The 282,523-nt window shown below is 49.3% G+C and overlaps 4 protein-coding genes across 4 annotated transcripts; 2 read left to right on the top strand and 2 right to left on the bottom strand.

Annotated features, from left to right (window-relative positions):
* Positions 1–9,375: 9,375 nt before the first annotated feature.
* LOC309543553 (zinc finger protein 777-like) lies at positions 9,376–44,476 on the bottom strand. The gene is made up of 5 exons (XM_082276025.1): positions 44,355–44,476; positions 25,534–25,660; positions 24,717–24,821; positions 10,545–10,607; positions 9,376–9,517 (listed from the first exon to the last, which is right to left on the bottom strand). Exons 1-5 carry the CDS (start codon positions 44,370–44,372, stop codon positions 9,432–9,434), a joined length of 399 nt encoding a protein of 132 aa, XP_082132151.1. The 5' UTR covers positions 44,373–44,476; the 3' UTR covers positions 9,376–9,431.
* A 6,780-nt stretch (positions 44,477–51,256) lies between these two features.
* On the top strand, positions 51,257–203,592 carry LOC309543550 (uncharacterized protein; the record flags this gene model as incomplete). The annotated part of the gene is made up of 9 exons (XM_082276022.1): positions 51,257–51,292; positions 80,523–80,732; positions 80,822–81,049; positions 93,537–93,684; positions 98,607–98,899; positions 100,229–100,395; positions 100,444–101,556; positions 201,360–201,761; positions 203,547–203,592. 9 exons carry the CDS (start codon positions 51,257–51,259, stop codon positions 203,590–203,592), a joined length of 2,643 nt encoding a protein of 880 aa, XP_082132148.1.
* On the top strand, positions 191,754–200,896 carry LOC309543554 (uncharacterized protein; the record flags this gene model as incomplete). Its single annotated transcript, XM_082276026.1, has 7 exons — positions 191,754–191,822; positions 192,499–192,622; positions 192,739–192,836; positions 192,926–193,138; positions 193,263–193,404; positions 200,006–200,213; positions 200,890–200,896. 7 exons carry the CDS (start codon positions 191,754–191,756, stop codon positions 200,894–200,896), a joined length of 861 nt encoding a protein of 286 aa, XP_082132152.1.
* A 23,182-nt stretch (positions 203,593–226,774) lies between the features above and the next one.
* ABCB8 (ATP binding cassette subfamily B member 8) lies at positions 226,775–281,553 on the bottom strand. The gene is made up of 15 exons (XM_082276024.1): positions 281,378–281,553; positions 275,511–275,666; positions 275,334–275,428; positions 274,784–274,889; positions 270,226–270,387; positions 268,904–268,989; positions 260,738–260,835; positions 260,093–260,198; positions 259,985–260,018; positions 256,602–256,732; positions 256,256–256,350; positions 254,767–254,900; positions 229,665–229,812; positions 229,270–229,520; positions 226,775–226,971 (listed from the first exon to the last, which is right to left on the bottom strand). Exons 1-15 carry the CDS (start codon positions 281,402–281,404, stop codon positions 226,891–226,893), a joined length of 1,710 nt encoding a protein of 569 aa, XP_082132150.1. The 5' UTR covers positions 281,405–281,553; the 3' UTR covers positions 226,775–226,890.
* Between the last annotated feature and the right edge of the window lie 970 nt (positions 281,554–282,523).

The raw sequence follows: 282,523 nt of genomic DNA, 5'->3' as shown, positions 1-282,523 counted from the left end.
CTTTGCTTGGGGTAACCTCCCAGCATGGTGGTTCCCATGTCAACCTTGGCCGCATGTGCCACATTGTTGCTACTCCTATAGAAAGGCACCTTGTTTGTGAATTTAGGCTTCCCCATATATTTGCACATTTATGCAGCTGGGACCTCTGCTTTTGTTTTATTGACTAGACCCCCGAAAGTCTTGTAGAGAGAGCCAACCAATGAATGTTTTAAGAGTCCAAATTCAGGGTGGCTTCCAAGACTGGAGCTGCATAGAAGCAAACATTTCCTAGGACTCTGCTGTGCAGGCACTGAACTCCCTCCTCCCTCAGAGCTACGAAGGGCCCCACAGACGGAGATCCAGTTCTCTCAAAAGATATTCTGTATTTTTATGTGGACTGATAATATAAAAATTGTATGGAATAATTTATATTGTTTTATAATCTGTAATTCGGTTTACGGCCATCAGCAGGGGTTGGTACACCGATAAAAGCACTTAAAGAAGAACCCTAGACACAAGCTTACTCCTGTATTGGCCATAGGGATCGGTGGGAGTGGCTCTGCAAGAGTTGTAGCAGTTTTATAGGATTTACACACATAGGAATGGACATATCTCTGTACATAGAATAAGGATTCTCTTATTCTACCCTGACTGCAGTCATCTGTTCACTCATTCTGATCTGATCCAGAGGAATCCCCTTATGAAGTGTCATTTAATCCAATCGGGATCAAATTCCTTCCTGATCCCCCTAAAAGCCATTGGATGTTCCCCCGGATCATCAAGCCTCAGTATTATTACCTATAAATATTAATAGCTAATCCTGTTCTTAACCAGCCCATTTTTTTTCTTTTTGAGCAATCAACACCATTGGTTAGAGTTGGTTCCAGTTAATGTCAAAGCTCTTACTGTGAAGAATACTTTCCATATGTGGATGATAACCTCTTTCTCCAGGCCCAGTGTCCCCTGGACCATCTGAGAAGATTGCCCAATGTTTCTTCCACAGGAAATGCTATGATAAGTGTTCATATCTAGAATCCCAAACCTGTTTGACAACCGACCACTCCCTGAGCCTGACACCTAACCCGGTCCCCTACAACCAACTCTGTATGACACCCTACTCTGTGTCTCACACCCACCACCAGATATGAGTCTGACACTGACCCCCAAATATGAGCCTGACACCCAACCCTGCCCCCTACAGCTAACTCTGTGCAGGACACCAGACTCTACGAAACCAACCCCCCCCCCCCCAAGGGTAAGCCTGACCCCCAACTCTATCCCTTACATCCAACTCTGTATATGACACCCTACTCCGTGTCTGAAATCGACCCCTAACTCTTTCCCCTACAACCTACTCTGTGTATGAAACCCTACTCCGTGTCTGACAACGACCCCTAACTCTATCCCCTACAACCAACTCTGTATATGACGCCCTACTCTGTGTCTGACACCGACCCCTAACTCTATCCCCTACATCCAACTCTGTGTATAACACCCTACTACCTGTCTGACACCAACCCTTTTTCTTCTACAACCAACTCTGTGCATGACACTAGACTGTGTCTGACACCCAACCTTGTCCCTTATAACCAACTCTGCACGACACCCTACTCCAGGGATATGCAAACTGTGGCCCTCCAGCTGTTGCAAAACTACAAGTCCCATGAGGCATAGCAAGATTCTGACAGCCACAAGCATGACACCCAGAGGCATGATGGGACTTGTAGTTTTGCAACAGCTGGAGGGCCACAGTTTGCACATCCCTGCCCTACTCCATGTCTTGACACCCACCACCAGATATGAGTCTCACACCCAACTCTTTCCCCTACAACCAACTCTACATGACACACTACTCTATCCAAGAACAACCTCCAAATATAAGTCTGACTCCCAACTCTGTGCCTACAACCAACTCTGTGTATGACGCCCAACCCTTTCCTCTACAACCAACTCTGTGTATGACGCCCAACCCTTTCCTCTACAACCAACTCTGTGTATGACGCCCAACCCTTTCCTCTACAACCTACTCTGTGTATGACGCCTAACCCTTTCCTCTACAACCAACTCTGTGTATGACGCCCAACCCTTTCCTCTACAACCTACTCTGTGTATGACGCCCAACCCTTTCCTCTACAACCAACTCTGTGTATGACGCCCAACCCTTTCCTCTACAACCAACTCTGTATGACGCCCAACCCTTTCCTCTACAACCAACTCTGTGTATGACGCCCAACCCTTTCCTCTACAACCAACTCTGTGTATGACGCCCAACCCTTTCCTCTACAACCAACTCTGTGTCTGACACTGACCTCCAACTATGAGCCTGGCAATAAATCTGTTCCCTTACATCTAAGTCTGTGAGGCATAGCACCCCTTTCCTCTACAACCAACTCTGTGTATGACTCCCAACCCTTTCCTCTACAACCAACTCTGTGTATGACGCCCAACCCTTTCCTCTACAACCAACTCTGTGTATGACGCCCAACCCTTTCCTCTACAACCAACTGTGTATGACGCCCAACCCTTTCCTCTACAACCAACTCTGTGTATGATGCCCAACCCTTTCCTCTACAACCAACTCTGTGTATGACTCCCAACCCTTTCCTCTACAACCAACTCTGTGTATGACTCCCAACCCTTTCCTCTACAACCAACTCTTTGTATGACTCCCAACCCTTTCCTCTACAACCAACTCTTTGTATGACTCCCAACCCTTTCCTCTACAACCAACTCTGTGTCTGACACTGACCTCCAACTATGAGCCTGGCAATAAATCTGTTCCCCTACATCTAACTCTGTGCATTACACCCTACTCTGTATCCGAGAGGACCTCCAAATATAATTCTGACTCCCAACTCTGTGCATGATATCCAACTGTGTCCGACACCAACCCACAAAAATGAGTCTTAACCCCAATATATGAGTCTGACACCAGACAATGCCTACAATCGACCCCTAAATATAAGTCCGACCCCCATCTGCTACTTTTTCCTGACAACACAACCCTGACCCTGCATGACACCTAACTCTGTGTCTGACTTTGAATTGACTCCTAGGTATCATTCTAAAAACTTGTTAAACCAATCCTAATGTTCACTGATGGACACCCAACTCTTCTGAAATAGGACCCTAAATATGAGACCGACCCTTGCCCCCAACCTTGTGCCTGACAGCCAACCCTGTCCCTGGGTTGGGTGGTTGTCTGTATTAATGAGATGACAGCAGATCATGGTGCATGAATCTTCCCCATTAAGGGGTGAGAATAGTGCTTGTCTCCGCCTCCTATGGAGGTAACGCTTGTACCACGCTACAGGAACTTGTTATCCTTGATTTACACAGTGCAGCCAGAATGGTGTGTTGGAGATATTGTGGATTTTCTCTGTTCGGAAAGGATATGTGAGATCTCTCTCCGCAGTGGTGTTGGGGTATTTCTGTACATACGGGGGGTGACTGTGAGGAGGGGGGGGTGGCAGGGGCTGGGCGTCCAGTCCAGGAGGAGTATTACACAAAGATTTAATGAGCCATTATGCCCGTTGCTGCCGCCTCCTATCCTCCCCCGAAGGTGAACTGCAACTCGGTGCCACCGCCACATCCAGCCCTGTGTGATACCTCAGAACACAGCAGCGCCCCCAGCAGGCAGCACAGAGAATAGCGGGGGTATATGTGTACTGCACAGCACATGGGGATCTGGAGGGACTGTTTGGGATTTAGATTAGACTAGAATTAGACACATCTGGAGTCGTCCCTCTCACATATCAGAGACTAACACCTCGGTTTTTGTATCTGTTCGTTGCCTGTGCTGTTATTTTACATTTCTATTGTTTCTAAAAAAAAAGTGTAATAAAAAAAATCTCGCCTCCTTCATCTGATTGTTCCGTCTGTTTCTTGTATGGATTGTCTGTGTGCACCAAGTACCTACAGTGTCTTGAAAAAGTATTCACACCCCTTGAAATGTCCCACATTTTGTCATGTTACAACCAAAAAAGTAAATGTATTTTATTGGGATTTTATGTGATAGACTGACACAAAGTGGCCATAATTGTGAAGTGGAAGGAAAATGATACAAATAAATCTGTGAAAAGTGTGGCTGCATTTGTATTCACCCCCCAGAGTCAATACTTTGTAGAACCGCCTTTCCCTGCAATTACAGCTGCAAGTATTTTTGGGGATGTCTCTACCAGCTTTGCACATCTAGAGAGGACATTTCTGCCCATTCTTCTTTGCAGAATATCTCAAGTTCTGTCAGATTGGATGGAGAGCGTCTGTGAACAGCAATTTTCAAGCCTTGCCACAGATTCTCAATGTGATTTAGGTCTGGACTGTGACTGGGCCATTCTAACACATGAATATGCTTTGAAAACCATTCCATTGTAGCTCTGGCTGGATGTTTCGGGTCGTTGTCCTGCTGGAAGGTGAACCGCCGCCCCAGTCTCAAGTCTTTTCTTCTAAGATTGCCCTGTATTTGTCTCCATCCATCTTCCCATCAACTCTGACCAGGTTCCCTGTCCCTGCTGAAGAAAAGCATCCCCACACCATGATGCTGCCACCACCATGTTTCACAGTGGGGATGGTGTGTTCAGAGTGATGTGCAGTGTTAGTTTTCCCCCACACATAGAGTTTTGCTTTTAGGCTAAAAAGTTGAATTTTGGTCTCCTCTGAGCAGAGCTCCTTCTTCCACGTTTGCTGTGTCCCCCACATGGCTTCTCCCTTCCACCAATGGCTTTCTTCTTCTCACTCTTCCATAAAGGGCAGATTTGTGGAGCGCACAACTAATAGTTGTCCTGTGGACAGATTCTCCCCCCTGAGCTGTGGATCTCTGCAGCTCCTTCAGAGTTCCCATGGGCCTCTTGGCTGCTTCTCTGATGAATGCTCTCCTTGCCCGGCTGGTCAGTTTAGGTGGACGGCCATGTCTTGGTAGGGGCCCGGCTGGTCAGTTTAGGTGGATGGCCATGTCTTGGTAGGGGCCCGGCCGGTCAGTTTAGGTGGACGGCCATGTCTTGGTAGGGGCCCCGGCCGGTCAGTTTAGGTGGACGGCCATGTCTTGGTAGGGTTGCAGTTGTGCCATACTCTTTCCATTTTCCCATGATGGATTTAACAGCGCTCCGTGAGATGGTCAAAGCTTGGGAGATTTTTTAGAACCTAACCCTGCTTTACACTTCTCCACAACTTTATCCCTGACCTGTCTGGTGTGTTCCTTGGCCTTCATGATGCTGTTTGTTCATTAAGGTTCTCTAACAAACCTCTGAGGGCTTCACAGAACAGCTGTATTTATAAATGAGATTAAATGACACACAGATGGACTCTATTTACTAATTAGGTGACTTCTGAAGGCAAATGGTTCCTCTATATTTTAGTTATGTTTAGCCGGTCCGGTGTTTACAGCCTTGGGATAGATCTGTTTAGCTGGTCCGGTGTTCCCAGCCTTGGGATAGATCTGTTTAGCCGGTCCGGTGTTCCCGGCCTTGGGATAGATCTGTTTAGCCGGTCCGGTATTCCCAGCCTTGGGATAGATCTGTTTAGCTGGTCCGGTGTTCCCAGCCTCGTGTTCCCAGCCTCGGGATAGATCTGTTCAGTTGGTCCGGTGTTCCCAGCCTTGGGATAGATCTGTTTAGCTGGTCTGGTGTTCCCGGCCTTGGGATAGATCTGTTCAGCCGGTCAGGTGTTCCCAGCCTTGGGATAGATCTGTTTAGCCGGTCCGGTGTTTACAACCTTGGGGTAGAACTGTTCAGCCGGTCCGGTGTTCCCAGCCTTGGGATAGATCTGTTCAGTTGGTCCGGTGTTCCCAGCCTTGGGATAGATCTGTTTAGCCGGTCTGGTGTTCCCATCCTTGGGATAGATCTGTTCAGTTGGTCCTGTGTTCCCGGCCTTGGGATAGATCTGTTCAGTTGGTCCGGTGTTCTCAGCCTTGGGATAGATCTGTTTAGTCGGTCCGGTGTTCCTGGCCTTGGGATAGATCTGTTTAGTCGGTCCGGTGTTCCTGGCCTTGGGATAGATCTGTTTAGCCGGTCCGGTGTTCACGGCCTTGGGATAGATCTGTTAAGCCGGTCCGGTGTTCCCGGCCTTGGGATAGATCTGTTCAATTGGTCAGGTGTTCCCGGCCTTGGGATAGATCTGTTTAGTCGGTCCGGTGTTCCAGGCCTTGGGATAGATCTGTTTAGCCGGTCTGGTGTTCACGGCCTTGGGATAGATCTGTTCAGTTGGTCCGGTGTTCCCAGCCTCGTGTTCCCAGCCTTGGGATAGATCTGTTTAGCCGGTCTGGTGTTCCCAGCCTTGGGATAGATCTGTTTAGCCGGTCTGGTGTTCCCATCCTTGGGATAGATCTGTTCAGTTGGTCCAGTGTTCCCGGCCTTGGGATAGATCTGTTCAGTCGGTCCGGTGTTCACAGCCTTGGGATAGATCTGTTTAGCCGGTCCGGTATTCACAGCCTTGGGATAGATCTGTTTAGTCGGTCCGGTGTTCCCGGCCTTGGGATAGATCTGTTTAGCCGGTCTGGTGTTCCCGGCCTTGGGATAGATTAGGTTGATTACCAGTCACCTGCTCAGGCTCAGTGATTGCGTGTCACGGAGTTGTATTTATTCAGCAAAGGATCGTGATTAGCTCCACCCCTACTGAGGAAGTCAACGTGTGACGCAACGCATAAAGGGGCGGAGCCTACTATCCAACGCTACTTTGCTGTCGGCTGCCTAACTTGTTCTGCTTGTCCAGCCCGCACAGCTTGTTGTGCTTTTTATGTAAGTGTAGCTATTTTTTTCTATGGCAAAAAAAATCTTTTATACAGAGAGCACTAGTCCTTGTCCTTCATCTTCCCTATATCTACAGTATCTGACAAAAGTAAGTACACCCCTCACATTCTATCTTTTCATGTGACAACACTGAAGAAATGACACTTTGCTACAATGTAAAGTAGTGAGTGTACAGCTTGTATAACAGTGTAAATTTACTGTCCCCTCAAAATAACTCAACACACAGCCATTAATGTCTAAACCGCTGGTAACAAAAGTGAGTACACCCCTAAGTGACAAAGTCCAAATTGGGCCCAATTAGCCATTTTCCCTCCCCCAGTGTCATGTGACTCGTTAGTGTTACAAGGTCTCAGGTGTGAATGGGGAGCAGGTGTGTTAAATTTGGTGTTATCGCTCTCACTCTCTCATACTGGTCACTGGAAGTTCAACATGGCACCTCATGGCAAAGAACTCTCTGAGGATCTGAAAAAAAGAATTGTTGCTCTACATAAAGATGGCCTAGTCTATAAGAAGATTGCCAAGACCCTGCAGCACGGTGGCCAAGACCATACGGCGGTATAACAGGACAGGTTCCACTCAGAACAGGCCTCACCATGGTCCACCAAAGAAGTTGAGTGCCGTGCTCAGCGTCATATCCAGAGGTTGTCTTTGGGAAATAGACGTATGAGTGCTGCCAGCATTGCTGCAGAGGTTGAAGGGGTGGGGGAGGGGTCAGCCTGTCAGTGCTCAGACCATACGCCGCACACTGCATCAAATTGGTCTGCATGGCTGTCATCTCAGAAGGAAGCCTCTTCTAAAGATGATGGACAAGAAAGCCCACAAACAGTTTTCTGAAGACAAGCAGACTAAGGCTGGCCATACACTATACAATTTTCTTGTTCAACTTTCCTTTAGATTTACCAAAACCATGTAATATAGGGTCAAACCTACAAACTTTCAATTTGTATGCAATCAGGCAGGCACTTGTACTACATAGTTTAAGGTAAATCTAAAGGAAATTGAATAAGAAAATTGTATAGTGTATGGCCAGCCTAAGGACATGGATTACTGGAACCATCTCCTGTGCTCTGATGAGACCAAGATAAACTTATTTGGTGTCAGATGGTGTCAGGCGTGTGTGGGGGCAACCAGGTGAGGAGTACAAAGACAAGTGTGTCTTCCTACAGTCAGGCATGGTGGTGGGAGTGTCATGGTCTGGGGCTGCATGAGTGCTGCCGGCACTGGGGAGCTACAGATCATTGAGGGAACCATGAATGCCAACATGTACTGTGACATACTGAAGCAGAGCATGATCCCCTCCCTTCAGAGACGGGGCCGCAAGGCAGAAATCCAACATAACGACCCCAAACACCTCCAAGACGACCACTGCCTTGCTAAAGAAGCTGAGGGTAAAGGTGATGGACTGGCCAAGCATGTCTCCAGACCTAAACCCTATTGGGCATCTGTGGGGCATCCTCAAACAGAAGGTGGAGGAGGGGAAGGTCTCTAACATCCACCAGCTCTGTGATGTCATCATGGAGGAGGGGAAGAGGACTCCAGGGGCAACCTGTGAAGCTCTGGTGAACTCCATGCCCAAGAGGGTTAAGGCAGTGCTGGAAAATAATGGCGGCCACACAAAATATTGACACTTTGGGCCCAATTTGGAGATTGTCACTTAGGGGTGTACTGACTTTTGTTGCCAGCGGTTTAGACATTAATGGCTGTGTGTTGAGTTATTTTGAGGGGACAGTAAATTTACACTGTTATACAAGCTGTACACTCACTACTTTACATTGTAGCAAAGTCTCATTTCTTCAGGGTTGTCACATGAAAAGATAGATGGGAGGGGTGTACTTACTTATGTGAGATACTGTGTATTGGGAAATATCTGGAGTGCACAGAAGTAGTGTAAGGATCGGCATCATCTCGACCCATATCTGCCTATGGATACCAGGATCATTTATTATTTTAGATATTTATTGGAGTTATTGATTTATATCGGGGTTGCGCTGATTTCTCACATTTCGGTTCTCCCGGTCCGGTAATCCTGGAATCCCTTTACAGTCAGCAATCGGGTCTTTATTCAAAGTAGCATAGCTTAGTCACAGACCCCACCCCCAGGGTGCTGATTGGGCAACTGAGTAACGGATGAGATCATCACTCTATTGGTACTCCTTCCAGCAAGCTCCCAGTGTTAGTCCAAAGCAGTGTGATTTGGCTAAGAAGCCGTCATTCCTCTCTCACCCGGAGATCCAGGAAGGTAAAAACAAAGAAGAATAAAATCAAACAGTTTTCATGTCTAACGGGAGTTCAGTTTCCAGTCCGATCGATGAGCGGTGCGGGGGGGGGGGGGGCAGTGTATATGGGGGATTCATGAGGAGTGGCGGGGGGGGGGGGAGTTTATATGGAGGATCCATGAGCAGTGGTAATGGGGGGAGGGGGGCGTGGGGCAGTGTATATGGGGGATTCATGAGTGGGGGGAGGGGGGCGCGGAGCAGTGTATATGGGGGATCCATGAGCAGTGGGTGGGGGGCACGGGGCAGAGTATATGGGGGATCCATGAGCAGTGGGGGGGGGGGGGGGCACGGGGCAGTGTATATGGGGGATCCATGAGCAGTGGGGGTGGGGTGAGAGACGGAATGGGTGTGTAGTGTATATAGAAGACACAAACCAATTACAAAATAAAAGTTTATTAAAAGCAGCAAAAACAGAAAACAAAGACGAATATTTCTACAACTCGAAGAGATCGTCCAGAAATATTAATATATCGAGCATTTCCCACTGCGGCTGTGACTCCGCCTCCTCCAACAGCGTCTCTGCAACAGAAGAGGGGGAGAGATGAGCGTCACCCAACAGAACCCCCCCCCTCCAATACCCCCCAGACTCAGCGTCACCCAACAGAACCCCCCCCCCCTCCAATACCCCCCAGACTCAGCGTCACCCAACAGAACCCCCCCCCTTCCAATACCCCCCAGACTCAGCGTCACCCAACAGAGGTACATACTCGGGGGGGGGTTATTATACAGAGGTATATACCCGGGGGGGGGTGTTATACAGGAGGTACATACCCGGGGGGGAGTGTATTATACAGGAGGTACATACCTGGGGGGGGGGTAGTGGGGTGTTATACAGAGGTACATACCCGGGGCGGGGGGTGTATTATACAGCGGTATATACCCGCGGGGGGGGGGGGGTGTATTATACAGGAGGTACATACCGGGGGGGGTGTTGTATTATACAGAGGTACATACCTGGGGGGTGGGGGGGGGTGTATTATACAGAGGTACATACCCGGGGGGTGGGGGTGTATTATACAGAGGTACATACCCGGGGGGGGGGGGTGTGTGTGTTATACAGAGGTACATACCCGGGGGGTGGGGGTGTATTATACAGAGGTACATACCCGGGGGGGGGGGGGTGTGTTATACAGAGGTACATACCCGGGGGGGGGGTGTATTATATAGAGGTATATACCCGGGGGGGGGGTGTATTATATAGAGGTATATACCCGGGGAGGGGTGTTATACAGAAGTACATACCCAGGGGTGGGGGGGTGGTGTATTATACAGAGGTACATACCCGGGGGGGGGTGTATTATATAGAGGTACATACCCGGGGGGGGGTGTATTATATAGAGGTACATACCCGGGGGGGGTGTATTATATAGAGGTACATACCCGGGGGGGGGGGTATTATACAGAGGTACATACCTGGGGGGGGGGGTGTATTATACAGAGGTACATACCCGGGGGGGGTGTATTATACAGGAGGTACATACCTGGGGGGGGGTGTATTATACAGAGGTACATACCCGGGGGGGGGTGTTATACAGGAGGTAAATACCTGGGCAGTGTATCTGTAGTTCCATATCCAAGTCGTCTTCCAGTATCGATCGCTCTGTCCGGTCTGCAGAAATCAGAACATTCAGTAAATGTCTAATACAGAAATTCCACCCCTCACCCCCAGCAGAGCAGCTAAGAAGAGTCTGGTCTGGTAAGAAGCGATGGTCGGTGCACTGCAACTCGAAAGAAAATACTTCCTCAAAAGTCTGAAATTTAAAAATAAGACTCTGTGGGGAGGGGGAGGGGAGGGAGACTAACAGTATCTAATAGAAGAAAGTGGGAAAATCAGGGCAGCCCATGTACACAGAACAATGGCGTCCTGCCACTAGGGGGCAGTAATGAACCTGTGTACACAGAGCAATGGCGTCCTGCCACTAGGGGGCAGTAATGAACCTGTGTACACAGAGCAATGGTGTCTTGCCACTAGGGGGTGATAATGAACCCATGTACACAGAGCAATGGAGTCCTGCCACTAGGGGGCAGTAATGAACCCATGTACACAGAGCAACGGCGTCCTGCCACTAGGGGTGGTAATGAACCCGTGTACACAGAACAATGGCGTCCTGCCACTAGGGGGTGATAATGAACCCGTGTACACAGAACAATGGCGTCCTGCCACTAGGGGGTGGTAATGAACCCGTGTACACAGAACAATGGCGTCCTGCCGCTAGGGGGTGATAATGAACCCATGTACACAGAACAATGGCGTCCTGCCACTAGGGGGTGATAATGAACCCGTGTACACAGAACAATGGCGTCCTGCCGCTAGGGGGTGATAATGAACCCATGTACACAGAGCAATGGCGTCCTGCCACTAGGGGGTGATAATGAACCCGTGTACACAGAACAATGGCGTCCTGCCACTAGGGGGTGATAATGAACCCATGTACACAGAACAATGGCGTCCTGCCGCTAGGGGGTGATAATGAACCCATGTACACAGAGCAATGGCGTCCTGCCACTAGGGGGTGATAATGAACCCATGATAATGAACCCATGTACACAGAGCAATGGCGTCCTGCCACTAGGGGGTGATAATGAACCCATGTACACAGAACAATGGCGTCCTGCCACTAGGGGGTGATAATGAACCCGTGTACACAGAACAATGGCGTCCTGCCACTAGGGGGTGATAATGAACCCGTGTACACAGAACAATGGCGTCCTGCCGCTAGGGGGTGATAATGAACCCATGATAATGAACCCATGTACACAGAGCAATGGCGTCCTGCCACTAGGGGGTGATAATGAACCCGTGTACACAGAACAATGGCGTCCTGCCGCTAGGGGGTGATAATGAACCCGTGTACACAGAACAATGGCGTCCTGCAGCTAGGGGGTGATAATGAACCCATGTACACAGAGCAATGGCGTGCTGCCACTAGGGGGTGATAATGAACCCATGATAATGAACCCATGTACACAGAGCAATGGCGTCCTGCCACTAGGGGGTGATAATGAACCCATGTACACAGAACAATGGTGTCCTGCCACTAGGGGGTGATAATGAACCCATGTACACAGAGCAATGGAGTCCTGCCACTAGGGGGTGATAATGAACCCGTGTACACAGAACAATGGTGTCCTGCCACTAGGGGGTGATAATGAACCCATGTACACAGAGCAATGGTGTCCTGCCACTAGGGGGTGATAATGAACCCATGTACACAGAACAATGGCGTCCTGCCACTAGGGGGCAGTAATGAACCCGTGTACACAGAACAATGGCGTCCTGCCACTAGGGGGTGATAATGAACCCATGTACACAGAACAATGGAGTCCTGCCACTAGGGGGCAGTAATGAACCTGTGTACACAGAGCAATGGTGTCTTGCTACTAGGGGGTGATAATGAACCCGTGTACACAGAACAATGGTGTCCTGCCACTAGGGGGTGATAATGAACCCATGTACACAGAACAATGGAGTCCTGCCACTAGGGGGCAGTAATGAACCTGTGTACACAGAGCAATGGTGTCTTGCTACTAGGGGGTGATAATGAACCCGTGTACACAGAACAATGGCGTCCTGCCACTAGGGGATGATAATGAACCCATGTACACAGAACAATGGAGTCCTGCCACTAGGGGGCAGTAATGAACCCGTGTACACAGAGCAATGGCGTCCTGCCACTAGGGGGTGATAATGAACCCATGTACACATAGCAATGGTGTCCTGCCACTAGAGGGCAGTAATAAACCCATGTACACAGAGCAATGGCGTCCTGCCACTAGAGGGCAGTAATAAACCCATGTACACAGAACAATGGCGTCCTGCCACTAGGGGGTAATAATACACTTGTGTACGAGCCGCCAGTCACTCGCGCTAGCTCCCCAGGGAACGAGCGGGGGCGGGAGCTCTCCGGTGGCGGCGCACGCACGCCCCCCACAGGTGGCTGAACAAGTGACGTACCATACGTCACTTTGCCCAGCAGCGGCTGCCTGCCCCAGTATATTTGCGGTGGGCGGTTGTTATGTAGTTAAAGGCTCTGAAAAAGATCAATAGAGTTCTGCAAGGAGAAGGTTACATTGCACATCTCAGGGTACCCAACATCCAACCACCCAGAGAGACCTCAGAACACTCGGCCAATGAGAGCCATTCTTGGACTTGTCAATGACTGCAGAGACCGGGTCCCTAATATATCCTCCAAACTGGGACCCCTTTATGATTTAACATCACAAACACATTTCTGCTGCAAGATTGACTACGTAGGAAGCGGCTCTCCTAACACCGACTAACCTGACTCTAAGACGATGCACCATTATGAACCCAGCACCTCCCCCTCCTGTTATTGAGGGGGGGGGGGGGGATACCGGTGTAAAAAATGTCAATTCTCAAAACTTAAAATAATAATACCAATCTCTCGACCTCTAAGCAGATTTCCATTTGCCAACCTAGTAGGACAACACGCTGAGGCGAAACATGACTGCCTTTCTTTGATGGAATGGGAATCGGCGTCTGTCAGTCCAGTGAAGGAGACGCCCAGAACCTTAGAACCTTTCTGTAGATGGTTCCAGGTATTTAACCCCGGATGGTAAGTCGCTGGGGTCTACCTGAAACGATCGTGTCGGATCGCGGCTCACACTTCACCAGTCAGATTTTTGCAGGGGGTATGTAAGGCATCAACCAGGGATTACATCATACCCCTTATCTCCCCCAAAGTAGCGGTAAGGTTGAATGGTTTAACCACTTGCCGATCGCTGCACGACTATTTACTGCGGCGGTCAGCCCCTCACAGGCAGAGGGACGTAGTACTATGTCGCTAGCCTGTGAGGGTCTAGGGAGCAAGCGCGCGCCGCCGGAGGCACGCTCCCGCGTGGTCACGGACCCCCCCCGCACGTGTGACCGGCGGACCCAATGTCCGCCGGTCACTCAGCGATCGTCGGTGGAGAGGGAGAAAGGCAGGCGGCTGATGTAAACAAAGCCGCCTGTCATTCTCCCCTGTGTAAGAACAGTGATCATACGGTTCTGCTATGTAGGACCGTTGATCACTGTTCCTACACCTCAAGCCACAGCCAATCACAGTTAGAATCACGCCCCTAGGGACACACATAACCCCGCCCTCTCAAAAAAAGTTAACCCCTTCCCTGCCAGTGTCATTATTACAGTAACAGTGCATATGTATAGCACTGATTACTGTAGTAATGTCACTGGTAACCCCAAAAGTGTCAAAAATGTCAGTCAAGGGTCCGATCTGTCCCCCGCAATGTCGCAGTCCCGCAAAAAAAAAAAAATGCAGATCGCCGCCATTACTCGTTAAAAAAAAAACAACAAAAATGACAAAAATCTTTCCCTTTGTTAGTAAACGCAATAACTTTTGCGCAAACCAATTAAAATACACTTATTGCGATTTTTTTTACCAAACATATGTAGCAGAAAACAAATTGGCCAAAAATGTTAAAAAAATTTTGATTTGTACATTTTTTTGGGGAATTTCATATAAAAAAAATGTGAAAAATATTGTTATTTTTGCAAAATTGTCGCTCTTTTTTTGTTTATAGCGCAAAAAGTAAAAATCGCACAGGGGATCAAGTACCACCATAAGAAAGCTCTGTTTGTGGGGAAAAAAGGACGTCAAATTCGTTTGGGTACAGCGTCGCACGACCGCGCAATAGTCCGTTAAAGTCACGCAGTGCCGAATCGCAAAATACCCCCTGGTCTTTCAGCAGCCAAATCCTCCGGGGGTTAAGTGGTTAACTTTTTGAAATGGATTGTTTTTATGCACAAGAAGAGCTGTTCTGTTTATTTGGAAGAAGATCAAGATTCATCGAGGGACACATGGGAGCATATGACAAAGAGGAGGGGCTGTAATGGAAATTTTATTAGGATTAGTGTGGACATTTTTCAGGACCAATTTTATTTAGCTTGTCATTATGGCTCCCGTTGTCGGTTTGCTCTCATTAGAGCGTGCACGGGGGAACCGGAATTGAGGAAAGACTAATGGCAGTGAGAACCTTCCCTTAGTTATGTAGACGCGTTCGCTTTACATAGACATCTCCGCCGGCGAACACTCCATGCGGGGGTCTGATTGCCGGTATAGATCTATGTGTATTGCGTTGTGGAGTCAATATTGTTTTGATATCTATCTGCCTCTATGAAGGGATACACGCTCATGTCTTTCTACTGTGCCTGATCACCATAGTGGAAACCTCATGGCTCTTTCCCAGCAGATAGCCTCACGTCTATGGGAACAGTAGTATCATCGTATTAGGAATTGTTCTCTGAGCTCTGGTGAATGGGAGTCACAGCAGTAGTAGTGGCGGGAATACATGCACAGGTTTTATCAGAGCAGCGTTCACGGTTCTACACGCTGGTGTCATTGGGTAGTTAACACTACACAATGTACACTACTATGCTGCTCTGCTCATTCACGATTGTGTATTCCCCCTTTCTATTGTATATTTGAATGTACACAAGTGAGTCATTGGCTTATTCTATGTGAGTAACTTGTGTCATGTGACTGAACATTTGGAACTGATTGGCTGATGTTGTATAGCCATCACTTCCTTTTGTTGTCCCATAAATAGGCGGAGCTCCATGCCTTAGGCAGGACATTCTATGGAGCCTCCAATGAGATAGCAGGCTGTGTGTCTGTATTACTGGGTACTGCTGAGCGCTCCATTACCTTATACACGTAGCTGAGAACTGCGCTTATCACCACAACGGGATGGATTGCGCTTGGCGTATATTAATATCCAAAAGTGCATTTATTATCACAACAGAGTTATTTGTGTATCAAGCGTACATTCACTTCCAAAGACAACCCTTACACCAACAATGTGGTCAGAGCTCCTCTACAGCCCAAAAAGCTGGAATCTGTCATGAGGATCTTCCAAGAAATCAGAAGGAGTGAAGAACTTTCCTGACTCCAGAAGAGAATTCAAGGACAACCTGGTTTTTCGGTGCCAGAAAACTGGTCTGTCCAAGGATTGAGCTGACTTGTCCCATGATGACAGGGTGTTCAGTTGCAGGGATCTTGTCAGGATGGGCATGCCAGTAGACAGGATAGCTCCTCTGGGCGGACTTCTGTGCATCTTCACAGGATAATCCAAGTTCCTTCTCGAGGACTTAGGAGTTGGGCACACTTGTGCCAGATGGTGGTACCGAATGGGCCAGTGCCCAAGTTCAGTACTGCTTTGTCTTCAGCCTTCTTTGTGGCCAGGGAACCTGTGACCCTCTATCCTGACCCTGCTTGTCTTGACTACTCCCTGAACTCTGCCTGTACTGACCTCAGTTTGCTTTCTGAGCACCACTTCTGTCTGCTCCATTTGCTATTGATTGGCCATTTGCCATTGATTGGCTCCTGACCCGGCTTGTACCTTGACCACGCTTTTGACTGTGCCCCTGTACCTGATGTGTCTCGTCAGTGCATGACCTGGCCTGCCTGACTCTGCTATTCCTCCTGCTGTCACCAGGATCTGCCTGCTGGCTGTCTCTGCTTATCCACCGTCTGCTGCCAGTATACGTCTCACCTGTCTGTGGTCACCAGTACCGGCCTTCTCCTGGTTGCTGCTCACAAGCTGCTGCCCAGCCTGCCTGCTTTACTGAAGACCTGCCATATATGGACCTCCAGGTTAAACAACCTGGACGGGTACAGGGATCCTCTAGCAGAGCGGTCTCTAAACTGCGGTCCTTTGCTTACTTTTATCCAGCCCTTGGGGCATTATTCCCCCCCACTGTCAGCAACAATGGGGCTTAGTTCCAGCAACTGGCACCAATTGTGGGTCACTATTCCTTCCCCTGACCCCAACGATGGTGCACCGATCCTCCCACTGACCCAAACGATGGTGCACCGATCCTCCCACTGACCCCAACAATGGTGCACCGATCCTCCCACTGACCCCAACGATGGGGCAACTATCCTCCTACTGACCCCAACGATGGTGCACCGATCCTCCCACTGACCCCCAACAATGGTGCACCGATCCTCCCGCTGACCCCAACGATGGGGCACCGATCCTCCCGCTGACCCCAACGATGGGGCACCGATCCTCTCACTGACCCCAATGATGGGGCACCAATCCTCCCACTGACCCCAACAATGGTGCACCGATCCTCCCACTTACCCCAACGATGGGGCAACTATCCTCCCACTGACCCCAACGATGGTGCACCAATCCTCCCACTGACCCCCTGTTCCATTAACAGACTCTTCTCCACCTGTCAAGAGTTGTCGTTACACCAGCCTGTCCTTTCTGTCTTCCGGGGAAGTAGCAGCCCATACAGCCAAGGATACCTTCCTTAAGACAATACTCTCCTGGGTACGGTACGGTTGGCCTGCAACTGTCACACAGGATTATGAGCCTTACTTCCGTAGGCGTCTGGAATTAACTGTGTCTGGCAACTGTGTTTTATGGGGAGACCGAGTGATCGTTCCACAGACCCTCCGGAGACACATTCTGGAATTGCTACATACTGGTCATCCCGGGGGCACACGTATGAAACAAAAGGCCCGAGGCTATGTGTGGTGGCCGAACCTCGACTCCGATATCACGACATATGTGAATGCGTGTGCTGGATGTGCACAAACTGCGAGAGACCCTCCTCGAGGGTGCGTCCAGCCCTGGACTTGGCCCACGGTTCCCTGGTTTCGCCTACACTTGGACTTTGCAGGCCCGATCAGAGGACACACCTTTTTGATCATTATTGATGCCCATTCAAAGTGGCCTGAGGTCGTTCCTGTTACTCAGCCAACGACTAAGGCGACGATTTCCATACTGTTACATCTCGCTGCTACGTTTGGATACCCCAGAGAAATTGTCACAGACAACGGTGCACAATTCACAAGCCAGGAGTTTCAGGGTTTCCTGACTGCCCACAACATCAAACACAAGTTGACCGCACCTTACCACCCGGCTACAAATGGTCAAGCAGAAAGGTTTGTACAGACCTTCAAACGCTATTTCAAAGCTACTGTGGCTACAAGTAAACAACAGTCCCTGTCACCCCAGCAGCTGGACTCCTTCCTTTCTGCTTACAGAACCACACCACATGCAACCACTGGGAAAACTCCAGCTGAACTTCTTTTGGGTCGGCAGCCATGGACTGTTTTGGATATGCTCCGCCCTCAAACGGTCCAGGAACATGTACGGCAGTCCCAAGACAAGAGGGTCGAACACGACGAGATTCCCCGGTTTACAGCCCAGCAAAAGGTATGGGCCCGATCTTATGGCGCTTCCAACACTCGTTGGATTCCTGCTATCGTCGCAGAGACTTTGGGACCCAAAATGTATAGGGTCTGCCTGGAAGATGGTTCCATTTGCAGAAGGCATGCGGACCAATTGCGTCCTCGTTCTCAGCTGCCCGAATCCCTGACATCGGCTGCACCTCCAGTGTCTCAAGGATCTGCTCCTACCGGATCAGGAGGCATTGAGACTGATGCTTGGGGAGACTCTGAACTTTTGAACTCAGCTCCAACAGAGCCCTCCAGCCCTGGTCCAGAGGTCTGCTCACCCTCTGAGCTAGGGAATCCCCTCTTGGCCCCGCCGGTGTCCATTCCGGCCAACCCTGCTTCCTCCAGCCCCGAGTCGCTGGGTGCCCGTCCTCAACGACACTGTCGCCCTCCTGACCGGTTTCAAATGCAAGACCGGTTACGAGACTTTCGACGGGCCCGCCGAAAGTGATCCGCTGCCATTTTCTCCCCGGAGCTTCCCTGGAAGTTGTTCTCACATCCGGACATGGAAGAAACCATGTAAATCTCCTGAGTTGGAGGACTGTATTGGACAATTATGAGTTACTGTTTTATGCCTGTTCTTGTTTTGTTGTTTTTTTTTTTTTGTTTTTTGTTTTTTTTTTTAGGTATGGATGGAAGGTGTTATACCTGAAGGGTTTCACATGTACTGTCACTTTAAGGCTGGCTCCACCCAGGAGTGATGACAAGGGTCAAGGGGCAGAGTGGCCATCTTTAGACACATGTAGAGATGTATGATATGCAGAGCTGTCCTGTAATGCTGTACAGTGAGTCCTGAATAAACAACCGTTGTTCCAGACCAGAGTCCTGTGTCTCTCACAACACGGAGAATATAACACCCCCAACGATGGTGCACCGATCCTCCCGCTGACCCCAACAATGGTACACCGATGGTCCCACTGACCCCAACAATGGTGCACCGTTCCTCCCACTGACCCCAACGATGGTGCACCGTTCCTCCCACTGACCCCAACGATGGGGCACCGATCCTCTCACTGACCCCAACGATGGGGCACCGATCCTCTCACTGACCCCAACGATGGGGCACCGATCCTCTCACTGACCCCAACGATGGGGCACAGATCCTCTCACTGACCCCAACGATGGGGCACCGATCCTCTCACTGACCCCAACGATGGGGCACCGATCCTCTCACTGACCCCAACGATGGGGCACCGATCCTCTCACTGACCCCAACGACAGGGCACCGATCCTCTCACTGACCCCAACGACAGGGCACCGATCCTCTCACTGACCCCAACGATGGGGCACCGATCCTCTCACTGACCCCAACGATGGGGCACCGATCCTCCCACTGACCCCAACAATGGGGCAGAGATCCTCCCACTGACCCCAACAATGGGGCACAGATCCTGCAACTGACCCCAACAATGGGGCACCGATCCTCCCACTGACCCCAACGATGGGGCACCGATCCTCTCACTGACCCCAACGATGGGGCACCGATCCTCTCACTGACCCCAACGACGGGGCACAGATCCTCTCACTGACCCCAACGACGGGGCACCGATCCTCTCACTGACCCCAACGATGGGGCACCGATCCTCTCACTGACCCCAACGATGGGGCACCGATCCTCTCACTGACCCCAACAATGGGGCAGAGATCCTCCCACTGACCCCAACAATGGGGCACCGATCCTCCCACTGACCCCAACAATGGGGCACCGATCCTCCCACTAACCCCAACGATGGGGCACCGATCCTCTCACTGACCCCAATGATGGGGCACCGATCCTCCCACTGACCCCAACGATGGGGCACCGATCCTCCCACTGACCCCAACAATGGGGCACTGATCCTCCCACTGACCCCAACAATGGGCACTATTCCTCCCATGGACACCGATAGGGCACTATTCTTTCCACTGACACCAACAATAGGACACTATTCCTCCCACTGATACCAACAATGGGGCATTGTTACTTCCCCTAATTCCAATCATGGGGCATTGTTTAATCCCACTGACGCCAGGACATTTTCTACTCCCAATGGGCACAGTGCGGCCCTCCCCTTAAGTCTGAAGGACTGATAACTGGCCCTTTGTTTAGAAAGTTAAGAGAGGGCTGATCTAGAAGAAGCAGTGGATGTTCTGGTGGTTCCATGGGATCAGTACATCCTGAGCTAAGCCTTTCCTGCCCGGAAACGTCTTCCTCCTCTGCTTCACAAGACTGAGGGCATTCCAGTGCTCCTCATAGCTCCAGATTAGACCAGGTGGATGTGGTACTCTGATGCAATCAAACTCCTGGCAGACACCGTGGGCTCTTGCTGATCATCAGGGCAACTTTGGCACCCTGCTTCAGGGTCACTGGCTTTACCGGTATAGCAAGTTCTTAGATTCAAAAGCATCTTTGAGTCCCTACGAAGCTGAAAGCTAGAGGTCTACTATCCACAAGCTCTACCATCGCACCTTGAAGGCAGACTTTGCTTGGTGCTGAGCAAGACATTTTTTATCTCTGGGACAAATCGTTTTAACAAATGGACCTGGACCAGCATTTGGCCCTTGCACCATCAAGGGTCATATCTCTGCACTGGAAATCTTGTGCCAGGGACTGCTGGCTTACCATTCTTTGGTTAAGATATTTGTACAACTTGTGTGTCCTACGGGGCTCTGCTGTGTCTCTATGGGATCTGACTTTAGATATCTTAGCTCTTCAAAAACTTTTGAGATTCTACTCTCACTCATAAGGTTGGGTTTCTACTTGCCATCACATCTGCAAAAGGAGTATTTGAACTCTTTCTGGTCTTACATAAGGACAAGGTGGTGTTGAGGCCCAGAAATTTCATCCTTCCTAAGGTGGTTTTGGCCTCTCACCACAACGAAAACATCGATCTTTTCACCTTGTATCCAGCTTCTGTTCATAAGAAGATCTCCCCGAACTTCCTTCCTTCTTAAGGTGGATTCGGCCTTTCACCTCAACCAGGACAATCTATCTTCTGACCTTGTGTCCAGCTTTTGTTCAGAAGATCTCCCAGAACTAACTTCCTAGAGGTGGTAACCAAGACATCAATCTTCTGTGTCCAGCATCGATTCATAAGAAGATCTCCTAGAACCTACTTCCTTCTTAAGGTGGTTTTGGCCCTTCACCCAGGACATTGATTTTCTGACCCTGTGTCCAGCTTACATAGTTACATAGTTTGTGAGGTTGAAAAAAAGACATCAGTCCAACCTATGATGTGTGTGTGTGTTTGCTGTTAACCGCACATTGTATACCCCTGTATGTTGTACATTGTATACCCCTGTATGTTGTACATTGTATACCCCTGTATGTTGTACATTGTATACCCCTGTATGTTGTACATTGTATACCCCTGTATGTTGTACATTGTATATCCCTGTATGTTGTACATTGTATACCCCCTGTATGTTGTACATTGTATACCCCTGTATGTTGTACATTGTATACCCCTGTATGTTGTACATTGTATACCCCTGTATGTTGTACATTGTATATCCCTGTATGTTGTACATTGTATATCCCTGTATGTTGTACATTGTATACCCCTGTATGTTGTACATTGTATACCCCCTGTATGTTGTACATTGTATACCCCTGTATGTTGTACATTGTATACCCCCTGTATGTTGTACATTGTATACCCCCTGTATGTTGTACATTGTATACCCCTGTATGTTGTACATTGTATACCCCCTGTATGTTGTACATTGTATACCCCTGTATGTTGCACATTGTATACCCCTGTATGTTGTACATTGTATACCCCTGTATGTTGTACATTGTATACCCCTGTATGTTGTACATTGTATACCCCTGTATGTTGTACATTGTATATCCCTGTATGTTGTACATTGTATACCCCCTGTATGTTGTGCATTGTATATCCCTGTATGTTGTACATTGTATATCCCTGTATGTTGTACATTGTATACCCCCTGTATATTGTACATTGTATACCCCTGTATGTTGCACATTGTATACCCCCTGTATGTTGTACATTGTATACCCCTGTATGTTGTACATTGTATACCCCCTGTACGTTGTGGTCTTTAAGGTGCCCATCTAATAGTTTTTTGAAACTGTCGATGCTCCCTGCTGATACCACTGCTTGTGGAAGAGAATTCCACATCCTTACTGCTCTGACAGTGAAGAACCCCTTACGTACTTTAAGGTTAAACCGCCTTTCCTCTAGTTTTAGGGAGTGGCCACGTGTCTTATTGTATTCCCTTTCTCTGAATAGTTTGTTCCTTATGCTAGGGTCGCCAGTACAGTATTTGTACATTGATATGATATCCCCCCTCAATCGTCTCTTCTCCAGAGAGAATAAGTTCAGTGCTTGTAGTCTTTCCTCATAGCTGATGTCCTCCATTCCCCTAATTATTTTTGTTGCCCTTCTCTGGACTCTCTCCAGTTCCAGCACATCCTTCCTGAGGACCGGAGCCCAGAACTGGACAGCATACTCCAGATGTGGCCGGACCAGAGTTTTGTAGAGTGGAAGAATAATCTCTTTATTTCTGGAGTGAATCCCCTTTTTTATACATCCCAGTATTCTGTTGGCTTTGCTTGCAGCGGCTTGGCATTGCATGCCACTGCCAAGCCTGTTGTCTACCAGTACCCCCAGGTCCTTTTCCATCCTAGACTCACCCAGAGGTCCCCCCCCCCCCTAGTGAGTAGCTTGCTTTCTGGTTTCAGGGACCCAAGTGCATTACTTTACATTTTTTAACATTAAACCTCATCTGCCATGTAGTTGCCCACCCCATTAGCTTCCATTCAGAAGATCTTCCCGAATGTACTTCCTTCTTAAGCTGGTTTCGGCTTTTCACCTCAGCCAAGACATCTATCTTCTGACTTTGTGTCCAGCTTCAGTTTCTAGGATCTCCCAGAACTTCCTTCCTTCTTAAGGTGGTTTTGGCCCTTTACCTCAACCAGAACATTGATCTTCTGACCTTGTGTCCATCTTCCATTGATCAGAAGATCTCTCTTCATTGAGTGGATGCAGTTCACTCTGTGCAGGTTTTCTGGTCGGAAACACTGGTTCTCTCTGTCACCCCCGCCTCCTGTAAGGGGGAACCTGTTTCTTGTTCAAACAAACCATTATTCAAGCTTAAGCTCTTGGGGCTCAGGTTCCACCATTCCCTGGATAGGCACACCCTCTATGGATGGGCTCTTCGACATCAAGCAACTGTTTCCCAGATTTGGAAGCCTGCCACCTGGCCTTCTCCTATGTTCTTCAAGGAGGAAGTTCAGGCCTCATCTGATGCCAGCTTTGGGTCTAAGGTCCTCCAGAGGGCTCCTTCCTAGAATAATAGGTCCACTGCCTGGTCTTCTGCTCCCACATTTTCCTAAGTCCTACCAGTTGGAGTTTTAGGCTATAGCTGATGCCAGTTTTGGGCGTAAGGTCTCCCAGATGGCTCCTTCCTAGATTAATATGTCAACCACCCGGTCTTCTGCTGATACGTTCTCCTAAGTTCTATCAGGTGGATCTGTAGGCCTCACCTGAAGCCAGCTTTGGGTCTAAGGTCCAACACGGGCCCTTTAATTTGTAGGGAAACCCCTAGATGTGTTGTTTTTGTGTGGGCCCGTTAGTGTTGTGTTGTGTTGCCCACCTCTTATAGTTGGACTGCTTAGTACGTCCAGATGTATCCGATTCCCCGTGTTCCATATTGAACGAGAAAGATAACGGGATTTTATACTAACTAAAATTATTTTCTTGACATCCATGGAGAACGCGGGTTCCACCACTCTGTCTGATCATTTTCTTGGTACCGCCTTTTCCCTGAACTGAGGAATGCTGGGAGTGGGAGGGGTTATACTGGGCTGGCCACACTATTTCTGTAGGTGGCAGTATAATCCGACTGTATGTGAGCTCCTGTGTCCCTCAATGCAGTTTGCGGTAAGTACAATAATCCCGATCCTTCATTCATGTTCCTGATACAGCATTGGACGATCTGTACCCAAATCCTGGGACACAAACCAATGTGACCCAATTCAGAGAAAGAGGGCGGGGCCCAATTCAGAGAAAGAGGGCGGGGCCCAATTCAGAGAAAGAGGGTGGGGCCCAATTCAGAGAAAGAGGGCGGGGCCCGATTCAGAGAAAGAGGGCGGGGCCCGATTCAGAGAAAGAGGGCGGGACCCGATTCAGAGAAAGAGGGCGGGACCCGATTCAGAGAAAAAGGGCGTGACCCAATTCAGAGAAAGAGGGCGTGACCCAATTCAGAGAAAGAGGGCGTGACCCAATTCAGAGAAAGAGGGCGTGACCCAATTCAGAGAAAGAGGGCGGGACCTAATTCAGAGAAAGAGGGCGGGACCTAATTCAGAGAAAGAGGGTGTGACCCAATTCAGAGAAAGAGGACGGGACCCAATTCAGAGAAAGAGGGCGGGACCCAATACAGAGAAAGAGGGCGGGACCCAATTCAGAGAAAGAGGGTGGGACCCAATTCAGAGAAAGAGGGCTGAAGTCTTCCCCAACCCCCCCTAGATGTCACACCTCCATGGCTCTTCTCACCTGTGTGCACAATGGTGTCGGTCCTCCGGGGCTCCTCGGAGAGTTGGTGGGCCCTGATACACGGATCTTCACCTCTCTCTATCCGAGACAAGATCTCCGGCTGACCTGGGGGCCAAAAACCCGAAATACATATAAATGTATAGGAAAGGCAGATCCTAGTGCTGCATCCCGAGACCTCCCCCATATGACAAATCCCAACCCCCCCTCCCGAGACCTCCCCCATATGACGAATCCCAAATCCACCCTCCTTAGACCTCCCCTATATGACAAATCCCAACCCCCCCTCCCGAGACCTCCCCCATATGACGAATCCCAAATCCCCCCTCCCTTGACCTCCCCCATATGACGAATCCCAAATCCCCCCTCCTTAGACCTCCCCTATATGACAAATCCCAACCACCCCCAATTTCACAAAACCTACCCCCCCTTCGACAAATGCCACCCCCCTCCTCGGACCTCCCCCATATGAAACCCCCCCCCCTCCCAGACCTCGCCATATAACAAATCCCAACCCCCCCCTCCCCAGACCTCCCCCATATGAAAACCCCCCACCTCCCCATATAACAAATCCCAACCCCCCTCCCCAGACCTCCCCCATATGAATAATCCCAACCCCCCTAGACCTACCCCATATGACAACCCCCCTCCTCAGACCGGCCCATATGACAAATCTCAACCCCCCCCTTCTCCAGACCTCCCCCATTTGACAAATCCCAGTGGTGGGCGGAGTCTGTTATAGGTGTCACACAGACATGTAGTAGGTGAATTCCTGGTCTGCACAGATGGGGAGAGTAGAGTGTCAGCTGTTGGGTCTCACCTATGAAGACCAGAGTCTGATAATTCTCCTTCATCACATCCTTATAGAGTTCCTTCTGCCACTCCTCCAGACTACACCACTCCTCCTCCGAGAAATACACCGCCACCTCATCGAAGAGAACCGGCACCTGAAGAGCAACACACAGATATAATCCCCCATCAATACTTCATATCACACCCCTCCCCCGCTGTACCATCATCCGTACCCCACCATACCATCATCCCCTCCCCCCCACTGTACCATCACCCCCCCCCCCCCACAGTACCATCACCCCTCCCCCACTGTACCATCACCCCTCCCCCCACTGTACCATCACCCCTCCCCCTACTGTACCATCACCCCTCCCCCCACTGTACCATCACCCCTCCCCCCACTGTACCATCACCCCTCCCCCTACTGTACCATCACACCCCCCCCCCCACTGTACCATCACCCCCCCCCCACTGTACCATCACCCCTCCTCCTACTGTACCATCACCCCCCACTGTACCATCAAACCTTCACCCACTGTATCATCCCCCCCCCCCACACTGTACCATCACCCCTCCTCCAACTGTACCATCACCCCCCCCCCACTGTACCATCAAACCTCCTCCTACTGTACCATCACCCCCCCCCCCCCCCCACTGTACCATCATTCCCCCCTGAAATATAATAAGGCATGTTAATACAATCTTTCAATATCTAGGGGGGGTCAGCCACTAAGGCTGCATTCACATGTCAGCTTATAATCGCGGGCAGAACCGCCGCGGTTCCGCCCGCGATTCGGAGATTTATTGCAAATCGCGGGACGCCTAGCGTTGCCCGTTGATTTGCAATAGCCCCCCAAACGCCGAGCGATGTTGCCGCGATTTATGCCCGCCGAATCGCGGCAACATCGCGCAAACAAAATCGCGGGACGCAATACGCTCCAAAAAAGTACAAGAGCCTCTCTGGAGCGTATTGCGTCCCGCGATTTTGTTTGCGCGATGTTGCCGCGATTTGGCGGGCGTAAATCGCGGCAACATCGCTCGGCGTTTGGGGAGCTATTGCAAATCAACGGGCAACGCTAGGCGTCCCGCGATTTGCAATAAATCTCCGAATCGATTATAAGCTGACATGTGAATGCAGCCTGAAGGGCCGTGTATCATCTTTTAATTGCCTCCTGACGAGATTTGAGCTAACACCCCCCCCCCACTGTACCATCACCCCTCCTCCTACTGTACCATCACCCCACCCCCCACTGTACCATCACCCCTCCTCCTACTGTACCATCACCCCACCCCCCACTGTACCATCACCCCTCCTCCTACTGTACCATCACCCCCCCCCACTGTACCATCAAACCTCCTCCTACTGTACCATCACCCCCCCACTGTACCATCACCCCTCCTCCTACTGTACCATCACCCCCCCCACTGTACCATCACCCCCCCCCACTGTACCATCACCCCTCCTCCTACTGTACCATCACCCCCCCCCCACTGTACCATCAAACCTCCTCCTACTGTACCATCACCCCCCCCCACTGTACCATCACCCCTCCTCCTACTGTACCATCACCCCCCCCCCCCACTGTACCATCAAACCTCCTCCTACTGTACCATCACCCCTCCTCCTACTGTACCATCACCCCTCCTCCTACTGTACCATCACCCCACCCCCCACTGTACCATCACCCCTCCTCCTACTGTACCATCACCCCTCCCCCCACTGTACCATCACCCCTCCTCCTACTGTACCATCACCCCCCCCCCACTGTACCATCAAACCTCCTCCTACTGTACCATCACCCCCCCCCACTGTACCATCACCCCTCCTCCTACTGTACCATCACCCCCCCCCCCCACTGTACCATCAAACCTCCTCCTACTGTACCATCACCCCTCCTCCTACTGTACCATCACCCCTCCTCCTACTGTACCATCACCCCACCCCCCACTGTACCATCACCCCTCCTCCTACTGTACCATCACCCCCCCCCCACTGTACCATCACCCCTCCTCCTACTGTACCATCACCCCTCCTCCTACTGTACCATCACCCCCCCCACTGTACCATCACCCCTCCTCCTACTGTACCATCACCCCTCCTCCTACTGTACCATCACCCCACCCCCCACTGTACCATCACCCCTCCTCCTACTGTACCATCACCCCCCCCCCCACTGTACCATCACCCCTCCTCCTACTGTACCATCACCCCCCCCACTGTACCATCACCCCCCCCTCCTACTGTACCATCACCCCCCCCACTGTACCATCACCCCTCCTCCTACTGTACCATCACCCCCCCCCACTGTACCATCACCCCTCCTCCTACTGTACCATCACCCCCCCCACTGTACCATCAAACCTCCTCCTACTGTACCATCACCCCCCCCACTGTACCATCACCCCCCCCACTGTACCATCAAACCTCCTCCTACTGTACCATCACCCCCCCCACTGTACCATCACCCCTCCTCCTACTGTACCATCACCCCCCCCACTGTACCATCACCCCTCCTCCTACTGTACCATCACCCCCCCCCACTGTACCATCACCCCTCCTCCTACTGTACCATCACCCCACCCCCCACTGTACCATCACCCCTCCTCCTACTGTACCATCACCCCACCCCCCACTGTACCATCACCCCTCCTCCTACTGTACCATCACCCCCCCACTGTACCATCACCCCTCCTCCTACTGTACCATCACCCCCCCCCACTGTACCATCAAACCTCCTCCTACTGTACCATCACCCCTCCCCCCACTGTACCATCACCCCCCCCACTGTACCATCACCCCTCATCCTACTGTACCATCACCCCCCCCCCACTGTACCATCAAACCTCCTACTGTACCATCACCCCCCCCCCCCCACTGTACCATCACCCCTCCTCTGAGAAATACACCGCCAACTCTGCATCACACCCCTTCCCCCGCTGTACCCTTCCCCTTCACTATCACCACCACTGTGCTCCTCAGAGTAGTGCAGTGTTACTATGGTAACAATGATATTGTGCTCCTCAGAGTAGTGCAGTGTTGCTATGGTAACAATGATATTGTGCTCCTCAGAGTAGTGCAGTGTTACTATGGTAACAATGATATTGTGCTCCTCAGAGTAGTGCGGTGTTGCTATGGTAACAATGATATTGTGCTCCTCAGAGTAGTGCAGTGTTGCTATGGTAACAATGATATTGTGCTCCTCAGAGTAGTGCAGTGTTGCTATGGTAACAATGATATTGTGCTCCTCAGAGTAGTGCGGTGTTGCTATGGTAACAATGATATTGTGCTCCTCAGAGTAGTACGGTGTTACTATGGTAACAATGATATTGTGCTCCTCAGAGTAGTGCAGTGTTGCTATGGTAACAATGATATTGTGCTCCTCAGAGTAGTGCGGTGTTGCTATGGTAACAATGATATTGTGCTCCTCAGAGTAGTGCGGTGTTGCTATGGTAACAATGATATTGTGCTCCTCAGAGTAGTGCGGTGTTGCTATGGTTACAATGATATTGTGCTCCTCAGAGTAGTGCAGTGTTGCTATGGTAACAATGATATTGTGCTCCTCAGAGTAGTGCAGTGTTGCTATGGTAACAATGATATTGTGCTCCTCAGAGTAGTGCGGTGTTACTATGGTAACAATGATATTGTGCTCCTCAGAGTAGTGCAGTGTTGCTATGGTAACAATGATATTGTGCTCCTCAGAGTAGTACGGTGTTACTATGGTAACAATGATATTGTGCTCCTCAGAGTAGTGCAGTGTTGCTATGGTAACAATGATATTGTGCTCCTCAGAGTAGTGCAGTGTTGCTATGGTAACAATGATATTGTGCTCCTCGGAGTAGTGCAGTGTTGCTATGGTAACAATGATATTGTGCTCCTCAGAGTAGTGCAGTGTTGCTATGGTAACAATGATATTGTGCTCCTCAGAGTAGTGCAGTGTTGCTATGGTAACAATGATATTGTGCTCCTCAGAGTAGTGCAGTGTTACTATGGTAACAATTATATTGTGCTCCTCAGAGTAGTGCAGTGTTGCTATGGTAACAATGATATTGTGCTCCTCAGAGTAGTGCGGTGTTGCTATGGTAACAATGATATTGTGCTCCTCAGAGTAGTACGGTGTTACTATGGTAACAATGATATTGTGCTCCTCAGAGTAGTGCAGTGTTGCTATGGTAACAATGATATTGTGCTCCTCAGAGTAGTACGGTGTTACTATGGTAACAATGATATTGTGCTCCTCAGAGTAGTGCAGTGTTGCTATGGTAACAATGATATTGTGCTCCTCAGAGTAGTGCAGTGTTACTATGGTAACAATGATATTGTGCTCCTCAGAGTAGTGCAGTGTTGCTATGGTAACAATGATATTGTGCTCCTCAGAGTAGTGCGGTGTTGCTATGGTAACAATGATATTGTGCTCCTCAGAGTAGTGCGGTGTTGCTATGGTAACAATGATATTGTGCTCCTCAGAGTAGTGCGGTGTTGCTATGGTAACAATGATATTGTGCTCCTCAGAGTAGTGCAGTGTTGCTATGGTAACAATGATATTGTGCTCCTCAGAGTAGTGCAGTGTTGCTATGGTAACAATGATATTGTGCTCCTCAGAGTAGTGCAGTGTTACTATGGTAACAATGATATTGTGCTCCTCAGAGTAGTGCAGTGTTGCTATGGTAACAATGATATTGTGCTCCTCAGAGTAGTGCGGTGTTGCTATGGTAACAATGATATTGTGCTCCTCAGAGTAGTGCAGTGTTGCTATGGTAACAATGATATTGTGCTCCTCAGAGTAGTGCAGTGTTGCTATGGTAACAATGATATTGTGCTCCTCAGAGTAGTGCAGTGTTGCTATGGTAACAATGATATTGTGCTCCTCAGAGTAGTGCAGTGTTACTATGGTAACAATGATATTGTGCTTAGGGCTGGGCGATATGGCTGAAAACTGTATCACGATATCAGTGTTTCATATCGGTCGATATCGATATATATTGATATTTTTTATTACCCATTTAAAATAAGGACCCTAGGGTGAGAATGCAGGGTGACTGGCATGGTGCAGGAGAATGCAGGGTGACTGGCATGGTACAAGAGAATGCAGGGTGACTGGCATGGTGCAGGAGAATGCAGGGTGACTGGCATGGTACAAGAGGATCCGGGGTTGTGGGCATACTACAGGAGATGCAGTGCTGTGGGCATGGTGCAGGTGGACCATGCCCGCAGCACTGCATCCCTTGTAGTATGCCCGCAGCCCTGCATAACGGCAGGTAGTGAAGCTGTTTCACTTACCTGTTCCAGAGACGCCTTCGTTTTAAAAATGGCGCCGCCCGGCGCCGATACGTCATTGCGCACGCGCCGCCACCGCTCGTGTAATTTCGGCTATTCCCGGCCTCTCCCGAGCGGCGGCGCGTGCGCAATGACGTGTTGGCGCCGGGCGGCGCCATTTTTAAAAGTTTAAACCCGTCGGAGCGGACTTTTCGATTTATCGTTCAAGTTTTCTTATTGCTATCGAGCACGGGACTATCGCGATACCTATCGGTATCGTTTTATCGCCCAGCCCTAATTGTGCTCCTCAGAGTAGTGCGGTGTTGCTATGGTAACAATGATATTGTGCTCCTCAGAGTAGTGCAGTGTTGCTATGGTAACAATGATATTGCTCTGATCACAGTGTGTAAAAAAAGAAGAAAAAGAAAGAAAATGTAATACAAAATACAAAAACTAAAAATATATCATTTTTTTTTGTGCTGTCACCGATCCGTGTCCCCGATTACCAGCAATCCGTGTCCCCGATTACCAGCAATCCGTGTCCCCAAATATCACCAATCCGTGTCCCCGATTATCACCAATCCGTGTCCCCGATTACCAGCAATCCGTGTCCCCAAATATCACCAATCCGTGTCCCCGATTATCACCAATCCGTGTCCCCGTCCCCGATTATCACCGATCCGTGTCCCCGATTATCACCAATCCGTGTCCCCGATTATCACCAATCCGTGTCCCCAAATATCACCAATCCGTGTCCCCGTCCCCGATTATCACCGATCCGTGTCCCCGATTATCACCAATCCGTGTCCCCGATTATCACCAATCCGTGTCCCCAAATATCACCAATCCGTGTCCCCGATTATCACCGATCCGTGTCCCCCGATTATCACCGATCCGTGTCCCTGATTATCACTGATCCGTGTCCCTGATTATCACCGGTCCGTGTCCCCGATTATCACCGATCCGTGTCCCCGATTATCACCGATCCGTGTCCCCGATTATCACCGATCCGTGTCCCCGATTATCACCGATCCGTGTCCCCGATTATCACCAATCCGTGTCCCCAAATATCACCAATCCGTGTCCCCGATTATCACCGATCCGTGTCCCCGATTATCACCGTTCCGTGTCCCCGATTATCACCGATCCGTGTCCCCGATTATCACCGATCCGTGTCCCCGATTATCACCAATCCGTGTCCCCGATTATCACCAATCCGTGTCCCCAAATATCACCAATCCGTGTCCCCGATTATCACCGATCCGTGTCCCTGATTATCACCGATCCGTGTCCCTGATTATCACTGATCCGTGTCCCTGATTATCACCGGTCCGTGTCCCCGATTATCACCGATCCGTGTCCCCGATTATCACCGATCCGTGTCCCCGATTATCACCGATCCGTGTCCCCGATTATCACCGATCCGTGTCCCCGATTATCACCAATCCGTGTCCCCAAATATCACCAATCCGTGTCCCCGATTATCACCGATCCGTGTCCCCGATTATCACCGTTCCGTGTCCCCGATTATCACCGATCCGTGTCTCCGATTATCACCGATCCGTGTCCCCGATTATCACCGATCCGTGTCTCCGATTATCACCGATCCGTGTCCCCGATTATCACCGATCCGTGTCCCCGATTATCACCGATCCGTGTCCCCGATTATCACCGATCCGTGTCCCCGATTATCACCAATCCGTGTCCCCGATTACCAGCAATCCGTGTCCCCAAATATCACCAATCCGTGTCCCCGATTATCACCAATCCGTGTCCCCGATTATCACCAATCCGTGTCCCCGATTATCACCGATCCGTGTCCCTGATTATCACCGATCCGTGTCCCTGATTATCACCGATCCGTGTCCCCAAATATCACCAATCCGTGTCCCCGATTATCACCGATCCGTGTCCCCGATTATCACCGATCCGTGTCCCCGATTATCACCGATCCGTGTCCCCGATTACCAGCAATCCGTGTCCCCAAATATCACCAATCCGTGTCCCCGATTATCACCAATCCGTGTCCCCGATTATCACCAATCCGTGTCCCCAAATATCACCAATCCGTGTCCCCGATTATCACCAGTCCGTGTCCCCGATTATCACCGATCCGTGTCCCCGATTACCACCAATCCGTGTCCCCGATTATCACCAGTCCGTGTCCCCGATTATCACCAATCCGTGTCCCCGATTATCACCAATCCGTGTCCCCAAATATCACCAATCCGTGTCCCCGATTATCACCAGTCCGTGTCCCCGATTATCACCGATCCGTGTCCCCGATTATCACCAATCCTTGTCCCCGATTATCACCGATCCGTGTCCCCGATTATTACCGATCCGTGTCCCCGATTATCACCAATCCGTGTCCCCGATTATCACCGATCCGTGTTCCCGATTATCACCGATCCGTGTCCCTGATTACCACCGATCCGTGTGCCCGATTATCACCAGTCCGTGTCCCCAAAATATCACCAATCCGTGTCCCCGATTACCACCAATCCGTGTCCCCAAATATCAGCAATCCGTGTCCCCGATTATCACCGATCCGTGTCCCCGATTATCACCGATCCGTGTCCCCGATTATCACCAATCCGTGTCCCCGATTATCACCGATCCGTGTCCCAGATTATCACCGATCCGTGTCCCCGATTATCACCGATCCGTGTCCCCGATTATCACCGATCCGTGTCCCCGATTATCACCGATTCGTGTCCCCGATTATCACCGATCCGTGTCCCCGATTATCACCGATCCGTGTCCCCAAATATCACCAATCCGTGTCCCCGATTATCACCGATCCGTGTCCCCGATTACCAGCAATCCGTGTCCCCAAACATCACCAATCCGTGTCCCCGATTATCACCAATCCGTGTCCCCAAATATCACCAATCCGTGTCCCCGATTATCACCGATCCGTGTCCCCGATTATCACCGATCCGTGTCCCTGATTATCACTGATCCGTGTCCCTGATTATCACCGGTCCGTGTCCCCGATTATCACCGATCCGTGTCCCCGATTATCACCGATCCGTGTCCCCGATTATCACCGATCCGTGTCCCCGATTATCACCGATCCGTGTCCCCGATTATCACCAATCCGTGTCCCCAAATATCACCAATCCGTGTCCCCGATTATCACCGATCCGTGTCCCCGATTATCACCGTTCCGTGTCCCCGATTATCACCGATCCGTGTCCCCGATTATCACCGATCCGTGTCCCCGATTATCACCAATCCGTGTCCCCGATTATCACCAATCCGTGTCCCCAAATATCACCAATCCGTGTCCCCGATTATCACCGATCCGTGTCCCTGATTATCACCGATCCGTGTCCCTGATTATCACCGGTCCGTGTCCCCGATTATCACCGATCCGTGTCCCCGATTATCACCGATCCGTGTCCCCGATTATCACCGATCCGTGTCCCCGATTATCACCGATCCGTGTCCCCGATTATCACCGATCCGTGTCCCCGATTATCACCAATCCGTGTCCCCAAATATCACCAATCCGTGTCCCCGATTATCACCGATCCGTGTCCCCGATTATCACCAATCCGTGTCCCCAAATATCACCAATCCGTGTCCCCGATTATCACCGATCCGTGTCCCCGATTATCACCGATCCGTGTCCCCGATTATCACCAATCCGTGTCCCCGATTACCAGCAATCCGTGTCCCCAAATATCACCAATCCGTGTCCCCGATTATCACCAATCCGTGTCCCCGATTATCACCAATCCGTGTCCCCGATTATCACCGATCCGTGTCCCTGATTATCACCGATCCGTGTCCCTGATTATCACCGATCCGTGTCCCCAAATATCACCAATCCGTGTCCCCGATTATCACCGATCCGTGTCCCCGATTATCACCGATCCGTGTCCCCGATTATCACCGATCCGTGTCCCCGATTACCAGCAATCCGTGTCCCCAAATATCACCAATCCGTGTCCCCGATTATCACCAATCCGTGTCCCCGATTATCACCAATCCGTGTCCCCAAATATCACCAATCCGTGTCCCCGATTATCACCAGTCCGTGTCCCCGATTATCACCGATCCGTGTCCCCGATTACCACCAATCCGTGTCCCCGATTATCACCAGTCCGTGTCCCCGATTATCACCAATCCGTGTCCCCGATTATCACCAATCCGTGTCCCCAAATATCACCAATCCGTGTCCCCGATTATCACCAGTCCGTGTCCCCGATTATCACCGATCCGTGTCCCCGATTATCACCGATCCGTATCCCCGATTATCACCGATCCGTGTCCCCGATTATTACCGATCCGTGTCCCCGATTATCACCAATCCGTGTCCCCGATTATCACCGATCCGTGTTCCCGATTATCACCGATCCGTGTCCCCGATTACCACCGATCCGTGTGCCCGATTATCACCAGTCCGTGTCCCCAAAATATCACCAATCCGTGTCCCCGATTACCACCAATCCGTGTCCCCAAATATCAGCAATCCGTGTCCCCGATTATCACCGATCCGTGTCCCCGATTATCACCGATCCGTGTCCCCGATTATCACCGATCCGTGTCCCAGATTATCACCGATCCGTGTCCCCGATTATCACCGATCCGTGTCCCCGATTATCACCGATCCGTGTCCCCGATTATCACCGATTCGTGTCCCCGATTATCACCGATCCGTGTCCCCGATTATCACCGATCCGTGTCCCCAAATATCACCAATCCGTGTCCCCGATTATCACCGATCCGTGTCCCCGATTACCAGCAATCCGTGTCCCCAAACATCACCAATCCGTGTCCCCGATTATCACCAATCCGTGTCCCCGATTATCACCAATCCGTGTCCCCGATTATCACCAATCCGTGTCCCCGATTATCACCAATCCGTGTCCCCGATTATCACCAATCCGTGTCCCCAAATATCACCAATCCGTGTCCCCGATTATCACCAGTCCGTGTCCCCGATTATTACCGATCCGTGTCCCTGATTATCACCAATCCGTGTCCCCAAATATCACCAATTCGTGTCCCCGATTATCACCAGTCCGTGTCCCCGATTATCACCGATCCGTGTCCCCGATTATCACCGATCCGTGTCCCCGATTATCACCAATCCTTGTCCCCGATTACCACCGATCCGTGTGCCCGATTATCACCAGTCCGTGTCCCCAAAATATCACCAATCCGTGTCCCCGATTACCACCAATCCGTGTCCCCAAATATCACCGATCCGTGTCCCCGATTATCACCAGTCCGTGTCCCCGATTATCACCGATCCGTGTCCCCGATTATCACCGATCCGTGTCCCCGATTATCACCGATCCGTGTCCCCGATTATCACCGATCCGTGTCCCCGATTATCACCGATCCGTGTCCCCGATTATCACCGATCCGTGTCCCTGATTATCACCAATCCGTGTCCCCAAATATCACCAATCCGTGTCCCCAAATATCACCAATCCGTGTCCCCGATTATCACCAGTCCGTGTCCCCGATTATCACCGATCCGTGTCCCCGATTATCACCAGTCCGTGTCCCCGATTATCACCAATCCGTGTCCCTGATTATCACCAATCCGTGTCCCCAAATATCACCAATTCGTGTCCCCGATTATCACCAGTCCGTGTCCCCGATTATCACCGATCCGTGTCCCCGATTATCACCGATCCGTGTCCCCGATTATCACCAATCCTTGTCCCCGATTACCACCGATCCGTGTGCCCGATTATCACCAGTCCGTGTCCCCAAAATATCACCAATCCGTGTCCCCGATTACCACCAATCCGTGTCCCCAAATATCACCGATCCGTGTCCCCGATTATCACCAGTCCGTGTCCCCGATTATCACCGATCCGTGTCCCCGATTATCACCGATCCGTGTCCCCGATTATCACCGATCCGTGTCCCCGATTATCACCGATCCGTGTCCCCGATTATCACCGATCCGTGTCCCCGATTATCACCGATCCGTGTCCCCGATTATCACTGCACCCATTATATAACACTGCGCCGCAAAACTTATCACATCTACCAACTACGGGAAAGATTTATCTCATTTTTTTTTTTTTACTAGTAATGGCGGCGATCTGCGATTTTTGCGGGACTGCGACATTGCGGCGGACAGATCGGACCCCTGACTGACATTTTTGACACTTTTGGGGTTACTAGTGACATTTCTACAGTAATCAGTGCTATATATATGCACTGTTACTGTACTAATGACACTGGCAGGGAAGGGGTTAACACCAGGGGTGATCAAAGGGTTAAATGTGAGCCTAGGGGAGTGATTCTAACTGTGGGGGGCGTGGCTTGTGAAATGACCATAGAGACCTGTGATGCTATATAGAAGGAGCTCTGTGATCATTCCATAGAGAAGAACGGTCAGCTGTGATTACATCCGATCGTCCTTCTCTCTCAGCGGGGAGCGATCGCCGGGTGTCACCTGCCCCGTGCATCAGAGCCCCCGCTGCCGAGTGGGGGTGGGAATGCACCTGAGGCGGTGCGCGCTCGCCCCCTAGCTGCAGGCGTGCCACTGATGTATTCCTACGCTGGATTGCCCAGGAGCCGCTGCCTGCCGCAGTATAACTGCAGAGGACGGTCCTTAAATGGTTAAGAGGTTAAACGGATCTCATTTACAGAGAGGGATAGGGGGGAGGGGAGAGAGGGGGGAGAGAGAGGGGAAGGGGGAGAGAGGGGGGAAGGGGGAGAGAGGGGGGAAGGGGGAGAGAGGGGGGAAGGGGAAGGGGGAGAGAGGGGGGAAGGGGAAGGGGGAGAGAGGGGGGAAGGGGGGAGAGAGGGGGGAAGGGGGAGAGAGGGGGGGAAGGGGGAGAGAGAGGGGAAGGGGGAGAGAGGGGGGAAGGGGGAGAGAGGGGGGAAGGGGAGAGAGGGGGGGAAGGGGAGAGAGAGGGGGGGGAAGGGGGAGAGAGGGGGGGAAGGGGGAGAGAGGGGGGGAAGGGGGGGAAGGGGAGAGCGAGGGGAAGGGGGAGAGAGGGGGGAAGGGGGAGAGAGGGGGGAAGGGGGAGAGAGGGGGAAGGGGAGGGGGGGAGAGAGGGGGGAAGGGGGAGAGAGGGGGGAAGGGGGAGAGAGGGGGGGAAGGGGGAGAGAGGGGGGAAGGGGGAGAGAGGGGGGAAGGGGGAGAGAGGGGGGAAGGGGGAGAGAGGGGGGGGGGGGGGGGAAGGGGGAGAGAGAGGGGGGAAGGGGGGAGAGAGGGGGGGAAGGGGAGAGAGAGGGGAAGGGGAGAGAGGGGGAAGGGGGAGAGAGGGGGAAGGGGAGAGAGAGGGGGGGGAAGGGGGAGAGAGGGGGGAAGGGGAGAGAGAGGGGGGAAGGGGGGAGAGAGGGGGGGAAGGGGAGAGAGAGGGGAAGGGGGAGAGAGGGGAAGGGGGAGAGAGGGGAAGGGGGAGAGAGGGGGGGGGAGAGAGGGGGGGGGGGGGAAGGGGGAGAGAGGGGGGGGGGGGAAGGGGGAGAGAGGGGGGGGGAAGGGGGAGAGAGGGGGGGGGGAAGGGGAAGAGAGGGGGGGGAAGGGGAGGGGGGGAGAGAGGGGGGAAGGGGGAGAGAGGGGGGAAGGGGGGAGAGAGGGGGGAAGGGGGAGAGAGGGGGGGAAGGGGAGAGAGAGGGGAAGGGGGAGAGAGGGGGGAAGGGGGAGAGAGGGGGGGGGAAGGGGGAGAGAGGGGGGGGGAAGGGGGAGAGAGGGGGGGAAGGGGGGGAGAGAGGGGGGAAGGGGGGGAGAGAGGGGGGAAGGGGGAGAGAGGGGGGAAGGGGGAGAGAGGGGGGAAGGGGAGGGGGGGAGAGAGGGGGAAGGGGGAGAGAGGGGGGAAGGGGAGAGAGGGGGGGAAGGGGAGAGAGGGGGGGAAGGGGAGAGAGGGGGGGGGAAGGGGAGAGAGGGGGGAAGGGGGGAGAGAGGGGGAAGGGGGAGAGAGGAGGGGGGAAGGGGAGAGAGAGGGGAAGGGGGAGAGAGGGGGGAAGGGGGAGAGAGGGGGGGAAGGGGAGAGAGGGGGGGGGGAAGGGGGAGAGAGGGGGGGAAGGGGGGGAGAGAGGGGGGAAGGGGAGAGCGAGGGGAAGGGGGAGAGAGGGGGGAAGGGGGAGAGAGGGGGGGAAGGGGGAGAGAGGGGGGAAGGGGAGGGGGGAGAGAGGGGGGAAGGGGGAGAGAGGGGGGAAGGGGGGAGAGAGGGGGGGAAGGGGAGAGAGGGGGGAAGGGGAGAGAGGGGGGGGAAGGGGAGAGAGGGGGGGGAAGGGGAGAGAGGGGGGAAGGGGGAGAGAGGGGGGAAGGGGGAGAGAGGGGGGGGAAGGGGGAGAGAGGGGGGAAGGGGAGGGGGGAGAGAGGGGGGAAGGGGGGAGAGAGGGGGGAAGGGGGGAGAGAGGGGGGAAGGGGAGAGAGGGGGGGGGAAGGGGAGAGAGAGGGGAAGGGGGAGAGAGGGGGGAAGGGGAGAGAGGGGGGGAAGGGGGAGAGAGGGGGGGAAGGGGAGAGAGAGGGGGGGAAGGGGAGAGAGAGGGGGGGGAAGGGGGAGAGAGAGGGGGGGAAGGGGGAGAGAGGGGGGGAGAGAGGGGGGAAGGGGGGAGAGAGGGGGAAGGGGGAGAGAGAGGGGAAGGGGGAGAGAGAGGGGAAGGGGGAGAGAGGGGGAAGGGGGAGAGAGGGGGGGAAGGGGAGAGAGAGGGGGAAGGGGAGAGAGAGGGGAAGGGGGAGAGAGGGGGGAAGGGGAGAGAGGGGGGAAGGGGGAGAGAGGGGGTGAAGGGGGAGAGAGGGGGGGGGAAGGGGGAGAGAGGGGGGTGAAGGGGGAGAGAGGGGGGTGAAGGGGAGGGGGGGGAGAGAGGGGGGAAGGGGGAGAGAGGGGGAAGGGGGAGAGAGAGGGGAAGGGGGAGAGAGAGGGGAAGGGGGAGAGAGGGGGGAAGGGGGAGGAGGGAGGGAAGGGGAGAGAGGGGGGGAGAGAGGGGGAAGGGGAGAGAGAGGGGGGAAGGGAGGAGAGCGAGGGGGGGAAGGGGAAAGAGAGAGGGGAAGGGGGAGAGAGGGGGGAAGGGGGAGAGAGAGGGGAAGGGGAGAGAGAGGGGAAGGGGGAGAGAGAGGGGAAGGGGGAGAGAGAGGGGAAGGGGGAGAGAGGGGGGAAGGGGGAGAGAGGGGGGGGGGAAGGGGGAGAGAGAGGGGGGAAGGGGGAGAGAGGGGGGGAAGGGGGAGAGAGGGGGGGAAGGGGGAGAGAGGGGGGGAAGGGGAGAGAGGGGGGGAAGGGGGAGAGAGGGGGGAAGGGGGGGAGAGAGGGGGGAAGGGGGGAGAGAGGGGAAGGGGGAGAGAGGGGGGGGAAGGGGAGAGAGGGGGGGGAAGGGGAGAGAGAGGGAAGGGGAGAGAGGGGGGGGAAGGGGGAGAGAGGGGGGGGAGGGGGAGAGAGGGGGGAAGGGGGGAGAGAGGGGAAGGGGAGAGAGAGGGGAAGGGGGGGAGAGAGAGAGGGGAAGGGGGGGGAGAGAGAGAGAGAGGGGAAGGGGGGGGGAGAGAGAGAGGGGAAGGGGAGAGAGGGGGGGAAGGGGAGAGAGGGGGGAAGGGGAGAGAGGGGGGAAGGGGAGAGAGGGGGGGAAGGGGAGAGAGGGGGGGAAGGGGAGAGAGAGGGGGGAAGGGGAGAGAGAGGGGGGAAGGGGAGAGAGGGAAGGGGAGAGAGGGGAATGGGAGAGAGAGGGGAAGGGGGAGAGAGAGGGGAAGGGGGAGAGAGGGGAAAGGGGAGAGAGGGGAAGGGGGAGAGAGGGGGGAAGGGGAGAGAGGGGGGGGAAGGGGAGAGAGGGGGGGGGGAAGGGAGAGAGGGGGGGGGGAAGGGGAGAGAGGGGGGGGGGAAGGGGAGAGAGGGGGGGGAAGGGGAGAGAGGGGGGGAAGGGGAGAGAGGGGGGGAAGGGGAGAGAGAGGGGAAGGGGAGAGAGGGGGAAGGGGGAGAGAGGGGGGAAGGGGGAGAGAGGGGGAAGGGGAGAGAGGGGGGAAGGGGAGGGGGGGGGAAGGGGAGAGAGGGGGGGAAGGGGAGAGAGAGGGGAAGGGGGAGAGAGGGGGGAAGGGGAGAGAGAGGGGAAGGGGAGGGGGGGAGAGAGGGGGAAGGGGGAGAGAGGGGGGAAGGGGAGAGAGGGGGGAAGGGAGAGGGGGGGAAGGGGAGAGAGAGGGGGGGAAGGGGGAGAGAGGGGGAAGGGGAGAGAGAGGGGGAAGGGGGAGAGAGGGGGGAAGGGGGAGAGAGGGGGGAAGGGGAGAGAGAGGGGGGAAGGGGAGAGAGAGGGGAGGGGGAGAGAGAGGGGAGGGGGAAGGGGAGAGAGGGGGGAAGGGGAGGGGGGAGAGAGAGAGGGGAAGGGGAGAAGGGGGAGAGAGGGGGGAAGGGGGAGAGAGGGGGGAAGGGGGAGAGAGGGGAGGGGGAGAGAGGGGAGGGGGGAAGGGGAGAGAGGGGAGGGGGGAGAGAGGGGGGAAGGGGGGGAGAGGGGGAAGGGGGAGAGGGGGGGAGAAGGGGAGAGAGGGGGGAAGGGGAGAGAGGGGGGAAGGGGAGAGAGGGGGGAAGGGGAGAGAGGGGGGAAGGGGAGAGAGGGGGGGGAAGGGGAGAGAGGGGGGGGGAAGGGGAGAGAGGAAGGGAAGGGGGAGAGAGAGGGGAAGGGGGAGAGAGAGGGGAAGGGGGAGAGAGGGGGGAAGGGGAGAGAGGGGGGAAGGGGAGAGGGGGGGAAGGGGAGAGGGGGGGAAGGGGAGAGAGGGGGGGGAAGGGGAGAGAGGGGGGGAAGGGGAGAGAGAGGGGAAGGGGGAGAGAGAGGGGAAGGGGGAGAGAGGGGGGAAGGGGAGAGAGAGGGGAAGGGGAGGGGGGGAGAGAGGGGGAAGGGGGAGAGAGGGGGGAAGGGGAGAGAGGGGGAAGGGGAGAGGGGGGGAAGGGGGAGAGAGGGGGGGGAAGGGGGCAGAGAGGGGGAAGGGGAGAGAGAGGGGGAAGGGGAGAGAGAGGGGGAAGGGGAGAGAGAGGGGGGAAGGGGAGAGAGAGGGGGGAAGGGGAGAGAGAGGGGAAGGGGAGAGAGAGGGGAGGGGGAGAGAGAGGGGAGGGGGAAGGGGAGAGAGGGGGGAAGGGGAGGGGGGAGAGAGAGAGGGGAAGGGGAGAAGGGGGAGAGAGGGGGGAAGGGGGAGAGAGGGGGGAAGGGGGAGAGAGGAGGGGAGGGGGGGAGGGGGGAAGGGGAGAGAGGGGAGGGGGGAGAGAGGGGGGAAGGGGGAGAGAGGGGGGAAGGGGAGAGAGGGGGGAAGGGGGGAGAGAGGGGAGGGGGGGAAGGGGAGAGAGAGGGGAAGGGGAGAGAGGGGGGGAAGGGGGAGAGAGGGGGGAAGGGGGAGAGAGGGGGGAAGGGGGGAGAGAGGGGAAGGGGAGAGAGAGGGGAAGGGGGGGAGAGGGGAAGGGGAGAGAGAGGGGAAGGGGGGGGAGAGAGAGAGGGGAAGGGGGGGGAGAGAGAGAGGGGAAGGGGGGGGGGAGAGAGAGAGAGAGGGGAAGGGGGGGGGGAGAGAGAGAGGGGAAGGGGGGGGGGAGAGAGAGAGGGAAGGGGAGAGAGGGGGGGAAGGGGAGAGGGGGGAAGGGGAGAGAGGGGGAAGGGGAGAGAGGGGGGAAGGGAGAGAGGGGAAGGGGAGAGAGGGGAAGGGGAGAGAGAGGGGAAGGGGAGAGAGAGGGGAAGGGGAGAGAGGGGGAAAGGGGAGAGAGGGAAGGGGAGAGAGGGGGGAAAGGGAGAGAGGGGGGGAAGGGGAGAGAGGGGGGGGGGAAGGGGAGAGAGGGGGGGAAGGGGAGAGAGGGGGGGAAGGGGAGAGAGAGGGGAAGGGGAGAGAGAGGGGAAGGGGAGAGAGGGGGGAAGGGAGAGAGGGGGGAAGGGGAGAGAGGGGGGAAGGGGAGAGGGGGGAAGGGGAGAGAGGGGGGGAAGGGGAGAGAGGGGGGGAAGGGGAGAGAGAGGGGAAGGGGGAGAGGGGGGAAGGGGAGAGAGAGGGGAAGGGGAGGGGGGAGAGAGGGGAAGGGGAGAGAGGGGGGAAGGGGAGAGAGGGGGGAAGGGGAGAGAGAGGGGAAGGGGGAGAGAGGGGGAAGGGGGAGAGAGGGGGAAGGGGAGAGAGAGGGGGAAGGGGGAGAGAGGGGGGAAGGGGGAGAGAGGGGGGAAGGGGAGAGAGGGGGGAAGGGGAGAGAGAGGGGGGAAGGGGAGAGAGAGGGGAGGGGAGAGAGAGGGGAGGGGGAGAGAGAGGGGAGGGGGGAGGGGGAGAGAGGGGGGAAGGGGAGGGGGGAGAGAGAGAGGGAAGGGAGAAGGGGAGAGAGGGGGGAAGGGGGAGAGAGGGGGGAAGGGGGAGAGAGGGGGGAAGGGGGAGAGAGGGGAGGGGGGAAGGGGAGGGGGGAGAGAGGGGGAAGGGGGGAGAGGGGGGAAGGGGGAGAGAGGGGGGAGAAGGGGAGAGAGGGGGGAAGGGGAGAGAGGGGGAAGGGAGAGAGGGGGGGAAGGGGAGAGAGGGGGGAAGGGGAGAGAGGGGGGGGGAAGGGGAGAGAGGGGGGGGGGGAAGGGGAGAGAGGGGGGGAAGGGGAGAGAGAGGGAAGGGGGAGAGAGAGGGGAAGGGGAGAGAGAGGGGAAGGGGGTGAGAGGGGGGAAGGGGAGAGAGGGGGAAGGGGAGAGAGGGGGAAGGGAGAGAGGGGGAAGGGGAGAGAGGGGGGAAGGGGAGAGAGGGGGGGGGAAGGGAGAGAGGGGGGGAAGGGGAGAGAGGGGGGGGAAGGGGAGAGAGAGGGGAAGGGGGAGAGAGGGGGAAGGGGAGAGAGAGGGAAGGGGAGGGGGGGAGAGAGGGGGAAGGGGAGAGAGGGGGGAAGGGGAGAGAGGGGGGAAGGGGAGAGAGGGGGGAAGGGGAGAGGGGGGGAAGGGGAGAGAGAGGGGGGAAGGGGGAGAGAGGGGGAAGGGGAGAGAGAGGGGGAGGGGCGAGAGAGGGGAAGGGGAGAGAGAGGGGAGGGGGAGAGAGGGGAGGGGGGAAGGGAGAGAGGGGGGAAGGGGAGGGGGGAGAGAGAGAGGGGAAGGGGAGAAGGGGGAGAGAGGGGGAAGGGGGAGAGAGGGGGAAGGGGAGAGAGGGGGGAAGGGGAGAGAGGGGGGAAGGGGAGAGAGGGGGGAAGGGGTCGAGAGGGGGGAGAAGGGGGAGAGGGGGGAAGGGGAGAGAGGGGGGAGAAGGGGGAGAGAGGGGAGGGAGAGGGGGGGCTGGGGAGGGGGAAGGAAGGGAAGGTAGAGGGGGGAGGGGGTAGTTTGCTCGTACAGTGTAATGTGTGTCGGGTTGTTGGGGGTTCTGGCAATGAGTGGAAGGAAGTTGGGGGAGGGGAGGAGTGGAAGGAAGTTGGGGGGAGGGGAGGAGTGGAAGGAAGTTGGGGGAGGGGATAGAGGCTCAGTGCACCCCTCCTCCTTCCCCATCTGAGGGACTTTAAATCTCAGGGCGGTCCCGCAGAATCCGGGGCAGTTGGGGGTGTGGCCTCTCCCATCCCCCCTGTGTATAGCAGAGGAGGCCCCTCCCTCAGTGTGTGTGGGGGGGGTGCTCCCCTCCCCCCTCTATAATGAGGATGATGGGGGTTGTAGTACAGCTCGGGCTGTGTGTATTGGGGTGACCTCCCTCCCCCTCCTCCCAGCATGCTCCGGGGTCTCACCTGGCGAGAGATAATCATGACTAGCAGCCGCTGCGCGTTTCCATTCCGGCCCCGCCCCTTCCGCTACCGGCCCCGCCTTCCTCCCTGGTCACACCGCCGCTGATTGCACGCCTCAATCTCAGTAAACTGGAGGGGGCGGAGAGGAGGAAGGAATGAGGGGGGCGGGGCTGTGTTTCTTATCTCCTCCTCCCGGTAGTGTCGGGAAGGTGTGAATGGTTAACAGAGCGAAGAGTGCGGGGAGCAACTACCGTGATTGGCGGAGGTGCTGAGAAGAGGGCGGAGTGGTGAATGATGATTGGTGGAGGGGGGCGGGGTTAGTGATGATTGGTGGAGGAGGCTCATCACAGGGACTCGCTATATACACACACACACACCCTCCTCTGACATCACTTCCGCCCAGCCGAAGCTCTATGATAATTACACCGGAAGTACACTATATTGATCGCACAGTATAGGAAGTGCTGGCCTCTAGTGGCACCCGAGATAAGTGCAGTCAATGAAATGTCAGAAGAAATACAGAGGAGACTTCTACTGACGGAATATAGAGAAACATTTCTTTATACTTCTATTAACCACTTAAGCCCCGGAAGATTTTACCCCCTTCCTGACCAGGGGGTATTTTGCGATTCGGCACTGCGTGAATTTAACGGACAATTGCGCGGTCGTGCGACGCTGTATCTAAACGAATTTGACGTCCTTTTTTTCCCACAAACAGAGCTTTCTTTTGGTGGTATTTGATCACCTGTGCGATTTTTTGATCATGTGCTATAAACAAAAAAAGAGCGACAATTTTGCAAAAATAACAATATTTTTCACATTTGTTATATGAAATTCCCCAAAAAAAATGTAAAAATCAAAATTTTTTAACATTTTTGGCCAATTTTTTTTTTTTTACCATATGTTTGGTAAACAAAAATCACAAAAAGTGTATTTTGATTGGTTTGCACAAAAGTTATTGCGTTTACTAACTAAGGGAAAGATTTTTGTCATTTTTGTTGTTTTTTGTTTTTTAACGAGTAATGGCGGCGATCTGCGATTTTTTTTGCGGGACTGCGACATTGCGGCGGACAGATCGGACCCCTGACTGACATTTTTGACACTTTTGGGGGTACCAGTGACATCACTGCAGTAATCAGTGCTATACATATGCACTGTTACTGTAAAAATTACACTGGCAGTGAAGGGGTTAACTTTTGTTTGAGAGGGAGGGGTTATTTGTGTCCCTAGGGGCGTGATTCTAACTGTGATTGGCTGTGGCTTGAGGTATAGGAACAGTGATCAACGATCCTACATAGTAGAACCGTGTGATCTCCATTTTTACACAGGGGAGAATGACAGGCGGCTTTGTTTACATCAGCCGCCTGCCTTTCTCCCGCTGTCACAGACGATCGCGAGTGCCCAGCAGACATCGGGGTCCACCGGTCACACACACGGGGGGGGGGGCGTGTCCGAGCGGGAGCGCGCCTCTGGCGGCGCGCGCGCGCTCCCAAGAGCCTCACAGGCTAGTGACGTCATGGAGGAGCTGACCGCCGACATAAATAATATTAATCATAATTTTTTATGTTTTTTATTAATTATGTTAATTAATATTGTCATAATTATCATTGTTAATATTAATTGTATTCATATTTACAATAATTAATATTTTAAATTCTATTACAATTTGTATTATATTGAAATAAATAAACTAATAATAAAACACATTATTACATTTTATTATTATTATACTAATATAAAATATAATATCATTTATGAATAACAATCAGGAAAATATATAAAATAATATATAATAATAAAATTAATAATTATAACCACTTAAGCCCCGGAGGATTTGGCTGCTAAACGACCAGAGGGCATTTTGCGATTCGGCACTGCGTGACTTTAACGGACAATTGCGCGGTCGTGCGACGCTGTACCGAAACGAATTTGGCGTCCTTTTTTTCCCACAAACAGAGCTTTCTTTTGGTGGTATTTGATCACCTGTGCGATTTTTTGATCACGCGCTATAAACAAAAAAAGAGCGTAAATTTTGCAAAAATAGCAATATTTTTCCCTTTTTTTTATATGAAATTCCCCCAAAAAAAAATGTAAAAATCAAAATTTTTTAATATTTTCGGCCAATTTGTTTTATGCTACCTATGTTTGGTAAAAAAAATCGCAAAAAGCGTATTTTGATTGGTTTGCGCAAAAGTTATTGCGTTTACTAACAAAGGGAAAGATTTTTGTCATTTTTGTTGTTTTTTTTTTTAACGCGTAATGGCAGCGATCTGCGATTTTTTTTGCGGTACTGCGACATTGCGGCGGACAGATCGGACCCTTGACTGACATTTTTGACACTTTTGGGGTTACCAGTGACATTTCTACAGTAATCAGTGCTATACATATGCACTGTTACTGTAAAAATGCACTGGTAGTGAAGGGGTTAACTTTATTTGAGAGGGAGGGGCTGTGTGTGTCCCTAGGGGCGTGATTCTAACTGTGATTGGCTGTGGCTTCAACTGTATGAGGAGTGATCAATGGATCTACATAGTAGATCCATGTGATCAGCTCTCATACAGAGAGGAGAATGACAGGCAGCTTGTTTACACAAGCTGCCTGACTATCTCCCTCTCCCCCGCCGATCGCAGAGTGGCCGGCGGCGATCGGGTCCGCCGGTCACGCGCGCGGGGGGGTCCGTGACCACGCGGGAGCGGGAGCGCGCCTCCGGCGGCGCGCGCTCGCTCCCTAAACCCTCACAGGCGAGCGACGTAGACCTACGTCACTTTGCCTGTGAGGGGCTGACCGCCCACGTAGATAGTCGTGCGGCGGTCGGCAAGTGGTTAAAGTATGATCTGCTATAATAATAATATATATATTCTGTCATTTCATTTTCTCGGTCTGTAAAGGGTTTTTATTGCCCCCATGACTCCATTCTGCTCCTAAACCCTCCTATAATATATATTACACCCAATAGGAAACATTCATCTTTGGTGAATATATACGCAGTATTCCATCCTTTCCACATCTGCTCCCATACAACCAGTCAGAACACAGATCGGCCAATCAGATTGAAGCAGCTGCCGGACAAACCAATGAGAGGCTGTGGGTTGTTTTTCATGCACAGGCACTATGATTTCTCAGTGGTGGTCACATGACCTGCAGCCTATAAATAGAGGAGCACAGGGAGAATTTGGCAGTTGGCTCTTGGACTGCACAGAAGAAGCATCTGTCTTGCAGAGCTCCTGAGTGATTGAATTGTATTTCATCACATTATTTCCAGTGATTGGAATTCAGAGTCAATTTATTGATTGGTATTATTTGTCAGATACTAATCTTTCTTTAATAGTAATTGGCATTTCCTGTCAGTTATTATTTTCAAACGAAAATGAGGAGTGAAATCCTTACCGTGATTTTTATGCTGTTGCTCCCTTGGGGAGTAGACAGAAATACCGTCATACAATCCCCAGAGGTAGACGTGGAGGGGGAGGGGATTGAGGAAACAACACAGCAGCCAGCGGAGATTCCGCTGATTTTTAGAATTTTGTACCCATGGGCTGTAACCAGAGATGTCATCGGAGGGTCCCCAGAGACCCGCATGGAGGAGCCCAGAAATGTCATTGGAGGGTCCCCAGAGACCCAAATGGAAGAGGAGGAAGAAGTTGTGGAAACAACACAGCAGCCAGCGGAGATTCCGCTGATTTTTAGAATTTTGTACCAATGGGCTGTACCCAGAGATGTCATCGGAGGGTCCCCAGGAACCCACATGGAGGAGCCCAGAGATGTCATCGGAGGGTCCCCAGAGACCCGCATGGAGGAGCCCAGAAATGTCATTGGAGGGTCCCCAGAGACCCAAATGGAAGAGGAGGAAGAAGTTGTGGAAACAACACAGCAGCCAGCAGAGATTCCGCTGATTTTTAGAATTTTGTACCCATGGGCTGTACCCAGAAATGTCATCAGAGGGTCCCCAGAAACTCACATGGAGGAGCCCAGAAATGTAATTGAAGGGGCCCCAGAGACCAGCATGGAGGAGCCCAGAAATGTCATTGGAGGGTCCCCAGAGACCCACATGGAGGAGCCCAGAAATGTCATTGGAGGGTCCCCAGAGACCCGCATGGAGGAGCCCAGAAATGTCATCAGAGGGTCCCCAGAGACCCACATGGAGGAGCCCAGAAATGTCATCGGAGGGTCCCCAGAGACCCACATGGAGGAGCCCAGAAATGTCATCGGAGGGTCCCCAGAGACCCGCATGGAGGAGCCCAGAAATGTCATTGGAGGGTCCCCAGAGACCCGCATGGAGGAGCCCAGAAATGTCATCGGAGGGTCCCCAGAGACCCAAATGGAAGAGGAGGAAGAAGTTTTGGAAACAACACAGCAGCCAGTGGAGATTCCGCTGATTTTTAGAATTTTGTACCCATGGGCTGTACCCAGAGATGTCATTGGAGTGTCCCCAGAGACCCGCATGGAGGAGCCCAGAAATGTCATCAGAGGGTCCCCAGAGACCCACAAGGAGGAGGAGGAGGATGGGAACATGAAGAGGACGGAGCAGCCAGTGGAGGAAACAGTAAGAGGAATTGAAAATGACCCTCCAGAATCCATCAGCTGGTTTTCATTCCTGACCTGCCCTCCATTCTGGTTTAGATGGGCAGTCCTGATAAGTTTTCTCATTCTGCAGTACATCCTGCACCAAAATTACCTGGCCATAATGTTAGAACTCTATTTGATGTTCCTGGAGCTGGGTGCATTCATTTATCTACTTATCAATATCTGGAACAGCGGGGGGGCAACCTTTGAGAACATAATCCTACCCCTGCCTATAGATGCTGGTGATTGGTACCTATGGCTGGTCGCTGGACTCTGGTCAGTCTGGTCCAAGGGGTGGGTGGTCTTAGAGAACACAGTCCCACCCCTGCTTATAAATATTTTTAGTGAGCACTGGTCAGAATGCTCTCTGGGGCGTATTACCATGCTGCTGGTACTGCTCCTAATATATTTCAAGCCATTCTACCGACTGTTCCAACCAACAAGTAGCCACATCACCCCACCACCGAGTGACGTCACTCTACCAGGAAGTGATGACACCATTCCACTAACATGTGACGTCATTTTACCAGGAAGTGATGACACCATTCCACCAACATGTGATGTCATTCTACCAGCAAGTGATGACACCATTCCACCAACATGTGATGTCATTCTACCAGGAAGTGATGACACCATTCCACTAACATGTGATGTAATTCTACCAGAAAGTGATGACACCATTCCACCACCGAGTGACGTCACTCTACCAGGAAGTGATGACACCATTCCACTAACATGTGACGTCATTCTACCAGGAAGTGATGACACCATTCCACTAACAAATAAAAGTGCGGATATCACAATGGAGGAGACTGACATTCCCAGAGTCGCACCTCCTAGGGATCACATCCGTGCTCACCTACGGGATTTATGCCGGCCAGTGAAGAAGCGCAGGCCAACCAAGAAAGGCAACATATTCCCAACGAGTGATGACCTCCTTCCACCAAGTGAAAATGTGGACGGCACTATGGAAGAGACTAACGTTCCCATTTCTAGAGTCGCACCTCCTCAGAATTTCCTTCCGTCTGAAAAGACGAAACCGAATGTCTCTTCCAGCGTCATTCCTTCAACACCTGATAACAGCATTCAATCGATGGATAACACAAGGCCATGGAGTGATGAGATCCTCCCAACCAAATATATGACCCCATCAATGAATTCCGGCATTAGGCTACGAAAGAATACATTTACTGTCCATCCCAGCGTCGCACGGCGTAGTAGAAATTCGGACAGAGCTATGGACAAGACTGACGTTCCCAGCGTCACACCTCCTAGGGATCACAGCAACATCATCCCACAGAAAGATATCTTCTCATTACCGAGTTTCCTTATGTCACCAGTGAACGATGACATCAATGCACGATTGGATTCTGCAATTGGTCAACAAAGGGCAACACTGGCTGTTGATCCCAGCGCAGAAAGTCTTAGTAATCATACCCGTCTTCACCTACGGGAATTATTCCGGCTAGTGAAGAACCGCAAGAAGACCAAGGAGGAGTAACAAGAGTCTTAGACCCGAATCATACTTTTCATAGCGCTCCGGCATTATGGTGTCCCGGTGCCACTGCCAGCTTAGGCTAAGTGGATTCCAGTTACCAATCTCCAGCCGATTTAATTGGCTGGGCCAAGGTAACATCAGTTTAGCCTCAATCGATTGCGTGATTGCGGGCCCAATATGTTCCAGGGACGCGGCCTGACCACGATCGCGGCTGCGGCTCTTTAAGCATGTGATCAGCTGTGTCCAATCACAGCTGATCATGTAAACGAGGAAGTGGCGTTTATCGGTTTTTCCTCTCTCACACTAACAGAGCAGATAAGCAGCGTCTCCTCACAGGGAAGACTTGTAAGACCCCATTGGTCGCCTGACAAGTCGCGGTGGGTCGCCCGCCATTGAATAGTACAGGACCCGTTCTAATAGGAGCGACACAAGTCACTCCGACTTAGAAAAAGGGTCCTGTACTACTTTGGGGCACCGTGCACCGCGACTTCACAGGTCGCCCCAGCAAGTCATGTCACGCCAGTGTGAATGGGCGCTAAAGGTAATCAGGGCACTGATCATCAATACCCTGATTTCCATGCAGCCCAAACAGTGACCATCGGTGATGCCACTCTGTGCCCATCAGTGCCACCTATCATTGCCCATAAGTGCCACCTATTAGTGCCTATAAGTTATGCCAATCAGTGCTGCTTTTCAGTGCCGCCCATCAGTGTCATCTATCAGTGCCACCTTTTATTGCCATAAGCCTTGAAGACCCAATCCCTCTAACCTGCAGACAGGTCCTCCTAAAAATCCTGAAGGAATAATCCTACTTTCCAAAGTGGGGGGGCGTCTGTTGACCTTTATGGACACACGATCAGCAAGTTTCTCGGATGCTCAGGTAAGAGACGTGGTGCTCAGGGGCAACAAGCAGGAGTTACGCTCTCTGCCCCCACCCCGCTTCGTGTTGGCAGGTTGGACAACACAAAGTGGGGTGGGGGGGTTGGGGCAGAGAGTGGAACTTCAGCTTGTAGCCCCTGGACAACACGTCACTCACCTGAGCATCCGAGGAACTTGCTGACTAGGTGTCCACAAAGCTCAGCAGAAAGTGGCGACGTCCCTTCAGGATGTTTTATAGGACCTGTCTGCAGGCGTGGGGGATGAGGTAACCAAGGCTTGTGACTAAACTGGCTCAGGTCTGGCCTTGTAGGCTGAAGCCTTGAAGAAAATAAAGGAACTCTTCTTGTCTTCGCAGGTGGGAGGAATCTTCCCAGCTTAAGGCCTAGGTTTGTTCTGGTGGGGCCTATGATTTCTCTTTCCACCAGTGACGTCTTTTATGAAGTTGTCTAAAAGAAAAACCAATGAGACGTCACCATCAAAATGGCCCCATTCTGAATATTGCCCCGAATGCGGAGCGATTTCTGCCGTGATAGTGACGCAACAATACGCCAGTAACGTCCTTCATGAAGCTGTCCTAGAGTTGGGTTAGAGGCACCAAAGAGATCTTCACCATCAGAAAAATATATAGAATGTTCTCTGTATATTGGAGGTCACCCCCATATCTGTATATAGAATGTTCTCTGTATATTGGGGTCACCCCCATATCTGTATATAGAATGTTCTCTGTATATTGGGGGTCACCCCCCATATCTGTATATAGAATGTTTTCTATATATTGGGGGTCACCCTCCATCATATCTGTATATACAATGTTCTCTGTATATTGGGGGTCACCCCCCATATCTGTATATAGAATGTTCTCTGTATATTGGGGGGTCACCCCCATATCTGTATATAGAATGTTCTCTGTATATGGGGGGTCACCCCCCATCATATCTGTATATATAATGTTCTCTGTATATTGGGGGGTCACCCCCCATCATATCTGTATATAGAATGTTCTCTGTATATTGGGGGTCACCCCCCATATCTGTATATAGAATGTTCTCTGTATATTGGGGGTCACCCCCATCATATCTGTATATAGAATGTTCTCTGTATATTGGGGGGTCACCCCCCATCATATCTGTATATAGAATGTTCTCTGTATATTGGGGGTCACCCCCCATATCTGTATATAGAATGTTCTCTGTATATTGGGGGTCACCCCCATCATATCTGTATATAGAATGTTCTCTGTATATTGGGGGTCACCCCCATCATATCAGTATATAGAATGTTCTCTGTATATTGGGGGTCACCCCCCATCATATCTGTATATAGAATGTTCTCTGTATATTGGGGGTCACCCCCCATCATATCTGTATATAGAATGTTCTCTGTATATTGGGGGTCACCCCCCATATCTGTATATAGAATGTTCTCTGTATATTGGGGGTCACCCCCCATCACATCTGTATATACAATGTTCTCTGTATATGGGGGGTCACCCCCCATCATATCTGTATATAGAATGTTCTCTGTATATTGGGGGTCACCCCCCATATCTGTATATAGAATGTTCTCTGTATATTGGGGGTCACCCCCCATATCTGTATATAGAATGTTCTCTGTATATTGGGGGTCACCCTCCATCATATCTGTATATAGAATGTTCTCTGTATATTGGGGGTCACCCTCCATCATATCTGTATATACAATGTTCTCTTTATATTGGGGGTCACCCCCCATATCTGATTATAGAATGTTCTCTGTATATTGGGGGTCACCCCCATCATATCTGTATATAGAATGTTCTCTGTATATTGGGGTCACCCTCCATCATATCTGTATATAGAATGTTCTCTGTATATTGGGGGTCACCCTCCATCATATCTGTATATACAATGTTCTCTTTATATTGGGGGTCACCCCCCATATCTGATTATAGAATGTTCTCTGTATATGGGGGGTCACCCCCCATATCTGTATATAGAATGTTCTCTGTATATTGGGGGTCACCCCCATCATATCTGTATATAGAATGTTCTCTGTATATTGGGGGTCACCCCCCATATCTGTATATAGAATGTTTTCTATATATTGGGGGTCACCCTCCATCATATCTGTATATACAATGTTCTCTGTATATTGGGGTCACCCCCCATATCTGTATATACAATGTTCTCTGTATATTGGGGGGTCACCCCCCATCATATCTGTATATACAATGTTCTCTGTATATGGGGGGTCACCCCCCATATCTGTATATAGAATGTTCTCTGTATATTGGGGGGTCACCCCCATATCTGTATATAGAATGTTCTCTGTATATGGGGGGTCACCCCCCATCATATCTGTATATATAATGTTCTCTGTATATTGGGGGGTCACCCCCCATCATATCTGTATATAGAATGTTCTCTGTATATTGGGGGTCACCCCCCATATCTGTATATAGAATGTTCTCTGTATATTGGGGGTCACCCCCATCATATCTGTATATAGAATGTTCTCTGTATATTGGGGGGTCACCCCCCATCATATCTGTATATAGAATGTTCTCTGTATATTGGGGGTCACCCCCCATATCTGTATATAGAATGTTCTCTGTATATTGGGGGTCACCCCCATCATATCTGTATATAGAATGTTCTCTGTATATTGGGGGTCACCCCCATCATATCAGTATATAGAATGTTCTCTGTATATTGGGGGTCACCCCCATCATATCTGTATATAGAATGTTCTCTGTATATTGGGGGTCACCCCCATCATATCAGTATATAGAATGTTCTCTGTATATTGGGGGTCACCCTCCATCATATCTGTATATAGAATGTTCTCTGTATATTGGGGGTCACCCCCCATATCTGTATATAGAATGTTCTCTGTATATTGGGGGTCACCCCCCATCACATCTGTATATACAATGTTCTCTGTATATGGGGGGTCACCCCCCATCATATCTGTATATAGAATGTTCTCTGTATATTGGGGGTCACCCCCCATATCTGTATATAGAATGTTCTCTGTATATTGGGGGTCACCCCCCATATCTGTATATAGAAGGTTCTCTGTATATTGGGGGTCACCCTCCATCATATCTGTATATAGAATGTTCTCTGTATATTGGGGGTCACCCTCCATCATATCTGTATATACAATGTTCTCTTTATATTGGGGGTCACCCCCCATATCTGATTATAGAATGTTCTCTGTATATTGGGGGTCACCCCCATCATATCTGTATATAGAATGTTCTCTGTATATTGGGGTCACCCTCCATCATATCTGTATATAGAATGTTCTCTGTATATTGGGGGTCACCCTCCATCATATCTGTATATACAATGTTCTCTTTATATTGGGGGTCACCCCCCATATCTGATTATAGAATGTTCTCTGTATATGGGGGGTCACCCCCCATATCTGTATATAGAATGTTCTCTGTATATTGGGGGTCACCCCCATCATATCTGTATATAGAATGTTCTCTGTATATTGGGGGTCACCCCCCATATCTGTATATAGAATGTTCTCTGTATATTGGGGGTCACCCTCCATCATATCTGTATATACAATGTTCTCTGTATATTGGGGGTCACCCCCCATATCTGTATATAGAATGTTCTCTGTATATTGGGGGTCACCCCCCATATCTGTATATAGAATGTTCTCTGTATATTGGGGGTCACCCCCCATATCTGTATATAGAATGTTCTCTGTATATTGGGGGTATAGCTCCCGCTTCCTGATTGGCCGAAAGGCAAACCCCACGCCATTGGCCGAGGAGGAGGCGCTGCGGGAGGACTGAGGAGACGCGGGGAATCCGGGGGACTGAACTGAAGAGAAGTGAGGTAAGTGCACAGACAGGTCTCGTGGGGGGAACGCTTGTGCTCTGCATTGAAAGGGGGCAATGCTGTGGCACTCTGCATTTATTGGGGGCATTGCTGTGGCGCTCTGCACTTATTGGGGGCATTGCTGTGGCACTCTGCATTTATTGGGGGCAATGCTGTGGCACTCTGCATTTATTGGGGGCATTGCTGTGGCACTCTGCACTTATTGGGGGCATTGCTGTGGCACTCTGCATTTATTGGGGGCAATGCTGTGGCACTCTGCATTTATTGGGGGCAATACTGTGGCACTCTGCATTTATTGGGGGCATTGCTGTGGCACTCGGCATTTATTGGGGGCAATACTGTGGCACTCTGCATTTATTGGGGGCAATACTGTGGCACTCTGCATTAATTGGGGGCATTGCTGTGGCACTCTGCATTGAAAGGGGGCAATGCTGTGGCACTCTGCATTTATTGGGGGCATTGCTGTGGCACTCTGCATTTATTGGGGGCAATGCTGTGGCACTCTGCATTTATTGGGGGCAATGCTGTGGCACTCTGCATTTATTGGAGGCATTGCTGTGGCACTCTGCATTTATTGGGGGCATTGCTGTGGCACTCTGCATTTATTGGGGGCAATGCTGTGGCACTCTGCATTTATTGGGGGCATTGCTGTGGCCCTCTGCATTTATTGGGGGCATTGCTGTGGCACTCTGCATTTATTGGGGGCAATGCTGTGGCACTCTGCATTTATTGGGGGCATTGCTGTGGCACTCTGCATTTATTGGGGGCATTGCTGTGGCACTCTGCATTTATTGGGGGCAATGCTGTGGCACTCTGCATTTATTGGGGGCAATGCTGTGGCACTCTGCATTTATTGGGGGCATTGCTGTGGCACTCTGCATTTATTGGGGGCATTGCTGTGGCACTCTGCATTTATTGGGGGCAATGCTGTGGCACTCTGCATTTATTGGGGGCATTGCTGTGGCCCTCTGCATTTATTGGGGGCATTGCTGTGGCACTCTGCATTTATTGGGGGCAATGCTGTGGCACTCTGCATTTATTGGGGGCATTGCTGTGGCACTCTGCATTTATTGGGGGCATTGCTGTGGCACTCTGCATTTATTGGGGGCAATGCTGTGGCACTCTGCATTTATTGGGGGCATTGCTGTGGCACTCTGCATTTATTGGGGGCATTGCTGTGGCACTCTGCATTTATTGGGGGCAATGCTGTGGCACTCTGCATTTATTGGGGGCATTGCTGTGGCCCTCTGCATTTATTGGGGGCATTGCTGTGGCACTCTGCATTTATTGGGGGCAATGCTGTGGCACTCTGCATTTATTGGGGGCATTGCTGTGGCACTCTGCATTTATTGGGGGCATTGCTGTGGCACTCTGCATTTATTGGGGGCAATGCTGTGGCACTCTGCATTTATTGGGGGCAATGCTGTGGCACTCTGCATTTATTGGGGGCAATGCTGTGGCACTCTGCATTTATTGGGGGCATTGCTGTGGCACTCTGCATTTATTGGGGGCATTGCTGTGGCACTCTGCATTTATTGGGGGCAATGCTGTGGCACTCTGCATTTATTGGGGGCATTGCTGTGGCCCTCTGCATTTATTGGGGGCATTGCTGTGGCACTCTGCATTTATTGGGGGCAATGCTGTGGCACTCTGCATTTATTGGGGGCATTGCTGTGGCACTCTGCATTTATTGGGGGCATTGCTGTGGCACTCTGCATTTATTGGGGGCAATGCTGTGGCACTCTGCATTTATTGGGGGCAATGCTGTGGCACTCTGCATTTATTGGGGGCATTGCTGTGGCACTCTGCATTTATTGGGGGCATTGCTGTGGCACTCTGCATTTATTGGGGGCAATGCTGTGGCACTCTGCATTTATTGGGGGCAATGCTGTGGCACTCTGCATTTATTGGGGGCATTGCTGTGGCACTCTGCATTTATTGGGGGCAATGCTGTGGCACTCTGCATTTATTGTTATGTTGTCATGTTATTTTTTTTTTGGGGGGGGGGGCGCCGGGAGGGAGTCTTGCCCGGGGAGCAATTTAATGTAGAACCGCCACTGCTATTAACCCTTTCACGCCGGAGGGTAAAACAAATGTTAATGCCTAAGCACAATTTTGCAACTTTGGCAAGTATTGGTAAAACTGTACATATCATCACAATTTACTTTGTTCATTTAGGTGGTAAATAGCGCATTTTCAGGACAAACTGGGCTTTTATTGGATGGTAAATGGTAATGGATACCTCCAGATTTTTTTTTTTTTTTAAAAGAAAACTGACCCAAAATAGTAAAAGTTTTTTTTATAAATGTAGCCATATATTTCTTGTTACTACCATGACTTACCACCAAAAAACAACTGAAAATAACTGCTGAGGATGGCAGTGATACCACACATGTATGATAGGTGATGCTTGTACCTGTAGTGCAGCCCAGGAACAATAGAGCGCATTTTGCATCTTTTATGTCCTATCTAAAGATCACCGATACTGACAATAATTAAAACAAATAGAAAAAATCCTGCCCAAATATATACTGACCCTGGTCTTTGACCCAACTACCAACCCTGGAACTGACCTACATCAAACCTTCATCTTGGTATTTTATTTCTTAATTTTTTTTTTTTTTTAATATTTTTTTTTAAACATCAATGCACAGATGCCAGCGTGCCCCCTTTCAATGCAGAGTGACCAGCATGCCCCCATTCAATGCAGAGTGACCAGCGTGCCCCCTTTCAATGCACAGAGACCAGCGTCAGTGGCGGTTCTACATTAAATTGCTCCCCGGGCAAGACTCCCTCCCGGCGCCCCCCCTCAAAAAAAAAAAAAAAAATAACATGACAACATAACAATAAATGCAGAGTGCCACGGCAATGCCCCCAATAAATGCAGAGTGCCACAGCAATGCCCCCAATAAATGCAGAGTACCATAGCAATGCCCCCAATAAATGCAGAGTGCCACAGCACTGTTGCCCCCAATAAATGCAGAGTGCCACAGCACTGTTGCCCCCAATAAATGCAGAGTGCCACAGCATTGTTGCCCCCAATAAATGCAGAGTACCACAGCATTGTTGCCCCCAATAAATGCAGAGTGCCACAGCATTGTTGCCACCAATAAATGCAGAGTGCCACAGCATTGCCCCCAATAAATGCAGAGTGCCACAGCAATGTCCCCAATAAATGCAGAGTGCCACAGCATTGTTGCCCCCAATAAATGCAGAGTGCCACAGCAATGTCCCCAATAAATGCAGAGTGCCACAGCATTGTTGCCCCCAATAAATGCAGAGTGCCACAGCAATGCCCCCAATAAATGCAGAGTGCCACAGCAATGCCCCCAATAAATGCAGAGTGCCACAGCATTGTTGCCCCCAATAAATGCAGAGTGCCACAGCATTGTTGCCCCCAATAAATGCAGAGTGCCACAGCAATGCCCCCAATAAATGCAGAGTGCCACAGCAATGCCCCCAATAAATGCAGAGTGCCACAGCATTGTTGCCCCCAATAAATGCAGAGTGCCACAGCAATGCCCCCAATAAATGCAGAGTGCCACAGCAATGCCCCCAATAAATGCAGAGTGCCACAGCATTGTTGCCCCCAATAAATGCAGAGTGCCACAGCAATGCCCCCAATAAATGCAGAGTGCCACAGCAATGCCCCCAATAAATGCAGAGTACCACAGCACTGTTGCCCCCAATAAATGCAGAGTGCCACAGCATTGTTGCCCCCAATAAATGCAGAGTACCACAGCATTGTTGCCCCCAATAAATGCAGAGTGCCACAGCACTGTTGCCCCCAATAAATACAGAGTGCCACAGCATTGTTGCCCCCAATAAATGCAGAGTACCACAGCATTGTTGCCCCCAATAAATGCAGAGTGCCACAGCATTGTTGCCCCCAATAAATGCAGAGTGCCACAGCATTGTTGCCCCCAATAAATGCAGAGTACCACAGCATTGTTGCCCCCAATAAATGCAGAGTGCCACAGCATTGTTGCCCCCAATAAATGCAGAGTGCCACAGCATTGCCCCCTTTCAGTGCAGAGCCCCACAGCAATGCCCCCTTTAATGCAGAGCGCCACAGCAATGCCCCCTTTAATGCAGAACGCCACAGCATTGCCCCCTTTAATGCAGAGCACCACAGAAATGCCCCCTTTAATGCAGAGCGCCACAGCATTGCCCCCTTTAATGCAGAGCGCCACAGCAATGCCCCCTTTAATGCAGAGCGCCACAGCAATGCCCCCTTTAATGCAGAGCGCCACAGCAATGCCCCCTTTAATGCAGAGCGCCACAGCAATGCCCCCTTTAATGCAGAGCGCCACAGCATTGCCCCCTTTAATGCAGAGCGCCACAGAAATGCCCCCTTTAATGCAGAGCGCCACAGCAATGCCCCCTTTAATGCAGAGCGCCACAGCAATGCCCCCTTTAATGCAGAGCGCCACAGCATTGCCCCCTTTAATGCAGAGCGCCACAGAAATGCCCCCTTTAATGCAGAGCGCCACAGCAATGCCCCCTTTAATGCAGAGTGCCACAGCATTGCCCCCTTTCAATGTAGAGATGGCATGCCAGAGTGCCACTTTTCAATGCAGAGCGCCAGCGTTCCCCCCGCGAGATCCGTCCGTGCACTTACCTCATAGTCACTTCTCTTCACTTCTCTTCAGTCCTCCCGCGGCGCCTCCTCCTCGGCCAATGGCGTGGGGTTTGCCTTTCGGCCAATCAGGAAGCGGGAGGACCCGCTCCCTGATTGGCCAGGAGGAGGATCAGTGTGACAATAGCGAATTTTCATTCGCTATTGTCACACAATGGGCGGGCTCGGGGGGGAGCAATGCTCTGCTCCTCGGCTCGGCTCGGCTGCGGCGATTTTAGGCATGGGCGAACGGGGCTCGGGCGGTCCGGTACCGCAGGGAGGAGGGCCGTGATGTCACTTCCTGGAGACACTGTGTACTCGAACGGCGACGCATTGCGGAGCATGCGCTCCTTCTTCAGGCCGTCTTCAGGACGGCCTGAAGAAGGAGCGCATGCTCCGCAATGCGTCGCCGTTCGAGTACACAGTGTCTCCAGGAAGTGACATCACGGCCCTCCTCCCTGCGGACCCACGCTGCCAAACCACCACCGAGCGATCAGCGCGTCCCACACCAGGAGATTGCAGCTCATCCTCCGCAGCACCAGCTCCGACAGGATCACGGGAGGACCCCCTGGACGACCTCTGCAAACCCACCACTCTGTTGAGATGCCTGTTTTTATCTGACTCCTGTGAGTAGCACTCCTTTAATTGTTAATAAATGTTACATTGCTACACTTAGATCGGCGCCCGGTCTTCTCTCTTCTTGTCATGGCGGCTGAGAAGTGCCTTTTGACCAATCAGCGTATCAGATGCGCTTCCTGATTGGCCAGGAGGAGGATCCGTGTGACAATAGCAAATTTTAATTCGCTATTGTCACATAATGGGTGGGCTCGGGGCGCACTGCTCTGCGCCCCTGGTCCACCCTCTTCTGAAGCCTATTAGAGCCTCTGGCTCTGATCAGGTGACGAAAAAAAAAAAATCCCATTGAGCTACATCCGTCCGGCGCCCCGACTGCAGATTAGGGGGCCGGACGCATGGATGGGGGGGGGGGGGGCAGCGCCCCTGCGCCCTCAACACACCGGCCGCCACTGACCACTATGGAATACAGGAACTGCAGAGCCCCCTCTGCAGGTACAGTTGAATAGCTACGATTCCAGGGATTCCTGCAGTACACCGGACCACGGTACCCAGGGGCAACAAGTTTGGCACAGGGATACTATATGATACCCAGGGGCCACATACATTTGTTTGGAGCCAATGCGTAATTTTCACAGGGACCTGCATTGGGGTAGACTTTAGCTGACCACCACAGAAAATGGGAACTACGGAGCCCCGCTCTGCAGGTATAGTTGAGTAGCTAAGAGTCAAGGGATTCCTGGGTTATCCAGCACTCCCTTCTGCGCCATACGGCCCGGGGGCCACATTTTCTCAAGGGGCCCTAGAAAAAGTTGACCAGGACATTTTTGGCTTCCAACCCCAAAATGTTTGGGTAGTAAAGGAAGGCCTCCCCTACCTCTATGCCAAATATGCCCCCCGGACTCATTTGGTGTCCAAGCTGTAGCCCCTCAAATTCCAGACTAAGACCCTGCCATAGATTAACATAGCAGACCAAGCTTCTATAAATGTAGGGCCCAAACCACGGGGGTTCAGGGCACCATACTTGGCAAACTTATACTAGAGGACCTCCAGTAGCCAAACAAATCTTTTGGGGGCAACGCCTAATTTTTACAGGAACTGGTATGGTGATCGTCTTTGGCCAAATACTGCGGAATATAGGTAATGCAAAGCCCCAGTTCAAGGGTCCTACCGGGTAGCTAAGACTATGGGGATTACCTACCTACCGACCGGGACATAGCCCAATGACGGCTACAGCGCGGTCAGCTTATACAGGGACGTCTTCACAGAATTCTACTTCCTGCAGATTCTGGTAAAGGGCCAATGACAGGGGCCCTTTACCATGTGATCGCTTCATCCAATGATGGAGCAATCATTTGTCAACAAACCGCTGCATGTCCGGTTCAGCTCTCTCCTCGCACCCTGTACACACCGATCGGCACCACCCCTACCTCATCCACGCCCACCTGTGCCTCATTCCCGCCCACCTGTGCCTCATTCACGCCCACCTTTGCCTCATTCATGCCCACCTGTGCCTCATTCACACCCACCTGTGCCTCATTCACGCCCACCTGTGCCTCATTCACGCCCACCTGTGCCTCATTCACACCCACCTGTGCCTCATTCACGCCCACCTGTGCCTCATTCACGCCCACCTGTGCCTCATTCACTCCCACCTGTGCCTCACTCATTCCCACCTGTGCCTCATTCACGCCCACCTGTGCCTCATTCATGCCCACCTGTGCCTCATTCATGCCCACCTGTGCCTCATTCACACCCACCTGTGCCTCATTCATGCCCACCTGTGCCTCATTCATTCCCACCTGTGCCTCATTCATTCCCACCTGTGCCTCATTCATGCCCACCTGTGCCTCATTCACACCCACCTGTGCCTCATTCACGCCCACCTGTGCCTCATTCATGCCCACCTGTGCCTCATTCACACCCACCTGTGCCTCATTCACGCCCACCTGTGCCTCATTCATGCCCACCTGTGCCTCATTCACGCCCACCTGTGCCTCATTCACTCCCACCTGTGCCTCACTCATTCCCACCTGTGCCTCATTCACGCCCACCTGTGCCTCATTCACGCCCACCTGTGCCTCATTCACACCCACCTGTGCCTCATTCACGCCCACCTGTGCCTCATTCACGCCCACCTGTGCCTCATTCACTCCCACCTGTGCCTCACTCATTCCCACCTGTGCCTCATTCACGCCCACCTGTGCCTCATTCACACCCACCTGTGCCTCATTCACGCCCACCTGTGCCTCATTCATTCCCACCTGTGCCTCATTCACGCCCACCTGTGCCTCATTCACACCCACCTGTGCCTCATTCACGCCCACCTGTGCCTCATTCATGCCCACCTGTGCCTCATTCACGCTCACCTGTGCCTCATTCACTCCCACCTGTGCCTCACTCATTCCCACCTGTGCCTCATTCACGCCCACCTGTGCCTCATTCATGCCCACCTGTGCCTCATTCACGCCCACCTGTGCCTCATTCACACCCACCTGTGCCTCATTCACGCCCACCTGTGCCTCATTCATTCCCACCTGTGCCTCATTCATTCCCACCTGTGCCTCATTCACGCTCACCTGTGCCTCATTCATGCCCACCTGTGCCGCATTCATCATTAAGCCTGTGTCCCCTCCCCCATTACTTAGCCTGTGTCCCTTGTCCCTGCCATCATGTAGTCTGTGTCCCCCGTCGTTCATGTAACCTGTGTCCCCCATCATGCAGACACGTGACGAGAGAGCTGCCACTCCTCTCAGTGCCGGCTCACATTTCTGCGATCACAGACATTGCATGTAATTCGGAGCGCACTGCTACTAAAATCACATGAGATGTCTGTGCGGTGCATACAGTTTGTATGGCTGAATTCACACCGCAATCGCACTAAACTCGCACAGGACCCTTTTTTTGGTCCGCAGCAGAATCGGATCGCATGGTGGTTCACACTGGTGAGATCCGATTCTGTGCTAACTTACAGACCGCACTGCGACATGCGATCTGATCTGGGGGTGTCATTTTAATTGACACCCCCAGCTTATCGCATATGGCAGTGTGAACTGTCAGGGGTGCGGATGTGATGCGGGAACACGCTGTATATTCGCAGCCTTCCCGCATCGCAGAAATGTGAACCGCCACTCACTCAGTTATCAATGGAGGGCTGTTCTCCTGATCAAATTATATATATACATTTTTTTTATGCTGATATTTCATATTTGGTTTTTAATATTTATCTTTAGTATATATATATATATTTTAATTCTTCCATTTATATATATAAATAATTGTTTTTTTAATACTAATATTTTAATATTTATCTTCAGTATTTCGTTATATTTAGTATCTCAAAAAAAAAAAATATATATATATAATTTTTTATTTTGATACTGATATTTCATATTTAGTTTTTAATATTTATCTTTAATGTATGTATATATATATATATATATATATACACATATATATATATATTTTTTTTTTAATTCTTCCATTTATATATAAAAAAGATATATATATAATTGTTTTTTAATATTTATCTTCAGTATTTCGTTATATTTAGTATTTCTTAATTTCTTCTTTTTTATTATTATTATTATTTAGCATACTTAGAACAGAAGGAGCCGCTTTTAATGCATTCATTACGCACCTCTGTCCCGCCCCCTCTAAGTCAGCTCTACAGCTCCATACCGCCTCCCTGTAAGAACTCGATGACGCGGCGGCAACTCCGTCCCACCTCAGCCCCGCCTCCTCTCAGTCAGCTGTTCGCTAAGTGTGGAAAAAGGCAAAGAGTTGTGGGACTTTAAATGAGGTTTGCAGTCATAGATAGATATTATATAATAATATGAAATGTTATAAAAAATTGATAATTTATTACATATTTCATAAAGGGTACAGCAATGTCAAAATGAATATAAATATTATACAAATCAAAAGCTGGACATGAGGTACATCAATTCATAAAAATATATCTTTACATCATAATCAATGAATAAAAAAATCCGTCAATACATTTTATAGATAAACAACATGTAGTCAGTCTTCAAATAGTATATCTTCATATTTAATAGGCTCTACGCGTTTCGTGGCTCTATGTCCACTCATCAGGAGCTTTACCCCCTTTTTAATTTGTTTCTCTTTCTTTGACAGTTACTTTCATCAGATTATAGATTATCATACATACAGGGAGGCTCCCTTGCCACCAGCCTGCCTACTCCCGGGGCTGCGATGCATGATTTTGACGCACCCTCCCCCGCCCTGTCTCTGATATCATCCGGGATGTCGGGTGGGGTGCGTCATAGGCTGCATCGGCGCCATGTTCGGTTGCCCCTCCCTGCTCTCCTTCGGGATCGGGTTGCTGGGGCAACCCTCTTAATCCACTCTGACGCTTGGCGGTGTGGGTGTGTCTCGCCTCCGGCGCTCCATGCCGGATGTGAGATCATACCTCCCCGACCCATATAACGGCGTCATCCACATGGCGTTGGCGGGTAACAGCCGATGATAGTGGGGTGTTGGGACATGGAGGGGCCAAGAAGCTACCCACTTGGTCATCTGTAGTTTGGTTCCAATCCAGCAATTATTTGCACGATACTTTCTATCATTCCATTTATTTATTGGTAAGACACTTATTGATATATTCTTTACTTTCTTTCACCTTGTTATACACGTGGATTGTTTCCTTATCTTTTTGATTTTAATTTTTTTTTTTCACTACTATTATTCCTTTTGGCAACATTGGTACTTCACATATCTTTCTTGTTTTCCTGGCACATGGCACTTTTATTTTATCTTTATTTCACATTCTATGGGCTTTTGTGTTATATTTTCCCTATATTTACTTTTTTCTTTGGCACACTATAGCATGCTCTTATATCTTGTATATACCTAACACATAATTTGATACACTTTGGTTACCCCTATACATCTCCCTGGTATTCTGATAATATCTTGGGTCTTGGTCGGACACATATGATCACTATTATTATCTCACCTATTTCCCTTGATCCTTTTCTTCATATGTTTATATATCTGAATACAACCTTTACTTAATCACATAAGAAATATGATGAGTATATAATTAAATTATTATTTTTTTTTTTTGAGATACACTCTGCAACTATTCTTTTTCAGTCTCCTCCCCTTTTTTTCAGACTTTTCTGGTCACGATGTGTCCCCTCATTAATATTTATTCAAGTGATGTCCATACCCATATCCTTTTTTGGAACCATCATAGCGACCCCTTCATTTCTCCCTCCCCTCGCTCTCCACCTCGGCCACTTTACCCGCCTCAGCCCCGGGTGAGACAGTTTGCTGTGTGTTGGGAGATGACCCCCTTCCTTCTCAGAAGTTTCGCCTCTTTTAACTACTGTAGTAAGTAGGATTCTTTATTCATTCTGGAGCATTGGTTATTTTTCCGTTAGAATTTATTTTTTCCGTTATCTTTCCCATATTCATTATACATTTAAATATCAATTTACATTTACAGACTCAAAGTCTCAAACTAGCTCCTGATGAGTGGACATAGAGCCACGAAACGCGTAGAGCCTATTAAAAATGAAGATATACTATTTGAAGACTGACTACATGTTGTTTATCTATAAAATGTATTGATGGATTTTTTTATTCATTGATTATGATGTAAAGATATATTTTTATGAATTGATGTACCTCATGTCCAGCTTTTGATTTGTATAATATTTATATTCATTTTGACATTGCTGTACCCTTTATGGAATATGTAATAAATTATCAATTTTTTAGAACATTTCATATTATTATTAGAAAAAAAGCTATTCAGTCGAAGGGATTGCATGAGGACTCGAGGGCATACAATGCGATTAGAGGAGAAGTGTTTTAACCTCCGGCAACGTGGGGGGTTCTTTACTGTTAGGGCTACAAGATTGTGGAATTCTCTACCACAAGAGGTGGTTTCTGCGGGAAGTATGGTGGCTTTCAAAAGACTCTTAGACGTACATCTCAAGGATCAGAACATTCAGGGGTATGAGAGATGATTACAGCCACACACACCTACACAGGTTGAATTGGATGGACTATTGTCTTTATTCAACCTCACCTACTATGTAACTATGTAACTATGTAACTATGTAACTATATAATATCTATCTATGACTGTAAAGAGGGGCTTTTAAACTAGGGAATGGGGGGGAGGGTACAGATGTAGAATTAGCCAGTGGAAAGCAAGCTTCAGAGGGCAGAAATGGGGGCATTAGCGGTAGGGTGTTCGGAGCTCCTATACCCAGGGTGGGTACGGGGAAAAATCATGAGAGCAGCCTAAAAACATCAAAATTACGAGGCTTATATACCAATGCCAGAAGCCTGGCCAACAAGATGGGAGAGCTAGAGCTGCTGATGTTTGAGGAGGACTTAGATTTTGTGGGGATAACTGAGACTTGGTTTGACAGCTCTCATGATTGGATGGCGACCATTCAGGGGTATTCCCTTTATCGCAGAGATAGAGAGGGTAAAAAAGGGGGAGGGGTATGTTTGTATATTAAGAACAGTATACAGGTAAATATGAGGGATGATATTAATAATGGAGCTATGGACGAATCCCTATGGGTAGAGCTTCAAAGGGAAGGCACGGTGGGGAAGGTAATATTGGGCGTATGCTATAGGCCCCCCAACCAGAGGGAGGAGGGTGAGGCGGACCTCATGTTACAGATAGGATTGGCAGCAAGGATGGGAAATGTCATTATAATGGGGGACTTTAATTATCCTGATATAGACTGGGCAGAAGGAACCGCGCATTCAGCCAAGGCTCGGCAGTTCCTAAATGTTTTGCAGGACAATTTCATGGGTCAGGTGGTGAATGCACCGACAAGAAACAATGCGGTACTTGACCTACTGATTACCAACAATACAGACCTGCTCACGGATATAGAAATACGGGACAACTTAGGGAACAGTGACCATAGGTCAATTGGTTTCAGTATTAATTACAGTAATAGGAAACACAGGGGTAATATAAGGACACTGAATTTCAAAAGAGCCAATTTCCCTAAACTGCGTTCGCTGCTAGAAAATATCAAATGGGATAGAACCCTGGGAACAAAGAACACGGAGGAAAAATGGGAGTGCTTCAAGAGCATACTAAACAAAGGGATTGGCCAGTGCATTCCAAAGGGAAATAAATTTAAAAGAGCAAAACTAAACCCTGGGTGGCTAAACTCCAAAATAAAAATGTATATTAGAGCTAAAGAAAAGGCCTTCAAAAAATACAAGGCTGAGGGGTCATTGGCAGCATTTAAGCATTACAAAGAGTGTAATAAGAAATGTAAAGATGAAATCAGGGCGGCTAAAATAGAACACGAGAGACATATAGCGGAGGAGAGTAAAAAGAACCCCAAGAAGTTCTTTAAGTATATAAACAGTAAGAAAGCGAGGCCAGAACACATTGGCCCCATAAAAGATGATAAAGGAAAAATGGCCACTGAGGACAGAGAAAAGGCGGAAGTGTTAAATAATTTCTTTTCTTCAGTCTTCACAAAGGAATCGGGGGGCTACACTAACCCAGCTTGTAAGGCCGAACTAAATAATACACCTCAGGAAGTGCCGCCATGGCTAACAGAGGATAGACTTAGAGCTAAACTAGAGAAACTTAACATAAATAAATCCCCGGGACCGGATGGCTTGCACCCAAGGGTTCTTAATGAGCTCAGCCAGGTGATTGCCAGACCATTATTCTTGATCTTTAAGGATAGTTTACAGACGGGTATGGTGCCAGCTGATTGGAAAAAAGCCAACGTGGTACCAATATTTAAAAAGGGGCCGAGATATATCCCGGGTAACTATAGGCCGGTCAGCCTAACATCTGTAGTCTGCAAAATTTTGGAGGGGATGATAAGGGACCACATACAAGACTTTAGTAATGAAAACGGTATTATAAGTAGTAATCAGCATGGATTCATGAAAAATCGTTCATGCCAAACCAATCTATTAACCTTCTACGATGAAGTGAGCTGCCACCTAGATAAAGGAAGGCCTGTGGATGTGGTGTATCTGGATAAAGGAAGGTCTGTGGATGTGGTGTATCTGGATAAAGGGAGGCCTGTGGATGTGGTGTATCTGGATAAAGGAAGGCCTGTGGATGTGGTGTATCTGGACTTTGCAAAGGCCTTTGACACCGTTCCCCACAAACGCTTACTGTACAAACTAAGGAAGGTAGGTATGGATCATAAGGTGAGTACCTGGATAGAGAACTGGCTCCAGGGGAGAGTACAGAGGGTGGTAATTAATGGGGAGTACTCTGAGTGGGCGGGTGTGGAAAGTGGGGTCCCCCAGGGTTCTGTCCTGGGACCAATCCTGTTTAATTTATTCATAAATGATCTAGAGGAGGGGATATCTAGTACAATCTCAGTATTTGCAGATGATACTAAATTAGGCATGCCAATATCTTCTATGCAGGATGTGGAAATCTTGCAAGCAGACCTGAACAAAATAACGGGGTGGGCAACTACATGGCAGGTGAGATTTAATGTAGAAAAATGAAAAGTAATGCACTTGGGGGCCAGTAACCAGAAAGCAAGCTACTCACTAGGGGGGGAACCTCTGGGTGAGTCTAGGATGGAAAGGGACCTGGGGATACTGGTAGACAACAGGCTTGGAAGTGGCATGCAATGCCAAGCCGCTGCAAGCAAAGCCAACAGAATACTGGGATGTATAAAAAAGGGGATTCACTCCAGAAATAAAGAGATTATTCTTCCACTCTACAAGACTCTGGTCCGGCCACATCTGGAGTATGCTGTCCAGTTCTGGGCACCGGTCCTCAGGAAGGATGTGCTGGAACTGGAGAAAGTCCAGAGAAGGGCAACAAAAATAATTAGGGGAATGGAGGACATCAGCTATGAGGAAAGACTACAAGCACTGAACTTATTCTCTCTGGAGAAGAGACGATTGAGGGGGGATATGATATCAATGTACAAATACTGTACTGGGGACCCTAGCATAAGGAACAAACTATTCAGAGTAAGGGAATACAATAAGACACGTGGCCACTCACTAAAACTAGAGGAAAGGCGGTTTAACCTTAAAGTGCGTAAGGGGTTCTTCACTGTAAGAGTGGTAAGGATGTGGAATTCTCTTCCGCAAGCAGTCGTATCAGCGGGGAGCATTGATAGTTTCAAAAAACTATTGGATGGACACCTTAAAGACCACAACATACAGGGGTATACAATGTACGGTTAAAAGCAAACACACACACACATCATAGGTTGAACTGGATGGACTTGTGTCTTTTTTCAGCCTCACTAACTATGTAACTATGTAACTATGTAACTATGTAACCTTATTTAAAGTCCCACAACTCTTTGCCTTTTTCCATATGTATACTAGGGATGGAGGTCCAGTCATTTTAATTCATTGCAGATCATGAATTCCCCCTCCCCTTCTGTTCGCTAAGTCTTATAATTTCATCGGACCTCGAAAATGTCTTGTGCGCATGCGCAGCAGGGCTCGCACCAGCTGGGTTCTGACGTAGCGTCACCGGAAGTGACGAGGTCCAGAATTTTCATGGGTCCGATGAAATTTTAGAACACCGGGTCACCTCACGTTCTCCATATCTCTACTATATGTGAGTGACTTCCCCGCCCATACAGGTCACATGACATACAGAGAGCTGTCACTGTGTGAAGGTTTAATAAAGATATAATTATCGTGAATAATGACGTCATACATTATCTCCTTCTAACCCCGCCTTTCCAAGCAGTGTGCGGCGGGATGATAGGAGAGAAGGTGTGTCAGATGAGCCCCGCCCCCGCCATACTGTACATCACCAGTGGGAGGAGCTGTGTGCTCTCTGCTTCCCCCTACAGTGCAGTATATAAGAAAGGTTCTGTGCTACGATGCATGACCAGTTCTGGACTGGAGGATTTACCCCCCTGCGTGACTTTAACGGACAATTGTGCGGTTGTGCGGCGATGTACCCAAATACAATTCATGTCCTTTTTTCCCCACAAATAGAGATTTCTTTTGGTGGTATTTGATCACCTGTGCGATTTTTATTTTTTGCGCTATAAACAAAAAAAGAGCGAAAATTCTGAAAAAAATTATTTAACATTTTAGGCCAATTTGTTTTCTGCTACATATTGTTGGTTAAAAAAATCCCAATAAGCGTATTTTGATTGGTTTTGCGCAAAAGTAATCACATCTACAAATTAGGGGAAAGATTTATGTCATTTTTATTTATTTTACTTTTTTTTTACTAGTAATGGTGGTGATCTGCGATTTTTAGCAGGACTGCAACATTTCGGCGGACAGATCGGACCCCTAACTGACATTTTTGACACTTTTGGGGGGACCAGTGACATTACTACAGTAATCAGTGCTAAAAATATGCACTGTCACTGTACTAATGACACCGGCAGGGAAGGGGTTAACCTAGGTGTGATCAAAGGGTTAAATGTGTGCCTAGGGGAGTTTCTAACTGGGGGGGCGTGGCTTCTGAAATGACCATAGAGACCTGTGTTCCTATATGTGATCATTCCAGAGAGAAGAACGGTCGGCTGTGTTTACAACATTCGCCCGTTCTTCTCTCTCAGCGGGGAATGATCGCGGGTGTCAGGCAGCAATCGGAGCTGCCTGCCCCATGTGAATGGGAGCTCACTCTCCCCCTAGCTGCAGGCGTGCGACTGACATACAGTACCTCCGCACTACCTGTCACAGTTTCAGAGGCTCTGAAATTTCAAGATAGCACAAAACCCCCCCAAATGACCCCGTTTTGGAAAGTAGACACCCCAAGCTATTTGCTGAGAGGCATGGTGAGTCTGTGGAATATTTTATATTTTGCCACAAGTTTCGGGAAAATTATTATTTCTTTTTTTTGTTGTTGTTTTTTTACACAAAGTTGTCACTAAATAATATATTGCTCACACATGCCATGGGTATACTGTATGTGAAATGACACCCCAAAATACATTCTGCTGCTTCTCCTGAGTACAGGGATACCACATGTGTGAGACTTTTTGGGAGCCTAGCTGTGTACGAGACCCCGAAAACCAATCACCACCATCAGAATTTCAAAGGTTTTCTAATGGCGTAAATTGCTTATTTTACCTCCGCACTACCTGTCACAGTTTCAGAGGCCCTGAAATTTCAAGATAGCAAAAAACCCCCCCAAATTACCTCATTTTGCAAAGTAGACACTCCAAGCTATTTGCTGAGAGGCATGGTGCCTGAAGGTGGGGATTGGTTTTTGGGGTCCCATACGCAGCTAGACTGCAAAAGTCTCACACATGGGGTATCCCCATACTCAGGAGAAGCAGCAGAATGTGTTTTAGGGTGTCATTCCACATATACCCATGGCATGTGTGAGCAATATATAATTTAGTGACAACTTTGTGTAAAAAAACAACAAAAAAAAAATAATAATAACTTTCCCGGAACTTGTGGCAAAATATAAAACATTCCATGGACTCCCCATGCCTCTCAGCAAATAGCTTGGGGTGTCTACTTTGCAAAATGGGGTCATTTGGCAGGGGGGGGGGGGGGGGTTGTGCTATCTTGAAATTTTAGGGCCTCCGAAACTGTGATGGGTAGTAAGGAGTGAAATCAAAAATTTACGCCATTAGAAAACCTGAAGACGGTGATTGGTTTTTGGGGTCCCATATACGGCTAGTCTCCCAAAAAGTCTCACACATGGGGTATCCCCATACTCAGGAGAAGCAGCAGAATGTATTTTGGGTTGTCATTCCACATATACCCATGTCATGTGTGAGAAATTTATCTTTTAGTGACAACTTTGAAAAAAAAAATTAAAAAAAAAATTATAATTTTCCCAAAACTTGTGGCAAAATATTAAATATTCCATGGACTTACCATGCCTCTTAGCAAACAGCTTGGGGTGTCTACTTTCCAAAATGGGGTCATGGGGTCATTTGGGGGGTTTGTGCTATCTTGACATTTCAGTGCCTCCTAGACCGTTATAGGTAGTGAGAAAAATGTACGCCCTTTGAAATTCTGATGGTGGTGATTGGTTTTCGGGGTCCCGTACACAGCTAGGCTCCCAAAAAGTCTCACACATGTGGTATCCCTGTACTCCGGAAAAGCAGCAGAATATATTTTGGGGTGTAATTACACATATACCCATGGCATGTGTGAGCAATATATCATTTCAATGACAACTTTGTGTAAAAATAAAAAATACATTTTTTTTAGTAATTTTTTAAACACCTGTGACAAAAAAATTAAATATTCAATGAGCTCAACATGCCTCTAAAAACATTCCTTAGGATGTCTACTTTCCAAAAAGTGTTAGTTTGGGGGGGGGGGGGGGTTGTACTGCCCTGCCATTTTAGCACTTCATGAAATGAGATAGGCAGTCAGAAATTAAAGCTGCGAAAAAATTCCAGTATTTACACCATAGTTTGCAGACGCTATAACTTTTGCGCAAACCAATAAAAATACGCTCATTGAGATTTTTTTGGTCAAAGACATGTAGCTAAATACATTCTGGCCAAAATATATGACATAAATTGAGTATATTGGATATTTTTTAAAAGACAAAGTTGAAAATTTTGTTTTTTCTTAAAATTTTGGCAAAAAAATAAAAAGCGCAGAGGTGATCAAATACCACCAAAAGAAAGCTCTGTTTGTGGGAAAAAAAGGACGTAAATTTTGTTTGGGTACAGTAAAAAAGGGGTCTGGTCTTTGAGCAGCCAAATCCTCCGGGGCTTAAGTGGTTAAAGTAACGCAGCGCCAAATCGTAAAATAGGGCCAGGTCCTTAAAGGGGAAAATCTTCCGGTCCAGAAGTGGTTAATATTGGCGTATGACTCGCACGTATGTTATGCACTCCATTTTCAGGGGGAAAAGTGTTATCCTCCGATAAATACAGGATTTCCTCTTCTCTGAGTCTTCTCTGTACTTCTGTGACTTCCTCTTATTGTCTCCAGCAGACTGTCTGACAATTGCAGTCTGTTGTCGGCCTCTCGGGATGGAATGCAGCGCGCAGCCGGAAAGCCTCACTCCGTCTCTCATAAAACCGTCCCGCACTTTCATTGGGCTGCTAGAAGATCTCTGCGGTTTTCACTAAAGGTTAGTGTGACAATCTCACTCAGGACAGGGACTTTTAGAGGGGACTGCAGGCTGGCCTCTTGCCTACTGACTATGGGCTCTTTGTGGGGTGCTGGGGGGACCCTTGGAGGAATGTTATTTTTGTTATTTTAGATTCAAGTCCACGTCTCTCCCGAAGACACACAGACTCTGGGACTCTAAGCCTAGGATCCTATTACCATTAAGGACTGCCACACATTCAGACTCATAGCAGACGGTCGGAGGTGTACCTAGGGGCGCCCTTGGGGAGGAGCTGTATCCCCCCCCCCCCCCATGAAAAAGTAAAAAATTTAATTTTCTTTTTCTTGTTTAGATCAATTTCAATAATTTTCTACATTTTTAAAGGTGATGTTCCTATATAAGTTCTCCACCATGTAAAGGGAAACTAAAGAAACACATGTAGCGTTATATTTTGTTTCCTAATCCTCCCTGCTCTCCCATAAAAAAATGTATAAAAGTGAATTGAAAGTTTCTGAGGTGTCCCTTGTTGGCTCAGTGTAGAGCTCTCTAGTGGGCAAACATTGTGTCAGGTGTGAACAACAAGAGAGGGGGGTTACAGAGAGAGAGCGAGAGGGGGTAAAAGAGAGAGGGGTGACAGAGAGAGAGAGAGGGGGTTACAGAGAGAGAGAGAGGGGGGTAAAAGAGAGAGGGGGTGACAGAGAGAGGGGGGTGACAAAGAGCGAGGGGGTGACAGAGAGAGAGGGGGGGGCAGAGAGACAGAGGGGGGTGACAGAAAGAGAGAGTGAGGGGGTGACAGAGGGGGTGACAGAGAGAGACAGAGGGGGTGACAGAGAGAAAGGGGGGTTACAGAGAGACAGCGAGAGAGAGGGTGACAGAGGGAGTGACATAGAGAGAGAGGGTTTGACAGAGAGAGAGAGAGAGGGAAGAAAGAGAGAGAGAGAGAGGTGACAGAGGGGGTGACAGAGAGAGAGAGAGAGAGAGAGAGAGAGAGAGAGGGGGATGATAGAGGGAGGGGGGTTTGACAGAAGGAGAGAGGGGTGACAGAAAGAGAGAGAGGGGGGGTAACAGAGGGGATGACAGAGAGAGAGAGTGGTGACAGAGACAGATGGGAGGAGTGACAGAGAGAGGGGGGTGACAGTGGGGGGGCGAGAAAGGGGGTTTGACAGAGGGAGAGAGGAGTGACAAAGAGAGAGAGAGGGGGTGACATAGAGAGAGAGAGGGGGTGACAGAGTGAGAGAGGGGGTTTGGCAGAAGGAGAGAGGGGTGACAGAGAGAGAGAGGGGATGACAGAGAGGGAGAGAGAGAGACAGAGAGGGGGGGGAGGTGACAGAGAGAGGGGTGATAGGGAGAGAGAGGGAGTTTGACAGAGGGAGAGAGGGGTGACAGGGAGAGAGAGGGGGTTTGACAGAGGGAGAGAGGGGTGACAGAGAGAGAGAGGGGGGTGACAGAGGGGGTGACAGAGAGAGAAGGGGGTGACAGAGAGAGAGGGTAGACAGTGAGAGAGAGAGAGGGGGGTGACAGAGAGGGAGAGGGGGTGACAGAAAGAGAGAGGGAGGGTGACAGAGAGAGAGAGGGGGTGACAGAGAGAGAGAGGGGGACAGAGAGAGAGGGGGGACAGAGAGAGAGAGAGGGGGTGACAGAGAGAGAGAGAGGGAGGTGACAGAGAGGAAGGGTTGACAGAAAGAGGGGGTAAAAGAGAGAGGGGGATGACAGTGAGAGAGAGAGAGAGGGGGTGACAGAGAGAGAGAGGGTGATAGAGAGAGGAGGTAACAGAGAGAGAGAGGGGGTGACAGAAAGATAGAGGTAGGGGTGACAGAGAGAGAGGGAGGGGGGGACAGAGAGAGAGAGAGGGGGTGACTGCGAGAGGGGGGGATGACAGAGAGAGAGAGAGGGGGGGTGACAGAGAGAGATAGAGAGAAGGGGGTGACAGAGAGAGGGGGGTGAAAGAGAGAGAGAGAGAGAGAGGGGGCAGAGAAAGAGAGAGGGGGTATACAGAGAGAGAAAAAGGGGAGTGACAGATAGTGAGAGAGGGGGGTGACATAGAGAGAGAGGGGGTGACAGAGAGAGAGAGGGGGACAGAGAGAGAGAGGGGGACAGAGAGAGGGGGTGACAGAGAGACAGAGGGAGGTGACAGAGAGAGGAAGGGTTGACAGAAAGAGAGAGGGGTGACAGAGAGAGGGGGTAAAAGAGAGAGGGGGGTGACAGTGAGAGAGAGAGAGAGGGGGTGACAGAGAGAGAGGGGGTGATAGAGAGAGGAGGTAACAGAGAGAGAGAGAGAGGGGGTGACAGAAAGATAGAGGTAGGGGTGACAGAGAGAGAGGGAGGGGGGGACAGAGAGAGAGAGAGGGGGTGACCGCGAGAGAGGGAGGGGGGTGACAGAGAGAGAGGGTGACCGAGAGAGGGGGGGATGACAGAGAGAGAGAGGGGGGTGACAGAGAGAGATAGAGAGAAGGGGGTGACAGAGAGAGGGGGGTGAAAGAGAGAGAGAGAGGGGGACAGAGAAAGAGAGCGAGGGGGTATACAGAGAGAGAAAAAGGGGAGTGACAGATAGTGAGAGAGGGGGGTGACAGAGAGAGAGGAGGGTGGCAGAGAGAGAGGAGGGTGGCAGAGAGAGAGGAGGGTGCTAGAGAGAGAGAGGGGGGACAGAGAGAGAGAGAGGGGGGAGTGACAGAGAGAGAGAGAGAGAGAGAGGAGTGGGGGACAGAGAGGGAGAGAGAGGGGGTGACAAAGAGCGAGGGGGTGACAGAGAGAGAGAGGGGGGCAGAGAGAGAGGGGGTGACAAAAAGAGAGAGGGAGGGGGTGACAGAGGGGGTAACAGAGAGAGACAGAGGTGGTGACAAAGAGAGAAAGGGGGGTTACAGAGAGACAGCGATAGAGATGGTGACAGAGGGAGTGACATAGAGAGAGAGAGTTTGACAGAGAGTGAGAGGGAAGACAGAGAGAGAGGTGACAGAGGGGGTGACAGAGAGAGAGAGAGGGGGGGTGATAGAGGGAGGGGGGTTTGACAGAAGGAGAGAGAGAGAGGGGTAACAGAGGGGATGACAGAGGGAGAGAGTGGTGACAGAGAGAGAGATGGGAGGAGTGACAGAGAGAGGGGGGTGACAGTGGGGGGGGGGGGCGAGAAAGGGGGTTTGACAGAGGGAGAGAGGAGTGACAAAGAGAGAGAGAGAGGGGGTAACAGAGTGAGAGTGGGGGTTTGGCAGAAGGAGAGAGGGGTGACAGTGTCAGGGATCCACTGCTATACACAGGCGAATGCCTATACGCATGCGTGTACGAAGAGGCGCCTTGAATAGCGAGAGGCTACCTCAGTATAGCTCGAGGCTACCAAATTGGCCTATTTAAACACAGCAGTCACTCCAGGTAATTGCTGTGTTATCTTCAGCTCTACCTTGTGTTCCTGTGTTCCTGTTGTTCCTGATTATTTGACCCGGCTTCCTCTTGACCTTGCTACTTGCTGCCCGCCCTGACCTTTGGCTCGCCTGGTGGTGGGAGTGTCATGGTCTGGGGCTGCAATGAGTGCTGCCGGCACTGGGGAGCTACAGATCATTGAGGGAACCATGAATGCCAACATGTACTGTGACATACTGAAGCAGAGCATGATCCCCTCCCTTCAGAGACTGGGGGGCAGGGCAATATTCCAACATAACGACCCCAAACACCTCCAAGACAACCACTGTCTTGCTAAAGAAGCTGAGGGTAAAGGTGATGGACTGGCCAAGCGTCTCCAGACCTAAACCCTATTGAGCATCTGTGGGGATCCTCAAACAGAAGGTGGAGGAGGGGAAGGTCTCTAACATCCACCAGCTCTGTGATGTCATCATGGAGGAGTGGAAGAGGACTCCAGTGGCAACCTGTGAAGCTCTGGTGAACTCCATGCCCAAGAGGGTTAAGGCAGTGCTGGAAAATAATGGCGGCCACACAAAATATTCACACTTTGGGCCCAATTTGGACATTGTCACTTAGGGGTGTACTCACCAATAAGTCACACCTGGAAGCATGTGACCGGCTAAACTGACAGATCAGGCCCCTCCTGATAAGCAGAACAGGGCCACACATAGGTTTTGCCTTGCACCTACCTAGGAGGGTGCTACACATAGGAGTCTCCAGAACAATTGCTGATAGCATTTCGTTTTATTTAAATGTTATAATTATGCATAATTAAATGGTTTTGGTTATGCTTTAAACTTGTTTAGTTTTATTGGAAGTCTCTCTCTGTGTATCTCTGGCTGTAAATTTCCTCCCATTGTCTCTGAAGTTGTGGGAATGATTGTTGGTCACGTAGTATTTGTCTATTCTGAGATGTTTGATTTCCTGCTGTACACACATCTGTTTCCTGCATGTAAAGATATATTTAGGTGTCTCTTGCTGACGTGTACAGACTGGAAATATTTCCTGTTTTGTATAGAAGACGCAAAGACTGAAAATAAACGTTTAGTAACCCGGTCACTATACTCTCATGCAAGCACATTAACCACTTTATCCCCGGAGGATTTGGCTGCTCAATGACCAGGCCCTATTTTGCGATTCGGCACTGCGTGACTTTAATGGACAATTGCGCGGTCGTGCGGCGCTGTACCTAAATAAAATTTACATCCCTTTTTCCCCACAAACAGAGCTTTCTTTTGGTGGTATTTGATGACCTCTGCGATTTTTATTTTTTTGCGCTATTAACAAAAAAAAGCGACAATTTTGAAAAAATAACAATATTTTTCACATTTTTTTATATGAAATTCTCGAAAGAAAAATGTAAAAATCAAAATTTTTTAACATTTTAGGCCAATTTGTGTTCTGCTACATATTTTTGGTAAAAAAAAAAATCGCAATAAGCGTATTTTGATTGGTTGCCCAAAAGTTATTGCGTTTACTAACTAAGGGAAAGATTTCTGTAATTTTTATTGTTTTTTTTTTTTAACTAGTAATGGCGGCGATCTGCGATTTTTTTTGCGGGACTGCGACATTGGGGCGGACAGATCGGACCCCTGACTGACATTTTTGACACTTTTGGGGGTACCAATGACATTACTACAGTAATCAGTGCTATAAATATGCACTGTCATTGTAAAAATGACACTGGCAGGGATTAAGTTTATTGGTGATCAAGGGGTTAAGTGTGTCCCTAGGTGCGTGATTCTAACTGTCAGGGGGCGTGGCTTGTGAAGTAATCACAGAGACATGCGATCCTATATAGCAGGATCACATAGCCTCTGTGATCACTTCAGGGAGAATGATAGATGGCTGTGTTTACATCAGCCGTCCGTTCTTCTCCCTCTCCTGCGGGAGATCGCGAGTAGCCGGCGGGCCAGCGGCCATCGGAGCCGCCGGTCACACTCGCTGGCTCCCCAGGGAACGAGCGGGGGCGGGAGCGTGCCGCCAGCGGCGCGCGCTCGCCCCCTACAGGCTCGTGGGCGAGCGACATAGGTCTACGTCAGTTTGCCTGTAAGCAGCAGAGCGCCGCAGTAAATCTACGTGAAGTGGTCGTAAAGTGGTTAAAAGTCAGCAGCTGCACAATGTACACTTACTGTAGCTGCTGACTTTTAATATTAGGACACTTACCTGTCCTGGAATCCAGCCATGTTTCCATTGGCTGTCGGATGCTTTCACCACCATTACTGGTAAGGGAACCCAGTAGTGAAGCCTTGCAGCTTCAGAGCCGGTTCCCTACTGTGCATGCGCAAAGCTCGCTGCGCTCTCTTAATGGGCGGTCAGCAGGGGAAGGAGGAGGGGGCGGAGCTGGCAGGTCTGACAGAAGTGGGGTCGGGGTACTTGTCAAAAATAGGTACCCGCTCCCCTCTCCCTCCTAAAGGTGCCACATGTGACACCGAAGGGGGGGGAATCAGATAGGCATTCCACTTTTGAGTGGAACTCAGCTTTAACTTTGGAAATGTACCATTGTTGTACTTTAATGTAAGTTTATTTGTCTTTATTTTCTATAATAAACATTTAAACATAGTGTAGAGAATTACTGTGACGAACGCATTTAGTGTGGGCACTGCAATATGTAGGTGGGGCTTTGTGTGGGTGTGGCTTAGGTGTGGGTGAGGACACAGGGGGCCCCATGACCTCCTATTACCCAGGGGGCCCCATGAGTTGTCAGTCCGCCCCTGCTGGGAGGTCACATGACTCTTATCTCTATTATAAAAACACAGACCAGACCGGAGAGGTGAGGAGGATTCTGGGAGGTCACATGACATCACTCTTGTCTCTATTAATAAAACACAGACCTGACCGGAGAGGTGAGGAGGATTCTGGGAATTTAATTTACATTTTAATATTTCAGATCTAGATATTCCTCCTGTGAAGTCTGGAGATCATATGACCATCACATTGCCTCCACCTCCCTCCCTGATAGAATAGAGAAATAAAAAGAAGATTCTGGAAGTCACCAGAGAGATCATGGAGGAGAGTTGAGCGGTGCTGGGAATTCTGGGACATTATCCAGTAACAGACAAGGGATGTGTCTGGATGGTGACTGTATCATTGTGTGTGTCAGGTTCCTATAAGGTGTCAGGATGTCACTGTCTATTTCTCCATGGAGGAGTGGGAGTATTTAGAAGGACACAAGGATCTCTACAAGGACGTCATGATGGAGAATCAGCCGCCCCTCACATCACCGGGTAAGAGGAGACTTTATTGTAAAGGAGAGAGCAGTACGGAGGATCCACCTAGATCCCCCATCATCTGATAAACACATAGAAACAATGTATTCAGTCAGTGTGTGTGTTTCCTACAGATGGATCCAGTAATGGGAACCCACCAGAGAGATGTCCCCGTCCTCTGTATTCCCGGGGTTCCACACAGGAAGGTCACACCATCCCCCACCATCATCAGGTAGATGAAGAACAACCACTGGTGGTAAAGGTTTAGTGTCGGTTCACACTAGTACGACTTGGTCAGCCTGACAAGTCGTGCACAGTCGCGGTCCATAGTGTAGTACAGGAACGGTTCTAATAGGAGCGACACAAGTCGCTTTCCGACTTAGAAAAAGGTTCCTGTACTACTTCGGGGCGACATCGGAGCGACTTGCATAGACATTCATTTTATGAAGTCCGTGCAAGTCGTGCCGAAGTCGCGGTGCACGCGACTTCACAGGTCGCCCCCGAAGTCGTGCCGCTTCAGTGTGAACCGGCACTTATACTAAAGCTATTTAGTTACAAACAAATATTTAATCATTTATTTTTAGGGTGAAACCCTCAAGGATAATTCTGATGTTAAAGAAGAGTATAAAGATGAGGATGAGGATGAGGAGTATGGAGTGGTGGAGGAGATTTCAGAAGGACACAAGGATATGATGCAGCCACCTAATACCAGGAACCCACCAGAGAGATGTCCCCGTCCTCTGTATTCCCGGGATTCCACACAGGAAGGTCACACCATCCCTCACCATCATCAGGTAGATGAGGAACAATCACTGATAGTATCATTAGGATCTGTACATTATCTGCATTGTTACCATTGATGTCATTTTTATTATATATTCAGAGTGGAAACCTGAGAGATTCTAAAGTTGAGGTTAAAGAAGAGATAAAAGAGGAGGATGATGAGGATGGGGTGATGGAGGAGTCAGAGGTTCTAAAAGAACACAAAGATCTGTACCAGGAGACCATGGAGGAGTCATCCAGCTACAGGAACCCACCAGAGAGATGTCCCCGTCCTCTGTATTCCCGGGATTCCACACAGGAAGGTCACACCATCCCCCACCATCATCAGGTAAATGATTGACAATTATTGGTAGTTCCGATTTTGTTTTGTTACAATGAATGTTTTATTATATATTTATTATATATTCAGAGTGGAAACCTTGGGGATGATAATATTGATATTACCCTGTAACGAAACCGCCGACCCACACTGTACTTGTGGGCTTCCATCAGTATACGGCTTCCTCCAGTCTGGACATATACAGATATTCCAGCCGCCCCAAATACAAAAACTAGCCTGAACTTAGCTTGTATGTATCTGAAAGCAACTAACTTTTTATTGAAACACCGGCACAAAGAGACATACACTGTGGGACAACCCCCCTCCCCCTTAGCAGCCAATCCACATACACATATACATCCCATAATAAGTTGATCTTAGGGCAGACAGAACAACAATAGGACAAAGGAATGCAGGAACCTAACAATAACAAATCCCACCCCATCTCACTAACTAGCAAGCGTCTATGAGACACTCCTGCAATATTCTTTGAGAGATATTGTTGATAATTATTACGGTCCCAAACCATATTCTGTGTCCATTAAGTCCATCGTTTTCTCGGTCACTCTGTGCCCCTAATAGACACAGGGTGACTTACACATAAGAGGGGCCTAGGGGGCTGAGAGAGGGATTTCCCAACCTCTCTAAGGTAAGCTGCGTTCCACGGGCCCCCCAACCAAAGTGACTCCCATCACATCTCTCCCCTCTCCGAAGGAGACTAATGCAGGAGGAGACCCCAAATGGGTTGACTTCAAAGTTAGTTCGTAGTTCCCATCCCCCAATGTCTGTAACCACACAGTACCCCAAACAAATTGTCCGGAACACAGCGGTACTCACCCAGCCAACCTCTGCCTGTCTCGTAGAACATACCCGCTGCTGGGGAGAAGCGTGGACTGGCCCTTCTCGCAGGAGTCCTTTCACCTGCTGGAGAGAAGCCAGGGTGGCTGGGCTCACTTTGTCAGACTGTTGGGGATCTGGGCCAACTGCCCAGCATCCCTGGGATATGCAAGTGAAGACTGCAGTCCCATCCACTTTCTCAGGAAACCCATCCTTTGTTAGTTGAGGGCAGAGGCCAGCAGTATGCTGTCCTGTTGCCAGCTCTTTTGCTGGGTTGGTGTCATCATTCTGGAGCACCATCTGCTGCTGGGGAGTGACCTCCACCTTCTCACCCTGGGCCTCCAGAACTACCACAGGTGTGGGGCAGAGTTCTTGGACCCTCTGTCCAGTTGTCAGCTCTTCTGCTGTAGAAGTTTCTTGTAATTCCACAGATGCTGCTGGCAGGAAATCCCATGTCCCTGTCAGTGGTGTAGGAGAAAGGTCAGCTGCCTCTTCTCTTAGGGATGCTGAAGCTGCTGTTGGTGTTGGGCAGTGCTGGGACAAGGTCATCCAGCGCCCAGGGCGAACATGCCAAACTGCGCCCCCCCCCGGTTGTGCGTGACCAATCATTTTACCCATGCCTGATAACCACACTTGATAATTACACCTATGTATAGAGTGCAAAGGTCACTCAGGACTGAATAATTTACCCCTATGAGGCATTTCATATATGCATGCATACATACAAACACTCAATATATACATTAAACCATCAACTTATGTACCTGTCTGAGCCAAATGTCTTCCCTGAATTTTTTTCATAATAAACGTTTAAAACCCAACTTCAGGAAAAAAAACAAAAAATCAACCCTTGCAATGGGGCCTGAAAAGTCCCAGTATATTCCTAATACTAGCATGTAAAAAAAAATGGATCGCAGTGCAAACTGTGAAATGGTGCAGGAATTGGATCGCATAGCTGTGAACAGCCATGCAATTCGATTCCAGTGCAAACCAAAAAAAGGGCCCTGCTCCATTCTTGTGCAAATGGGATGTGATTTCAGCCAAAAAGTTTGTATGGCTGAAATCACATTGCACAGACATCGCATGTGATCTGCACAACAATGTGGTGCAGATCACATGCGATGTCTGGCATTGCAATATTGTGATTCGGCACTTAAACTGGCACACATGCATAGGTTCTTTTTTGTTGTTCAGCCAGTGGGCTGAATTGAAAAAAAAAACACTTACAGATTCATCCATCCACACAAGAGGTGGATGAAGAAATCCCTTCCACGAGACGTATTCTGACGCTGGGGACTCTTCTCTGTCAGAGTACACTGATCAGCATTGCAGCTGATTGGCTGCAAGCTGCTGATCAAACAAGGATTTTCAGCAGGCTCCCATTCTACAGAAGCTCCCATTCTGACAGGCAAGGCCACACATAGATCAAAATTCAGCTGGTCCCTGCTGAACCGAACAAATTTTGTTTCATGTGTACCCAGCTTTACCTTACTCCTTGCTCCAGTAGGCTCTCTCCAGTGCTGTGACTGGTCCTCGGAAGCTCCTGGGTAAACTGTGACTGACTGGGTCACACTCCTGTCTCATCATACCATACAGGGTTAATGTTCCTGCATGGTATGTGATGAGACTTTGGGTGGTAGAGGAGAGCACTGTAGCTGGCTGGAGAAAGTATACATGAGGCTATTTCCTCCAGCACTGCAAGGGTGGACTGTTTCACTTTGCTGGAGTTGGGCTGCAACACATCACCTGGTTATGGTCAATCTTTGAATAGGTTAGGAATATAATGGGACTTTTCAGGCTCCACATACTGTAGATGTATTCCACATACACATTATATCTTATTAAAAGGCAGGATTAATATATAGTGTGTATGTGTGGAATACATTTACAGTATGTGGAGCCTGAAAAGTCCCAGTATATTCCTAACCTATTCAAAACATTTTACTTTCTCTTTAGTAAACCGGCACTGCAAGGGTCAGTACAGGCGCACAGCACAGCATTGCACAGTAAAACAGGACAGGACAGATCATGACTCACAGGAGGAGGAAATGCAGTCTGCTATCTGTCTCTTATCTTCAGTGTGCAGAGGAGGAGAGGAGAGGAGAGGAGAGGAGAGGAGAGGAGATTAGAGGAGAGGAGAGGAGAGGAGAGCTCCGATGTCTGCTGGGCAGAAAGCAGTGATCGAGGCTGCAGTGTAGTGTGCTCTGCTTGCTCCGCCCACCTGTACAGGAGCTCTCACGATCCCGATCCATCCAGCCAGCCTGTACGAAACCTGTGCCCAGGAGAGTGTTCCTCTCCTTTCCAGCAAGGGGCGGGAAGCCTGCAGAAGGTGTGGGCGCATTATTGGCTCTGCATTTGGACATGTTTTAGCAACACAGGAGCTTAAAAACAAGGTGATTCTTCAGTGTTTTGGCGCCCCCTCCCACACTCCTCCTACACTCCGCCCAGGGCAGCTGCCCTTCCCACCCACCCCTTGTACCGGCCCTGGTGTTGGGCAGAGCTCAGTGATGTTAGGCCCTGATGCCCGCTCTTCCACAGGGAAGTAAACTGAAAAGTCAGTGGCCTTGCACACATCTTCTTGGGTCACCAATTGTTGCAGGCAGAGGTCAGCAGCGGTAGGCCTGGATGCCGCTCTTCTGCTGTAAGCTCACTGGGACGTTCCTCCTCAGCAGAAAAGTCTATGAAATCCCCAGTCTCTGGAATTGCTGAAAGTCCAGGGCATGGGCTGGTGGAACTCGGGCCCAGTGCCAACACTTTGGCAGGTGATTTATCACTTATATCATCCTCAGATGAAAAGTCAGGTAAATCTGTAATCCGTGGCTGGGGCTGGGTAGTGCGACCGACCTTCTCCACCCCCAGTGCTGTTGGCTGCTGCTGGGTCAAGGGACTACCAATCTCCTCTCCCAGTAATGCTGGCTGGTGCTGGGTAGGGGGACCAACCGTCTCCACTCCCAGTGCTTTTGGCTGCTGCTGGGACGAGGGACCTACAATCTCCTCTCCCAGTAATGCTGGCTGGTGCTGCATAGGGGGACCAACCGTCTCCACTCCTAGTGCTGTTGGCTGCTGCTGGGACGAGGGACCTACAATCTCCTCTCCCAGTAACGCTGGCTGGTGCTGGATAGGGGGACCAACCGTCTCCACTCCCAGTGCTGTTGGCTGCTGCTGGGACGAGGGACCTACAATCTCCTCTCCCAGTAATGCTGGCTGGTGCTGCATAGGGGGACCAACCGTCTCCACTCCCAGTGCTGTTGGCTGCTGCTGGGACGAGGGACCTACAATCTCCTCTCCCAGTAACGCTGGCTGGTGCTGGATAGGGGGACCAACCGTCTCCACTCCCAGTGCTGTTGGCTGCTGCTGGGACGAGGGACCTACAATCTCCTCTCCCAGTAATGCTGGCTGGTGCTGCATAGGGGGACCAACCGTCTCCACTCCTAGTGCTGTTGGCTGCTGCTGGGACGAGGGTCCTACAATCTCCTCTCCCAGTAATGCTGGCTGGTGCTGCATAGGGGGACCAACCGTCTGCACCCCCAGTGCTGTTGGCTGCTGCTGGGACAAGGGTCCTACAATCTCCTCTCCCAGTAATGCTGGCTGGTGCTGCATAGGGGGACCAACCGTCTCCACTCCCAGTGCTGTTGGCTGCTGCTAGGACGAGGGACCTACAATCTCCTCTCCCAGTAATGCTGGGGGGGGCGTGGCTCGGAGAGGCGGAGATGTGAGGACGTGTGTCTGAAGAGCTCCCGCATGTCCCTCTCCTAGACCGGCATGGTACAAGAATTAAACCGGCATGCAAACAAGCAACTGGGCAAGGACGCGCCGGGTGACCCGCTCAGCCAGTGAACGCTCTGCGGTAGAACGCCGCCAGGTGCAGAGGAGATCGGGAGACATCCAGCAATACTTTTCACAGCAGACAGCTGGGACCTCCGACCCTAAGATGGCGGCTGCACGTGGCGGAACTCAGACCAAACAGAGTCTTCAGAGTACACAGGTTGTACAGGTTGTACAGGCTGCAGATAATACCGGAAAAATGACGGACAAAGACATACAGGCGCCAGCGGTAATTGCTGAAGAGAGCAGGGAATCCACTGAAAACCATCAGAGATTAGAAAGCCCAGAAATTAAGGAGCTACTGAAAGCATTACCTACGAAATCGGAGATAGAAGCACTGATCATGCGGATCGAAGAGACACACCGACGGGACATGCAGGAACTTCGTGCTGATATGACCCAGCTCTCCAGTAAGGTCAGTGCAAAAGCAATGGAAGTTACAACAGTGAAAGACCAAGTGACAGAGGTCAGGAAAACCACAGAGACACTTTCAGATACACTGATCAATATGCAGTTACATATTGAAGACCTAGAAGACAGAAGTCGCAGGGGAAACCTGAAGCTGAGGGGGCTACCAGAGACAGAGGGTGAGGACCTACAGGAGAAGGTGAGGGATATTTTTCTCAAAGTATTAGCCCCGGTCTCACAAGCACAGACAATGGCACACATAGAAATAGACAGAGTCCATAGAGTGGCAGGGCCCAGATTTGTGGACCCCAGCAGACCACGGGACATCATATGTAAAGTACATTATTATGCGCAAAAAGAGGAGATTCTCCGTAAAGCCTGGGATTTAGGCTCAATTGAGTGTGAGGGCGCTAAAATCAAAATTCTCCCAGACCTGTCTAGAACTACACTTTACAGAAGAGCATTACTGCGTCCGGTGTTAGAAAGAGCGAAGCAGCAAGGATTCAAATACAGATGGGGATACCCACTAGCAGTAACTTTTTTCAAAGAAAAAGAATCATTTATGCTCCGAACCCCAGCAGACCTGCCTGATCTATTTGAGTTTCTGAGAGTGGAAACAGTACAGGTGGAGAACTGGCTAACAATTTCCCCTAGGACAATGGGACAGTCCTATGGGAGACCGCAGGATAAACCCAATGGAAGAAGATAAAGAGTCCTAAATGTGAAAAGCACTGATGTATAAGAGACTGGGGGGGAGAGAGGGAGGGATAAAACTTTGGAGGGCGCTTCTTTGTTAAGGGGGAAGGGGTATGAATCGTTTTTCCCTCTTTTCCTTTTTTTTTTTTTTTTGAAGGCTCTATATCTATAGGACAGTTGAGGGGGAGGGAGGAAGGGGAAATTTGGTAAATATGTATACATGTATGAAATGGGAAACGTTTATGGAAGAATATTCTGTGTCCCCCCCCCCCCCCCCCTATTTTTTTTTTTTCCCCCTTTTTTTTTTTTTTTTTTTTTTAGAAGGAGGTATATACCTCCGTAGTGGGTATAGAATGGAGTTGGCGATGGGGGTCCCTCAATCTCCCTTACTGATCCCTCCTGGAAAAACCTTTTTATTTTACTTATTTATTTATTTTTTCTCACAGACACAAACACGAATGAAGTGGTTTTTTTTCTTTTTTTTTGGTGACACCATCTTTTTTCTGATTATATGTGGGGCTTTTTCCCCCTTTTTTTTTGTTGTTTGGTTGGTTTTTTTCTTTTTATATATTTATTTTTTTTTCTTTTTACACAATGATTAGATAATATACACATGAAGAAAGTGGGAGGAGAAATGAGGTAGTGAGGTAGTGAAAGGGAAGTAATTTCACAGTTTAAAATCACGACCCTAGGAATAGTGTCGATATCACTTTGTTTTTTTTACGATTGCACACACTAAGACCATAATTTTTGGTCCTTAACGAGGGTGAGGTTAAGGTGAAGACGAAGGGACTCCCCTCCCCCTTTTTTTTTTTTTTTGCCAAGAATATAGGTTCAGGGGGCAAAGAACAGCATGGCCCCTTTTTTTTTTTTTTCTTCTTCTGGATGAAGACCATATATGTTTCCGTGGCTCCCCCTCTCCCTTCTTTTTTTTTTTTTAGGGGAATACACTAACAATACTACCGGCATTGACTATCACATGTGAATGATGCCAGTAAGCGGAGTGCTGGAGAGAGGGAGGGGGTAGGGAAAGAGGAAGAAAGGGGAAATATTTTTTCCCTTTTTTTTTTTTTTTTTTCTTGAGACAAAGTAGAGAGGGAATACTATGTACCAATGCCACCCTCTAGATAATATGTTTATAAGTAAAATAGAGATGTTCTGGAGCAATAATGCTGGGAGATATTGCTGAGAAAGGGCAGATACGGGGGATAGGTTCGGCAAAACCTCTTTTTCCATTCAGGTTTTTCCCCCCTTTTTTTTTTTTTGGAAGAAGATCTAGCCCCTCTGTCCCCTCTTCTCTCCCCCCTCCTCCCTCCGCTCCCTTGGGGGGCGGTGGGGGGGGCGGAGACTAGGGTCGGGATAAATATGTGAAAGTATTACAATTGTATGCCTGATAGAATAAGGAAATAGGACGTGCCGGGGCAGGGAGAGGGAGGGGAGTGCCTCAACTCTCTGACCTATTCCAGCCAGTGCCCCACATAGGAATTTGCTCAAGAACCAATAACAATTGGATGAGCAACTTAGCGTAAAGCTTATTAGGGATCTCTTTATAATAAAGAGGTCAAGGGTGGGAAGTTCCCCTTTTCTTTATCCCCCCTTTTTTTTTTTTTTTTTTTCTCTCCCTCCTTCTTATCTTTTGGTCTTGGTAATGGAGACCGTACGAATAGTATCAGTAAATGCAAAAGGTCTTAACACTCCAGAGAAAAGGAGAATCTTGTTAGATGACTTGAAAAGATTAAGGGTTGACATTGCCATGATACAGGAGACACATTTCCGTGAGGATAAGTGTCCTAAATTGGGTAATGTCTACTTTCCTACAGTATACCATTCCACGAACTCAGAATCAAGGTCGAGGGGCGTGTCCATCCTCGTCTCGAGAAACTTACCATGGAAATGTATACAGATTCTGAATGACCCAAATGGGCGGTTTCTGTTTATAAAAGGGAACATACAGGAAACGGAGGTTACATTGGCTAACTTATATGTCCCAAATCTACAACAAGACATTTTCCTGAGGGGAAGTATGGACAAACTCAACAACTTTAGAGAGGGACAACTAATAATAGGGGGAGACTTGAATATCCCTTTGATCCCATCTGAGGACACGTCACGAGGTACATCTTCAATTCCTCCAAGAGTTCAAAAACAGTTCGCAAAAATACTATACAGGGAGCAATTAATAGACGTATGGCGTTTGATGCACCCAGGAGAAAGGGACTACTCATTCTACTCTAATTTACACCAACAATATTCCCACATAGATTACTTTTTAATTCCACATAGTCAATTACACTTTATAAAAGATACAAGGATAGGTTCAATAACCTGGTCAGATCACGCCCCAATTATAATTACATATGAACTATCTAATAAGCAGCAAAAGAGAGAAACGACCTGGAGACTAAACGAAAACTTATTACAAGACCAAGAGACCATGACAGAAGTAGAATCAGAAATAAATTTTTTCTTTCAAACTAATACCATCGAAGACACAGACCCAGGTATTATATGGGAAGCCCATAAAGCAGTCATACGAGGTATTCTTATTAAACACGGATCAAGGATCAAAAAACAACGAACGAAACAATTAGACCTTCTACTTCAATCCTTACATAAAACAGAAGCAAAACATAAACATGCACCCTCAGGTGAAGGGATAGCAGAACTTATAAAGATAAGGAATAACATCAATGAACTTCTCTTATTTAGAGCCAAAGCGGCAATCCAAAAATCTAAAAAGGTTTTCTATGAAACAGGGGATAAATGTGGGAAGTTATTGGCTAAATCTCTCAGAGAGCAAACCCTAACAACATACATACCAAATATAGTAACTGATGCAGGGAAAAAAATTACTTATCCTAAAGAGATAGTAGAAGAATTTAGAAAATATTATGAAGCATTGTATAATCTTCAAAGCCCCACAACCCCACAAGGCCGAATGGAGGAATATGTACGCACGTCACAAATGCCACAGCTATTAGAGGAAGAAATTAACATACTTGAATCACCAATCACACTGGGAGAATTAATGGAGACTATAAAAAATACTAAAACTGGGAGAGCACCTGGTCCAGATGGATTCACTATTCAATATTATAAAAAGTTAATACCATATTTGAAAGAATTCATGATTGAAATGTTTAATGCATGGGGAACAGGGAATAGAATCCCCAAAGAAACAATACATGCACATATATCGGTAATCCCTAAGGAGGGGAAAGATCCCACCTCATGCAAAAGCTACAGACCGATTTCGCTATTGAACATAGACTTTAAGATCTTCACGAAGATCTTAGCCACAAGATTACAGAAATATTTGAAGAGGTTGATCCATCTGGACCAGGTTGGATTTGTGCCAACTCGAGAAGCGAGGGACAACACGACTAAACTGTTGAATCTACTACATATAATACATCAAAATAAAACACAGAGTATCCTACTTAATACCGACGCGGAAAAAGCGTTCGACAGGGTTAAATGGGAGTATATGTTTGTTGTGCTCCGACACATAGGGATAGGAGAGAAAATGCTCAAATGGATAACCCAGAGCTACTCAATGCCTACGGCAAAAGTAAGGGTAAATGGAATATTATCAACGGAATTCCCCATTACAAACGGAACGAGGCAGGGGTGTCCCTTATCCCCTCTTCTATTCGTATTATCCTTAGAACCCTTCCTGTGTAGAATTCGAGCGAACCCGGACATTTCAGGCATTAAAGTGGGCAAAGAACAACATAAATTATCAGCATACGCAGACGATGTAATGTTCTCGATTACGAACCCAGTCATATCACTCCCCAATCTGTTACATGAATTAGAAATATACGGAACCCAATCTAATATGAGGATAAACCTCTCTAAATCCGAAACAATGGGCGTAGAGATTCCAGAGATACTTCAACAACAATTAAGTTCAAACTTTAAATTGAATTGGACAAAGACGGCTCTAAAATATTTGGGAACACTGATCACACCCAGAATCTCCCAATTATTCACACAGAACTTTATACCTTTAATTAAAACAGTAGATTTATTGCTACAGAAATGGAAAGGAGGAATGCATTCCTGGATTGGAAGGTGTAATATAGTTAAAATGAGTATATTGCCAAAGTTTCTGTATATTTTCCAGGCACTCCCTATATATATTCCACCCCAAATTGAAACCCTGATAATGAATTTTATATGGAAATCGAAACGCCCGAGAATAGGGAAAAAATATCTAACTAAGTCTAGAGTAGAGGGTGGTTTAGCTGTTCCAAATATGAAGAGATACTACCAAGCTATACAATTGGGTAGAGTGATAGACTGGTGCAGACATGGAGAACAAAAGATATGGCCAAACTTAGAACAATCACAATGTGAAATCCCGCTTAAAAGAGCTCCATGGTGTTATAAAATAATACCAGCCTCGATCAAGAAACACCCGATTATAGGAAACACGGTTAAAGTATGTGCAAAAATATTTGAACAGGAGAAGCTGATACGGGAAAGTTCCCTGCTGTATCCAGTACTGGGGAACCCCCATTTTGTTACAGGATACCAAGATGGGAAGTTTAAAACCCTGCTGGAAAAGGGAATTTTTCAGATATCTGACTTTATTTTGGAGTTAAGATGGGTAACAGTAAGTGAGTTAATGGACCCCTTGGGCCCTTTCGGCCTAGATTTATGGAGGGCCTTTCAATTACGCCATTTTTTGAGATCTTTACAACTCCCCACTCAAGGAGACAAAGATTTAACAACTTACGAAAAAATGTGTACTCAGCAGGGAATGTTAGACCATGCTATATCTAAACTGTACGCTTTATTAATGACATCAACAGAACGATGTAAACTACCGTTTTTGAGGGAATGGGAAAAAGAAATGGACATTACTTTCTCGGTAGAACGAGAAAAGCAAATAATCAAATCAGTATTTTCAACCTCAAGATGTGTCAGAATACAAGAATTAAATTACAAAATACTAGTCAGATGGTATTATACCCCAGTAAAAATGAACAAGATCTCTAGGACAAACACAGATCGGTGCTGGAGGTGTGGGACGGGAAGAGGGACAATGTTCCATATATTTTGGTCATGTCCCGGAGTAGAAATATTCTGGGAACAGATCTGGAAGACGATACAGGAAATTATGAACTGTCAAATCTCAAAAGAACCGGCTCTCTTTCTGTTCCATACACCCAGCACACCCATTCAGGGATATAAACAATCTATTATGCCACATTTTATAAACGCAGCTAAAATATGTATCCCTCTTAAATGGAGGGATACTGACCCCCCTAATATAAAAATGTGGATAAAGAAGGTTGAGGAAATAAGTAAATTAGAGAATCTGGTAATGTCTGCCTGCCAACAATCAGATAAATATGAGAAGAAATGGAAACAATGGAAAGAGTATGTTAAATCAGAGGAATGTCAATCATTAATGATAGAATAAGAACTGGCTGATTAGAAATAGATAAAAAATGGCGAGCGGAATACTGATAGTCTTGAGATCTCCATGAAAGGCCGATTGGGAAGAGAGGGGAGAGAAACTTATATTTTTCCTTTTTCCTTTTTCTTTTTTTTTTTTTTTTTTTTTTTGGGGGGAAGAAGAAGGGAAGGAGGGAAGGGACTGGGTAGAAAAGGTTTTTTTTTGAGAATGGCTATGATATAATATGTCAGTCACGATGTTTTTGGAAGTTAAAAATGTAAGGAATGACATGTATATGTTTATGAATTGGAATAAATAAAAGAAAAATAAAATTTGAAAAAAAAAAAAAAAAAAGTAATGCTGGCTGGTGCTGCATAGCGGGACCAACCGTCTCCACTCCCAGTGCTGTTGGCTGCTGCTGGGTCAAGGGACTACCAATCTCCTCTCCCAGTAATGCTGGCTGGTTCTGGATAGGGGGACCAACCATCTCCACTCCCAGTGCTGTTGGCTGCTGCTGGGACGAGGGACCTACAATCTCCTCTCCGTGATCGTCAGAGCGGGAGCAATAATTCTAGTCCTAGACCTCCTCTGTAACTCTAAACTGGTAACCGTTAAAATTTTTAAAGCATCGCCTATGGAGATTTTTAGGCACCGTAGTTTGTCGCCATTTCACGAGTGTGCGCAATTTTAAACCGTGACATGTTAGGTATCTAATTACTCGGTGTGACATCATCTTTCACAAAATACAAAAAAATTGGGCTAAATTTACTGTTTCTTTTTTTTTTTTTAAGTTTAGTAAAGTGTATTTTTTCCTAAAATAGTTGAATTTGAAAGACCGCTGCACAAATATCATGTGACCTAAAATATTGCAACGACCGCCATTTTATTCTCCAGAGTCTTTGTTAAAAAAAAAAATATATATATATATAATGTTGAGGGTTCTAAGTAATTTTCTAGAAAAAAAAACTGATTTTAAGTTGTAAGCAACAAGTGTCAGACATAGGCGTGGTCCTTAAGTGGTTAAAGAAGAGTATAAAGAGGAGGATGAGGAGTACGGAGTGATGGAGGAGATTTCAGAAGGACACAAGGATATGATGGAGCCACCAAATACCAGGAACCCACCAGAGAGATGTCCCCGTCCTCTGTATTCCCGGGACTCCACACAGGAAGGTCACCCCATCCCCCATTGTTACAAGGTTGGTGGGACGGAGATTATAAAACTCAGACTCATGGAGACAATGTGGGGATTTTTTTATGTGATGTCACAATAATAAAACTCATATTTTACAGATAATATTCACTCTCATTATCTTGATCTAGAGTGGAGATCCAATCGATATAAAATTTGAGGTTAAAGAAGAAGAAGAAGAAGAAGAGACGTATGTGAGGGATGATCAGCAGTCTATGGAGGAGGATGGAATAACGGGGACATTTATAGAGGAGGACACTCCTACAGAGATCAGCACAGGTGGGTCATTCCTCCTTCACCATAGGCGACACCTGGGGTATGTACCTTGAGTCTTCTGCCCCATGCTGGGTCTAGCAAAATCTATGGCAGAACGTTTCTCCTGGGGTTGTTTGCTGGCTGTGCTGGGTGGAGGGATATGTCTGTATAGTCTCACACCCAAGTCACCGAGTTTAGTCTCAGGAGATGGAGGCAGCGATGTGGGACCTCTGCAACTGATTACTGAATACCAATATTATGAGTCCTGATCCTTACACTGTATAATTTATATATAATCCCAGGTCCCCGTACTCAGGAGGAACCTCAATCAAATAAATATTCAAAGTGTACCATGTGCTGCCACCTTCATATAAAAATAAAATGAGGCTTCACTAATCAGGTGGCACTGATGGGCACTAATGCGGTGGCACTGATGGGGCTACACTGATGGGCACTAATGAGGCAGGACTGATGGGGCAGCACTGATGGGTACTAATGAGGCGGCACTGTTGGGCACCAATGAGGCAGCACTGATGGGGCTTCACTGATGGGCACTAATTCGGCGCCACTGATGGGGCTACACTTATGGGTACTATTGAGGCAGAACTGATGGGCACTAATGAGGCGGAACTAATGGGCCCTTGTGGGTGTGCACTGATGGGCCCTAATCAGGCGGCACTGATGGGGCACAACTGATGGACACTAATGAGGTGGCACTGATCGGTACTAATGAGGCAGCACTGATGGGGCTTCACTGATGGGCACTAATGAGGCGGCACTGATGGGCACTGATGGGACTGCACTGATGGGCACTAATGAGGCGGCACTGATAGGCAATGATGCGGCTTCACTGATGGGCACTAATGAGGCGGCACTGATGGGCACTAATGAGGTGGCACTGATGGGGCTGCACTCATGGGCACTAATGAGGCGGCACTGATGGGCACTAATGGGGTGGCACTGATGGGCACTAATGAGGTTGCACTGATATTTACTGATGGGGCAGCACTGATGGGCACTAAAGAGGCGGCACTGATGGGCACTAATGAGGCGACACTGGTGGGCACTAATGAGGTGGCACTGATGGGAACTAATGAGCTGGCACTGATGTGCACTGATGGGGCTGCACTGTTGGGCACTAATAAGGGGGCACAGATAGGAACTAATGAGGCAGCACTGATGGGCACTGATGGGGCTGCACTATTGAGGCGGCACTAATGAGGTGGAACTAATGAGGCAGCACTGATGAGGCTTCACTGATGGACACTAATGAGGCGGCACTGATGGGCAAAAATAAGAAGGCACTGATGGGCACTAATGAGGTGGCCCTGATGGGCAATGATGGGGCTGCACTGATGGGCACTAATGAGGCGGCACTGATTGGCACTAATGAGGCGGCACTGATGAGGCTGCACTGATGGGCACTAATGAGGCGGTACTGATGGGCACTAATGAGGTGGCACTGATGGGCACTAATGAGGCAGCACTGATGGGCCCTCATAGGGCAGCACTGATGGGCACTAATGAGGCAGCACTAATGGGCACTAGTGAGGTGGCACTGATGGGCACTAATGAGTCGGCACGGATGGGGCTGCACTGATGATTAGTTTGACTGTTGTGTGGCATTGCGCAAAATGGACTCACTCACTTTGTTTAACAGAATCCCTCTCCTTCCCTCGCACACAATCTCTTTGTGAGGGAGGGAGAACTGTCAAAGTGGCAAAGACCTGTTGAGCGTGTTCACCTCACTTCCAGATGCTGTACAGCTCGGACTGATGGGTTTCGTCATTATGACTTCCTCCGAGGGTGTTACCCTGGTTGTTATATTAAATATATTGTACATTACATACTCTTGACCCCTGCAATGTATACTCTATATTGTACATGACATACTCCTGACCCCTGCAATATATACTCTATGTTGTACATTACATACTCCTGACCCCAGCACTATATACTCTATGTTGTAAATTATATACTCCTGACCCCTGCAATATATACTCTATGTTGTAAATCATATACTCCTGACCCCTTCAATATATACTCTATGTTGTACATTACACACTCCTGACCCCTGCATTATATACTCTATGTTGTAGATTACATACTCCTGGCCCCTGCAACTCTATATTGTAAATTACATTCTCCTGACCCCTGCACTATATACTCTATATTGCACATGACATACTCCTGACCCCTGCACTATATACTCTATATTGTATATGACATACTCCTGACCCCTTTAATATATACGCTATATTGTACATGGACTCACTCACTTTGTTTAACAGAATCCCTCTCCTTCCCTCGCACACAATCTCTTTGTGAGGGAGGGAGAACTGTCAAAGCGGCAAAGACCTGTTGAGCGTGTTCACCTCACTTCCAGATGCTGTACAGCTCGGACTGATGGGTTTCGTCATTATGACTTCCTCCGAGGGTGTTACCCTGGTTGTTATATTAAATATATTGTACATTACATACTCCTGACCCCTGCACTATATACTCTATGTTGTACATGACATACTCCTGACCCCTGCACTATATACTTTATATTGTACATGACATACTCCTGACCCCTGCAAAATATACTCTATATTGTACATTACATACTCCTGACCCCTGCACTATATACTCTATATTGTACATTACATACTCCTGACCCCTGCAATATATACTCTATGTTGTACATTAAATACTCCTGAGCCCTGCACTATATACTCTATGTTGTACATTACAAACTCCTGACCCCTGCACTATATACTCTATGTTGTACATTACATACTCCTGACTCCTTCTCTCTCCCCTCTACCCACTGCTATATATACACATAATATGGATTCTCTTTTGTTGCACCCATTTCCTATCAGCTGGACATTTTATATCTGATGATCTGATTGGAGGACAGACTTTTACATGGTGATAATAATGTGATAACATCCTCCAACTTGGGAACCTTAAACAGAAAGTGATAATGAGGGAGGAGTCAGTAACCCAATGATGGTGGTCTTCAGGATCAGTCCAGTCTTCATCTTGGTTGTTCTCCTCCCATCCTCACTCTCTGACCTCTGGTGGGGCTCAGCCCCGCTGTTATTTATGACTAAATCATGGGCTAAATAAGGAAGTGCGGGACTTCTTGAGTTGGGAAGATGGCAATGAGTGATAGAGGGGGTGGGGACACTCGTCCTATAATCCCCTTGTGGCGGTACTCACCATCACTGGGAGTGAAAGACAGATACTTAATGGTTTGGATTGCTTCAAGTGGGACAGTAATATTTGTCAGCAATATCTATCAGGGAATATGAAGATTTAATCCCACTTTACACTGTGAAACCTATAGCCTGCTGCCATGAAGTCTGACTCCTAAATAATCATAGCAATATGTATATGTGTATTCCATGTACTTCAATGTAGGCAACGGCCAGACTGTCATTGGCAGTCTTGTCCTATTGTCTATCTATTGAGATGGAATGTGGATTGTGTTAAGTCTGCCTGTCCCATTGTTAAATGTTAATGACCTCACATTGTTCTGTCCAGATGGCTAGATAATTAGTTCAGGTTAATTCTGTTTCTGTATACAATTTCATCTGCATATGATAATGTAATCAGGCACCCCCTGACCTGTGTGTGGTAATCTGATCAGGAGGGGGAGGTCAATGATGTATATAAATTCTGTGTGACTGTTCAATAAATGGAGATTCCAGTACAAGCTAAGTTGTCGGCTAGCTTTGTATGGGGGCGGCTGGGAAAATCTGATATCTATGTTCATGACTGCAAGGAAGCCATATACTGATGGAAGACTACAAACACAGTGTGGGTCATGGTTTCGTTACATTGGTGGCAGTGGTGGGATGCTTCCTGCAGTCTGGTAAATCTGAATCTCCACCGGGATCCAAGGTCCGGGGAGCAGAAGAGGAGAGGTACAGATACCAGCCATCGTGGAAGAGGAATTCGGAAGGAGGTTGCGAGGATACAGCACAGGGGACCAGTGTCAGAGAAGGTCCTGCTAGGATGGCATGATTCAATTCCCTTGGAACTCTGGGAGGAAGCGCTAGCCCGTGAGCAGCGACACCAGGGAAAGATCCTCCCCTCCTTCCAGGAAAGGTACTGGTCGCAGTATGAAGTACTAATGGTGTTTTTGGGGAGACAACCGCACAAGGAATGGAAAGCTGAGTTAAGAAGGCTGGTCCAGGTGGAGATGCGGTTGGACGAGAGCTATAGAGCTCTCCGCTGGTATGTAACCCAAGTGTGCCCATGGACAGCAGACGACAGCCCAATGGAAGGCTTTTGCTATGGCGGCCTGGGGCTATTATTAGAGGCTGTCTGAGGACCCTGACTTTGGGAGTGATTTGGAGTGGTGTTTGGAGGAAATCTTGGAATACAGAACAATGTGGGCTCATTAACATTTAACAATGGGACAGGCAGATTTAACACAATCCACATTCCATCTCAATAGATAGACAATAGGACAAGACTGCCAATGACAGTCTGTCCATCTCCTACATTGAAGTACATGGAATACACATCTACGTATTGCTATGATTATTTAGGAGTCAGACTTCATGGCAACAGGCTATAGGTCTCACAGTGTAAAGTGGGATTAAATCTTCATATTCCCTGAGAGATATTTCTGACAAATATTACTGTCCCACTTGAAGCAATCCAAACCATTAAGTATCTGTCTTTCACTCCCAGTGACGGTGAGTACCTTCACACCCCTCATCACTGTCACTCCTATAAAAGATGGTTCTCGTTGTTTCCTCACTCTCTGACTAAGGTCCATGAATAAAGAAATGAACTGGTAGGAGATCAGAGGACTCATTTACTACTTACCTTGAGGGTGGAATTGTAAGCTCCTCAGAGACAAAGTTGCCTGATGTGGGCGGAGTTCTAGTTTAAGGGAACCAATCTGCTCATGTCTAGTAATAATTTTTGTATTTCTATTTTAGTGCATGGATGGGAGACGAGGAAAACCTCAGAGGATTGTCTCACTTTGTCTCCAGACTGTAAAGTAGAAGATGAGGACATCACACAGTATAGTCCAGGAGAAAACCCGGCTACCTCAAATTTCCATCCTGCATCACACAGTGTAGATGGACCATCGTATTCCTCTTATCTTGAGGAACCTCAGACTGTGAGGGACAGTGCCGGACCATCGTATTCCTCTTATCCTGAGGAACCTCAGACTGTGAGGGACAGTGCCCGACCATCGTATTTCTCTTATCCTGAAGAACATCAGACTGTGAGGGACAGTGCCAGACCATCGTATTCCTTTTATCCTGAGGAACCTCAGACTGTGAGAGATGGTGCCGGACCATCATATTCCTCTTATCCTGAGGAACCTCAGACTGTGAGGGACAGTGCCGGACCATCGTATTCCTCTTATCCTGAGGAACCTCAGACTGTGAGGTACAGTGCCCGACCATCGTATTTCTCTTATCCTGAAGAACATCAGACTGTGAGGGACAGTGCCAGACCATCGTATTCCTTTTATCCTGAGGAACCTCAGACTGTGAGGGACGGTGCCGGACCATCGTATTCCTCTTATCCTGAGGAACCTCAGACTGTGAGGGACGGTGCCGGACCATCGTATTTTTCTTATCCTGAGGAACCTCAGACTGTGAGGGACAGTGCCGGACCATCGTATTCCTCTTACCCTGAGGAGCCTCAGACTGTGAGGGACGGTGCCGGACCATCGTATTCCTCTTATCCTGAGGAACCTCAGACTGTAAGGCAAGGTGTCAGACCATCGTATTCCTCTTATCCTGAGGAACCTCAGACTGTGAGGGACAGTGCCGGACCATCGTATTCCTCTTACCCTGAGGAGCCTCAGACTGTGAGGGACTGTGCCGGACCATGGTATTCCTCTTATCCTGAGGAACCTCAGACTGTGAGGGACAGTGCCGGACCATCGTATTCCTCTTATCCCGAGGAACCTCAGACTCTGAGGGACAGTGCCAGACCATCGTATTCTTCTTATCCTGAGGAACCTCAGACTGTGAGGCACAGTGCCAGACCATCGTATTCCTCTTATCCTGAGGAACCTCAGACTGTGAGGGACGGTGCCGGACCATCATATTCCTCTTATCCTGAGGAACCTCAGACTGTAGGGCAAGGTGTCAGACCATCGTATTTCTCTTATCCTGAGGAACCTCAGACTGTGAGGGACAGTGCCGGACCATCGTACTCCTCTTATCCTGAGGAACCTCAGACTGTGAGGGACAGTGCCGGACCATCATATTTCTCTTATCCTGAGGAACCTCAGACTGTGAGGGACGGTGCTGTCCTTCCAAAACATAGGAGGTTTTCCTGTACTGAGTGCGGGAAGTGTTTCCCTTCTAAAGTCAAATTTAATATGCATAAAAGAACTCACAATGGGGAGAAGCCGTATTCCTGTCCTGAGTGCGGGAAATGTTTTTCACAGAAGTCCACTCTTTACACGCATCGGAGATTGCACACAGGAGAAAAGCCGTATTCCTGTTCTGAGTGTGGGAAATGTTTTTCACAGAAGTCCCATCTTTTCACACATCAGAGATTTCACACGGGGGAAAAGCCATATTCCTGTCCTGAGTGCGGGAAATGTTTTTCACGAAAGTCCGATCTTTTCACACATGAGAGATTGCACACAGGAGAAAAGCCATTTTCTTGTCCTGAGTGCGGGAAATGTTTTTCACGAAAGTCCGATCTTTTCAAACATCAGAGATTGCACACGAAAGAAATGCCGTATTCCTGTCCTGAGTGCGGGAAATGTTTTTCAGATAAGTCCAATCTTTCCACACATCAGAGATTGCACACGGGCGAAAAGCTGTATTCCTGTCCTGAGTGCGGGAAATGTTTTTCACAGAAGTCCACTCTTTACAAACATCAGAGATTGCACACCGGGGAGAAGCCGTATTCCTGTCCTGAGTGCGGGAAATGTTTTTCACAGAAGTCCACTCTTTACACACATCAGAGATTGCACACAGGGGAAAGGCCTTATTCCTGTCCTGAGTGCGGGAAATGTTTTTCACGGAAGTCCCATCTTTCCACACATCAGAGATTGCACACGGGGGAAAAGCCGTATTCCTGTCCTGAGTGCGGGAAATGTTTTTCAGATATGTCCAATCTTTCCACACATCAGAGATTGCACACGGGCGAAAAGCTGTATTCCTGTCCTGAGTGCGGGAAATGTTTTTCAGATAAGTCCCATCTTTACACACATCAGAGATTGCACACGGGGGAAAAGCCATATTCCTGTCCTGAGTGCGGGAAATGTTTTTCACAGAGGTCCTATCTTTACACACATCAGAGATTGCACACGGGGGAAAAGCCGTATTCCTGTTCTGAGTGCGGGAAATGTTTTTCACAGAAGTTCACTCTTTCCAGACATCAGAGATCTCACACAGGGGAAAAGCCGTATTCCTGTCCTGAGTGCGGGAAATGTTTTTTATGTAAGTCCCATCTTTCCAGACATCAGAGATTGCACACAAGGGAAAAGCCGTATTCCTGTCCTGAGTGCGGGAAATGTTTTTCACAGAAGTCCGTTCTTTTTACACATCAGAGATTGCACACGGGGGAAAAGCCGTATTCCTGTCCTGAGTGCGGGAAATGTTTTCCACAGAAGTCCAATCTTGACAAACATCAGAGATCTCACACGGGGGAAAAGCCTTATTCCTGTCCTGAGTGCGGTAAATGTTTTTCATGTAAGACCACTCTTTCCACACATCAGAGATCTCACACGGGGGAGAAGCCGTATTCGTGTCCTGAGTGCGGAAAATGTTTTTCACAAAAGTCCACTCTTTTCACACATCAGAGATTGCACACGGGGGAAAAGCCATTTTCCTGTCCTGAGTGCGGGAAATGTTTTTCAGATAAGTCCAATCTTTCCGCACATCAGAGATCTCACACAGGGGAGAAGCCGTATTCCTGTCCTGAGTGAGGGAAATGTTCCCTACTGAAGTCCTGTCTTCCTGTACATCAGGGGTCCCACACAACCCTGGAGTTGTATTAGTGCCTTGTGTGCGGGAAATGTCTTCTATATGAATGTTGGTGGACATGTGGGGAAGAAGCACACCCTGATATACACCTCAGATATACTCCATGGCTGATCTTCATCATGTAAGAAACACTTCATAAGGAGATCAGAGATCACCAGAGACATGGATGAGGTGTTGTCCCGTGTTGGCCATTGATAGCCGGAGAAAAATAAAAATGGAGTCCTTAGCTTTCATTGACTGAGTGCATTTTGTGCGGGAAGGTTTCACCAACATATAGAGGTGTGTTTTTTTGTTTTATTATTAGAAGAAATGTGACCAGCATTCCCCCAGCCATGATGAATATACAAACCCAATTCCAAAAAAGTTGGGACACTGAACAAATTGTGAGTAAAAAAGGAATGGACTAATTTACAAATATCATAAACGTATATTTTATTCACAATATAATATAGATAACTGTGACGTCACTGGGAGTGAAAGATTGATGATTTGGATTGCTTCAAATGGGGGTCTGTACTTACAAGAGATGCTAATGTGTATTGTACTGCAATGTCAGACAGGCTCTCCCTATTGTTTGTGTATTGAGATGGAATGTGGACTGTGCATGTCCCATTGTTAAATGTTAATGACCTCACATTGTTCTGTCCAGATGGCCAGCTAATTAGCTCAGGTTGATTCTGTTCCTGCATACAATTTCATCTGCATATGATAATGTAATCAGGCAGAGGGGAGGGATTGTGTACACTGTATGGGAGTGACTGGGTGTAAATCTCTGTTTTCATTGGATTGTGAATTTCAGGGCCTGTTCCCAACATGGTCCACAGGGGCGGTAACCTTGTGGGGGAAAACTGTATAAAAGAGCAGCTGTACCATTAAAGTTTGAGTTCTACTTCACCCTCAATCGAGAGTCCTGTCTCTTATTGGGGGAATTTGCTACAAGGGATTGCTATGCTCTTCATACTCCCTTGAATAATCACTAAGCTCTTGTAAGAGCTTGTTCCTGTTCCTGCTTCACTCTCTGGGGAAAGAGAGGTTCACCCACTGGAACCTGGAGCCTTGTCGTAGGTCCAGGGTGGGTAGGGGACAGCGAGACCCCAACCAAGCTGCGGCGGTTTGCAGGGTCTGATGTGGTCATGGTGTCTGGTGGAGTCCTCGGGAAGCACTAGGAGCATCTGTCCATGGAGGTACCCAGTCGGGGTGCCGGTTGATCCGTTAAATAACATATCAAATGTTGAAAGTGAGCCATTTTGAAATGTCATGCCAAATATTGCTTCATTTTGGATTTCATGAGAGCTACACATTCCAAAAAAGTTGGGACAGGTAGCAATAAGAGGCCGGAAAAGTTAAATGTACATATAAGGAACAGCTGGAGGACCAATTTGCAACTTATTAGGTCAATTGGCAACATGATTGGGTATAAAAAGAGCCTCTCAGAGTGGCAGTGTCTCTCAGAAGTCAAGATGGGCCGAGGATCACCAATTCCCCCAATGCTGGGGGGGGGGGGGGGGAGGGAATAGTGGAGCGATGTCAGAAAGGAGTTTCTCAGAGAAAAATTGCAAAGAGTTTGAAGTTCTCATCATCTACAGTGCATAATATCATCCATCCAAAGATTCAGAGAATCTGGAACAATCTCTGTGTCTGAGGGTCAAGGCCGTAAAACCATACTGGATGGCGATGATCTTTGGGCCCTTAGACGGCACTGCATCACATACAGGAATGCTACCGTAATGGAAATCACAACATGGGCTCAGGAATACTTCCAGAAAACATTGTCGGTGAACACAATCCACCGTGCCATTCACCATTGCCGGCTAAAACTCTATAGGCCAAAAAATAAGCCATATCCAGTTGGGCAAAAAAGTATTTAGTCAGCCATCAGTTGTGCAAATTCTCCTACTTAAAAAGATGAGAGTCCTGTAATTTTCATTATAGGTACACTTCAACTATGAGAGACAAAATGAGAAAAAAGATCCAGGAAATCACATTGTCTGATTTTTAAATAATTTATTTGTAAATTGTGGTGGAAAATAAGTATTTGGTCAATAACAAAAGTTCATCTCAATACTTTGTTACCCTTTGTTGGCAATGACAGAGGTTAAACGTTTTCTGTAAGTCTTCACAAGGTTTTCACACACTGTTGGCCCATTCCTCCATGCAGATCCCCTCTAGAGCAGTGATGTTTTGGGGCTGTCGCTGGGCAACACGGACTTTCAACTCCCTCCAAAGGTTTTCTACGGGGTTGAGATCTGGAGCTTGGCTAGGCCACTCCAGGACCTTGAAATGCTTCTTACGAAGCCACTCCTTTGTTGCCCGGGCGGTGTGTTTGGGATCATTGTCATGCTGAAAGACCCAGCCACGTTTCATCTTCAATGCCCTTGCTGATGGAAGGTTTTCACTCAAAATCTCACGATACATGGCCCCACTCATTATTTCCTTCCTTTGCATGAATCAGTCGTCCTGGTCCCTTTGCAGAAAAACAAAGCATGATGTTTCCACCCCATGCCTCACAGTAGGTATGGTGATCTTTGGATGCAACTCAGCATTCTTTCTCCTCCAAACACGACGAGTTGAGTTTTTAGCAAAAAGTTCTACTTTGCTTTCATCTGACCATATGACATTCTCCCAATCCTCTTCTGGATCATCCAAGTGCTCTCTAGCAAACTTCAGACGGGCCCAGACATGTACTGGCTTAAGCAGGGGGACACGTCTAGCACTGCAGGAATTTAGTCCCTGGCGGCGTAGTGTGTTACTGATGGTAGCCTTTGTTACTTTGGTCCCAGCTCTCTGCAGGTCATTCACTGGGTCCCCCTGTGTGGTTCTTGGTTTTTTGCTCACCGTTAGTGTTGAGCGAACACGGACTGTATTATTCGTGTTCGTACCGAATAATTGGATTTTTGTTACCCGAACACGAACACGGACACTTTACTGTATATTCGGGTAAAAATCCGTGTTCGGTCGTTTTATTTCCGGGTTTTGCATGCTTTGGCGCTCTTTTCATGGCGGGCTTTCAACAGCCAATCAACAATCGTTTAACTGGTGTGCCTTAAGCCATCCCAGCCATGCCTGCAAATGTCTCAGTAGCTGTGATTGGCCGTCTGAAGCATGTGACCAAGTCTTTATAAGTTCGAGGCAGCCGCAGCGGCGTCATTATGCTGCTTAGATCAGGGACAGAGCACACATCAACGTGCTGGCTGCTGATTAGGGAAAGATAGGCAGGAAAAAACCATTTGTGTCCGGATAGAATTGAGAGACAGGTCGGAGTGTTTAGGCAGGGCGAGTTGTAGGCATTTTAGGGATAGAGTCTGCTGAATTATAGGGTCAGTGTGTTCTACAAACTACAATCGATATTGCTGTGTGGGGTGGGGTCTGCACTTAGTTCTCCTGATCTACGATCTCTTCTCAATCCTGTTAGGGACAGAGTCTGCTGAATTTTAGGGAAAGTGTGTTCTACAAACTACAATCGATATTGCTGTGTGGTGTGGGATAGGAGATAGGCAGGTGTCAGTGATCCACATCCATTTTTCTGTGTGTGGGCTGCAGTGAACACAATCTTTTTGGGGTGCAGTGAACACAATCCTTTTGGAGTGCAGTGAACAAAATCTTTGTGGGGTGCAGTGAACAAAACCTTTGTGGGGGTACAGTGAACACAATCTTTGTGGGGTGCAGTGAAGACAATCCTTGTGGGGTGCAGTGAAGACAATCCTTGTGGGGTGCAGTGAACAAAATCTTTGGGGGGTACAGTGAACACAATCTTTGTGGGGTGCAGAGAAGACAATCCTTGTGGGGTGCAGTGAACAAAATCTTTGGGGGGGTACAGTGAACACAATCTTTGTGGGGTGCAGTGAACAAAACCTTTGTGGGGTGCAGTGAACACAATCTTTGTGGGGTGCAGTGAAGACAATCCTTGTGGGGTGCAGTGAAGACAATCCTTGTGGGGTGCAGTGAACAAAATCTTTAGGGGGTACAGTGAACACAATCTTTGTGGGGTGCAGTGAACAAAACCTTTGTGGGGTACAGTGAACACAATCTTTGTGGGGTGCAGTGAACAAAACCTTTGTGGGGTACAGTGAACACAATCTTTGTGGGGTGCAGTGAAGACAATCCTTTTGGAGTGCAGTGAACACAATCTTTGTGGGGTACAGTGAACACAATCTTTGTGGGGTGCAGTGAACACAATCTTTGTGGGGTGCAGTGAACAAAACCTTTGTGGGGTGCAGTGAACACAACCTTTGTGGGGTACAGTGAACACAATCTTTGTGGGGTGCAGTGAACAAAACCTTTGTGGGGTACAGTGAACACAATCTTTGTGGGGTACAGTGAACACAATCTTTGTGGGGTGCAGTGAACAAAACCTTTGTGGGGTACAGTGAACACAATCTTTGTGGGGTGCAGTGAACAAAACCTTTGTGGGGTACAGTGAACACAATCTTTGTGGGGTGCAGTGAAGACAATCCTTTTGGAGTGCAGTGAACAAAATCTTTGTGGGGTACAGTGAACACAATCTTTGTGGGGTGCAGTGAACAAAATCTTTGTGGGGTACAGTGAACACAATCTTTGTGGGGTGCAGTGAAGACAATCCTTGTGGGGTGCAGTGAAGACAATCCTTGTGGGGTGCAGTGAAGACAAACAATCCTTGTGGGGTGCAGTGAACAAAATCTTTGGGGGGTACAGTGAACACAATCTTTGTGGGGTGCAGTGAACAAAACCTTTGTGGGGTACAGTGAACACAATCTTTGTGGGGGGCAGTGAACAAAACCTTTGTGGGGTACAGTGAACACAATCTTTGTGGGGTGCAGTGAAGACAATCCTTTTGGAGTGCAGTGAACACAATCTTTGTGGGGTACAGTGAACAAAACCTTTGTGGGGTACAGTGAACACAATCTTTGTGGGGTGCAGTGAACAAAACCTTTGTGGGGTACAGTGAACACAATCTTTGTGGGGTGCAGAGAAGACAATCCTTTTGGGGTGCAGTGAACACAATCTTTGTGGGGTACAGTGAACACAATCTTTGTGGGGTGCAGTGAACACAATCTTTGTGGGGTGCAGTGATCAAAACCTTTGTGGGGTGCAGTGAACACAATCTTTGTGGGGTGCAGTGAAGACAATCCTTGTGGGGTGCAGTGAAGACAATCCTTGTGGGGTGCAGTGAAGACAAACAATCCTTGTGGGGTGCAGTGAACAAAATCTTTGGGGGGTACAGTGAACACAATCTTTGTGGGGTGCAGTGAACAAAACCTTTGTGGGGTACAGTGAACACAATCTTTGTGGGGTGCAGTGAACAAAACCTTTGTGGGGTACAGTGAACACAATCTTTGTGGGGTGCAGTGAAGACAATCCTTTTGGAGTGCAGTGAACACAATCTTTGTGGGGTACAGTGAACAAAACCTTTGTGGGGTAAAGTGAACACAATCTTTGTGGGGTGCAGAGAAGACAATCCTTTTGGGGTGCAGTGAACACAATCTTTGTGGGGTACAGTGAACACAATCTTTGTGGGGTGCAGTGAACAAAACCTTTGTGGGGTACAGTGAACACAATCTTTGTGGGGTACAGTGAACACAATCTTTGTGGGGTACAGTGAACACAATCTCATACTTCTGAAGCTTTGAGGGTGCTGCCTGTTCTATACTCCTCCTCCTCCTCCTCATCCATCCTTTTAGGTGTACAAACAATAGTAATTGGGGCCTAGTGTGCTTCTGTACGTGTGAAAAACATACACTTTTTTTGATCATATTTCCTATTCCGCTATTCAATAAAAACCTTTGGGGCTCAATTAAATTGCGGAATAGTCTGTGTCGGTACATGTGAGATCCACCTTTCCAAGTTTTTGGGGTTCATCTCATACTTCTGAAGCTTTGAGGGTGCTGCCTGTTCTATACTCCTCCTCCTCCTCCTCATCCATCCTTTTAGGTGTACAAACAATAGTAATTGGGGCCTAGTGTGCTTCTGTACGTGTGAAAAACATACACTTTTTTTTGATCATATTTCCTATTCCGCTATTCAATAAAAACCTTTGGGGCTCAATTAAATTGCGGAATAGTCTGTGTCGGTACGTGTGAGATCCACCTTTCCAAGTTTTTGGGGTTCATCTCATACTTCTGAAGCTTTGAGGGTGCTGCCTGTTCTATACTCCTCCTCCTCCTCCTCATCCATCCTTTTAGGTGTACAAACAATAGTAATTGGGGCCTAGTGTGCTTCTGTACGTGTGAAAAACATACACTTTTTTTTGATCATATTTCCTATTCCGCTATTCAATAAAAACCTTTGGGGCTCAATTAAATTGCGGAATAGTCTGTGTCGGTACATGTGAGATCCACCTTTCCAAGTTTTTGGGGTTCATCTCATACTTCTGAAGATTTGAGGGTGCTGCCTGTTCCATACTCCTCTTCCTCATCCTCCCTTTAGGGTAGGAAAAAATTTAATCGGGCCTAGTCTGTGTTTGTACATGTGAGATACACAGTTTTTTATCCTATTCCGCTATTCAATACACACCCTTTTGGTGTAAAAAACATTAAATTGCGGCATAGTTTGCATATTTGACTGTGAGATACACCCATGCGATACTGTTGTTCTTTTGTTCCGCTATTCAATAAAGAACTTTCTAGGGCAAGATCTTAAATTTCAGAAATATGAGGAGAGCGTCAAATAGGGGCCGTGGCCTGGGTCGTGGTGCTGCTGGTAGAGCTCCTGTTGCAAGGAGAGGACGTGGTCGATCTGTGCCAGCTACACGCACAAGTGAAACACCTTCCTCAAGTGTGAGTAGGCGACAGAACCTGCATCAGTATTTGGTAGGGCATCATACGCCTCTAGAAGTGATGAGGCCAGAACACAGAGAGGCGATAGTAGATTGGTTTGCTGCTGACAGTGCCTCCAGTTCCTTCACATTGTCTCCCACCCAGTCTACTGCAGAAAGGTCAGAGTTGGCACCTGCAGCCAATGTCCAACCGTCTTTCACCTCACCCCCTTGCAAATCAGGCAAGCAGTCTGAGCCCCAAGCCATAGAGCAGTCTCTTATTCTTTTTGAGGACTCTGTCAGCAGGGTTTCCCAGGGCCATCCACCTAGCCCTGCCCCAGAAGTGGAAGAGATTGAGTGCAGCGATGCCCAACCACTTATTTCTCAAGATAAGTACATGGAAGGACCATCACAGCACGTCTCCGATGATGACGAAACGCAGGTGCCAACTGCTGCGGCGTTCAGCATTGTGGAGACCGACAGGGAGGGCAGGGGTGAAGACTGGGTGGAAGATGATGTGGAGGACGATGAGGTCCTCGACCCCACATGGAATGAAGGTCATGCAGGTGACCTGAGTAGTTTGGAGGAAGAGGCGGTGGTCGCACAGAGCCACCAGCACAGCAGAAGAGGGAGCAGGGTGCAGAAGCGGAGCGGCCATGCCCTAGACACTACGCCTGCTACTGCCCAACGCAGCAAGGGAACGAGCGCACCAAAGTCAGCTCAAAAGAGTTCTCTAGCGTGGAAGTTCTTTAGAAAATGTGCTGATGACAGGACACGAGTGGTTTGCACCCTGTGCAATCAGAGCCTGAAGCGAGGCATAAACCTTCTCAACCTGAGCACAACCTGCATGATCAGGCATCTAAGTGCAAAGCACGAGCTGCAGTGGAGTACACACCTTCAAAACCAAGAAACGTCTCTGGCTCATCCTGCTTCCTCTTCTGCTGCAGTCTCGGCCGCTCCAGCCACCTCTGTAGTCATACCGGCACCTGCCACCCCGCAAACAGACGATCTGTCAGCAACACCACCACCTGGGTCACCAACAACCATCTCCACAATGTCCCGTGGAAGCGTTCAGCTTTCCATCTCCCAAACACTTGAGAGGAAGAGGAAGTACCCCCCTACCCACCCGCGATCCCTGGCCCTGAATGCCAGCATTTCACAATTATTGGCCTTTGAAATGCTGTCATTCCGTCTGGTGGAGACGCCCAGTTTTAAAAAGCTTATGTCGGTGGCTGTCCCACAGTACGTCGTGCCCAGCCGCCACTACTTTTCCAGGCAAGCCATCCCTTCCCTGCACAACCAAGTGGGGGAAAAAATCAGGTGTGCACTGCGCAACGCCATCTGTGCCAAGGTCCACCTAACTACCGATACGTGGACCAGTAAGCACGGTCAGGGGCGTTATATATCCCTAACGGCACACTGGGTAAATGCAGTGGCGGATGGGCCTGAGGCAGATAGCAATTTGGCACATGTCCTTCCACCACCGAGGATTGCAGGGCGCTTCAGTTTGCCTCCTGTTCCTAACTCATCCTACTCCGCTACCTCATCCTCTACCGCCTCCTCATCCGGACAGCGTAATACCTTCACCACCAACTTCAGCACGGCCAGGGCTAAACGACAGCAGGCAGTTTTACAACTTGCCTGTTTGGGGGACAAACCACACATCGCGCAGGAGTTGTGGAGGAGCATGGAACAGCAGACAAATGAGTGGTTGCTGCCAGCGAGCCTCAAGCCCGGCCTGGTGGTGTGCGATAACGGGCGAAATCTCATAGCAGCTCTGGGCCTAGCCGGTTTGACGCACATCCCTTGCCTGGCGCATGTGCTGAATTTGGTGGTGCAGAGGTTCCTTAAAAACTACCCCGATATGTCAGAGCTGCTGCAGAAAGTGCGGGCCGTCTGTGCGCACTTTCGGCATTCTCACCCTGCTGCTGCTCGCCTGGCAGGGCTGCAGCGTAACTTCGGCCTTCCCGCTCACCGCCTCATATGTGACGTGCCCACAAGGTGGAACTCCACCTTGCACATGCTGCAAAGACTGTGCGAGCAGCAGCAGGCCATAGTGGAGTTTCAGCTGCAGCACGCACGCGTGAGTCGCTCTGCGGAACAGCACCACTTCACCACCAATAACTGGGCCTCCATGCGAGACCTGTGTGCCTTGTTGCGCTGTTTTGAGTACTCCACCAACATGGCCAGTGGCAATGACGCCGTTCTCAGCTTAACTATCCCACTTCTATGCCTCCTTGAAAAAACAATTCGGGCGATGATGGAAGAGGATGTGGCACAGGATGAGGAGGAGGATGAAGAGGTAACATTTCAAAGGCTTTCAGGGCAGTCATTCGCAAGGGGCTCCGAGGGTGGGTTCCTGCACACACAAACGCCAGGGACACAATTGTCCAGCAGGGGCACAGTTCTGGAGGATGAGGAGGATGAGGAGGAGGAGGAGCTGGAGGAGGAGATGGAACCATGTTCACAGCAGGGTGGCACCCAGGCCAGCTCATGGCCATCACTGGTGCATGGCTGGGGGGATACAGAGGACACGGACGATACACCTCCCACAGAGGACAGCCTTTCGTCGCCTCTGGGCAGCCTGGCACACATGAGCGATTACATGCTGCAGTGTCTCCACAACGACCGCCGAGTTGCCCACATTCTAACTTGTGCTGATTACTGGGTGGCCACGCTGCTGGATCCCCGTTACAAGGACAACGTACCGTCCTTAATTCACTCACTGGAGCGCGATCGCAAGATGCGCGAGTACAAGCGCACGCTGGTAGACGCGATGCTGCTGGCATTCCCATCTGACAGCGGGGCCACAGTGGAAGCACAAGGCAGAGGAGGAGGAGGAGGAGGTCGCCAACTCAACCAGGGCACCGCCAGCATCTCAGAAGGCAGGGTTAGCATGGCCGAAATGTGGAAAAGCTTTGTCAGCACGCCACAACAAACAGCAGCACCAGCAGCTCAGATGGAACGTCTTAGCAGGAGGCAGCATTTTACCAACATGGTGGAGCAGTATGTGTGCACACGCCTACATGTAGTGAATGAGGGGTCTGCCCCCTTCAACTTCTGGGTCTCCAAATTGGGCACATGGCCTGAGCTTGCCCTTTACGCCTTGGAGGTGCTGGCGTGCCCTGCAGCCAGTGTATTATCTGAACGGGTATTTAGCACGGCTGGGGGTGTTACAACAGACAAGCGCAGCCGCCTGTCCAGAGACAATGTGGACAAGCTCACGTTCATTAAAATGAACCAGGCATGGATCCCACGGGACTTTTCCGTACCTTGTGCAGAATAGCAATGGATACCGACCTTACCCAGCCATTGTTCCATTTTTGCTCTTTCTCACTCTTTTGGGGTGTACCCTCATTTAAAATTTGTGAAAAGAAGCAGTGTTGGCTACCTCGTCCTCCTCCTCAGGGCCAGATTAACGTAGGGGCTATTGGAGCTGCAGCTCCATGCAGGCCCCTACCTTTTATATAGGCCCCGGGTTGGCCATATTCACTGTGACCGCTCTTCTGTCACTTGTAAACACAGAAGTCTGGCTTCTATGCTCGCTTCCCCAGGCAGCACCCTCAGAACCTCCCCACACAGCGCGAAGGCCGGACAAGGAGGGACAGTTGCCGATGCATGGATGTGTTTATGGGCTTCAGAGACAGCATCCCATGTTGAATTAGGCATGCATGGCTGCACCCTTCCTCCTCTGGGTGCATGCCAAGGCACGGCCCTTAAGGCCCTTCAAAATCCTCAGCACCAAGCCCATGATGCTCTTAATCCGGCCCTGGTCCTCCTCCACCGCCGCTTCCACCTACACCGCCCATAGGTGTGCGCAGCCTATTGCATTAGGGAGTGCACCCCAAAGTTGAAATACACATGCATGTGTTTGCCTACATGTACATGGCCCCGATACATTACTCTCCCTGCTGGCAAAGAGAAATAGAGCAGAGCAGGTCCGAGGGAGATCTTTCCCATCTCCTCACTGGCAAACAGAGTGATAATGCTAATGTGCCCTAGGTGATTAGGGTGTGCCCAGGCACACCCGGCACACCCTGTGCGCACGCCTATGACACCGCCACATCCACCACCACCTCAACCTCCCTCCTACTCCATATGGGCCTCGTCCTTCAGAGATGAAGAACATTGTTTTATTTTTCAGTTTTTTTTTTGTTGTTTTAAGTTATTTCCCTATCCACATTTGTTTGCAGAGCACATGTCATGCTCTTAACTACGTTTTGCTGCCATTTGCAGCACTCTAGCCCTTTCCATTGGTGTTTTAGAGCCATTTTAGTGCCTTAAAGTTTGGGTCCCCATTGACTTCAATGGGGTTCGGTGTCCGGGAAAAGTTTGGTAAAAGTCCGGGACACGGACCCGGACTTTTTTTTAAAGTTTGGCCGAACCCGTCGAACACGGACATCTAGGTGTCCGCTCAACCCTACTCACCGTTCTTGTGATCATTTTGACCCCACGGGGTGAGATCTTGCGTGGAGCCCCAGATCGAAGGAGATTATCAGTGGTCTTGTATGTCTTCCATTTTCTAATAATTTATTTTTCACACCAAGCTGCTTGCCTATTGCAGATTCAGTCTTCCCAGCCTGATGCAGGTCTACAATTTTGTTTCTGGTGTCCTTTGACAGCTCTTTGGTCTTGGTCATAGTGGAGTTTGGAGTATGACTGTTTGAGGTTGTGGACCGGTGTCTTTTATACTGATACCAAGTTCAAACAGGTGCCATTAATACAGGTAATGAGTGGAGGACAGAGGAGCCTCTTAACCACTTAAGCCCCGGAAGATTTTACCCCCATTCTGACCAGGGTTTTTTTTGCGATTCGGCACTATGTGACTTTAACAGACAATTGCGCGGTCGTGCGACGCTGTACCTAAACGAATTTGACGTCCTTTTTTCCCACAAACAGAGCTTTCTTTTGGTGGTATTTGATCACCTGTGCAATTTTTACTTTTTGCGCTATAAACAAAAAAAGAGCGTAAATTTTGCAAAAATAACAATATTTTTCACATTTTTTTTATATGAAATTCCCCCCAAAAAAATGTATAAATCAAAATTTTTTAACATTTTAGGCCAATTTGTTTTATGCTACATATGTTTGATAAAAAAAAATCGCAAAAAGCGTATTTTGATTGGTTTGCGCAAAAGTTATTGCGTTTACTAACTAAGGGAAAGATTTATGTAATTTTTGGTGTTTTTTTTTTAACGTGTAATGTCGGCGATCTGCGATTTTTTTTGCGGTACTGCGACATTGCGGCAGACAGATCGGACCTTTGACTGACATTTTTGACACTTTTGGGGTTACCAGTGACATTACTACAGTAATCAGTGCTATATATATACACTGTTACTGCAAAATGACACTGGCAGGGAAGGGGTTAACTTTATTGGGGAAGGAGGGGTTAAGTGTGTCCCTAGGGGCGTGTTTCTAACTGTGATTGGACATGGCTACTGGTGTAGGAACAGTGATCAACGGTCCTACATAGTAGAACCGTATGATCACTATTCATACACAGGGGAGAATGACAGGCGGCTTTGTTTACATTAGCCGCCTGCCTTTCTCCCTTCACGGCGGACGATCGCGAGTGACCGGCGGACATCGGGTCTGCCGGTCACACGCATGGACTTCCGAGGGAACGAGCCGGGGCGGGCGCGCGCCTCTGCGGGCGCGCGCTCGCCAGCTATTGGCTCACAAGTAAGTGACAGGCGAGTGACATACCCATACGTCACTTTGCCTGGCCGGGGCTGACTGCCGCAGTATATGTACTTGCGGCGGTCGGCAACCGGTTAAAGAAGAAGTTACCGGTCTGTGAGAGCCAGAAAACTGAATTTTTGTAAAATCTTACCTGTAAAATTCCTTTCTCTGAGTCCTCCGACAGTCGCCGCCTCTTCATATTCGTCACATATGGGGTATTAGACTTTGCTCCGAAGGAGTAGCTAGGCAACAGAATATGTTAACATTAAAGCTTTTAACACATCCCACCCTCAAGGGGTGGTCCCCTCAGTCAATACCCTCCTACTTCCTGCAACCATATCTCAGTTTTAGTGGAATAGCAGTAGAGTATACAACCAAACCCCAAAAGAGGGGCGGGGGCGGCGACTGTCGGAGGACTCAGAGAAAGGAATTTTACAGGTAAGATTTTACAAAAATTCCGTTTTCTCTTACGTCCTCCGACAGTCGCCGCCTCTTCATATTCGTCACATATGGGGACGTCCCAAAGCAGTGCAAACATGAGGGGTGGGAAACGCATCCGCGCCGAAAAGGCAACGCAGTCTCCGCATCAAAGAAAGGAACCTTACCAAAGGAAGGAACCCAGTTGGGCAACAGGAAAAAACAGGTGCTCAACAGGAGCAACAACCCAGGAAAAGACAAATAACCAGGGGATAAAAAACTTATCCCAACAGCCAGTGGTCCCCACAAGGGACCCTAGGGAATCGCCGCACTAAGAACCTTGCGGCCAAAGGAAGCATCCGCAGATGCCTGAACATCTACTTTGTAGAATTTTGTGAAAGTGTGCACGGTCGACCAAGTTGCCGCCTTACACACCTGGGCTACAGAAGCCCCATGACGACAGGCCCAAGACGTACTCAGAGATCTAGTAGAGTGCGCCTTCACAGGCACAGGGGGAACCTTCCCCTGCAAAGCATAGGCCTGTTCAATGGTCTGCCTGATCCATTTGGCGATGGTAGAGGCCGACGCCGCCATGCCCTTCCGAGGACCCTCTGGAAGAACAAACAAGGAATCCGTCTTTCGAAAAGATTCAGTCGATTTAAGGTAAACCCTTATCGCCCGAACAACATCCAGAGAGTGTAATCTCACCTCCTTTGGATGTTTAGGCTTCGCGCACAGCTAAGGCAAGACAATATCCTCATTAAGATGTAATTTCGAAACTCGTTTCCGAAGAAAAGAAGGATTAGGTCGCAAGACCACCTTATCCAAATGAACAACCAGATACGGAGACTTGCAGGACAAAGCTGCCAGCTCCGACACTCTGCGAGCCGAAGTGATCGCCACCAAAAAGGCGACCTTTTTGGACAACATAGACAACGAGATCTCCCTGATCTGTTCAAAAGGAGCACGTTGCAACACAGACAGAACGAGATTCAAGTCCCAAGGGGGCAGAGGATCCCTCCTAGGAGGAACCAGATGCCGCACACCCTGAACAAAAGTGCCAACCAAGGAGTTGGAAGCCACGGGACGTTGAAACAGAACGGCCAGCGCAGACACCTGACCCTTTATCGTAGCCAGCGCCAAACGCTGATCGACACCCGTTTGAAGGAAGGACAGCACTCGGGAAACCGAGTACGTGCGGGGTGAAAACCCCCTGGACTCACACCAGGCAAAATAGGCCTTCCAAGTACGGTAATAAACCTTCCCCGAGGAAGACTTCCTCGCGTTGATCAAGGTATGAACGACCTCTGGGGAGAGACCCTTCTCCCTCAGGACCTCGGTCTCAACAGCCAGGCCGTCAAAGCCAGCGACTGTAAAGCAGGATGGTATATCGGTCCTTGAGACAGGAGATCGTCTCGAAGAGGCAGACGCCACGGGGCGTCGACCGCCAGATTCACGAGGTCTGCGTACCAGGACCGGCGAGGCCAGTCCGGTGCCACAAGAATCACCGTGCTGCGTTCCGAGTGTAACCTGCGAAGGAACCTGGACAGCAACTGAATCGGTGGAAACGCGTATATCAGCCTGTACTGATGCCACGGGGCCACTAACGCGTCCGACGCGTCTGCCCGAAGGTCGCGCGTCCTTGCCACGAACCTTCTCACCTTGTTGTTGAGACGAGACGCGAACAGGTCCACATCTGGAAGACCCCACTTCGCGCACAACATCTGGAAGACAGCCGGGTGGAGAGACCATTCCCCCTGATCCAGGGTCTGGCGACTCAGATAGTCCGCCTGCCAGTTCTCCACCCCCGGAATGTGAACCGCCGTTATCGCCGGGACATGAGCCTCGGCCCAAGACAGAATGTCGGCCACTTCTCGAGCCGCTCGGGCACTCCTGGTGCCCCCTTGGTGGTTGATGTAGGCCACCGCCGTGGCATTGTCCGTCTGCACCCGAACCGGGCAGCCCTGCAGCCGGTCCGTCCAGCGATGAAGACAGAGATTTATCGCACGCAATTCCAGAATGTTGATCGGAAGGGAGGACTCCCCCTCCGACCAAGTCCCCTGGGCGGACAGAACGCCCAGAACACCACCCCAGCCCGACAGGCTGGCATCCGTGGTGATAACCGTCCACTAGATAGGACGAAACGACTTGCCCCCGGACACCATCGGGGACTGGAGCCACCACAGAAGGTCTCTTCTGGTGCGATGACTCAACGAGATTTGAAGATCCAGAGATTGAGGTCGCCCGTCCCACATGGACAGGACCTCCGCTTGGAGACCCCGCGTGTGAAACTGGGCAAAGGGAATCGCCTCGAAGGCCGAGACCATCAATCCCAGACATCTCATGCACGTCCGCAGAGACGAGTGCGGAACGTCCCTGAGGGACCTGACTTCCTCCTGAAGAGTTCTGAGTTTGTCTTCCGGCAGGAAGACCTTCGCCTGCACCGAGTCCAGAATCATTCCCAGGTAGGGAAGACGAACCGACGGACTCAGCGTTGACTTTGGAAAATTTATTGTCCAACCAAACTCCTGCAGAGTTTGCATCGTGACAGACAGGTCCTTCTCCAGACCCTGGCTGGTCGCAGACCGAACCAGAATGTCGTCCAGATACCCCAGGACAGAAATGCCCTGGGCCCTCAATAATGCCAGAACCGGTGCAAGCACCTTGGTGAAGACCCGCGGAGCCGAGGCGAGACCAAAAGGCAACGCCACGAACTGGTAGTGATCCTCCACAATGGCAAATCGAAGGTACCTCTGGTGACCCTCGAAAATGGGGATGTGAAGATACGCATCCTTCAAATCGATGGAGGCCATGAATTCCCCCGGAACCAGGGCAGCCACCACCGACCGCAGGGATTCCATGCGGAACTTGCGAACCCGCACAGAGCGGTTCAGAGCCTTCAAGTCCAGAATTGGACGAACCTTGCCCTCCTTTCTGGGCACGGTGAACAGATTGGAATAAAACCCCCGAAATCTGTCCCGATGAGGCACCGGAACTACCACTCCCTGAGCCCTCAGGTCCCGCACCGCCAGGTGCAGGTCCCGTAAACGCTCTGGAGACAGTTGAAGATTTGAGGGAAAAAATCTGCTCTCCGGCCGAGAGAGAAACTCGATCTTGTAACCAGATCGAACGATCTCCTGAACCCATCTGTCCCGCACGCGGGCCAACCAGGGCTGAAGAAAACCGAGCAAGCGTCCCCCCACCCCAAAACTGGGTGAGGGCGCCCCTTCAGGCCGCACTGTTATGGGCTGCGGATCTGGATTGACCGGACTTCTGTTTACCAGACCAGGGCTTCTTCTGAGAGCCTTGACCTTTGAACGGTTTGCCCTTGTAGTGCGACCGAAAGGCACGAAAGGACCCCTGAGGGGGCCGAAAATTAGCATGCTTCTTCCCAGAAGCCCCCTTAGCCTTGGGGAAATGGGGCAAGAGAGTGCTCTTACCTCCGGTGATCCCCTTAATCAACACATCCAAGGACTCCCCAAAAAGGCGAGACCCATCATAAGGCAGATTGGCTAAGGTCTTACGTGAAGACTGGTCCACCGACCAACATTTCAACCAAACCAGGCGGCGAGACAACACCGCCACGCTGTGCACACGTGCAGCCAACGGAACTAGGTCCAAGTCCGCATCACACAGATACATGACACCCTGGTGGATTTGATCCACCATATCCAGGGTCGCCGGCGAGGCCGAATCGGCCACTAGGACGCGCCTAAGCATCTGCGTCCAACTTGCTATTGCCTGGGCCGCCATGAGAGAAGCAAACAGAGCCTTAAGCATAGAACCCGTAACAGAATAAGTATGACGGGCAAGAGACTCCAATCTCCTATCCGTGGCATCACGGAACACCGGGGAATCCTCTGCAGGAATCGCAGTGGATTTGTTTAAAACCGCAATTGCGTGATCCACTGGGGGAGGCACACACCACCTTTCATCAGTGGAAGGCGAGAAAGGATAACGCAGCTTGAACCTACTTGGTACAGCAAAAGGTTTGCGCAGATTGCGCCATTGTTCCTTAACAGCGCGCTGAAAATCATCATTGCAGGGAAAAACCTGCGGCGTCCTGCGTTTTCTCTGCGTCCCATGAGCCGCCAAGGCAGCGGGGGGACACACTTCATCCTGCAAACGCAGCGTTTGTTTTATGGAAGCAATCAATTCATCCATGATTGCAAGCTCTTCAGGCGAGCCAGGGGGAGAATTATCAACCCCTTCAACTTCAGCCTCCACCTCGGACCCCACTAGATCCAGGGAGGAGCGGGACCCCGATAAGGAGGCCCCCGCCATAACAGCCCCATCACCTTCACCCTCAGAATCAGAGGAAAGAGAAACTCTGGGTCTCTTAGTAGATTGAGCAGCCACCAGCATCTGCACCTGAGCAGCAAGGCCAGCCACAATAGTGGCTAAATCCCCCCCTGGGGGGGAAACAGCGGTCCCCTGGCTTTCCACCAAGGCGGTAGGAAATTTGCCCTCCTGAGAATCCATTGCCCCTATAACAAATGCCGGATAATAAAGGGTTAACTGCCCCTTTAACACGCGCGGCGAGCGCAGCCCACCGCACCACACACAAGCACAATGAGACCCCCACAGGGACAATAAAACTGACACAGGCAATGGATAGGAAGGATATAACCTGAGGAGACCCTCGCCGCTGCTGCTGCCTCGATCGGTGTTCCTGGAGAAGAGGAAGTGATGCTGCCAGGGCGCTCTATGAAAGCCTATGGGAGGCTACAAGAAAATGGCCGCCATGCATGTAGAACATGCGGCCGGAGCGAGTGTAGGCAAAATGGCGCCGTTTGGCGCCGAAACCTGCGCTCCACAGTACAGTAATGCACACATGTCTGTATAAAAAAACATGTCAGATCGCCGCAGCGATCGCTGTATAATGCCCAAACATGCCACAAAACATGCCCCACAGCACACAGCTTCTCACACTGACAAGGCTGACACACATAGTGTCACACAGCTCCCCCCCCCCCCCTGCAGCCCACAGCATGCAGCCGAGAGATAGGGAGACAAACAGTGTGAACAGAGGCAGGTTACACAGTCCCAGACTGACACCCCCCCAGACAGACAGGTCCCCACATAAATACACTTACCTTACAGTGGCGTGGGGGACCCGCACAGGCGAACAAGCCGCTGCATATGAGGCAGGGAGAGTCGCATACAAGACGCACAGAATGGGGGTTAAGAAACCGCACAGCGTCCAGTGAGGTAGCCACCTCACCAATCATCCCTGCACCGAACAGGGATGGGTCGTTCACTGTGCCAGGAACGTTACCTGGCTGAACGCTCGATGGCAGGCTGGGAAGCCACTGACCCACGACCTGCGACCAGGGGGATCAGCCCGAGACCCAGCCCGCATGATCCTCTTCATCCGAAGAACTAACTAACGCTGACAAAAAGAACAGCTAAGTAAAGGGAGAGAGAAAAACTCAAACAAAAAATCAAAAAAGAAGAAAGAGTCTGGGGCAGAAAGCCCCAGCACAGAGAGAGCCAGCCACTCCTGACAAGCTAGACATTGAAACTGAGATATGGTTGCAGGAAGTAGGAGGGTATTGACTGAGGGGACCACCCCTTGAGGGTGGGATATATTAAAAGCTTTAATGTTAACATATTCTGTTGCCTAGCTACTCCTTCGGAACAAAGTCTAATACCCCATATGTGACGAATATGAAGAGGCAGCGACTGTCGGAGGACGTAAGAGAAATCTTGTTTGTTTGTCGGTGACCAAATACTTATTTTACCAAGGAATTTACCAATTCATTCATTAGAAATCCTACAATGTGATTTCCTGCATTATTTTCCCCCATTCTGTCTCTCATAGTTGAAGTGTACCTATGATGAAAAATACAGGCGCCTCTCTCATCTTTTTAAGTGGGAGAACTTGCACAATTGGTGGCTGACTAAATATTTTTTTGCCCAACTGCCTAAACATGATCCAGAAGCGCAGGCGTTTTCTCTGGGCCAAGGCTCATTTATAATGGTCTGTGGCAAAGTGGAAAACTGTTCTGTGGTCTGACAAATCAAAATTTGAAGTTCTTTTGGGAAAATTGGGACGCCATGTCATCCGGACTAAAGAGGACAAGGACAACCCAAGTTGTTATCAGCACTCAGTTCAGAAGCCGGCATCTCTGATGGTATGGGGTTACATGAGTGCGTGTGGCATGGGCAGCTTACACATCTGGAAAGGCTCCATCAATGCTGAAAGGTATATCCAAGTTCTAGAACAACATATCCTCCCATCCAGACGTCGTCTCTTTCGGGGAAGACCTTGCATTTTCCAACATGACAATGCCAGACCACATACTGCATCAATTACAACATCATGGCTGCGTAGAAGAAGGATCCGGGTACTGAAATGGCCAGCCTGCAGTCCAGACCTTTCACCCATAGAAAACATTTGGTGCATCATAAAGAGGAAGATGTGACAAAGAAGACCTAAGACAGTTGAGCAACTAGAAGCCTGAATTAGACAAGAATGGGACAACATTCCTATTCCTAAACTTCAGCAACTTCTCCTCAGTCCCCAGACGTTTGCAGACTGTTATAAAAAGAAGAGGGGAGGCCACACAGTGCTAAACATGGCCTTGTCCCAACTTTTTTGAGATGTGTTGATGCCATGAAATTTAAAATCAACTTATTTTTCCCTTAAAATGATACATTTTCTCAGTTTAAACATTTGATGTCATCTATGTTGTATTCTGAATAAAATATTGAAATTTGAAACTTCCACATCATTGCATTCTGCTTTTATTCACAATTTGTACAGCGTCCCAACTTTTTTGGAATCAGGTTTGTATACAAATATAATAATGAGCAACTTTATTCTCATATACTCATAAATCCTTACCAATAACCGGATCCATAAATATATATATATATATACAGTATATACACTGCTTACTACAATGGGAGGAAGACTTCCTACCATCACATCTCCCTGGGAAACATCTCATGCTGGATATCTATACTGGTATGGACTAGGGAATGTGTTAGGATCTATACTGGTATAGACTGGGAATGTGTTACTATCTATACTGGTAAGGACTGAGGAACATGTTACTATCTATACTGGTATGGACTGGGAATGTGTTACTATCTATACTGGTATGGACAGGGCCGGTTTTAGACAAAGTGTGGCCCTGGGCAAACCTAAAAGTGGGGCCCCAAATTTTTTTATATTCTTCCAAAAATATTGGCGCATTTAATCAATTTAGCCAAATAAAACATACAACTACATAAAAATATGCTTTAATTAAATAACATAAAATTAATTATAATCATAATCATTATAATCACATCAATTATAATATTCTATTATGTTTACTGCTCCTCACCCAGATCTATTATAAGTAGGCCTGGGTGAGGAGCAGCAGAGCCATATAAAGAACATACACAGCTCTGCACATAGCGCTACTCATTTACACTAAATAGAAAGCCCCAGGGCAACAAATATAGAATAAAAACTCTAATACTATCACCATTGACGGATTACACTGTAAAAAAAATTGCGTGACTTAACAAACAATCATTAGGTTGGTTCAAAAATGACCAGCGTGTCTCCATCAATGAACAGCAGGGCCGCTGATAGGCCAGTACAACCGGCCCTGTTGTACCGGGCCCGGAGTCCTCAGCTCAGTAGGGGGGCCCGGTGAAATCTCTAAACAGCGCAAAAAAAAAAAAAAAAAGCCTTACTGCATGCATCTTAGGCTGCGCCTGTGTGTGTGTGTTTTTTTTTCTTTCTATGGCCCCTCTGCGATGTTGTGTGCTGGGGGGAGTCTGGGACTATTTTTTCTATTTCGGGCGCCGGCGCATCATGTCATCAGCCCCGCGCCGCGTTCTACGCTGACGGAGGGCGCCGTCCGGCTCAAGTCCCGGCCGCCTGTCTGCACTTTCACTTTGCCTTGAATGCCTATACCTTCTCTGGCGGAGGGATCTATTATCCTCCGCGGCTCCGCCCACGGCCGGCACTAAGCTCTGCTCTGCTCTCCACTCATCCTGCGACGAGAGACAGAGGCTGCCTGTGCTGTGTGAGACTCGTGATTGTGAGTGACTCAGTGAGTGACAGCCCAACTCAGCTTAGAAGCTACAGCGGTGTAGACTGTAGTAGGCTGTGTAGCAATCAGAGGAGGAGGCAGCTGCTTTTTAAAGTGTGAGTTCAGCAGTCCAGACAGGAGGAGGACGCAAGTGTTTTACAACAGGTGTGTGCTTGGGGGATGGCTTTGGCATGAGGGGGGAGCGGGAGGGCACTGTCTCTAGCTGCAGCGCCAGCACATACATGGCATGGGGGGGGGGGGGCATTGTCTCTGACAGAGACAGTGCCCCCCCCCATGCCATGTATGTGCTGCAGTCAGAGACAGTGCCCTCCCCCCATGCCATGTATGATGCATGGCATGGGGGGCACTGTCTCTGACTGCAGCTCATACATGGCATGGGGTGGGGGCACTGTCTCTGATGCACATACATGACATTTGCATGGGGGGGCACTGTCTCTGCAGCACATATATCATGTATGTGCCGCAGAGACAGTGCCCCCCCCATGCCAATTCCATGTATGATACATGGCATTGGAAGGGGGGGCACTGTTTCTGCGGCGCATACATGGCATTAGCATGGGGGGACTGTCTCTGCAGCATATACATGGCATTGGAAGGGCACAGTCTCTGCAGCACATACATTGCATCGGCATGGATGGCACTGTCTGCTGGCATTCATGCCGATGCAATGTAAGTGCTGCAGAGACCGTGCCATCCATGACGATGCAATGTAAGTGCTGCAGAGACAGTGGCATTCATGCCGATGCAATGTATGTGCTGCAGAGACCGTGCCATCCATGCCAATCCAATGTATGTGCTGCAGAGACCATGCCATCCATGCCGATGCCATGTATGTGCTGCAGAGACAGTGTCATTCATGCCAATGCCATGTAGGTGCTCTACAGCGGATGGCATGGTCTCTGCAGCACATACATTGGATTGGCATGGATGGCACGGTCTCTGCAGCACATACATGGCATCGGCATGAATGCCACTGTCTCTGCAGCACATACATTGCATCGACATGGATGGCACCATCTCTGCAGCACATGCATTATGGCATTGCATCAATGGCATGGATGGCACTGTCTCTGAAGCACAATATGGCATGGATGTTACCATACACACGACAGAGTTATCATAATGCTGATGATCTTAACCAGTTGCTGACTGCCCCGTAGCAGATTTACTGCTACAGGGCCTTCGCGCTGCACAGGATCATATATATATATATATGAGATTCTACATTTCCGGGTATTGGAGCCGATCACAGACATCCCAAGTCTCTCGCGACTTGCGGGAGTCTCCCACCTTTGGCTGGTGGCTCACGGACACCCGCAACTGCCGTGCGATCTCCCAGCTGCCGCAGGAGACTTAGGATGTCTGCCGAAGGAGAGACCGACGGCGATGGAGCCGAACACTGCAGCCGGAGGATGACGTCACCGCTGTGAGCCGACCGACACTCTGGTGGTATGGGATGGCTTTGTCCAAGCATCACACGGCCTTCAGTAGCCGAGTGCGGCCTGTCCCATACCATCGGATTGTCGGTCGGCTCACAGCGGTGACGTCATCCTCCAGCTGCAGTGTTCGGCTCCATCGCCATTGATCTCCCCTCCACCTCTTTGCCTGGACAGAGCCCTTTGTGTGTCTACAAGCGGACCGCTGGAAGTCCCCCATGGTATGTTACACAGTCCACTGGGGTTAGCATTACAAGGAACAGGTTGTCCTTTTTCTCCCAGCACTCCCAGCCTTTTTTAGACAGCTGCAGGATTGGCTCCTATTCGGCTCTATCCACTGACCAGAACACTCGGCTTGTCTTAAAGGGTCAGTGAAGCAGAAAGCACATGACAGTATTATTATTTTAACTGTTTCCCTTGTTCATCTTAATAAACAGTAAGTTGTTTTACTTTATTTGCAATGGCATTAGTATTTTTCATCACAGCCCCAAGCGTCTCCTGGTGAGACTCCCAAGCGACTCTTTTGTGTGCATTTTCCTAGCATCCTCACGGTCCCTAGGTTGATCCTCTCTGGCAGCTATAGGCACATGATTATCACAGCGCTTAGTCTCTTTTTTTTGGTTTTAGATACAGGAAGCAGCAGCTCTGCTCTCTACTGCAGCCGCTGCTTCTTCCAGAGTACCCGCATGACCAGCATTACCCGCAAGCAGTAACCACCAGCATTACCCGCCTGCAGTAACCGACAGCAGTCTTAGAAAAGGTATGTGCATTAGCGTGTGTCAATTGTTACAATATGTTTTTTAATAACTAGTTGTGTTTTGTCATAATATGTCATGTCCTTGTTCATACACGTATGAATAAGGACGACATGACATGTTCTAGCTACCTAAGTCACAGGTACTAGGGGTGCAACTATCCCCCAGCACATAACTGTAAATATCCCAGCATGTGCAGTGTATCTGACTCCTACCACCATCACCACTTCAGATCACTGAAGTGGTCGTGGTGGTTAGAGTGTTCCTTTAATATCTCTCAGAAAAAGTAAACCTCTGTATACTGATTCCATTTCATTTGAAGTAACCCAAAACTGTCTGGAGGAAGGTAAATATCACTTGAAGACAAAACTGCACTTTGTTTAAAGGCGGGGCCTAGGGTGGGGCCGGGGGTGGGGCTGGGATGTGACCAGGGGCGGGGTTGGGGTGGGGCCATGGGTGGGGCTTAAGGGGGCCCCGTCAGCTAGGCTGTACGGGGCCCCATGATTTCTATCAGCGGCCCTGATGAACAGTGACCAGCATGTCCCCATCAATGCACAGTGACCAGCATGTCCCCCATCAATGCACAGTGACCAACGTGCCCCCCATCAATGCACAGTGTCCAGCATGTCCCCCATCAATGCACAGTGTCCAGAATGCCCCCATTCAATGCACAGTGTCCAGAATTCCCCCATTCAATGCACAGTGACCAGCATGTCCCCCATCAATGCACAGTGACCAGCATGTCCCCCACCAATGCACAGTGACCAGCATGTCCCCCATCAATGCATAGTGACCAGCATGTCCCCCATCAATGCACAGTGACCAGCATGTCCCCCACCAATGCACAGTGACCAGCATGTCCCCCATCAATGCATAGTGACCAGCATGTCCCCCATCAATGCATAGTGACCAGCATGTCCCCCATCAATGCAGAGTGACCAGCATGTCCCCCATCAATGCACAGTGACCAGCATGTCCCCCATCAATGCACAGTGACCAGCATGTCCCCCATCAATGCACAGTGACCAGCATGTCCCCCATTCAATGCACAGTGTCTAGCATGTCCCCCATCAATGCACAGTGACCAGCATGTTCCCCATCAATGCACAGTGACCAGCATGTCCCCCATCAATGCACAGTGACCAACGTGCCCCCCATCAATGCACAGTGTCCAGCATGTCCCCCATCAATGCACAGTGACCAGCATGTCCCCCATCAATGCACAGTGTCCAGCATGTCCCCCATCAATGCACAGTGACCAGCATGTCCCCCATCAATGCACAGTGACCAGCATGTCCCCCACCAATGCACAGTGTCCAGAATTCCCCCATTCAATGCACAGTGTCCAGCATGTCCCCCATCAATGCACAGTGACCAGCATGTCCCCCACCAATGCACAGTGACCAGCATGTCCCCCATCAATGCACAGTGTCCAGAATGCCCCCATTCAATGCACAGTGTCCAGAATTCCCCCATTCAATGCACAGTGACCAGCATGTCCCCCATCAATGCAAAGTGACCAGCATGTCCCCCACCAATGCACAGTGACCAGCATGTCCCCCATCAATGCATAGTGACCAGCATGTCCCCCATCAATGCACAGTGACCAGCATGTCCCCCATCAATGCACAGTGACCAGCATGTCCCCCATCAATGCACAGTGACCAGCATGTCCCCCATTCAATGCACAGTGTCTAGCATGTCCCCCATCAATGCACAGTGACCAGCATGTCCCCCATCAATGCACAGTGACCAGCAAGTCCCCCATCAATGCACAGTGACCAGCATGTCCCCCATCAATGCACAGTGACCAGCATGTCCCCCATCAATGCACAGTGACCAGCATGTCCCCCACCAATGCACAGTGTCCAGAATTCCCCCATTCAATGCACAGTGTCCAGCATGTCCCCCATCAATGCACAGTGACCAGCATGTCCCCCATCAATGCACAGTGTCCAGAATGCCCCCATTCAATGCACAGTGACCAGCATGTCCCCCATCAATGCACAGTGACCAGCATGTCCCCCACCAATGCACAGTGTCCAGAATTCCCCCATTCAATGCACAGTGTCCAGAATTCCCCCATTCAATGCACAGTGACCAGCATGTCCCCCATCAATGCACAGTGACCAGCATGTCCCCCATTAATGCACAGTGACCAGCATGTCCCCCATCAATGCACAGTGACCAGCATGTCCCCCACCAATGCACAGTGTCCAGAATGCCCCCATTCAATGCACAGTGACCAGCATGTCCCCCATCAATGCACAGTGTCCAGCATGTCCCCCATTAATGCACAGTGACCAGCATGTTCCCCCATCAATGCACAGTGACCAGCATGTCCCCCACCAATGCACAGTGTCCAGAATGCCCCCATTCAATGCACAGTGTCCAGCATGTCCCCCATCAATGCACAGTGACCAGCATGTCCCCCACCAATGCACAGTGTCCAGAATGCCCCCATTCAATGCACAGTGACCAGCATGTCCCCCATCAATGCACAGTGACCAGCATGTCCCCCACCAATGCACAGTGTCCAGAATGCCCCCATCAATGCACAGTGACCAGCATGTCCCCCACCAATGCACAGTGTCCAGCATGCCCCCCATCAATACACAGTGACCAGCATGTCCCCCATCAATGCACAGTGTCCAGCATGTCCCCCATCAATGCACAGTGACCTGACCAGCATGTTCCCATTCAATGCAAAGTGACCAGCACAGCATGTCCCCCACCAATGCACAGTGTCCAGAATTCCCCCATTCAATGCACAGTGTCCAGCATGTCCCCCATCAATGCACAGTGACCAGCATGTCCCCCATCAATGCACAGTGTCCAGAATGCCCCCATTCAATGCACAGTGTCCAGAATTCCCCCATTCAATGCACAGTGACCAGCATGTCCCCCATCAATGCAAAGTGACCAGCATGTCCCCCACCAATGCACAGTGACCAGCATGTCCCCCATCAATGCATAGTGACCAGCATGTCCCCCATCAATGCACAGTGACCAGCATGTCCCCCATCAATGCACAGTGACCAGCATGTCCCCCATCAATGCACAGTGACCAGCATGTCCCCCATTCAATGCACAGTGTCTAGCATGTCCCCCATCAATGCACAGTGACCAGCATGTCCCCCATCAATGCACAGTGACCAGCAAGTCCCCCATCAATGCACAGTGACCAGCATGTCCCCCATCAATGCACAGTGACCAGCATGTCCCCCATCAATGCACAGTGACCAGCATGTCCCCCACCAATGCACAGTGTCCAGAATTCCCCCATTCAATGCACAGTGTCCAGCATGTCCCCCATCAATGCACAGTGACCAGCATGTCCCCCATCAATGCACAGTGTCCAGAATGCCCCCATTCAATGCACAGTGACCAGCATGTCCCCCATTCAATGCACAGTGACCAGCATGTCCCCCACCAATGCACAGTGTCCAGAATTCCCCCATTCAATGCACAGTGTCCAGCATGTCCCCCATCAATGCACAGTGTCCAGAATTCCCCCATTCAATGCACAGTGTCCAGAATTCCCCCATTCAATGCACAGTGTCCAGCATGTCCCCCATCAATGCACAGTGACCAGAATGCCCCCATTCAATGCACAGTGACCAGCATGTCCCCCATTCAATGCACAGTGACCAGCATGTCCCCCACCAATGCACAGTGTCCAGAATGCCCCCATTCAATGCACAGTGACCAGCATGTCCCCCATCAATGCACAGTGTCCAGCATGTCCCCCATTAATGCACAGTGACCAGCATGTTCCCCATCAATGCACAGTGTCCAGCATGTCCCCCATTAATGCACAGTGACCAGCATGTTCCCCCATCAATGCACAGTGTCCAGAATGCCCCCATTCAATGCACAGTGACCAGCATGTCCCCCATCAATGCACAGTGACCAGCATGTCCCCCACCAATGCACAGTGTCCAGAATGCCCCCATCAATGCACAGTGACCAGCATGTCCCCCACCAATGCACAGTGTCCAGCATGTCCCCCATCAATGCACAGTGACCAGCATGTCCCCCACCAATGCACAGTGTCCAGAATGCCCCCATCAATGCACAGTGACCAGCATGTCCCCCACCAATGCACAGTGTCCAGCATGCCCCCCATCAATACACAGTGACCAGCATGTCCCCCATCAATACACAGTGACCAGCATGTCCCCCATCAATGCACAGTGTCCAGCATGTCCCCCATCAATGCACAGTGACCAGCATGTCCCCCATCAATGCACAGTGTCCAGCATGCCCCCCATCAATGGACAGTGACCTGACCAGCATGTCCCGACTCCCTGGTGACCATGCTGCTCGGGAGTCGACTTCTTCCTCCTCCATGGCGTCGCGACTCGGTCGGACCGGTGTCCTCCGACCGGACACTGGACTATTCTTCCTCCATGCGCGCCGCCCACTGCCTCTTCTCTGACGGCGGGTGGGAAGGTGACGTCGGGACGGGGGGGGGATAGGTAGTAGTGAATGATCAGGTCTGAAGGGGATCGCATATTGGGATGGGGGGGATCACAGTGTTGTGTTGAATTTGGGGGGAGATCATATATTGGTGGGGGGGCAGTGCTGAATCGTCAGCCCCGAGTGTCAGTGGTGAATTGTGTGTTGGGGAATGAGAGCAGTATTGAATTTGGGGGAGATCACATTTTGTGGGGTGTAAGGGGGGGGTAGACACAGCAGTGGTGAATTTGGTGGGGAGATCAGCGGTGAATTGTGTGCGGGGGGGTTATGATACAATGGTGGTGATCGGTGAATTTGGTGGGGAGATCACATGTTGGGGTGGGGGGGGGTGGGGGGTGTCAGTGGTGAAATGTGTGGGGTATGACACAGCAGTGGTGAATTTGGTGAGATTACATATTGGTGGGGGTGTCAGTGGTGGTAAGTGGGGGGGGGGGGGGGGGAATGACACAGCAGTGGTTAATTTTGTGGGGAAATCACATATTGGTAGGGGGTTTGTGCCACAGACCCCCTACCAATATGTGATTTCACCACCGCTGCGTCATCCCCCCCCCCCCCTTACCACCACTGACACCCCCACCAATATGTGATCTCCCCACCAAAGTCAGCACTGCTGTGTCACGCCCCCACCCCCGACACCACACAATTTACCACAGAGTCTAAAAAAAGTCACAGAGTCTAAAAAAAAAGCAATTCCAGAGAGAGAGAGAGGTTGGAATTGCTTTGACAAAATTTGTTTCCCACCATATTAAGGGCTGCTTCCAAAGCCTATAAATGTAGCACACTGACACCCCCCTCCCCCCTCCCCTTGCTACTGTGCTTCAGAATCGGAACTTACACAGATAAGCACAGTAGCAGCCAGCAGAGCAGACTAGAAATCTCCACATACCTGTCACAACCTGTGGGTGGCTGTAGGCTGGGCTGGCTGAGAGATGTCTTCCGCTCTCTTCTCTCTCTGCACTCTGGCTGCCCCCCGCGGCGGGAATGTGTGGCCCCGCCCCTCAGCTGAGCAAGAGTGTGTAGGCACCTCCAGGGACAGACTGCTGTGGGGCCCCCCCCTCAACCACGGGGCCTCGGGCAGTGCCGCCCGACTGCCTGAATGATCAGTCTTCCCCTTGCCCGCCTGCATATAGTGTCACGCTGCCTCCGCTCCGCTGACAGGGGGCGGCTGGGGGCCCCTGGACACTCGGGGCCCTGGGCAGTTGCCCAGTTTGCCCCCCCCTAACGCCGGCCCTGGGTATGGACTGGGTAATGTGTTACTATCTATACTGGTATATACTGTGAATGTGTTACTATCTATACTGGTAAGGACTGGGGAACGTGTTACTATACTGGTATTGACTGGTGTGAGGGATTAGCTCGGTAGCGGGTGTGGATAACCCCTTTTGGGGGGGTTCGTCACACAGGGAGATAGCCGAGGAGTGGTTGAAAACAACAGTTTATGGTTTATTCGTCCAATTTCTTCAAAACAGTGCATGCAGCAAAAACATCAAAATAAAACAAAACACAAAATAAATCCTGGCCACTGTGGGCGTCTACCTTCTCACACACCGGAACCTATCTAAGGAGTCTTCCCAACCTACTCTTTGGGCAGACCCTGCTGGTTCTACAGCAGACACTCAAATGTCCATTTGTGTTTTCTTTACACAGAAAAAATTCAACACCTCACCTTTAGAAGTCTCTCATCTGACTGCTCTCCCCAGCTTACACAGCCTCAGGAGACAGCAATCAATAGACTCCCTTTGGACAAGTTATAGAGATCTTAATTGCCTCATTCTAAACAGCTGAAAGTGTTCTCAACTTCCGTACACCTTCCTGCCTACCTCTGCAGCCGACACCTGATAGCAATTAGTGAATTGTCTAAACCAAGCAGAAATATATCTCCCGTCAGTGACAACACCCATAGATTTTCCTGACTTCCTGTCACATACCCCCCCCTCTTGTTTCAACCCTAGGGTTGGGACACAGGTTGACAGGCACGCATGTGCACGGGACAAACCATCTGCATTCCCCATTTGAACACCGGGGCGATGCGTTACCACAAAACTAAATTCCTGAAGGGCCAGAAACCACCTATTTATTCTCCTATTGGTCTCCTTGTTCTGTGCCATCCACTTCAATGGGGCGTGATCCGTCACCAGTTCAAACTGTCTACCCAGGAGGTAGTATCGGAGAGAATCCAAGGCCCATTTCACCGCCAAACACTCTTTCTCAATGGTGGCATAATTCTCTTCATGGGCCTTCAACTTTCGGCTGAGGTACATAACAGGGTGTTCTTCCCCATTGATAATCTGGGACAGTACAGCTCCTAAACCCACATTTGATGCATCTGTCTGGACCACAAAGTCTCGTGAAAAATCAGGCGACTTTAAAACTGGCTGGCTACATAAGGCCTGTTTTAAAGCCTGAAAAGCTGTTTCTGCCTCGGGAGTCCATTTGATCATGACAGACTCCTTCCCTTTGGTCAGATTGGTCAGGGAAGCAGCCTGTGAGGCAAAATGGGGAATAAAACGGCGATAATAACCTGCAATCCCCAAAAATGCACGAACCTGTTTCTTGCTGGTGGGACGTGGCCAATCCTTAATAGCTTCAACTTTGTTTATTTGGGGCTTGATTAGACCTCTACCAATGGTATACCCCAGATACTTCGCCTCTTCTAGCCCAATGGTACATTTTTTTGGATTGGCTGTAAACCCAGCTTTCCAGATGGAATCCAACACAGCCTGAACTTTTGGTAAGTGTGAGTCCCAATCCTCACTGTGAATGACCACGTCATCGAGGTATGCAGCAGCATAGGCTAGATGAGGCCGAAGGGTCTTATCCATGGTGCGTTGGAATGTGGCAGGAGCATTCTGTAACCCAAAAGGCATCCTCCGATATTGGAAAGATCCGTCTGGAGTTACAAATGCTGTTTTTTCCCTGGCCGACCCCGAGAGAGGAATTTGCCAATAACCCTTGGTAAGGTCTAACGTGGTCATGTACCGGGCAGTGCCTAGGCGATCAATTAGTTCATCTATGCGGGGCATAGGATAGGTGTCAAACTTAGTGATTTTATTCAGGCGGCGAAAATCATTACAAAACCGCCAACTTCCATCTGGTTTGGGCACTAAGACAATGGGACTGGACCAATCACTATTTGACTCTTCTATCACCCCCAACTCAAGCATTTTTTTTACTTCCTGGCGAATAGCATCTCGCCGGGCTTCTGGAATTCTATAAGGCTTTAACTTGACCTTATCCCCTGGGGTGGTGATAATGTCATGTTTAACTCCCGAGACCCAACCTGGCAGGTCTGAAAACTTCTCCCTATTACGGAGCAAAAATTCTTTAACCTCCTGTTTCTGAAGTTTGGACAGAGTCTCTGCTATCCCAACTTCAGGGACAGCCAGGTGAACTGGAGCAGAAACTCGGGTAGTCTCAGCGACCAAGGACTCTCTATCCTTCCATGGTTTTAACAAGTTCACATGATAGAGCTGCTCAGGTTTTCGTCTTCCTGGTTGGCTAATTTTATAATTCACCATCCCTATTTTCTCCAATACTTCATAGGGCCCCTGCCATTTGGCTAGGAATTTACTTTCGACCGTGGGGACCAACACCAACACCCTATCACCAGGTGCAAAAGAACGGACCTGGGCCCCACGATTGTAAATCCTTTGTTGAGCCAACTGGGCTTGGGCTAAATGTGCCTTCACAATCGGCATCACTTGGGCAATTCTATCTTGCATTTGGGCAACATGCTCAATCACACTTCGATGAGGGGAACTCTCACTCTCCCATGTTTCCCTGGCAATGTCAAGTAGGCCCCGGGGGTGCCTCCCATACAGCAACTCAAACGGAGAGAACCCTGTGGATGATTGGGGAACCTCTCTTATGGCAAACATCAGATAAGGGAGCAGATAATCCCAATTCTTTCCGTCTTTATCCACCACCTTCCTCAACATTTGTTTTAACGTTTTATTAAACCTCTCCACTAACCCATCTGTTTGAGGGTGATATACTGAGGTACGTAACTGGGTCACTTTCAGGAGTTTACAAAGTTCTCTTGTCACCCTGGACATAAACGGGGTGCCCTGGTCAGTTAGGATTTCCTTAGGTAGACCCACCCGGGTGACAACTTGAAATAACTCCTTGGCTATGGTTTTAGCAGAGGTATTTCGGAGAGGAATCGCTTCTGGGTAACGGGTGGCATAATCCATTATCACCAAGATGTGCTGGTGCCCTCTTGTGGACTTCAGTAAGGGCCCAACCAAATCCATGGCGATCCTCTCAAAAGGAACCTCGATAATGGGCAGGGGTACCAAAGGACTACGGAAATGGGGCATGGGTGCATTAATCTGACACACTGGACAGGAAGAGCAGTACAATTCCACTTCCTTAGTGATCCCAGGCCAATAAAACCTCTGGGTGATTCTCTCCCGGGTTTTTTCTGCTCCCAAATGTCCCCCAAGAATGTGCCCATGGGCCAGTTCCAAAACCATCTTGCGGTACGGTTTAGGCACTACCAGTTGCTCAACAGTGTCCTCTATCCTCTGTGACACTCGATATAAGAGGTCCCTCTCAATAATGAAGTAAGGGAGGGCAATCCTCTCGTCAGGGTTAACTAGCTCCCCATCTATCTTCACTACATTCTCCCGGGCTCTTAGCAATGTGGGGTCCCTCAATTGCTCAGTGATAAAATTTTCTCGGTGCACTTTAAGGTCATCCAACCCTAACGGCCGCTGTTCCTCTTCTGAGGTAGCAGGCTCCTCCCTAGGGACTGGTGTTTCCCCGGCTAAGACTGAGCACGGAAACTCAGGATAATCCTCACAGTTAGAGGATTCTGGAGTAGATGGTTCAGGCTCAGAAGAACCACCTACTGGGGAATCTGGGCAATCCCAGAGTTCCCAGAATTTTGGGAAATCCCTTCCCACAATGGCGTCATGTGGCAGTTTGGGAACTAAACCCACTTGGTGACACAAGTTACCGAGGGAGGTTTCAAAGGAAACTGTAGTCACCGGATATTCTCGAGTGTCCCCATGTACACAAACTACCGCCATTTTCCTAGGATGTACGTTTTTTTTCACCACTAGATCACTTCTCACTAAGGTAACCAGGCTACCTGAATCCAACAATACCACAACATCTTTACCATCTAAACACATTCTATATAAAGGTTTCTCATTCCCCTTTACTGCAGTGTATGTGGTTGCAAAAAAGGACTGTCGTCTCTCTGTCAGAAAGTCACAATGCATGGGTTCATCATCCACTGGGCAAACCGCTGGGCAAACTGCTGCTACATGTCCCTCTTCCCGGCAACGGTAACAAATCAACCTTCCAGTCCTCTCCTGTGGGATGGGTCTTCCAGGTCGCTCTCGCCAAACATTAGTAGTAGTCCTACTAACACCTCGAGTTGCTCTTTGGATCCTCTCTCCACCCCCATCCCCTGACGCAGTCTTACTTATAGGTGGGGAGGGTCTGGTCTTGGGGTGAAAAGTCTGTGCATCTCTGGAAAAAGAGGTCAAATTCTCAGTTGTTAGGTACCTTTCGACCAGGTCTACTAATTTGTCTGCGGTTTCCGGACCACCATGGCTTACCCATTTCTGCAGGGTGTTAGGAAGAGACCTAAGAAATTTGTCCATGACTACTCGCTCCAAAATTTCTGGTCCGGACAGAATTTCTGGCTGCAGCCATTTCTTAGCCAAATGGATGAGGTCATACATCTGCGACCGGGGTGGTTTCTTCAGCTGATAACTCCAATTGTGGACCCGCTGAGCACGGACATCCAAGGTTACCCCAAAACGTGCCAATATTTCCACTTTTAATCGATCATAGTTTTTTGCATCTGCAAGTTCCAAGTCAAAATATGCCTTTTGGGCTTCTCCAGCTAATAGGGGGGCCACTAGTCCAGCCCACTGTTCTTTAGGCCAACTCTCTTTCTCCGCTGTTCTTTCAAACGTGGTCAGAAACATCTCAGGGTCCTCATCTGTAGTCATCTTTGGCAATAAGTGGTTTACCCGAAAAGTCGGTATGTTACTGGCCTGACTCCCAACCTCGGTCTGCTGTCTCTGAAGCTGTTTCACAATGGCCTCCATTTGCTGCTGGTGTCTCTGTTCCACGCCTTCAATGGCCTCTCGGTGAGCTTGTTGTTGAGCTGCAAAGCTCCGCTGAAAATCCGCATTTGCCTGCTGTTGAGCTGCATTTGCCTGCTGTTGGGCTGCATTCGATATAATCAGTTGTTTCAGTATTTCCTCCATTTTTTTGGGTTTACTTTAACTGCCCGCGGCACTCCACCATATGTGAGGGATTAGCTCGGTAGCGGGTGTGGATAACCCCTTTTGGGGGGGGTTCGTCACACAGGGAGATAGCCGAGGAGTGGTTGAAAACAACAGATTATGGTTTATTCTTCCAATTTCTTCAAAACAGTGCATGCAGCAAAAACATCAAAATAAAATAAAACACAAAATAAATCCTGGCCACTGTGGGCGTCTACCTTCTCACACACCGGAACCTATCTAAGGAGTCTTCCCAACCTACTCTTTGGGCAGACCCTGCTGGTTCTACAGCAGACACTCAAATGTCCATTTGTGTTTTCTTTACACAGAAAAAATTCAACACCTCACCTTTAGAAGTCTCTCATCTGACTGCTCTCCCCAGCTTACACAGCCTCAGGAGACAGCAATCAATAGACTCCCTTTGGACAAGTTATAGAGATCTTAATTGCCTCATTCTAAACAGCTGAAAGTGTTCTCAACTTCCGTACACCTTCCTGCCTACCTCTGCAGCCGACACCTGATAGCAATTAGTGAATTGTCTAAACCAAGCAGAAATATATCTCCCGTCAGTGACAACACCCATAGATTTTCCTGACTTCCTGTCACACTGGGTAATGTGTTACTATCTATACTGGCATAGGCGGCTCTCTAATTAGGCAAATTAGGCGGTCGCCTAAGGCCTCACACCTACAGGGGCCTCGTGGCCAGTGGTGGTGCGACAACATTTAGAAGGGCGCAGTCAGGGAAATCTCAAAAGTAAAAGATTGTTTTAAATCCTCGGATATAAAAGTTGCAGCAGTGTGCTGCAGTCCCTTCACAGCGGCTGCCAGGTGTCTGTTGTCCGCTGACACTTACCCCTCCTTCTCTGCCTGGGGATTGGCCGTCTGTTCATGTAATCCTAAGATGTGGAGGAATCAGTGGGCGTGTACTTGTATCAGTAGGAAGTGACTACCCGGTCAGCTCACTCTGCTATCATCGGTTGTTGCTCTGGGAGAAGAGTTCTGCCCTGACCCAGGAACATACAGGTAACCAGGCCCCCGACTTGTCACTCTGCAGGCTGGTCATAGATTTGTGGTGTCTACTACGCAAAGGGGGTGAGTAGCCCTAGGGAAGTTGGAAGAGTCTTAGAATAGTTGGTGGAGGAGGAGGAGAAGAAGAAGGCCCTGGGTGACTGGGGGAGGAGAGGGTGGCTGGAAGAGAAGGAGAGGGTCCCTGGGTGGCTAGGGGAAAAGGAGATGGTCCCTGGGTGGCTAGGGGAAAAGGAGAGGGTCCCTGTGGGGCTAGGGGAAAAGGAGAGGTCTCCTGGGTGGCTAGGGGAAAAAGAGAGGGTCCATTGGTGGCTAGGGGAAAAGGAGAGGGCCCCTGGGTAGCTGAGGGAGAAAGAGAGGGCCCCTGGGTGGCTGGGGGAGAAGGAGATGGCCCCTTGGTGGTTAGGGGAAAATGAGAGGGCCCCTAGGTGGCTGAGGAAGAAGGAGAAGGCCCCTGGGTTGCTGGGGGAGAAGGAGAGGGCTCCTGAGTGGCTGGGGGAGAAGGAGAGGGCCCCTGGGTGGCTGAGGGAGAAGGAGAGGGCCCCTGGGTGGCTGAGGGAGAAGGAGAGGGCCCCTGAGGAGCTGAGGGAGAAGGAGAGGGCACCTGGGTGGCTAAGGAAGAAGTAGAGGGCCCCTGGGTGGCTGGGGTAGAAGAAGAGGGCCCCTGGGTGGCTGAGGGAGAAGGAGAGGGCCACTGAGTGGCTGAGGGAGAAGGAGAGGGCCCCCGGGTGACTGGGGGAGAAGTAGAGGACCACTGGGTGACTGGGGGAGAAGGAGAGGACCCCTGGGTGTCTGGGGTAGAAGGAGAGGGCCCCTGGGTGGCTGGGGTAGAAGGAGAGGGCCCCTGGGTGGCTGGAGGAGAAGAAGGAAAGGGCCCCTGGGTGGCTGGAGGAGAAGGAGAGAGCCCCTGAGTGGCTGGGGGAGAAGGAGAGGGCCCCTGGGTGGCTGAGGGGGGGAAGGAGAGGGCACCTGGGTAGCTGGGGGTGAAGGAGAGGGCCCCTGGGTGGCTGGGGAGAAGGAGAGGGCCCCTGGGTGGCTGGGGGAGAAGGAGAGGGCCCCTGGGTGGCTTGGGAAGAAGGAGAGGGCCCCTGGGTGGCTGGGGGAGAATGAGAGGGCCCCTGGGCAGCTGGGGGAGAAGGAGAGGGCCATTGGGTGGCTGGGGAAGAAGGAGAGGGCCCCTGGGTGGCTGGGGAAGAAGGACCCTGGGTGGCTGGGGGAGAAGGACAGGGCCCCTGGGTGGCTGGGGGAGAAGGACCCTGGGTGGCTGGGGGAGAAGGACAGGGCCCCTGGGTGACTGGAGGAGAAGGAGAGGGACCCTGGGTGGCTGGAGGAGAAGGAGAGGGACCCTGGGTGGCTGGAGGAGGAGAGGGACCCTGGGTGGCTGTAGGAGGAGAAGGAGAGGGACCCTGGGTGGCTGTAGGAGAAGAAGGAGAGGGCCCCTGAGTGGCTGGAGGAGAAGGAGAGGGCCCCTGGGTGGCTGGAGGAAAAGGACAGGGGCCCCTGGGTGGCTGGGGAAGAAGAAGAGGAACTCCCCTTACTTCAGAGTCCCCAACATTCCTCCTAAATCAGAGTTCCCAGAACTCCTCTTGCATCAGAGTCTTCAGAGTTCCCTCTTACAGTGTAAGGGGGAAACTCTGGAGACTCTGATGTAAAGGGGGCTCTATGAAATTTGATTTAAGAGGGGGACTCTAATGTAAAGTGGAATTCTGTGGACTCTGATGTAAGGAGGAGATGCTGGGGGGAATCTGATTTAAAGGAGAACTCTTATGTAAGGGGGGGCACTGAACTCTGATGTAAGGAGGGACTCAGGGAATCATGACCTATAGGGAAATGCTGGGGACTGTGATGTAAGAGCAGACATATACTGTATATATACATACATACATACCCAATGTTTAATGATCTTTGATTAAAGAAGAATTGGTTAGAGAAAATTCTAGAAACTGTGAATTCATAGTACAAAAGGTTAAGGCTCTTAATATATGAAATGTATACAGTAAATTTTTATCGCTTGAATTATTTTTCCCATTATGGGCGTGAGTGGGGCCTCATGTCCAAGTTTTGCCTTAGGCCTCACAAAGCCTGGAGCCGCCTCTGTATACTGGTATAGACTGGGAATGTGTTACTATCTATACTGGTATAGACTGGGTAATGCGTTACTATCTATACAGGTAAGGACTGGGGAACTTGTTGCTATCTATACTGGTATGGACTGGGTAATGTGTTAGGATCTATACTGGTGTGGACTGGGGAACGTGTTACTATCTATACTGGTATAAACTGGTGAACGTGTTACTATCTATACTGGTATAGACTGGTGAATGTGTTAGGATCTATACTGGTATAGACTGGGTAATGTGTTAAGATCTGTACTGGTATGGACTGGGTAACGTGTTAGGATCTATACTGGTATGGACTGGGTAATGTGTTAAGATCTATACTGGTGTGGACTGGGGAACGTGTTACTATCTATACTGGTATAAACTGGTGAACGTGTTACTATCTATACTGGTATAGACTGGTGAATGTGTTAGGATCTATACTGGTATAGACTGGGTAATGTGTTACTATCTATACTGGTATGGAGTGGGTAATGTGTTAGGATCTATACTGGTATGGACTGGGAAATGTGTCAGGATCTATACTTGTATGGAGACTGGGTAATGTGTTAGGATCTATACTGGTATGGACTGGGTAATGTGTTGGGATCTATACTGGTATGGACTGGGTAATGTGTTAGGATCTGTACTGGTATGGACTGGGTAATGTGTTAGGATCTATACTGGTATGGACTGGAAAATGTGTTACTATCTATACTGGTATGGAGTGGGTAATGTGTTAGGATCTATACTGGTATGGACTGGGTAATGTGTTAGGATCTATACTTGTATGGAGACTGGGTAATGTGTTAGGATCTATACTTGTATGGAGACTGGGTAATGTGTTAGGATCTATACTGGTATGGACTGGGTAATGTGTTAGGAAGGAAAGGATCCCACATCGTTTGATAGAAATGAAAATTATCACCCTACAGAGGGCTGAATTCAAAGACACCCCGAAAATCAAAGAGAAAAAAATGATGCAGCAGGCGAGTCCATTTTGTGGAAATGTCATTGCAGGACCTCAGAATGGTCCTCAGAGGTTTGTATGGCCCCCTTGGGCTTGTATGCATGCCTAACAACGTCAGGGGAAGCTCCTAATGAGATGACGGATGGTGTCCTGGGGGATTTCCTCCCAGATCTGGACCAGGGCATCACTGAGCTCCTGAACAGATTGAGGTGCAACCTGGCAGGATTGGATGGACTGAAACATAATGTCCCAGAGGTGTTCTATTGGATTTAGGTCAGGTGAGCGTGGGGACCATTCAATAGTATTAATTCCTTCATCCTCCAGGATCTGGCTGCATACTCTCACCACATTAACCCGGGCATTGTCATGCACCAGGAGGAATCCAGGACCCACAGCACTAGTGTAGGGTCTGACAATGGGTCCAAGGATTTCATCCCGATACCTAATGGCAGTCAGGGTGCCATTGTCTATCCTGTAGAGGTCTGTGCGTCCCTCCATGGATTTGCCTCTCCAGACCATCACTGACCCACCACCCAACCGGTCATGCTGAACGATGTTACAAGCAGCATAACATTCTCCATGGCTTCTCCAGACCCTTTCACGTCTGTCACAGGGTGAACCTGTTCTCATCTGTGAAAAGCACAGGGTGCCAGTGGTAGACCTGCCAATTCTGGTGTTCAATGACAAATACCAATTGAGCTCCGCGGTGCCGGGCAGTGAGCACAGGGCCCACTAGAGGACATCGGGCCCTCAGGCCACCCTCATGGAGTCTGTTTCTGATTGGTTGGTCAGAGACATTCACACCAGTGGCTGCTGAAAGGTAATTTTGTAGGGATCTGGCAGTGCTCATCCTGTTCCTCCTTGCACAAAGGAGCAGATACCAGTCCTGCTGATGGGTTAAGGACCTTTTACGGCCCTGTCCAGCTCTCCTAGAGTAACTGCCTGTCTCCTGGAATCTCCTCCATGCTCCTGAGACCTTCTGACAATGGCACGTATTGATGGGCCATCCTGGAGGAGTTGAACTGCCTGTGCAACCTCTATAGGGTCCAGGTATGGCCTCATGCTACCAGTAGTGACACTGACCCCCTCTACAGGGTCCAGGTATCCCCTCATGCTACCAGTAGTGGCTGTGGATGTGGTATACTTGGACAGACGGGTGGCTGTAGGCATGGTATACTTGGACAGAGGGGTGGCTGTGGACGTGGTATACTTGGACAGAGGGGTGGCTGTGGATGTGGTATACTTGGACAGAGGGGTGGCTGTGGACGTGGTATACTTGGAAAGAGGGGTGGCTGTGGACGTGGTATACTTGGAAAGAGGGGTGGCTGTGGACGTGGTATAATTGGACAGAGGGGTGGCTGTGGACGTGGTATACTTGGAAAGAGGGGTGGCTGTGGACGTGGTATAATTGGACAGAGGGGTGGCTGTGGACATTGTATATTTGGACAGAGGGGTGGCTGTGGACGTGGTATAATTGGACAGAGGAGTGGCTGTGGACGTTGTATACTTGGACAGAGGGGTGGCTGTGGCCGTTGTATACATGGACAGAGGGGTGGCTGTGGACGTGGTATACATGGACAGAGGAGTGGCTGTGGACGTTGTATACTTGGATAGAGGGGTGGCTGTGGACGTGGTATACTTGGACAGAGGGGTGGCTGTGGACATTGTATACTTGGACAGAGGGGTGGTTGTGGACGTTGTATACTTGGACAGAGGAGTGGCTGTGGACGTTGTATACTTGGACAGAGGGGTGGCTGTGGACGTTGTATACTTGGACAGAGGGGTGGCTGTGGACGTGGTATACTTGGACAGAGGAGTGGCTGTGGAGGTGGTATACTTGGACAGAGGAGTGGCTGTGGACGTTGTATACTTGGACAGAGGGGTGGCTGTGGACGTGGTATACTTGGACAGAGGGGTGGCTGTGGACGTGGTATACTTGGACAGAGGAGTGGCTGTGGAGGTGGTATACTTGGACAGAGGAGTGGCTGTGGACGTTGTATACTTGGACAGAGGGGTGGCTGTGGACGTGGTATACTTGGACAGAGGAGTGGCTGTGGAGGTGGTATACTTGGACAGAGGAGTGGCTGTGGACGTTGTATATTTGGACAGAGGGGTGGTTGTGGATGTGGTATACTTGGATTTTTCAAAAGTGTTTGACACAGTTCCCCACATACGGCTAATGTGTAAGGGAAAGTCTACAGGCTTGGAAGGATCAGTTTGTAAATGGATAGAAAATTGGCTAAAAGATAGAATTCAGCTCTTTGCTAGACGATATAAAATGGGATAGAACCCTGGGAACAAAGAACAGGGAGGAAAAATGGGAGTGCTTCAAGAACATACTAAACAAAGGGATTGGCCAGTGCATTCCAAAAGGGAATAAATTTAAAAGAGCAAAAGTAAACCCTGGGTGGCAAAACTCCAACATAAAAAGACATATTAATACCAAAGAAAAGGCATTAAACAAATACAAGTCTGAGGGGTCATTGGCAGCATTCAAGCATTACAAAGAGTGTAATAAGAAATATAAAGGTAAAATCAAGGCGGCTAAAATAGAACACGAGAGACATATAGCGTAAGAGAATAAAAAAACCCCAAGAAATTATTTAAGTATATAAACAGTAAGAAAGCGAGGCCAGAACACATTGGCCCCATAAAAGACGACAAAGGGAATCTTGCCACAGAGGACAGAGAAATGGCGGTAGTGTTAAATAATTTCTTCTCTTCAGTCTTCACAAAAGAATTGGGGGGCTACACTAACCCAGCTTGTACTGCTAAACTAAACAACACACCTCAGGAAATACCGCCATGGCTAACAGAAGATAGACTTAGAACTAAACTAAACTAGAGAAACTTAACATAAATAAATCACCAGGACCGGATGGCTTGCACCCGAGGGTTCTTAAAGAACTAAGCCAGGTGATTGCCAGACCATTATTCTTGATCTTTAAGGATAGTCTACAGACGGGTATGGTGCCAGCTGATTGGAAAAAAGCCAACGTGGTACCAATATTTAAAAAAGGGCAGAGATATATCCCAGGTAACTGTGGATGTGGTGTATCTGGATAAAGGAAGGCCTGTGGATGTGGTGTATCTGGATAAAGGAAGACCTGTGGATGTGGTGTATCTGGATAAAGGAAGGTCTATGGATGTGATGTATCTGGATAAGGGAAGGTCTGTGGATGGGGTGTATCTGGATAAAGGAAGGTCTGTGGATGTGGTGTATCTGGATAAAGGAAGGTCTGTGGATGTGGTGTATCTGGATAAAGGAAGGTCTATGGATGTGATGTATCTGGATAAGGGAAGGTCTGTGGATGTGGTGTATCTGGATAAAGGAAGGTCTATGGATGTGATGTATCTGGATAAGGGAAGGTCTGTGGATGTGGTGTATCTGGATAAAGGAAGGTCTGTGGATGTGGTGTATCTGGATAAAGGAAGGTCTGTGGATGTGGTGTATCTGGATAAAGGAAGGTCTGTGGATGTGGTGTATCTGGATAAAGGAAGGTCTGTGGATGTGGTGTATCTGGATAAAGGAAGGTCTGTGGATGTGGTGTATCTGGATAAAGGAAGGTCTGTGGATGTGGTGTATCTGGACTTTGCAAAGGCCTTTGACACCGTTCCCCACAAACGCTTACTGCACAAACTAAGGAAGGTAGGTATGGACCATAAGGTGAGTACCTGGATAGAGAACTGGCTCCAGGGGAGAGTCCAGAGGGTGGTGATAAATGGGGAGTACTCGGATTGGGCGGGTGTGGAAAGTAGGGTCCCCCAGGGTTCTGTCCTGGGGCCAATCCTGTTTAATTTATTCATAAATGATCTAGAGGAGGGGATATCTAGTACAATCTCAGTATTTGCGGATGATACTAAACTAAGCATGCCAATATCTTCTATGCAGGATGTGGAAACCTTAAAAGCGGACCTGAACAAAATAATGGGGGAGGGGGGGCAACTACATGGCAGATGAGGTTTAATGTTGAAAAGTGTAAAGTAATGCACTTGGGTGCCAGAAACATGAAAGCAAGCTACTCACTAGGGGGGGACCTCTAGGTGAGTCTAGGATAGAAAAGGACCTGGGGGTACTGGTAGACAACAGGCTTGGCAGTGGCAAGGAAGCATGTGCTGGAACTGGAGAGAGTCCAGAGAAGGGCAACAAAGATAATTAGGGGAATGGAGGACATCAGCTATGAGGAAAGACTATAAGCATTGAACTTATTTTCTCTGGAGAAGAGACGATTGAGGGGGGGATATGATATCAATGTACAAATACTGTACTGGCGACCCTAGCATAAGGAACAAACTTTTCAGAGAAAGAAAATACAATAAGACACGTGGCCATTCACTAAAACTAGAGGAAAAACGGTTTAACCTTAAAATACGTAAAGGGTTCTTAACTGTCAGAGCGGTAAGGATGTGGAATTCTCTTCCACAAGTAGTGGTATCAGCAGGGAGCATCGATAGTTTCAAAAAACTATTAGATGGGCACCTTAAAGACCACAACATACAGGGGTATACAATGTACAACATACAGGGGTATACAATGTACAACATACAGGGGTATACAATGTACAACATACAGGGGTATACAATGTACAACATACAGGGGGTATGCAATGTACAACATACAGGGGGTATACAATGTACAACATACAGGGGTATACAATGTACAACATACAGGGGTATACAATGTACAACATACAGGGGTATACAATGTACAACATACAGGGGGTATACAATGTACAACATACAGGGGGTATACAATGTACAACATACAGGGGTATACAATGTACAACATACAGGGGTATACAATGTACGACATACAGGGGTATACAATGTACAACATACAGGGGTATACAATGTACAACATACAGGGGGTATACAATGTACAATATACAGGGGTATACAATGTACAACATACAGGGGTATACAATGTACAACATACAGGGGTATACAATGTACAACATACAGGGGTATACAATGTACAACATACAGGGGTATACAATGTACAACATACAGGGGTATACAATGTACAGTTAACAGCAAACACACACACATTATAGGTTGAACTGGATGGACAGATGTCTTTTTTTAATCTCACTAACTATGTAACAGTTCATGTCAGAAATGATAATACAATATGAAGTAAATCACAGGATGTGAATACCCAGAATTCTTAGACACCCCTCAGTGAATCAATATACAACATATACTGATAGAATGTGTCCTTATTAGCAAAATCCTCGTGCACACACACCAATCCATCTTCATATATTTGTGTTCACCTTTGTGACTTGAATACTGGAGTGCAGCCCACCGCCAGCTGAAGGACCTCAACAGCTAAATATGCCCAAAATGTCTGGATTTGGGCTAAAACAGCAGAAGATCTGGAATGGATGGATGGATGAGCTGAGCACGGCCTCCCAGTATATCCTCTTCCAGGCCTCAGAATTCCACTGGATCTGCAGCTCCTGATTTCCCTCCAAGTATGTGACTGCACCGTCTCATCATATATTCAGCACGCAGTGGCGGCTGGTGCTCAAAATTTTTGGGGGGGCGCAAAAAGAAAAATGTAATAGGTATTGCTTCGCGTCAAAAAACGCAGTAAAAAATTGCGTGACTTTGAAGTCATGGTACAGGCATGGCACAGGTGATGGTATAGGCATGGCATAGGTGATGGTACAGGAGATGGTATATGCCCCCTTCAATGCAGAGTTCAGCGTGCGTGCCCCCTTCAATGCAATGAACACTGTGCTGTGCCCCCTTCAATGCAATAAACACTGTGCTGTGCCCCCACAATGCATAGTTCAGCGTGCATGCCCCCTTCAATACAACTGTGCTGTGCCCCCTTCAATACAACTGTGCTGTGCCCCCTTCAATGCAATGAACAATGTGCTGTGCCCCCTTCAATGCAATAAACACTGTGCTGTGCCCCCACAATGCAATAAACACTGTGCTATGCCCCCTTCAATGCAATAAACACTGTGCTGTGCCCCCTTCAATGCAATAAACACTGTGCTGTGCCCCCTTCAATGCAATAAACACTGTGCTGTGCCCCCACAATGCAATAAACACTGTGCTATGCCCCCTTCAATGCAATAAACACTGTGCTGTGCCCCCTTCAATGCAATAAACACTGTGCTGTGCCCCCACAATGCAGAGTTCAGCGTGCATGCCCCCTTCAATGCAACTGTGCTGTGCCCCCTTCAATGCAATGAACAATGTGCTGTGCCCCCTTCAATGCAATGAACATTGTGCTGTGCCCCCTTCAATGCAATGAACACTGTGCTGTGCCCCCTTCAATGCAATAAACACTGTGCTGTGCCCCCCCAATGCATAGTTCAGCGTGCATGCCCCCTTCAATACAACTGTGCTGTGCCCCCTTCAATACAACTGTGCTGTGCCCCCTTCAATGCAATAAACACTGTGCTGTGCCCCCTTCAATGCAATAAACACTGTGCTGTGCCCCCTTCAATGCAATGAACACTGTGCTGTGCCCCCACAATGCAATAAACACTGTGCTGTGCCCCCTTCAATGCAATAAACACTGTGCTGTGCCCCCACAATGCAATAAACACTGTGCTATGCCCCCTTCAATGCAATAAACACTGTGCTGTGCCCCCTTCAATGCAATAAACACTGTGCTGTGCCCCCTTCAATGCAATAAACACTGTGCTGTGCCCCCTTCAATGCAATGAACACTGTGCTGTGCCCCCACAATGCAATAAACACTGTGCTATGCCCCCTTCAATGCAATAAACACTGTGCTGTGCCCCCCTTCAATGCAATAAACACTGTGCTGTGCCCCCACAATGCAGAGTTCAGCGTGCATGCCCCCTTCAATGCAACTGTGCTGTGCCCCCTTCAATGCAATGAACATTGTGCTGTGCCCCCTTCAATGCAATGAACACTGTGCTGTGCCCCCTTCAATGCAATAAACACTGTGCTGTGCCCCCCCAATGCATAGTTCAGCGTGCATGCCCCCTTCAATACAACTGTGCTGTGCCCCCTTCAATACAACTGTGCTGTGCCCCCTTCAATGCAATACACACTGTGCTGTGCCCCCTTCAATGCAATAAACACTGTGCTGTGCCCCCTTCAATGCAATAAACACTGTGCTGTGCCCCCTTCAATGCAATGAACACTGTGCTGTGCCCCCACAATGCAATAAACACTGTGCTATGCCCCCTTCAATGCAATAAACACTGTGCTGTGCCCCCCTTCAATGCAATAAACACTGTGCTGTGCCCCCACAATGCAGAGTTCAGCGTGCATGCCCCCTTCAATGCAACTGTGCTGTGCCCCCTTCAATGCAATAAACACTGTGCTGTGCCCCCTTCAATGCAATGAACACTGTGCTGTGCCCCCACAATGCAGAATTCAGCGTGCATGCCCCCTTCAATGCAACTGTGCTGTGCCCCCTTCAATGCAATAAACACTGTGCTGTGCCCCCTTCAATGCAATAAACACTGTTCTGTGCCCCCATCAATGCAGAGTTCAGCGTGCGAGCCCCTTTCAATGCAGAGCGCCACAGCATTGTCCCCAATCACTGCAGAGCGCCACAGTATTGTACCCCAATCACTGCAGAGTGCCACAGCATTGTCCCCCAATGATTGCAGAGCGCCACAGCATTGTCCCCCAATGATTGCAGAGCGCCAGCATTGTCCCCCAATGATTGCAGAGCGCCACAACATTGTCCCCCAATTATTGCAGAGCGCCCACAGCATTGTCCCCCAATGATTGCAGAGTGCCACAGCATTGTCCCCCAGTTATTGCAAAGCGCCACAGCATTGTCCCCAATGATTGCAGAGCGCCACAGCATTGTCCCCCAATTATTGCAGAGCGCCACAGCATTGTCCCCCAATGATTGCAGAGTGCCACAGCATTGTCCCCCAGTTATTGCAAAGCGCCACAGCATTGTCCCCAATGATTGCAGAGCGCCACAGCATTGTCCCCCAATTATTGCAGAGCGCCACAGCATTGTCCCCCAATGATTGCAGAGTGCCACAGCATTGTCCCCCAATGATTGCAGAGTGCCACAGCATTGTCCCCCAGTTATTGCAAAGTGCCACAGCATTGTCCCCAATGATTGCAGAGCGCCACAGCATTGTCCCCCAATTATTGCAGAGCGCCACAGCATTGTCCCCCAATGATTGCAGAGCGCCACAGCATTGTCCCCCAATTATTGCAGAGTGCCACAGCATTGTCCCCCAATGATTGCAGAGCGCCACAACATTGTCCCCCAATGATTGCAGAGTGCCAGCATTGTCCCCCAATTATTGCAGAGCGCCACAACATTGTCCCCCAATGATTGCAGAGTGCCAGCATTGTACCCCAATGATTGCAGAGTGCCAGCATTGTCCCCCAATGATTGCAGAGTGCCACAGCATTGTCCCCCAATTATTGCAGAGCGCCACAGCATTGTCCCCCAATTATTGCAGAGCGCCACAGCATTGTCCCCCAATGATTGCAGAGCGCCACAGCATTGTCCCCCAATGATTGCAGAGCGCCACAGCATTGTCCCCCAATGATTGCAGAGCGCCACAGCTTTGTCCCCCAATGATTGCAGAGTGCCAGCATTGTCCCCCAATGATTGCAGAGCGCCACAGCATTGTCCCCCAATGATTGCAGAGCGCCACAGCATTGTCCCCCAATGATTGCAGAGCGCCACAGCATTGTCCCCCAATGATTGCAGAGCGCCACAACATTGTCCCCCAATGATTGCAGAGTGCCACAACATTGTCCCCCAATTATTGCAGAGCGCCACAACATTGTCCCCCAATGATTGCAGAGCGCCACAGCATTGTCCCCCAATGATTGCAGAGTGCCAGCATTGTACCCCAATGATTGCAGAGCGCCAGCATTGTCCCCCAATGATTGCAGAGCACCACAGCATTGTCCCCCAATGATTGCAGAGCACCACAGCATTGTCCCCCAATGATTGCAGAGTGCCACAACATTGTCCCCCAATTATTGCAGAGCACCACAACATTGTCCCCCAATGATTGCAGAGTGCCACAGCATTGTACCCCAATGATTGCAGAGTGCCAGCATTGTACCCCAATGATTGCAGAGCGCCAGCATTGTCCCCCAATGATTGCAGAGCGCCACAACATTGTCCCCCAATTATTGCAGAGCGCCACAACATTGTCCCCCAATGATTGCAGAGTGCCAGCATTGTACCCCAATGATTGCAGAGCACCACAGCATTGTCCCCCAATGATTGCAGAGTGCCACAGCATTGTCCCCCAATGATTGCAGAGCGCCACAGCATTGTCCCCCAATGATTGCAGAGTGCCACAGCATTGTCCCCCAATTATTGCAGAGCGCCACAGCATTGTCCCCCAATGATTGCAGAGTGCCACAGCTTTGTCCCCCAATGATTGCAGAGTGCCAGCATTGTCCCCCAATGATTGCAGAGCGCCAGCATTGTCCCCCAATGATTGCAGAGCGCCACAGCATTGTCCCCCAATGATTGCAGAGTGCCAGCATTGTCCCCCAATGATTGCAGAGCGCCAGCATTGTCCCCCAATGATTGCAGAGCGCCAGCATTGTCCCCCAATGATTGCAGAGCGCCACAGCATTGTCCCCCAATGATTGCAGAGTGCCAGCATTGTCCCCCAATGATTGCAGAGCGCCACAGCTCACTTACCGGTGGTGATCGAGTCTTCTCTTCCAGTCCAGATGACCTCGACTCCTCTGGAGACGCTGCGCGGCTGCGGCCTGGTGAGGTGACTGCCTGGTCGGGTCGTCCGTCTCTCTGAAGCCGATTCCGGTGTCCGGTCTGCTCTCCGAGTCTCCGCTGACTCTGAGTCCGCTCCGCTCTGCTGTGCCCATCCGTCCACCGCACTGACTCGTGACTGACGTACGCGACGTCAGCGGGGTCACGGGTCAGCATCGGATGTCCTGGATGATGATTGGTCCAGGCTGGAGACTGGACCAATCACAGCCAGGACATTCCGAAAGTGGGGGTTTCCTAGCGCTGTACCCTGCGCCCAGGTTACGCCCCAGAAGGCAGCCAATCGGCGCCTCTTCTGGGTCGTAAACCCCACCCCCCCACAGCCTCCACATAGGCCGGCGAACACAATTTTTTTTTTTTTGAAAACTTTATCGATTTTTTGTAATTTTTTTTTTTTTTTTAATTTTTTTTTCTTTTCTTTTTTTAGGGGGGGGGGGGGGGCGGCGCCCTGGCGCCCCCTATGCACAGGCCGCCACTGCCAGCACGGATCTTCCCAAAAAAAAAAAAAAGAGAATTATAACCACGACAATAGTGTGATATTGTAAAAACCTTACTGGTTTTATTCTCTCTTATTCTTTCTCAAGGGTGTGTCTATGCATTTCGGAGCATGTGCAGTTCTTTCTCAAGCCTAGGCTTAAGAAAGGAGTGTACAAAAAATAAAGGAACAGAGCGCACACCGCCCTAGTGTAACACCATTTATTTGAAGTTAATAGAAGCCATAAAAACAGGTACTCACAAACAGATAGGAAGTCATGCATGGAAATAAATATCCCCCGATGATGTTTACAGGGCTCTCTCCTCCTAGAAAAAAACATGCTGTCTGTGTCACCCTGACACCCGCAGGGGTCTTCAGGGTAAATCAGTTTACCTGATGAGTTTCCACACCTTTTTATTGATAAGATTTTTATGTCTTTTTCTGTGTGTGCATCTTCACTAATAAAGTTCTTTTGTCTGCACTAATATCCCTGTGAGCCCCCTTTATTGCAACCATTCCAGGAGGAAAATCTTTGTCCCTCCACCCCCACACCATATTGGTATTTCTCTCCTCCTAGCCTCGGTGGCTCAGCTGTTCGTCCTGCACTGATCAGTGAGTATCGTACGGCTAAGCCAACCGCCTCGGATTACTCAAGGAGACTCGATGTGGTGCGCCTGCGCACGGTCCAGCCGCCGCCACACACCCTCCAGGAGCCGGATGCTGTAGCCACTCAGAGAAACTGACAATGCAGTTAAGCAAGGTTGAGATCTGAAGAAGGAGGCTACGCCTCCGAAACGTTGTCCTTAGCAACCCCAATGAAAGTCATGCTCTGGGTCCCAATCGGGGAGTCTCCCTCTGCTTAACCGCATTGTCAGTTTCTCTGAGCGGCTACAGCATCCGGCTCCTGGAGGGTGTGTGGCGGCGGCTGGACCGTGCGCAGGCGCACCACATCGAGTCTCCTTGAGTAATCCGAGGCGGTTGGCTTAGCCGTACGATACTCACTGATCAGTGCAGGACGAACAGCTGAGCCACCGAGGCTAGGAGGAGAGAGCCCTGTAAACATCATCGGGGGATATTTATTTCCATGCATGGCTTCCTATCTGTTTGTGAGTACCTGTTTTTAAGGCTTCTATTAAAGAGGAAGTAAAGTCAAAAAAAAAATCAGAGAAAAAAAAAGCCCTGTAAAGAGAAAGGCATAATGAGCTAGTATGCATCGCATACTAGCTCATTATGTAGTACTTACCTTAAAACGAAGCCCCCGCCGTGCCGCCGCCTCAGCGACAGGACGGCGACATGTCCTGCCGTCCCGCTTCCGGGTTCGCGTCCTCCGGCCATCTGATTGGCCGGAGGCGCGATTACATCACTCCCGCGCATGCGCGCGGGAGCCGCCGTTCACGGCACTGAGCTCTGAAGGAACGGCACGGGTGGCCGTTCCCTCAGAGCGCCTGCGCCGATGACGTCATCGGCAGTTTGCGCTGTAAATATCTCCTAAACGGTGCAAGTTTGGGAGATATTTATAGCACCTATAGGTAAGCCTTAATATAGGCTTACCTATAGGTAAAAGTTATACAAGAGGGTTTACAACCTCTTTAACTTCAAATAAATGGTGTTACACTAGGGCGGTGTGCGCTCTGTTCCTTTATTTTTTGTACAGCTTCTTTGCCTCATATCCCATGGAGCATTAGGAGAGCTGCCCCGCTTCATTCATGTGTTTCACCACAGGCCATATTACAAGATTCCCTAGCTTGAGAATCAATCTCCAGGATCTGCGCAAGGACTGGTAATGTGTGTTTTCTCTGTGCTTAAGAAAGGAGTGTGCATGCTCTGAAATGTGTAGCCACACCCAGTTATCCCCCAATTCTGACGTCACTTCTGCTCAGTGGACCGGTGTGTTCCAGCATGGTTCTGAGGCAAGCAGAGGGACCTGTCAGCACTGGTGCTGTGTACACCTCATGGAGACCGCTCGCCACTTTTTTTTTTTTTTGCAGCTTGCTTTTTTATGAAGAGTGCAAAGCTTACTTATACATGTGAATTGCCAATTGTGTTTCACAATAAATATGTCTTTATACTGCACTTAGAAGGCCCTTGCCCCCTTTTTTTTTCTCTGTGTAGCACCCTCTAGTGTGCTATTCGTTTATGTACTGGCAAATGTATTGACTCACAGTATGTGCGAGTCTGGAATCTGGGTCAGGGTTTACTGCAGGTCAGACTGGATGACTCACAGAGGCAGGTCTCTGGTGCCTCCCCCTGGCTCTGGAAGTTTGGAGAAACTTCTAGAAGTTAGTGGGCGGAGGCCAGGAGGGTTGATCTGCATACTTAGGGGAACCTTGCCAATCTCCAGGCACACTGTCCTGGCAGGGTGGTTAGGCCAGCACTTAAATATGCTAGCAGAGGAGTCGGGTGGAAGATTGAGTGCTGAGGAGGCTCTCCGAGGCCTAGGAGGGGTCTCTAAGGTCTAGGGGAGACCCTATCTCCAGGCTGGGCTGGGGCTGGCCCAGCAGAGGGGTTTGACTTGGAATCCCACCTGAAATGCAATGGGAACGAGAAGGACAGAGTGAGTACATGAGCACACCCAGGGACATTCAAGGGGAGAGACTGCCACATGTAGCAGGCCTTCTAAAGGACAATGTTGGGTTTAACCCTTTATTACCTTCCTCTGGGAGATCTTCAGTGCCTGGTAGTGCCTGCAAGCAGTGTAGCTGGGAGCACATCTATGCGAGGAGAGGATACACTCCTGCATACAGTTAGCCTCGGTTGTGCTGAATGATTATGTATGTATGTAGCACCCTCCTAGGTAGGTGCTAGAAGAGAGAATATAGTTTTTGGGTCTTTCTGCTTACCAGGAAGATTACCAGGTTACATTTAGGGAGCTCTCTGCCTATCAGAAGGCAGGATCCATTGGCAGAATCTGCTCATGGTGCTCAGGTGCAGCTCAGTTTGTCTGAATGTTTTACACTGGTCCAATAGGGAGGCATATTGGACAGTGGGAGGAAACCTGACAAATGAGGGCACAGGCCTTGTTACAGCCGTGGTGATTTGCAGAGGAAAGAGCCTTAGTGCATGCTGGGTGACTGTATAAATGCCAAGGGCACATGTGCTCTGGGTCTTTGGCTGGAGAGCGCGGTCCTGGAGGGAGGGGGTGGCTGCCCCTCCTGTGCAGAAGCTGCCATGTGGCCTTGGGTGGTCGACCTGAGGGCCTGAAGTTAGATAGGAGCTGAACCCAGAGGTCCTGCAGAGCTGACTGGAAGGGAGACACTGGAAAGGTTCTGATTCTGCCTACAGTGAGTACAGATCTGTGTCATATGAGGGCCACCCCTTCAGTGGAAGAGTCAGGGGACGGGTGTCCATCAAGGGGATGCTAGAGAGTGTTCTGAAGATATTGTAGTTGCTTCAAGTCTGCTGCTAGAGAGAGCAATAAGACTTAATTCTTCCATACAAGGGGCAGTATGGTCAAAGCAGTGTGACTGCTTCCGCAAGTAATCTGCTGAGGCCAAGTGAGAGTTGTCCTTATCTACTGTGAATAGTTCAGTTGGAGTATGCCACTATTCCCTTCTCCCATCCAAGTTCCACAATAAATATCATAACCAAATTCCCTGGACTGTTTATTGAGCAACGAGCAAACCGGAGTAGGGATGGATGTGTGAAAACCCCCCAGCAACTGTCTGCAGGTAATCAGAGGAGGCCCAAGAAGTCAAAACACAGCAAGCCCTACGGGGACAGTGCTACACATGAGATGATGCGGACATGATACAGGAGGTGGTTAAAGGCTGCAGACATAATACAGGAGGCGGTTAGAGGCTGCAGACATAATGCAGGAGGTGGTTAGAGGCTGCGGAAATGGTACAGGAAGTGGTTAGAGGCTGCGGACATGATACAGGAGGTGGTCAGAGGCTGCGGACATGGTACAGAAGGTGGTCAGAGGCTGCGGACATGGTACAGGAAGTGGTTAGAGGCTGCGGACATGGTACAGGAGGTGGTCAGAGGCTGCGGAAAGGTACCGGAGGTGTTTAGAGGCTGCAGACATGGTACAGGAGGTGGTCAGAGGCTGCAGACATGGTACAGGAGGTGGTCAGAGGATGCAGGCATGGTACAGGAGGTGGTCAGAGGCTGCAGACATGGTACAGAAGGTGGTTAGAGGCTGCAGACATGGTACAGGAGATGATTAGAGGCTGTGGACATGGTACAGGAGGTGGTCAGAGGATGCAGGCATGGTACAGGAGGTGGTCAGAGGCTGCAGACATGGTACAGAAGGTGGTTAGAGGCTGCGGACATGGTACAGGAGATGATTAGAGGCTGCGGACATGGTACAGGAGGTGGTTAGAGGCTGCAGACATGGTACAGAAGGTGGTCAGAGGCTGCAGACATGGTACAGGAGGTGGTCAGAGGCTGCAGACATGGTACAGGAGATGATTAGAGGCTGTGGACATGGTACAGAAGGTGGTCAGAGGCTGCAGACATGATGTAAAACAAACACAAAGAAAGGGCGCACCTTTGTGTTTGTTTTACAGTATCTTTGACCACCCCGGTTGTAGAGGGCAGCAAGGCCTAGCCATACGGGATGCCAAGTGTAGGTTCCTAGATTGAAACAGCCTGAGGACCTGGCTTTGAGCGCAGGAGTAGGGTGCTTAGCATCACTCTTTTCTTTTTCGGATTAGCTGCAGACATGATACAGGAGGTGGTCAGATGATGCAGACATGATACAGGAGGCGGTCAGAGGCTGCAGACATGGTAAAGGAGGTGGTCGGAGGATGTGGAAAGGTACAGCGGAGGTCAGAGGCTGCGGACATGATACAGGAGGTGGTTAGAGGCTGCGGAAAGGTACAGAATGCATTAGTGAGCCACTTTAATAATAAGGAAATATAAAATATACAGTTTCCCCATCAGGTGATCAGGCACAGTAGAGAGATATGAGCGTGTATCCCTTCATAAAGGCAGATAGATATCAAAACGATATTGACTCCGCCCCGCAATACACATAGATCTATACTGGTAAACAGATCCGCGCATGGAGTGTTCACCAGCGGAGATGTCTATGTAGAGCAGGGGTGGGGAACCTTTTTTCTGCCAAGGGCCATTTGGGTATTTATAAAATCATTCGGGGGTCGCACAAAATTATCAACTTAAAAATGTGCCTGTTATATTTGGTCAAAAATTGAATTAACTCACCCCTAATGTGATGGCTGCAACTGCTTCTCTTTGGTGAGCTGTGTGATGTTAGCTGGTATTGATGATATTGCTACTCGCAACTGGTTTTCCAGGTTTGAGTCGGTTAGTCTGCAGCACAGGCGGCTCTTTGCGTTGGTAAGTTTTGAAAAGAACTGCTGGCGGGTACTGCTCGTGGGTACAGCTGGCTTGTACAGCTCGTGGGTACAGCTGGCTGGTACAGCTGGTGGGTACAGCTGGCAGTGCTGCTGGCTCTGGCTGGTACTGCTGTGTGTGCTGCTGGCGGGAAATGCTGGCTAGCAGCGGCGCTGCGCTGGAGGAAGAGGCGATGTTTCCTGTATTGGTCACAGGCAGAGTGCATTTGATATCACTCCTCCTGTGACTCACTCAGACTGTCAGAACAGAGCCGAAACTATACAGGATGCATCGACTCCATTCTGACTGATCAGCTGAAAGACACAGACTCAGCTGCACGGGGGGCCAGACCAAATGACTTCAAGGGCCGCATACGGCCCCCCGGCCATAGGTTCCCCACCCCTGATGTAGAGAGAACACGTCTACACATCTAAGGGAAGGTTTTCATTGCCAGTAGTCTTTCCTCAATGCCGGTTCCCCCGTACTCCCTCTAATGAATGCATTGCAAGCAAACCGACAACAGGAGCCATAATGACAATCTAAATAAAACACATCCTGAAAAATGTCCTCACTAGTCCTAATAAAATTTCCACAACATGTATTGTCCCCTCATCCATGTATTGTCCCCCCATCCATGTATTGTCCCCTTATCCATGTAATGTCCCCTCATCCATGTATTGTCCCCCTCATTCATGTATTGTCCCCTTATCCATGTATTGTCCCCCCCATCCATGTATTGTCCCCTTATCCATGTATTGTCCCCCTCATCCATGTATTGTCCCCCTCATCCATGTATTGTCCCCTTATCCATGTATTGTCCCCCCCATCCATGTATTGTCCCCCCATCCATGTAATGTCCCCTCATTCATGTATTGTCCCCCCATCCATGTATTGTCCCCCTCATCCATGTATTGTCCCCCCATCCATGTATTGTCCCCCCATCTGTGTATTGTCTCCCTCATCCATGTATTGTCCCCCCATCCATGTATTGTCCCCCCATCCATGTATTGTCCCCCTCGTCCATGTATTGTCCCCCTCATTCATGTAATGTCTCCCTCATTCATGTATTGTCCCCCCATCCATGTATTGTCCCCTCATCTGTGTATTGTCCCCCTCGTCCATGTATTGTCCCCCTCATTCATGTAATGTCTCCCCCATCCATGTATTGTCTCCCCATCCATGTATTGTCCCCTCATCCATGTATTGTCCCCCCATCCATGTATTGTCCCCCTCGTCCATGTATTGTCCCCCTCATTCATGTAATGTCTCCCTCATCCATGTATTGTCCCCCTCGTCCATGTATTGTCCCCCCATCCATGTAATGTCTCCCTCATCCATGTATTGTCCCCCCATCCATGTATTGTCCCCTCATCCATGTATTGTCCCCCTCATCCATGTATTGTCCCCCCATCCATGTATTGTCTCCCCATCCATGTATTGTCCCCTCATCCGTGTATTGTCCCCCCATCCATGTATTGTCCCCCTCGTCCATGTATTGTCCCCCTCATTCATGTAATGTCTCCCTCATCCATGTATTGTCCCCTCATCCATGTATTGTCCCCTCATCCATGTATTGTCCCCTCGTCCATGTATTGTCCCCCTCATTCATGTATTGTTCCCCCCATCCATGTATTGTCCCCCTCGTCCATGTATTGTCCCCCTCATCCATGTATTGTCCCCTCGTCCATGTATTGTCCCCCCATCCATGTATTGTCCCCCCATCCATGTATTGTCCCCTCATCCATGTATTGTCCCCTCATCCATGTAATGTCCCCTCATTCATGTATTGTCCCCCTCATCCATGTATTGTCCCCTCGTCCATGTATTGTCCCCCCATCCATGTATTGTCCCCCCATCCATGTATTGTCCCCTCATCCATGTATTGTCCCCTCATCCATGTAATGTCCCCTCATTCATGTATTGTCCCCCTCATCCATGTATTGTCCCCCCATCCATGTATTGTCCCCCCATCCATGTAATGTCCCCCTCATCCATGTATTGTCCCCCCATCCATGTATTGTCCCCCCATCCATGTAATGTCCCCCTCATCCATGTATTGTCTCCCCATCCATGTATTGTCCCCCTCATCCATGTATTGTCCCCCTCATTCATGTAATGTCTCCCTCATCCATGTATTGTCCCCCCATCCATGTAATGTCTCCCTCATCCATGTATTGTCCCCTCATCCATGTATTGTCCCCTCATCCATGTATTGTCCCCTCATTCATGTATTGTCCCCTCATCCATGTATTGTCCCCTCATCCATGTATTGTCCCCTCATCCATGTATTGTCCCCCCATCCATGTATTGTCCCCCTCGTCCATGTATTGTCCCCCTCATTCATGTATTGTCCCCCTCTTCCATGTATTGTCCCCCTCATCCATGTATTGTCCCCCCATCCATGTATTGTCCCCCCATCCATGTATTGTCCCCCTCATCCATGTATTGTCCCCCTCATCCATGTATTGTCCTCTCATCCATGTATTGTCCCCTCATCCATGTATTGTCCTCTCATCCATGTATTGTCCCCCTCATCCATGTATTGTCCTCTCATCCATGTATTGTCCCCCTCATCCATGTATTGTCCCTCTCATCCATGTATTGTCGTCTCATCCATGTATTGTCGTCTCATCCATGTATTGTCCCCCCATCCATGTATTGTCCCCCTCATCCATGTATTGTCCTCTCATCCATGTATTGTCCCCTCATCCATGTATTGTCCCCCTCATCCATGTATTGTCTCCCTCATCCATGTATTGTCCCCTCATCCATGTATTGTCTCCCCATCCATGTATTGTCCCCCTCATCCATGTATTGTCCCCCTCATCCATGTATTGTCCCCTCATTCATGTAATGTCCCCTCATCCATGTATTGTCCCCTCATCCATGTATTGTCCCCCTCATCCATGTATTGTCCTCTCATTCATGTAATGTCCCCTCATCCATGTATTGTCCTCTCATCCATGTATTGTCCCCCCATCCATGTAATGTCCCCTCATTCATGTATTGTCCCCCTCATCCATGTATTGTCCCCCCCATCCATGTATTGTCCCCCCATCCATGTATTGTCCCCCCATCCATGTATTGTCCCCCTCGTCCATGTATTGTCCCTCTCATCCATGTATTGTCCCCCCATCCATGTATTGTCTCCCCATCCATGTATTGTCCACTCATCCATGTATTGTCCCCCTCATCCATGTATTGTCCCCCCCATCCATGTATTGTCCCCTCATCCGTGTATTGTCTCCCCATCCATGTATTGTCCCCCCATCCATGTATTGTCCCCCCATCCATGTATTGTCCCCCTCGTCCATGTATTGTCCCCCCATCCATGTATTGTCTCCCCATCCATGTATTGTCCCCTCATCTGTGTATTGTCCCCCCATCCATGTATTGTCCACCTCATCCATGTATTGTCCCCCTCATTCATGTAATGTCTCCCTCATCCATGTATTGTCCCCCTCGTCCATGTATTGTCCCCCCATCCATGTAATGTCTCCCTCATCCATGTATTGTCCCCTCATCCATGTATTGTCCCCTCATCCATGTATTGTCCCCTCGTCCATGTATTGTCCCCCTCGTCCATGTATTGTCCCCCCATCCATGTAATGTCTCCCTCATCCATGTATTGTCCCCTCATCCATGTATTGTCCCCTCATCCATGTATTGTCCCCCCATCCATGTATTGTCCCCCTCGTCCATGTATTGTCCCCCTCATCCATGTATTGTCCCCTCATTCATGTAATGTCCCCTCATCCATGTATTGTCCTCTCATCCATGTATTGTCCCCTCATCCATGTATTGTCCTCTCATTCATGTATTGTCCCCTCATCCATGTATTGTCCTCTCATTCATGTAATGTCCCCTCATCCATGTATTGTCCTCTCATCCATGTATTGTCCCCTCATCCATGTATTGTCCCCCTCATCCATGTATTGTCCCCTCATTCATGTAATGCCCCCCTCATCCATGTATTGTCCTCTCATTCATGTATTGTCCCCTCATTCATGTAATGTCCCCTCATCCATGTATTGTCCCCTCATCCATGTATTGTCTCCCCATCCATGTATTGTCCCCCTCATCCATGTATTGTCCCCTCATTCATGTAATGTCCCCCTCATCCATGTATTGTCCCCTCATTCATGTAATGTCCCCTCATCCATGTATTGTCCTCTCATCCATGTATTGTCCCCTCATCCATGTATTGTCCTCTCATTCATGTATTGTCCCCTCATCCATGTATTGTCCTCTCATCCATGTATTGTCCCCTCATCCATGTATTGTCCTCTCATTCATGTAATGTCCCCTCATCCATGTATTGTCCTCTCATCCATGTATTGTCCCCTCATCCATGTATTGTCCCCCTCATCCATGTATTGTCCCCTCATTCATGTAATGTCCCCTCATCCATGTATTGTCCCCTCATCCATGTATTGTCTCCCCATCCATGTATTGTCCCCCTCATCCATGTATTGTCCCCTCATTCATGTAATGTCCCCCTCATCCATGTATTGTCCCCTCATTCATGTAATGTCCCCTCATCCATGTATTGTCCCCTCATCCATGTATTGTCCCCCTCATCCGTGTATTGTCCCCTCATTCATGTAATGTCCCCTCATCCATGTATTGTCCCCTCATCCATGTATTGTCCCCCTCATCCATGTATTGTCCCCTCATTCATGTATTGTCCCCCTCATCCATGTATTGTCCCCCTCATCCATGTATTGTCCCCTCATTCATGTAATGTCCCCTCATCCATGTATTGTCCCCTCATCCATGTATTGTCCCCCTCATCCATGTATTGTCCCCTCATTCATGTAATGTCCCCTCATCCATGTATTGTCCCCTCATCCATGTATTGTCCCCCTCATCCATGTATTGTCCCCCTCATCCATGTATTGTCCCCTCATTCATGTAATGTCCCCTCATCCATGTATTGTCCCCTCATCCATGTATTGTCCCCCTCATCCATGTATTGTCCCCTCATTCATGTAATGTCCCCCTCATCCATGTATTGTCCCCTCATTCATGTAATGTCCCCTCATCCATGTATTGTCCCCTCATCCATGTATTGTCCCCTCATCCATGTATTGTCCCCCTCATCCATGTATTGTCCCCTCATTCATGTAATGTCCCCTCATCCATGTATTGTCCTCTCATTCATGTATTGTCCCCTCATCCATGTATTGTCCCCTCATCCATGTATTGTCCCCTCATCCATGTATTGTCTCCTCATCCATGTATTGTCCCCCCATCCATGTATTGTCTCCCCATCCATGTATTGTCCCCCCATCCATGTATTGTCCCCCTCATCCATGTATTGTCCCCTTATCCATGTATTGTCCTCTCATTCATGTAATGTCCCCTCATTCATGTATTGTCCCCCTCATCCATGTATTGTCCCCTCATCCATGTATTGTCTCCCCATCCATGTATTGTCCCCCCATCCATGTATTGTCCCCCTCATCCATGTATTGTCTCCCCATCCATGTATTGTCCCCCCATCCATGTATTGTCCCCCTCATCCATGTAATGTCCCCTCATCCATGTATTGTCCTCTCATTCATGTAATGTCCCCTCATCCATGTATTGTCCCCTCATCCATGTATTGTCCCCTCATCCATGTATTGTCCCCTCATCCATGTATTGTCTCCCCATCCATGTATTGTCCCCCCATCCATGTATTGTCCCCTCATCCATGTATTGTCCCCCCATCCATGTATTGTCCCCTCATCCATGTATTGTCCCCCTCATCCATGTAATGTCCCCTCATCCATGTATTGTCCTCTCATTCATGTAATGTCCCCTCATCCATGTATTGTCCCCTCATCCATGTATTGTCTCCCCATCCATGTATTGTCCCCCCATCCATGTATTGTCCCCTCATCCATGTATTGTCCCCCTCATCCATGTATTGTCTCCCCATCCATGTATTGTCCCCCTCATCCATGTATTGTCCCCCCATCCATGTATTGTCCCCCCATCCATGTAATGTCCCCTCATTCATGTATTGTCTCCCTCATCCATGTATTGTCCCCTCATCCATGTAATGTCCCCTCATTCATGTATTGTCCCCCTCATCCATGTATTGTCCCCCTCATCCATGTATTGTCCCCTCGTCCATGTATTGTCCCCCCATCCATGTATTGTCCCCCTCATCCATGTATTGTCCCCTCATCCATGTAATGTCCCTTCATCCGTGTATTGTCCCCTCATCCATGTATTGTCCCCCTCATCCATGTATTGTCCCCTCATCCATGTATTGTCCCCTCATCCATGTAATGTCCCCTCATCCGTGTATTGTCCCCTCATCCATGTATTGTCCCCCTCATCCATGTATTGTCCCCTCATCCATGTATTGTCCCCTCATCCATGTACTGTCCCCTCATCCATGTATTGTCCCCCTCATCCATGTATTGTCCCCTCATCCATGTATTGTCCCCTCATCCATGTATTGTCCCCCTCATCCGTGTATTGTCCCCTCATCCATGTATTGTCCCCCTCATCCATGCATTGTCCCCCTCATCCATGTATTGTCCCCCTCGTCCATGTATTGTCCCCCTCATTCATGTAATGTCTCCCTCATTCATGTATTGTCCCCCCATCCATGTATTGTCCCCTCATCCATGTATTGTCTCCCCATCCATGTATTGTCCCCTCATCCATGTATTGTCCCCCTCGTCCATGTATTGTCCCCCTCATTCATGTAATGTCTCCCTCATCCATGTATTGTCCCCCTCGTCCATGTATTGTCCCCCCATCCATGTAATGTCTCCCTCATCCATGTATTGTCCCCCCATCCATGTATTGTCCCCCTCGTCCATGTATTGTCCCCCTCATTCATGTAATGTCTCCCTCATCCATGTATTGTCCCCCTCGTCCATGTATTGTCCCCCCATCCATGTAATGTCTCCCTCATCCATGTATTGTCCCCTCATCCATGTATTGTCCCCTCATCCATGTATTGTCCCCTCGTCCATGTATTGTCCCCCTCATTCATGTATTGTCCCCCCATCCATGTATTGTCCCCCTCGTCCATGTATTGTCCCCCTCATCCATGTATTGTCCCCTCGTCCATGTATTGTCCCCCCATCCATGTATTGTCCCCCCATCCATGTATTGTCCCCTCATCCATGTATTGTCCCCTCATCCATGCAATGTCCCCTCATTCATGTATTGTCCCCCTCATCCATGTATTGTCCCCCCATCCATGTATTGTCTCCCCATCCATGTATTGTCCCCTCATCCATATATTGTCCCCCTCATCCATGTATTGTCCCCCCATCCATGTAATGTCCCCCTCATCCATGTATTGTCCCCCCCATCCATGTATTGTCCCCCCATCCATGTAATGTCCCCCTCATCCATGTATTGTCTCCCCATCCATGTAATGTCCCCCTCATCCATGTATTGTCCCCCCCATCCATGTATTGTCCCCCCATCCATGTAATGTCCCCCTCATCCATGTATTGTCTCCCCATCCATGTATTGTCCCCCTCATCCATGTATTGTCCCCCTCGTCCATGTATTGTCCCCCTCATTCATGTAATGTCTCCCTCATTCATGTATTGTCCCCCTCATCCATGTATTGTCCCCCCATCCATGTATTGTCCCCCCATCCATGTATTGTCCCCCTCGTCCATGTATTGTCCCCCTCATCCATGTATTGTCCCCTCGTCCATGTATTGTCCCCCCATCCATGTATTGTCCCCCCATCCATGTATTGTCCCCTCATCCATGTATTGTCCCCTCATCCATGTAATGTCCCCTCATCCATGTATTGTCCCCTCATCCATGTAATGTCCCCTCATTCATGTATTGTCCCCCTCATCCATGTATTGTCCCCTCGTCCATGTATTGTCCCCCCATCCATGTATTGTCCCCCCATCCATGTATTGTCCCCTCATCCATGTATTGTCCCCTCATCCATGTAATGTCTCCTCATTCATGTATTGTCCCCCTCATCCATGTATTGTCCCCTCGTCCATGTATTGTCCCCCCATCCATGTATTGTCCCCCCATCCATGTATTGTCCCCTCATCCATGTATTGTCCCCCTCATCCATGTATTGTCCCCCCTCATCCATGTATTGTCTCCCCATCCATGTAATGTCCCCCTCATCCATGTATTGTCCCCCCATCCATGTATTGTCCCCCCATCCATGTAATGTCCCCCTCATCCATGTATTGTCTCCCCATCCATGTATTGTCCCCCTCATCCATGTATTGTCCCCCTCATTCATGTATTGTCCCCTCATCCATATATTGTCCCCCTCATCCATGTATTGTCCCCCCATCCATGTAATGTCCCCCTCATCCATGTATTGTCCCCCCATCCATGTATTGTCCCCCCATCCATGTAATGTCCCCCTCATCCATGTATTGTCTCCCCATCCATGTATTGTCCCCCTCATCCATGTATTGTCCCCCTCATTCATGTATTGTCCCCCCATCCATGTATTGTCCCCCTCGTCCATGTATTGTCCCCCTCATTCATGTATTGTCCCCCTCATTCATGTAATGTCTCCCTCATTCATGTATTGTCCCCCTCATCCATGTATTGTCCCCCTCATCCATGTATTGTCCCCCCATCCATGTATTGTCCCCCCATCCATGTATTGTCCCCCTCGTCCATGTATTGTCCCCCTCATTCATGTAATGTCTCCCTCATCCATGTATTGTCCCCCCATCCATGTAATGTCTCCCTCATCCATGTATTGTCCCCTCATCCATGTATTGTCCCCTCATCCATGTATTGTCCCCCCATCCATGTATTGTCCCCCTCGTCCATGTATTGTCCCCCTCATTCATGTATTGTCCCCCTCATCCATGTATTGTCCCCCTCATCCATGTATTGTCCTCTCATCCATGTATTGTCCCCCTCATCCATGTATTGTCCTCTCATCCATGTATTGTCCCCCTCATCCATGTATTGTCCCCTCATCCATGTATTGTCCTCTCATTCATGTAATGTCCCCTCATCCATGTATTGTCTCCCCATCCATGTATTGTCCTCTCATTCATGTATTGTCCCCTCATTCATGTAATGTCCCCTCATCCGTGTATTGTCCCCCCATCCATGTATTGTCCCCCTCATCCATGTATTGTCCCCCTCATCCATGTATTGTCCCCCCATCCATGTATTGTCCCCCCATCCATGTATTGTCCCCCTCATCCATGTATTGTCCCCCTCATCCATGTATTGTCCCCCCATCCATGTATTGTCCCCCCATCCATGTATTGTCCCCCTCATCCATGTATTGTCCCCCTCATCCATGTATTGTCCCCTCATTCATGTATTGTCCCCCTCATCCATGTATTGTCCCCCTCGTCCATGTATTGTCCCCCCATCCATGTATTGTCCCCCCCTCCATGTAATGTCCCCTCATTCATGTATTGTCTCCCTCATCCATGTATTGTCCCCTCATCCATGTAATGTCCCCTCATTCATGTATTGTCCCCCTCATCCATGTATTGTCCCCCTCATCCATGTATTGTCCCCCTCATCCATGTATTGTCTCCCCATCCATGTATTGTCCCCTCATCCATGTATTGTCCCCCCATCCATGTATTGTCCCCCTCATCCATGTAATGTCCCCTCATCCGTGTATTGTCCCCTCATCCATGTATTGTCCCCTCATTCATGTATTGTCCCCTCGTCCATGTATTGTCCCCCTCATCCATGTAATGTCCCCTCATCCGTGTATTGTCCCCTCATCCATGTAATGTCCCCTCATCCATGTATTGTCCCCTCATCCATGTATTGTCCCCCCATCCATGTATTGTCCCCCTCATCCATGTAATGTCCCCTCATCCGTGTATTGTCCCCTCATCCATGTATTGTCCCCCTCATCCATGTATTGTCCCCTCATCCATGTAATGTCCCCTCATCCATGTATTGTCCCCCTCATCCATGTATTGTCCCCTCATCCATGTATTGTCCCCTCATTCATGTATTGTCCCCTCATCCATGTACTGTCCCCTCATCCATGTATTGTCCCCTCATCCATGTATTGTCCCCCCATCCATGTAATGTCCCCTCATTCATGTATTGTCCCCCTCATCCATGTATTGTCCCCCCATCCATGTATTGTCCCCCTCGTCCATGTATTGTCCCCCTCATTCATGTAATGTCCCCTCATCCATGTAATGTCTCCCTCATTCATGTATTGTCCCCCCATCCATGTATTGTCCCCTCATCCATGTATTGTCCCCCTCATCCATGTATTGTCCCCCCATCCATGTATTGTCCCCTCATCCGTGTATTGTCCCCCCATCCATGTATTGTCCCCCTCATCCATGTATTGTCTCCCCATCCATGTATTGTCCCCTCATCCGTGTATTGTCCCCCCATCCATGTATTGTCCCCCTCGTCCATGTATTGTCCCCCTCATTCATGTAATGTCTCCCTCATCCATGTATTGTCCCCCCATCCATGTAATGTCTCCCTCATCTATGTATTGTCCCCCCATCCATGTATTGTCCCCTCATCCATGTATTGTCCCCTCATCCATGTAATGTCTCCTCATTCATGTATTGTCCCCCTCATCCATGTATTGTCCCCTCGTCCATGTATTGTCCCCCCATCCATGTATTGTCCCCCCATCCATGTATTGTCCCCTCATCCATGTATTGTCCCCCTCATCCATGTATTGTCCCCCCTCATCCATGTATTGTCTCCCCATCCATGTAATGTCCCCCTCATCCATGTATTGTCCCCCCATCCATGTATTGTCCCCCCATCCATGTAATGTCCCCCTCATCCATGTATTGTCTCCCCATCCATGTATTGTCCCCCTCATCCATGTATTGTCCCCCTCATTCATGTATTGTCCCCTCATCCATATATTGTCCCCCTCATCCATGTATTGTCCCCCCATCCATGTAATGTCCCCCTCATCCATGTATTGTCCCCCCATCCATGTATTGTCCCCCCATCCATGTAATGTCCCCCTCATCCATGTATTGTCTCCCCATCCATGTATTGTCCCCCTCATCCATGTATTGTCCCCCTCATTCATGTATTGTCCCCCCATCCATGTATTGTCCCCCTCGTCCATGTATTGTCCCCCTCATTCATGTATTGTCCCCCTCATTCATGTAATGTCTCCCTCATTCATGTATTGTCCCCCTCATCCATGTATTGTCCCCCTCATCCATGTATTGTCCCCCCATCCATGTATTGTCCCCCCATCCATGTATTGTCCCCCTCGTCCATGTATTGTCCCCCTCATTCATGTAATGTCTCCCTCATCCATGTATTGTCCCCCCATCCATGTAATGTCTCCCTCATCCATGTATTGTCCCCTCATCCATGTATTGTCCCCTCATCCATGTATTGTCCCCTCATCCATGTATTGTCCCCCCATCCATGTATTGTCCCCCTCGTCCATGTATTGTCCCCCTCATTCATGTATTGTCCCCCTCATCCATGTATTGTCCCCCTCATCCATGTATTGTCCCCCCATCCATGTATTGTCCCCCTCATCCATGTATTGTCCCTCTCATCCATGTATTGTCCCCCTCATCCATGTATTGTCCCCTCATCCATGTATTGTCCCCTCATCCATGTATTGTCCCCTCATCCATGTATTGTCCCCCTCATCCATGTATTGTCCTCTCATCCATGTATTGTCCCCCTCATCCATGTATTGTCCTCTCATCCATGTATTGTCCCCCTCATCCATGTATTGTCCTCTCATCCATGTATTGTCCCCCTCATCCATGTATTGTCCCCTCATCCATGTATTGTCCCCCTCATCCATGTATTGTCCTCTCATTCATGTAATGTCCCCTCATCCATGTATTGTCTCCCCATCCATGTATTGTCCTCTCATTCATGTATTGTCCCCTCATTCATGTAATGTCCCCTCATCCGTGTATTGTCCCCCCATCCATGTATTGTCCCCCTCATCCATGTATTGTCCCCCTCATCCATGTATTGTCCCCCCATCCATGTATTGTCCCCCCATCCATGTATTGTCCCCCTCATCCATGTATTGTCCCCCTCATCCATGTATTGTCCCCCCATCCATGTATTGTCCCCCCATCCATGTATTGTCCCCCTCATCCATGTATTGTCCCCCTCATCCATGTATTGTCCTCTCATTCATGTAATGTCCCCTCATTCATGTATTGTCCCCCTCATCCATGTATTGTCCCCCTCGTCCATGTATTGTCCCCCCATCCATGTATTGTCCCCCCCTCCATGTAATGTCCCCTCATTCATGTATTGTCTCCCTCATCCATGTATTGTCCCCTCATCCATGTAATGTCCCCTCATTCATGTATTGTCCCCCTCATCCATGTATTGTCCCCCTCATCCATGTATTGTCCCCCTCATCCATGTATTGTCTCCCCATCCATGTATTGTCCCCTCATCCATGTATTGTCCCCCCATCCATGTATTGTCCCCCTCATCCATGTATTGTCCCCTCATCTGTGTATTGTCCCCCTCATCCGTGTATTGTCCCCTCATCCATGTAATGTCCCCTCATCCGTGTATTGTCCCCTCATCCATGTATTGTCCCCTCATTAATGTATTGTCCCCTCGTCCATGTATTGTCCCCCTCATCCATGTAATGTCCCCTCATCCGTGTATTGTCCCCTCATCCATGTAATGTCCCCTCATCCATGTATTGTCCCCTCATCCATGTATTGTCCCCCCATCCATGTATTGTCCCCCTCATCCATGTAATGTCCCCTCATCTGTGTATTGTCCCCTCATCCATGTATTGTCCCCCTCATCCATGTATTGTCCCCTCATCCATGTAATGTCCCCTCATCCGTGTATTGTCCCCTCATCCATGTATTGTCCCCCTCATCCATGTATTGTCCCCTCATCCATGTATTGTCCCCTCATCCATGTATTGTCCCCTCATTCATGTATTGTCCCCTCATCCATGTACTGTCCCCTCATCCATGTACTGTCCCCTCATCCATGTATTGTCCCCTCATCCATGTATTGTCCCCCCATCCATGTAATGTCCCCTCATTCATGTATTGTCCCCCTCATCCATGTATTGTCCCCCCATCCATGTATTGTCCCCCCATCCATGTATTGTCCCCCTCGTCCATGTATTGTCCCCCTCATTCATGTAATGTCCCCTCATCCATGTAATGTCTCCCTCATTCATGTATTGTCCCCCCATCCATGTATTGTCCCCTCATCCATGTATTGTCCCCCTCATCCATGTATTGTCCCCCCATCCATGTATTGTCCCCTCATCCGTGTATTGTCCCCCCATCCATGTATTGTCCCCCTCATCCATGTATTGTCTCCCCATCCATGTATTGTCCCCTCATCCGTGTATTGTCCCCCCATCCATGTATTGTCCCCCTCATTCATGTAATGTCTCCCTCATCCATGTATTGTCCCCCCATCCATGTAATGTCTCCCTCATCTATGTATTGTCCCCCTCATTCATGTATTGTCCCCCCATCCATGTATTGTCCCCCCATCCATGTATTGTCCCCTCATCCATGTATTGTCCCCCTCATCCATGTATTGTCCCCCCATCCATGTATTGTCTCCCCATCCATGTATTGTCCCCTCATCCATATATTGTCCCCCTCATCCATGTATTGTCCCCCTCATCCATGTATTGTCCCCTCGTCCATGTATTGTCCCCCCATCCATGTATTGTCCCCCCATCCATGTATTGTCCCCTCATTCATGTAATGTCCCCTCATCCATGTATTGTCCCCCCATCCATGTATTGTCCCCTCATTCATGTATTGTCCCCCTCATCCATGTATTGTCCCCCTCATCCATGTATTGTCCCCCTCATCCATGTATTGTCCCCTCATCCATATATTGTCCCCCTCATCCATGTATTGTCCCCCTCATCCATGTATTGTCCCCTCGTCCATGTATTGTCCCCCCATCCATGTATTGTCCCCCCATCCATGTATTGTCCCCTCATTCATGTAATGTCCCCCCATCCATGTATTGTCTCCCCATCCATGTATTGTCCCCTCATCCATATATTGTCCCCCTCATCCATGTATTGTCCCCCCATCCATGTAATGTCCCCCTCATCCATGTATTGTCCCCCCCATCCATGTATTGTCCCCCCATCCATGTAATGTCCCCCTCATCCATGTATTGTCTCCCCATCCATGTATTGTCCCCCTCATTCATGTATTGTCCTCTCATCTATGTATTGTCCCCCTCGTCCATGTATTGTCCCCCTCATTCATGTATTGTCCCCCCATCCATGTATTGTCCCCCTCGTCCATGTATTGTCCCCCTCATTCATGTATTGTCCCCCCATCCATGTATTGTCCCCCTCGTCCATGTATTGTCCCCCTCATTCATGTAATGTCTCCCTCATTCATGTATTGTCCCCCTCATCCATGTATTGTCCCCCCATCCATGTATTGTCCCCCCATCCATGTATTGTCCCCCTCGTCCATGTATTGTCCCCCTCATTCATGTAATGTCTCCCTCATCCATGTATTGTCCCCCCATCCATGTAATGTCTCCCTCATCCATGTATTGTCCCCTCATCCATGTATTGTCCCCCTCGTCCATGTATTGTCCCCCTCGTCCATGTATTGTCCCCCTCATTCATGTATTGTCCCCCCATCCATGTAATGTCTCCCTCATCCATGTATTGTCCCCTCATCCATGTATTGTCCCCCCATCCATGTATTGTCCCCTCATCCATGTATTGTCCCCCTTGTCCATGTATTGTCCCCCTCATTCATGTATTGTCCCCCCATCCATGTAATGTCTCCCTCATCCATGTATTGTCCCCTCATCCATGTATTGTCCCCCCATCCATGTATTGTCCCCTCGTCCGTGTATTGTCCCCCTCATTCATGTATTGTCCCCCCATCCATGTAATGTCTCCCTCATCCATGTATTGTCCCCTCATCCATGTATTGTCCCCCTCATCCATGTATTGTCCCCCCATCCATGTATTGTCCCCCTCATCCATGTATTGTCCCTCTCATCCATGTATTGTCCCCCTCATCCATGTATTGTCCCCCCATCCATGTATTGTCCCCCCATCCATGTATTGTCCCCCTCGTCCATGTATTGTCCCCCTCATTCATGTAATGTCCCCTCATTCATGTATTGTCCCCCCATCCATGTATTGTCCCCTCATCTGTGTATTGTCTCCCTCATCCATGTATTGTCCCCCCATCCATGTATTGTCCCCCCCATCCATGTATTGTCCCCTCATCCATGTATTGTCCCCCTCATCCATGTATTGTCCCCCTCGTCCATGTATTGTCCCCCTCATTCATGTAATGTCCCCTCATTCATGTATTGTCCCCCCATCCATGTATTGTCCCCTCATCTGTGTATTGTCTCCCTCATCCATGTATTGTCCCCCCATCCATGTATTGTCCCCTCATCCATGTATTGTCCCCCCATCCATGTATTGTCCCCCTCGTCCATGTATTGTCCCCCTCATTCATGTAATGTCTCCCTCATCCATGTATTGTCCCCCTCGTCCATGTATTGTCCCCCCATCCATGTAATGTCTCCCTCATCCATGTATTGTCCCCTCATCCATGTATTGTCCCCTCATCCATGTATTGTCCCCTCGTCCATGTATTGTCCCCCTTGTCCATGTATTGTCCCCCTCATTCATGTATTGTCCCCCCATCCATGTAATGTCTCCCTCATCCATGTATTGTCCCCTCATCCATGTATTGTCCCCCCATCCATGTATTGTCCCCTCGTCCGTGTATTGTCCCCCTCATTCATGTATTGTCCCCCCATCCATGTAATGTCTCCCTCATCCATGTATTGTCCCCTCATCCATGTATTGTCCCCCTCATCCATGTATTGTCCCCCCATCCATGTATTGTCCCCCTCATCCATGTATTGTCCCTCTCATCCATGTATTGTCCCCCTCATCCATGTATTGTCCCCCCATCCATGTATTGTCCCCCCATCCATGTATTGTCCCCCTCGTCCATGTATTGTCCCCCTCATTCATGTAATGTCCCCTCATTCATGTATTGTCCCCCCATCCATGTATTGTCCCCTCATCTGTGTATTGTCTCCCTCATCCATGTATTGTCCCCCCATCCATGTATTGTCCCCCCCATCCATGTATTGTCCCCTCATCCATGTATTGTCCCCCTCATCCATGTATTGTCCCCCTCGTCCATGTATTGTCCCCCTCATTCATGTAATGTCCCCTCATTCATGTATTGTCCCCCCATCCATGTATTGTCCCCTCATCTGTGTATTGTCTCCCTCATCCATGTATTGTCCCCCCATCCATGTATTGTCCCCTCATCCATGTATTGTCCCCCCATCCATGTATTGTCCCCCTCGTCCATGTATTGTCCCCCTCATTCATGTAATGTCTCCCTCATCCATGTATTGTCCCCCTCGTCCATGTATTGTCCCCCCATCCATGTAATGTCTCCCTCATCCATGTATTGTCCCCTCATCCATGTATTGTCCCCTCATCCATGTATTGTCCCCTCGTCCATGTATTGTCCCCCTCATTCATGTATTGTCCCCCCATCCATGTATTGTCCCCCTCGTCCATGTATTGTCCCCCTCATCCATGTATTGTCCCCTCGTCCATGTATTGTCCCCCCATCCATGTATTGTCCCCTCATCCATGTATTGTCCCCTCATCCATGTAATGTCCCCTCATTCATGTATTGTCCCCCTCATCCATGTATTGTCCCCCCTCATCCATGTATTGTCCCCCCTCATCCATGTATTGTCTCCCCATCCATGTATTGTCCCCCCATCCATGTAATGTCCCCCTCATCCATGTATTGTCCCCCTCATCCATGTATTGTCCCCCCATCCATGTAATGTCCCCCTCATCCATGTATTGTCCCCCCATCCATGTAATGTCCCCCTCATCCATGTATTGTCCCCCCATCCATGTATTGTCCCCCTCATCCATGTATTGTCCCCCTCATTCATGTATTGTCCTCTCATCCATGTATTGTCCCCCTCGTCCATGTATTGTCCCCCTCATTCATGTAATGTCTCCCTCATTCATGTATTGTCCCCCCATCCATGTATTGTCTCCTCATCCATGTATTGTCCCCCCATCCATGTATTGTCCCCCCATCCATGTATTGTCCCCCTCGTCCATGTATTGTCCCCCTCATTCATGTAATGTCTCCCTCATCCATGTATTGTCCCCCCATCCATGTAATGTCTCCCTCATCCATGTATTGTCCCCTCATCCATGTATTGTCCCCTCATCCATGTATTGTCCCCTCATCCATGTATTGTCCCCCCATCCATGTATTGTCCCCCTCGTCCATGTATTGTCCCCCTCATTCATGTATTGTCCCCCTCATCCATGTATTGTCCCCCTCATCCATGTATTGTCCCCCCATCCATGTATTGTCCCCCTCATCCATGTATTGTCCCTCTCATCCATGTATTGTCCCCCTCATCCATGTATTGTCCCCCCATCCATGTATTGTCTCCCCATCCATGTATTGTCCCCCTCATCCATGTATTGTCCCCCTCATCCATGTATTGTCCTCTCATCCATGTATTGTCCCCTCATCCATGTATTGTCCCCTCATTCATGTAATGTCTCCTCATCCATGTATTGTCCCCCTCATCCATGTATTGTCCTCTCATCCATGTATTGTCCCCCTCATCCATGTATTGTCCCCCCATCCATGTATTGTCCCCCTCATCCATGTATTGTCCTCTCATCCATGTATTGTCCCCCTCATCCATGTATTGTCCTCTCATCCATGTATTGTCCCCCTCATCCATGTATTGTCCTCTCATCCATGTATTGTCCCCCTCATCCATGTATTGTCCTCTCATCCATGTATTGTCCCCTCATCCATGTATTGTCCCCCTCATCCATGTATTGTCCCCTCATTCATGTAATGTCCCCTCATCCATGTATTGTCCTCTCATTCATGTAATGTCCCCTCATCCATGTATTGTCTCCCCATCCATGTATTGTCCCCCCATCCATGTATTGTCCCCCCATCCATGTAATGTCCCCTCATTCATGTATTGTCTCCCTCATCCATGTAATGTCCCCTCATCCATGTATTGTCCCCCTCATCCATGTATTGTCCCCTCATCCATGTATTGTCCCCTCATCCATGTAATGTCCCCTCATCCGTGTATTGTCCCCTCATCCATGTATTGTCCCCCTCATCCATGTATTGTCCCCTCATCCATGTATTGTCCCCTCATCCATGTATTGTCCCCTCATCCATGTACTGTCCCCTCATCCATGTATTGTCCCCTCATCCATGTATTGTCCCCCTCATCCATTTATTGTCCCCTCATCCATGTATTGTCCCCTCATCCATGTATTGTCCCCCTCATCCATGCATTGTCCCCCTCATCCATGTATTGTCCCCCCATCCATGTAATGTCCCCTCATTCATGTATTGTCCCCTCATCCATGTATTGTCCCCCTCATCCATGCATTGTCCCCCTCATCCATGTATTGTCCCCCCATCCATGTAATGTCCCCTCATTCATGTATTGTCCCCCTCATCCATGTATTGTCCCCCTCATCCATGTATTGTCCCCCCATCCATGTATTGTCCCCCTCGTCCATGTATTGTCCCCCTCATTCATGTAATGTCTCCCTCATTCATGTATTGTCCCCCCATCCATGTATTGTCCCCTCATCCATGTATTGTCCCCCTCATCCATGTATTGTCCCCCCATCCATGTATTGTCTCCCCATCCATGTATTGTCCCCTCATCCGTGTATTGTCCCCCCATCCATGTATTGTCCCCCTCGTCCATGTATTGTCCCCCTCATTCATGTAATGTCTCCCTCATCCATGTATTGTCCCCCTCGTCCATGTATTGTCCCCCCATCCATGTAATGTCTCCCTCATCCATGTATTGTCCCCTCATCCATGTATTGTCCCCTCGTCCATGTATTGTCCCCCTCATTCATGTATTGTCCCCCCATCCATGTATTGTCCCCCTCGTCCATGTATTGTCCCCCTCATTCATGTATTGTCCCCTCGTCCATGTATTGTCCCCCCATCCATGTATTGTCCCCCCATCCATGTATTGTCCCCTCATCCATGTATTGTCCCCTCATCCATGTAATGTCCCCTCATTCATGTATTGTCCCCTCATCCATGTATTGTCCCCCTCATTCATGTATTGTCCCCCTCATTCATGTATTGTCCCCTCATCCATGTATTGTCCCCCTCATTCATGTAATGTCTCCCTCATCCATGTATTGTCCCCCCATCCATGTAATGTCTCCCTCATCCATGTATTGTCCCCTCATCCATGTATTGTCCCCTCATCCATGTATTGTCCCCCTCGTCCATGTATTGTCCCCCCATCCATGTAATGTCTCCCTCATCCATGTATTGTCCCCTCATCCATGTATTGTCCCCTCGTCCATGTATTGTCCCCCTCATTCATGTATTGTCCCCCCATCCATGTATTGTCCCCCTCGTCCATGTATTGTCCCCCTCATTCATGTATTGTCCCCTCGTCCATGTATTGTCCCCCCATCCATGTATTGTCCCCCCATCCATGTATTGTCCCCTCATCCATGTATTGTCCCCTCATCCATGTAATGTCCCCTCATCCATGTATTGTCCCCCTCATCCATGTATTGTCCCCTCATCCATGTATTGTCCCCCTCATCCATGTATTGTCCCCCTCATCCATGTATTGTCCCCCTCATCCATGTATTGTCCCCCTCATCCATGTATTGTCCCCCTCATTCATGTATTGCCCCCCTCATCCATGTATTGTCCCCTCGTCCATGTATTGTCCCCCCATCCATGTATTGTCCCCCCATCCATGTATTGTCCCCTCATCCATGTATTGTCCCCTCATCCATGTAATGTCCCCTCATTCATGTATTGTCCCCTAATCCATGTATTGTCCCCATCATCCATGTATTGTCCCCCTCATCCATGTATTGTCTCCCCATCCATGTATTGTCCCCTCATCCATATATTGTCCCCCTCATCCATGTATTTTCCCCCCATCCATGTAATGTCCCCCTCATCCATGTATTGTCCCCCCATCCATGTATTGTCCCCCCATCCATGTAATGTCCCCCTCATCCATGTATTGTCTCCCCATCCATGTATTGTCCCCCTCATCCATGTATTGTCCCCCTCATTCATGTATTGTCCCCCCATCCATGTATTGTCTCCTCATCCATGTATTGTCCCCCTCATCCATGTATTGTCCCCCCATCCATGTATTGTCCCCCCATCCATGTATTGTCCCCCTCGTCCATGTATTGTCCCCCTCATTCATGTATTGTCCCCCCATCCATGTAATGTCTCCCTCATCCATGTATTGTCCCCTCATCCATGTATTGTCCCCTCATCCATGTATTGTCCCCTCATCCATGTATTGTCCCCCTCGTCCATGTATTGTCCCCCTCATTCATGTATTGTCCCCCCATCCATGTAATGTCTCCCTCATCCATGTATTGTCCCCCCATCCATGTATTGTCCCCTCATCCGTGTATTGTCCACCTCATCCATGTATTGTCACCTCATCCATGTAATGTCCCCTCATCCATGTATTGTCCCCCTCATCCATGTATTGTCACCTCATCCATGTATTGTCCCCCTCATTCATGTATTGTCACCTCATCCATGTATTGTCCCCCTCATCCATGTATTGTCCCCCCATCCATGTATTGTCCCCCTCATTCATGTATTGTCCCCTCATCCATGCATTGTCCCCCTCATCCATGTATTGTCCCCTCATCCGTGTATTGTCCACCTCATCCATGTATTGTCACCTCATCCATGTATTGTCCCCCTCATCCATGTATTGTCCCCCTCATCCATGTATTGTCCCCCCATCCATGTATTGTCCCCCTCATTCATGTATTGTCCCCTCATCCATGCATTGTCCCCCTCATCCATGTATTGTCCCCTCATCCGTGTATTGTCCACCTCATCCATGTATTGTCACCTCATCCATGTATTGTCCCCCTCATCCATGTAATGTCCCCCTCATCCATGTATTGTCCCCCTCATTCATGTATTGTCCCCTCATCCATGCATTGTCCCCCTCATCCATGTATTGTCCCCTCATCCGTGTATTGTCCACCTCATCCATGTATTGTCACCTCATCCATGTAATGTCCCCCTCATCCATGTAATGTCCCCCTCATCCATGTATTGTCCCCTCATCTATGTATTGTCCCCTCATCCATGTATTGTCCCCCCATCCATGTATTGTCCCCCTCATCCATGTATTGTCCCCCTCATCCATGTATTGTCCCCTCATCCATGTATTGTCCCCCCATCCATGTATTGTCCCCCTCATCCATGTATTGTCCCCCTCATACATAAATTGTTTGGGATATGACAACCAAATGATAAGAAGATAAGATAGAGAAAACTTGGAGAGAGGGAGGGGGTGGCAAAATTCAAATCCGATCCGGGCAGGGGCGGCTCCAGACAATTTTTTGGGGGGTGCTATTGTGGTGCTGGAAGTGAAAGTGAGGGTGCTAATGCGGCGCACGACGGAACTCCTTTGGGCATGGCCAAAAAGTGGGTGTGCCTGGCAAGTGGGCGTGGTCAGGAAGTGGAGGTCTCTCTGTGGCGTACAATGGTGATCAGTAAAAGCCGGTTCACACTGATGCGGCTGCGGCGATTGCATGTAATATCGGAGCGCACTGCTCCTTCATTACATGCGATCGGCTGTGCAGTGCGAGTTTAGCCACACACTTTGTATGGCTAAATTCACACCGCACCTGCAGCAAACACGCACAGGGACCCTTTTTTGCAGCCGCATCAGGATCGGATCGCATAGCGGTTCACACTTGTGCGATCCGATCCTGTGCGAAATGCAAGATCGCACTGCGATATGCGATCAAACTGGGGGTGTCGTTAAGATTACATTAACACCCCCAGCGTATCGCATATGGCAGTGTGAACTGCCGGGGGTGCGTTTGCGATGCGGGAACACACTGTATATTCGCAACTTTCCCGCATCGCATAAGTGTGAACCGGGGCTTAGTCCTTGCCTCTGTATACCAAAAAAAATGCAGCACAATCCTACACTTCCTTTATACAATTCTACAAATGGACTTATAATGGTAACACCTATACATGAATATCCAGTACAAACCCACCAATGTATTGCAATATAGTAGTGATGGTGACACCCCCTCTGCAAAAATATTTTGAGAAATTGCTGAGCTTCAATGTGCGAATAATGGTGACCCCCCTATATATAATTATGATACAATGTACAATGAATGTACACATTTTACATTTTATTATTATTATATATAGGGGGGGGGGGGGTCACCATTATTCGCACACTGAAGCTCGGCAATTTCTCAAAATATTTTTGCAGAGGGGGTGTCACCATCACTACTATATTGCAATACATTGGAGGGTTTGCACTGGATATTCATGTATAGGTGTTACCATTATAAGATTATTTGTAGAATTTTGTAGATGAAGTGTAGGACAGCGCTGCATTTATAGCTTTTCATTGACTCGCGTTAGATGAGGGAACCGGCTAACAAGATTCTCTTATTGCTTCCGGGATTCTTTTAGTTGCATGTTAGTTGTTTTACTTGATTTGTTATGTCCTCTGTGTACTGGTAACCCCTGGTCCTGCATATTGGAGGTCAGTGTGCCCCCTGTATGCTGGAGGTCAGTGTGCCCCCTGTATGCTGGTGGTCAGTGTGCCCCCTGTATGCTGGTGGTCAGTGTGCCCCTGTATAATGGTGGTCAGTGTGCCCCTGTATGCTGGTGGTCAGTGTGCCCCCTGTATGCTGGAGGTCAGTGTGCCCCTGTATAATGGTGGTCAGTGTGCCCCTGTATGCTGGAGGTCAGTGTGCCCCTGTTTGCTGGAGGTCAGTGTGCTCCCTGTATGATGGTGGTCAGTGTGCCCCCTGTATGCTGGTGGTCAGTGTGCCCCTGTATGCTGGAGGTTAGTGTGCCCCTGTATAATGGTGGTCAGTGTGCCCCTGTATGATGGTGGTCATTGCGCTCCCTGTATGATGGTGGTCAGTGTGCCCCCTGTATGCTGGTGGTCAGTGTGCCCCTGTATGCTGGAGGTCACTGTGCCCCTGTATAATGGTGGTCAGTGTGTCCCCTGTATGCTGGTGGTCAGTGTACCCCCTGTATGCTGGAGGTCAGTGTGCCCCTGTATGATGGTGGTCAGTGTGCCCCCTGTATGCTGGTGGTCAGTGTACCCCTGCATGCTGGTGGTCAGTGTGCCCCTGTATGCTGGTGGTCAGTGTGCCCCCTGTATGCTGGTGGTCAGTGTGCCCCCTGTATGCTGGTGGTCAGTGTGCCCCCTGTATGCTGGCGGTGCAAGGTTCAGGGATGCATTACTTACAGAGTGCAAGGTTCAGGAGTGCACTGCGAGTCCAAGGTTCATGAAAGTGTTGTACAGAGTGCGAGGTTCAGGAGTGCGTTGTACAGAGTGCAAGGTTCAGGAGTGCGTTGTACAGAGTGCAAGGTTCAGGAGTGCGTTGTACAGAGTGCAAGGTTCAGGAATGTGTTGTACAGAGTGCAAGGTTCAGGAATGAGTTGTACAGAGTGGAAGGTTTAGAAGTACATTGTACAGAGTACAAGGTTCAGGAATGCATTGTACAGAGTGCAAGGTTCAGGAATGTGTTGTACAGAGTGCAAGGTTCAGGAATGCGTTGTACAGAGTGGAAGGTTTAGAATTACATTGTACAGAGTACAAGGTTCAGGACTGCATTGTACAGAGTGGAAGGTTTAGAAGTACATTGTACAGAGTGCAAGGTTCAGGAATGAGTTGTACAGAGTGGAAGGTTTAGAAGTACATTGTACAGAGTACAAGGTTCAGGAATGCATTGTACAGAGTGCAAGGTTCAGGAATGCATTGTACAGAGTGCAAGGTTCAGGAATGAGTTGTACAGAGTGGAAGGTTTAGAATTACATTGTACAGAGTACAAGGTTCAGGAATGCATTGTACAGAGTGAAAGGTTCAGGAATGCAAGGGTTAGGAGTGTGTTGTACAGAGTGTAAGGTCCAGGAGTGTGTTGTGCTGCAAAGACACCAAAGTACAGTATAAACGCTGGTTGCTTGTCTATACATGGTTGTCTGACAAAGGGGGCGGAACTCCAGATATCGGCCCCACCCATCCCCGACAACAGAGTTTCAATTTGACAGCTCCATTTACTCTCACAGTGGCCGTTCGCTCCTGGCTTGCCCACCAATCCCTATCTGTGCTGGATGAATGTTCACACTGCTGCAGGTCCTGCTTGCTGTCAGCAATAGGTATGGGCGCCGCCCCTGAATCCGGGGATAGAACCAGGGACAGTGTCCTCAGTCTGGGGTCTGTCCCTGGAAACCATGGACGTCTGGTCACCCTACTGTACCTGGTGTGGGACCCGGACATAGGTTTTCTGACCTCGGGCTAAAATCTAGTAATATCCAGAGGGCCATGGTGCAGCAACTCGGCCCCCCCTCCCTCTCTCCCTCTTCCCGGCCACCTTCTGACCCCCATTTCAGGCTGAAGCTCTGCTCCAGCTACTACTCTCTTCTCACCGACCGAATCCGGGTTCCTGACCTGGGCAGCAGGGGGCAGTTGGGGGAGCTGGGAAAGCTCAGTTGGGGCTGGCTGGGGAAGAGTCTCCATTGGAGCATAGAACCGGCCACTGCTCAGACACAGTGTACACCATCCATGCGGGGGGGGGGGGGGGGCTGCGCTCTGTCCTTTTCTGCATCCTGCACTCAGTAGGTCAGTCAGCAGCGGGGTCTTACTTCTCTTCACCAGAAATCATTTAGGGACGTCTGTGGCAGAAGCGATGCAGCCTTTTTACAGGGCATCAGAGCGGCCAAGGGGGCAATTGCCCCCCCCTGCCCCATGACCCAACCCTCCCCTGCCTGACCTAGTAGTAACTTGTCAGCCTTGGCCACGAAGAGGGCTGTTGCTGCGATGGCCCGCAGGCAAGGTGGCCATCCCTTGTTGTGGAAAATTTGATTGTGGGCATTTCTTTAGTTAAATAGTCATAATGTCTCCCAGTGTCAGTTTTACCAGTAATCGCTACTCACAGTGATTATCGCTTTAACTGTCATTGCAGGAAAGACTTTTTAGTGAAAACCTTCCATTGGATGAGATGGCACAATACAAAGAGAGTCCATCGCACAGATCTATACCTGCCATTCGGGGCCCCGTACTGCGGAGATATGTTTGTGATATGGAATTCTTATCATTTTACCAAGATTAATGGATGGCATCTTTTAGTCACATTCGGATCCGTATGACTGAAACACTGCTGCTATTGTCTTATGCAGATAAAGCCTCATCAACTGGAACAGTTAGAATGGTCACTATCAAATTTGGTTTATATATATATATATATATATATGAATCATGTTTGATTAGATCCACTAACAGGTATGAGTCCATGTTTATGGATTGACATGGATGAACGATGAGAAGCCATGTGCTACAGTTGGGATTCTCTTTGTTCAGTCGTGTCCATTCATGGGCATCCACTCTACAGTTCCTATTGCACTTTTTGAATGTATACATGTTCTGTGATTGGTGGTCGTGAAGCCACCCCCTTAACCCCCTTTTGTTCACTTGCTGTAAAAAAAACAAGCCCTGCCCTGAGACACACAGAAGACACAGGAAACTCGACACAGCAACAGGAAACACACATAGACACATGGACACAAGCTCTTACATTCATGCATGCAGACACAGAAGCTCCCACACACACACAGAAACTCTTACACACAAACACTTGCTCTTACCCACACTCACGCATCCACATACCCAGAGAGAGACCCGGCAGATGGCATCGATATGACCCAGCGTGTCCGTTCCTTTTTGTGACGCCGAGCGCTTGGTAAACCTTATGCAAAAGAGCGGTACATTTGTACTTTTCAGTACAAGCTATTAATGGTGTTTGGTGCGTATTAATCTTGAGAGCATTGATCGGGTTTCTATGCTCCAAGCCCTATTAATTTCCACGACACGCTGTGCTACAGTGTCCAGTTTTTTGAGAGGTACGTCACAGGGCATTGCCACGATCCCAGGTACTGTGTCGGGACTCCCACTTCTATTGTTCTTCCCATAGAAATGTCTCTCTCTCTCCCCCTTTGTGCGTTCTTAGTGGGGCCTGGCTTTGGTAGCCAAGTCTGGTATCCAAATCTGACAGAATCTGCTGCTCCCAGGAACTCACCTACTTGGTGCCTGGTGGTTGAGGTGGGGATCTGGCAAATAGCTTCTTTCCTGCCATCCCCCAACTGTCTCTGGCCTTGTGACACCCTGAATCCCAGGTATTTTACAGATACCGTATAACCTGCTTCTCATAGTAACTGCAACAGTTATTTGTTCTTCACATTACCGTATTCATCTGCGTATAACACGCACCGCAATTTTCACAGGGAAGTTTCAGGAAAAAAAGCTTAAATTTAAAATAAAGAAACTTTTTTTTTTTTTTATCAAATGCAGCCTCACAAGTGCCCATAAATGCCGCCTCAACAGTGTACATGAATGAATGCAGCCTCACCAGTGCAGTGCCCATAAATGCAGCCTCACCAATGCCCAAAAATGCAGCCTCACCAGTGCCCATAAATGCAGCCTCACCAGTGCCCATAAATGCAGCCTCACCAGTGCACATGAATGCAGCCTCACCAGTGCACATGAATGCAGCCTCACCAGTGCCCTTAAACCCTTACCGCATATCGACGTACCCATACGTCTGGTAACTTTGCGGGGTTATACCGGGATGATGCCTTTAGCTAGAGGCATCATCCCGGTACCGTGGTTTGAAGCCGATGGTCGGCTTTCCGTCGGTAATGACCGATGCGGCTCGGGAGCCGCTCGATCGTTACGCGGGTGAGCGGGAGGGGACGTCCCCCCCTCCCGCCGCCTTCCGTGGCTTTGCTCGGGGCTCCTGTCCCACCGGGAGCCCCGAGCACCCAGCCGGCACATCCGCCGGCTGGATGGAGTCCCGATGAATGCCGGAAACGGCATTGATCGGGTCTCCTATGACGTAACCCGGAGGCGGCGTCCATGACGTCACTTCCGGGTTACTGTGCTGCAAAAGGCAGCAAATTTGAAAAACGGCTGTATGCAAAAACACTGTTTTCGGTGTTTTGCATACAGGGAAGTGTAGTGGAGGGGTTTGGGGTCTTTTAGACCCTCGATCCCTCCATAAAGAGTACCTATCACTGCATATTGCTGTCACAGGGGATGTTTACATTGCTTGTAACAGCAATAAAAGTGATCAGATTTTTTTTTTTTTTAAAAAAACCTGTAATAAAGTTAAAAAAAAAGAAAAAATAAACAGGAAAAAAAAAAAAATGTAGCCGCCCCCGTCACCGTTAGCTCACGCACAAAAATAAACGTATACGCAAGTCGAGCCGCGAATGAAATCGCTGTTCAAACCACACATGTGAGGTATCGCCGCGACCGCCAGAGCGTGGGGAATAATTAAAAAAAAAGAGCTACACTCTAACTCTGAACTGGTAACCGTTAAAAAAATTTAAAGCGTCACCGATTGAGATCTCTATTGACCGTAGTTTGTCGCCATCCCACGGGGGGCGCAATTTTAAACCTTAACATGCTGGGTATCTATTTACTCGGCGTGACATCATCTTTCACAATATACAAAAAAATGGGCTAACTTTACTGTTTAGTATTTTTTAAATGCAGTGAAATGTGATTTTTCTAATTTTTTCCCAAAAAATTGCGTTTTAAAGACCGCTGCGCAAATACTGCGTGAGAAAAAATTTTGCAATGACCGACATTTTATTCTCCAGAGTCTTTGCTAAAAAAATATATATAATGTTTGGGGGTTCTAAGTAGTTTTCTAGGGAAAAATACTGGTTTTAACAAAAAGTGTCCGAAATAGGGCTGGGGCTTAAGTGGTTAAATGCAGCCTCACCAGTGCCCATGAATGCAGCCTCACCAGTGCAGTGCCCATGAATGCAGCCTCACCAGTGCCCATGAATGCAGCCTCACCAGTGCAGTGCACATGAATGCAGTTTTACCAGTGCAGTGCCCATGATTGCAGCCTCACCAGTGCCCATGAATGCAGCCTCATCAGTGCAGTGCCCGTGAATGCAGCCTCACCAGTGCAGTGCCCATGGATGCAGCCTCACCAGTGCAGTGCCCATTAATGCAACCTCACCAGTGCAGTGCCCATGAATGCAGCCTCACCAGTGCAGTGCACATGATTGCAGCCTCACCAGTGCCCATGAATGCAGCTTCATCAGTGCCGTGCCCGTGGATGCAGCCTCACCAGTGCAGTGCCCATGGATGCAGCCTCACCAGTGCCCATGAATGCAGCCTCACCAGTGCAGTGCACATGAATGCAGTTTTACCAGTGCAGTGCCCATGATGGCAGCCTCACCAGTGCCCATGAATGCAGCCTCATCGGTGCAGTGCCCGTGGATACAGCCTCACCAGTGCAGTGCACATGAATGCAGTTTTACCAGTGCAGTGCCCATGAATGCAGCCTCACCAGTGCCCATGAATGCAGCCTCACCAGTGCAGTGCACATGAATGCAGTTTTACCAGTGCAGTGCCCATGAATGCAGCCTCATCGGTGCAGTGCCCGTGGATGCAGCCTCACCAGTGCAGTGCCCATGGATGCAGCCTCACCAGTGCAGTGCCCATGGATGCAGCCTCACCAGTGCAGTGCCCATGAATGCAGCCTCACCAGTGCAGTGCACATGAATGCAGTTTTACCAGTGCAGTGCCCATGATTGCAGCCTCAGCAGTGCCCATGAATGCAGCTTCATCAGTGCCGTGCCCGTGGATGCAGCCTCACCAGTGCAGTGCCCATGGATGCAGCCTCACCAGTGCCCATGAATGCAGCCTCACCAGTGCAGTGCACATGAATGCAGTTTTACCAGTGCAGTGCCCATGATTGCAGCCTCACCAGTGCCCATGAATGCAGCCTCATCAGTGCAGTGCCCGTGGATGCAGCCTCACCAGTGCAGTGCCCATGGATGCAGCCTCACCAGTGCAGTGCCCATGGATGCAGCCTCACCAGTGCAGTGCCCATTAATGCAGCCTCACCAGTGCCCATGAATGCAGCCTCACCAGTGCAGTGCCATGAATGCAGTTTTACCAGAGCAGTGCCTATGATTGCAGCCTCACCAGTGCCCATGAATGCAGCCTCATCAGTGCAGTGCCCGTGGATGCAGCCTCACCAGTGCAGAGCCCATGGATGCAGCCTCACCAGTGCCGTGCCTGTGGATGCAGCCTCACCAGTGCAGTGCCCATGAATGCAGCCTCACCAGTGCCATGCACGTGGATGCAGCCTCACCAGTGCAGTGCCCATGAATGCAGCCTCACCAGTGCAGTGCCCATGAATGCAGCCTCACCAGTGCTGTGCCTGTGGATGCAGCCTCACCAGTGCAGTGCCCATGAATGCAGCCTCATCAGTGCAGTGCCCGTGGATGCAGCCTCACCAGTGCAGAGCCCATGGATGCAGCCTCACCAGTGCCGTGCCTGTGGATGCAGCCTCACCAGTGCAGTGCCCATGAATGCAGCCTCACCAGTGCAGAGCCCATGGATGCAGCCTCACCAGTCCCGTGCCTGTGGATGCAGCCTCACCAGTGCAGTGCCCATGAATGCAGCCTCACCAGTGCAGAGCCCATGGATGCAGCCTCACCAGTGCCATGCCCGTGGATGCAGTGTAAAAAGTAATATTGATCTGAGGCATCACAGCAAAAACCTCCATCCCTAAAACTGTATGCAACAAGGGGAATGGGGACAATGGGACTTTAAATGAGGTAAATGCTGTCTCAAAAAAACAAATTGAATGAGGATAGTATCAAAATGTCAATTTATTTACTGCTACATGATGAAAAACAATCACGCAGCGCAAGTCAATACATGATGAAACATAGTTATCAAAAAATAAATAAACAGACAAAAAGGGCACGGACATGAAAAAGTAATGAAGGACGTATAACACCATGTATATACACAATTCATATGAAGATAAATATATATTGGCAGATAAAAAAATATCATATAAAGGCACATATATATAAATATATCAATTACATAACACGTGTTTAATAATCAAAAATAAAAATAAAAAACGTCTGCATATCCAATAGATCATCATTTTTTTATGGATAATCTATGATCCGTGTCCTGATAAGTCTTCGCATTAAATAGCTCTACGCTTTTCGTGGAGTTTGCATCCACTCTTCCGGAGCTTTATAAAAGTTATCTGTAAAAATCGACTCGTTTTAAACTAGGCACAAATCTCATATGGATAGGAAGAATACATCGATAAATTCTCCTAAAAAACATCAAGGATCTGGGGTTATAATATACCTGTGCCTAGTTTAAAACTAGTCCTCATTCAATTCAACGGATTTTCCTCATTCCTCTTGTTGCACCCATAAATGAAGTCTCACCAGTGCCCATGAATGCATCCTCGCAAGTGTAGTGCCCATGAATGCATCCTCGCCAGTGCAGTGCCCATGAATGCAGCCTCACCAGTGCAGTGCCCATGAATGCAGCCTCACCAGTGCCCATGAATGCAGCCTCACCAGTGCAGTGCCCATGAATGCAGTCTCACCAGTGCCCATTAATGCAGCCTCACCAGTGCCCATGAATGCAGCCTCACCAGTGCAGTGACCATGAATGCAGCCTCGCCAGTGCAGTGCCCATTAATGCAGCCTCACCAGTGCAGTGCCCATGAATGCAGCCTCACCAGTGCCCATTAATGCAGCCTCACCAGTGCCCATGAATGCAGCCTCACCAGTGCAGTGACCATGAATGCAGCCTCACCAGAGCCCATGAATGCAGCCTCGCCAGTGCAGTGCCCATGAATGCAGTCTCACCAGTGCCCATTAATGCAGCCTCACCAGTGCAGTGCCCATAAATGCAGCCTCACCACTGCCCATGAATGCGGCCTTGCCAGTGCAGTGCCCATAAATGCAGCCTCACCAGTGCCCATGATAGCAGCCACACCAATGCCAATGAATGCAGCCTCACTAGTGCAGCACCCATGAATGCAGCCTCACCAGTGCAGTGCCCAAGAATGCAGCCTCTCCAATGCACCGCCCATGAATGCAGCCTCACCAGTGCAGTGCCCATTAATGCAGCCTCGCAATTGCAGTGCCCATGAATGCAGCCTCGCCAGTGAGGTGCCCAAAAATGCAGTCTCACCAATGCCAATGAATGCAGCCTCACCAGTGCAGTGCCCATGAATGCAGCCTCGCCAGTGCAGTGCCCATACATGCAGCCTCACCAATGCCAATGAATGCAGCCTCATCAGTGTTCATAAATGCCACCTTCACCAGAGCCCATGAATGCAGCCTCACTAGTGCAGTGCCCATTAATGCAGCCTCACCTGTGCCCATTAATGCAGCCTCACCAATGCACCGCCCATGAATGCAGCCTCACCAGTGCAGTGCTCAAGAATGCAGCCTCACCAGTGCGCATGAATGCAGCCTCACCAGTGTCCATGAATGCAGCCTTACCAGTGCCCATGAATGCAGCCTTACCAGTGCCCATGAATGTAGCCTCACCAGTTCAGTGCCTATAAATGCATCCTCACCAGTGCCCATGAATGCAGCCTCACCAGTGCAGTGCCCATGAATGCAGCCTCACCAGTTACCAAAAATGCAGCCTCACCAGTGCAGTGCCCGTGAATGCAGCCTCGCCAGTGTAGTACCCATTAATGCAGCCTCACCAGTGCCCATTAATGCAGCCTTACCAGTGCAGTGCCCATGAATGAAGCCTCGCCAATACCCATGAATGCAGCCTCACCAGTGCAGTGCCCATGAATGCAGCCTCACCAGTGCAGTGCCCATGAATGCAGCCTCGCCAGTGCATTGCCCATGAATGCAGCCTCGCCAGTGCAGTGCCCATGAATGCAGCCTCACCGGTGCAGTGCCCATGAATGCAGCCTTGCTAGTGCAGTGCCCATAAATGCAGGCTCACCAGCAGTGTTCCCTTTAGCCTGCGCGCATGCGCGGGCGCGCAGTGTGAATGAAGGTCCCGCGCAAGCACCTATTCAAACCGCGCAGCCGCAGACGTGGCGGCCGTGTAGCAGAGCGTGCGCCGCGAGAGCACGCCCATTGTGTGACAATAGCGAATGAAAATTCGCTATTGTCACACGGATCCTCCTCCTGGCCAATCAGGGAGCGGGTCCTCCCGCTTCCTGATTGGCCGAAAGGCCAACTTCATGCCATTGGCCGAGGAAGAGGCGCCGGGACTCGGGAGTCAGGAGGACTGAGGAGAGGCAGGAAGCCGGGGAATGAACTGAAGAGAAGCTGCTGCCCGTGACCGTGAGGTAAGTGCACGGGGGGGGGGGGGTAGACTCGCGGGGGGAACGCTGGCATCTCTACATTGTTTTGGGGACAATGCTGTGGGCACTCTGCATTAATTAAAAACTGAAAAAGTGGGTAACTCTATATGCAGCTTAACATACAGAAAAGGGTGTATTCATCAGTTCTGGAGGATCTCAATGAGGAACTTGCTTGCAGAACCATTACTAGACTCGGGACTGAAGAGTCTTTACATTGAAAGGGAAGACACTGGCATCTCTACATTGAAAGGTGGCACGCTGGCATCTCTACATTGAAAGGTGGCACGCTGGCATCTCTACATTGAAAGGTGGCACGCTGGCATCTCTACATTGAAAGGGGGCACGCTGGCATCTCTACATTGAAAGGGGGCACACTGGCATCTCTACATTGAAAGGGGGCACACTGGCATCTCTACATTGAAAGGGGGCACGCTGGCATCTCTACATTGAAAGGGGGCACGCTGGCATCTCTACATTGAAAGGTGGCACGCTGGCATCTCTACATTGAAAGGGGGCACACTGGCATCTCTACATTGAAAGGAGGCACGCTGGCATCTCTACATTGAAAGGGGGCACGCTGGCATCTCTACATTGAAAGGTGGCACGCTGGCTTCTCTACATTGAAAGGGGGCACGCTGGCATCTCTACATTGAAAGGGGGCACACTGGCATCTCTACATTGAAAGGGGGCACACTGGCATCTCTACATTGAAAGGGGGCACGCTGGCATCTCTACATTGAAAGGGGGCACGCTGGCATCTCTACATTGAAAGGGGGCACGCTGGCATCTCTACATTGAAAGGGGGCACACTGGCATCTCTACATTGAAAGGTGGCACACTGGCATCTCTACATTGAAAGGGGGCACACTGGCATCTCTACATTGAAAGGGGGCACACTGGCACCTCTACATTGAAAAGGGGCACGCTGGCACCTCTACATTGAAAAGGGGCACGCTGGCATCTCTACATTGATTGGGGGCAATGCTGTAGTACTCTGCATTGATTGGGGGCAATGCTATGGCACTCTGCATTGATTGGGGGCAATGCTGTGGGCACTCTGCATTGATTGGGGGCAATGCTGTGGGCACTCTGCATTGATTGGGGGCCACAGAAAAATGATCAAACGTTGACCGGTCCGCGGCGATAAAAAGGTTGGGGAGCACTGCGCTCAGAAATTTTTTTATTTGCTCAGCCCAGTAAAAAATTAGAGGGAACATTGCTCACCAGTACCCATCAGCGCGGGGACATTACAAAGAGCGGGGATCTCCCCTTTACCCGGCGGTCTCTGTCATCTGAAGTCCCATCTCCTGGACCAGGGCCTATGATATATGTCACAGGTCCCGGCATTGGACTAGTGTGCTGTCTATCATAGGAGGCGGGACTTCATATGACGGCAACCGCTGGGTAAGCGGAAGTAATCCGGCAGCGCTTGCCCTCCCTTCCCCTCGGCCAGGCCCGGCCCGGCACGCCCCCCTCTGCCTCTGGGCACAATGCATTCTGTACCCCCACCCAGGATCGGCCCTGCCTGGTGCCTTCCCCCAGTTGGCTTTTCTTCTTTTAATATCGGCGTATGACTCGCACGCATGTTTTGCACTCCATTTTCAGGAGGAAAAAGTGTTATACTCTGATAGATACAGGATTTCCTCTTCTCTGAGTGTTCTCTGTACTTCTGTAACTTCCTCTTATTGTCTCCAGCAGACTGACTGACAATTGCAGTCAGTTATCGGCCTCTCGGGATCGAATGCAGCGTGCAGCCGGAAAGCCTCACTCCGTCTCTCATAAAACCGTCCCGCACTTTCATTGGGCTGCTAGAAGGTCTCTGCGGTTTTCACTAAAGGTTAGTGTGACAATCTCACTCAGGACAGGGGCTTTTGGAGGGGACTGCAGGCTGGCCTCCTGCCTACTGACTATGGGCTCTTTGTGAGGGAACACTCCTCTTTGTGGGGTGTATGCTGGGGGGACCCTTGGAATAATCTTACTTTGGATTCAAGTCCATGTCTCCCGAAGACACACAGACTCTGGGACTCCAGGCCCGGGATCCATGTTAAAGGCCTAGCTGCCTATTGCCATTAAGGACTGCTCTACACATTCAGACTCATAGCAGATGGTAATCTCATCAACTCAAGCCACCTGTCTTTGCACACTTTGTTATTTGTGCTAATTAACTCACCTATTGTCTACTGTGGGGATGTGTATACTTGAAAAAATGTGTATTGCACTTTATGTTGGCAGTCTGTTCTGGAGTGAGATCCCTGATTAATCAAAGCATTGTCTAGGTGTGGATTCCCATTCACCTATTGTTTCTGTCCAGATGGCTAGTTAATTAGCTCAGCTTAATTATGTTTGTATTGTTACGGTAAAGCTCCTGAGGACGCGTTGGACATGAAACGGCCGTAGAGCTTGTTATCTCAGACACCAAAGGTCCAAGCCATCACTTTTCACTTTAGTGGTGGCTTTATATGTGAGTTCTTTTTTACCGTTATTTGTTTTTTTATTATCTTTATGTACACTGTATTATGTATCAGTGATACACAGTATTTTATTTTTATTAAATTGATTTTACTTCATACTACACCATGAGCCTCTCCCATTTTTTGCAATTTAACCCTTTCATGATGTGCTGAGTCAATCATCGCACTGGAGGTTATCCACATAGGCCGGAGGTTGCTGACTACACTGATGTCCTAAAGATCTTGAGGCTGGTCGCACAATACTCAATTGCTGTCAGGGGCGTAACTACAGGGGATGCAGGGGTTGCAATTGCAACCGGGCCCCATGCTCCAGGGGGCCTGTGTGGCTTCCCAGTATATCTGGATAGGAGGGGCGTCAGGGGCAGCATGTAGAGAAATCACTGTCCTCCTTTTTCCTCCTGTAGCTGCAGGACAAAAGTGGAGGAGATTGGTTCCTCTGTATGCTGCCCCCGCCACTCCTCCTATCCAGTTCACTTGTGTTCTGCTGTCTCTGGGCCCCTGTGTGCTTCCCCCCCCCCCACTGTGCTGCAGGAGGAAAATGGAGGAGATTGGTTCCTCTGTATGCTGCCCCCGTCACTCCTCCTATCCAGTTCACTTGTGTTCTGCTGTTTCTGGGCCCCTGTGTGCTCCATGGTTCCCCCCCCCCCCCCCCACTGTGCTCCCTCCCCTCTCCTGTGTTCTCCTGTCTCTGGGCCCCTGTGTGCTCCCTGCCCCCCCCCCCCCCGTGCTCCCTCCCCTCTCCTGCTGGCTGCTGCAGGGGATGTGTCACAGTAGAGAACCAGGAAGGGGTCAGTAAATATATATGTAAAATAATTTACCAGCTCCTTCCTTTTCTGAATGGACAGAGTCATAGTCAGTGACATTGTAAAAAAATAAAATAAAATGATAAAAAAAAATAATACAATTAAAATACCAAAAAATAAAAACTACTGACACCAGTGGGTGAACTTCCAGGACCGCAAAGGTCACACTTGCGACAGGGCAATGGCATTCCACCACCGTGGTGAGGCCCCAAGATGGCAGGAAGGGGGCCCACTGCAGAACTTGTGAAAGGGTCCCGCTGCAATCCGTAATAAAGGACAAAGTAAAGGGCCCCAGGATCAGTGGGAAGAGCCCCAGGCTTGAAGGGAAGGGCCCCAGCCAGGGGTCCGGGGGGCCCTTCATGGTTTCTTGCACCGGGGTCCTGAAGGTTCTATTTACGCCTCTGATTGCTGTCCTATAATCTCTAGACAGCATTTGGCTCTGGTGAGTTTGCATTTCACTCCTTTTTGGTGGTGGAGAATTCGTTTTCCTTTTCATCGTTGTTTCCACTTCTTCCCTGGAATACACCCACTGAATATCGTCACATTAATTCTATGAACTTTTATCACAAGGGACGTTTTATATTTTATGCTGTTTATTTGAGAACGTTTTAATTTGTATACCATTTTCAGCTCTGCAATATTCTCTTTATTCTTGTATTTTATGTGTATGTATATTTTACACTTTATTTGCTAGCTGCTGTTTTCTTATCACAAGCGCTGATTCACTTTTTACTTATTATCCAATCACAATATTGCTGCGCTAAAAAATAATAATAGGTAGGTTGATTATACCGAATAATAAATTATAACAGAATCAGCCACACAAATCTGGAATAGTACAGATTAAATTAGTATATAGCAATAACTGTAGCGCTAAAACCAATCAAAAATGTCCCAAATAAATGAGCAAAGGCAGTCCTTGTAGTGTACACTCCACACTGAAGAAAGGTGAAAAGACCTCAGAGCCGGAGAACCGCCACCAAAACACTCCAATCTCACCACTGCTTACCAAATAGCGATGATCCCCATAACAGAGGCACAAGAGCCCAAAATACAGGATGGAATACAAACTCCCACTCACAGGTCCCGGACAGGCGAACTCAAACAGTGGTGTGATAATGTTAAGATGAATTCACGCATCACAGATCGGTAAACGGACCTCCTCTCGACTGGACGACGTCTTTTGATGACGAAACGCGTCGGATGGCGCTCTTGGTGACGCGAAAGAAGCAAAGAAACCAATCACCGCTCAAAATGCTGACAGCTGGGCCAGTAGGATTCCCAAGTAAACTGTAGTAGTCCTGCAAGACTGGGTGCTCACCAAGCTACCTAAGAAGTCCATATGCATGTAGAAAGAAAGTGGCACTTCCAGTCTCAGGAAAGTAGAAACTTGAGTTTTATTTCTTCAAATCAAAAAGTCCAACATCGACATGTGCAAGACAAACAGGATAGCAGCAAACGCGTTTCACACCATGTGCTTATTCATTGCTGCTCTTGGTGACGCGCGCCGTTGCGTGGAGGAGATGTGGCGGCCATCTTTTTGGTTGTCTAGCACGGAACGTCGAGAGGAGGTCCGTTTACCGATCTGTGATGCGTGAATTCATCTTAACATTATCACACCACTGTTTGAGTTCGCCTGTCCGGGACCTGTGAGTGGGAGTTTGTATTCCATCCTGTATTTTGGGCTCTTGTGATCTCTGTTATGGGGATCATCGCTATTTGGTAAGCAGTGGTGAGATTGGAGTGTTTTGGTGGCGGTTCTCCGGCTCTGAGGTCTTTTCACCTTTCTTCAGTGTGGAGTTTACACTACAAGGACTGCCTTTGCTCATTTATTTGGGACATTTTGATTGGTTTTAGCGCTACAGTTATTGCTATATACTATTTACTTATTATCCAGTAACAGACAAGGGATGTGTCTGGATGGTGACTGTATCATTGTGTGTGTCAGGTTCCTATAAGGTGTCAGGATGTCACTGTCTATTTCTCCATGGAGGAGTGGGAGTATTTAGAAGGACACAAGGATCTCTACAAGGACGTCATGATGGAGAATCAGCCGCCCCTCACATCACCGGGTAAGAGGAGACTTTATTGTAAAGGAGAGAGCAGTACGGAGGATCCACCTAGATCCCCCATCATCTGATAAACACATAGAAACAATGTATTCAGTCAGTGTGTGTGTTTCCTACAGATGGATCCAGTAATGGGAACCCACCAGAGAGATGTCCCCGTCCTCTGTATTCCCGGGATTCCACACAGGAAGATCACTCCATCCCTCACCATCATCAGGTAGATGAGGAACAATCACTGATAGTATCATTAGGATCTGTACATTATCTGCATTGTTACCATTGATGTCATTTTTATTATATATTCAGAGTGGAAACCTGAGAGATTCTAAAGTTGAGGTTAAAGAAGAGATAAAAGAGGAGGATGATGAGGATGGGGTGATGGAGGAGTCACACAAAGATCTGTACCAGGAGACCATGGAGGAGTCATCCAGCTACAGAAACCCACCAGAGAGATGTCCCCGTCCTCTGTATTCCCGGGATTCCACACAGGAAGGTCACCCCATCCCCCATTGTTACAAGGTTGGTGGGACGGAGCTTATAAAACTCAGACTCATGGAGACAATGTGGGGATTTTTTTATGTGATGTCACAATAATAAAACTCATATTTTACAGATAATATTCACTCTCATTATCTTGATCTAGAGTGGAGATCCAATCGATATAAAATTTGAGGTGAAAGCAGAAGAAGAAGAGAGGTATGTGAGGGATGATCAGCAGTCTATGGAGGAGGATGGAATAACGAGGACATTTATAGAGGAGGACACTCCTACAGAGATCAGCACAGGTGGGTCATTCCTCCTTCACCATAGGCGATACCTGGGGTATGTACCTTGAGTCTTCTGCCCCATGCTGGGTCTAGCAAAATCTATGGCAGAACAATTCTCCCGGGGTTGTTTGCTGGCTGTGCCGGGTGGAGGGATATGTCTGTATAGTCTCACATCCAAGTCACTGAGTGCAGTCTCAGGAGATGGAGGCAGTGGTGTGGAACCTCTGCAACTTGTCTCCAGTAAACATTTAGGCAGTGGCGACTGGTGCTCAAAATTTATTTTGGGGGGGAGCGCGAATAGAAAAATATAATAGGCATTGCTTTGCGGCAAAAAATGCTGTAAAAAATTGCGTGACTTTGAGGTCGCAAAAGTGTGAAAGGGGCCTTCAGTAATTAAGGTACAGCGTGCCCCCTTTCAATGCACAGGGACCAGCGTGCCCCCTTTCAATGCACAGGGACCAGCGTGCCCCCTTTCAATGCACAGAGATCAGCGTGCCCCCTTTCAATGCACAGAGACCAGAGTGCCCCCTTTTTAATGCACAGAGATCAGCGTGCCCCCTTTCAATGCACAGAGATCAGCATGCCCCCTTTCAATGCACAGAGATCAGCGTGCCCCCCTGAGACAGATGGAATTAACATTTCTAAAGCTTACAGAAAAGCACATTCTCGCGTAACCGTTGCAGCACCCGTCTGACATTCAGGTAGTGTGATTCAATGGAGTCCAAGTAAATCAAGATGTCGTCCAAATAGACTACCTTGCATTGCTGCAACATATGAAATACATCATTGATGATCTCCTGGAAGACAGCGGGCGCATTGCACAAGCCAAAGGGCATTACTACTGTAGATATTCGTAATGACCAGTTCTGGTATTAAACGCGGTCTTCCACTCATTGCCCTCCTTGATCCATATGAGGTTATACGTGGCCCTTAGGTCAAGCTTGGTAAAAAACGTTGCTCCCTTGAGGCGGCCAAACAATTCAGTAATCAACAGAATCAGGTATGTATTCTTGACCGTGATGCGATTGAGACCCCTATAATCAATGCAAGGTCTCAACTCACCCCCCTTCTTTACGAAGAAAAATCCAGCATCCGCTGGAGAAATGGACTTGCAAACGTGCCCTCGGGCAAGCGCATCCACCACATACTCCTCCGTGGCCTTATTCTTCGCAACCGAGAGAGGATAAACCCTGCTACGAGGGGGAATGGCACCAGGTTACAAGTCTAAGGCACAATCGTACGGACGATGAGGAGGAAGAGTACCAGCGTGCACCATGTTAAATACATCTTGATACTCATGATATTCAGTAGGCAACACTGAATCCAAGGAGGTACAAAGTACCTTAACAGGCCCATGGATACAAACAGTGCCACACTGTGGAGACCAAGAGGGGATCTCAACCAATTGCCAATCAAAGGTTAATATGTTTCTGAAGCCAAGGGTACCCCAAAACAACAGAATAGTGTGGGGAGGATATAACCTGGAAACAGGCTGACTCCCTGTGAACAGATCCTATTGCCATGTCAACCGGAACAGTCTCGTGGGTAACCTGTGCCAGTTGCAGGGGTCTGCCATCAATCACCTCAATGATCAGTGGAGCAGCACGGGGCTGCAAGGGTATGGAATTTGCAGCAGCAAACAAACTTTCAATAAAGCAACCGCCAGCACCGGAGTCTGCCAACGCCTGGGTAACCACCGAGCCTGCTGCCCAGGAGAGGACAACTGTGATTAGCGGGTTATCTTTATGGGAAACAGGGGACAAGGAAATTCCACCTAAGATCTGCCCCAGACAGGTTCTTAGGTGCAAGCATTTCCCGGACGGGTAGGACAAGATTTCAGGAAATGTCCACCAAGGCCGCAATGCAGACACTGGCCCTCCCTCCTCCTAAAGGCCCGCTCAGCCTCGGAAAGGCGAGTGAACCCTAGCCTCATGGTTTCACAGCCAGACACACCATCCCCAGGAGGCGTGGGAGGAATGGGTGGGAAAGAAGACGTAGGAACCAATCTGGTAGGAGGCCTCCGAAGGCGCTCCATAAACGATGATCTCTCTCTGAGCCTGGTATCGATCAAAATCAGGAAGGCAATTAGATCCTCAATCTCATCAGGGAGATCCTTGGCCCCGATCTCGTCCTTCAGTGCATCGGAGAGACCATGAGAGAAGACCGCCACCAGAGCCTCATTATTCCAGCCCACCTCTGCTGCCAGGGTACGAAATTCTATGGCATACTCGGCAACGGTTCGTATACCCTGTTGAATGGACAGGAGCAGCTTAGCAGCAGAAGCAGAGCGAGCAGGCACATCGAATACCCTACGAAAGGAGGCAACAAAACTCGGGTAATCGAGAATCACGGAATTATTGTTCCCCCATAAGGGATTCGTCCAAGCCAAGGCCTTGTCCGAGAGCAACGAGATTAGGAAGCCCACATTGGACCTGGCAGAGGGAAACGCCTGAGGAACCATCTAAAAAAAAAATCCCAATTGGTTTAGGAAGCCACGACACTGACTGGGTTCACCCCCATAGTGCTGTGGGAGGGGGGCTGAACCAGTCATCCCTCTGGTAACAGCGACTTTAGCTGCAGGAGCAGGAGCGGCAACAGGAGCAGCAGCGGGTGATACAACTGGAAGAACCACTGGCCTAGCAGCACCAGGAGCAAAGTGTGCTGTGCATGCAAGCAATGCCTGCAACGCCTGAGCGAACTGACCCAAAAGTGATCTTGTTGATCGAGCCTGGAAACCAGCATGGGAAGCGTAGAAGCACCCACATCGCCAGGATTCATGGCCCTTGTGTACTGTCAGGGTGCCAGGAAACCAGACCACACGAAGATGCAAGTAAAATAAAGCAACAATAATAAACACACAGCAAGAGAGAGGAGTGAATGAAGGACAGCCAGGGTCTAGTTTGGAAGCGTGTAGTCATCCAAGCCAGGATGTGGTGTATCTGGATAAAGGAAGGCCTGTGGATGTGGTGTATCTGGATAAAGGAAGGTCTGTGGATGTGGTGTATCTGGATAAAGGAAGGCCTGTGGATGTGGTGTATCTGGATAAAGGAAGGTCTGTGGATGTGGTGTATCTGGATAAAGGAAGGCCTGTGGATGTGGTGTATCTGGATAAAGGAAGGCCTGTGGATGTGGTGTATCTGGATAAAGGTAAGCCTGTGGATGTGGTGTATCTGGATAAAGGAAGGCCTGTGGATGTGGTGAATCTGGATAAAGGAAGGCCTGTGGATGTGGTGTATCTGGATAAAGGAAGGCCTGTGGATGTGGTGTATCTGGATAAAGGAAGGTCTGTGGATGTGGTGAATCTGGATAAAGGAAGGCCTGTGGATGTGGTGTATCTGGATAAAGGAAGGTCTGTGGATGTGGTGTATCTGGATAAAGGAAGGCCTGTGGATGTGGTGTATCTGGATAATGGAAGGTCTGTGGATGTGGTGTATCTGGATAAAGGAAGGCCTGTGGATGTGGTGAATCTGGATAAAGGAAGGCCTATGGATGTGGTGTATCTAGATAAAGGAAGACCTGTGGATGTGGTGTATCTGGATAAAGGAAGGCCTGTGGATGTGGTATATCTGGATAAAGGAAGGCCTATGGATGTGGTGTATCTAGATAAAGGAAGGCCTGTGGATGTGGTGTATCTGGATAAAGGAAGGCCTGTGGATGTGGTGAATCTGGATAAAGGAAGGCCTGTGGATGTGGTGTATCTGGATAAAGGAAGGCCTGTGGATGTGGTGAATCTGGATAAAGGAAGGCCTGTGGATGTGGTGTATCTAGATAAAGGAAAGCCTGTGGATGTGGTGTATCTGGATAAAGGAAGGTCTGTGGATGTGGTGTATCTGGATAAAGGAAGGCCTGTGGATGTGGTGTATCTGGATAAAGGAAGGCCTGTGGATGTGGTGTATCTGGATAAAGGAAGGTCTGTGGATGTGGTGTATCTGGATAAAGGAAGGTCTGTGGATGTGGTGTATCTAGATAAAGGAAAGCCTGTGGATGTGGTGTATCTGGATAAAGGAAGGTCTGTGGATGTGGTGTATCTGGATAAAGGAAGGCCTGTGGGTGTGGTGTATCTGGATAAAGGAAGGTCTGTGGATGTGGTGTATCTGGATAAAGGAAGGTCTGTGGATGTGGTGTATCTGGATAAAGGAAGGTCTGTGGATGTGGTGTATCTGGATAAAGGAAGGTCTGTGGATGTGGTGTATCTGGATAAAGGAAGGTCTGTGGATGTGGTGTATCTGGATAAAGGAAGGCCTGTGGATGTGGTGTATCTGGATAAGGGTAAGCCTGTGGATGTGGTGTATCTGGATAAAGGAAGGCCTGTGGATGTGGTGTATCTGGATAAAGGAAGGCCTGTGGATGTGGTGTATCTGGATAAAGGAAGGTCTGTGGATGTGGTGTATCTGGATAAAGGAAGGTCTGTGGATGTGGTGTATCTGGATAAAGGAAGGTCTGTGGATGTGGTATATCTGGATAAAGGAAGGCCTGTGGATGTGGTGTATCTGGATAAAGGAAGGTCTGTGGATGTGGTGTATCTGGATAAGGGAAGGTCTGTGGATTTGGTGTATCTGGATAAAGGAAGGTCTGTGGATGTGGTGTATCTGGATAAAGGAAGACCTGTGGATGTGGTGTATCTGGATAAAGGAAGGTCTGTGGATGTGGTGTATCTGGATAAAGGAAGGTCTGTGGATGTGGTGTATCTGGATAAAGGAAGGTCTGTGGATGTGGTGTATCTGGATAAAGGAAGGTCTGTGGATGTGGTATATCTGGACTTTGCAAAGGCCTTTGACACCGTTCCCCACAAACGCTTACTATACAAACTAAGGAAGGTAGGTATGGACCATAAGGTGAGTACCTGGATAGAGAACTGGCTCCAGGGGAGAGTACAGAGGGTGATGATTAATGGGGAGTACTCGGATTGGGCGGGTGTGGAAAGTGGGGTCCCCCAGGGTTCTGTCCTGGGACCAATCCTGTTTAATTTATTCATAAATGATCTAGAGGAGGGGATATCGAGTACAATCTCAGTATTTGCGGATGATACTAAACTAAGCATGCCAATATCTCCTATGCAGGATGTGGAAACCTTACAAGCAGACCTGAACAAAATAATGGGGTGGGGGAGGGGGGCAACTACATGGCAAATGAGGTTTTATGTTGGAAAATGTAAAGTAATGCATTTGGGTGCCAGAAATATGAAAGCAAGCTACTCACTAGGGGGGGAACCTCTGGGGGAGTCTAGGATGGAAAAGGACCTGGGGGTACTGGTAGACAACAGGCTTGGCAGTGGCATGCAATGCCAAGATGCTGCAAGCAAAGCCAACAGAATACTGGGATGTATAAAAAAGGGGATTCACTCCAGAAATAAAGAGATTATTCTCCCACTCTACAAGACTCTGGTCCGGCCACATCTGGAGTATGCTGTCCAGTTCTGGGCACTGGTCCTCAGGAAGGATGTGCTGGAACTGGAGAGAGTCCAGAGAAGGGCAACAAAAATAATTAGGGGAATGGAGGACATCAGCTATGAGGAAAGACTACAATCACTGAACCTATTCTCTCTGGAGAAGAGACGATGAGAGGGGGGATATGATAGCGACCACAACATACAGGGGTATACAATGTACTATTAACAGCACACACACTCATCATAGGCTGAACTGGATGGACTGATGTCTTTGTTCAATCTCACTAACTATGTAACTATATACTCTGTGTTGCACATTACATACTCCTGAGCCCTGTGCCATATACTCTATGTTGTACATTACATACTCCTGACCCCTGCACTATATAATCTATGTTGTACATTACATACTCCTGACCCCAGCACTATATACTCTGTGTTGTAAATTACATACTCATGACCCCTGCAATATATACTCTATGTTGTACATTACACACTCCTGACCCCAGCACTATATACTCTGTGTTGTAAATTACATACTCATGACCCCTGCCCTATATACTCTATGTTGTACATTACATACTCCTGACTTCTGCTCTCTCCCCTCTACCCACTGCTATATATACACATAATATGGATTCTCTTTTGTTACACCCATTTTCTACCAGCTGGATATTTTATATCTGATGATCTGATTGGAGGACAGACTTTTACATGATGAAAATAATGAGATAACATCCCCCAGCTTTGGATCCTTAAACAGAAAGTGATAATGAGGGAGGAGTCAGTAACCCAATGATGGTGGTCTTCAGGATCAGTCCAGTCTTCATCTTGGTTGTTCTTCCCCCATCCTCACTCTCTGACCTCTGGTGGGGCTCAGCCCTGCTGTTATTCATGACTAAATCATGGACTAAATAAGGAAGTGCGGGACTTCTTGTGTTGGGAAGATGGCAATGAGTGATAGAGGGGGAGGGGACACTCGTCCTATAATCCCCTCATCACTGTCACTCCTATAAAAGTCAGTTCTCGTTGTTTCCTCACTCTCTGACTAAGGTCCATGAATAAAGAAATTAACTGGTAGGAGATCAGAGGACTCATTTACTAGTTACAGTACCTTGGGGGTGGAATTGTAAGATCCTCAGAGACAAAGCTGCCTGATGTGGGCGGAGTTCTAGTTTAAGGGAACCAATCTGCTGATGTCTAGTAATAATTTTTGTATTTCTATTTTAGTAGATGGATGGGAGATGAGGAAAAGCTCAGAGGATTGTCTCACTTTGTCTCCAGACTGTAAAGTAGAAGATGAGGACATCACACAGTATAGTCCAGGAGTAAACCCAGCTACCTCAAATGTCCATCCGGCACCACACAGTGTAGATGGACCATCGTATTCCTCTTATCCTGAGGAACCTCAGGCTGTGAGGGAAAGTGCCGGACCATCGTATTCCTCTTATCCTGAGGAACCTCAGACTGTGAGGGACAGTGCCGGACCATCGTATTCCTCTTATCCTGAGGAACCTCAGGCTGTGAGGGACAGTGCCGGACCATCGTATTCCTTTTACCTTGAGGAACCTCAGACTGTGAGGGACGGTGCCGGACCATCGTATTCCTCTTATCCTGAGGAACCTCAGACTGTGAGGGACAGTGCCGGACCATCGTATTCCTCTTATCCTGAGGAACCTCAGGCTGTGAGGGACAGTGCCGGACCATCGTATTCCTTTTACCTTGAGGAACCTCAGACTGTGAGGGACGGTGCCGGACCATCGTATTCCTCTTATCCTGAGGAACCTCAGACTGTGAGGGACAGTGCCGGACCATCGTATTCCTTTTACCTTGAGGAACCTCAGACTGTGAGGGACAGTGCAGGACCATCGTATTCCTCTTATCCTGAGGAACCTCAGACTGTGAGGGACAGTGCCGGACCATCGTATTTCTTTTATCCTGAGGAACCTCAGACTGTGAGGGACAGTGCCGGACCATCGTATTCCTCTTATCCTGAGGAACCTCAGACTGTGAGGAACAGTGCCAGACCATCGTATTCCTCTTATCCTGAGGAACTTCAGACTGTGAGGGACAGTGCCGGACCATCGTATTCCTCTTATCCTGAGGAACCTCAGACTGTGAGGGACGGTGCCCGACCATCGTGTTTCTTTTATCCTGAGGAACCTCAGACTGTGAGGGGCGGTGCCGGACCATCGTATTCCTCTTATCCTGAGGAACCTCAGACTGTGAGGAACAGTGCCAGACCATCGTATTCCTCTTATCCTGAGGAACTTCAGACTGTGAGGGACAGTGCCGGACCATCGTATTCCTCTTATCCTGAGGAACCTCAGACTGTGAGGGACAGTGCCGGACCATCGTATTCCTCTTATCCTGAGGAACTTCAGACTGTGAGGGACAGTGCCGGACCATCGTATTCCTCTTATCCTGAGGAACCTCAGACTGTGAGGGACAGTGCCGGACCATCGTATTCCTCTTATCCTGAGGAACCTCAGACTGTGAGGGACAGTGCCGGACCATCGTATTTTTCTTATCCTGAGGAACCTCAGACTGTGAGGGACGGTGCTGTCCTTCCAAAACATAAGAGGTTTTCCTGTACTGAGTGCGGGAAGGGTTTCCCTTCTAAAGTCAAATTTAATATGCATAAAAGAACTCACACCGAGGAGAAGCCGTATTCCTGTCCTGAGTGTGGGAAATGTTTTTCACAGAAGTCCAATCTTTACACGCATCGGAGATTGCACACAGGAGAAAAGCCGTATTCCTGTTCTGAGTGCGGGAAATGTTTTTCACAGAAGTCCCATCTTATCACACATCAGAGATTTCACACGGGGGAAAAGCCGTATTCTTGTCCTGAGTGCGGGAAATGTTTTTCACGGAAGCCCGATCTTTTCAAACATCAGAGATTGCACACGGAAGAAATGCCGTATTCCTGTCCTGAGTGCGGGAAATGTTTTTCAGATAAATCCACTCTTTCAACACATCAGAGATTGCACACAGGGGAAAAGCCTTATTCCTGTCCTGAGTGCGGGAAATGTTTTTCATGGAAGTCCACTCTTTACACACATCAGAGATTGCACACGGGGGAAAGGGCATATTTCTGTCCTGAGTGCGGGAAATGTTTTTCACGGAAGTCCCATCTTTACACACATCAGAGATTGCACACGGGGGAAAAGCCGTATTCCTGTCCTGAGTGCGGAAAATGTTTTTCAGATAAGTCCAATCTTTCAACACATCAGAGATTGCACACGGGGGAGAAGCCGTATTCCTGTCCTGAGTGCGGGAAATGTTTTTCAGATAAGTCCAATCTTTACACACATCAGAGATTGCACACGGGGGAAAAGCCATATTGCTGTCCTGAGTGCGGAAAATGTTTTGCAGATAAGTCCACTCTTTCAACACATCAGAGATTGCACATGGGGGAAAAGCCATATTCCTGTCCTGAGTGCGGGAAATGTTTTCCACAGAAGTCCCATCTTTACAGACATCAGAGATCTCACACGGGGGAAAAGCCGTATTCCTGTCCTGAGTGCGGGAAATGTTTTTCATGTAAGTCCACTCTTTCCACACATCAGAGATCTCACACCAGGGAGAAGCCGTGTTCCTGACTGGAAGGGAGACACTGGAAAGGTTCTGATTCTGCCTACAGTGAGTACAGATCTGTGTCATGTGAGGACCACCCCTTCAGTGGAAGAGTCAGGGGATGGGTGTCAGTCAAGGGGATGCTACAGAGTGTCCTGAAGATAAAGTAGTTGCTTCAAGTCTGCTGCTAGAGAGAGCAAGAAGACTTAATTCTTCCATACAAGCGGCAGTATGGTCAAAGCAGTGTGACTGCTTCCACAAGTAATCTGGCGATAGTTGTCCTTATCTTCTGTGAATAGTTCAGTTGGAGTATCCCCCTATTCCCTTCTCCCATCCAAGTTCCACAATAAATACAAAAACAAAATTCCCTCTACTGTTTATTGAGTAACGGGACTGTGGATGCAGACATGGTACAGGAGGTGGTCAGAGGATGCAGACATGGTACAGGAGATTGTTAGAGGATGCAGACATGATACAGGAGGTGGTCAGAGGATGCAGACATGGTACAGGAGGTGGTTAGAGGATGCAGACATAGTACAGGAGGTGGTTAGAGGCTGTGGAAATGGTACAGGAGATGGTCAGAGGATGCAGACATGGTACAGGAGATGCTCAGAGAATGCGGACATGGTACAGGCGGTGGTCAGAGGATGCAAACATGGTACAGGAGATGGTTAGAGGATGCAGACATGGTACAGGAGATGGTTAGAGGATGCAGACATGGTACAGGAGATGGTTAGAGGATGCAGACATGGTATAGGAGATGGTCAGAGGATGCAGACATGGTACAGGAGATGGTTAGAGGATGTAGACATGGTACAGGAGATGGTTAGAGGATGCAGACTGTTGTGGAAATTGTATTAATATTTGTGGATGTTTCTTTAGGATGTATTTTTAGTTAAATTGCCATTATGTCTCCCAGTGTCAGTGTACCGGTAATCGCTATGCACAGTGAATATTGCTTTAACTGGCATTGAGGAAAGACCTGTAATTGTGGAAACCTTCCATTAAATGGAGACTGCAAGCTACTTGTAGCCTGATCATCCCTATTGGTGGTGCCGGTCCGGATCGATGGCAGTGCAAGGAGAACTCCACCGCACAAATGTATATCAGCCAGCCGGGGCCCCGGTATTCACTGATGGAAATAGGTTTGTGATGTGGAATTCTTATCGTTTTAATAATATCTGCCTTTTATCAGGATTAATGGCTGTCAGATTTCTGTTATGCTTGATCCGTATGATTGAAGTACTGCTGCTATTGTCCTTTGCAGATAAAGTCTCATTCACTGGAACAGTAGCATGATCACTATCAAATATGGTTTTTATGAACTACAGTATATTATATAGGATTCACTCTAACAGGTTATGACGGGAGTGTATATGTATGTGCTGGCATGGCCGTGTTCATGAGAATCCATGCTGGTTCCATTGTATACAGACCAGCTGTAAACTCCTGCACACAGTTTCAGTTGGTTCATTTTCATACACTCCCATTTCTATTGTACATTTGAATGTATACAAGTGTGTCATTGGCTGATGTGGTGGAGCCATCACCTCCTGTCTCTATTCTTTTATTGCCCTATAAATAAATGAGGCCGATTGTTCATCACAGGACAATTTAGGAACTTCCAAACCGAACCAGCCTGTTTGTGTCTGTGTCTCTGAGGAAAGCGAGAGCTCTCCAGTCTCCAATGCTTTATACACAGAGCTGAGAACTGTGCTTTTTAGCACAACGGGATGGATTGCGCTTGGCGTATATTTATATCCAAAAGTGCACTTATTAGCGCAACAGAGTTATTTGTGCATCAAGCGTATATTCATTTCCATGACAAGACATAATACAGGAGGTGGTCAGGGGCTGCGGAAATGGTACAGGAGGTGGTCAGGGGAATGCAGACATGGTACAGGAGGTGGTCAGGGGATGCAGACATGGTACAGGAGATGGTCAGAGGATGCAGACATGGTACAGGAGATGGTCAGAGGAAGCAGACATGGTACAGGAGGTGGTCAGAGGATGCAGACATGGTACAGGAGATGGTCAGAGGATGCAGACATGGTACCGGAGATGGTCAGAGGATGCAGACATGGTACAGGAGATGGTCAGAGGAAGCAGACATGGTACAGGAGGTGGTCAGAGGATGAAGACGTGGTACAGGCGGTGGTCAGAGGATGCAGACATGGTACAGGCGGTGGTCAGAGGATGTGGACATGGTACAAGAAGGGGTTAGAGGCTGCGGACATGATACAGGAGGTGGTCAGAGGCTGCAGAAAGGTACAGGGGGTGGTTAGAGGCTGCAGACATGATACAGGAGGAGCACTCCTCTTTATAGTCCAGTAGAGATATCAGCTGTCAGTCCTCATTGGATCTCCCACACTGTACACTAAGCTCCATCCTTCCTGTAGCCAATCCTTGTTCTGGGACCTCTGCACAGAAAACTTGCCTATGGTACAGGAGGTGGTTAGAGGCTGTGGACATGGTACAGGAGGTGGTTAGAGACTGCGGACATGGTACAGGAGATGATTAGAGGCTGTGGACATGGTACAGGAGGTGGTTAGAGGCTGTGGACATGGTACAGGAGGTGGTTAGAGACTGTGGACATGGTACAGGAGGTGGTTAGAGACTGTGGACATGGTACAGGAGATGATTAGAGGCTGTGGACATGGTACAGGAGGTGGTTAGAGGCTGTGGACATGGTTCAGGAGGTGGTTAGAGGCTGTGGACATGGTACAGGAGGTGGTTAGAGGCTGTGGACATGGTACAGGAGATAATTAGAGGCTGTGGACATGGTACAGGAGATGATTAGAGGCTGTGGACATGGTACAGGAGGTGGTTAAAGGCTGTGGACATAGTACAGGAGGTGGTTAGAGACTGCGGACATGATACAGGAGGTGGTCAGAGGCTGTGGATATGGTACAGGAGATGATTAGAGGCTGCGGACATGGTACAGGAGATGATTAGAGGCTGCGGACATGGTACAGGAGATGATTAGAGGCTGTGGACATGGTACAGGAGGTGGTTAGAGGCTGCAGACATGGTACAGGAGGTGGTTAGAGGCTGCAGACATGGTACAGGAGGTGGTTAGAGACTGCGGACATGGTACATGAGGTGGTTAGAGGCTGTGGACATGGTACAGGAGGTGGTTAGAGGCTGTGGACATGGTACAGGAGGTGGTTAGAGACTGCGGACATGGTACAGGAGGTGGTTAGAGACTGCGGACATGGTACAGGAGGTGGTTAGAGACTGCGGACATGGTACAGGAGATGATTAGAGGCTGTGGACATGGTACAGGAGGTGGTTAGAGACTGCGGACATGGTACAAGAAGGGATAATCGAACTTTTTAAAAGTTCGGTTCGACCAGAACACCCGAATTTCCCGAAAGTTCAGTTCGGATTCCCATTCCCTATTGAAATCAATGGGACCCTAACTTCGGGAATCAAAAAACACAATTTTGAAGCCCTAAAACCTAATAAATGCCCCTAAAAAGTGCATAGGGTTCTGGGTCATGTCCCAGGGACTATGAATCAGGCAAAAAAAAGTTCTTAAAAATTGTCGTTTTTGATAGAGAGCCAACTATTGAAAAAAAAAAGAGATGTCTTTGGATTTAGTGTCTGGGGGGTCTAAAACGTGTACCTGTGAAGTTTCAGCTCTGTAGCATGTCCGGAACCAGAATTATAGCATGCCAAACCTTCAAAAATGACTTTTTTGCTTAACCGCACCTTTCTTTTGCTCCTAATAAAGCAGATGTGTGTGACGCCTTTTGCAGGGGACTTAACACTTACAACAAGAACAGGCGTTAACTTGTCACTAAGGCTTTAAGTCCACTGCAAAAGGCTTTGCTACTCTGCGTCACACACATCTGCTTTATTTAGCGACAACTTTGGGTCGCATAGCAGTGTGCGTCTTGCAGGTGATTTTCACATCGCACAGTTGATAAAGCCTCAGTGACAAGCTAACGCCTGTTCTTGTTGTAAGCGTTATCAACTGTGCGATGTGAAAATCACCTGCAAGACGCACATTGCTATGCGACCCAAAGTTGTCGCTAAATAAAGCAGATGTGTGTGACGCAGAGTAGCAAAGCCTTTTGCAGTGGACTTAACGCTTACAACAAGAACAGCCGTTAAGTTGTCACTGAGGCTTTGGCAACTCTGCGCGGTGAAATTCACCTGCAAAACGCACACTGCTATGCGACCCAAAGTTGTCGCTAAATACAGCAGATGTGTGTATCGCTGAAATGTATTTTGCACAATAGCTGACTAGCAAGCATTTTTACCTGCTGTAGATATATCAGCAGTGCAACGTGCTCACTAGACGGAACCCTGACACTTAAAACTATCCCTACAAAAACTAGATTATTGAATCTAACTATAGTGGTATATAGTACCCTAACTACACTGACAATCTTTCTGTAAGCTGACTGCTCTTCTGCTGATCTGGAGCTTTACAAGCAATCGGCTATGCAGCAAACGTTGTGTAACACAGCAGGAGAAACACAAATGCTTCCAGTCTCTTCCAAAGCCTCTGTATTACAGTGCTAGAGGTTAGGCGGGGCTATGTTATATACTGGGGGGCGTATTCACTCCTGATTGGCCTCTGGTCCCCGTAGTCACTCCAATCACGTTCCTAGCAGACTCCTGCCCCCTCATTGGCTTTTACTGACGTTTCTGGGCCAATCACAGACTTTTAAAGCCCACTTCCTGTTCCATTGCATTTTGGGCGGTTCGGGTGACCCAAATTCCGAACTTTTACCGCAAAAAGTTCTGAATTCGGCCGAATTTCGAACACCCAATGTTCAATCATCCCTAGTTAGAGGCTGTGGACATGGTACAGGAGGTGGTCAGAGGCTGCAGACATGGTACAGGAGGTAGTCAGAGGATGCTGAAAGGCATAGCAGACATCAGAGGCTGTGGACATGGTACAGGAAGTGGATAGAGGCTGCAGACATGGTACAGGCGGTTTTCAGAGGAAGTGGACATAGTACAGGAGATGGTAAGAATCTGCGGACATGATACAGGAGGTGGTCAGAGGATGCAGGCATGGTACAGGAGGTGGTCAGAGGATGTAGACCTAATACAGGAGGTGGTCAGAGGATACAGGCATTGTACAGGCGGTGGCCAGAGGAAGTGGACATGATACAGGAGGTGGTTAGAATCTGCGGACATGATACAAGAGGTGGTCAGAGGATGCAGACATGGTACAGGCGGTGGTCAGAGGATATGGACATGGTACAGGAGGTGGTCAGAGGATGCAGACATGGTACAGGAGGTGGTCAGAGGATGCAGACATGGTACAGGCGGTGGTCAGAGGATGCAGACATGGTATAGGAGATGGTAAGAGGATGCAGACATGGTACAGGAGGTGGTCAGAGGATGCAGATATAGTACAGGAGGTGGTCAGAGGATGCAGATATAGTACAGGAGGTGGTCAGAGGATGCAGACATGGTACAGGCGGTGGTCAGAGGATGCAGACATAATACAGGAGGTGGTCAGAGGATACAGACATGGTACAGGAGGTGGTCAGAGGATATGGACATGGTACAGGAGGTGGTCAGAGGATGCAGACATGGTACAGGAGGTGGTCAGAGGATGCAGACATGGTATAGGAGATGGTCAGAGGATGCAGACATGGTACAGGAGGTGGTCAGAGCATGCAGACATGGTACAGGCGGTGGTCAGAGGATGCAGACATGGTACAGGCGGTGGTCAGAGGATGCAGACATGGTATAGGAGATGGTCAGAGGATGCAGACATGGTACAGGAGGTGGTCAGAGGATGCAGACATGGTACAGGAGGTGGTCAGAGGATGCAGACATGGTACAGGCGGTGGTCAGAGGATGCAGACATGGTATAGGAGATGGTCAGAGGATGCAGACATGGTACAGGAGGTGGTCAGAGGATGCAGACATAATACAGGAGGTGGTCAGAGGATGCAGACATGGTATAGGAGATGGTCAGAGGATGCAGACATGGTACAGGAGGTGGTCAGAGGATGCAGACATGGTACAGGAGGTGGTCAGAGGATGCAGACATAATACAGGAGGTGGTCAGAGGATGCAGGCATGGTACAGGAGGTGGTTAGAGGATGTAGACCTAATACAGGAGGTGGTCAGAGGATACAGGCATTGTACAGGCGGTGGCCAGAGGAAGTGGACATGATACAGGAGGTGGTTAGAATCTGCGGACATGATACAAGAGGTGGTCAGAGGATGCAGACATGGTACAGGCGGTGGTCAAAGGATATGGACATGGTACAGGAGGTGGTCAGAGGATGCAGACATGGTACAGGAGGTGGTCAGAGGATGCAGACATGGTACAGGCGGTGGTCAGAGGATGCAGACATGGTATAGGAGATGGTAAGAGGATGCAGACATGGTACAGGAGGTGGTCAGAGGATGCAGATATAGTACAGGAGGTGGTCAGAGGATGCAGATATAGTACAGGAGGTGGTCAGAGGATGCAGACATGGTACAGGCGGTGGTCAGAGGATGCAGACATAATACAGGAGGTGGTCAGAGGATACAGACATGGTACAGGAGGTGGTCAGAGGATATGGACATGGTACAGGAGGTGGTCAGAGGATGCAGACATGGTACAGGAGGTGGTCAGAGGATGCAGACATGGTACAGGAGGTGGTCAGAGGATGCAGACATGGTATAGGAGATGGTCAGAGGATGCAGACATGGTACAGGAGGTGGTCAGAGGATGCAGACATGGTACAGGCGGTGGTCAGAGGATGCAGACATGGTACAGGCGGTGGTCAGAGGATGCAGACATGGTATAGGAGATGGTCAGAGGATGCAGACATGGTACAGGAGGTGGTCAGAGGATGCAGACATGGTACAGGAGGTGGTCAGAGGATGCAGACATGGTACAGGCGGTGGTCAGAGGATGCAGACATGGTATAGGAGATGGTCAGAGGATGCAGACATGGTACAGGAGGTGGTCAGAGGATGCAGACATAATACAGGAGGTGGTCAGAGGATGCAGACATGGTATAGGAGATGGTCAGAGGATGCAGACATGGTACAGGAGGTGGTCAGAGGATGCAGACATGGTACAGGAGGTGGTCAGAGGATGCAGACATAATACAGGAGGTGGTCAGAGGATGCAGGCATGGTACAGGAGGTGGTTAGAGGATGTAGACCTAATACAGGAGGTGGTCAGAGGATACAGGCATTGTACAGGCGGTGGCCAGAGGAAGTGGACATGATACAGGAGGTGGTTAGAATCTGCGGACATGATACAAGAGGTGGTCAGAGGATGCAGACATGGTACAGGCGGTGGTCAGAGGATATGGACATGGTACAGGAGGTGGTCAGAGGATGCAGACATGGTACAGGAGGTGGTCAGAGGATGCAGACATGGTACAGGCGGTGGTCAGAGGATGCAGACATGGTATAGGAGATGGTAAGAGGATGCAGACATGGTACAGGAGGTGGTCAGAGGATGCAGATATAGTACAGGAGGTGGTCAGAGGATGCAGATATAGTACAGGAGGTGGTCAGAGGATGCAGACATGGTACAGGCGGTGGTCAGAGGATGCAGACATAATACAGGAGGTGGTCAGAGGATACAGACATGGTACAGGAGGTGGTCAGAGGATATGGACATGGTACAGGAGGTGGTCAGAGGATGCAGACATGGTACAGGAGGTGGTCAGAGGATGCAGACATGGTATAGGAGATGGTCAGAGGATGCAGACATGGTACAGGAGGTGGTCAGAGGATGCAGACATGGTACAGGCGGTGGTCAGAGGATGCAGACATGGTACAGGAGGTGGTCAGAGGATGCAGACATGGTACAGGCGGTGGTCAGAGGATGCAGACATGGTACAGGAGGTGGTCAGAGGATGCAGACATGGTACAGGAGGTGGTCAGAGGATGCAGACATGGTACAGGCGGTGGTCAGAGGATGCAGACATGGTATAGGAGATGGTCAGAGGATGCAGACATGGTACAGGCGGTGGTCAGAGGATGCAGACATGGTACAGGAGGTGGTCAGAGGATGCAGACATAATACAGGAGGTGGTCAGAGGATGCAGACATGGTATAGGAGATGGTCAGAGGATGCAGACATGGTACAGGAGGTGGTCAGAGGATGCAGACATGGTACAGGAGGTGGTCAGAGGATGCAGACATGGTACAGGCGGTGGTCAGAGGATGCAGACATAATACAGGAGGTGGTCAGAGGATACAGACATGGTACAGGAGGTGGTCAGAGGATGTAGACATGATACAGAAGGTGGTCAGAGACTGTGGACATGATACAGGAGATAGCAAAACAGAGATTGTGAACATTTTTGATTCTCTACAATCTCACCACTGATTCTTGTCTGGTAACTGCTGCTTGTGGAGTGTGGACATCACAATAGATAGCAGCCAGCCAAGCAATAGACGGATGGAAGGATGATGCAGGCCAGGGGTCCGGTAGTGGGAGTCTCCAGAGTCAAGCAGCCAAGGATGGGTGGTGCATGCAGGAGTACAGTGCCGTGGTGGTAGTCCCTGACTCCCCAAAGGCTTCTCCAGCCATGGTGCGGTGGGCCTGGAGTCCACCGCACTGATGTACTGCCGAGACCGAGTGTTCTGTCCATTCAAAGATGGCACCAGGCGGCGCCATTATGTTACCCACTGCGCATGCGCCAGCCCACACGAAAATTACCAAGCGTGTACTAGCTTTCCTGAGCCTGACAGGCTTCGGGATGGCGCATAAGCGGTATAATTGTCCACCGCAGCCATATTTTTTACGGGGCGTCGCTGCCCGTAATGGGCATTTATGGGCTGCCCGTAAATTAACGGCGGTTGGCAACACTGCCCTGGTAGTTCCACCACTGCATAGAAGCATAAAGGGCAACTCTATCATCCCCTCCTGCTGTTCCAAAGGAACCGTTTATGACCAAATGAGGGATGATAATGTCTCATTATTCATATTTCATCATCATAATCATCTGCGGCTAGAATAGTTTTCTTACATATACCGTTAGGTCCATATATATTTGGACACCGGCACAATTTTAGTTTTTTCAGGTATTTACCAAAACATTCTCAAGCTATAGTTCTATAATGGATATGGGCTGAAAGTCACACTCTCAGGTGTAATTTGAAGGTATGTACATCCAAATCGGAGGAAGTGTTTAGGAATTGCAGCTCTTAAGAATAGTCACCGCCACCCCCCCCCCCCCTTTTCAAGGGACCAAAAGTAAATGGACAATCAAATCAAAAGCTGTTTCATGGCCAGGTGTGTGCTACTCCTTCCTTATTTCTTCATCAATTAAAGCGGAGTTCCGGCCTCAAATACCTTTTTTAACTAAAAATACCCCTATAATACTAATCCATCGCCCTTTACAGAACCGCTATTCTCATACTTACAAGGTGTACAGTATTGGATTTAGTCAAAATCTTACTTTAAAAAACGCTGTCTGGGCGCGGCCATCTTAGACGTGGGCACCTGAAGCCGCAATGTAATCTGCTGTGTCCTTCCTCCTGATTCCAGGGAGTGTTCTGGGAGTTCTTCCTGATTCCAGCCTCCTGGGAGTGATGACAAACAGCTCCCAGGATGCAATGCAAAGGCGGAAGTGATGTCGGTGGCCACGGCCACAGAGGGGGGAGAAGGAGGAAGTACAATCAAAAATGCCCTGAAAATAAGGTAAGGGACCCCCGAAAAAAATTGAAAATGCCCAACTGTTGATCAGCATAGCGAGCACTCCAGGAATCACTAAAGTTGCAAAATAGGCCGGAACTCCAGTTTAAGCAGGTAAAAGGTCTGGAGTTGATTTGGAATCCATTGCTGTGAACCTCCATCATGCGTTGAGCTGTCCATGCAAGTGAAACAGGCCATTGTAAGGCTTCAAAAAGAAAACAAATCCATCAGAAAGATCGCAGCAACATTAGGAGTGGCCAAATCAACAGTTTGGCACATTGTGAGGAAAGAAGAACACACTGGTGAGCTCAGCAACATAAAAAGGCCTGGATGTCCATGAAGACATCAGTGGTGGATGATCGCAGGATCCTCTCTATGGCAAAGAAAAACCCATTCACAACATCCAGACAAGTGAAGGACTCTCTCAAAGCCTACAATCAACAGAAGACTTCACAAGAGCAAATACAGAGGGTTCACCACAAGGTGCAAACCATTCATAAGTCTGAAGAATAGAAAAGCCAGATTCGACTTTGCCAAAAAAACATCTAAAAAAGCCAGAGCAGATCTGGTAAAGCATTCTTCGGACGGATGAAACTGAGATGAATCTGTACCAGAATGACGGGAAGGAAAAAAATTGTGGAGAAGGCTTGGAACAGCTCATGATCCAAAGCACACAGCGTCATCTGTAAAACATGGTGGAGGCAGTGTGATGGGCATGCATGGCTTCCAGGGGCACTGGGTCATTGGTGGTTATTGATGATGTGAGAGAAGACAGAAGCAGCCGGATTAATTCTTCAGTGTTTAGAGATATACTGTCAGCCCAGATTCAGCCAAATGCAGCAAAGTTGATTGGATGGCGCTTCACAGTACAGATGGACAATGATCCAAAACACACTGCAAGAGCAACCCAGGAGCTTCAGAAGGAAAAGAAGTGTAATATTCTGCAATGGCCGAGTCACCTGATCTCAACCCAAATGAGCATTTCACTTGCTGAAGGCAAAACTAAAGGCAGAAAGACCCACAGACAAAGAACAACTGAAGACAGCTGCAGTTAGAGCCTGGCAAACAGGGCTGGTCTAAGACATTGTGCTGCCTGGGTCCAAGAATTAAATTCTGCCCCCCCCACCCCCTCAAAAAAAAAAAAATATAACGCCCACCAAAAGGCCCCCAGATCTATTATTTTATATAAATATAAAATGTATAAAATATTATATATAGTGTTATCTTCTTTCATAAGTCACCACCGGACCGGTCCACCAAACATCCAATGTCTGTCCTCAGTCCTCCTGTCACTCTTGTGTCTGCTGCGGCCACCGCCCGGCCCGTGAAGATCCAGCCTGCCCTGCATGAGATGGAATGAGCTGATGTCTGACGTCATTGCGTACACCACAATCACGTGAGAAACGTTCCCCGGAGGAGAAACTCCGCCTCCTCATACTCATCAGTTTGCACTACAGGTGGCAGTATGAGATGGGGAAATGCCGCCTGTAACATGCCACAAACTGATGACACATAAAACTGCTGGGGAAAAAAATCTTGGGCGTCAATTTGCCGCCTCTCTCAAAGTGCCACCTGGGTCCAATGGACCCAGCGGGACCCATGGTAGGGCCGGCCCTGCTGGCAAAGCATCAGAAAGGAGGAAAGCCAGTCCCGGGTAATGTCCATGGGTTCCAGACTTTAGGCACTCTTTACCAGTAAAGGATTCTCAACAAAATATTAAAAATAACATTTTATTTATCATTATATTCCTTTGTCCAATTACATTTGAGCCCCTTAAAATGGGGGGAACTGTGTATAAAAATGGTTGCAGTTCCTAAAATTTGTATTTGATATTTATGTTCAATCCCTTGAATTAAAGCTTGAATTAGGTCTGAAGACAGGCCAGTCCATCACCTTTACCCTCAGCTTCTTTAGCAAGGCAGTGGTCCCTTGGAGGTGTGTTTGGGGTCGTTATGTTGGAATATTGCCCTGCGGCCCAGTCTCTGAAGGGAGGGGATCATGCTGTGCTTCAGTATGTCACAGTACATGTTGGCATTCATGGTTCCCTCAATGATCTGTAGCTCCCCAGTGCCGGCAGCACTCATGCAGCCCCAGACCATGACACCCCCACCACCATGCCTGACTGTAGGGAAGACACACTTGTCTTTGTACTCCTCACCTGGTTGTCACCCCACACGCCTGACACCATCTCTATGTTGGCAATAATTCAGACTCGCATGGCCCTAGGTTCCTTCAGATATCTGGGAGCACTCAATGAGACACAGAGACGGCAGATACGATGTCACAGAATCCTCACTTTATTCAAACAATGAAGAACTTTTTATAGAGAGAGAAAAAGCTCCCTTTTTAGTAGATTATACATAGAATTGGATACAAGAATAATAGTTTCAGCAGTTTACCATTACGTGCTTCAAGTCACGTACTTGCATGTGAGCTAATTAAAATAAGGCATAGTTATAATTAGCATTACTTGTTCTAAGGGTTAAGATAAGGTATAACTGGTTACTTCAAACAGGCTTGCTCTAAGGGTTAGTTTGACCACAAAGCGTAACGTCCTGGAAACTTTCAAGGACATTTACTTAGATTGGCTTATTAATTAAACTGAGTCTAGGGTTTTAGTAACAAGATGGAGTTGAAGGAATGGAGGACAGAGATTCCTTCAGTCTACACTTCAAATTCATTCTGGTGGCATAGAGAGCCAAAAGTATGAAAATTGTGTCCAAATAGATCTGGACCTAGGGGTAAGTGCGCACCCCCTCACACTAATACTTTGTTGAAGCACCTTTTGATGTTATTCCAGCACTCAGTCTTTTTGGGTATGAGTCTATCAGCATGGCACATTCTTGGCTTGGCAATATTTGTCCACTCTTCTTCGCAAAAACTCTCCAAATCTGTCAGATTACGAGGGCATCTCGTGTGCACAGCCCTCCTCAGATCACCCCACAGATTTTCAATGGGATTCAGGTCTGGGCTCTGGCTGGGCCATTCCAAAACTTGAATCTTCTTCCGGTTCAGCCATTCCTTGATTTGGATGAATGCTTTGGGTGGTTGTCATGCTGAAAGATGAATTTCCTCTTCATGTTCAGCTTTATAGCAGAAGCCTGACGATTTTGTGCCAATATTGACCGCTATTTGGAACTGTTCCTAATTCCCTCTACCTTGACTAAGACCCCTGTTCCAGCTGAAGAAATACAGCCCCCAAGCATGATGCTGTCACCTCCATGCTTCACAGTGGGTATGGAGTTCTTTTGGTGATGTGCAGTGCTGTTTTTGCGCCAAACATATCTTTTGGAATTTTGGCCAAAAAGTTGAACCTTGGTTTCATCAGACCAGAACACATTTTCCCACATGCTTCTGGGAGACTTCAGATGGGTTTTTACAAAATGTAGCCAGGCTTGGATGTTTTTCTTGGAAAGAAAAGGCTTTCATCTTGCCCCTCCCCCATAGCCCAGACATATGAAGAATATGGGAGATTGTCGTCACATGGACCACACAGCCACTAATTCCCACATATTCCTGCAGCTCCTTTAATGTTGCTGTAGGCCTCTTGGCCTCCCTGACCAGTTTTCTTCTCGTCTTTTTATCAGTTTTGGAGGGACATCCAGTTCTCGGTGATGTCACTGTTGTGCCATATTTTCGCCACTTGATGATGACTGCCTTCACTGTGTTACATCGTATATCTAATACCTTGGAAATTCTTTTGTACCCTTCTCCTGACTGATACCTTCTAACAATGAGATCTCTCGGATGGTTTGGAAGCTCTCTGAGGACCATGGCTTTTGCTGTAGGATGTGACTAAAAAAATGTCAGGAAAGACCTACTAGAACAGCTGAACTTTATTTGGGGTTATCAGAGGCTCTTTAACTGATGGCAGTCATGTACTGACTCCAATTTACCCTGAGTTTGCATGTGATTGCTTAATTTTGAACACAGCTACATCCCCAGTTTTAAGAGGGTGTGCAAACTTTTGCAGCCATATTATTTTAGTTTTTGGTTTTTACTTCTCTACACCTAAAAGATTTCAGTTTATTTTTTAACAGAGTTGTACAGTTTATAGGTCACATTGAAGGTGGAAAAAGTTCTGAAATGATGATTTAGCTTTGTCTCATTTTTTTACATCACGGAAACCTTACATCTTACACTACATTGGGGGCACGCACGCTGATCTCTGCATTGGGGGCATGTACGCTGGTCACTACATTGGGGGCACGCACGCTGATCTCTGCATTGGGGGCATGTACGCTGGTCACTACATTGGGGGCACGCACGCTGATCTCTGCATTGGGGGCATGTACGCTGGTCACTACATTGGGGGCACGCACGCTGATCTCTGTATTGGGGGCATGTATGCTGGTCACTACATTGGGGGCACGCACGCTGATCTCTGCATTGGGGGCATGTATGCTGGTCACTACATTGGGGGCACGCACGCTGATCTCTGCATTGGGGGCATGTATGCTGGTCACTACATTGGGGGCACGCACGCTGATCTCTGCATTGGGGGCATGTATGCTGGTCACTGCATTGGGGGCACGCACGCTGATCTCTGCATTGGGGGCATGTACGCTGGTCACTACATTGGGGGCACGCACGCTGATCTCTGCATTGGGGGCATGTATGCTGGTCACTACATTGGGGGCATGTATGCTGATCACTGCATTGGGGGCACGCACGCTGATCTCTGCTTTGGGGGCATGTACGCTGGTCACTACATTGGGGGCACACACGCTGATCTCTGCATTGGGGGCATGTACGCTGGTCACTACATTGGGGGCATGTATGCTGGTCACTGCATTGGGGGCACGCACGCTGATCTCTGCATTGGGGGAATGGTATGCTGGTCACTGCATTGAAGGGGACATGTATGTTGATCTCTGCATTGGGGGCATGTACGCTGATCTCTGCATTGAAGGGGGCATGTACACTGGTCACTGCATTGAAAGGGGGCACGCTGGTCACTGTGCATTGAAAGGGGGCACGCTGGTCATTGTGCATTGAAAGGGGGTACACTATACCTTAATTACTGAAGGCCCCTTTCACACTTTTGCAACCTCAAAGTCACACAATTTTTTACAGCGTTTTTTGCCGCAAAGCAATGCCTATTACATTTTTCTGTTTGCGCCCCCCCCCCCCCAAAAAAAAATTTTGAGCACCAGCCGCCACTGGTAGACAGCACTCATGCATCCCCAGACCATGACACTCCCACCACCATGCTTGGCTGTAGGAAGACACACTTGTCTTTGTACTCCTCACCTGGTTGCCACCACACACGCCTGACACCATCTGACACCAAATAAGTTTATCTTGGTCTCATCAGAGCACAGGAGATGGTTCCAGTAATCCATGTCCTTAGTCTGCTTGTCTTCAGCAAACTGTTTGCGGACTTTCTCTTGCATCATCTTTAGAAGAGGCTTCCTTCTGGGATGACAGCCATGCAGACCAATTTGATGCAGTGTGCGGCGTATGGTCTGAGCACTGACAGGCTGACCCCTCCCCCACCCCTTCAATCTCTGCAGCAATGCTGGCAGCACTCATACGTCTATTTCCCAAAGACAACCTCTGGATATGACGCTGAGCACGGCACTCAACTTCTTTGGTGGACCATGGTGAGGCCTGTTCTGAGTGGAACCTCTCCTGTTATACCGCTGTATGGTCTTGGCCACCATGCTGCAGCTCAGTTTCAGGGTCTTGGCAATCTTCTTATAGCCTAGGCCATCTTTATGTAGAGCAACAATTCTTTTTTTCAGATCCTCAGAGAGTTCTTTGCCATGAGGAGCCATGTTGAACTTCCAGTGACCAGTATGAGAGAGTGAGAGCGATAACACCAAATTTAGAAACATAGAAACATAGAATGTGTCGGCAGATAAGAACCATTTGGCCCATCTAGTCTGCCCAATATATCTGAATCCTATGAATAGTCCCTGGCCCTATCTTATATGAAGGATAGCCTTATGCCTATCCCATGCATGCTTAAACTCCTTCACTGTATTTGCAGCTACCACTTCTGCAGGAAGGTTATTCCATGCATCCACTACTCTCTCAGTAAAGTAATACTTCCTCATATTACTTTTAAACCTTTGCCCCTCTAATTTAAAACTGTGTCCTCTTGTGGTAGTTTTTCTTCTTTTAAATATGCTCTTCTCCTTTACCGAGTTGATTCCCTTTATGTATTTAAAAGTTCTATCATATCCCCTCTGTCTCTTCTTTCTTCCAAGCTATACATGTTAAGGTCCTTTAACCTTTCCTGGTAAGTTTTTTCCTGCAATCCATGTACTAGTTTAGTAGCTCTTCTCTGAACTCTCTCTAGAGTATCTATATCCTTCTGGAGATATGGCCTCCAGTATACCACACCTGCTCCCCATTCACACCTGAGACCTTGTAACACCAACGAGTCACATGACACCGGGGAGGGAAAATGGCTAATTGGGCCCAATTTGGAGATTGTCACTTAGGGGTGGAGCAGCAACTGTGTGTGCAGCCGCTGGATGCCAATTGACTTGAATGGGATTGCCTGCATGCAGATGCATGGAACAACTGTGCACCCCGTGCAGCCAAAACACGCCCTCACACACAGGTGTCCGCTTAGGTAAATCCATGTGAACAAGGCCCAACAAGTGTCACCAAGACAGGAAGCCACCAACATTTCTTTAATATCAAAATACAGAGCATCCGGAAAGTTCTCACAGCGCTTCACTTTTTCCACATTTTGTTATATTACAGCCTTATTCCAAAATGGATTCAATTCATTATTTTCCTCAAAATTCTACAAACCCCTCCCCCATAATGACAACGTGAGAGAAGTTTGTTTGAAATCTTTGCAAATTTATTAAAAATAAAAAAGGAAAAATCCCATGTACATAAGTATTCACACCCTTTGCTCAGTACTTTGGTGAATCTCCTTTGGCACCAATTCCAGCCTCCAGTATTTCTGAGTATGATGCTACAAGCTTGGCACTCCTATTTTTGGGCAGTTTCTCCCATTCTTCTTTGCAGGACCTCTCAAGCTCCATCAGGTTGGATGGGGGAGGGTCGGTGCACAGCCATTTTCAGATCTCTCCAGAGATGTTCAATCGGGTTCAAGTCTGGGCTCTGGCTGGGCCAATCAAGGACATTCACAGAGTTGTCCCGTAGCCACTCCTTTGTTATCTTGGCTGTGTGCTTAGGGTTGTTGTCCTGTTGGAAGATGAACCTTCGCCCCAGTCTGAGGTCCAGAGCGCTCTGGAGAAGGTTTTCATCAAGGATGTCTCTGTACATTGCTGCATTCATCTTTCCCTCCACCCTGACTAGTCTCCCAGTTCCTGCCGATGAAAAGCATCCCCACAGCATGACACTGCCACCACCATGCTTCACAGTAGGGATGGTATTGGCCAGGTGATGAGCGGTGCCTGGTTTCCTCCAGACATGACGCTTCCCATTCAGGCTAAAGAGTTCAATCTTTGTTTCATCAGAGCAGAGAATTTTGTTTCTCATGGTCTGAGAGTCCTTCAGGTGCCTTTTGGGAAACTCCAGGCGGGCTGTCATGTGCCTTTTACTGAGGAGTGGCTTTCGTCTGGCCACACCCATACAGGCCTGATTGGTGGAGTGCTGCAGAGATGGTTGTTCTTCTGGAAGGTTCTCCTCTCTCCACAGAGAAATGCTGGAGCTCTGTCAGAGTGACCATCGGGTTCTTGGTCACCTCCCTGACTAAGGCCCCCTCCCCCGATCGCTCAGTTTGGCCGGGCGGCCGCTCTAGGAAGAGTCCTGGGGGTTCCAAACTTCTTCCATTTACAGATGATGGAGGCCACTGTGCTCATTGGGACCTTCAATGCTGCAGAAATGTTTCTGTACCCTTCCCCCGATCTGTGCCTCCATACAATCCTGTCTCCGAGGTCTACAGACAATTCCTTGGACTTCATGGCTTGGTTTGTGCTCTGACATGCACTGTGGGACCTTATATAGACAGGTGTGTGCCTCTCCAAGTCATGTCCAATTTACTGAATTTACCACAGGTGGACTCCAATCAAGTTGTAGAAACATCTCAAGGATGATCAGTGGAAACAGGAGGCACCCGAGCTCAATATTGAGTGTCATGGCAAAGGGTGTGAATACTTATGTACATGAGATTTTTTCGTTTTTTATTTTTAATAAATTTGCAAAGATTTCAAACAAACTTCTCTCACGTTGTCATTATGGGGGAATGTTTGTAGAATTTTGAGGAAAATAATGAATTTCATCCATAGTTACATAGTTAGTGAGGTTGAAAAAAGACACCAGTCCATCCAGTTCAACCTATGATGCGTGTGTGTGTTTGCTTTTAACCGTACATTGTATACCCCTGTATGTTGTACATTGTATACCCCTGTATGTTGTACATTGTATACCCCCTGTATGTTGTACATTGTATACCCCTGTATGTCGTACATTGTATACTCCTGTATGTCGTATATTGTATACTCCTGTATGTTGTACATTGTATACCCCCTGTATGTTGTACATTATATACCCCCTGTATGTTGTACATTGTATACCCCTGTATGTTGTACATTGTATACCCCTGTATGTTGTACATTGTATACCCCCTGTATATTATACATTGTATACCCCCTGTATGTTGTACATTGTATACCCCCTGTATGTTGTACATTGTATACCCCTGTATGTTATACATTGTATACCCCTGTATGTTGTACATTGTATACCCCCTGTATGTTGTACATTGTATACCCCTGTATGTTGTACATTGTATACCCCTGTATGTTGTGGTCTTTAAGGTGTCCATCTAATAGTTTTTTGAAACTATCGATGCTCCCAGCTGATACGACTGCTTGTGGAAGAGAATTCCACATCCTTACCGCTCTGACAGTGAAGAACCCCTTACGCACTTTAAGGTTAAACCGCCTTTCCTCAAGTTTTAGTGAGTGGCCACGTGTCTTATTGTATTCCCTTACTCTGAATAGTTTGTTCCTTATGCTAGGGTCACCAGTACAGTATTTGTACATTGATATCATATCCCCCCTCAATCGTCTCTTCTCCAGAGAGAATAGGTTCAGTGCTTGTAGTCTTTCCTCATAGCTGATGTCCTCCATTCCCCTAATTATTTTTGTTGCCCTTCTCTGGACTCTCTCCAGTTCCAGCACATCCTTCCTGAGGACCGGTGCCCAGAACTGGACAGCATACTCCAGATGTGGCCGGACCAGAGTCTTGTAGAGCGGGAGAATAATCTCTTTATTTCTGGAGTGAATCCCCTTTTTTATACATCCCAGTATTCTGTTGGCTTTGCTTGCGGCGGCTTGGCATTTTGGAATAAGGCTGTAACAAAGAAAAGTGAAGCGCTGTGACTACTTTCCAGGTACAATGTTTCCCTCATTTCTGTCCCAGTGACACACTTCAGGAAGTCAGACGATAGAAACACAAGGCAACATTTCGATGAGAATGATTGGCTGGCGTTGAGCAGCGAGAAGAAGGAATAAATGGGACGCGTTTCCACACCTCCATCCTTCTGTGCAGAAAGAAATAAAATCAAAAAACTACTTAAAGGACAACTTCAGTTCCAGGGAATAAATAAACATAAGAATAAGAAATAGAAATTATTTTGTAGGTAAAAAATGGGGGGGGGGGGGGTTGCTGCATAGTAACATGTTACATTCTAATAGGAGTGTAACATGTTACTAAAGTGGAAAGCCCCCACAAAGCAACCCCTCCCCCTCTGAAACTCTGAATGGAGAGCCGGCCAATGACAAATCAAACCCAAGGGTAAGCATTGCAGCCAGGCAGTGTGCCCCCCTCTCTCTAGTCCTGGGGTCTCTGTGCCCCCCCATCTCTAGTCCTGGGGTCTCCGTGCCCCCCTCTCCGGTCCTGGGGTGTCTATGCCCCCCTCTCTCTCTGGTCCTGGGGTCTCCGTGCCCCCCTCTCCAGTCCTGGGGTCTCTGTGCCCCCCTCTCTGTGGTCCAGGGGTCTCTGTGCCCCCCTCTCTCTAGTCCTAGGATCCCTGTGCCCCCTCTCTCCAGTCCTGGGGTCTCTTCCCACCCTCTCTCCAGTCCTGGGGTCTCTGTGCCCCCCTCCTTTCTCTGGTCCTATTGTCTCTGTGCCCTTCTCTCTCTGGTTCTGAGGTCTCCATGCCTCCCTCTCTCTAGTTACATACATAGTAGTTAAGGTTGAATAAAGACAATAGTCCATCCAGTTCCCCCTGTGTAGGAGTGTGTGGCTGTAATCATCTCACATAGCCCTGAATGTTCTGATCCTTGAGATGTAAGTCTAAGAGTCTTTTGAAAGCCACCATACTTCCCGCAGAAACCACCTCTTGTGGTAGAGAATTGCACAATCTTGTAGCCCTAACAGTAAAGAACCCCCCACGTTGCCTGAGGTTAAAACGCTTCTCCTCTAATCGCATTGTATGCCCTCGAGTCCTCATGCAATCCCTTCGACTGAACAGCTTTTTTTCTATGCTGAGCTAACCATTGAGATATTTATAAATTGCTATCATGTCCCCCCTCAGACGTCTCTTCTCCAGGGAGAATAAATCAAGCGATTGCAGACGCTCTTCATAGTTAAGGTCCTCCAATCCCCTAATTAGTTTAGTTTCCCTTCTCTGGACTCTCTCCAGCTCCAACACATCCCTCCTGAGGACTGGCGACCAGAACTGGACAGAATACTCCAGATGCGGTCGGACCAGAGTTTTATAAAGTGGAAGGATTATAGTCTTATCTCTGGAATACATCCCTTTCTTTATGCATGCTAATATTCTGCTGGCTTTGGCAGCTGCCGCTTGACATTGCATGCTGTTGCCTAATCTATCCTCTACCAAGACTCCCAGATCCTTCTCCATTTTGGATTCCCCTCCTAACGTGTATTGTGCTTTTATGTTTTTAGTCCCCAAGTGCAAAACCTTACACTTCTCCACATTAATCCTCATTTGCCATGTCGTTGCCCACTCCGTTATTTTGTCCAGGTCATTCTGTAGGATATCTGCTTCATGCTGTGCAGTTATTGCCCTGCCCAATTTTGTGTCATCTGCAAAAACTGATATCGAACTACTGATCCCGTCCTCAATGCTGTTTATGAATAAATTGAACAAGGTTGGTCCCAGGACTGAGCCTTGGGGGACCCCACTTACTACCTCAGACCAGTCTGAGTATGCGCTATTTATGACCACCCTTTGGACACGCCCCTTTAGCCAATTCTGTATCCAAGAGCAAACCTTGCGGTCGATACCTGCAGACCTTATTTTATAAATTAAGCGCTTGTGGGGAACTGTATCAAACGCCTTAGCGAAATCCAGGTACACCACATCCACTGGTCTGCCCCTATCCAGGTACACCACATCCACTGATCTGCCCCTATCTAGGTCACAGCTCACCTCCTCGTAGAATGTTAAGAGATTGGTTGGACAAGAACGCCCATTTGTAAACCCGTGCTGATTACTGCTGATGATGTTGTTGTCTTTAGCAAACTATGATATAGTCCCTTATCATCCCCTCCAGAAGTTTACATACTATTGATGTCAGACTGACAGGCCTATAATTTCCCAGGACATGCCTCTGACCCTTTTTTGAATATCGGTATCAAGTTTTCCTCCAATCCCCTGGTACATTTCCTGTCATAATACTGTCAGCAAAGATCAGGAACAGTGGTCTAGATATAACCTTACTGAGTTCTTTGAGTACTCTCGGATGTACGCCATCCGGGCCTGGGGATTTATTTGTGTTAATTTTATCCAGCCTTTCCCTGATTTCACCCTCTGTTAGCCATAGAGGCAAGTCCTGTGTATTAATACTAACCATACAGTCATGGTCAGTGTACCCCATACAGTCATGGTCAGTGTACTCCATACAGTCATGGTCAGTGTACCCCATACAGTCATGGTCAGTGTACCCCATACAGTCATGGTCAGTGTACCCCATACAGTCATGGTCAGTGTACCCCTCCTTTTCCTGAGTAAAATACTGACGAGAAAAAAGCATTCAGCACGGTTGCCTTTTCAGTGTCCTCTGTAACCATCCCCCCATCATTGTTAATTATGTGTGCAATATGCTCTGCCCTAGTTGTTTTGCTGTTGATATATTTAAAGAATTTCTTTTTACTATCCTTCACTATTTGTCTCTCGAAGTTGATTTCAGCCATTTTGATTTCGTGTTTACTTTTCTGATTTGCCTCCTTGTATTGCTGGAAAGCCGATACTGTGCCCTCTGATTTAGATTTCTTGAAGGCCATTTTTTCCCCCTAATGTTTTTTAACATAGGAATGCACTGCAAGATGCATTTGTTTAATATGTTCCTAAAGCATTCCCATTTTTCCTCTGTGGTCAGGGATCCCAGGGTTTGGTCCCAGTTTACCCTTTCCATCAATGAGTACAATTTTGGAAAGTTTGCCTTTCTGAAGTTTAGGGTTCTTATGTTCCCCTCTTGCCTTGTTATATTGTTATTTACACTAAATGGGATCATCCTGTGATCGCTAGATCCCAGGTTTTCCTGGACTCCTACCTCCGAGATTATGTCATCTACTGCAGCCCTGCATAGAAACCAATCAGCTTCCAGGATTTTTTTTTTGAAAGTTTAACTGAACAAGCTAGAGTTAGAAGCGGATTGGCTCCTATGCATAGCTGCACCAGTGTATCCACATACCAGGGCAGCATCAACGTCTGTCACAGTGTCCCATCAACATCTGTCACAGTGTACCCAGTCCCCTATCAACATCTGTCACCATGTCCTAACCACATCTGTCACAGTGCACCATCAACATCTGTCACAGTGCACCATCAACATCTGTCAGTGTTCCCAGTCCCCTATCAACATCTGTCACAGTGCACCATCAACATCTGTCAGTGTTCCCAGTCCCCTATCAACATCTGTCACAGTGCGCACCATCAACATCTGTCACAGTGTCCTCAAAGCAACATCAGTCACCATGTCCCCAGAGCACCAGCAACATCTGTCACCGTGTCCCCAGTGAACCATCATCTGTCACAGTGTCCCAGTGCACCATCATCTGTCACAGTGTCTCCAGTGCACCATCATCTGTCATCATGTCCCCAGTGCACCATCATCTGTCAGCGTGTCCCCAGTGCACCATCATCTGTCAGCGTGTCCCCAGTGCACCATCATCTGTCAGCGTGTCCCCAGGGCACTATCATCTGTCACAGTGTCCCCAGTGCACCATCATCTGTCACTGTGTCCCCGGGCACTTTAATCACCATCTCTCTTGAAAAATATGGGTCAGTGTTTGTTTTCCAAATTGTGGTCATTTTTTGGGTGTTTTCCCTGTTGTGGTGCTCCAGGGCTTCCAATAATGTGATAGGTAGTCAGGAAATGAGATGTGTCATTTATGCCCCTAGAACGCCTGAAGGTGCTCCTTGGATTTTGGGTCTTTAGATTGTGAAGAAGTCTCACACATGTGGTATCCCCATACTTGGAAGAAGTAGCAGAATGTGCTTTGGGGTGTAATTCTAAGTATGATGTGTGTTAGAAAAAACTTGTTAAAATGACATCATTGCCATAAGTGCAGCCTCATCAATGCCCATCAGTGTCCCCTATCAGTGCAGCCTCATCAATGAACATCAGTGCAGCCTCATCAATGCCCCCATACTCAGAAGGGGGTTGCAGAATGTGTTTCGGGGTGTAATTCAAAGTATGATGTGTGTTTAAATTAAATGACAACTTTTTGAAAAGATTTTTGTTTAATTTCTTAATTTTCCTTAAAGCTGTGTCAAAAATTTACAACTTCAAAAAAACAAACAGTACATAATAGAATATTCTTTCACTTTTTGGATTGCATTATTAATAAGTCTTTATTATGTCCTTTATCTTTAATTCTCTCCGTCCACACCCAGGACCAGTCTGGATCAACGTCCATGAGATCCTTCAGCTGCAGGATCATGAAATTTGGTGTAATATTCTGCCGGGGCGAGGTCTGCGCAGCACAATATCCATACAGATAGGTGATGAGGAGCGCTGCCTTGTACTGGTTTTGGGGGGGGGGGGGTTCAGATTGTAGATACAAATCAGGGGAATCATAAAGATCATTTTTAATGTTATTGAACATCTCCGTCCCTTTTCTGATCCATTTTCCTCATAAACTCCTCATTTCCTCAAAACGAACGTCCGCCTCAGTAGTGGAAGTGGGAGTGGGTACCTGTCATAACCAGGTACCCCTCCCCTCAAAGAAGTGCCAAATGTGGAAGTGGGGGGGTATGCAAATAAGTGGACCTTCCCTTTTGGGTGGAGTCCTGCTTTAACTGTCAGGAAGGGGCGATACCCATCGCTCTTCAGAGGAGGGAGCGAGTTTGTACTTAAAATCAATAAAACAAAAACAAAGTCCCTGCAGGTAAGTTCTCAGTAGTGGCCCCCCCTACAGGTAAGTTTGGAGTAGTGCCCCCCCATACAGTTCCTACAGGTAAGTTCTCAGTAGTGGGGCCCCCAAACAGTCACTGCAGGTAAGTTCAGAGTAGTGCCCCCCCATACAGTCACTGCAGGTAGGTTATCAGTAGTGCCCCCCCCAGTCACTGCAGGTAAGTTCGGAGTAGTGGGCCCCCCAGCCCCATACAGTCACTGTAGGTAAGTTGAGAGTCGTGAGCCCCCCTATATAGTCACTGTAGGTAAGTTCCGAGTAGTGGGGCCCCCCTATATAGTCACTGCCGGTAAGTAAGTTCGGAGTAGTGCCCCCCCATACAGTCACTGCACGTAAGTGCGGAGTAGTGCCCCCCCCCCCATACAGTCACTGCAGGAAAGTTCAGAGTAGTGCCCCCCCATACAGTCACTGCAGGTAAGTTCAGAGTAGTGGGCCCCCCCCCCCCATACAGTCACTGCAGGTAAGTCCTGAGAGGAGAGCCTCACAGTGAGGAGGACCTTGTGAGGGGACATCATCTAGAAGGGTTTCTGGTCCAGTTCTGGAGGTGTGAGGAATGATGGCAGAGGATCTTCTCAGTTCTGGAATGTCAGTTGGACTCCTGGTTCTGTCTGCGGATCAGCTCAGCGTACATCCCCCCCCTCCGCAGCAGTTCTCGATGAGTCCCGCTCTGATGGGAGAGAGAAAAGTACAATGGGTTCTGGGATCCTCATCGGGACCCTGCAATCTCTTCTTCTTACAGGTTGGACCCCCTGGAGGTGTGTGAACTCTGACCTTAACCTCTTGCAGACTATGCTATAGCCGAATGACAGCTACAGCGAGGCCGGCCAGTCCTGGGACGCCATCAAATTATGTCCTCCCGCGCTTGCAACCGCACTCTGTGTCCTCTGGACACTGCTAATCACAGAGGGCAATAAAGAGCCAATCAGCGGCGCTTTACCACGTGATCAGCTGTGTCCAATCACTGCTAATCCCAATGTACACAGAGGCCAGTTCTTTCTGACAGCAGGAGGAGAGAAGATAGCTGATAGCAGGCTTCTCTAAAAAGGGACATGTACAGATAATCAGGGCACTGATTATCAGTGCAGTCCCAACAGTGCCCACTAGTGCCACCTATCAATGCCTCCTTATCAGTGTCACTTCATCACTGCTGCCTCATCAGTGCCCATCAGTACTGCCTATCAGTGCCCATCAGTCCTGATGCTCCAGGGCCTCCAAAAATTTGATAGGTAGTCAGGAAATTAGATGTGTCATTTATGCCCCTAGAACGCCTGAAGGTGTGTTCTGTCACCATGTCACCGGGGCACCATCATCTGTCACAGTGTCCCCGGCGGGCACCATCAGCTGTCACAGTGTCCCCGGGGCACTATCATCTGTCACAGTGTCCCTGGGGCACTATCATCTGTCACAGTGTCCCTGGGGCACTATCATCTGTCACAGTGTCCCCGGGGCACTATCATCTGTCACAGTGTCCCTGGGGCACTATCGTCTGTCACAGTGTCCCTGGGGCACTATCATCACCATGCCTCTTAGAATATACGGGTCAGTGTTTGCTTTCTAAATTGTGCCCCTAGAACGCCTGAAGGTGCTCCTTGGATTTTGGGATTTTAGGTTGTGAAGAAGTCTCACACATGTGGTATCCCCATAGTCGCAAGAAGTAGCAGAATGTGCTTTGGGGTTTAATTCTAAGTATGATGTGTTAGAAAGAACTTAGTTAAAATGACAACTTTTTGAAAAAGATTTTTTTGGTTAATTCCTTCATTCAATCAATGCCCATCATTGCCGCCTATCAGTGCACATCAATGCAGCCTCATTAATGCCCATCAGTGCTGCCTCGTCAGTGCCCCCTATCAATGCACATCAGTGCAGCCTCATCAGAGCCCATTAGTGCAGCCTATCAGTATCCATCAGTGCAGCCTCATCAGTGCCCATCAGTGTAGCCTCATCAGTGCCCATCAGTGTAGCCTCATCTGTGCAGCCTACCAGTGCCCATCAGTGCCCATCAGTGCAGCCTCATCAGTGCACCCTCATCAGATCAGAGAAAAATTACCTGTTTGTAAAATTTTAAAACAAACTATGAAAAAGTTTTTTTTTTTTTTTTGTTTAATATTTTTTTTTTCATGTATTTAGCAAAAAATAAACCCCCCACTAAAAGAAATCTCTATTTGTGTGAAAAAAAAATGATAAAATGTGATTTGGGTGCAGTGTTGCATGTCCGCGCAATTGTCATTTAAAGTGTGACAGCGCTGAAAATTGGCCTGGGCAGAAGGGGCGTATAAGAGCCCTGTATTGGGGAGGGGGCAGGAAGAGGATAAAAGTGCCTGGTATTGGGGGGGTCAGGAAGGGGGTGAAAGTGCCCAGTATTGGGGGGCAGGAGTGCCCAGTATTGAGGGGGGGGCAGGAAGGGGGTGAAATTGCCCGGTACTGGGGGGGCAGGAAGGGGGTGAAATTGCCCGGTACTGGGGGGGCAGGAAGGGGGTGAAATTTCCCAGTATTGGGGGCAGGAAGGGGGTGAAAGTGCCCAGTATTAGGGGGCAGGAAGGGGTGAAAGTGTCCGGTATTGGGGAGGGGGGGGCAGGAAGAGGGTGAATGTGCCGAGTATTGGGGGGGGGGCAGGAGGAAGGGGGTGAAAGTGTCTGGTATTGGGGGGAAGGAAGGGGGTAAAAGTGCCCAGTATTGGGGGGGGGGAAGGGGTGAAAGTGCCCAGTATTGGGGGGGGGGGTAAGAATGCCCAGTATTAGGGGGAGGCAGGAAGGGGATGAAAGTTTCCAGTGTTGGGGGGCAGGAATGGGGTGAAAGTGCCCAGTATTGTGGGGTGGAGAAGGAAGGGGGTGAAAGAGCCCGGGATTGGGGGGGGGGGTAGATGAAAGTGCCCAGTATTATGGGGGGGCAGGAAGGGGGTGAAAGTGCCCAGTTTTGTGGGGGGGGGGGCAGGAAGGGGGTGATAGTGGAACTCCTGGTCACTTACCTCAACCACGTGGCCTTTAGACAGGACCACGATGATATCGGCCTCGGCGATGGTGCTCAGTCGATGAGCGATCACCAAGACGGTGCGCCCGGAGGCAGCGCGCTCCAGAGCCAGCTGTACCGTCCTCTCCGACTCCGCGTCCAGAGCGCTCGTAGCCTCATCCAGAATTAACACCCGCGGGTCTTTTAGAAGGGCGCGGGCAATGGCCACCCTCTGCTTCTGACCTCCGGAGAGGGTCACCCCACGCTCACCTGTCAAGAGAGGAAATGAGCTCCTGTCACCTCTCATATGGCTTGTGTTATAAAGAGACGGTCCTCTGTGGACCTGGCCCAGTTCCTGGCCGCAGGTAAGTGATACACGGGGGGGGGGGGTCCAGCATTCCCTACAAGGCTCACCCAGGATGGTGTCATAGCCATCTGGAAAGTTCCGGATGAAGTCATCAGCGTTTGCCAACTTCGCAGCTTGGAAGACTTCAGCATCAGAAGCATCCGGCCTCCCGAAGCGAATATTCTCCAGGACGGATGTGCCAAACAGGACAGGCTCCTGAGGGGGAAGGGAATCAGTCAAGACATGGAAATTTTCAGTTTATTCTCCATACTGCTTAGTACACAGCCTGGAAATCCTATGTCAGCCCAACACAGATCTATGTAACCCATATCCCCCATTACAGGACATTGTGACCCTTTATTACCTTATTACCATGACGGGGGGTGGGGGGTTCATTACAGTTTGGTCAGCAGGTAATTCATAGGCAACTGTACAACAAAGTAAGATACACAAACCCTTACCCAATCACCAGGCTTCCTCCATAATGATAATCTGGGTTCCTATACTAGAAGATCTTGTGACCTCATGGACCATAGCGCCAGGCCCTTCTGTCCTCCACTGCCTCCCGGAGCTTTCTTACCGTCATGTTGATTGTTTGGATGATGCTATCCATCCATCTTGTTTTCTATCCTCCTCTTCTTTTTTCCTCCATCTTTCCGAGCATCCGGGTCTTCTCCAATGACTCCACTCTTCCCATAGATGGCCAAAGTATTTGAGTTTCAGCTTCAGGATCCGTCCTTCCAGGGAATATCCAGGGTTGATTTCCTTCAGGAATGACTGCTTTGATCTTCTTGCCATCCAAGGGACTTTCAAGAATTTTCTCCAACACCATAGTTCAAAAGCATCAATTCTCCGGAGTTCAGCCTTCCTTATGGTCCAACCTTCACAGCCATAGGTTACTACTGGGAATAGCATAGCTCTGACTATACTGCACTTTGTCGGTAGGGTGAGGTCTCTGCTTTTTATAATGTTGTCTAGGTTTGCCATTGCTTTCCCCCCAAGAAGCATCTCCTAATTTCATGACTACAGTCACCGTCTGCCATGATCTTGGAGCCTAGGAAGATAAAATCTGTCACTGTTTCCATCTCTTCTCCTTCTATTTGCCAAGGAGTGATGTGATTGGTTGCCATAAACTTAGTTTTCTTCACGTTCAACTTTAGGCCAGCTTTTGTGCTCTCCTCTTTCACCTTCATTAACCTGTCGCCAGGGCAGCCATTGGAAATTTTGGGGCCCCTTACACAGCTTTAGGCCTGGGCCCCCCTGGACCTGACCATCAACTGTCCTGAGAGCCCCCCACTGGCTGTCCCACCAAGTCCCATCCCATGTCCTCTTCCATTCCATGCCCTCCTCTTTCTCCATCCCATCTCCTCCATCCCATGTCCTAGATCCCATGTCCTCCTTCATCCCATGTCCTCCTCCAATCCTATCTCCTCCATCCCATGTCCTCCTCCTCCAATCCTATCTCCTCCATCCCATGTCCTCCTCCTCCAATCCTATCTCCTCCATCCCATGTCCTCCTCCTCCAATCCTATCTCCTCCATCCCATGTCCTCCTCCTCCAATCCTATCTCCTCCATCCCATGTCCTCCTTCATCCCATGTTCTCCTCCTCCAATCTTATCTCCTTCATCCCATGTCCTCCTCCTCCAATCTTATCTCCTCCATCCCATGTTCTCCTCCTGCAGTCTCATCTCCTCCATCCCATGTCCTCCTCCTCCAATCCTATCTCCTCCATCCCATGTCCTCCTTCATCCCATGTTCTCCTCCTGCAGTCTCATCTCCTCCATCCCATGTCCTCCTCCTCCAATCTTATCTCCTCCATCCCATCTCCTCTCTCTTGCACTGTGCACACTTCCTTGGTTGCCGGGGCCCGGGCCCCTCCTGAAGCTCAGGCCCCAAACAGGTGTATCACCTATACCCCCCTGATGGCGGCCCTGCCTGTCGCAGACCGCCCACCGTAAATTTACTGCGGCAGGGTGGCCGCTCGGCACCAGATCATGTACCTGGTACCTGATCTGGTACTTCCCGGTCTGGGGCGCGGGCACAGCCGCTGGCGACCTGCTACCGCTGTGATTGGACATGGACCCGCCGATCGCTCAGGAGAAAGGCAGACCTCTGTTCTCTTAGAGGAGAATGTGCTAATCCTGTGTTCCTGCTAAGCAGAAACACGGATCTTTACATTTCCCAATCAAAGCACCTCCCCCACAGTTAGCCAGCACTCGCAGGGAACACAAAATAACCCTTTGATCGCCCCTAAAGCTAACCTCTTTCCTGCCAGTGTCATTAGTACAGTGATAGTGCATATTTTTTTAGCACTGATCACTGTATTAGTGTCATTGGTCCCAAAAAAGTTTCAAAAGTGTCAGTTCGTGTCCAATTTGTCCGCCGCAATGTTGCAGTTCCAATATAAGTTGCTGATCGCCGCCATTACTAGTAAAAATACATTTAAAAAAATTTTTCCCATAGTTTGTAGGTGAAAAAATTATAAATAAATCGGCGCTAATTTCTCGGAGTATAAAACTCACCGATATTAACCACTTAAGCCCCGGAAGATTTTACCCCCTTCCTGACCAGGGGGTATTTTGCGAATCGGCACTGCGTGATTTTAACGGACAATTGCGCGATCGTGCGATGCTGTACCTAAACGAATTTGACGTCCTTTTTTTCCCCACAAACAGAGCTTTCTTTTGGTGGTATTTTATCACTTGTGCGATTTTTTGATCATGCGCTATAAACAAAAAAAAGAGCGTCAATTTTGCAAAAATAACAATATTTTTCATTTTTTTTATATAAAATTCCCCCAAAAAAATGTAAAAATCAAAATTTTTTAACGTTTTCGGCCAATTTGTTTTATGCTACATATGTTTGGTAAAAAAAAAAAAAAAAAAAAAAAAAAAAAATCGCAAAAAGCGTATTTTGATTGGTTTGCGCAAAAGTTATCGCGTTTACTAACAAAGGGAAATATTTTTGTCATTTTTGTTGTTTTTCTTTTAACGAGTAATGGCGGCGATCTGCGATTTTTTTTGCGGGACTGCGACATTGGGGCAGACAGATCGGACCCTTGTCTGCCATTTTTTACACTTTTGGGGTTACCAGTGACATTACTGCAGTAATCAGTGCTATACATATGCACTGTTACTGTAAAATTACACTGGCAGTGAAGGGGTTAACTTTTTTTGAGAGGGAGGGGCTATGTGTGTCCCTAGGGGCATGATTCTAACTGTGATTGGCTGTGGCTTGAGGTGTATGAACAGTGATCAACGGTCCTACATAGTAGAACCGTATGATCACCATTCACACACCGGGGAGAATGACAGGCGGCTTATTTACACTAGCTGCCTGCTGTTCTCCCTCTCCAACGACGATCGTGAGTGACCGGTGGACGATCGGGTCTGCCGGTCACACGCGCGGGGGGGGGTCCGTGACTGCATGGGAGCGCGCCTCCGGCGGCGCGCGCGCGCTCGCTCCTGAGACCCTCACAGGCTAGGGACGTAGATCTACATCACTCTGCCTGTGAGGGGCTGACTGCCGCAGTAAATATACTGTGAGCAGTGGGCAAGCGGTTAAGTTAAAAATAATTCCAATAAAGTATTCAATAATCCCTGTGCATAGAACTAATACACAAACAAATAAATCAATGCAAATAACAATGAGAGCACATAAAAGAAAGTCTATGTTTTATGTGCTCTCTTATTATTTGCATTGATAGATTTGTTTGTGTATTAGTTCTATGCACAGGGATTATTGAATACTTTATTGGAATTATTTTTAACTTAATCCCGGTGAGTTTTATACTCCCTGAGAAATTAGCGCCGATTTATTTATCATTTTTCTCTTATATGATATGTGGTGACACTACAAAACTGGCCGCTTTTTTCTTTATTTCTTCATTTATTTATTGATCTTTATTCATCACATTTTTCCCTTTCACTTTCTGCATTGGTAGCGCATTGGCCTTTTTTCAGTTTTTTTTTCATAGTTTGTAAGTACTTTAACTAATTAATTTAGTTAACCAATAACTATTGCAAATCAATTAATATACACATATTGGGATTTTTTTTGTAGCAGAATACATATTGGTATAAACTGATGAAGAAATTTGATTTTATACATTTTTTTATTGGATGTTTTAGATCAGAAAGTAAAAAAAAATATTGTTTTTTTTTTTCCTTCAAAATTGTCCCCTATTTTTTGTATATAGCGGGAAAAAAACTGCAGAGGTGATCAAATACCACCAAAAGAAAGCTCTATTTGTGGGGAAAAAAAAGACATTATTTGGGTGGAGGCGCACGACCGCGCAATTGTCAGTTAAAACAACGCAGTGCCGTATTACAAAAAATGGCCTAGTCATGAAGGGGGGGGGGGGGGTTAAATCTTCCAGGGCCAAAGAGTGGTTAAGAGACTCTTTAGTTCTTCTTCACTTTCTGCCATTAGTGTGATATTGTCCGCATATCTCAGGTTGTTGTTATTTCTCCCGGCGATCTTAATTCTGGCTTGTGATTCGTCGATCCTGGTATTTCCCATAGAAGTTGAATAAGTAGGGTGACAATATACATCCTCGCCTAACCCCATTCTCAGTTTAGAAGCAGTCAGTCATTCCATGTCCGGTTCCGTTACTTCCTGACTTGCATACAGGTTTCTCAGAAGACGGGTGAGGGGGTCGGGTATTCCCATTTCTTTCAGTATTTGCCACATCTCGTTGTGATTCGCACAATGGAAGGCCTTACTGTACTCAATAAAGCAGAAGTAGACATTCTCCCAGAACTCCCTTGCTTTCTCCATGATCCAGTGACTGTTGGCAATTCTCATCCCTAGCTCCTCTGCACCTTGGAAATCCAGCTTGTACATGTGGTAACTCTCGGTTCACATGCTACTAAAGCTTAGCTTGTAGAATTTTAAGCAAAACCTTGCTGTGACGGTGCTCACCGTCACTGGGAGGGAAAGACAGATACTTAATGGTTTGGATTGCTTCAAGTGGGACAATAATATTTGTCAGCAATATCTCTCAAGAAATAATGGAATTTTTGTAAAATCTTACTGTTATACCTGAAGGGTTTCACATGTACTGTCACTTTAAGGCTGGCTCCACCCAGGAGTGATGACAGGGGTCAAGGGGCAGAGTGGCCATCTTTAGACACATGTAGAGATGCATTGATATACAGAGCTGTCCTGTAATGCATGTTGGAGTGTACAGTGAGTACTGAATAAACAACCGTTGTTCCAGACCAGAGTCCTGTGTCTCTCACAACACGGAGAATATAACAGTGGCGACGAGGATGGGATTTACAAGGTTACTATCCGTGTGAGAAAGGAAAGGAAGAAAAAAAAACTCTGGATTGTCAGGAATACAAACACCCACAGAGCCCAGCAGGAAAATGTCATTGATCGGGACATTAAGTGAATTTGATGGAGAACAGACAACCTGGATTTCTTGGATTGAAAGATTAGAACAGTATTTCTCTGCAAATGCCAACCCAGGCGACAGGCAAGTAGCAGTTTTTCTGACAGTGGTTGGTGCTAGGACATATGACACTCTTAGGGATCTCCTTTTCCCTGAAAAACCAGCAACTAAGACTTTGGCAGAGCTCCTGACACTGTTAGGAAATCACTTCCAGCCTAAACCACTAGAAATTGCAGAGAGATTCAGGTTCTATCAGCGGCAGCAGCAGCCGGGTGAAGATATTAAGGCTTATGTGCTCGCCCTTCGCAGACTAGCCTCAACCTGTTCTTTTGGGGAGTATTTACCGACTGCACTGAGGGATAAGTTTGTCATGGGACTGAATAGTGAGTCTAGCCAAAAGAGACTGTTAACAGAGAAAGACCTTACCCTTACAAAGGCAATTGAGATAGCTTCAGTGTTGGAAATGGCTGTGAAAGATACAGAGGCATTGAACCCCCAGAGTAGAAGGGGAGAGGTTAAAGAGGAAGTTTTCAGAACAGCAGTCAAGCAAACTGCAGCTAACTGTAAATATAGACCCTCACCAACCCGGATGTCAGCTTGCTACCGTTGTGGGAATACAGACCATGATCACAAAGTCTGCCGGTTTAAGGATCAGCTCTGTCATAATTGTGGTAAGGCAGGCCATCTGAAACGAGTTTGCCGTAGTAAGAAAGTGCGAAATAAACAACCTCTGAACACCAGGACAAAGGCATATATGGTGGGAAGATATACATCGTCATCGGAATCAGAGGATGAGGAAGTGCTCCACAGATTGGACATACATCATATGCATTCAGCACCCTCAGCAATGACTGTAGAGGTAACCGTGGAAGGAAAGAAACTCAAGATGGATGTAGACACAGGAGCAGCAGTTTCAGTTATCACCCAGAAACAATGGAGAAAACTTCTGATCCAAACAACTGTCCGTCCAACACCAATCAAACTGCAGACATATTCAAAGCAGATACTCCACCCACTGGGTTACGTGAAAGTACAGGTATCCTACAAGGGTCAGACAAAGAGAATGCCATTATATATCCTAGAACATGGGGGACCCCCTCTTTTTGGGAGAGACTGGATTGCTCACTTTGGCATGCCAGACATCGCCATTAACCCCTGCAACACTGTGACCATCCCATCAGGGGATGAAGAGGGATGGGTGAAGTCCCTGAAACAGCGATTCCCGCAAGTCTTTGATAACCATTTGGGAAAAATAAAGCATGACTGTGTGAGACTCAGGCTGAAACCCAATGCCCAGCCTAGGTTCTTCAAAGCTCGGACGGTACCTTTCGCACTCCGAGCAGGTGTGGAAGCTGAACTAAGCCGGCTGGAGGAACAAGGTGTCATCTCAAAGGTAGAGCACAGCGAGTGGGCATCACCAGTTGTACCAGTAAAGAAAGCGAATGGGGACTTACGCATTTGTGGCGATTTCCGCATGGCACTAAATTCTCAACTGGAGATAGACCAGTATCCCCTACCCAGAGTAGATGACATTTTTGCCTCTCTTGCAGGAGGTCAAAAGTTCACCAAGCTTGATCTCAGGCAAGCTTATTTACAGTTTGAGGTCCACCCTTCGTCCCGTAAGTTTCTAACAATCAACACTCACAAGGGACTGTATGAATACAATCGGATGGTGTTTGGTGTAGCCTCCGCCCCCGCCATTTGGCAACGCAAAATGGATGAGATTTTGGCGGACATTCCTTTCACACAGTGCCTGTTAGATGACGTGGCTCATCACGGGCCTGACGGACCAGGAACACAAGCATAATGTGGAGCTTGTGTTGGCGAGACTCCAAGAGCAGGGTCTAAAAGTGAACTTGGCGAAATGCCAATTCATGGTACCTAAATTGGAGTTTTGTGGCCACCTTGTGGATGCAGAGGGTATACACACCACGGAAGCCAAAGTTGATGCTTTAGTAAAAGCTCCAGCCCCGACCAACGTCCAGCAGCTGCGATCATACCTGGGCTTGCTGAACTATTACCACAAATTCCTGCCGGATCTAGCACACACTTTGTTTCCATTAAACAAGCTTTTGGAGAAACACTCCAGATGGAACTGGTCGGCTGCATGCCAACGTGCTTTTGAAGTTTCTAAGCGAAAGCTGTTGGCGTCACGCATGCTCGTGCACTATGACCTCCAAAGGCCTCTCACCTTGGCTTGTGATGCCTCACCCTATGGTCTAGGGGCTGTACTATCTCACGTTTTACCAGATGGGTCAGAGAAACCTGTGGCATTCGCCTCCAGGTCCTTGACAAAAGCAGAAAGCAATTACTCTCACATTGACAAAGAGGCTCTGGCGCTCATTTGGGCAATTAAGAAGTTTCATCTTTACCTGTATGGTAGGGAATTCACCATACTGACTGATCATAAACCACTCCTTCAGATCTTTAGCCCTGACAAAGGCATCTCCCAGACGACTGCAGCCCGTCTTCAACGCTATGCCCTATTCTTGGGAGCATATAGCTACAAAATCCAGTATCGCAGCCATGATGCCAACGCTAATGCAGACGCCATGTCCCGTCTGACAAGGACATTAACAGACTCTTCTCCACCTGTCAAGAGTTGTCGTTACACCAGCCTGTCCTTTCTGTCTTCCGGGGAAGTAGCAGCCCATACAGCCAAGGATACCTTCCTTAAGACAATACTCTCCTGGGTACGGTACGGTTGGCCTGCAACTGTCACACTGGATTATGAGCCTTACTTCCGTAGGCGTCTGGAATTAACTGTGTCTGGCAACTGTGTTTTATGGGGAGACATGTGATCGTTCCACAGACCCTCCGGAGACACATTCTGGAATTGCTACATACTGGTCATCCCGGGGGCACACGTATGAAACAAAAGGCCCGAGGCTATGTGTGGTGGCCGAACCTCGACTCCGATATCACGACATATGTGAATGCGTGTGCTGGATGTGCACAAACTGCAAGAGACCCTCCTCGAGGGTGCGTCCAGCCCTGGACTTGGCCCACGGTTCCCTGGTTTCGCCTACACTTGGACTTTGCAGGCCCGATCAGAGGACACACCTTTTTGATCATTATTGATGCCCATTCAAAGTGGCCTGAGGTCATTCCTGTTACTCAGCCAACGACTAAGGCGACGATTTCCATACTGTTACATCTCGCTGCTACGTTTGGATACCCCAGAGAAATTGTCACAGATAACGGTGCACAATTCACAAGCCAGGAGTTTCAGGGTTTCCTGACTGCCCACAACATCAAACACAAGTTGACCGCACCTTACCACCCGGCTACAAATGGTCAAGCAGAAAGGTTTGTACAGACCTTCAAACGCTATTTCAAAGCTACTGTGGCTACAAGTAAACAACAGTCCCTGTCACCCCAGCAGCTGGACTCCTTCCTTTCTGCTTACAGAACCACACCACATGCAACCACTGGGAAAACTCCAGCTGAACTTCTTTTGGGTCGGCAGCCATGGCTGTTTTGGATATGCTCCGCCCTCAAACGGTCCAGGAACATGTACGGCAGTCCCAAGACAAGAGGGTCGAACACGACGAGATTCCCCGGTTTACAGCCCAGCAAAAGGTATGGGCCCGATCTTATGGCGCTTCCAACACTCGTTGGCTTCCTGCTATCGTCGCAGAGACTTTGGGACCCAAAATGTATAGGGTCTGCCTGGAAGATGGTTCCATTTGCAGAAGGCATGCGGACCAATTGCGTCCTCGTTCTCAGCTGCCCGAATCCCTGACATCGGCTGCACCTCCAGTGTCTCAAGGATCTGCTCCTACCGGATCAGGAGGCATTGAGACTGATGCTTGGGGAGACTCTGAACTTTTGAACTCAGCTTCAACAGAGCCCTCCAGCCCTGGTCCAGAGGTCTGCTCACCCTCTGAGCTAGGGGATCCCCTCTTGGCCCCGCAGGTGTCCATTCCGGCCAGCCCTGCTTCCTCCAGCCCCGAGTCGCTGGGTGCCCGTCCTCAACGACACTGTCGCCCTCCTGACCGGTTACGAGACTTTCGTTGGGCCCGCCGAAAGTGATCCGCTGCCATTTTCTCCCCGGAGCTTCCCTGGAAGTTGTTCTCACATCCGGACGTGGAAGAAACCATGTAAATCTCCTGAGTTGGAGGACTGTATTGGACAATTATGAGTTACTGTTTTATGCCTGTTCTCGTTTTGTTGTTTTTTTTTGTTTTGTTTTGTTTTTTTGTTTTTAGGTATGGAAGGTGTTATACCTGAAGGGTTTCACATGTACTGTCACTTTAAGGCTGGCTCCACCCAGGAGTGATGACAAGGGTCAAGGGGCAGAGTGGCCATCTTTAGACACATGTAGAGATGTATTGATATGCAGAGCTGTCCTGTAATGCTGTACAGTGAGTCCTGAATAAACAACCGTTGTTCCAGACCAGAGTCCTGTGTCTCTCACAACACGGAGAATATAACACTTACAGTAAAATTCCTTTCTCTGAGTCCTCCGACAGTCGTCGCCCACTCACAAGTCTTCACCAATGGGTATTGACCTTTGCTCCGTAGGAGTAGCTAGGCAACAAGAATTGTTAATACAAAAGCTTTTAGCATAGACACACCCCTAGGGGCTGTCCCCTCAGTCAATACCTCCCTGCACCAGCATTCCCAACTCAGTTTGGTAGCATAGCAGTAAGAGTACATAAAAACCCCCAAAAGAGGGGCGGGGGGCGGCGACTGTCGGAGGACTCAGAGAAAGGAATTTTACGGTAAGATTTTACAAAAATTCAGTTTTCTCTTACGTGCTCCGACAGTCACCGCCCACTCACAAGTCTTCACCAATGGGATGTCCCAAAGCAGTGTAGACATGAGGGGTGGGAGACGCAACCGTAGAAAGGCAACGCAGTACCCACATCAGAGAAAGGAACCTTACCACAGTAAGAGAACCAACTGGGCAACAGGAAAAACGTGCTCAACAGGAGCAACAACTCAGGAAAAACAAGTAACCCAGGGGTAAAACACCCCAATAACCAAGGGCCCACAAAAAAACAAGGGTCCCTAAGAAACTGCCGCACTGAGAACTTTACGGCCAAAGGAGGCATCAGCCGATGCCTGAACATCCACCTTATAGAACTTTGAGAAGGTGTGAACGGACGACCAAGTCGCTGCCTTACACACCTGGGCCACAGAAGCCTGATGACGGTAAGCCCAAGACGTACTCAAAGACCTGGTAGAGTGCGCCTTCACAGGGAAGGGAGGAACCTTCCCCTTCAAGGCATAGGCTTGTTCAATGGTCTGTCTGATCCATTTGGCGATTGTCGCAGCCGACGCTGCCATGCCCTTCCAAGGTCCCTCAGGAAGGACAAAGAGGGAATCCGACTTGCGAAAAGATTTAGTGGACGACAGGTAAACCCTGATCGCCCGGACAACATCCAAGGAATGTAAGGCAACCTCCTTCGGATGCTTAGGCTTCGCGCAGAGCGAAGGCAAGACAATGTCTTCATTCAGGTGAAATTCCGAGATCCTTTTCGGAAGAAAAGATGGGTTAGGCCGCAGGACCACCTTATCCTTGTGGACCACCAGGTAGGGAGAATTGCAGGACAAAGCCGCCAGCTCCGACACCCTGCGAGCCGAAGTGATCGCCACCAAAAAGGCAACCTTCTTGGACAACAGAGACAGCGAGATCTCCCTGATCTTTTCAAAGGGAGCCTGTTGCAACACGGACAGAACCAAGTTCAAGTCCCATGGGAGGTAAAGGGTCCCTCCTAGGAGGGGCCAAATGTCGCACCCCCTGAACAAAGGTGCTAACCAATGAATTAGACGCCACAGGGCGTTGAAAGAGAATGGCCAGCGCAGAAATCTGACCCTTAATCGTGGCCAACGCCAAACGCTGGTCCACGCCCGTTTGAAGGAAAGCCAACACTCTCGACACCGAGTATGAGCGAGGGGAATACCCCCTGGACTCACACCAGGCAAAATACGCTTTCCAAGTACGGTAGTAAATCTTCCCCGAAGAGGCTTTTCTAGCCTTGATCAAAGTGGGAATGACCTCAGGGGAGAGACCCTTTCCTTCAGGACCTGGCTTTCAACAGCCAGGCCGTTAAAGCCAGCGACTGTAAAGCAGGATGGAATATCGGTCCTTGAGACAGGAGATCTTCTCGAAGTGGCAGACGCCACGAAGCGTCGACCGCCAGATTTACGAGGTCTGCCTACCAAGACCGGCGAGGCCAGTCCGGCGCCACCAGAATCACCGTGTGCGGTTCCGAGGCTAACCGGCGAAGAAGCCTGGACAGCAGTTGAATCGGTGGAAAGGCATACATCAGACGATACTGATGCCAGGGCGCCACTAACGCGTCTGAGGTGTCCGCGCCACGAACCTTTCCACCTTGTTGTTCAGACGAGACGCGAACAGGTCCACATCCGGGGAACCCCACTTCGCGCACAACATCTGGAAGACATCCGGGTGAAGGGACCATTCTCCCTGTTCCAGGGTCTGGCGACTCAGATAATCCGCCTGGCAGTTCTCCACCCCCGGAATGTGAACTGCCGTTATCGCCGGGACGTGCGTCTCGGCCCAAGACAGAATGTCGGCTACTTCCCGAGCCGCTCGGGCACTCCTGGTGCCCCCTTGGTGGTCGATGTAGGCCACCGCGGTGGCATTGTCCGTCTGAACCCGAACTGGACGGCCCCGAAGCCGGTCCGTCCATCTCAGAAGGCAAAGCTTTATCGCTCTCAATTCCAGAATGTTGATCGGAAGGGAGGACTCCTCCTCCGACCAAGTTCCCTGGGCGGACAGAACGCCCAGAAACCACCCCAGCCCGACAGGCTGGCATCCGTGGTGAGTACGGTCCATGATAATGGACGAAAAGACTTGCCCCCCGACACCGCTGGGGACTGGAGCCACCACAGAAGATCCCTTCTGGTGTCGTGGCTCAACGAGATCCGCAGATCCAGGGATTGCGGCCGCCTGTCCCACTCGGCCAGAATCTCCGCTTGGAGACCCCGCGTGTGAAACTGGGCAAAAGGGATCGCCTCGAAAGACGAGACCATTAAACCTAGACATCTCATGCATGTCCGGAGAGACGAGTGCCGGGTGTCCCTGAGGGACCTGACCTCGTCCTGAAGAGTCCGAAGCTTGTCCTCCGGCAGGAAGACCTTCGCTTGGACAGAGTCCAGAATCATTCCCAGATAGGGAAGACGAACCGAAGGACACAGAGTCGACTTCGGGATGTTGATAGTCCAACCGAACTCCTGCAGTGTCCGCATCGTGGCGGACAGGTCGGTCACCAGGCTCTGACTGGCGTTCGACCGTATCAGGATATCGTCCAGATACCCCAAGACAGCAATGCCCTGTGCTCGCAACAGGGCCAGAACCGGCGCCAGCACTTTGGTAAAAATCCGCGGAGCCGAAGCGAGACCGAAAGGTAACGCCACGAATTGGTAGTGATCCTCCGCAATGGCGAATCGAAGGTACCTCTGGTGACCCTCGAAAATGGGGATGTGTAGGTACGCATCCTTCAGATCGATGGAGGCAATGAATTCCCCCGGACTCAGGGCAGCCACCACTGAGCGCAGGGATTCCATGCGAAACTTGCGAACCCGCACAAAGCGGTTCAGAGCCTTCAAGTCCAGAATCGGACGCACCTTGCCCTCCTTTCTGGGCACAGTGAACAGATTGGAGTAAAACCCCCGAAATCTGTCCCAATGAGGCACCGGGACCACCACCCCCTGGGCCCGCAGGTCCCGCACCGCTAGGTGCAAATCCTGCAAGCGCTCCGGAGACAGCTGAAGATTTGAGGGAAAAAATCTGCCCGCCGGCCGAGAGAGAAATTCGATCTTGTAACCAGATCGAACGATTTCCTGAACCCATTTGTCCCGAATGCGGGCCAGCCAAGGTTGTAGGAAACCGCGCAGACGTCCCCCCACCCCAGAAACGGGTGAGGGCGCCCCTTCAGGCGAAAGTGGTATGGGAAGTTGAACGGGACTGGCCGGACTTCTGCTTCCCCGCCCACGGCTTCTTCTGGGAGCCTTGGCCTTTGAAGGACTTGCCCTTGGACTGCGACCGAAAGGCACGAAAGGATCCCTGAGAGGGCCTAGACGAGGAATTCCGCTTACCACGGAAAGACTTATGCTTGTAAGACTGGGGCAGGAGAGTACTCTTCCCCCCCGTAACCCCTTTTATCAGGGTATCCAAAGCCTCGCCAAAAAGGCGAGACCCCGCGTAGGGAAAATCCGCCAGCGTCTTGCGAGAAGATTGGTCGACCGACCAATTCTTCAGCCAAATCAGACGACGATTCGGAATCGCCACGCTGGACAGGCGCGCAGCCAAGGGAGCTAAATTCAAGTCCGCATCGCACAAGTACATGACACCCTGATGGATCTGGTCCACCATAGCCAACGTGGTAGGTGAAGCGGAATCAGCCGCCAAGGTGCGCCTGAGCATCTTGGTCCAATCAGCAACAGCCTGTGCCGCCATAATGGAAGCAAAAATAGGCTTCAGCATAGAACCAGCCACCATATAGGCATGACGGGCAAGAGACTCTATTCTCCTGTCCGTAGGGTCCCGGAAAACCGGGGTATCCTCAGAAGGCACCGCAGTAGCCTTGTTCAAAACGGCTACCGCGTGATCCACCGGAGGCGCCACACACCAACGCTCGTCGGTGGAAGGCGCAAACGGATAAAGCAGTTTAAACTTATTTGGCACAGTAAAGGGCTTCTTTAAATTGCGCCACTGCTCATTAACCGTATGGTGAAATTCAGCAGGGCAGGGAAAAACCTGCGCTGATTTGCGAGCCCTCTGTGTCCCAAAAGAGGACACCCTAGCAGGAGTAGGCTCATCCTCCAGATGCAAGGTGTCCTTTATGGAAGCAATCAGCTCATTCATGAGTGCAAGCTCTTCAGGCGAGCCAGGGGGAGAAACATCAACCCCCTCCACCTCAGGCTCCCCCTCAGACCCCACAAGGTCCAAAGATGAGCGGGACCCTGAGAAGGCCACGCCAGCCACAGCAGCCACATCGCCCTCTGAATCAGAGGACATGGATAACCTGGCCCTTTTTGCGGATCGTTCAGCCAGCAGCATCTGCACCTGAGACACTAAGGAAGCCACTACAGTGGTCAGATCGGCCCCCTCGGGGGGTGCAGCAGCCCCCTGGTCCCCCACCAGGGCAGGGGGAAACTTGCTATCCTGAGAATCCATGCCCCAGTACAGAAGGTATAAAGGTACTGGCCCTTTAATACCACGGCGAGCGCAGCCCACCGCACTCTGCTGTATGCACTGACCCCGCAGGGATAGACAATACTGAGCAAGGAATGACAGGACAAGAAGGTAAAAACCTGGAGAGAGCACAACAGACTGCTGCCACCGATCGCTGTTCCCAGAGAAAGAGGAAGTGATGCAATGCTGGCTGACTGATATAGCCTATGGAAGGCTCCAGCAAAATGGCCGCTCGGCCGGGGGAGAAGGCTACAATAAAATGGCGCCGCCATGTGCATGGATGAGTACCGCCCGCCAAAATGGCGGCGATTGGCGCCAAAACACGGCGCTGCATAGGGACAGGGCCGGTCACAGTATACAGGCAAATAAAATGGTGGATCGCCGCACACACATGTCTGCACACAAACTGCACCCAAAGCATAATAAACAGCAGAGCAGTATGGCCCCCCCTCGCAGCCCACAGGCAGAGCAGCCACACAGGGATCTGACAGGGAGCCCGCAGTTACACAGACATGGAGGGTAATACACAGCCACAGACTGACACAAATACAGAAGGTCCCCACACCGTACCAGATGGCGTGGGGAGCCGTCTCCAGCGACAAACCGCTATCAGGGCAGACAGGGAGTGCCGCAGCCAGGATGCTTGTGGACCGCAGCCATGGCGTCCAGTGAGGTAGCCACCTCACAGGCAGCATCCCTGCAGCGAACAGGGATGGGTCGTTCAATGTGCCAGGGTACCATCTGGCTCTCAGCCCTGGGATCCAGGGCGACCAGTCCGAGACTTAGCTCCGCATGATGATTCTTCATCAGAAGATCCCTAAACTAAAGCTGACAAAATAACAGCTAGCAAAGAAAAAGAGAAAAAATACTTGAAGTAAAATCAAATAAAGGGTAGAAGGCTGAGACTGAGCCCCAGCACAGGAAAGCCAGCTACTCCTAAGCTAGGCAAGATCAAAACTGAGTTGGGAATGCTGGTGCAGGGAGGTATTGACTGAGGGGACAGCCCCTAGGGGTGTGTCTGCACTAAAAGCTTTTGTATTAACAATTCTTGTTGCCTAGCTACTCCTACGGAGCAAAGGTCAATACCCATTGGTGAAGACTTGTGAGTGGGCGGCGACTGTCGGAGGACGTAAGAGAAATGAAGATTTAATCCCACTTTACACTGTGAGACCTATAGCCTGCTGCCATGAAGTCTGACTCTTAAATAATCAAAGTAATACATAGATGTGTATTCCATGTACTTCAATGTAGGAGACAGACAGACTGTTATTGGCAGTCTTGTCCTATTGTCTATCTATTGAGGTTGAATGTGGATTGTGTTAAGTCTGTCTGTCCCATTGTTAAATGTTAATGAGCCCACATTGTTCTGTCCAGACAGCTAGATAATTAGTTCAGGTTAATTCTGTTTCTGTATACAATTTCATCTGTATGTGATAATGTAATCAGGCAACCCCTGACCTGTGTGTGGTAATCTGATCAGGAGGGGGAGGACCATGCTGTATATAAATTCTGTGTGACTGTTAAAAAAAATGTGATTCCAGTTCAAGCTAAGCTGTTGGCTAGCTTTGTATGGGGGGGCGGCTGGGAAAACCTGGTATATATGTTCAGGACTGCAAGGAAGCCGTATACTAATGGAAGACCACAAACACAGTGTGGGTCGGCGGTTCCATTACACTTGCTGGCATGTGAGATGAGTACGATCGTACAGAGTTTGAACATTCTTTGGCTTTGTCCTTCTTTGGTATCGGAATGTAAATGGCCCTCCTCCAGTCCTGTGGCCATTGCTGAGTTTTCCAAATTTTCTGACATATTGAGTGCAGCACTTCAACAGCATCGTCTTTTGGGATTTTTAAATAACTCAGCCAGGATACCATCACTTCCCGTTGTGGAAATTTTATTAGGATTAGTGTGGACATTTTTCAGGATGAGTTTTATTTAGATTGTCATTATGGCTCCTGTTGTCGGTTTGCTTGCAATACGCTCATTATAGGGTGTACGGGGGAACTGGCATTGAGGAAACCTTCCCTTAGTTATGTAGACGCGTTCCCTCTACATAGACATCTCCGCCGGTGAACACTCCATGCGCTATGCGGGTCTATTTGCCGGTATAGATCTAGGTGTATTGCTCTGTGAAGTCAATATCATTTTGATATCGATCTACCTCTAGGAAGGGCTATACGCTCATGTCTTTCTACTGTGCCTGATCACCATAGTGGAAACCGCATGGCTCTTTCCCTGCAGAAAGCCTCACGTCTATGGGAACAGTAGTATAATCTGATTAGGAATTGTCCTCTGAGCTTTGCTGAATGGGAGTCACAGCAGTAGTAGTGGCGGGAATACATGCACGGGTTTTATCAGAGCAGGGTTCACGGTTCTACACGCTGGTTTCATTGTGTAGTTTTAGGCGGGAATTCTGCTACATGTGGGTTTCATTATTAACTACGGTGTGCGGACCATGCATTCTGTTCTGCTCATTCACGGTCGTGTACTCTCACTTCCTATTGTATATTTGAATGTATTCAGGTGTGTCATTGGCTGATTCTATGTGAGTACCTTCTGTCATGCGACTGTACATTTGGAACTGATTGGCTGATTTAACGGAACCACGACCCACACTGTACTTGTGGACTTCCGTCAGTATACGGCTTCCTCCCAGTCGTGAACATAGATATCAGATTTTCCCAGCCGCCCCCATACAAAGCTAGCTGACAACTTAGCTTGTACTAGAATCACTCTTTATTGAACAGTCACACAGAATTTATATACAGCATGGACCTCCCCCTCCTGATCAGATTACCACACACAGGTCAGGGGTTGCCTGATTACATTATCATATGCAAATTAAATTGTGTACAGAAGAAATAGAATTAACCTGAACTAATTATCTAGCCATCTGGACAGAAACAATGGGAGTTCATTAAAGCGGAGTTCCGGGCACAGATGTCATTTTTTGATGAACATCCCCCCGGGACAGTCAGGGCTAGCACATTCCACAATGGCTAGCCTCTGATCTGTCCCGGTTCGCACTTACCTTTTAGAAGAAATACTTACTTAGAAAATTTTTTCCACAGCGTTTCCATCTCTGTTGTGGGCAGCTGAAGCTGGCGCGGTCCTCTTCTCTGTCTTCTTCCGCGTCTTTGTGTCCCAGAATGCACTGCACCGGCCCCTCTCGTCACTTCCGGTGCGGCGCCGCATTCCTAAACAGCTTCTGGGCATGCCCAGAAGCTGTTTAGCAGGGGAATGCGGCGTCGCCCGGAAATGAGGAGCGGGGCCGGTGCCGTCGCATTGATTCCTGGGAGCTATGACGTTTAGCTCCCAGGAATCATCGCGAGGCAGGAAGTGACGGGGTGAGCCTCGGCGCTGGAGGAGGAAGCAGTCATAGGTGAGTATTTACGATCTTCAATAAAAAGGTGAGTAAACAAAAAAAATAAAAATAACTATCCAATTCCTTTTCAGGTGAGCTCTACCTAGCGGAGGGGCACAAAAAAAAACGGAATTTTTGTAAAATCTTACCTGTAAAATTCCTTTCTCTGAGTCCTCCGACAGTCGCCGCCTCTTCATATTCGTCACATATGGGGTATTAGACTTTGCTCCGAAGGAGTAGCTAGGCAACAGAATATGTTAACAATAAAGCTTTAACATATCCCACCCTCAAGGGGTGGTCCCCTCAGTCAATACCCTCCTACTTCCTGCAACCATATCTCAGTTTTAGTGGAATAGCAGTAGAGTATACATTCAACCCCAAAAGAGGGGCGGGGGCGGCGACTGTCGGAGGACTCAGAGAAAGGAATTTTACAGGTAAGATTTTACAAAAATTCCGTTTTCTCTTACGTCCTCCGACAGTCGCCGCCTCTTCATATTCGTCACATATGGGGACGTCCCAAAGCAGTGCAAACATGAGGGGTGGGAAACGCATCCGCGCCGAAAGGCAACGCAGTCTCCGCATCAAAGAAAGGAACCTTACCAAAGGAAGGAAACCAGCTGGGCAACAGCAAAAATAAGTGCTCAACAGGAGCAACAACCCAGGAAAAGACAAAAAAACCAGGGAATACAAAGATATCCCAACAGCCAGGAGTCCCCAACAAGGGACCCTATGGAACAGCCGCACTAAGAACCTTGCGGCCAAAGGAAGCATCCGCCGATGCCTGAACATCTACTTTGTAGAATTTTGTGAAAGTGTGCACGGTCGACCAGGTCGCCGCCTTACACACCTGGGCTACAGAAGCCCCATGACGGCAGGCCCAAGACGTACTCAGTGATCTAGTAGAGTGCGCCTTCACAGGCACAGGGGGAACCTTCCCCTGCAAGGCATAGGCCTGTTCAATGGTCTGCCTGATCCATTTGGCGATGGTAGAGGCCGAAGCCGCCATGCCCTTCCGAGGACCCTCTGGAAGAACAAACAAGGAGTCCGTCTTACGAAAAGACTCAGTCGATTTAAGGTAAACCCTAATCGCCCGAACAACATCCAGAGAGTGCAATCTCACCTCCTTCGGATGTTTAGGCTTCGTGCACAACGAAGGCAAAACAATATCCTCGTTAAGATGGAATTCCGAAACTCGTTTCGGCAGAAAAGAAGGATTAGGTCGCAAGACCACCTTATCCAAATGAACAACCAGGTACGGAGACTTGCAGGACAAAGCCGCCAGTTCCGACACTCTGCGAGCCGAAGTGATCGCCACCAAAAAGGCGACCTTTTTGGACAACAGAGACAACGAGATCTCCCTGATCTGTTCAAAAGGAGCACGTTGTAACACAGAAAGAACTAGATTCAAGTCCCAGGGGGGCAAGGGATCCCTCCTAGGAGGAACCAGATGTCGCACACCCTGAATAAAAGTGCCAACCAAGGAGTTGGAAGCCACGGGACGTTGAAACAGAACGGCCAGCGCAGACACCTGACCCTTTATCGTGGCCAGCGCCAAACGCTGATCGACACCCGTCTGAAGGAAAGACAGCACACGGGAAACCGAGTACGTGCGGGGTGAAAACCCCCTGGACTCACACCAGGCAAAATAGGCCTTCCAAGTACGGTAATAAACCTTTCCCGAGGAAGACTTCCTCGCGTTGATCAAGGTATGAACGACCTCTGGAGAGAGACCCTTCTCCTTCAGGACCTCGGTCTCAACAGCCAGGCCGTCAAAGCCAGCGACTGTAAAGCAGGATGGTAAATCGGTCCTTGAGACAGTAGAACGTCTCGAAGAGGCAGACGCCAGGGGGCGTCGACCGCCAGATTCACGAGGTCTGCGTACCAGGACCGGCGAGGCCAGTCCGGTGCCACAAGAATCACCGTGCTGCGTTCCGAGTGTAACCTGCGAAGGAACCTGGACAGCAACTGAATCGGTGGAAAAGCGTACATCAGCCTGTACTGATGCCACGGGGCCACTAACGCGTCCGACGCGTCTGCCCGAGGGTCGCGCGTCCTTGCCACGAACCTCTTCACCTTGTAGTTGAGGCGAGACGCGAACAGGTCCACATCTGGAAGACCCCACTTCGCGCACAACATCTGGAAGACAGCCGGATGGAGAGACCATTCCCCCTGATCCAGGGTCTGGCGACTCAGATAGTCCGCCTGCCAGTTCTCCACTCCCGGAATGTGAACCGCCGTTATCGCCGGGACATGAGTCTCGGCCCAAGACAGAATGTCGGCCACTTCTCGAGCCGCTCGGGCACTCCTGGTGCCCCCTTGGTGGTTGATGTATGCCACCGCCGTGGCATTGTCCGTCTGCACCCGAACCGGGCAGCCCTGCAGCCGGTCCGTCCAGCGATGAAGACAGAGCCTTATCGCACGTAATTCCAGAATGTTGATCGGGAGGGAAGACTCCCCCTCCGACCAGGTCCCCTGGGCGGACAGAACGCCCAGAACACCACCCCAGCCCGACAGGCTGGCATCCGTAGTGATTATCGTCCACGAGATCGGACGAAACGACTTGCCCCCAGACACCAACGGGGACTGGAGCCACCACAGAAGGTTTTCCCTGGTGCGATGACTCAACGAGATCTGAAGATCCAGAGATTGAGGTCGCCCGTCCCACTTGGACAGGATCTCCGCCTGGAGACCCCGCGTGTGAAACTGAGCGAAAGGAATCGCCTCGAAGGCCGAGACCATCAATCCCAGACATCTCATACACGTCCGCAGAGACGAGTGTGGAACGTCCCTGAGGAACCTGACTTCCTCCTGAAGAGTCCTGAGCTTGTCTTCCGGCAGGAAGACCTTCGCCAGCACCGAGTCCAGTATCATTCCCAGATAGGGAAGACGAACCGACGGACTCAGTGTCGACTTTGGAACATTTATCGTCCAACCGAACTCCTGCAGAGTTTGCATTGTGACAGACAGGTCCTTCTCCAGACCCTGACTGGTCGCAGACCGAATCAGAATGTCGTCCAGATACCCCAGGACAGAAATGCCCTGGGCCCTCAATAATGCCAGAACCGGTGCAAGCACCTTGGTGAAGACCCGCGGAGCCGAGGCGAGCCCAAAGGGCAACGCCACGAACTGGTAGTGATCCTCCGCAATGGCAAATCGAAGGTATCTCTGATGCCCCTCGAATATGGGGATGTGAAGGTACGCATCCTTCAAATCGATGGAGGCCATGAATTCCCCCGGAACCAGGGCAGCCACCACCGAGCGCAGGGACTCCATGCGGAACTTGCGAACCCGCACAGAGCGGTTCAGAGCTTTCAAGTCCAGAATCGGACGAACCTTGCCCTCCTTCCTGGGCACGGTGAACAGATTGGAATAAAACCCCCGAAATCTGTCCCGATGAGGCACCGGAACCACCACACCCTGAGCCCTCAGGTCCCGCACCGCCAGGTGCAGATCCCGCAGGCGCTCTGGAGACAGTTGTAGATTTGAGGGAAAAAATCTGCTCTCCGGCCGAGAGAGAAACTCGATCTTGTAACCAGATCGAACGATTTCCAGAACCCATCTGTCCCGCACACGGGCCAACCAGGGCTGACGAAAACCGAGCAAGCGTCCCCCCACCCCAAAACTGGGTGAGGGCGCCCCTTCAGGCCGAACTGTTATGGGCCGCAGGTCCGGATCGGCCGGACTTCTGTTTCCCAGACCAGGGCTTCTTCTGAGAGCCTTGGCCTTTGAACGGTTTGCCCTTGTAGTGCGGCCGAAAGGCACGAAAGGACCCCTGAGGGGGCCGAAAATTCGCATGCTTCTTCCCAGAAGCCCCCTTAGCCTTGGGGAAATGGGGCAAGAGAGTGCTCTTACCCCCGGTGATCCCCTTAATCAACACATCCAGGGACTCCCCAAAAAGGCGAGACCCATCATAAGGCAGATTGGCTAAGGTTTTACGTGAAGATTGGTCCACCGACCAACATTTCAACCAAACCAGGCGGCGAGACAACACCGCCACGCTGTGCACACGTGCAGCCAACGGAATCAGGTCCAGGTCCGCATCACACAGATACATGACACCCTGGTGGATCTGATCCACCATATCCAGGGTCGCCGCCGAGGCCGAATCGGCCACTAGGACGCGCCTAAGCATCTGCGTCCAACTTGCGATCGCCTGGGCCGCCATGAGAGAAGCAAACAGAGCCTTAAGCATAGAGCCCGTAACAGAATAAGTATGACGGGCAAGAGACTCCAGTCTCCTATCCGTGGCATCACGGAAAACAGGGGAACCCTCTGCAGGAATCGCAGTGGCTTTGTTCAAAACCGCAATTGCATGATCCACTGGTGGAGGCACACACCACCGTTCATCAGTGGCAGGCGAGAAAGGATAACGCAGCTTGAATTTACTTGGTACCGCAAAAGGTTTGCGCAGATCGCGCCATTGATCCTTAACAGCGCGCTGAAAATCAGCATTGCAGGGAAAAACCTGCGGTGTCCTGCGTTTTCTCTGCGTCCCATAAGCCGCCAAGGCAGCGGGAGGACACACCTCGTCCTGCAAACGCAGCGTCTGCTTAATGGAAGCAATCAACTCATCCATGATTGCAAGCTCTTCAGGCGAGCCAGGGGGAGAATTATCGACCCCCTCAACTTCAGCCTCCACCTCAGACCCCACTAGATCAAGAGAGGAGCGGGACCCCGATAAAGGGGTCCCTGCTAGAACAGCCCCATCACCTTCACCCTCAGAATCAGAGGACAGAGCAACTCTGGGCCGTTTAGTAGATTGAGCAGCCACCAGCATTTGCACCTGGGCAGCAAGGCCAGCCACAATAGTGGCTAAATCCCCCCCTGGGGGGGAAACAGCGGTCCCCTGGCTTTCCACCAATACTGTGGGAAACTTGCCCTCCTGAGAATCCATTGCCCCTGTATGCCAGACAACCAAGGGTTAACTGCCCCCTTTCAGCAAGCGCGGCAAGCGCAGCCCACCGCACACACTCAGGCACAATGAGACCCCCACAGGGAATATACAGACTGAATACAGGCAATGGACAACAGGAATAGAAGGATAAAACCTGAGGAGACCCCGCCGCTGCTGCTGCCTCGATCGGTGTTCCAGGAAAGAGGAAGTGATGCTGCCAGGGCGCTCTATGTAAGCCTATGGAGGCTACAAGAAAATGGCCGCCGTGCATGTAAACCATGCGGCCGGAGCGGGCGCCGGTAAAATGGCGTCGTTTGGCGCCGAAATCGCCGCTCCATAGTGCATAAAAACACACACAAGCTTATCCCATTATGTGGATACATGTTAGATCGCCGCAGCGATCGCTGTATATGCCCCAACATGCCATAAAAACATGCCCCACAGCACACAGCTTCTCACACTGACAAGGCTGACACACACAGTGTCACACAGCTCCCCCCCCCCCTTGCAGCCCACAGCATGCAGCCGAGAGATAGGGAGACAAGCAGTGTGAATAAAGGCAGGTTACACAGACCCAGACTGACACCCCCCCAGACAGACAGGTCCCCACATAGATACACTTACCTCACATGGCGTGGGGAACCCGCACAGGCGAACAAGCCGCTGCACATGAGGCAGGGAGAGTCGCAATTCAAGACGCACACAATGGCGGTTCAGAAACCGCACAGCGTCCGGTGAGGTAGCCACCTCACCAATCATCCCTGCACCGAACAGGGATGGGTCGTTCACCGTGCCAGGAGCGTTACCTGGCTGAACGCTTGATGGCAGACTGGGAAGCCACTGACCCACGACCTGCGACCAGGGGGATCAGCCCGAGACCCAGTCCGCATGATCCTCTTCGTCCGAAGAACTAACTAATGCTGACAAAAATAACAGCTAAGTAAAGGTAGAGAAAAAACTCAAACAAAATATCAAAAAGAAGAAAGAGTCTGGGACAGAAAGTCCCAGCACAGAGAAAGCCAGCCACTCCTGACAAGCTAGACATTAAAACTGAGATATGGTTGCAGGAAGTAGGAGGGTATTGACTGAGGGGACCACCCCTTGAGGGTGGGATATGTTAAAGCTTTATTGTTAACATATTCTGTTGCCTAGCTACTCCTTCGGAGCAAAGTCTAATACCCCATATGTGACGAATATGAAGAGGCGGCGACTGTCGGAGGACGTAAGAGAAAAATCGTTTTTGTGCCCGGAACCCCGCTTTAACATTTAACAATGGAACAGACTTAACACAATCCCCATCACACCTCAATACACAGACAATAGGGAGAGCCTGCCAGTGACAGTCTGTCCGTCTCCTACATTGAAGTACATGGAATACACATCTAAGCATTGCTATGATTATTTAGGTGTCACAGACTTCATGGCTACAGGTTATAGGTCTCACAGTGTAAAGTGGGATCAAATCTTCATATTTCTTGAGAGATATTGTTGATAAATATTACTCTCCCATTTGAAGTTATCCAAACCATATTCTCAGTGTCCGTTAGGTATCTGTCTTTCCCTCCCAGTGACGGTGAGTCCCATCACACTGATGTTGTATGGTCATAACTTCCTGTTGTTTTGCCATAAATAAACGGAGCTCCATGCCTTAAGCAGGAGATTCTATGGAGCCTCCAATGAGATAGCAGGCTGTGTGTCTGTATTACTGGGTACTGCTGAGCGCTCCATTACCTTATACACAGAGCTGAGAACTGCGCTTATCACCACAACGGGATGGATTGCGCTTGGCGAATATTAATATCCAAAAGTGCATTTATTATCACAACAGAGTTATCTGTGCATCAAGCGTACATTCACTTCCAAAGACACTTCCACTAGCTTTGTTATTAGCAATGCTTTCTAAGGCCCACTGAACTTCACTCCCCCAAATTCCTAATCAGCCAATAACATGGCAGAAACTCGGTGCATGTAGGCACCTAGACGTGGTGAAGACAGCTTGCTGAAGTTCAAACCTACTTCTAGAAGGATTCGAGCTTCTGTAGGGCTTTGTACTACAATTTGGGGCTCTAGATTTCACCTCACTTCCTTTCTCAATGGCGCAATGCCTTCACCAGACAGGAAGTTAGAGTAAATCGCCAACAGTAGCACAGACAGAAGTAAGGTGGGGTGGTGGTTGGGGGGGGATCTTCCAGTGGGGACACCTCCTCCAGAGAGGATTTCCATCTGTGACAGAAAGTAAAGGGGAATCTCCCCAATGAGACACATCCCATCCTCCACCCACAACTAGAAAACATTTCGGCTTCTACATACTTGAACCTGGTTACTGAACGGGACGACGTACCTGATTGATGAATCCAATGACTTCTCCTCTCAGCCATGACGGGTCCAGAGAGCGAATGTCCACTCCATCCAGCTCCACCGCCCCCCGGACCGGGTCATAGAACCGCTCCAACAGTGCCGCAATGGTGGACTTTCCTGAACCAGAACAAACAGAAACTGTATTGTAGAATGTATATTCCTACTCCACCTATGGGACTCCTACTTCCCCTATGGGCCCCCAGCTGTGCACAGTCTGCTCCTACTCACCCTATGGGCCCCCTGCTGTGCACAGTCTGCTCCTACTCACCCCATGGGCCCCCTGCTGTGCACAGTCTGCTCCTACTCCCCCTATGGGCCCCCAGCTGTGCACAGTCTGCTCCTACTCACCCTATGGGCCCCCTGCTGTGCACAGTCTGCTCCTACTCACCCCATGGGCCCCCTGCTGTGCACAGTCTGCTCCTACTCACCCTATGGGCCCCCTGCTGTGCACAGACTGCTCCTACTCACCCTATGGGCCCCCTGCTGTGCACAGTCTGCTCCTACTCACCCTATGGGCCCCCAGCTGTGAACAGTCTGCTCCTACTCACCCTATGGGCCCCCAGCTGTGAACAGTCTGCTCCTACTCACCCTATGGGCCCCCTGCTGTGAACAGTCTGCTCCTACTCCCCCTATGGGCCCCCAGCTGTGCACAGTCTGCTCCTACTCCCCCTATGGGCCCCCAGCTGTGCACAGTCTGCTCCTACTCCCCCTATGGGCCCCCAGCTGTGCACAGTCTGCTCCTACTCACCCTATGGGCCCCCAGCTGTGAACAGTCTGCTCCTACTCACCCTATGGGCCCCCAGCTGTGCACAGTCTGCTCCTACTCCCCCTATGGGCCTCCAGCTGTGCACAGTTTGCTCCTACTCACACTATGCGCCCCCCAGCTGTGCATAGTCTGCTCCTACTCTTCTACTCCACCTATGGGCCCCCTGCTGTGCACAGTCTTCTCCTACTCACCCTATGGGCCCCCAGCTGTGCACAGTCTGCTCCTACTTTTCTACTCCACCTATGGGCCCCCAGCTGTGCACAGTTTGCTCCTACTCACTCATATGGGCCCCCAGCTGTGCACAGTCTGCTCCTACTCACCCTATGGGCCCCCAGCTGTGCACAGTCTGCTCCTACTCACCCTATGGGCCCCCAGCTGTGCACAGTCTGCTCCTACTCCCCATATGGGCCCCCAGCTGTGCACAGCCTGCTCCTACTCACCCTATGGGCCCCCAGCTGTGCACAGTCTGCTCCTACTCACCCTATGGGCCCCCAGCTGTGCGCAGTCTGCTCCTACTCACCCTTTGGCCCCCCAGCTTTGCACAGCCTGCTCCCACTCCTCACCAGGGCCCCCAGCTCTGCACAGTCAGCTTCCATCTGGGCCCACACAGTGCTCCATGTGTCATCACTCTGCTCCGTCTATATCTAATTATCTATTTCATACTAAATCTCCAATGATCTCGGGGTAATCCAACATGTCCACTCACCTCCCCCAGATTGTCCCACGATGGCCACCGTCTTCCCGTGGGGGATGTGAAGGTTAAATCCGTGCAGGATCTCCTGGCCGGGCCGTGTGGGGTAACTGCAGGAGAGGAAGTTGTATGTATCATTAACACCAGAAATACTTTGTAATTATGGGGTTCACCCAACACAATCCATCCATCCCTGGACCTCCAACATGTCTCTGTAGTATGACATGTACTCCATAATGTATATATACCTAGTATAGAGAGGTCAGAAGAAGACGTTTACTCCATGTGTGTATGGGGACACAGATGATTTGGGGTCACAAATGATTCGGGGGGAACCAGATGATTCGGGGTCACACATTACCTGAAATAGATGTCTCGGAAGTGAATCTCCCCTTTGAATGTTGGTAGTTTTGAGCCTCCTTTAAGGGGGATCTCCGGCTCCAGACACATGAACTCAAAGACACGTCCTCCAGCGCTGAGACCGCGGACCACCTGACACACAGGAGAGACCTCAATGAGACGCAGCAGAGTGATCAACGGGGACTTCAATAAAAGGAAAACCCATGGAGAATAAATTTTTATTTTTTACTGATATTATAAAACGTTTCCACACTGATCACAGGGCAGCCGTCACGTCTGTTATTTCAGACTTCGTTTTGGGGTGGGGGAAGGTTGGGATTTCCATTGGGCTTGATAGCCACTGAGGGGAATTTTCTTCTCTTCCTGTTCTGTCTGATATCCATCACCTAGAAAGGAAGTGAGGAGAATCTCTGTCCTGGGGATACACAGCAAGGTTCTACCCCCTTTTCACTATACTACACAATGTATTCTTATTGCTGCCTGTGTCCCCACTGGGAGATCGCCCCTCATTTCTTGGGGGGGTTCCCCTCTTTTTCTGTCGTATTTCTCCTCAATTCCCGTAGGATTTCCCCTAATTTCTTGAGGGGTTCCCCCCATTCCCTTCAGAATTTCTCCTCAATTCCTGGGGGATTCCCCTCATTTCTTGTGGATTTTCTCTCATTTCCTGTGAGATTTCTCGAGATTCCTGGGAGATTTCCTCCAATCTCTTGGGTGTTCCCCCCAATTCCTGCAAGATTTCTCCTCATTTCTTGAGGGGTTCCTCCTCATTTCCTGCAGGATATCCCCTCAATTCCTGGGGATTCCCCTCATTTCTTGGGGATTTTCTCTCATTTCCTGGGAGATTTCCCCCGATTCCTGGGAGATTTCTTGGTTGTTCCCCACAATTCCTGTGGGATTTCCACAAATTTTTTGAGGGGTTCCTCATTTCCTGCAGGATATCCCCTCACTTTCTGGGGGATGCCCTTCATTTCTTGGGGGTTCTCTAGTTTCCTGTGGGATTTCCACCGATTCCTAAGAGATTTACTCTAATTTCTTGGCGGTTACCTCCATGTCTTGTGGGATTTCTCCTCACTTCCTGTGGGATTTCCCCTAATTTCTTGAGAGGTCCAACCCCCAATTTCCTGCAGGATATCCCCTCAATTCCTGGGGGATTCCCTTCATTTCTTGGGGGGCTTTCCACAGATTCCTGGTAGATTTCCTATAATTTCTTAAGGGTTACCCCCAATTCCTGTGGGATTTACCTTCATTTCATGTCAGGATTTCCCCCGATCAGGTATTTACTCTAATTTCTCTGAGGTTCCATCCATTTCCTGTGAGATTTCCCCTCATATTGTGGGGGTTCCCCTCACTTCCTGTCAGATTTCCCAATTCCTGGGGCATTTACACTAATTTCTTGAGGGTCCCCCCCCCCCATTCCCTTCAGAGGTTCCTCCTCATTTCCTCTAGGATATCCTCTCAAATCCTGGGGAATTCCCCTCATTTCTTGGGGATTTTCTCTCATTTCCTGTGAGATTTCCCCCGATTCCTGGGAGATTTCCTCCAATTTCTTGGGTGTTCCCCCCAATTCCTGTGGAATTTCTCCTCCCCCCATTTTCTGCTGGATATCCCCTCAATTCCTGGGGGATTCCCTTCATTTCTTGGGGGTTCTCTAATTTTCTGTGGGATTTCCACAGATTCCTGGGAGATTTCCTATAATTTCTTGAGGGTTACCCCCAATTCCTGTGGGATTTACCTTCATTTCATGTCAGGATTTCCCCCGATCAGGTATTTACTCTAATTTCTCTGAGGTCCCCCCCCCCATTTCCTGTGAGATTTCCCAATTCCTGGGGGATTTACACTAATTTCTTGAGATTTTCACTCAATTCCTGGGGCATTTGTGGGATTTCAACTAATGTCTTGGGGTTCCCCTCATTTCTTGCAGTATTTCTCCTCACTTTCAGGGGGATTGCCCCTAATTTCTTAGGGTTCCCCCATTTCCTGTGGGACTTCCCACAAATTTAGAGGGGGGGCGTTACCCTCATTTTGTCGGGATTCGAACCCGTGACCAGCCACATCCCAGGCAGTAGCCCTGCTTACTAGGCTACCGTCCTCCCTGGACTTTCCTCCCTGAAGCCTATTATTTCAACCTTCGTCTTGCCAAGCCTTGCTCATCACCCTTGATTCCCCACACCTGGTACTTCCATATATAAGTCCAGCCCCTTGCAGTCCAGCTTGCTGATTATTGAGCTCCTGAGCCTTGATCAAGCTTCTCCTCACCTGCTGCTCTTATCTATTACCACAAATCCAACGCTGACCAGGAATTGACTACCGACTATTCTTCTGCTTTGTCCCTACCTACTGAACTGCTACCTCTGTTGCCGATCCGGATTGTCTGACCACGCTTACTGCTGCCCGCCCCGACCTTTGGCTCGTCTGACTTCTCTCTGGTTATCCCTTGTCTGCTCCTCCTCCTCCGGACCGAACCTGCACTCTGCCTGGCTGTGTGATCATGGGGACTGCGTCCTGGTGTTAGCTTGCAGCGTAGTCCATCCCCACCATCAGGGGCTCTAGTGAAAACCAGCTAGCACTTCATTTCTGCACCTCAGGTGAACCCGTGTCCTCCTCAGAGTACTACCTGGTGTCCATCCGGTATCCAGCACTGCTACCACCGTAGCCAACCCGGATTGTCTGACCACGCCTCTGCCAGACGTCCTGCACCTACTACCGGCCTGCGGTCCCTGCCACTGGGCTCCACTCCTACCTCCGGCCAGCAGTCCTCTGACTCAGGTGAGCCTGTAGGATTGTTACACATTTCCTATGGGATTTCCTCCAGTTACAGGGGGATTTACTTTAATTTCTTGGGAGATCTCCTCACTTCCTGTGTGATTTCTCTTCATAATTGAGGGGCCCCCCCCCATTTTTCTGTTTGATCTCCTCTCATATTTTGGGAGTTCCCCCATTTCCTGTGGGATTTCCTTTAATTCCTGGGATGATTTACCCTAAATTCTTTTGGGTTCCCCTATCTTCTTGTGGGATTGCCCCTAATTTCTTGGGGGTTTAATTTCAGTTTCTAAAATTTTCCCTGATTCTTAGGGAATTTCCCCTAATTTCTGTGGGATTTCCCACGATTTCTGAGGGGATTTCCCCTCATTTCCCAAGGGGTTGCCCCCACATTATCTGGGGATCTCCCCTCACTTGTAGGATTTTCCCTTATTTCCTGAGGCACCCCCCCATTTCCTGCTCCTACTGACACCCCTCAAAGAGAAAGCAAGGAAGGAGTCCCATTTGGGGGGTCACAGATACTGAACCCTTCCCCCACTCAGCTCAGGATTGAAGAAAAGCCTTATGACTGGAGTTAAACTTTAATGATTTCAACATTCACTTCGACTTTCTGGCGTCACTCACCTGGCCAAACAGCACCGACATGTTGGCCATGGACCTGAGGGAAAGGAAAGGGAGAATCAGGGGGAATGTTCTACAAATACGACCCAACTTCCCAGCCAGAGAACTGACCTCTGCACAGTCTGAGACGCAACCAGGAAGGACATGAGATCACCGGCTGAGAGCTCATTCCCGGCCATCAGAGACCCGCCGGCAAAGATGGTTCCAAGGACAATACCTGCAGAGCAAACCCAGAGGATTCATACTGGGAAATCACAGATGTCAGAGATACTGCAGAGTCTGATATAAAGGAGAACTCTGTGGAGCCTGATATAAAGGAGAACTCTGTGGAGCCTGATATAAAGGAGAACTCTGTGGAGTCTGATATAAAGGAGAACTCTGTGGAGTCTGATATAAAGGAGAACTCTGTGGAGCCTGATATAAAGGAGAACTCTGTGGAGTCTGATATAAAGGAGAACTCTGTGGAGTCTGATATAAAGGAGAACTCTGTGGAGCCTGATATAAAGGAGAACTCTGTGGAGTCTGATATAAAGGAGAACTCTGTGGTCTCTGATGTAAGAGAGATTTCTAAAGACTTGTGTAAGGAGGAAGTCTGTGAATTCTGATGTAATAAAGAGGAGGAGAGAGGAGCCTGGGAACCAAACCTGCAAACCTTACATGGGGTATACAGAGCAGAGCACACATCACACACAGAGTATATACTATATATAAAGCATTATATGGAGACAGAGAGTAAAGCATTGGCGTATTATTTACAGTTCAGGGCGATGTTGGAGAGTCCCTGGAAAAATGCAATGCCGATCCCCAGAACCTCATTCATCCGGGCCGACCGATCCACTTCCATGGAGTACAACCTGAGGACAAGATATCACTTTACATTCCAGAGACATCACAGGTATACAGAGCTATATACAGCACTGCGCACATCTGCAGAGATATCACAGGTATACAGAGCTATATACAGCACTGCGCACATCTGCAGAGATATCACAGGTATACAGAGCTATATACAGCACTGCGCACATCTGCAGAGACATCACAGGTATACAGAGCTATACACAGCACTGCGCACCTCTGCAGAGACATCACAGGTATACAGAGCTATACACAGCGCTGCGCACATCTGCAGAGACATCACAGGTATACAGAGCTATACACAGCACTGCGCACATCTGCAGAGACATCACAATGTCAGCCCCGGTGTAGGTGGGATTTTGTTCACATTTAACCCTTTGATCACCCCTGGGTTAACCCCTTCCCTGCCAGTGTCATTAGTACAGTAACAGTGCATATTTTTAGCACTGATTACTGTAGTAATGTCACTGGAACCCCTAAAAGTGTCAAAAATATCAGTCAGGGGTCCGATCTGTCCGCCGCAATGTCGCAGTCCCGCTAAAAATCGCAGATCGCCGCCATTACTAGTAAAAATAAAAATGACCTAAATCTTTTCCCTTGTTTGTAGATGCGATAACTTTTGTGCAAACCAATCAAAATACACTTATTGGGATTTTTTTTTACCAAAAATATGTAGCAGAAAACAAATTGGCCTAAAATGATGACAAAATTTGATTTTTACATTTTTTTACTGGGAATATTATATATCAGAATGTAAAAAATAACGGAATTTTTGTAAAATCTTACCTGTAAAATTCCTTTCTCTGAGTCCTCCGACAGTCGCCGCCTCTTCATATTCGTCACATATGGGGTATTAGACTTTGCTCCGAAGGAGTAGCTAGGCAACAGAATATGTTAACATTAAAGCTTTTAACATATCCCACCCTCAAGGGGTGGTCCCCTCAGTCAATACCCTCCTACTTCCTGCAACCATATCTCAGTTTCAGTGGAATAGCAGTAGAGTATACAACCAAACCCCAAAAGAGGGGCGGGGGCGGCGACTTTTGGAGGACTCCGAGAAAGGAATTTTACAGGTAAGATTTTACAAAAATTCAGTTTTCTCTTACGTCCTCCGACAGTCGCCGCCTCTTCATATTCGTCACAATGGGGACGTCCCAAAGCAGTGCAAACATGAGGGGTGGGAAACGCATCCGCGCCGTAAGGCAACGCAGTCTCCGCATCAAGGAAAGGAACCTTACCAAAGGAAGGAAACCAGCTGGGCAACAGGAAAAAAACTTGCTCAACAGGAGCAACAGCCCAGGAAAAAACAAAGAACCAGGGGATAAAAAACTTATCCCAACAGCCAGAGGTCCCCAACAAGGGACCCTAGGGAATTGCCGCACTAAGAACCTTGCGGCCAAAGGAAGCATCCGCCGATGCCTGAACATCTACTTTGTAGAATTTTGTGAAAGTGTGTACGGTCGACCAGGTCGCCGCCTTACACACAGGCCCAAGACGTACTCAGAGATCTAGTAGAGTGCGCCTTCACAGGCACAGGGGGAACCTTCCCCTGCAAGGCATAGGCCTGTTCAATGGTCTGCCTGATCCATTTGGCGATGGTAGAGGCCGACGCCGCCATGCCCTTCCGAGGACCCTCTGGAAGAACAAACAAGGAATCCGTCTTTCGAAAAGACTCAGTCGATTTAAGGTAAACCCTTATCGCCCGAACAACATCTAAAGAATGTATTCTCACCTCCTTTGGATGTTTAGGCTTCGCGCACAGCGAAGGCAAGACAATATCCACATTAAGATGGAATTCCGAAACTCTCTTCGGAAGAAAAGAAGGATTAGGTCGCAAGACCACCTTATCCAAATGAACAACCAGATACGGAGACTTGCAGGACAAAGCCGCCAGCTCCGACACTCTGCGAGCCGAAGTGATCGCAACCAAAAGGGCGACCTTTTTGGACAACATAGACGACGAGATCTCCCTGATCTGTTCAAAAGGAGCACGTTGTAACACAGATAGAACGAGATTCAAGTCCCAAGGGGGCAGAGGATCCCTCCTAGGAGGAACCAGATGCCGCACTCCCTGAACAAAAGTGCCAACCAAGGAGTTGGAAGCCACGGGACGTTGAAAAAGAACGGCCAGCGCAGACACCTGACCCTTTATCGTAGCCAGCGCCAAACGCTGATCAACACCTGTTTGAAGGAAGGACAACACTCGGGAAACCGAGTACGTGCGGGGTGAAAACCCCCTGGACTCACACCAGGCAAAATAGGCCTTCCAAGTACGGTAATAAACCTTCCCCGAGGAAGACTTCCTCGCGTTGATCAAGGTATGAACGACCTCAGGGGAGAGACCCCTCTCCTTCAGGACCTCGGTCTCAACAGCCAGGCCGTCAAAGCCAGCAACTGTATAGCAGGATGGTAAATCGGCCCTTGAGACAGGAGATCGTCTCGAAGAGGTAGACGCCACGGGGCGTCGACCGCCAGATTCACGAGGTCTGCGTACCAGGACCGGCGTGACCAATCCGGCGCCACAAGAATCACCGTGCTGCGTTCCGAGTGTAACCTGCGAAGGAACCTGGACAGCAACTGAATCGGTGGAAACACGTACATCAGCTTGTACTGATGCCACGGGGCCACTAACGCGTCCGACGCGTCTGCCCGAGGGTCGCGCGTCCTTGCCACGAACCTTCTCACCTTGTTGTTGAGACGAGACGCGAACAGGTCCACATCTGGAAGACCCCACTTCGCGCACAACATCTGGAAGACAGCCGGGTGGAGAGACCATTCCCCCTGATCCAGGGTCTGGCGACTCAGATAGTCCGCCTGCCAGTTCTCCACCCCCGGAATGTGAACCGCCGTTATCGCCGGGACATGAGTCTCGGCCAAGGACAGAATGTCGGCCACTTCTCGAGCCGCTCGGGCACTCCTGGTGCCCCCTTGGTGGTTGATGTAGGCCACCGCCGTGGCATTGTCCGTCTGCACCCGAACCGGGCAGCCCTGCAGCCGGTCCGTCCAGCGATGAAGACAGAGATTTATCGCACGCAATTCCAGAATGTTGATCGGAAGGGAAGACTCCCCCTCCGACCAAGTTCCCTGGGCGGATAGAACGCCCAGAACACCACCCCAGCCCGACAGGCTGGCATCCGTGGTGATCACCGTCCACGAGATAGGACGAAAAGACTTGCCCCAGGACACCATCGGGGACTGGAGCCACCACAGTAGGTCTCTTCTGGTGCGATGACTCAACGAGATTTGAAGATCCAGAGATTGAGGTCGCCCGTCCCACATGGACAGGATCTCCGCTTGGAGACCCCGCGTGTGAAACTGGGCGAAGGGAATCACCTCGAAGGCCGAGACCATCAATCCCAGACATCTCATGCACGTCCGCAGAGACGAGTGCGGAACGTCCCTGAGGGACCTGACTTCCTCCTGAAGAGTTCTGAGTTTGTCTTCCGGCAGGAAGACCTTCGCCTGAACAGAGTCCAGGATCATTCCCAGGTAGGGAAGACGAACCGACGGACTCAGCGTCGACTTTGGAAAATTTATCGTCCAACCAAACTCCTGCAGAGTTTGCATCGTGACAGACAGGTCCTTCTCCAGACCCTGGCTGGTCGCAGACCGAACCAGAATGTCGTCCAGATACCCCAGGACAGAGATGCCCTGGGCTCTCAATAATGCCAGAACCGGTGCAAGCACCTTGGTGAAAACCCGCGGAGCTGAGGCGAGACCAAAAGGTAACGCCACGAACTGGTAGTGATCCTCCGCAATGGCGAATCGAAGGAACCTCTGGTGACCCTCGAAAATGGGGATGTGAAGATACGCATCCTTCAAATCGATGGAGGCCATGAATTCCCCTGGAACCAGGGCAGCCACCACCGACCGCAGGGATTCCATGCGGAACTTGCGAACCCGCACAGAGCGGTTCAGAGCCTTCAAGTCCAGAATTGGACGAACCTTGCCCTCCTTCCTGGGCACGGTGAACAGATTGGAATAAAACCCCCGAAATCTGTCCCGATGAGGCACCGGAACTACCACTCCCTGAGCCCTCAGGTCCCGCACCGCCAGGTGCAGGTCCCGTAAACGCTCTGGAGACAGTTGAAGATTTGAGGGAAAAAATCTGCTCTCCGGCCGAGAGAGAAACTCGATCTTGTAACCAGATCGAACGATCTCCTGAACCCACCTGTCCTGCACGCGGGCCAACCAGGGTTGAAGAAAACCGAGCAAGCGTCCCCCACCCCAAAACTGGGTGAGGGCGCCCCTTCAGGCCGCACTGTTATGGGCAGCGGGTCCGGACTGCCCGGACTTCTGTTTACCAGACCAGGGCTTCTTTTGAGAGCCTTGACCTTTGAACGGTTTGCCCTTGTAGTGCGACCGAAAGGCACGAAAGGACCCCTGAGGGGGCCGAAAATTAGCATGCTTCTTCCCAGAAGCCCCCTTAGCCTTGGGGAAATGGGGCAAGAGAGTGCTCTTACCTCCGGTGATCCCCTTAATCAACACATCCAAGGACTCCCCAAAAAGGCGAGACCCATCATAAGGCAGATTGGCTAAGGTCTTACGCGAAGATTGGTCCACCGACCAACATTTCAACCAAACCAGGCGGCGAGACAACACCGCCACACTGTGCACACGTGCAGCCAATGGGACTAGGTCCAGGTCCGCATCACACAGATACATGACACCCTGGTGGATTTGATCCACCATATCCAGGGTCGCCGGCGAGGCCGAATCGGCCACTAGGACGCGCCTAAGCATCTGTGTCCAACTTGCGACAGCCTGGGCCGCCATAAGAGAGGCAAACAGAGCTTTAAGCATAGAACCCGTAACAGAATAAGTATGACGGGCAAGAGACTCCAATCTCCTATCCGTGGCATCACGGAACACAGGGGAATCCTCTGCAGGAATCGCAGTGGATTTGTTTAAAACCGCAATCGCGTGATCCACCGGGGGTGGCACACACCACCGTTCATCAGTGGAAGGCGAGAAAGGATAACGCAGCTTGAACCTACTTGGCACAGCAAAAGGTTTGCGTAAATTGCACCATTGTTCCTTAACAGCGCGCTGAAAATCATCATTGCAGGGAAAAACCTGCGGCGTCCTGCGTTTTCTCTGCGTCCCATAAGCCGCCAAGGCAGCGGGGGGACACACTTCATCCTGCAAACGCAGCGTTTGTTTTATGGAAGCAATCAATTCATCCATGATTGCAAGCTCTTCAGGCGAGCCAGGGGGAGAATTATCAACCCCTTCAACTTCAGCCTCCACCTCGGACCCCACTAGATCCAGGGAGGAGCGGGACCCCGATAAGGAGGTCCCTGCCAGAACAGCCCCATCACCTTCACCCTCAGAATCAGAGGAAAGAGAAACTCTGGGTCTCTTGGTAGACTGAGCAGCCACAAGCATCTGCACTTGAGCAGCAAGGCCAGCCACAATAGTGGCCAAATCCCCCCCTGGGGGGGAAACAGCGGTCCCCTGGCTTTCCACCAAGGCGGTAGGAAATTTGCCCTCCTGAGAATCCATTGCCCCAATATGATATGCCGGAGAATAAAGGGTTAACTGCCCCTTTAACAGCCCACCGCACCACACACAAGCACAATGAGATCCCCACAATAAACTGACACAGGCAATGGATAAGAAGGATATAACCTGAGGAGACCCTCGCCGCTGCTGCTGCCTCGATCGGTGTTCCTGGAGAAGAGGAAGTGATGCTGCCAGGGCGCTCTATGAAAGCCTATGGGAGGCTACAAGAAAATGGCCGCTATGCATGTAGAACATGCGGCCGGAGCGAGTGTAGGCAAAATGGCGCCGTTTGGCGCCGAAACCGCCGCTCCTACAGTACAGTAATGCACACATGTCTGTATAAAAAAACATGTCAGATCGCCGCAGCGATCGCTGTATAATGCCCAAACATGCCACAAAACATGCCCCACAGCACACAGCTTCTCACACTGACAAGGCTGACACACACAGTGTCACACAGCTCCCCCCCCCCCCCTGCAGCCCACAGCATGCAGCCGAGAGATAGGGAGACAAACAGTGTGAACAGAGGCAGGTTACACAGTCCCAGACTGACACCCCCCCAGACAGACAGGTCCCCACATAGATACACTTACCTCTCAATGGTGTGGGGGACCCGCACAGGCGAACAAGCCGCTGCACATGAGGCAGGGAGAGTCGCATACAAGACGCACAAAATGAGGTTTAAGAAACCGCACAGCGTCCAGTGAGGTAGCCACCTCACCAATCATCCCTGCACCGAACAGGGATGGGTCGTTCACTATGCCAGGAGCGTTACCTGGCTGAACGCTCGATGGCAGGCTGGGAAGCCACTGACCCACGACCTGCGACCAGGGGGATCAGCCCGAGACCCAGCCCGCATGATCCTCTTCATCCGAAGAACTAACTAACGCTGACAAAAAGAACAGCTAAGTAAAGGTAGAGAGAAAACTCAAACAAAAAATCAAAAAAGAAGAAAGAGTCTGGGGCAGAAAGCCCCAGCACAGAGAGAGCCAGCCACTCCTGACAAGCTAGACATTGAAACTGAGATATGGTTGCAGGAAGTAGGAGGGTATTGACTGAGGGGACCACCCCCTGGGGGTGGGATGTGTTAAAGCTTTTATATTAACATATTCTGTTGCCTAGCTACTCCTTCGGAGCAAAGTCTAATACCCCATTGTGACGAATATGAAGAGGGCGGCGACTGTCGGAGGACGTAAGAGAAATTTGATTTTTACATTTTTTTTATTGGGAATGTTTTATAGCAGAATGTAAAAAATATTTTTTTTTTTCAGAATTGTCGCTATTTGTTTGTTTATAGCGCAAAAAAAAAAAAAAAATTGCAGAGGTGATCAAACACCACCAAAAGAAATCTATTTGTGGGGAAAAAGGACACCAATTTTATTTGGGTACAGCGTCACACGACCGCGCAACTGTCAGATAAAGTAACACAGTGCCGAATCGCAAAAAATGGCCTGGTAACTAAAGGGGTAAATCTTCTGGTCCAGAAGTGGTTAATGTGACATATTTGGTATCGATTTACTCGCTGTAACGTCATCTTTATATTTCACCAAATATTGGGTTATGAATGGTATTCTTTGCATTAAAAGTCAAAAAGGTGTTTTTTATACAAAACAAATTGCGTTTGAAAAACTTCTAGGCAAATACCGTGCGACATAAAGAATTGCAAAACCGCCATTTTATTCTTCTGGGGCCTCTGCTCTAAATATATATATATAATATTTGGGGGTTCTAAGAAATTTTCTAGCAAAAAAAAAACCAAAGACATTCCTAAAAACAGGAAACCTTCATATTTTCCATCATCAGTAGATTGGACCCCGATTTCCTGAGATTTAATGTGCACACCCCTGAACACAGCCTGACCCTGACCACACCCGCCATAATGATTATAGGAATCAGAGGCGGAGCTTCCATACAGATCACCGATCCCCGCCATCATTATATTGTATATAAAATAGAACTCCTTTAATAAAATAAAGCTCCACACACTACAATCTGATTGCAAAATCTCCTAACAATTCCATTTCCATTCAGTACAACAGACGCCAATCCATCCTACTGATCCCGGCGGGGTGTTGGTTACAGACCGCTCCGATATCCGGCACCAATCCAACGTTTCCCTACATCCTCTAGCCTGCAATGTGACAATGAGAGGCAGGATGTGATTGGATGATTGGGGAACTCCGATACTCTCCACAATGAGAGGCGGGATGTGATTGGATGATTGGGGAACTCCGATACTCTCCACAATGAGAGGCGGGATGTGATTGGATGATTGGAGATCTCCGATACTCTCCACAATGAGAGGCGGGATGTGATTGGATGATTGGGGAACTCCGATACTCTCCACAATGAGAGGCGGGATGTGATTGGATGATTGGGGAACTCCGATACTCTCCACAATGAGAGGCGGGATGTGATTGGATGATTGGGGAACTCCGATACTCTCCACAATGAGAGGCGGGATGTGATTGGATGATTGGAGATCTCCGATACTCTCCACAATGAGAGGCGGGATGTGATTGGATGATTGGGGAACTCAGACTCTATAAAGAGAACACTCACTCCACCTCTCTGTCTTCCATAGCGAACGCTCGGACCGTCCGTACATTCCCCAGCGCCTCGTCTGCAACTCCAGTAGCTTTGGCAATCTGAATAAAAGGAAAGAGGTCACATGACTGGGGGGGATGGAGAGGAGGAAAGAGATCACATGACTGGAAGGATGGAGAGGGGGAAAGAGGTCACATGACTGGGGGGATGGAAAGGAGGAAAGAGGTCACATGACTGGGGGGGATGGAGAGAAGGAAAGAGGTCACATGACTGGAAGGATGGAGAGGGGGAAAGAGGTCACATGACTGGGGGGGATGGAGAGGAGGAAAGAGATCACATGACTGGGGGGGGGGGGGAGAGGAGGAAGAAGGTCACATGAGTGGGGGGGAGGGAGAGAAGGAAAGAGGTCACATGACTGGGGGGGATGGAGAGGAGGAAAGAGATCACATGACTGGGGGGGAGGGAGAGGAGGAAGGAGGTCACATGAGTGGGGGGGAGGGAGAGAAGGAAAGAGGTCACATGACGGGGGGAGGGAGAGAAGGAAAGAGGTCACATGACTGGTGGATGGAGAGGAGGAAAGAGATCACGTGACTGGGGGGGAGGGAGAGGAGGAAAGAGGTCACATGAGTGGGGGGGGAGGGAGAGAAGGAAAGAGGTCACATGACTGGGGGGATGGAGAGGAGGAAAGAGGTCACATGACAGGTGGGATAAAGAGGAGGAAAGAGGTCACATGACTGGGGGGATGGAGAGGAGGAAAGAGGTCACATGACTGGGGGGATGGAGAGGAGGAAAGAGGTCACATAACTGGGGGGATGGAGAGGAGGAAAGAGGCCACACGTTTAGGGGGATGGAAAGGAGAAAATAGGTCACATGACTGGGGGGGAGAGGAGGAGGAGGAAAGAGGTCACATGACTGGGGAGATGGAGAGGAGGAAAGAGGTCACATGACTGGGGGGATGGAGAGGAGGAAAGAGGTCACATGACTGGGAGGATGGAGAGGAGGAAAGAGGTCACATGCCTGGGGAGGATGAAGAGGAGGAAAGAGGTCACATGACTGGGGGGGGGGTGGAAAGGAGGAAAGAGGTCATATGACTGGGGGGATGGAGAGAAGGAAAGAGGTCACATGACTGGGGGGATGGGGAGAAGGAAAGAGGTCACATGACTGGGGGGATGGGGAGAAGGAAAGAGGTCACATGGGGGGTTGGAGAAGAGGAAAGAGGTCACATGACTGGGGGGATGGAGAGGAGTATGGCATCTCAGGTATTGGGGTGTGCAGTAACGTCAGGAACACAATATGGCGCCCTCATCTGGGGCAGGCAGAATGTGGGGGGATCTTACCTGCTCCTGGGCACGGCGGGACAATCTGCGCAGGAAGGAGCCAATCAGGGCCCCGGCCCCAACCAACACGGGCATCACTACCACCAGCAGGCCAGTCAGCTTGGGAGAGATGTAATAGAGGGACACAAAGCAGCCGAGGGTCTGGGTGCTGTTCCTGAGACCCTGCAAAGAATTACAAGATGGGTTACCTGTGTCACCGCACTCACCCCAAAAATGACAAGACTACCAATCAGTCACCCCCAATGTATGATACATGACACAAGCCTCAACACGAGGGAAAATCCTACGAAGGACCGTATACACACTGCCAATAATTCTAAACAAAGACATTCTTGGAATACAGACTCCGCCCCCGACCCATCTACATGCATAGGTAGCATTGGCCCTATATACCCTGAGCATAATACCTCCCCCTTCCCTTCTACCTGTACAAGTGCCAGCAGCCCCATACAAACCCAAAAGAATACAGACCCCACCCACCCCTTCTTCCTGTACAGCCGTCACTGGGAGTGAAAGACAGATACTTAATGGACACTGAGAATATGGTTTAGATTGCTACAAATGGGTTCTGTATTTCCACTTATGATAATGTTTATTGTACTTCAATGTCAGAGACAGGTTCTCCCTATTGTCTGTGTATTGAGGTGTGATGTGGATTTGGTTACGCCTAACTGTCCCATTGTTAATGAACTCACATATTGTTTGTCCAGATGACTAGATAATTAGTTCAGGTTAATTATATTTCTGTATACAATTTCATCTGCATATGATAATGTAATCAGGCAACCCCTGACCGGATGGGGTAATCTAATCAGGAGGGGGAGGTCCATGCTGTATATAAATTCTGTGTGACTGTTCAATAAAGGAGAAGATTGCAGTACAAGCTAAGTTCTCGGCTAGCTTTGTATGGGGGCGGCTGGAAAATCTGATATCTATGTTCACGACTGAGAAGAAGCCGTATACTGATGGAAGTCCACAAAGAGTGTGGGTCGCAGTTCCGTTACATTGGTGGCAGGCGGTGGGATGATTCCTGCAGTCTGGGACATCCAAACCTCCACCGGGAACCAAGGTCCGGGTAGCAGAGGTGGAGAGGTACAGCTATCAGCCGCCATGGAAGAGGAATTTGGAAGGAGGTTGCGATAGATGCGGATACAGCACAGGGGACCAGTGTCAGAGAAGGTCCTGCTAGGATGGTATGATTAAGTCCGCTTGAAACTCTGGAAGGAAGCACTAGCCCGTGAGCAGCGACACCAGGCAAAAATGTTCCTTGCTTCAGATGGGACAGTAATATTTGTCAGCAATATCCTCATATAGAAATATGAAAATGTAATCCCACTTTACATAGGGAGACTTAGACTGTTGTAGACCATTGCCATGAAGTCTGTGACTCCTAAATAATGTGTGTATTCCATGTCCCTCAATGTCAGACAGGTTTTCCCTATTTGTGTATTGAGATAATGTGTATTCCAGCTTCAATGTGAGAGAGACACACAGACTGTCATTGGCAGCCTGGTCCTATTGTTTGTGTATTGAGCTGGAATGTGGATTGTGCCTGTCCCATTGTTAAATGTTAATGACCCACATTGTTCTGTCCAGATGGCTAGATAATTCGTTCAGGTTAATTCTGTTTCTGTATACAATTTCATATGCATATGATAATGTAATCAGGCAGAGGGGAGGGATTGTGTACACTGTATGGGAGTGTAAAACTCTGTTTTAATTGGATTGTGAATTTCAGGGCCTGTTCCCAACAAGGTCCACCACGGCGGTAACCTTGTCCTGTCTCTCATTGGGGGAATCTGCTACAAGGGATTGCTATGCTCTTCATACTCCCTTGATTAATCACTAAGCTCTTGTAAGAGCTTGTTCCTGTTCCTGCTGCACTCTCTGGGGAAAGAGAGGTTCACGCATTGGAACCTGGAGACTTGTCGTAGGTCCAGGGTGGGTAGGAAACGACGAGCCCCCAACCAAGCTGCAGCGGTTCATGGGGTCGGAGGTTGTTATGGTGTCTGGTGGAGTGCTTGGAGCCATCGGGAAGCAATAGGAGCATCCGTCAATGGAGGTACCCAGTCGGGGTGCCGCTTGATCCGTTACAAGGAACAACCCAGTGAGCCTACAGCAGAAGAGCGGGCATCCAGGCCTAGTGCGACTGACCTCTGCCTGCAACAATTGGTGACCCAAGAAGATGTGTGCAAGGCCACTGACTTTACAGTTCACTTTCCTGCAGAACAGCTGGCAACAGTGCCTAACATCACTGAGCTCTGCCCAACACCAACAGCAGCATCAGCCTTCCTGAGAGAAGAGGCCCAGGGTGAAAAGGTGGTGATCAGCCTCCAACAGATGCTGCACAGTTCGGAGAAGGTGGTCATCCTTCCTCCCCAGTGAGAGATCCACAGTCTGGGACCAGAAGAAGCCGGTCTCCCTCCCCAACAGTTAGCCGGAGCGGATTATGTGGAGTCCCCAGCAGAAGAGCTGGCAACAGAGCAGACTGCGGCTGGCCTCTGCCCTTAACGTACAAAAGACGGAGTTCCTGTGGTAGTGGATGGGACTGCGGTCTTCACCTCTATATCCCAGGGATGCTGGGCAGTTGGCCCAGGTCCCCAACAGCATGAGGGTGTGAGCCCAGCCCCCCTGTCTTCTCTCCAGCAGCTGAAAGGACTCCAGGGAGAAGGGCCTGTCCACGCTTCTACCCTGCAGCGGGTATGTTCTACGGGAGAGGCAGAGGTTGGCTGGGTGAGTAATGCTCCGCTTGGGACAATTTGTTTGGGATACTGTGTGGGTACAGACATTTTGGGGTCCCCTCCTGTGTTAGTCTCCTTCCAAAAGGGGAGAGATGTGAAGGGAGTCACTTTGGTTGGGGGGCCTGTGGAACCCAGATTACTTTAGAGAGGATGGGAAATCCCCCTCTCAGCCCCTTAGGCCCCTCTTATGTGTAAGTCACCCTGTGTCTATTTAGGGACACAGGGTGCCCAAGAACCCCAGTCTGGCCTGCCCAAACCAGACTTCCACCGACTGATCGGCTATGAGAGCTCCATGCGCCCTGCCAGGACAAACTTACAAACTATGTGGAACTTTGTCAAGGAAGCTGCCATGATGGATGGACTCTTTGGGACTTGTTACCCGACTAACTCAGGCACAGACCGATGGAGGTCTGGTACCTGGTTAGTCTACCTTTGGGGGGAAGATATGCAACGGTACTCACTGTCACTGGGAGTGAAAGACAGATACTTAATGGACACTGAGAATATGGTTTGGATTACTTCAAATGGGGTCTGTATTTACACTTATGATAATGTGCATTGTACTTCGATGTCAGAGACAGGCTCTCCCTATTGTCTGTGTATTGAGGTGTGATGTGGATTCTGTTAAGCCTGTCTGTCCCATTGTTAATTGTTAATGAACTCACATATTGTTTCTGTCCAAATGACTAGATAATTAGTTCAGGTTAATCCTATTTCTGTATACAATTTCATCTGCATATGATAATGTAATCAGGCAACCTCTGACCTGTGTGTGGTAATCTGATCAGGAGGAGGAGGTCCATGCTGTATAAAAATTCTGTGTGACTGTTCAATAAACAGAAAATTCCAGTACAAGCTAAGTTGTCGGCTAGCTTTGTATGGGGGTGGCTGGAAAATCTGATATCTTGTTCATGACTGGGAGGAAGCCGTATACTGACCGAAGTCCACAAGTATAGCCCCATACACGCCCAGCAGAACACAAACCCACCCCGCCCCTTCTACCTGTACAGGTACCATCAGCCCAATACAAACCCAACAGAATACAGACCCACCCCGCCCCTTCTACCTGTACAGGTGCCATCAGCCCCATACAAACTCAACAGAATACAGACCCACCCGCCCCTTCTACCTGTACAGGTACCATCAGCCCCATACAAACCAAACAGAATACAGACCCACCCCTTCTACCTGTACAGGTACCATCAGCCCCATACAAACCCAACAGAATACAGACCCACCCCGCCCCTTCTACCTGTACAGGTACCATCAGCCCCATACAAAACCAACAGAATACAGACCCACCCCACCCCTTCTACCTGTACAGGTACCATCAGCCCCATACAAAACCAACAGAATACAGACCCACCCCACCCCTTCTACCTGTACAGGTACCATCAGCCACATACAAAACCAACAGAATACAGACCCCACCCCGCCCTTTCTACCTGTACAGGTGCCATTAGCCCCATACAAACCCAACAGAATACAGACCCACCCCGCCCCTTCTACCTGTACAGGTACCATCAGCCCCATACAAACCCAACAGAAAACAGAATCACCCCGCCCCTTCTACCTGTACAGGTACCATCAGCCCCATACAAACCAAACAGAATACAGACCCACCCCGCCCCTTCTACATGTACAGGTACCATCAGCACCACATGTTCCTGGAAGTTGGAAATCCACATCCTGCTTGGGCAGGTACATCTGTCTCTAGTGATTACACTTTACTGCTCCAGTCACCTGCTGACCTCCTACCCCCCCCCCTCCCCCAGGTAGGAATATCTTAGCAGGCGGGGGCCCCCTATAACACTCACCTGAGAAATCACCTGCTTGAAGGCGGATTTGAACTCCTGGACATCGGAGGTGAGCCGGTTCACGAGGAGCCCCGTCTTCTGCGTATCGAAGAACGCCATGTCCTGCCTGAAAGAGGAGATACCAGGAGGAGGCGGGGGAAGGTATGATAGGCGGGGGAAGGTAAGATACCAGGAGGAGGCGGGGAAGGTAAGATAGGCGGGGGAAGGTAAGTTACCAGGGGGAGGCGGGGGAAGGTAAGATACCAGGAGGAGGCGGGGGAAGGTAAGATAGGCGGGGGAAGGTAAGTTACCAGGGGGAGGCGGGGGAAGGTAAGATACCAGGAGGAGGAGGGGGAAGGTAAGATACCAGGAGGAGGAGGGGGAAGGTAAGATACCAGGAGGAGGAGGGGGAAGGTAAGATACCAGGAGGAGGAGGGGGAAGGTAAGATACCAGGAGGAGGCGGGGGAAGATAAGATACCAGGAGGCGGGGGAAGGTAAGATACCAGGATGCGGGGGTGGGTAAGATATTAGGAGGCGGGGGAAGGTAAGTGATGATTCGCAGACACTTACCTGAGCAGAGATGTGAATAAAGCTTTCCTCATCCCGCTGGCCACGCCCTCCCCGACCCGCGACAGCAAGATGATGTACCCGCAGGTGAGTGCGCCCTGAGGGAGGAGCCATATAACCATCATACACAGAGCACCGCCTACTCCTCTACTATTTACACAGGCTCCGCCCATCACTCACCTGAGCCGCGTACAGGGCCAGTAGTTTGAGGGCGGGGCCTCGCACCTCCTGCAGGTAATTCCCAGCATGCTCCCGGATGTAGCGGGAGACGACATTCACCAACTCCCCGAGGATCAGCGGGATCCGAATATTCAACAGAGCCGCCGCAAACGCCAACTGAGGAGAGAAACCACTGTGATGTCATCACACCACCAACACAGACCACACCCCCCTCCCATATCACACCGCTAACACAGACCACACCCCCCTCCCATATCACACCGCCAACACAGACCACGCCCCCCTCCCATATCACACGACCAACACAGACCACACCCCCCTCCCATATCACACCGCTAACACAGACCACACCCCCTCCCATATCACACGACCAACACAGACCACGCCCACTTCCCATATCACACCGCCAACACAGACCACGCCCCCCTCCCATATCACACGACCAACACAGACCACGCCCACTTCCCATATCACACCGCCAACACAGACCACACCCCCCTCCCATATCACACCGCCAACACAGACCACGCCCCCCTCCCATATCACACCAACACAGACCACACCCCCCTCCCATATCACACGACCAACACAGACCACGCCCACTTCCCATATCACACCGCCAACACAGACCACACCCCCCTCCCATATCACACCAACACAGACCACACCCCCTCCCATATCACACCAACACAGACCACACCCCCCTCCCATATCACACGAACAACACAGACCACGCCCACTTCCCATATCACACCACCAACACAGACCACGCCCCCCTCCCATATCACACCAACACAGACCACACCCCCCTCCCATATCACACCACCAACACAGATCACGCCCCTTCCCATATCACATCATTGTTACATTGTATCTTCTTTCCACGCTAATCCAACAGCACCACCTACTGGCCACACCCAGAATCACAGCGAGATCTCCATACACTGCACTATACATTACATACTCCTCTCCATACACTGTGCTGTACATTACATACTCATCTCCATACACTGCATTATACATTAGATACTCATCTCCATACACTGTGCTATAAATTACATACTCATCTCCATACACTGGGCTATACATTACATACTCATCTCCATACACTGCACTGTACATTACATACTCATCTCCATACACTGTGCTATACATTACATACTCATCTCCATACACTGCACTATACATTACATACTCATCTCCATAAACTGCACTATACATTACATACTCATCTCCATACACTGCACTATACATTACATACTCATCCCCATACACTGCACTGTACATTACATACTCATCTCCATACACTGCGCTATACATTACATACTCATCTCCATACACTGCACTGTACATTACATACTCATCTCCATACACTGCACTATACATTACATACTCATCTCCATACACTGCACTATACATTACATACTCATCTCCATACACTGCACTGTACATTATATACTCATCTCCATACACTGCACTGTACATTACATACTCATCTCCATACACTGCGCTATACATTACATACTCATCTCCATACACTGCTATACATTACATACTCATCTCCATACACTGCACTGTACATTACATACTCATCTCCATACACTGCACTGTACATTACATACTCATCTCCATACACTGCACTATACATTACATACTCATCCCCATACACTGCACTATACATTACATACTCATCTCCATACACTGTGCTATACATTACATACTCATCTCCATACACTGTGCTATACATTACATACTCATCTCCATACACTGTGCTATACATTACATACTCATCTCCATACACTGCGCTATACATTACATACTCATCTCCATACACTGCGCTATACAATACATACTCATCTCCATACACTGCACTATACATTACATACTCATCTCCATACACTGCGCTATACATTACATACTCATCTCCATACACTGCGCTATACATTACATACTCATCTCCATACACTGCACTATACATTACATACTCATCTCCATACACTGCATTATACATTAGATACTCATCTCCATACACTGTGCTATAAATTACATACTCATCTCCATACACTGCACTATACATTACATACTCATCTCCATACACTGCACTGTACATTACATACTCATCTCCATACACTGGGCTATACATTACATACTCATCTCCATACACTGCACTGTACATTACATACTCATCTCCATACACTGTGCTATACATTACATACTCATCTCCATACACTGCACTATACATTACATACTCATCTCCATACACTGCACTATACATTACATACTCATCTCCATACACTGCACTATACATTACATACTCATCTCCATACACTGCACTGTACATTACATACTCATCTCCATACACTGCACTATACATTACATACTCATCTCCATACACTGCACTATACATTACATACTCATCTCCATACACTGCACTATACATTACATACTCATCTCCATACACTGCACTGTACATTACATACTCATCTCCATACACTGCACTATACATTACATACTCATCTCCATACACTGCACTATACATTACATACTCATCTCCATACACTGCGCTATACATTACATACGCATCTCCATACACTGCGCTATACATTACATACTCATCTCCATACACTGCACTATACATTACATACTCATCTCCATACACTGCACTATACATTACATACTCATCTCCATACACTGCGCTATACATTACATACTCATCTCCATACACTGCACTATACATTACATACTCATCTCCATACACTGTGCTATACATTACATACTCATCTCCATACACTGCACTGTACATTACATACTCATCTCCATACACTGCGCTATACATTACATAGTCATTTCCATACACTGCACTATACATTACATACTCATCTCCATACACTGTGCTATACATTACATACTCATCTCCGTATACTGCGCTATACATTACATACTCATCTCCATACACTGCACTATACATTACATACTCATCTCCATACACTGCACTGTACATTACATACTCATCTCCATACACTGCACTATACATTACATACTCATCTCCATACACTGCACTATACATTACATACTCATCTCCATACACTGCGCTATACATTACATACTCATCTCTATACACTGCGCTATACATTACATACTCATCTCCATACACTGCACTATACATTACATACTCATCTCCATACACTGTGCTATACATTACATACTCATCTCCATACACTGCACTATACATTACATACTCATCTCCATACACTGTGCTATACATTACATACTCATCTCCATACACTGCACTATACATTACATACTCATCCCCATACACTGCACTATACATTACATACTCATCTCCATACACTGCGCTATACATTACATACTCATCTCCATACACTGCACTATACATTACATACTCATCTCCATACACTGCACTATACATTACATACTCATCCCCATACACTGCACTGTACATTACATACTCATCTCCATACACTGCACTATACATTACATACTCATCTCCATACACTGCACTGTACATTACATACTCATCTCCATACACTGTGCTATACATTACATACTCATCTCCATACACTGCACTATACATTACATACTCATCTCCATACACTGCACTATACATTACATACTCATCTCCATACACTGCACTAAACATTACATACTCATCTCCATACACTGTGTTATACATTACATACTCATCTCCATACACTGTGCTATACATTACATACTCATCCCCATACACTGCACTATACATTACATACTCATCTCCATACACTGCACTATACATTACATACTCATCTCCATACACTGCGCTATACATTACATACTCATCTCCATACACTGCGCTATACATTACATACTCATCTCCATACACTGCACTATACATTACATACTCATCTCCATACACTGCACTATACATTACATACTCATCTCCATACACTGCACTATACATTACATACTCATCTCCATACACTGTGCTATACATTACATACTCATCTCCATACACTGCGCTATACATTACATACTCATCTCCATACACTGCACTATACATTACATACTCATCTCCATACACTGTGCTATACATTACATACTCATCTCCATACACTGCACTATACATTACATACTCATCTCCATACACTGCGCTATACATTACATACTCATCTCCATACACTGCTATACATTACATACTCATCTCCATACACTGCACTGTACATTACATACTCATCTCCATACACTGCACTATACATTACATACTCCTCTCCATACACTGCGCTATACATTACATACTCATCTCCATACACTGAACTATACATTACATACTCCTCTCCATACACTGCGCTATACATTACATACTCATCTCCATACACTGCACTATACATTACATACTCATCTCCATACACTGCGCTATACATTACATACTCATCTCCATACACTGCACTATACATTACATACTCCTCTCCATACACTGCGCTATACATTACATACTCATCTCCATACACTGCACTATACATTACATACTCATCTCCATATACTGCACTGTACATTACATACTCATCTCCATACACTGCGCTATACATTACATACTCATCTCCATACACTGCACTGTACATTACATACTCATCTCCATACACTGTGCTATACATTACATACTCATCTCCATACACTGCACTATACATTACATACTCATCTCCATACACTGCGCTATACATTACATACTCATCTCCATACACTGCACTATACATTACATACTCCTCTCCATACACTGCGCTATACATTACATACTCATCTCCATACACTGCGCTATACATTACATACTCATCTCTATACACTGCACTATACATTACATACTCATCTCCATACACTGCGCTATACATTACATACTCATCTCCATACACTGCACTATACATTACATACTCATCTCCATACACTGCACTATACATTACATACTCATCTCCATACACTGCACTATACATTACATACTCATCTCCATACACTGCACTATACATTACATACTCATCTCCATACACTGCGCTATACATTACATACTCATCTCCATACACTGCACTGTACATTACATACTCATCTCCATACACTGCGCTATACATTACATACTCATCTCCATACACTGTGCTATACATTACATACTCATCTCCATACACTGCACTATACATTACATACTCATCTCCATACACTGCACTGTACATTACATACTCATCTCCATACACTGCACTATACATTACATACTCCTCTCCATACACTGCGCTATACATTACATACTCATCTCCATACACTGCACTGTACATTACATACTCATCTCCATACACTGCACTATACATTACATACTCATCTCCATACACTGCACTATACATTACATACTCATCTCCATACACTGCACTGTACATTACATACTCATCTCCATACACTGCACTATACATTACATACTCATCTCCATACACTGTGCTATACATTACATACTCATCTCCATACACTGTGCTATACATTACATACTCATCTCCATACACTGCACTATACATTACATACTCATCTCCATACACTGCACTATACATTACATACTCCTCTCCATACACTGCGCTATACATTACATACTCATCTCCATACACTGCACTGTACATTACATACTCATCTCCATACACTGCACTATACATTACATACTCATCTCCATACACTGCACTATACATTACATACTCATCTCCATACACTGCACTGTACATTACATACTCATCTCCATACACTGCACTATACATTACATACTCATCTCCATACACTGTGCTATACATTACATACTCATCTCCATACACTGTGCTGTACAGGAAGGGGGAGAAGGGGGAGGAGTCACTTACAATGACAGCAGAGAGGAGGGCCAGCATTTGGGGGCGGAGAAGTCTCCAGAACTCGGTCCAGTTGAATTCCGGTTCGGGTCGGGGGATCTCCAGTACAGGAGGCGTGTGATTGGTTACTTCCAGTTGACAGAAAACGCCCCGCCCCCCCACACAGAACACTCCTGATCCCAGCAACAGCGCCAACACCCGCCCCTTACAGAGCGGCTTCCGGGCGGAGGAGAGGGCGGAGCTACGGATTGCATTGCGGAGGCGGGCATATAACTGAAGGGGTGGAGTCAGCGGAGAGGGCGGAGCTCCGGAGATACTGAGGAGCCTGCAAGAGAGAAAACAGAGATCAGTCTAAAGGGGAACCCCAACATCCCGCCCTAAAAATACCCCGCCCCCTGACATCCCGCCCCTTAATACCCCGCCTCCTGACATCCCGCCCCTAAATACCCCGCCCCCAGACATCCCGCACCCCAATACCCCGCCCCCTGACAACCCGCCTCTCGATTCCCCGACCTCCATATTTATCAACACCCCGCCCCCGACACTACATCTATGGAGGAATCTGAGGATGGAGATGACAGAGGACACACAGACTATAAAGGAGAACCCCGACACTACATCTATGGAGGAATCTGAGGATGGGGATGACAGAGGACACACAGACTATAAAGAGGAACCCCGACACTACATCTATGGAGGAATCTGAGGATGGGGATGACAGAGGACACACAGACTATAAAGAGGAACCCCGACACTACATCTATGGAGGAATCTGAGGATGGAGATGACAGAGGACACACAGACTATAAAGAGGAACCCCGACACTACATCTATGGAGGAATCTGAGGATGGAGATGACAGAGGACACACAGACTATAAAGGGGAACCCCGACACTACATCTATGGAGGAATCTGAGGATGGAGATGACAGAGGACACACAGACTATAAAGGGGAACCCCGACACTACATCTATGGAGGAATCTGAGGATGGAGATGACAGAGGACACACAGACTATAAAGAGGAACCCCGACACTACATCTATGGAGGAATCTGAGGATGGGGATGACAGAGGACACACAGACTATAAAGGAGAACCCCGACACTACATCTATGGAGGAATCTGAGGATGGAGATGACAGAGGACACACAGACTATA

This window comes from Pelophylax lessonae (genome assembly GCF_965119305.1).
Source record: "Pelophylax lessonae genome assembly, contig: HAP1_SCAFFOLD_197, whole genome shotgun sequence".
Taxonomy (NCBI): Eukaryota; Metazoa; Chordata; class Amphibia; order Anura; family Ranidae; genus Pelophylax; species Pelophylax lessonae.
The sequence above is the reverse complement of the archived record's forward strand: the minus strand, read 5'-3'. Positions and strand labels throughout refer to the sequence as shown.

Bases quoted from the DNA above. Each gene is read 5' to 3' on its own strand.
- ABCB8 (XM_082276024.1), bottom strand. From the start codon at position 281,404: ATGCTGGCCCTCCTCTCTGCTGTCATT. The intron at 275,667-281,377 runs GTAAGTGACTCC...TTCTCTCCTCAG, and splicing joins CCCTCCTCTCTGCTGTCATT to TTGGCGTTTGCGGCGGCTCT. The intron at 256,733-259,984 runs GTGAGTGACGCC...CCTGTGTGTCAG, and splicing joins TGTCGGTGCTGTTTGGCCAG to GTGGTCCGCGGTCTCAGCGC.
- LOC309543553 (XM_082276025.1), bottom strand. The intron at 10,608-24,716 runs GTGAGAAGAGCC...TGATTTCTGCAG, and splicing joins CGACACCATTGTGCACACAG to ACCGGACAGAGCGATCGATA. The intron at 9,518-10,544 runs GTATTTACCTCC...CTTCTGTTGCAG, and splicing joins ACTACAGATACACTGCCCAG to AGACGCTGTTGGAGGAGGCG.